This window comes from Artibeus jamaicensis, unplaced genomic scaffold (genome assembly GCF_021234435.1).
Source record: "Artibeus jamaicensis isolate MK-2021 breed Jamaican fruit bat unplaced genomic scaffold, CSHL_Jam_final scaffold_1964, whole genome shotgun sequence".
NCBI classification, from domain to species: Eukaryota; Metazoa; Chordata; class Mammalia; order Chiroptera; family Phyllostomidae; genus Artibeus; species Artibeus jamaicensis.
This window is the reverse complement of record NW_026522030.1, coordinates 1321864-1609202: the sequence shown is the minus strand read 5'-3', so window position 1 is coordinate 1609202 and position 287339 is coordinate 1321864. Positions and strand designations below refer to the sequence as shown.

Here is a 287339-nt window from a genome sequence, read left to right as displayed (position 1 = left end):
TAAAAATTTAAGTGCACAACAAAACCTGCATACAGATGTTTATAGCAACTTTGTTCATAATTGCCAAAACTTGGAAGCAGCCAAGATGTCCATTAGTAGGTGAATGGATAAATAAACTGTGGTCTATCAGGCCATGAAAAAACATGAAGGAATCTTAAATGCACAATACTGAGTGAAAGAGGCCAATTTGAAAAAACTACGTACTGTATAATTCCAATTGCATGACGTTCTGAAAAAGGCAAAACTATGGAGACAATAAAAAGGTTGCCAGGTTTTGTGGGAGGGGGAAGGAATGAATGAATAGGTGGAACATGGAGAAATTTTAGGGCAGTGAAAAATACTCTGAATAATATCTTAGTGATGGATACATGTCATTATACATTTGTCCCAGCCCACAGAATGTACAATACCAAGAGTGAACCATAATGTACACTATCCACTTTGGGTGAACATGATGTTTCAATGTAGCTTCATTCATTGTAACAAATGTGCCTCTCCATTAGGGATGTTGACTGGGGCTCTGTGTGTGCGGGGCAGAGGGTATATGGGAAATCTCTATGCCTTCCTTTCCATTTTTGCTTTGAACTTAATTAAAACTGCTCTAGAAACATAAAGTTTTATTTAAAAATACATTACATGACTACTTGTAGTATGATCTCAATTACGCAAAATAATGTATGAATCTATATATAAAATAAAATATACCAAAACATTAACAGTCTTTGTCTCTGAATGATTGCAGTTATGGTTATTTAAATTTTTTCTCCCTCATCCTTTTTTTTATTTTCCAAATTTTTTTACAATGAGTACATACTGTTTCGGTAATCAGGAACCACCAACAGTAGAACTCATTCGGATCTACAGATATGTCTGCCAGCCACATCCTTGGTCTATCCCCATGGGATCTGTATAAGTGATGAGGAGGAGAAAGTCTAAAACCATCAATTCCCATGAATCCAAAGAACCTTCCCCCCCCAACAATGAAGCTAAATGTTAAAATCCCACCTCAGAGAACTTCTGGTGTTAAAAATAAGCTCAGAGAAGCATTCGCTGCAGTTTCGTGAAGACCTGCTGAGGACGTCATTCACAGTGGGCACCGAGTCAAGCCCTCGCCCGCTCGTCACCAGGGTTGGATGCAAAGCAAGGAATTTGAAGCATTTGGGGGATGAAGGTGCCAGAGCCTTGCAAACATCTCCTGCCCTTAGGTTGCTATAATTGTAATAAAGGGGATTTACTGACAGTGCGGAAGACACGGAGTTCTCCCAATCATTATCTCAGCCAGGCTTTGCAGCCCCTCTGGAGGGAAGGTTGCAGTGACTGACATTCACTGAGGACCTTTTACAGGCCAGACATCAATACTCAAAAGTTCATGTACATTACCTCTTTTAATCTTGCACTATGCAGTAGAAGAGGCGATTCCCTCCACTCCATATGTTAAGATACTATTACTCGAGTAAGTCCAATGATGTGCCCAAGGTCACCAAAGTTAATAAATAAAAGAACTAGAATTCATAGCTGTCTATTTAGACCTCAAGTCCAGAGTAATTTCCACAACTGCTTACTGAACTTCTTCAACTTTGATTATTTTTATTGCTGTTGTTATTAGGAGAGACGGTAGTTTAGCAGTGAAGAGTGCTGGGCTCCCTCCTGGTTTTTGCAGCTGTGTAACCTTGGACAAGTCACTTAAGCTCTGTGTCTCAACTTTCTCCTCTGCAGAATGAAAATCAAAATATCTATCTCATAAGACTCAAGGTCAAATGAAACAATGTATGTAAGAGGTTGGGCCAAAGCCTGCCCCATAGTAAACACTGAAAAGACAAGGGACATACCCAATCTTCTTAAACCTCATCTGCTCACCTAGTGGGTCCAGGCCAGGAGAATACTATGTCCTCGTGGGTCAAACCCAGAACTTCTGGACCCTTCTCCAGAGGAGTCCTACTCCCCAGCCTGCTTCCATGACCTCCTCTTGAAGAGCCTCCTTCACTGGAGTGGGTACCCTGTCACTGGAAGGTGTACCCAGCACCTAGGGCTGGAACAGCCGCAGGAGCAGGCACTGCACTCCCCAGGTGCGTCTGGGAAATCCAGGCCTCTAGGACTAAGATGCTCTCTGTTGAACTATTTTGAGTAGCCATGCTGATTTCACGCTGGCTTCTGAGGGTGAAGGATGTGGAAAAATCCAGTCTGAGAGGGGGAAATATTTTCCTGGAAAAGCCCTAAAAAGAGAAAATATCAGAGTTGGATTCAAACCTGTCCTTGTGCAGGTGAAAAACCAAGACCCAAAGAAGCAAAGGGCCCTGGTAAGGTCCCTCACCACACACCGGCAGAGACCCCATGTCAGATCCAAACCCTCTGACTCTTGAGCCATCAGACCCCAATCCTTCCCAACAGAGGAGGCAGCGGAGGGGCAGCAAGGGCCCTAGCGTCAGCTGGCTGGAAACCTAAGGGCCTTCCTCCCACCCATACCCCCTGACCTGATCGGGGCTCACTTTATGTCCCCTGGCTCCCTCTCGAAGAACTCTCCTCCTGAAGTCACAGAAGTGGTGCTCTGCTGCCAGCTTTGTATCAGTGGCCGAGGCAGGATGCTAAGTGATGACAATAATCAGGGTCTGCTCTCAGGCATCAGCCAGGGACTCGGGAATGGCAAAATCTTCCAAATTAGGCCACATTAGTGCAAGGGAACTAGAAACAACATCTTTCCCATTCCACCAGGCCTAAATTAGAACAACTCTGAAGAGGGTCCTGGGAGATCAAGCCTGCTCTCAGGCCTAAGGGTCTGGCTTCCTCTCTCACACGATCCCTGTACTTTCCTTGCAACCATTGGGCATTTATTGTGTACGTGCAGTGCCCCAAGGGCAGCCCGGAACTTGGACTTGGATTTAATCTTTAGCTGCATACCGGCAGCTCTACTTCTTTAGGGACAAGAATCTTGGGATCTCTGCCATCTCTGGTCCCATGATGAAGAATTATTCTATGAATCAGCCAAACGGGGCTCTCGACCTTCAAGGTGAAATGGTCTCATGGGAAGAGTCCGCAGTCTAGTGGGTCTGGTGCCCTACTTCCAGCCTATGTGCCCTAGGCCAGCAATCAGCCTCTCTACACTTCAGTTTTGTGATCTGTAAAGCAAGCATGTATATCAGTCTACGCCCTCTGTGCTAGGAGGAGTCATTCATTCGTCAGAAACATACTAGGCACAGATCTAGAGACACCCTGGTGAACAAGACAAAAAATAAATAATGTACCCCAAGCTTGTGCTTCCAATAGGTTGAGTGGGAAAAACAATTCACAAACAGATGGATGAGCAAGCAAAGTATTTACAGATTATGATAAATGTTCCAGGGGAGATGAAAAGGGCATTGTGACGCAGAATAACTGGGGGACACTCGCTCAGGGTGCTCAGGGAAAGTCTCCTTGAGGATGTGACATTAAACTTGAAATTAGAAGACAGAGCTGGCTCTGCAAAGACCAGAAGGAACAGCCAGGGCAGGACCGTGAGGTGGGAAAGGACCGGAAGGGAGACCAGAGCAGAGGAAGCACATCAGTGAAGGAGAGCGTGGAGCGAGATAAGGTAGGAGCGAGGCAGAGCTCCAGAGCCCTGTGAGTAGGCTGGATTTTCTCCTAAGAGCAATGAGAAGTCAAGGGAGGTGGGTCATAGGGCAGCAAGGACAGGAGCATGGGAAGCAGTGAGAGAGCCAAGTTCAGGTATGAGAGGGTGGTGGCCTAGACTGGCCTAGAGGCAGATTGGGGATCTATTTCAGATGTAAAATTGTCAAGACTTGCTGTTGGATCTGGGCGTGGGGTGAGGGAAGGAAAGAAATCCAGAATGATTTCTATGTGATCACTCATTCATTCAACACACATCAATTAAGCACATAGATGTTGCAGGTAAATATGGGGCTGAAGTTCAAAGCTGAGTCATGGAGAGAAACCAGAAAAGAGTCGAACTTATACATCCAAATAAGCACAGTAAATGTTAGAGAACATCTAACTCTGTTGAGGGGAAAGGATCAAAACAGTCTGCCTGGGGGAGGGGACTTGGAGCTGAGTTTTGAAGGAGGAACAGGAAGAAGGAGGAGGGCTTTGGGGTCATAGAACAGAGTCCTGAAATAACCACCACAACTAGAATAATCGTGGCAGTCGCTGGTATGTCTGAAGTCCTAACAATGCGCTAAGTACTGTAAGCATCTTTTAACTCATTTAATCCTCATAGGCACTCCAAGGCACAGTGAACCTGTCACACAACTTGCCAGAGACCACGCAATCTTACGCCAGGTTACAGCCTCATGCAGGTTGGCTCCAGAAGCCACACTCTAAACCCCACACCAAACTGCCTCCCCGTGGGAGAGTAATACACCTTAAGGGGTGGAGAAGAGCAGAAAGTATAGGGTGTGGGAAGGTAGAAGTCGATGAAAGCGAGATAAATGACATGAAAGTATTTTGCAAACTACAAAGTATCTCCCCCGAGCAGATTATCGTCACTGTCATTAAATAACCACCTTCCCCTCTGTGGGAAACTGGATTTGGGGCCTCGGAGGACAGCGGCTGCCTGGGGGCTGCTCAGAGAGCAGGTGTCCCAGGAGAGGATGGTCGGAGCGAATCTGACCGTGAGCTGGGGAGCAGCAGGCATGGGACCCACCGTGGCTCTGCCCTAACTCACTACATGGTTTTGGGTGAGTTGTTTCTCCAGCCTGGTCTTCTCTGTCTTTGGGAGGAGCAGGGATTAGAAGTGTTTGTCCAGCCTCCACATTTTATACAATTGCTGCTATCATTGGTGCTCTGCTTCTTGACTAGACGAAAAAAGGGATGTCTGCTTGGGGCCCTCTACCAAAGCAAAATGCCACCTTAGATGTAAGTGGCACCTTCCAGGAGCAAGACCCATGGGTGGGAAGCCTATGGCTCATGCCTCCAAGTCAGTTACCTGTCACCCCTCCCCTCCCTGCTAACACACTGGTCTCCAAGCCCCTAAACTCCAGCCTACTCCTGTCTTTCCCAGTCCTTCAGGGGACTCCAAGCAGCACCAACAGCCTTCTAGACACGACGCAGTAGGAAGATGCAGGCGCTGTGCACATCCTCCTGGGTTCTGTCTTGACTTTTCTGTGGACCGAAACCCTCAGGACTTTCTCACATGTGCTGCTCCATCTGGTGCCGTTGGTTTTGAATCCACTGCCCAAGAATAAGTGTTCCACTGGAGTGTGGTACTGACCCTTCTCCTCACGCCTAGGGATCTCCACAGTGACAAGAGAGACTCCCAGGCCTGCAAGAGAACCTCTTCCATCAAAGCAATGCAATCCGAACCCATCTTGCTGACACAGAACTTCATAAACCAGGAGGCACATTTGTACATTATTAATTCACACCTCATTCCTGCTGCACCTCGTAAAATCCCTGAACTAGTCTGGACAGGGGCAGGCTGGCCAAATAAAACACACGATGCCAGTTAAATTTGAATTTCAGATAAACAGTGAATGGTTTTTAAGTGTAAGTACATCCCACACATTTCATGGGACGTACCTATACCTAAAATAGTGTACATTGTACATCTGAAATTCAGCTTTAACTAAGTGCCCTGGACTTTTTTGTTGCGACGTCCAACAACCCTGACAGGGGACATTAACCGCACGGTGCAGACATGGGGTTCAGAAGGACGCAGAGATTTATCTAAACTCTCTGAGAACGGGGACCCTGCCTGATTCCTTTCATAAATCTTAGTATTTCCTTGCTTATTTTTTAAACATGAGGAGCGTATTCCCTTAAAGGCAGTGTGTCAACCCTGTCCGTGGGGATGTAAAAGATGTACGTTCCATGAAAAGCCTGTTCGTCTGAGAGTGAATACCCCGTGTTTGTGTAGGTATATGCATTGCACAGAGCATTAAAAAGTTAATGATTCATTTTTAATTCCTGCTTCTCCACCTGGAATTGGCATGGAGATGATGCCTGGGAGGTGTTTGTTCAACTACTGGGCTTTCTGAGCCTCTCTTTCCTACAGGCGTCCTGCAGGGTGACAGGAAGAGATGGCTCAGGACAGAGTGGCCCCGAGAACTCAGTGTTCGGCTTCCCTGTTCTTTCTATGTGGTCTCGCCCAGGATTAATTCAGATGAGTTTCAAGAAAGCAGCATGAAACTATAGAACATCCTGAAATGTCCCCAGGAAAGTATGAAAAGGCTCCTTTTCATCTCACTCCCTTCCTCCTCCATTCAGGTTCAGGACCACAGCGGGGCCTGCCCAGGGCCATCCCATCCAGGGAGGTCTTGGCAAAGCTGCTGCCCAATGGGTGCTGACAGGGTCACACACAGAGGCCCAAGTTCCTCTCCTGCGCTCTGGACAAGCAGGCCAGGCAGGGCGCTGGTGGGACAGCCTCCACATGACTTGGGACTGGATCCGGCTCATCTGTCTCATGAGGGACACGTCAGGCCCAGTCTACTGACGGATCACATGCTGAGGTCACCTGCCCAGCAGGAGCTGTGAGTAAACACAGACGCAACGGCAGACTTGCGCGGCTGCTGGTGGAGGCCAGGGGCTTGGTCCCTCGCCAAGGCTGTCCACTGAGAATGATGACCTGCCAAAGAATTGGAACTTGGTTGTGGGCATTAGGGTTTTCGCAGCTGAGCATCACTGGTAGAATCCTAGAACGCTACAGTGAGAAGAGAGGGCCTTAAAAAGCATCTAGGTCTGATGCAAACATTCTTGCTTTTCGAGAAAAAAAACACCCCACAAGGCTCAGAGAAGGAAAGGACTCAGTCAAGCTCACACAGCCACTCGGCGGCTGCGGGCGTGGAGCTCGTATTTCTCCCTGGTGCTGCACTCCTGACTCAGACCATCAGCTTTCAGTTCAAAGCCAACAATAGGTGGGCCGGATGTGGTCAGTAACTGGTATACTGACAGAGCCTTAACTCGGGCCCTCCGTTAACATCTTAGCCCCGCCCTCTGTTCCCTGGAGGCCCTGCGGTCCACAGGCTGCCGATTACAAATGAACCGCTCTTGGCCCAAGCCCTTACATTGGGAGATGATGTAGCCCGCAGACATCATCTCATCTAGTTCCCTAGCATCTGTGCTGTAAAACCGTCCCAGGAGGCAGTGAGCTCCTGAGGCAGCAGGTGGGTGGGCAGGCCCCCTGGAGGCGGAGGGTGGTGAGCCAGCCACAGAGGGATGGACAGGCGCAGGTAAGCAGCATGCAGTCCAGCTGGAGCTCCCTGGGCTGCCAAGCCAACATGCACACCCCACTGAGGAGGGAAACGGGGAAACCGAATGAAGAGAAGTGAGGCGGCTCTGCCTGGGCACCCCGGGTGGGTCCCCTGTAGGCGCTGGTGTGGTTCTGAGCCCTGAGCCCACAGCAGAACAGCCCGTGTCGCTGCCCACATGGCACTTACGTTGTAGTTAAGGAGTTAGAGAATATCTGGGTGAGTAAGTAAACAAGATCATATTTGGAAATGCCTGTGCTAAGAAGAAAACACAGGCTGATAACCAGATAGAAAATGGCTCGGGGGCCGAGTGACCTCTTGGGAAAAGGTGGCCATGGAGCTGCGGCCTGAATGAGGACCAGGAGGCGGCCTAGGAAGAGCCAGGGAGAGGGACCCACACACGGCCGGTCTCAGAGAGGAGCAAGTTCAGCGTGGAGCCAGCTTGAGGAAGAGAGAAGCCAGAATGGGTAGAAGATAGTGAACAAGGGGAAGAGGGGAAGGAGATCAAATCTGCGAGGAGGCTGTGGTTTGAGCGGCAGCCCACCACCCTGGGCTTGGCCAGAGATTGAATCCTGGCGATGATTCCACTTCCGGAACAGGAGCGCCCAGGCAGAGCAGGTGTCCCAGAGTCACTGTGTGACGTGTGCTGTGCAGGCCAGGGGCTGGCGCACAGCGTGGCTTGGGTGGGGTTGTTGGGCAGCTAGCTCCACAGGAATCTGCGGCCCTGTCCTCCAATCTGACAGGAAACGTCCATCCCGGGTTTCTGTCCAGGCCAAACACCCTCAGGAAGGCTCTTCAGGGGCTTCTGAAGGTGCTCTGCCCCCACCCCCAACCCCCACTGCCCAGGAGCCCCCACAGGTCGGAGGCTACTCGAGAAGGAAGCCTAGGTGGTAAGAGTTTTTATGGAGGCCAGACTGTGCTGCTCCTCCTTCTGGGGGCTCCGCCCCTGCTTTCAGAGCCTCCGTGGGGGCCCTTCAGCTCCTTCCCCAAGCAGGCCTGTTCTCAGAGTCAGTGACAGCAACACAGTTCGCCCTGGGGAGGAACGGCACCCTGGCCTTTCCCAGGTGTCCTGCGTGGTATCACGTCAAAGTCCCAAGTCAAAGGAATGTGTCTGGAATTGTGAAATTTCAGTAATATGCCAGCCAGGTGAGGGTAGCAGGGAGCACCTGGTGACTCATCAAGTTGATGGCAGGGCCCTACCTGGAACCAGTTCTTCTATATTCAGGGTCGGTGCAGGGATCCCTCCACCAGGCTGTCTTACCTGGTTCAGGTAAAACACTTACTCCCACCTACCACAAGTGCTTGACTCTTGAGAGTTTGTGGGAAGCTCTAGAGAGCAACCAACCCTGTTCTGACTGCCAAGGTACAGCTCCTGCAGAGGTGGTCGAGGGGGGGGGGCAGGGGGCCCCGAATAAGCTGACAGCCAGAGCACTGGGACATCAGCAGAGGACATTCTCACAGCCCCTTCCAGAAAATTCTGCCTGGCTCAGCAAACTGTCTTGTCCTCTCACTGGCACTGCCTCTGAATCGCTTTCTGACTTCAGACCAGGAGAGAACACTCGGATGCTCTCTGTGGGCTGGTTTTCTCTTCCTTGGGGATGGTTGAACCTCAAATAACAAGGCCAAGAAACTCCATTCTCCTCCTGAGTCCCTCAGTCTCCTGCCAGGAATTTGTCCCAAGGGGATACTTCTCAATACTGTGCTAAGAGTTTGTTTTCATAAAAGTAGATAGTATTATGTATAATACCAAAAAACTGGAACTGCCCAGGTGCCAGATGACAGGTGGAGGGACAAACCCTGTCCCATTGACTTGAAGGAATACTACGACAAGCTTAAAAAGTGACAAATATAAATCTTACAAAAACATAAAAAAGTCTATATGAAATGATGTCAGGGGAAAATATTAGAGACCCAAACTGCACAAGTCTTTTTTGGTTCTTGCCTGGAGACTCCTCTTCTCCATGAAACCAGGAAGAGATCGAGAGAGGCTTAAATAAGATTTCCCTAAAGCCCATCTTCTTTTCCGTGGGTATCTGCATGCTCAGATAGGGTGAATGAAATAATCCTTGTGAAAATGCCTTTTAATTTTTTCATATTGTTGAGTATCAAATTATTCACTTTCTTCAACAAAAACAGCACATGGTTTTCATGGCTGCTGATGGCTCGGCCCGTGATAGATGACTGGGACAGGGAATGACGTCGGGCAGCGGGACTCAGAGGGAGCAGGGCTGCCATCCTGAGCCGGCCTCTCCTTTCTCTGGGTTCCTCCAGGAGCTGGGATCCAGAGAACGCGTGTGCGCCCACCCAAAGAGCAGTGTGCTCCGGGGTCGAGGGCAGAGGATCAGTGCCAAGGGCCACTTTCACAGGCAGCACTTGTCCTGGACCAGAGGAAACCATCCCTCTGGCCCAGGTGGCCTGTCCTGGAAAACTGCTCTGCTCCCCCAACTAAGAGCATTAACTGCATGTCAGCATTCTCCATGGCCAACAGCAAAAATTGACTGACCAGGGATAATTTGGTAATGATTTTTATCATTGTTGGTGTTGCTGTTGTACGCACACTGTAGCAGGCTTGGTGGTCAGGGTGTGTGATATGCGTTATGTCTCTTAACCCATAACTCAGAAAAGGAGGCCATTACTCCCTGGTAAAAATGAAGTCAGTCAGGGTTAGAAAGATAGAGAAACTTCCCCAAGGTCACGGACTTAGTAAGTGGCAAAGATGGTTTTCAAAGCTAAAACCAGGCTGGGCATCTCCACCACCAAGTCCTGCTGCCTGTACCACGAAGCCCCTGTTTGGCTGCAGCAGGGATCTGGCAGGCGGGCGCGGGGACCACCATCCTTTCTGGGCCTCTCTGCTCGCCATCCGATTTCAGGACAATTCCCAAAGAGCTGGCCAGAGCTGGTTGTTGACATCCACAAGCGCAGGGACACGAAGCTGGCTATCCGAGCAGCTCACATGAACTGGCAAGACGCAGAAATGCTCTCATGACCTCAGGAAACATCTGCAAGTCCTCAAGGAGGCACGACCTTCCCCTTTATCGCCTTTCTAGGAGAGATAGCGGGCCTGTCCCATCAGCAGGGAAAGGACAAACACTGCTCTTACTTTCCAGGCTGGGTCCTGGCAAACGGAACACTTCACGCCCGTTGAACTTTTAGGATCAGGCCCTCAGGGGCAGAGCCGGTGTGAGCAGTGGGTTGCAGTCCTGAAATCAGAGCCAGCACCCACCTGCCCCTCCAGGGCTCACGGGCAGTGGAGGAGACAGTGGCAGGCCGCATTTGCGGTTCAGGGCCTTGGCGCAGGACAGGGGTTGTGGCGCAAGGGGGAAAGTATGGACTTTAGCATCAGGAGGATCTGTTTCTTCACATCCTGCTTGTGTGACTTTGGGAGAATTTCCTAACCTTGCTCGGTTATTTCCTCATCTGTAAGAAATGTAAATAATTATACTTGTATTGCTTAATTCCGATGACAATTACAAGAAACAAGTACACCAATACTTAAAGTTGCCCAGCACAGCGTAGGCACTCATAAATGACAACTACTAGTAAAAATATGACTAGTATTATTATAAAGATGCCAGGAGGGCCATCTGTACATGGTGTTGTTTGGGAGAAAACAACAGAAGGGGCCTGTGAGCTGGTTTTGACAGGTAAGTAGGAGTCTGTTGGGCAGCTGATGAGCAGGAAGAGTGTTCGAGTCAGAAACGACAGCAAGGGCAGCTTTGTGAAGGAGCAGGGAGTGTTCGAGCAGCATAGAGTGGACCAGGCAGGACCTACTAAACCATTCCCCTCAAACCATCAGGGACTAATTAGCCCTTTGAGGACTCTCTGAAATTCCCTTTGCAGTGTCCTCAATTAAAGGACCTCGAAGTGTAAGTCATAAACAACCATTCCCGTCAGCCACGTTCACTGAGGTGGAGCAGCCTCCACACCCCCCGCCGGCCAGTGCACAGGGAACAAAGGAAGCTGACGACAAGCCCCCACCTGCCCCGGCCTCTGATTCATCTCCTCTGGAGTTAGGCAGACTTGGTTTTGAGTCCTGGAAGAGATCCTTTCCTGGCTTTATAACCCTGGCAAGCCCCTTGCCTCTCAGACCCCTCAGCTTTGCATCTGAAACCACAGGAATATGGATACATTGTATCCAAGTCATTGCGCAGGATCTCAGCACCCAGCACGTGCCAGGTGCTCCCTGCGGTCCAGAGAAAGGACCACGAGAGATCAGGACTGACATCTTTTTGAGGAAGCCTCACAATCTCAGCCGCAGAAGGTAGAAAAAAAGACTTCCACCAAAATGTTGTATTTTATACATTGCTCTGGACTTTGTTTTCTTTCAATGAATGCCAAACTATGTCCATATAGATTCCTCATTCCTTTTTAACTCACATACCACAAAGTTTTCGATTCAGTGGTTTTTCGTATATTCACTGCTCTGCAGTTCCAGAGCAACTTTATCCCCCCCAAAGAAACCTCATACCTGTTAGCGATCATTTCCCGATCCTCTCTCCCACCAGCCCCTGGTACTACTTACCCTATTTTCTGTCTCTATGGATTTGCCTATTCTGGACACTTCATATGGATGGAGTCATATTCTGTGAGGCTTTCTGTGTCTGATTGCTTTCACACAGCAAAATGTTTCCACGGTTCATCCCTGTTGTAGCACGGATCAGAGCTTCATTCCTTCTTATGGTTGAGTGATATTCCATTGTGTGGGTGTTATACCACATTTTGTTTATCTCTTCATTTGTTCATGGGCATTTGGATTGTTTGTACTTTGGGGCTCTAATGAATAATCCTCATTCTTTTTCATGATTGCATTGTATTCCAATGATTGGATAGAGCACATTTTATTTAAGCACTTCCCACTGAAGGATATTTCTTCTCTTTCTCATTTTTTTTTTTTTGCTGATGCAACACAAAAAATGTTGCCACCATATCCTTTTTGTCTTCCATAAGAGGTAGCCAAAACTGACCCCATTTCCTGAGGAAATTATCCAACCAAAGCAAAATCTCATATTGACAAAGATATTAATTGCAGCAGTTTTTACAATAACATAAAATGAGAACTATTTCAAGAGTCTACTTTGATAAATTCTATTATTTGATAAAATAATGTACAGTCAGTAAAAATGATCATTATGAAGACAATGTACATCAAGTGAATTGCTAATGATGGTTTTAAATGAAAAAAAAAAAAACCCACACAACAAAATGCAAAAGGCCATCACTCACCCCTGCTCGTTCTCACAATAGTGGGACATGGAGCTGGAAAGCACATCCACACCCTCTGTCCTCCAGTGTCCCATCTCTGCCACGTCACTGTGATTGACAGAATTGGGCTTCCTCTGGGGATCAGTGCCAGCCTGCACGACTGAAGGTGCATGAGAGGACCACTCAGAGGAGGAGAAAGGGCTCTTCTCCCAAGTGACACCTCCTCAGGTCCTCAGAGGGAGGGTCACGGCTGGGCTATGTAACCGTGCTGAGAATCACAGACCAAGGTCATCATGGGGCCGTGGAACCAATCATTCACAAACGGAATGGGTGGCCGGTTGGGAGGGGCGCCCTCTGAACCTCCAGCATGCCTTGCTCAAGTCTCTTGCCAGCATTCAGCATCTTGGACAAAAGCTGACTTCTTCAAGGGCTGCCTGATACAGAACTTCCCAGAGTAGGGAATGCAAATACTTTCAGCTGAAGCAATCATGAATGCATTCAACTGAACCAGTCACGTGAAACTCTTTTTGTAACTGTATGCTTTCTCTTATTCTACTACAACCATTGCCATGAAGAATGTACCACATAGCAAAACCAAGGATGAACATCCAGCCTTTAAATATTAATGGACCAGCTTAGCCCCAATGGAGGATGTTGGTTCTTGTTTGAAATTGTGATTCTTGTGTTGGATTCTATCAATACACTTAGGATTATATTGAGTATTTATTATAACAAATTATAATGTGTAATATTTATTATAGTATATATAATATATAACTTAATATGATATATATATATATGTCATAATAAATAATGACTTAGATGATATGTGTTTTAATATTATGTCTAAATACCCTAAACAAAATATGCTGAATATATAGTTTTTCTTAAATCAAAGTTCACACATAGGAGGATAAAAGACCAATATTCTATGCTGTTCTGTAAAGTGCATAGCACCTCCCAAGCACTGTTCTAACACAGCCTGATCGGTGCCACGAACTGTGAAATAGTCACCAAATGTCCCCAGTCTCAGGGAGAAGGTTGAAGTTATACTTCTTAGGTCACAGCCAAGCTACTCTCACAAAACAAACAAAAAACCTATAAAAAATATAGTGGCCCAGACATCCTCCTCCTCATCATCAATCAATTTCTCTCTTGAAAAAAACGACCAGCCAGGCTGTGTTGGTGAAGTGACTGCTATGAACAGGAACCAGGTTCCCTGTTGCTCTGCCTTTCCCTCCCCAGGGATCCTCGTTTGCTTAATTAAAGCTGGGTTGCTACTCCTGGGAAAGAGGAAAGAGCCAACAGGTACCATAAAGAGTTTAAGTTAGAGATGACCCAGAAAGTCTGTACATCCCTTCCCTTTATATCCTATTGGTCAATACTTAGCCACATGACCACATCCAGCTGCAAGGGAGACTGGGAAGCGTAGTCTCCACTTTTCCCAGGAAGAGGGAGAGGAGGGAATTGGGGGAAAAGAAGCCATCTGCTACAAATATTGTTTTTTAATTTAAGAAAATGTACAACAAGAGTCTTCTGGCCAAAATGGAGGTATACATAGATATACTTTGCCTCCTTGCACAACCAAAAGAAGGACAATAACAAATTTTAAAACAAAAAGCAACCAGAACAGCCAGAAAATTTAACTGTACAGAAGTCTGAAAACCAAGGAGTTAAAGAAGAAACATTCTTCAGATCAGTAGGAAGGGTGGAGGCAGGCAGGCAGGGTGCAGAGGATTCACGGCAAGGTGGGGCTGCTGAGGTGGCAGCTGGTGGAACAGGCAGTCCCACATTTGCATGCAGATAAACTGGGAGGAACAACTGGGGAGCGAGACAGACCACAAAACCCAGGATTCCAGTGCAGGGAAATAAAGTATCAAAACCTCTGACTGAAAAAACCTGTGGGGTTGTGGAAGCAGGAGGAACTCCCAGTCCCACAGGAGAGTTCATTGGAGAGACCCACAGGGTCCTAGAATGTACACAAACCCACCCACCTGGGAATCAGCACCAGAAGGGCCCAATTTGCTTGTGAGTAGCCTAGCTCTCAGTAGCTAGCTCAGATGAGAGCTAATGGCATTGCTCCCTCTCGGACCCCTCCTTCATGTGCAGCATCACAACACAGCAACGTGGGTTGCCCTGCCCTGGTGAACACCTAAGGCTCTACCCCTTACTATGTAACAGGCACATGAGATAAAGAAAAAAAATGTCCCCAAAAAAGAACAGATCAAAGCTCCATAAAAAAATACAACTAAGTGATGAAAAGATAGACAACCTATCAGATGCAGAGTTCAAAACACTGGTAATCAGGATGCTCACAGAATTGATTCATGGTCACAAAAGAGGAAGAAGTGAAGGTTATGAAAAGTGAAATAAAGGAAAATGTACAGGAACTAACAGTGACAAGAAGGAAACCAGACTCAAATCAACGGTTTGGACCAGAAGGAAGAAAAGAAACATTCGACAAGAACAAAATGAAGAAACAATTCAAAAAAATGAGGAGAGGCTTAGGAACCTCCAGGACAACTTTAAATATTCCAACATCTGATTCATAGGGGTACTAGAAGGAGAAGAGAAAGAGCAAGAAATGGAGAACTTACTTGAAAACATAATGAAAGAGAACTTCCCCAATCTGGCAAAGGAAATAGACTTCCAGGAAGTCCAGGAAGCTCAGAGTCCTAAAAACGTTGGACCCAAGGAAGCACACACCAAAGCACATCACACTTACATTAGCTGAGATTAAAGATAAGGAGAGAATCTTAAAAGCATCAAGAGAAAAGGAGACAGTTACCTACAAAGGAGTTCCCATCAGACTATCAACTGATTTCACAAAAGAAACCTTGCAGGCAAGACCGGGCTGGAAAGAAGTATTCCAAGTCATGAAAGGCAAGGACCTACATCCAAGATTGCTCTATCCAACAAAACTATCCTCGGCAACAACTCCATCACCCTCCGAATGGAGACAGTGAGGATCTGAGAGGGTGAGTGAGTTACCTGAATGATACAACTACTCAGAACTGGGATTTGAACCCCAGTCTTCTGTCTTCAAGGCTGGTATTCTTCTCACTACACCACACTAGAAAGAAGGCTTCTGAAAACAACTTGACCCCTGACAACTTAGTTGATGTTGAGGTGTACATAAAACAAAATGTGCCTGGAAGTCCCTACGGGACTTAAAATAATTTAAACACCCCCCCCAAACTTCTGATACAACCAATGCAGATAAGGAAATGCACACTGGGAAAACGAACTTTCATAGTAATAGAGATAGGATATGAGAACTTCATTTGTTCATTAAAAAATCATTTGTTGAGCACCTGCTACATCACATTTTTGACCCACCTGGTAATCAATGGTGAGCACACATGGTTCTTGTTGTTGTTGTTGTTGTTTGGTGCTTATGGTTTTTAAATCCTGCTAATGGTTGCTGAACCTCTATGACACGCCACACATTTTCAAAGCCCTCTGTCTGTTGTATTACGCCAGTAGTATTAACCCCCACTTCACTGAGTTAGGAACGAGGCGCCATTTCCAATCTCACACCGACCCTATGCAATAGCTATCATTAACCTCATTCTGCAGAGGAGAGAACTGAGAATCAGAGAGGTTAAGCAAGTTTCCCAAAGTTACACAGATATTAAGTGGCAGGGCTGTTTTCCAATGTATGTCTCTCTGCCCTTAAGCCTTGTAGGGTCTTGGCATCTTCACCCTCCAATATCCACTCATCACAAAGTCTAAATAAGGACCTAGACTCAATACATTTAGACTTATCCAGATGTGCTTAACTTGGTGGAATAAGGCCCAGGAATCTTCTGTTCTTAATAAGATCCCCAGATGCATCACATACATGCTGAGGTTTAGCAACCACTGTCTTAATTAGTCACCAGGAATCCTACAGTTGCATCTTTCAAGAAAGGAAGCACCAATCCTTACATTCCACTAGGGGGCAGCAAAAACGAATGTGTCTAGAGAAGCAGTACCCCATGGTGGAAGGGACTGGAATCAGTGATGACATTCATTGATTCCCTGAACCAACAGGGAGGGCCTGCTGGGAACCAGGCCCTGGGCTGGGCAATGGTGGATGATTCCTAAAACTCTGCTGCTTACAAACGAGGAAAGCTGCTTTGGAGCAACCTGATAGATGAAAAACAAGGCTATAACATTTTGCAGGTCCTGTCTTGAAGAGGCGAAGTCTCTTCTTCACCCCTGGATTCTGCACTGGCCTCCCGTCTTGCTTCAGCATGGTGGCAGCAACTTGTGGAGTTCTGGAGCCTGGGCCTCAAAGCCTCGCAGCTCCTACCTTCGCCTTCTTGGAAGATCAATGCCATCGAGAAACCCAGGTTGGAGAGACCAGAGCTGGCGCCAGCTCAGGCCCCAGACGGGTGAGTGAGGCCACCTAAGACCATGCATGACCTAAGGCCCGCTGGCTGCAGCTGCGCAAGTGAGCCTGGTTGGGCCCAGCCAACCCAGTCAACCCACTGAGTTGTGAGAAATGACAGTTTCTTAAGCCGCTAAGTTTCAGAATAGAATATTACATTGATAGAAGCAAGAATACACAGTGAAGAGGGGTCATTTATTTAACAATCATTACCCACCGAGTACCAAGTTTATTATCCCAGGCGTTGGGTTCTGTTCCTTATTGAACGAGGTAGGAGAAGCCTCCAGCATCGCAGGGGAGAAGATAGGCAATAAGTAAGTAAATCTCTCGATAAATGCTAGGACGGAAAAAAAAAAAGCAATAGGCTGTTCAAAAGTGATTAAGGTTGGACTGGTCAGGGATATTTGGAAGATAAAATAGTCATGGAAATTTCTAGAAAGGTGAGAGTTGAGGATAGTCCTAAGTACTAAGAAGAAGCGAGACCTGTGGAGATCTGGGAGGAGCGAATCCCCAAAAAAGAACAGTCAGTACAAGACCCCAAAGCAGGAAAAATCTTAGTACACCTAGAATCCAGCCTGGAGGCTGGTGGGATTTGTTAACAGCATGTACATGCTCATTTGAAACAACATTTTAACTTGTTTCGAATTCCTTGTCGTTTAGTTTTGCCACCACTCAGAACAGGGTAATGTCAGTGACTCACCTTCACTAACAGCTAACTCCAATGAATGTACATAGTTCTAAAGTATTTGTCAAAATATGTTTAAAAAGCTACTTCTTGTTCTGGCGTTTGAGTCGGCAGACCGTTTTCCACTGTTCTGTACTTCGCACTGTCTTTGGTGTTCTCTGACAACGTTCAGAACCCGATTTTCAGATCTGGACCACTCTTCCAATAACATCAAATGGTTTAAAAGCAGTTAAAGTGAATGATGCGGTCCCAGCAAGATAAATGAACGCTGGGTTCTCTCTCTTTCTCCCTCGCAGTTCATTCCGGAGGAATTATCTAAGCGAAATGGGAGGGTGGAGTTGAAGAACTTGCAAAACAAAATATAAGGAGCGGCTCTGGGGAGCAGGAGTCTGTCTGGAACCGGTGAGGGTGCCTGGGAGTGGGAAGGGAGGCCGGCAGCCTGGGGAGAGGCTGATGGAAGGGCAGGGAGGGGCGAGGCTGCAGGAAAGGCCTGGAAGGTCGGCCACTGCCTCACCAGGTGCCGTCTCAGGATAACCACTGCCCGCCCCTTCCCTTTGGAGACCAGCTCACTGGCAGGACACGTGTCAGCTAATCAGGAAACAAAAGCCCCAGTGAGAAGCAAAGTGAAATGCAGGGAGAGATCACACGGCCTCCTCCCAGGGCTGCTGCTCACGGCTGCTCACGGCAAATGTGAGGACGTGTCCCTGAGCAGAGGGTCGATCCCATGGGAAGAGATGGGATTAGCCAAGTGGGATCGGGAGTGATTGTGTAGGGCCTGGGCTTCCGTGACCTGGGGCTTATCCCCTCCTCTCTCCTTAAATCCAGTGAGAAAAACCTAGACTGAAGCCTGGTCCTCAGCCCTTCCCCAAAACACTGCTCTGTAGAAGAGCTGAGAGCCCGGGGGAACACGAGCTCACAGACCAAACTAATTAGCCACCTGAGGAGCATAACCACAGAACACGAAGAACAAATGTCTACAATATAAAGCAAAACGATTGGGAGAGACTGGCCAAGAACACATGTGGTGAATGCACTTAGGAAAAGAAAGCATTTAAAAATACGAAGCAAGAACAAGAAAGAATGTTTTTACACTTTTACTGGGGTTTTTTTTTTAGATTTTATTTCTTTATCTTTAGAGGGGAAGGGAAAGAGAGAGGGAGAGAAACATCAATGTATGGTTGCCTCTTGTGCGTCCCCTGCTGGGAACTGGCCTGTAACCCAGGCATGGGCCCTGACTGGGAATCGAACCACAATCCTCTGGTTCTCAGGCCAGCGCTCAATACACTGAGCTACACTAGCCAGGGCTTTTTTACACTTTTAATGATGTATAATTCTGTATAAATAAGCCGCACGGATTGAAAGTGTCCATTTGATGAGTTTTGATGTACGTATACACCTGGGAAACCTTCACTATAGTCAAGATAATAAACATTTGCATCACCGAAGGTTTCTTCTGGCCCCTGTAATCCATCCCTCCCTCCACTTCCAACCCCAGACAACCACTGATCTGTCAATAGAGGTTAGTTTTGCAGAGAGAAGTATGTATAAATAGACTCATGTAGTCTGCATTCTTTTGTGTATGGTGTAATTCACATGAAATGCATCCATGTTATTTGTATGTGTTGCTGGGGTTTTTTTATTGCTGCATAGTATTCCACCGTGTAGGTAAACCTCAATTTGTGTATCCATTTACCAACAGTAAAATATATTGGTTAAGATATTCCTAAAACTTTTGCACATTCTGCATTCAGTTCTTCTAAATCACTTTCAAAATCAAGATTGTCCATGTCTGTGATTTTTGACATCTCTTTCATGTTACCAAGAGCACTGATTACAAAGCACTTAAAATAATTTTTAAAAGGTTTAAATGGCTTTGCTGATGATCTCTAAAGCCAGCTTGGCAATATGTGATGCTCACTTACTTTTCAGTACAATTGTTTAATGTGGTCAAGTACCTACTAGATAAAACTTGCCATTTAGACGACTTTAAAGTGCACACCCGGGTGGCATTCATCGCATTCACAATGCTGTGCAACCACCACCACTGTCTATTCCCCAAGTTCTCCATCGCCCTGGGCAGACTCTCTATTCACAAAGCATAACTCCCCATCCTCTCCGCCCCCCAAACCGTGGCCACCTCCAACCTACTTTCTGTCTCGATGAATTTGCCTATTGCCGACATTTCACGTAAGGAGAATCACCCGACGTGCCTTTGGTGTCTGGGTCCTATTCCCTAGCACGTTCTGCGGTTCATCCACATTGCAACGTATACTAGAACCGCGTTTTGTGGTTGAATGATACCACAGTGCATAGGACTACACCGCGTTTCCTGATACACTCCTCTGCTGATGGACACTGGGGGTGTTTCCACCTTGTAAATAATGCTGCTCTGAACGAACAGGTATCCACGTGAGTCTCTATTTTCAGTTCTTTTGGGGTATATACCTAGGAGTGGACTTTGCCGTGTCACGTGGTAATTCTGTGTTTAACCTGTTGAGAAGTCACCCGCATGTTTTCCGTGGAGGCTGCACCAGTTCCCATTCCCACCGGGCAGGCTTGCCAGCATTGATGGGTACGAGGTGGCGTCTCATCGTTGTTTCAATTTGGTGTCTTTCACAGCCTGTCTCTCATTCTGCTCCTAGTCCTCTTCTCGTTTTAAACATAACTTTATGTGAAATTTGGCCTTAATACTTCTGTTGCTTATTCTATGTAAAATTATTTTTTTCCTGACTTTTTGGAAGGAGGTTACATTCAGGAAGGACCTTTCAGCCTTCACAGAGCCACCTCTGCTGCCGTTTTTGTGTGGCATTTACAAATAAGGCAGCTTGCTTTCTGGGACTTCCTGCCTCTGTTCTCATCCTTTGTTGAATCCGGTTCTTTTTTTCTTGTCTTCAAATTCTGATAGTGTCTTACATGTTCCTATACTGACTATAAAGACCCCGTGAATAATATGGCATCTTCCTACTCTCCCCTTCTCTCTCTCTCTCGTCTCTGTAATGCCCATTTTTAATTTTAGTCCCAGGAGTTTTCCCTAATGTGGGACCCTGTCATAGAAGACAGCAGGTCAGTCTCATGAGCTTAAAAGGGCTGCCCTGCTCCAGCCCTTTCAGGTGTTCTTACCATAGGCCCCTGCACCCACCCACTGTTGGATTGGACAGAACCTCTCCCAGCTTCATCTGATGTCTTCAAATTGGTTGCTCCACTCTTCAGTGATCACCCATTGCCCCTTTTGGGTCCTCCTGTTCTCAGGTCCATCATCTCCTACTTCTGTTCCTTCCTTTTTTCCCCTTTTCCTCTTACATAAACGCTGTTCTTGTGGAAGCTTCTGTTTTTCCCCATTTGCTTAATTTGGGGGTTTGTAGGGTTACCTTGTCACCTAGTTCTGTTATCAGTATCGTCTGGTTTTCTCATCTTGCTATTTAATTGCTGTTTTAGGTGGGGATGCAGAGGTTGAAAACCTATGTTGCTACCACCAACAACCTGCTACTTTTGTGTTGAATTTTGTTGTTTAACAATTTTGCCTTCAAATTCTGTGTCTTTCATGTTCCTATATTGACTGAAGACCCCCATGAGCTAGTAATATAATCCCCTCAGTTTGGGAACTTTATGGTGGGTGACTTGCTCTGGGACACCTTGGTTGCGACCTGTAAGTAGAACATCTCCCTTCTTTGTCCTTCCTTCTTGGGATTTTGTGTGTGCGCTACCCCCAGAGAACCATGAGCTCTCAGAAGCAGGAACCACACACAATTCACCTCTGTACCCCCAGCCCCTAGCACAAAGCCCAGTACAGAACAGGGACACGATATTTCCAGAGAAAAGGAATTTCAGCCAAACGATGCCTGCAGCTGTATTACATAACTACCAAGTATTATTCTTAAAAATAACTTATACTCATTGTAGAAAACTCAGAAAATACAAACAATACATAGAAAATATTTACCTATAATCGCATCCCCAAGAAAGGAGCACTATTACCCTTCCGGTGTAGTTCATTTTGTCCCTATGCAGAGTTAGACCATTTCATTTGGAAGATGCTGTATGCCACTTTAAAACCTGTTTCCCACTGATGTTTCTGCGTTTTCCATGTTATTCATCTTCATAGCATTGTTTAATAGCTATGTAATGTAATATTCCAGTGTGTAAGAGCAATTTTAGTAGAGATTAAAAGCATTTCCAAAACAGTAAGCATGAGTGTATGCAGACTGCCTGCGGATGTCTTGGCATCACGTGCCCTGTAATAACTGGAAGTAAAGTAGGAGGCAACTCCAGCTTTGGAACGCATTGGGGGTGGCTGTAACCTTAAGTGCGAGGAAGTCCTTGTGAATGCAACCCATTGCCAGATGCTATTCTGAAAAGTTCCACTAGGTGGCAGAACGAGTTGGTTAACAGCGGTGGTTCTCAACCTTGGTGGACACCACAATCACCTGCCACGCCCCTGCTTGAATTTCTGAATCATTACGTCCAAGGCGGCGCCCAATAATTTGCATTCCTGCCAAGTTCCCCAGTGACACCCATGTGTGGAAAGGAAACCACACTTTGAGAATCAACGGAGACTAATCAACGGCCCATTCTTCTGAGTTTACTTTGTACCAGTTCTCAAGACACAGTCTTGTAGGGGAGAAAGAGAAATGAAGAAAATAACCCTTATTTTTTCGGCACTTTTGTCACCTTAGGTTGACACAAAGACTTCATCCGTGTTTTTGTTTGTTTTACTGATTTCCTCTCACTGAGAGGTCAATCTTCAAGCCCTTAAAGCTTGAATGATAAGCCTGCTGCAGAGTGGCCTTGCATGGCTGAATCGGCTGGACCAACGAACTCAGGAATGTCTGCTCTCCTGTGACACCCTCACAGATGGAAAACCGCCTCTCTGAACCCCCAGAGGCCCGACGCGTGCACGCCTGCCAGGCCCTCCCTGACTCCCCACTAATTCGTAAAAGTAACCCACTAGGAGGAGTCTGCCCTTGGGGCCTTGTTTGGTTGCTTCTAGATGAATGAATCCCTTAAATTCCAACAGTTAATTTGGGGAAAAGAAACCTTTTAATTCATGATTGCCCATAGTTTCCTTTAAGTACTATGGATCACCTGTGGTACGTCCTCATTAGGAAAACTTTGAAGATCCGGTTCCATAGCTGCCCAGTCCTGCCGATGACCTCTCTGGTACAGCGCTGCGTCTTCCTGGAACTCCTTGCACAGGCAAGGCCGACGCTGCAGCAAACCACTACGCTGGATTCCTACGCTGCACTCGTTCCTGGGAGGGAAAGAGGGATTGTAGATGGGTTTGCTTAACACCAGTCCTTTTTATGTAATGAAAGGAAGTTTCAATGTGTGCCTTGTGTTGAATTATTGTTTCTAAAACAGTGATGCCTAGATTAGTGAAATTGTATTTGTGACTCTATCTCAATGTTTTCCAGATTATTTGGAAATGTGATAAAAATAAATGGGTAAAAGATGAAGACAGAATTCAAAAGATATACAAATGAGTGCATATACAAATATCTGTCTTCATATGTTCCAGACATATCAATTAGAGAAACCTTGAGATATTTTCCTTATACCTGCTAAGTTGACAAACGTATTTACAATAACCACTCAAAATTAAAGATGTTGTGTTGCAACATACACACACCAACCAGCAAGGCAACACCATAAATCCCTTTACTCCATTTGGGAAGCCACATGATACATACGGAGCAAAAGCCACAGAGTGTTTCCTCCTGGACACAGACACAGTTTCTGGGGAGCCAGAAGTGCTCCTTCTTGGCCTGGGCAGTGGTTCAATGGGTGTTCGCTCTAACTGTTGAGTGAACTGTGCGTGTATGTTTTGTGTGCTCTTCTGTGTCTGTAACAAAAAAAAAGTTAAGAGAAATAATATCCTTTCCTTTGACCAACAAGTCATCTAGTGGGAACATGTTCTAAGAAAATATAAGCAAAAAAAAAATGTGTCCATAGCATTATCTAAAAAGCAAAACTAGACACCCTCTAATGATCCATCCAAATAAGAATGGCTCAGCAAATTACAGGTAATAATATCACAGAGCACTAGGGTAACTGCAAAGACTCGAAGCACATTTCTGACCACAGAATACAAAATGAGGACTTGTGATCATGTGCATGAGGATTGGAAGTCCTAATAATCGTTATGATACAGGAGCTCTGGGTAATCCTCTCCATAAATTGGTGTTATCTTTATTTTACCACCAAGAGAACAGAACGTGTGGTTCAAATACAAAGCACAGGGCCCTTCCACTGGCAAGGACTACACACGTCTAATCACAAAACGATCATCCCATGTTCTGCCTCAGTGCGCTCAGAACACTGGATATTTACGGGACATGGCAGAACAGGGAAGTCTAAGAGAGGAAGAGCTGTGTGTTCATTGGTCTTTCATTTTGCTTCAATGCCGATATTCTCAAAGATCTTTTTTCTTCGTAACACATAGCCCCTGAGATAATCCATGACAGTCACTAAAATAACTTATCAAGCCCTGGCTGGTGTGGCTCAATGGAGTGAGTGCCAGTCTGTGAACCAACAGGTCGCTGGTTTGATTCCCAGTCAAGGGCACATGCCTGGGTTGCGGGCCAGGCCCCCAGCTGGGGGAGCACGACAGGCAACTGATCAATGCATTTCTCACATGTGGGATGTTTCCCTCCTTTCCCCTCTTTCTAAAAATAAAAATAAATAACTTATTAAAAACTTACTGAGTATTGTGAAAGAACTCAATCTTACAATGTTGCTGGGGAGATGAGGTATTCACCCAGATTTTGAAAAACTTCTGGATCAAAGGTTTGCCAACTGCACAAGGTACTTGGCAATGAACTGCAAAATAAATTGCATGACTACACTAGACAGAAGCGTTGAGCTGGGCTGAGTGCAGGATGATAGCAGAGGCTTTGATGATAGTGGGAGGTCAGTGGGGTCCTAAAGGCTGGCCCTAGGCAGGTGGAGAGGCACGTGGAGGGCTGTCCCAGGAGGAGGAAGAGCCAGGGTGCAAAGGCAGGAGAAGAGCAAGAACAGTTGGAAGGGAGCAGCTGGGGCTCAGCTATGTTGGTAAGTCTAGACACCCCCTGTTGGTAATGGGGTCATCAAGATCGTTTGAACCAAGGATCCAGCAGTCAGAGGAGTGGCTGGGGAGACGCCCTGGAGGCAGAATGTAAGATGGTCCAGCAGGCGCTCGTCAGGGGTGAGGGAGGAAGGCAGCAGTCCAGGTTTGAACCCAAGAGACTTGCAACAGGGAGAGGTGGGGAGGGGGCCAAAGTAGGGAAAACCCAGGTGTGAAGGCTACAGGTCACAGCCCAGCCCTCCACCTCGCCACTTACTCCTCTAATTAGGCCCATTTCTAAGCTTCAGCTTTCTCATCTGGAAGAGGAATGATACTCTGCCCTGCAATGGTGCTTTTGGGGATCAAAGGTACACAGACCCCGTCTGATGACAAGGGGCCCTACCAATTGAAATTAAGAATAAGGCCCTGGCTGGTGTAGCTCAGTGGATTGAGCACGGGCCTGTGAAGCAAAGGGTCACCGGTTCAATTCCCAAAGGGTCACCTGGGTGCAGGCCAGGTCCCCAGTGGGGGACACATGAGAGGAAACCACACATTGATGTTTCTCTCCCTCTCTCCTTCCCATCCCCTCTCTCTAAAAAAAGAAGAAGAATGAACCAACTCGGACACACACTGAGTAGAGGAGGGAAGAGAGAGGAAGACAGTTCCAAGGTCTCCACCTGACCTGTGTCGCTGTGCTTTATTTTTCCCATTTGCATCCACGGGTCAGAGTTGCCAAAATTCCTTCTTTGCATTTTACTTTTACATGTATTGTTTTCCCTCTTGGGTCTCATTCAAAGTCATGATATTGCTGGGCTTGCGTTTCAGTACTTGCAGAAAGTGTAAAGGAACAGAGCCACTTCCGATCACATGAAGGGCAGTTCCATTTGCAAAAACACATTCTAAAGCACACTCACTTTTGAAAAGTCCCCTCTGAATTGGTGGTGGGGGGAGGGGATGGGGAAGCAAGAAAATAGTCTTCACTACAGAATGTTATTTTTAAGGAAATGCAGGTTTATTACTTTCAAGTACAAACAATAACTTGGGCTTGGCTAACCAAATGTTGCCTAATTGAGGAACTTGTTTTAATGTATAGATATAAATGACTTATAGTTAGCACGATCACTCATGGGTAAAAGAAAGTTCTATGGTGCATGAGAATGGCTCGTCTTGACAGAGACCTTGTACCACAACCACTCCACTATTTGTTGAAGCCAATCCCTACTCCCCCGCCCCCACCCTACAGACAGGTCAAATATAAACTTCACCTCATTCCCCCTAGATCACAACGGACATCGAACTAGTGAAATGCAAGTTGATGAATATGACCACGTGGCTATAGATGTTGGATTGGAAACCAGCCTTGGCGGATTTCAACCTGAGCCTTAGTGAAATACATCTGGTTCACAATTTGGGTATAGGGACTCCAAAAACACCGTGGAGTTTGTATCATCTGAATGAATAATTTGCCTAGTTTAAATATGCAAAAACACCTTATTTGTGCACATCCCTGACTAGTAGAACCAGCTGATTCTTTAAGCTACAGTAATTAAGTGGGTTTACACTAGTCAGGAACGTAATACTAAGCAACGAAATCACACTAGAGAAGACTGGAAAATGTGGAAAGACGTGACTGGAAAACACCTTTCTGCAGGGAGCATGAGCCTTTTCAGCCTGATCAGGCTGATGGGAATGGTACAAGACTGTCCAGTCATCAATTTGAGGATTTATCCTGAAAAAATTTCACTTTCCTAGAGTGGGAATGGGGAACCTCTGGTCAGAGACACTGCCAGAGACAGCTAGGAGGCATTTTTGTCAAGAATGCTAACCTGTCCTTTCATCAGACACTCCATCTGGGGACTAACTCCCAGCAGTGTCTTATGTGTCCTGGCAAGAACCAGCAGAACCAGGTACAAAGGCTCTCTCAAGGGGACAGACCTAAAGGAGCTTCTCCCCTATCCTGCCAACTCCGTGTCCCTAAAGGCAAAGGGGACAGTGTGCCCTGCCCCAGGTTGCATCCTGGAGCAGCTGATTCTGCACACTTCCCTGCAGCAAAAGCAAGAGATTCAGACACCGAGGCCTGCAAGAGGCCCAGAGGAGGCCCAGAGAACTGGAAGTGATGGTGGGAAGACACACCTCCAGGCTCCCAAGCAGCCAGGGCACATGAGCACAGCTGCACGGAGCTGGCTGGGTTTGGCCAGAGCGGTGTGTAAAGCCAGACTCCACTATCCTCCTCAGCTACTTTGGGTAAAATGCTTAATCTAACAGAAACAATGTCTTCATGTCTAAATAATACTGTTTCCAAACATTTTTTTCTCCCTTTTTTATAAATTCAGAGCAGAAATCATTCTCCCAACAGCAAACACTAGAATGATTACATAATCCTCATTCATATTTTAAGCATTTTCAATGGCCAGAACAGAGTAATTTTTAAACTTTGAAAAATGAAGTGCAAACCTTAAAATGTAACACAATATTTCTCACTTTCCATTGATGAGAAGCTATCCAAACATGGGACCCTTCCTTCAGAGCTCCTTCCAAGTTGAGCCCTCCCTGGAGGGTCTTTCTTCCTACTTCTCTACTAGGTCTGAAAGTTGGCCTAGGACCAGTTTTGACACACTGGTAACAGGGCTGGAGGAAACTATTGTATTTCACTGTGTATAATGCACTCCCATGTATAATGCACACCCATAGTTTTGGTCCAAACTTTCAGGGAAAAAAATCTTTCATTTTAACTTTTTTCTTAATTAATTTTTAGGAACAAAACTGATTATTGTACCTCAGGGTATTATTTTGCAAATGGATATCATTATTGCTTTCTAGAGTTACATTTTTACTGCATAAGCATAAATTAAAAAATTAACATTTAGATATAGAATTAGTACTACCCATGTATAATGCACATCCTTATTTTTTTCTCAAAATTTTGGGCAAAAAAAAAAGTGCACATTACATGGCAAAATATGGTAGCTTCCACTGAAATGGAAACACAGTCTGCTAAAAACCTTACACCCAGCTGTCCAGGACCCTCACCCTGGAGCCTGGGTTGTTCTGCGCGCCTTTAGGGCCCTGGGAGAAGCCCTTGAGTCCATCAAACTCAGCGTCATTCAAGATATACAATACACATAAGGGTGGAGTCATCTGCCTGTAACTTAAGAATTTTTCAGAGATGAGAACAGTCACAAGAGAAGAGGCAAGCCCTGACCCTCACCTCTGAGCTAAGGAAGCAGACGTCAAGTGTGTGGAGAAGACGGCCCCCAGCTCGATGAAAGGACACCAGGCAACTACAGCTGGTTATCCCCTGGCCACTTTTGTTGACTCCCCATTCTGCTTCATTTTTCTAAAGGATGAGTTAGTAGTCCATTCTTATAAAAGCTGGCAATGGTGTGGCCACATCTAACTACAAGGCAATTAAATAAAATGCTCTGGTGCTGTGAAGGCTGCTGTGAGGAGGACGCAAAGGAGGACTCCAGCCCCAGCCTCCAGAACTGTCAGAATCTGTCATCCTCAGTGCCACTGCGGTGACGCACATGTTCACAACAGAAACGGGAAGTGGGATACACCATACAAGTTTCAGGTATGTCATTTCCAAAACACATCCCCCCACAAAGGCTATTATAAATGACTCGCTCTTTGAGTCTACTGAGTAATCGCAAAGTGGGGCGGGAGTGGGGATGGTCATGGAAACAGTAATCTCAGTTACTTATTTAGGCTGCAGGAGAAGGAAAAAGTCATTTACCCTCATCACTGCCCCCAGTCTCCCGAGGCTCCTGCCAAATAGATTCCAGCTGCAATTCGGGTTCCATTTCTTGGAGGACCAAGCAGAGTTTATACATAGAACTCAGTATGAGATGGATTTAGGGGATGGAGGAAGATACTGTTCTTTTACCTAATTCCTTTAGTGTCACCATGGATATTAACTAAGCCTGTCCTTGAAACCATCAATCTTCTAAACTTCATAGCAGTCGGTTCATTGCCAGGCTCTTGAGAATTCAGACCCTGGGAGAACTGTGTACATGCTGCAGAATTTGCATCAGTCTCAGCTCTGCTGCGAACCCCTTTTCCCACCTAGAAGGGGTATGCTTTGCATCACGGTCAGAGCCAGGCAGAGACTCTCACTGAGGGTCTGGTTCTTATGTTCATCTTTAAACTCCTTTCCTGTCTGTGAATGGGGCAAGCCCCCTCCCCCCGCTCCCCAGTAATACAAAGGGACAGTTGAATGGCCAAATTTGTTAAAACATTTCCACTGCTGAATTACACAGCATTCTTTCACTTTACAGCAGTGAGAGGGTGGAGAAAACCAGCTGGCAGCCCATAGACATGACTGGTGTAGCCTGCTGTATTCGAAATTATCTTCAATTAGTTGTCAACATTTTTAAATCAGGAAATTTCAAACAAAATTCTGTTCCTCCTGAAAAAAACTGAAGACCTGCGAACGCCGGGCTGGGCTCGTTTCCGCCTAAGGCTCCGAGCTGAGTACCCGCTCTGTTCTGAGCCCTCTGCGGTTCAGCACAGTCCCACCCAGCTTGCTTCCCATTTCTGTCATCTGTGCAACTCCCCGGACACGTGAGCTTGTGAACCCTAATTAAGGGCAATTCCTTCATTGTAAAGATTTTTTTAAAAAGGGCCCAGGGACAGAAAGCAAACCTGCCTGAGGACATACATCAAGTTAAGGGGGAAAATTAGGGTCAGGTATCTTTCTGATAACACGGCCTCTGTACAGAACCACAACTCCTATCCACACTTCTTCCACCAATCATTTACATATCCTCAGTGGAGTATGTGCATTTTCTACACTCTCCTTTTAGCCATCTTCTTCCTATATTTGGTTTCCTTACAGATGACTACTTTGTGTCAGTAATTTCATTGATATATTATCTCCAATCTCAAAGAAACAATGAATCTGTAATCAGACAAAACAAAAATATCAACTTTTGGACATCTCAGCAGATACAGGACCAGAAAGAATCTTACAAATCACTTAACAATTAGCTGTGCAGACAGAGAATCAGGGCCAGGGGTGTGACACGTCTGAGGTCACAGGGTTCCTAGGTAGCAGAGCCCGTCCAGTCTTCCACCTCAGTGCTCCTACAGCTGCACCATGTCACCTCCTGTGCAGTCACCTATGCTGTGGGAGACCGAGGACAAGCTGGCCCCAGATGGACACAAGAACTACACAACTTCCTCACAGCTCAAGACGTGGCTAGCTTTGACTCTGCCAAGAACTAGGAATCAGAATACATTACAAACAATTTATAGAACTGGGTTTGTACTAGAAGACCAACTTTCTTTAGAACTGGTGTTTGGTGGAGAGTTTTTGAATGTCACAGGACTTGGTGGTCTTCGTAATACTGCTTGTTACAAAAGCAAAGCCCCATGTGAGAAAAGTTACTATAAAACATCATAGCACCTTTGCTTCAACTTCAAAAGAAAAAAGGCGATGGTAAAAAGCTTTAATAAGAATGAACGTGTTTTTATAGGCAACCAATTAGCAGATTAATAAATCATTTGAGTTTCTTTACTTAAAACCAATATTCAAGAAAGATGAACCCCAAATGCATCCTCTTATACTGACCAACATAACTACGTACAAGTGAAGTCGATGGTGTGCCCCCTTAGCATGCTTCGCTGTATGTCAATAAAACGAGCCCTCCCCCACCCAGAGCCCTGGCCCCCTGGCAAACAGAGATAAATGATTGTGCACTGCGTGATGATACCATTAAGTGAGAACTTTGGTTCATGCAGTCGGCCGCCATAGAGGTTGCACTCAAAACCTGCAGCCCAGGCACCCAAAGTCGGCCAGCAGTGGTGGCTCGTGGCGTCAGCCGTGCTCCTTCCACAACACCAGGTGAATACTGTGGTCAGGCATGCTGGTGGCAAAGACCAAGCCCGTGTCATTGTGCCCATCCAGTCCATTCAGCCAGGAAGCTTCGCCTGCCAGAAAGCTTGAGCCTCTCTTTGATTTCCTGTACTCTGGCAGGGGCCAGCGGCTAATCAGGCTCTCTGTCCGCAAGTCCATGATATATAGGTAGCGGTTGTCAAACAGCAGGGCAAAGACTTCTCCAAAACCAAGCAAGGCCAAGTTTGGTATCTCAGGAGTCTTGATGACCCTACAAGAATGAGAGTAATAACATGAACTGGAAGGCAACTTTGCTTTTGTTTATGCTACTATAATCTTTGTTTATGCTATATAATCTGGAGACTTTTAAAAGCAATACAAAAGTCAAGCAAATTTAGAGACTTAAACATTTTTGATAAAAAGGAAAAGGGAGACAAGAAGTTCAGCCTACTTTAAAACAGGGGTGGGGGAGGAGAGTTCATAATAATACGACAACATAAGGCATGTGAAGAGAAATGCAGTATTCGATGAACAGTTATAAAAACACAAAATGCCCATCAAAGCTGGAAAGGACCTTACAGATTATCTCACTTAACATCCTCTTTTACAAGATGTAAAGACTGAAGCCCAGCAAGGGTAAACAATTTAGCTACAGATTCACAACTAGTTGATTACCAGATAGAACTAGAATGTAAGACCCAACTCTCACTACTGGGTGAAAAGATTTATTTATGAAATCCTAGAACACTGACCTAGGGGAACCTCCTGAACAAAGAATGAGAATCCAGTGACTTAAATGCACTCTCAGAAGGTAGCAAACATGCATAGGTTCCCCTCTAAAACAGTAGAGACTGAAAATATGAAAAGTCTCCCAAATAATCCAGAAACATTCATTAATAACAGATTCACAAGAATTTATTGGAGAGAACTGGGGACGTTTGAAGAACAACTTTAACCTTCTTAGGTTCACAGTTCCCAAAATATCAACAAAGGTCAAAATGGGAGAGATCTAGATAAACAGCAACACAAATAAAAACAAAACAAGACTAAGGTCTCTATTATCTGTAGTTAGTAAAGTAAAAGATGGACAATAAAAGGTGATGTTCTCTTTGGAGGCAATAGGAAAAGAGCTACAGGTGAGGGATCTACAAAATCTGCTCTGTGACAGTAAGTTTGGGCCCCATGAAAAGCCAGGTTAGCCTATGTTGTAACAAGGACACTACCAACTAGAGTTATGTCTGAGAGGTCAACCAGGATGGCAGGGCCTGGTAACCAGGAAAAGTAAGAAACAGCTGAAGGAGATCAGCTGAGAGGGGGAGAAAGAGAACTGGCAGGGACAGGGAAAGCAGACATGCTCATCACCATGCAGCAGTGAAGGACGTATGAGAGGCCAGACGTTACAACTCTGGAAGGGAGTACTAGCTCCAACGTGGAGAGCTGCACAGAAGCAGATTTCAGTATGATACTAGAAAGGGAGGGGACTTCATAGTGAAGGCATGTTTCTCACACTCAACCCATCCAAAACTGAACTCATCAGCCAAACCTGTCCCTTCTTTGTCTCCTTGGTTGCTCATTCACCCAGTTGCTCAAGATGGGAAACAGGACAACCATCCAATGCTCCTCCTTTACTCAAACCACAAATTCAATCACCAAGATCTATTGATTTCACCCCTAAATTTTCCCTAGTTTATTTACTACCATCTGAATTGCTACAATTTTGATCTAAGAATCATCTTTCCCCTGCATTACTGCCAAGAGTTTTCAATTGGTCTCCCCACATCTACTCTTGGCCCCTTTCAGTTAACCTCACACTAATATCTAATCCATCTCATTTAAATTTTTAAACGCTTCTATGGCTCTCTACTGAACTCACCCCACTGGTTTTCTTTTAGTTCCTCAAATGCACCAGTTCTTTCAGTCTCCCAGCCTTGAAGAGACTGCTCTTTCAGTCTACATTGCTCATTGCGTGTCCCCGGCACTGAGTTAATGCAAATACTCAGCCCACACCACTTCCTCAAAGAAGCTTTCCCTTACTCCTCAATCTAATTGGGATCTCAAAGTACCCAATACTATGCTGCTCTTAGCCCAACCATTAAAACATCTGTATGCAATTAGCTGTTTAATGTCAGTCTTCCCTTCTGCTGGCTAGTAATTTCTATGAGTTTGTATCTCTGCTGGTTCCCAAGGTACATCATAATGCCTAACACATAGGTAAGTACTCAATAAATATCTGCTAATAACTACAGCAATGATGCAATGCTCACAGGCAAATAAAAATTCCTACAAGAGATCCAAGAGAAACTGGGAGAAACAGAAGTCTAGTAAGTCCCACCTCATAGATGCAAAGCCAGAAATAACCAGAAACTTAGAAAACGGGTGGCCAGGTATTAGGACTTTAGCCTGGTAAAGGTGAGCTGACTCCTAATACTAAAGCACAAATATGCTACAGAACAGAATTCAGGTTTTGACAAGCTCACAGCAGCTTCTGCTGATGACTTTAGAGCCGTAAAAGGACATCCCTGTGGTGCAGTCTAGGCCACTGAACCTAAATGACCCTGCCTGCTGTACTCACATAACCTAGAGCAAATAACTGCATCTTAGATGGCTTAAGCAATATGCTGCCATCTGCCATTTGTACGATGCTTCTTCTCAATTAGCTTCAAAGAGTAGGTAGCCCCTGCCTGGTCTTAGCAACGTGAGGCTATAGCATTTGTACAAAGATTTCAAAAGAAGTTAATTTCTTTGTGTTTGGGGGGGGGGAGGGGAGAAGCAATAGATAAAATAGCCTCCTTTCAAAGAAATATCTGAACCTAGCCATTTCCTAGCAGTAAACAATCTTGTAAATTTATTGCTTAAAACTAGTGCATCCAAACACCAAAACCTAACAGAACTTTCAGCCAGGGCTCTGGACTCTCTATACTGTATGTTCTGAGTAAGTAGCATACACGAGAAAGAATCAAATTAATGCCTTTACAGACTCTAAGCACAAAAAAAGACTATGCTATCTCTATTTTACCTCGTCTTTGCATCATTCCCTTGCAAATTTTAATTCAAAACATAAATAATACTAAACTGTAAAACACTGATTTCCCTGTGGTGACTACATGGATTTTTTTCTTTGGAAAGTATCAAGTTCTTTCAAAAGATCCTTCCCTCTGGCCTGCTGGTATCTTAAGCACAAGCCGGCTGGATGATCCAGCCATGGATCATCCACTAGATAAATGGTAGATGGACAGGTGGGGAGGTGGGTGGGCCCTAGACCAAGGTGTGCTGTGGGATGCTGGGCAATGCCCCTATGCTCTCTCAGCCTCAGTCTCTACATCTGTAAGATGAAAAGCTTGGACTAACGTTTTCTAGGATCTGTTCTGCTCTTTTTTCCCTTAAAGCATAGATAGCTTGGAAACATAATTGATTAGAAACATAGGTATGACTCCAGGAAGACGTAAATGGGGTTGTACCTTTATGAGCAGAGGGACAGGGTCCACCACAGTCCTGTCGGCTAGTATGATCAGATTCCATACAAGCTGACTTCACACAGTCACGAATAAGAAACAACAAAGACAACGTTCAATTTTCTGTACTTCCCCAAGCCACCGTGCTGTGGAACACTACTTCGGTGAGCTGTTAGTAATGAGTGCTCCTCAAAAATGGGCAGGAGGGTTGTGCACTATGAATGTTAGGTGTGTAAATTCACACAGGTTTCCTTATGTAGGGTTTCTCAGAGCTTTCATAAAAATAAGTATCTGCCAGGTCCTCTGCTAAGTCCTCATTACAGGCATTTCATTAATTCTTTATAGGTGAGAAATTGAGACAGAGAGGTTAACAAAGTTACATAATTTCACAAAGCTCATGAGAGATGGCACTAGGTCTTAAACCAAAATTTGTCTGTCACCAAAGTAAGTTCCCTTAATCACCATAAGGTCCTGGCCTCCATCAGCCTCCAATGTGCTACTAGATACTGCCAATCTCCAAGGGAGCTCTAAGGTATGCAGGAAATCACAAATTATTTGTCCATGGACCTTTTCTTATTCATTTCTCTAGAAGTAAACCTACAAGTGTAGTTTTCTCTAAATACCCATCTTTCTACTAGTCAGCAGAAGGCCACTCAATCCTTCAATGAATAATTTCAACTAACTAGGAAGTAGAAATTAGAATATTAGAACTAGAGGAGATATGAAAGATCTTTCCATCCAAAACCCTCATTTTCCAGATAAGCATGTTTAATTCTAAAGGAGGAAGTGACTCAGAGTAAGGGAAAGGATTAGGTACTAGACTGTCAAGGTTTTAGCATATAACCTTTTCTAATTATGCCTCTAAATCATTTTTATATGTTAAGTTTTCAGGGTATGATCCTATTTATAACTGACATAAGGATTTCCCAAAAGCAAGTTAGTGACTGGTTTATCCAACATTTACCCTTGTCTTTACTATTAAACTGTGACGGACAAACGGAAGGAAGGAAGGGCTGCAATGAACTGTCAAAAACAAAGGTCCAAAGAAATCTACCTGAGAATATCATAACTGGCAAAGTCCCATTGGTAGAGGCCCAGTGCTGAACTACAGACAATGTATTTGCCATCAAAATGAAGTCTTGGCTGCAGGCAGATACTTCTATCCTCAGAGACAGACAATGTTTTTAAGCACTTGCAGTTGATTTCTCTCCCAATTGGCCAAATCTACAAATAAAAGAAAATCAGGAAACATGACAGATCATATTACCCTAGGAAATCTTGTCCTTAATGTAATTTTCATTTGCTGAGTTCAGAAACCAATTGAAGTAAACGGGAAAGACCACAGGGTTTAGAGTTGAGAGGCATGGATTCAAACTCTGATTCTGCATGTAGGTGCCGTGCTGTCTTGGATAAAATACTTAACCTCTCTGAACATCAGTTTCCCTGATGAAGGTGATAATGCCTACCACATGAAACACTGTAAAAGTGGCACTAAAAAAGTATTAAGAGTGCTCTGTTAACTTTTTGCAATTTTTAAAGTTCTTCTACAAGTAAATGTTTATATTTTCATAGTTACACCTAAGAAATGAAGAGGGAAAAAAGATACATGTTTTCAGAAAACAGAATGGCCCCGGGCAGGATGTTCAGTTGGTTAAAGCATTGTCCCATAAGCCAAAAGATTACAAATTGGACCCCTGGTCAGGACACATACCTAGGTTTTGGGTTTTATCCCCAGTCGGGGTGCATACACGAGGAAACCAATGATGTTTTGACGTTTTTGTCTCACATCGATGTCTTTCTCTTTTCCCGCCCCACTTTCTCTCTCTCTCTCTAAAAATCAATAAATATGTCTTTTGGTGAGGGTAAAAAAAAAAATGCACTGAAGATGATTTTCTGTGGATTTTCTTTTCTTCATTTAAAAATCAGGGTTAGAAACTGCCTAAAACATAGAGATAATGCATGCTTCTCTTGCCAATGGGTTTAAGATGGCTTAAACAATAACATTCCTACCTACCTTGAAATTTTCATCTTAATTTAATTTTAATGTTCTTATATTTGCCAGTTTTTCTTTGATGAGGCAAACTAATAGAGAAAAAACTTTACCTTGATCTCATACTTGTCCGCACTTAAGAGGATGTAGTCTCCAGGGCTGTGCAAGAGAGACTTGACTTTGCACTTCTGCAAAACCACCTAGAAATATAAACATCCATGTTATAGAAAGATCCTCTTAATGCTACTCCTATATGGTTTAAAAAAAAACTTAAAATATGAAAGAGCTTGAAATGATATCATATGCTAAAAAACCTGAGCTATAACTCTATGACCAGTTAACTTCTACTAAGAGTTCTACTACAACCAGGATATCTAAATTATCAGTAGGGTCTAAAAGTGCCTAATGTTGGAAGCATTTAATCTAGTCTTTAGTCTGAAAGCAAACATTAGGACCAATTTTAAAAATTACAAAATGTTACTTTATAGAAAATGTGAAGAACAGGAAAGAAAAAAGCCCACAGTCATAGAAGTAGATTCAAATCATCTGTTTTTATAAGCATGTGCATTATAAAGGAAAAGGCACTACCAGAATCTTCCGTACATTGACTTGGTAACCATGGACAAGACCATCTAGCCTCTTTCTCAGTTTCCTCATTTTTAAAATAGGGGATGAGTCCTGGCTGGTGTGGCTCAGTGGACTGAGTGCTGGCCTGTGAACCAAAGGTTGCTGGGATTGATGACTAGCCAGGGCACATGCCTGGGTTGCAGGCCAGGTCCCCAGTTGGGGACATGCGACAGGCAACTGATTGATTTACTGTGCACACTGATGTTTCTCTCCCTCTCTTTCTCCCTCCCTTCCCTCTTCTCTAAAAGTAAATACAACCTTTAAAAATAATACAAATCTATACCAATCTTTAAATATAAATTTTTAAGTATTACTTAAATTTATTTTAAATACAATCTTTAAAAATAAATGAGTAAATAAATAATAAAATAGGGAATAAGGAGACACTTCTACTAAAGATGATGGTGTAGGCAGATATGGCTAACCTCTTCACACAATCACATCAAAATTACAACTAAAATATGGAACAACCATCACTCACAACCATCAGAACTGAGTTGAATGGAAGTCTGACAACTATGGAATTAAAGAAACCACATCCATCCAGACTAGTAGGAGGGGTGCAGGTGCAGAACAGATTGGTCCCTCACCCACATGTGGTGGGTAAAAATTCAAGAGGGATATCTTAGGAGTGAGGACTCCCAGCCTCACACCAGGCTCCCCAGATCAGAGTTCCAGTGCCAGGGAGATAAGTCCCCACAACTTCTGGCTGCAAAAACCAATGGGGATTGAGTCAATAGAAGAAATTTCTGGAGCCCCAAGCAGTTCCTCTTAAAAAACCCACACACTGAATCACCTATTCAGACTCACTCCCTCTGAGCTGCAGCACTGGGGCAGCAGCTGAATGGTACCACCGGTACACAAGAAACTAAAATGTCCAGCATCAAGGAGAGCAGAGGCCATTGTCTCTTTTCTAAACCCTCCTCCCACAGAGCTGGCAAGCTGGTGCCATATCTGAGACTAACACTGTTTGACCAGCCTTGGAAACCCCCAGACACTCCACCCCACCCAACTTATGGGCCCAGCCAAGCTTCATCTATATGAATAAATGGTCTAGGCTTATGCTTCACGACTTCCTAAATCTAATCAAACAAGCAACAGCTGGCCTCAGTGAGCCCCGGGCCAAGCATTAGCAGCAGCCAGCTTAGATTAACAGTGTGGCTTCACCAGGGAATATCCAAGCCCAGCATAAGCAGCAGCCATCTCAGATTGTTTATAGCTCAGGCTGGGTGGCCCTGGGCAAAACACAGGTAGGGGCTTACCTTGGCCTACACCACACAGGAAACCCCAGGGCCAGCGCACCCAATGGACAACTACAGACTACACTGGAGCACTACCTTGACCCTTCAAGACTGATCCTCCATGGAAGACTTAGGTTGGTGATTAAGTGGTCACAGCCAATCCTTACAGCTGAGTGGCCTGGGTAAATCACTCCCATTGATCTGCCAACAGCAACCAAGGATCAACTACAAGAGGAGGGTGTACTCAGCCCACATGAAGGGCCCACCTCCAGTACCCAGCCTGCGTGATAGGGGAGGCCATGCCATTAGACCCTACTGGACACCTACCAGGTTAGGATACACTACCAAGACACGGAGTCAAAGCAGCTCTACCTAATACATGGAGATAAACACAGGGAGGCTGCCAAAATGAGGAGACAAAGAAACATGGCCCAAATGAAAGAACAGCTCAAAACTCCAGAAAAAGAACTAAACAAAATGGAGATAAGCAACCTCAGATGCAGAGTTCAAAACACCAGTTATAAGGATGCTTAAGGAACTTAGTGAGTATCTCAACAGCATTAAAACATCCCGTCAGAATCAAAGGATACACTAATTGAAACAAAGAACAATTTACAGGGGACTTCCGCCAAGATGGAGGCATAGGTGGATATGCCGTGCCTTCTCACACAACCAAGTTTAGAGACAACTAAATATTAGCAATAAAAAACACAGCCAGAACACGGAAAATTCAACTTTTCGGAAGTCCATTAACAACAAATTCTTCAGCCTGACCGGTAAGGGGCGAAACCAGAGGCTGGTGAAGCGGGGTTGCACAGGAAAACTCGGTCAGACGGACTCAGGCGTGGAATCCAGACACGCGGAATCCAGGCGCAGGGTTGGACCTAGTGAGCGACCGAGCGAGCGACCAGGCGAGCGACCAAGGGGGAGACAGCGGGGGAGCGGTGCTGCGTGTTGACTGTGGTCACGCATTTGTGCGCGGGCGGACAGGCGAGGGAGTGGGCGGATGGACTGGCCCGGCGGGTCCCCGCATCAAGCGGCAGTGGAGGGCGCCGCCATTTCCCTGCTCTGACCCCACCTCCACATACAGCGTCATAACCCAGCGACTCTGAGTGGCCCGGCCCAGGTGAACCACCTAAGCCTCTGCTCCTCACCCAGCTGCGAGAAACAGCAGAGGAGGTAGCCATTTCCCCGCTCTGACCACGCCCCCACATACAGCGTCACAACCCAAAGACCTGGGAGTCCAGGGCTCCCCTCCTCATACTTAAAGGGCCAGAACAGACCAAAAATGTCACAAGAAGATCTCAAAGCTCCAGAGCCCATAGATCTAAGCGATGAAGAAATAGCAAAACTCTCAGACGCACAGTTTAAAACACTGGTCATCAGGATCCTCACAGAACTGGTTGATTATACCCACAAATTAGACAAATATATGAAGGTGAAACTAATTGAAATGAATGGAATTGCACAGGACACCAATAGCAATGAAAAGGAAACTGGGACTCAAATCAATGGAGTGCCCCAGAAGAAAGCAAATGATGGACAAACAGAAAAGAGTCAAGAAGCAAGAATTCAAAGAAATGAGGAGAGTCTTAGGAACCTCCAGGACATCTTTAAAAGCTCCAACATCCGAATTATAGGGGTACCAGAAGGGGGAAAGGCACAGCCACCAGTGGAAAACTTATTTGAACAAATAATAAAGGAGAATTTCCCCAATCTGGCAAAGGAAATAGACTTCCAGGAAATCCAGGAAGCTCAGAGAGTACCAAAGAAGTTGGACCCAAGAAGGAACACACCAAGGCACATCATAATTACATTAGCCAAAATTAAAATGAAGGAGAGAATCCTAGAAGCAGCAAGAGCTAAGGGAACAGTCACTTATAAAGGAGTCCCCATCAGACTGTCAGCGGATTTCTCAAAAGAGACCTTACAGGCAAGAAGGGGCTGGAAAGAGGTATTCCAAGTCATGAAATCTAAAGACCTACAACCAAGATTGCTCTATCCAGCAAAACTTTCATTTAGAATGGAAGGACAGATAAAGTGCTTCTCAGATAAGATCAAATTCAAGGAGTTCATCATCACCAAGCCCTTATTATATGAAATGTTAAAGGGACTTATCTAAGAAAAAGAAGTTAAAGAAACATGAACAGTGAAAGGACAACAAACTCACAGTTATTAACAACCACACCTAAAACAAAAGCAAACTAAAAGGACAGCTAGATCAGGAGTGGAAACATAGAAATGAAGATCTCAAGGAGGGTTAGCAACAGGGGAGTGAGAGGAGGAGAAGGGGAGAGAAGGTACAGAAAATAAGTAGCATAGACAGTAGATAGAAAATAGAAGGGGGGGGCAAGAATAGCATGGGAAATATAGAATCTAAAGGACTTGAGACACATGGTCATAAACTAAAACTAAAGAGGGGTAATGGTGGGGGGGGTAGGGTGGAGGGGAATGAAAGGGGGAATAGAACAATTGTAACAGCATAATCAATAAAAAAAAAAAAAAAAAAAAAAAGAACAATTTACAGGGAAACAACACTAGAGTAGATGAAGCCGAGAATCAAATCAATGATTTGGAACATAAGGAAGCAAAAACAACCAGTCAGAACGACTAGAAAAAGAAAACCTCTAAAAATGGTGACAGTGTAAGCATTGGAACAACTGTGGAACAACTTTAAGCAATCCAACATTTGCTTCATAGGAGTACCAGAAGGAAAAGAGAGAAGAAATTGGAAATCTATTTGAAAAAATAATGAAAGAAAACTTCCCTAATTTGGTAAAGGAAATAGGTGTGCAAGTCCAGGAAGCACGGAGTCCCAAACAAGATGGACCCAAAGAGGACCACACCAAGACACACCAACATTAAAATGCCAAAAATTAAAGATAAAGAGAGAATCTTAAAAGCAGCAATAGAAAAAAAAGTTATTTACTTACAGGGGAGTTCCCATAAGACTATCAGCTGATCTCTCAAAAGAAACTTTGCAGTCTAGAAGGGCTTGGCCAGACATATTCAAAATTATAAAAAGCAGGGACCTATAGCCAAGATTATTCTACCCAGCAAAGCTATCATCTAGAATGGAAGGGCAGATAAAGAACTTCCCAGACTAAAAAACTAAAGAAAAAAGTAAAGGAGTTCATCATCACCAAACCATTACTATCTGAAATGTTGAAGGGGCTTATTTAAGATCAAAACTATGAACAATTAAATGGCATTAAATACGTATCTATCAACAAGTGAATCTAAAAAAAAACAAACAAACTGAGCAAACAAGAATAGAGACAGAATCATGGATACGTAGAATGTTTTGATGGTTGCCAGAAGAGGTATTGGGATTAAGAAGTACAAATAGGTATTTGCAGAAGAGCCACACAGAGATGTCAAGTGGAGTAGCCAAAGAACTTATACGCATGACCCGTGGACATGAACAATGGTGGGTGGGATTCCCTGAGGGAGTGGGGGGTACTAGGTAGGAGGAGCCCTAGGGCAAAAATTCAGTAAAACTGTAATAGCACAATCAATTAAATATAATTTTATAAAATTATACTAGCTTAAAGGGAAAAAAACACCCACAAGAAATTGCCTTCAACATTCTGGTGCATAAACACATTTGGAAACTAGTATCATACTCTATATAGTATTTTTTTTGTACGTGACCTCTTTTATTTGTTCCCTGTGCCCACTTGACCCATCTACTACATTGTGGGCATCTTTCCATATCCTTAAGTCATTCATACTTACAGCATGTCTTTTACATGCTGGTCACTGTGGTACACCATCATGCTTTACGGCTGCATTCATTCCATCTTACGGCTCACCACCCTTTACGAGGCAGCAAGTACCATCCTCCACCCCCCCCCCCCAAAAACCGACATTAAGAAGACTGTCTTCCTACCTTGGTAACCCATTCCGTGTGCCCGGTGAGTGTGTTCAGGCACGTCCCAGCAGATAAAGCCCACACTTTCACAGTGAAGTCTGCAGAACCACTCACCAAGATATCCAGTTCATCGTTGTAGTCGACACTAAACACTAATATATATAACAGATACAAAGTTAAAACATGCCTGAGTCTTATTTAGAGTAGAATTCAACAGTGTTTATTCTCCTTAGCTGCTCAACTTTGTAATTGCTAATAAAATTAGAGCTACGATAAGAATGGTACTACTCAACTGACAATTTGATGATAAAAATATATCCATTTCAAAATTCTTGTTGGAGATAATGGCATTTCTTCTCAGGATTATTATCTGCCTGATACTATACAAAACTTATCTAGCTTATGCAGGGAAAATAGAATGAACATAGGTGGCCTTGGTCATATTTGCACTATTCATTGCAGTGAGCCAAAATACCAAGAATATCCTACAAAACAATAGCTATACCCAAGAAAAGCCAGTGTAATGACAAAACAAACAAAACACAAGCAAGGATCTCAAAGACCAGAATAAGCCATTCCCTCAAAACTGTGTGCATTTCTTCACAACTATACCTCCAATACCTAAAACAATGCCTGAGTATACAGCAAGTATTCAAATATTGGTTTTTCAATGTCTGCCAAATTCTAAAGAAACACTCGTGGCTCAAAGATGAAGACACTGGTCTTTAAGGAACTCAGTCTAAGTAAGTGGTGGAGGAAGAAGTCCAGAAAAAAAACAAAATGTTTACCTCTTGCTAGGGAAACACCAAGGAGAATGACTAACTCTGCCCAGGGGTATCAGGGTAGGACTTCAGGGAAGAGGCGATATTGGAGATGGGCCCTGAAGGATGAGTAGAATTTATCAAGAAAAGACAGAGAATATTGCAGGTAGAAGGAACAGTAAAGGCATAGAGTTAGGAAAAGCCACAGCAATGTCCAGGGTATAGCAAGGAGGGAATTTTTTTAGAGCAGGGCTCTCAAAGTTCATCCATTATAAAATCACCTGGTAGTCCATGTATATTTTGACACTGAAATAGTACCTCAGTTTAACATAGAAGTTCCATGGTAAATCATGTATCTTCAAATATTAATTTCTACAATAAATAAGTGGTAGCAGATAGCAGACTGAGGAAAAATGTATAGGATAACAAACGAAATGGGAAACAAATTTGCTTTTAGCATAAAACAGCTAGGTTTATTTCAAAAAATTACTGAGTACCAGGTACAGTGCAAGAACTTGAGACCTAAGGGCAAAGACAGGCAGGGCCCCGGCCGGTGTGGCTTTGCTGGTTGGGCGTCATCCCATACATAAACTGAAAGGCTGCAGATTCGATTTCCGGTCAGGGCGCACGCCTTTGCTGCCGGGGCACATACAAGAGGCAACCAATCGATGTTTCTCTCCCTCCCTTCCCCACTCTCTAAAATCAATAAGCATGCCTTTGGGTAAGGAAAAAAAAAAAGACAGGCAAGATCCGTCTTTCTGGATGTTACCACCTGGTGGGGAAATCAAGATTATCATACTTCCTTGCATGAAGAGTGTTATTTATGACAAATATACGTATTATTGGGAAACCTATAGCAGGGGAGCTCAATCTGTTTTGGAAGTTGACAAAGGCCACTCATAAAACGTGATGCTTAAGAGCGTGGTCTGCTCTTTCAGGGGTCAACGCAGTGTGCACATGGGAAAAGAAAGAAGAGAGCTGCTGCGCACAAGTCGGGGCAACAGCACACCAGGGCTTCTTCACAACATTCCAAAGTACGATGCCCTGAGGGAGCTGAGGTCTGCAGGCTATAATCAAATGGCCAGCTTTTGCAAACTAAGGCTGCTGTGAAATTATTAGACGATGTTTAGGTATGCTTCTTTCATCTTCTCTCCAGGCAGTGGTTTGTTATCAATTGTCAACCAAGCTCCAATTCAATGTAGTATGTGCAGATCACACAAACTGGGAACCACTATCACTCCAAAGGATTTTAGCCCTATTTCTACAAATAAAGTAGACTGAATTTTTAGTTGTAGGACTTACTCAATTTGGAGGTAAGAAATCTGATCAAAGCAAAGGGGACTGACTGTTTAACAGGATATAAATGAAGGAGGAGAGGAGGAGAATTGCTCCCTCTCAACATAAGGGTATAGAGTGAAGAGTTTTAAATGGGCCAAGGAAAAGGCAAAATTAGAAAAAAGATGCCAAATAAGAACAACTTGAATAAAGGGATTTACTGTCATGACAGAAAGAAAGGGGGGAAAGGCAAGTTAAATTAAAAAACGAATAAAAAATGAGATCACATTCTTGGCTCCTGACTTTAAGGAATGAGGTTCAAATAACCACAGAAAGCCTTAGAAAAGGACAACCCACCCGCCCCTGTGTGCCCTCGAAAGTGCTGGGTCCTGGCTCCGGAACTCCATTCCCAGCAGGCCACAGTGTTGTCAAAGGAGCCTGTCACAAGCTTCTGCTCATCAAACTTCACTGCTGCACAAGTATGCGTCTGGATGCCATAAACGCACTGCCCTGTGCTCACATCCCATAGTTTTGCAGACAAGTCATCTGACCCTTCAAGAGAAAAACAGAGAGATTAGTAAGAAAACACTGAAGAAGGAAAATCAATCTCCAAACCACAGTGTTCTTAAAGAACTCAGTGGTCACCTCCTCTCGCACTCCCACTTTACAGCAGAGAAAACCAAAGCAGAGAGGGGAACACGACTCACAGAGTCACCAAAATGGTGTCAACAGCATGGGTGCTGAATGCAAACTTTTTGGTTTAGCCCTTTTCCCTTAACTTTCTAGAGTCCAGAGGAATGTCAGACTAAAGCATCCATTGGTGCTTCCACTTGTAAAATGTCATTAATCTTTCAGCAGCATGAATCTGATGGGAGCGTGAAACGATGGGCATTACCCATGACGGCATGTGTACACTTGCATGTTTGTCCATTACTCAGCAACCCTGAACAAACAGAATGTCAAATAGTAAAGCTGTTGTTGGAACATGTTCTACTCAAGACAAGTCAAAGAGAAGCTTTAGATCACGGATTAACTTCTGAAAAGGTTAACTGCTAATTTCTTGGGCCATCTCAAAATGTGTAAAGGAACCTCTAAGATAACCACAGGTAAATCATTCCCAGACATTCTCAACAACTCAATAATGAGCTTATAAAGCCTCTTCAGATTCTGTAGAAAAAAGTAGGTTTCACTTCTGCCTCTGATGAAAATATTATACAGATCATGGTGCCAATTCAGGACTTTGCTTTAATTACATAAAAAAAATGCTTATGATTAGTTCATATCTCACAATTTACCTGTAGAATAGAAAATAAGAATCAAAGGACATTTTGAGGATGCAAATACCATCACTATGACAAGAACACAATAATCTGGAAAGCACCAAATGAACAGTTTTCAAGAACTAAAATGACTAGATAACATCAGCCACAATTCTAGCTTTAAGGGTTGGTCAAGAGCCACTTGACCAACTGTTTCAGAAAATGGAAAAACCGCTACCACTATGAAAGAGGCAGAGCACAAACTTTAACCTGGGCAAACCCTTAAGAGAACATACTGGAATGGAGACTATACTTGTTGTCACTTTACTATTTAGGGATTCTGTTTCCTCTCTATAAAATAAGGGATTCGTCTTGATTGGTGGTTCTCACGGGGTATATAAAACATCAGAATTATATAAGGAGCTTTAGCAAAGCATATATGTAAGGCCTTACCCTCAGAAATTCTAATTAGAATATCTGAGGTGGGATCCAATAGTTTTAAGAGCTTGCCAAGTGATTCTAATGCATGAGCAACATTTGGAGAACCAACGTTCTAGAACAGTGCTAACTCAACAAAAATATAATAGGAGCCACATTACTAATTAAATTTTTTCTATTACTTGAAAAAGTAAAATGTAAAATAGTTTAACAATATCAAATTATAATTTCGACATGTAACCAATACAAAAATTATTAATAAAATACTTTATATATTCTCTTTGAAATCCAATAATGAGTATTTCACATTTCACATCTCAGTTTGAATTCGCCACATCTCGAGTGTTCAAAGGCCATTAAGTGGCTAGCAGCTATTGTATTACTGGACAGTGCAGGTCTCGATCATCTTTAATCTTGGGCATTTTGTGACTGTATTTCTAGTGGGCTAAGGCAGGAAATCATTTTAGGATCTGACCTTGGTTCTGACTTACTGCCAACATTCAAACAGGACCTCATTCATTCATACATTCGTTCAACCTGTATTTACAGAACTTCTATATTAGGTAGGCCTGTCTCCTGCATTCATGGGACTTTAAATCTACTTGGGAAGACAAAAAGTTTAACAAGCAATAATAATTCAGTACAGTACACACTGGGCAGTACAAAAGCCCATGGCAAGTACCAAAAAGGGACAAAAAGAGCAAATACCTCAGATGAAGCTCCACAGAGTTTACCGCTGTGCTCCTCAACATCTAGGTATTCTGCAAACTCACCCTGGGGGATGACATGACTGGCTCCTCAACTGTACTATATTTGTTTTTAGGCTGGGCTTTGGCATAGGATTGTTCAAAGAAGGAATTCCATGATTTAAGAAAAACTAGCTGAAATCTAAAGTATGAATAAATTAACTTCTCCTTCCCCAAAGGAACAGTATATGCCAAAGGTCAGCAGAACTTTTTCAGTAAAAGACCGGAAAGTAAATGTTTTAGGCTTTTTGAGCCATACAGTCTCTTTTGGAACTATTCTGCTCTGCTGGAGCTGGCCCCGCAGCTGGTGGTTTGCCAACCCCTGGCATATACTTATTAAAAGTACTTATTAAGTATCTCTATATATTACGTATATGTATGTGAACAGACACTGGGGTCAATGCACAAAGAACTGCTGGGAAGCATTCTGAACACTGCCTAGAAATTATTTACAATGCCTGTCAAAATGCACTGTCTAAAATATGGGCACTGGTTCTAAAAGTGGTTCAGTATGACAGAGAATGATGGTGGCAGGGTCCAGCTAGAGAACTGGGTCAGGAGGATCTCTAACTACGACCTTATTAGCATTTCTGAAAGATCACTATGGCTGCATCTTAGAAAATGGTTTGAAGTGGGCAAAACTGGAGGCTGGAAAGCTAAATACTAGGAAAGAGGATAAACAAATATGTGGTATATATATATATATATATATATATATATATATATATACACACAATGGAGTATTATTCAACCCGAAAAAGGAAATTCTGACATAGGCTACGACATGGAGAAATTGTGAAGATATTATGCTAAATGAAATAAGTCAGTCATAAAAAGACATACTGTATGATTCTACCCACACGAGGTATCTGAGTAGTCAGATTCAGAGACAGTAAGCAGACCTGTGGTTGCCAGGTCCTGAGGGGAGGCGGGAATAGGGGGTCAGTATTTAATGAGTACAGTTTCAGTCTGGGAAGATGTAAAAAGATCTGCAGGTGGGTGTGAATGTGAATGTATTTAATGGCACTGAACGATACATTTAAAAATGGTTAAAGTGAAAAATTTTATGTTATACATATTTAACACAATTTGGTTTTAAAAAGGGAGAGTTTAATCTAGTTGATATAGGAAGAAACTGAGCCATTTGTTTTTACATCCTAAAGATACATCAAAAAACAATCAGATTGAGTTCCAGTGGTACAATTCCACTCTTAATTGCTAAGCCTTTAGGAGCCATTATTCTCTGCTCCTTTTTGGCTCCGTGTCAATCTTCCCTATGGATTCCCATGTACTGCATTTACTAGCCCAGCGTTTTCATCAAAGATGCAGCCTAGAAACAAAAGGGGACTAAGTAAAAGCGGACTATTTTTCTTTAGATACAAGGGAGAAGAAAAGTGCTCTCAATTCAGAAAATAGGATGAAAACAATACTGATACAAAAAAAGTTACAGGGGTGGTTATATAACAACGGTAAGCAGAAAAAGGAGCTGAACACAAATGGAGTAAACTACCATATCAAGCTAAGTTTAAATATTTAACTTGTAGAATCAGCTCTCAGCTCTCACCTGCTTCTCTCTGAGGCATTTATTTGACTTGGCAGACCAACTGAATAAACATTTACTTGCGCCCTCGTTAAGACAGGCAATTTTCATTCTTCTTGAACTCTCTTCATCACAGTTCTGTTCCTTTACCTCTCCCCTTCTCTAAGTACACTCTTCAAGGATCCACCCTGGGCTCTATTCTTCTCTACAACTCCTTTTAAAATGTCACCATTGTAGTCAAAGCTTTGATGACTAACTCCTAAATCTTTTCTCTCACTGTATGAGCACTCTCCAAAGCTCTGATCCTGCATTTCCAGATACTTGTGGGAATCTCCATTTACATATCCAACTGAATCAGTTCATCCCAAATTGAACTCCAACTACCTTCTCAAATTTATTCCCCCATTTTCCATTCTTGTTACTTAGTATGCCTATCTTCCCAGGTACACACAAAGCTAGAAACCTCAGCTGTTTTTGAAATCTCCCTTTTCCTTGCCATGTAATACCCCATGTATCCAATTTGTTGCCAGATCCTGTCAATTCTATTTCAATAGCTACTCTTCCATTCAACTGCTTCTCTTAAAAATCTACCTTTACTGTACTAAGTCTAGGCCTATTTACCCTCATCTAAACTGCACAGGCCATGCCCTGGCCGGGTGGCTCAGATGATTGGAGCGTCATCCCATACACCAAAATGGTTGCAGGTTCAATTCAGGTCAGGGCACATACCTAAGTTACAGATTGAATTCCATGGTTAGGGTACGTATGGGAGGCAACCAATCAGTGTTTCTCTCCCTCCCTCTCTTTTCTGTCTCTCTAAAATCAATAAACATATCCTTGGATGAGGACTGAAAATAAATAAAATAATAAAATAAACTGCAACAGACTAACACTTCAATTTGGAACCTCTGCTTCTCTCTCTGTCAGGATCTCAACAGACAAGTAATGTCATCTCCTAAGAGAACATTTTAGAAATTCTTAAGGGTGGCTTCAATTGTCATAAGGATTTAGGGGTGGAGGGGTATTACTGGCATCTGCTGGGCAGAGGCCAGGAATGCTGGACACTGCAATGACTGGGACAGTGCACAAAAACAATTATCTTATAGTTTGTATGACATTCTTAAAGGTTTAGCCACATATCCATTAAGTGAAAAGTTTATTCTTAGTTATCTGAGATTAAAACCTGTTTTACAAAGCATACTTGTAGTTGATTCTGAATTTTCCAGAAGTGTAACTACTAAGCATATTGAGGAAAAATATTCTTTGCTTTGCTGGGAAGTTTACGAAGAATTTTTCACCATTTGAGAAATCACGCCCCTGATGGTTCTGTGACACAAATACAACATTCTGCGTTTACAGCTATCATGTCCACAGCTGGTACATACAGGTGCAAACATCTGGTCACATCACTATTTTCTAGCATAGCTGTGCTTGAGCACTACATGTTTAGTGTGTATTATTTTAACTTAAGTCTTCTTATTTATCCTCTGACACAGAGCTTAGGTATTGTATTGATTTTTAAAATATGTGTACTTATAAATTCCTATGAATTTTACTTCAAGGTACAATATTATAAAACATATTATAAAAAGAGGACCTGGATCTGACAGAAGAGACACTGATCTACTTGAAGTAGTCAGCTCTGATCCTGGCCCTTTTTCTGCTCAGAAATCTTTCAGAGTTTCTTCTTATTGACAGAAAACTGACCAAATTCATGTTCCCAGCATGCAAGGCTTTCACAACACAGTCCAAGCCTATTTCCTCATTATTTTCTAAGAGTCTCCTACAGAGCCCCCACTTATATCCTAAGGATCCACCTAAAATGAACTGTATTTTCTTCCCACATGCTCCGTGCTTAGCCCTGTCACATCTTTGTTCATGCTGATCTTCCTATTCAAAGGCCTCTGCTTTGAACCTTATCTCTCTAAAGTCTACCCATTCTTCAAGACTCAAAATAAACACACTGCTCAACTTTTTCAAATGGAAGAACTCACTCCTTCTGAACAACTACATGAAATTTCTTCTTACACATTTTAACTATATCATTTAATTATATCTCTTTTATAGCTCTTGCTTTTCTTGTTTGACTATAAACAAGATGTTGCAATACAGCAGCTTGCAGGTTGAATATGACCCAATCACAATATTTTTCAAATATGAATAATACTTAAAAATCAGTACTTTAAAAAAAATCAAGATATTTCACAAAAATCTAGATGTGAGGCTTGTCTTACAAGTCAGATCTGACAACTCTGGGCCCGAATCCCTCACGGCAACAATTCACTGCAGTGGGGCAGCAGCCACACACCTGGAGGGCAGGTGCTCTCTGATTAGCCATAGTCCACACGGAGCGGAGACTTGACTTAACCAAGTTACTTTCCTGACCCCAGTGTGTACGTTCTCTGCTCCAGTTGATCTATGTACGCCTTAACACTGTCTTTCACACCGAATGCATTTTATAAGTAAATATCTAGTGAACAGCACAAGGCACAAAAGGTTCCTTTCTTACCATTTCAGAAATGAGCAGGATAATCACCTCATTCTATCCATATCATGTTAATTTTAGCATTAGCCATCAATCATTTTGGAAATACTATTTTATTGCTGTTCAAGGGCCTAATCCAAGAGCCACTATAAGCTTATTTCTAAATTCAGAATTTCCCAATTCAACCAGAGAAAAAACACAAGCTCTTAAGAAACAAGGTGACACAAACACTTGGACAGGCACACCTCAGGGCATTGCGGGCTTGGTTCCAGATCACTGCACTAAAGTGAGTTACACAAATTTGTGGGTTTCCCAGTGGATATAGAAGTTATGTTTACAGTATATCATAGTCTATTAAGTGTGCAATAGCACTGTGCCTTAAAAACAACAATGTACATACCTTAATTTAAAAATACTTTATTGCTAAAAAATGCTAACCATCATCTGAGCCTTCAGTGAGTCATAATCTTTTCTTTTGCAGGCAGAGGGTCTTACCTTCAATTTGTTAAAAAAAAAAAAAAGGCAATATCTGTCAAGCACAATAAAGCAAAGGTCAATAAAATGAGGTATGCCTATATAATTCTAAAACAAATACTTCTGTCATTAGTAACAGTTCCAGGAATGCTATGTTAGAAAAATTAAACTAATGCTTTGGGTCATTTTCAAGAGACAAAGCATGACTTTCAATATACAAACCTACTTAATGTGTTCAGAATAAAAACAACAGAACATAAAGACCCACCTAGAGAATAATCTTAAAATGCGGGGTTGGATTCAGTTATTGTAAATATTAACTTTTGGGGTAAAGAAGTCAGTGAATGTATCCCATTTATTCCTGCTCCAAGTAATTGAAGTTTTTGTATTTCAAAAGTAAAGTTTGGTGAGAAATTTTTTTAAAAAGTTACAGGTGTTTCTGAAGTGAGTCGGCTACCAGTATTTACCTAAGTGCAAATGAGTGCCAAGCTCAAGGCTAATACTGCATCTTAACCTTTTGGAAAGAAATTGAAATGCCCACCATTGATCATGACATTGATCAAAGGACATGGAAAAGTCATCACCACAACTCAGAAATTACATCAAAGTACAGAAGAACAGACAATGTTATAAAAATAAAGTAAGCATGGAGTAACTTCAGTATGACAAACCAAACCAGAAGACGCCTTAAATTTAATGTTTATTTTATAAAACAAAGTGTCTAGTATTTCAGAGAACGTAACTCCACAGGAAAATGTATATCTTCAATGAATAAAAAATAAAATTTAAAACAATCATGAGAAAGAACATATCTCTTAACTATTAAAAATATTAAAGGCTGGTAAGAACTGTGAGGAAGGAGCAGATTATTTAACACTTTGCTGTAGGCATGGCATTAATTCCACCTGTCTGGAAAGGACACCAAGAGGAGCTATAATATCATCCATATTTCTGGATCTGGTGATTCTAGTTTGAGGCTTCTGCCCCAAATAAATAACTCAAGGGGAAAAAACCCAATGCAAACAAAAATATTCATAAAAGTGGAAATAACCTAATAAAAGTAGAATATGCACTTTCACTAATATGTTTATATTCATACATATATTTACAATATAGTTTTATATTTATAAATGATTTCATTAAAATATTAATAAAAGTAGAATGTGCACTAATATTGAAATGGCTAGATGATGATGATATATTTACACAAAGGAAAAGTATGTACTATTAAGAATGGCAGCTAAATGTTTATTAGAAATTATCTTGGATGAAGAAAGAACAGAGAGTATCTCTATATAATACACACGATGGAAGTTAAAAGGCATTGGGATTATTGATGAGAGCTGCTGAGAGGCATTTGAAACACTGCCTAAGAATCATTTACAATGTCTGTCGAAAAGCATTACCTAAATTGTGGGCACTGTTAATAATATGCAGAAACACATATCCATTATAATGGGGAATAGATACATAATTCTAAATTTTAATGATTAACTTCATTGCCTAGTTTTAAAATACCCAACTGTCAGCCCTGACTCAGTTGGTTAAAAAGCATAGTCCCGATAAGCGAAGATTGTAGGTTTGATCCTGGTCAGGGTACATACAAACTGCAACCAATGAATGCATAAATAAATGGAACAAAATCGATGTTTCTATTGATTTCCCTAAAAATCAATAAATAAAAATTAAAATATCTAACTGTCTTCGTTCCCATGCCCAAACTCTTAACTTCTAATTCTTCTTAGCACCACAGGAATTTAGAGCAAGAAAAAAACACCTCCCTTCCTATACAGTAAAGACAAGGAAGAAAACAGAGAGGTTACATAATTCTTTCAAGATAATCTAAATACTTGCTTGGACTAGACACACCTTTTTCCACTGGTTTCCCCCCAAAACATCCATGATAGAGAAAAAAAAAGCCATGGCTGGTGCGGCTCAATAGATTGAATGATGGCCTGAGAACCAAAGGGTGGCCGGTTCAATTCCCAGTCAGGGCGAATGCCTGGGTTGCGGGACAGGTCTGTAGTAAGGAGCACTCAAGAGGCAACCACACACTGATGTTTCTCTTCCTCTTTCTCCTTCCCTTCCCCCACTCTAAAAATAAGTAAGTAAATTTTTTTTAAAGAAAAATTCCAGGGTCTCTTACCTGTACAGAGAAGTCCATCTTTGTAGTAAAGTGCATATACTCTGGCACTGTGTCCAATTAATGATGAGGTTTCAAAGGCTTCATGGTCCTCCAGTTGCTTCATTCTCAAAATAGCCTTCAAATAAACCTTTTTCCAGTGCAAAGCGTCCTGAACAGAATCATCTATTTGCCAGCCCAAATTTTTACACGCAGTCTGCCACACCTCTGTACAGGCACTTATCACCTTATTCCACTGTTTAGAGACGAGGCAGCATGTGAGTAAAGTCTGAGGATCAAGCCATTTTAACAAATAAAAACTGAGCTCCAAGGGCAGGAGTTTGAGGAAGTCCCGCTTGAGGAGAGTCTCTAGGTTATTGGAGAGATGCCTGAGCTGGACTGCCCCACTCAGACTAATCAGGTGATCCAGAGTTTCATTTTTCTGCAAGTCCGTCAGAGAAAGAAACGTAACAGAAATGTTATCAAGCCATGTCTCAAAGTCCTTTCTCTCCATAAGGTTATGGAAAAATTTACCTGTGGCACATCAAAATATTGTATTAGTTCTGCTCAAAAAGACCTTCAAGCAAGACTGCTAACAAATGAAGTATCAAAAATTAGTGTCAAAAATCTGGCATTACAAATTTATGCTTAGTTGCTACATTACAACTATACAGTTAATACATTGTATCTGATATTTTTCCCATGCACGAAAGATAATACATTTGAAAAAACATTGTTTAACAAATCATGATCTCAGAAACATAAGTCAATGAAACTTATGTTGCTGTGTGACTTGCTCCTTTTGAAGTCCAGCACATGCTACATGCATTTTCACAGAGATTTACAAAGCATTCATTCATTATTAAACAGTATATTCTATACACCACTCCTTCACCAAAACCATCACAACACAATTTTCTAATCATATCCTATTTAGGCATTAAAATCACAAAAATAAACACCATGATGTGACAATCCAAAAGCAAGTCTGAAGCAGAAACCTGAGATATTAGTTATCATGCTAAGAACGACCTGACCTGTTACCAAAATCACAGAACTGATTACTGGCTTTTGCAAAAGACATTCAGGCATAAAGGTTTGGGGGAGAAAAATAGGCAGATTTAATAAGTTACGTGGCTCAGGTATTCTGGTTCTTCCACTTCCTTTGCGATACTGCCTGTTAGAACATGAATTACCAAAGGCCTTATTTGGCCTCACACAGTCTGTTTTTAGAAGCCTAATATGAGCTGGTGACAACTTTCAATCATGTGCCCCAGAGCAATGTGGGTCCTAGAGGCCTGAACAAGTCAAATTAGTATTTCTGAGACTTACAAAACACTGAAAACCAGGTATCATAATCTCAACTTTGTCTATAAGGAAGTTATAGGTCAGAGAAAGTAAGTGATTTGCCTATAGTCACCAGAGCTAAAATAGAACAGACTTGAGGCCATTTCTCTCAAGATCAGTAATTTTCGGACCACACCAGGCTGTCTCCCTCTGAAGTTAGCTACAACCAGGAGCATCTCAACCTGGTAACAAGATCTGGGCGCACTGTGCCTATCTGATTATGCCGCCTTGCCCCTTACAAAAAGAAATTGCTCCAGGGCTAACTACAACAAAAAAATTTTACAAGTATCCAGCATTACACAGTGCGTCAAGGTGTCAAATCACTCTTAACAATGGAGACTAACAGAAAGAGAACAAAAGCAAAGCAAATCAGTAAAAATCATCTTTCCCAATATTGGCCATATGTTGATAAATGTTAGCGCTGGGTGAAGGTTTATTATTCTCTTTATTTTTATGTTTAAACAGTTCCATGATTAAAGAAAGGAAAAACCTGTCCTCCTAATCTGATCAGGTTCTCACCAGACTATCATACTAATTTTTAAAGTGTTATATCCAAATTACTTTGGAAGAGGAAAATAAATTCCTTTCTATGTATGTCCCCTAGATCAGGTCTATTCACAAAGCCAGATCTCATCTTCCAACTTTGTTAATCTAAGGTGAGAAAAAAACATTTTCATTCATTTCCCCAATATAAAATTTGGCAAGAATGTCACAGGGCAAAAAAGCAGGAGAAGCAGCCAAACCGTTCCAAGCACTTCATCTAGTTTTGTTTTTTAGAGCAGTGACCAGATGTTAAAATAATACTCTTGAAGCCTCAGAGTCTGGGCTAGGTAGGATTTATTAATTTAGGGATTTACTTGGATGCCAAAAAATAATCAGTTCACCACAAGTTTTATCAACACAAGATAACAAGTCTCTTACTTCTCAATCCTAATATTCTACCTATAACATTTCTAAAAATGTTATGCTTAAAAAACCATCATTTACAGCAAGACAAATAGGCTCATTTTCTGTGAACATTCACTCAATGTCACAACAGCTAATTATTAATTAAACACCAAAATACCGGACTTGTAATTGTTATTTACAGTAAAAAAAAAAAGGGGGGGGGGACAAGCGTTTCCTCTAATACCTACACCTTTACACTACACACATACACAAAATATGCCACACTATATCATAAGAATGCTTGCATGTATGTAAGCTGAACTGCTATGTAAATGGCCACCAGACAAATCTGTAACACTCATGATAACATTATGGCATTCCCACCATTCATGAATAACTAAGAGACATCCTACAGCATGCTATGTGCCCATGACACCACAGAGGATGAGCCCTGTTAAAAAAAAAACACAGCCATTTCTGAGATTTATATATTCTCCTAACTCCTAAGAATTCTTTTTTCCAATTTTTACATTAGAGATTGCCCTCCAAGTTACTGAACCCCTCATGGGTGGCTGTTCTTCCAGTTTATCTTCGACTGTCATGAAAAAGGCATCTTTATTTCAATAAAGCAGACCCATTACCCAGCAGAACGCATGATAAAAACAACAGTTTTTACTTTTTGAAAAAAATCAACTAACTTTGGAGGAAACTTTTGTAAGGCCGTAAGTCTAAACTGAACTCTTCTAGAGAGGCTCTAGGAATATTATGTACTGGCAGCACAAGGCCCCAAGGGGGCAACTTCAGGAAATGGAATTTCAATTCAACACCAGGAGGAGCTTTTACATAATCAGAGCTTTAATAACGGAAGGGCTGCCTGCAGAGTGGTGAGCTTCAGGGAAGTCAAAGACACCTGGATTTGAAGGTAAAATGAGGTAAATGAAAATGCTCTGGAGTCAGTCAGATCTTTTACAGATGCAGCCACTTCCTACATGATCCTGGGCAGGTTCAACTAACTATAAACTTCAATTTTGTCAGCTGTAAATTGGAAGCTATTATTCATCTTGAGAACTGGGAGAATCAGAGGGACATGCTTAGTTAGCACAGAGCCCCATCTAGAATAATTCAAATGACACTTTTTGTTTGTTTTACTATGATAAATACCTGGCAGGAAAGCTTTTAGTGGCCCTGAGGCAGAAAGGGATGTGACCATTAATATCCTTCCGAACTCTATGATCTCATCACAAAGTTTCTCTTAACATGGCTTAAGATACATGAAAGAAAAACTCAGTGGCTCAAACTTACTGGGAGTTTCATTTGATAACTAAGGGCAGTTATGGACTTGAGGCTACCGTTTCCTCGTAGGTGCATTTTTCTCTCCACTCTAACCACACGCATGCTGTCTTGCCCCTTTTCCCCTTCCACTTCAGACTACATATTAAACTTGCCCCCCCCCCGCCCTCAATATGAATAATCACAAAGCTCTAGAATGGGTGGTGTAATCAAAAGACTCACAAATTGGGAGACGGGAGACCTGGGTTTGGTCTCTGCTTCTGCCATTAACCCCCATGTTTCCTCAGGCAACTCTCATGTTTGTATTGGCTTAATGTCTACTTGTAGACATTACCTCGTTTGATTTTCACAACCTTGTAGAAGGTATCAGCACTACTGCCCTTAACTAGTACATGAGGAAATGTATGGCCCAAGCAGTGCAGTGCCCAGTGCCACAGGAAAACAGCAGGCTGAGCATCTTGCCCAGCCGCCATTCTCTCAAAACCAAACAAAGCCTCTACCTCGAGGTCTTATTAGAGATGCATTCTGGATAAAACAGAGCGAATGCATGCTCCTGTGGTCCACCGGGACCTGGACTAGTCAAGAGTGAAAGCACGACATTTGCTCTGGGGGAGGAGGCCCCATCTTCCCTTTCTTGCCCAGCACTTAAACAGCACAGAGGCTTTCACGGACACAGGCCATCTTTTCAATATCCAAGAAGCTGGCGACACTGGCTGCTTCCGGAGAAACTGAAGAGCTGAGGTACAGGGGTCAGGAGCCCTTTTTAAATTTAAAACCATGTGACTATACTATCTATTTAGAAGCCACCTTTAGTTTAAGATGAGTTTTTAAAAGCTTTGAAAGAGCAAAGTAGAATAAAATAAGGGCTCTGCAACTCCACTTGTTGCGGGGTGACCCTGGGCAAATCACTTCACCCATCTCAAAAGCCCCGTTTCCTCCCTTGCAAAATTGAGTAGTGACCACGAACTGCATTGCCCACAAGGGTTTCTGTATATAGGATAACGTATGGAAACCGTTTAGCACCGTACCTGACACAGTGGTAAGCCCACAAGAAATGCCAGTAACCATTATTATTTAGCATTAATAGTAACATTTATGTCAAGCAGCAACCTCACATACACACCTGTTTCCATGGCATACCCACAACTATGGCGCAGTCCCTCACATTAGTACAGAGCTTGTACTTCATACACCACCTCTCAACACTTCATCTTTCAAACTCAGGGCAGCCCTGGACCATCATCGTTAAACTCATTTCGTAGCTAAGGAAACTGAGGCAGTAACTCCGAGGCTCAATTTTCCCATGTCTAACATCAACGCCAGATCCCTTCAACCCGTTCTTCGCTCCCAGGTCCCCGGCTCCCGGAGCCGTGTTCCACGCGGCACTGACCTGAGCGAGCGCCCCGGGGCCCGGGACCTCGCGCCGGGCTCACACCGACTAGGCGCGCTCGGGCCACCAGAGCCTCGCAGCGGCCGGGTCCGCTCCACAGCCATGGCGCCTGTAGGGAGAAAAGAGACAAACGGCCGAAGGCGCGGCGGTCAGCACAGGCTTGGGGGCCTGAAAAATCCCCTCCCCGGCCCGGCCCCGCCTAGTACACGGAACAGACCTGGACCAGCGGCCGCCGCTCACGGTCCGCAACCTCGCAGGGGAGAGGCATCCGGTGTCGCCTGCGTCATCTCCGCGCGTCCCTCCGCCCTCGGCGCCCACCGGACACGGCTGCACTTCCGGCCCCCGCCTCAAGGGGGAAGTGGGAGGGCAGAGGAGTACGTGTGCGAGGCGGGGCATGCGCAGTACGGCCCTCGCGACTGTTGTGGAGCCTGGTCCAAAGGTTACGTCCAGGTCCCTCATCCAATCTGCTCTTGCTTCGACTCTGGGGCACTTTTTCTCTTATCCTCATTTTATGGAAGAGAGGTAGGAGATGTTAAGAGACGTGTCCAAAGTCAAACAACGTATTGCGCAGCAATTATGTCCCAAACACTGTTCAAGGGTTAGTAAATAAAAAGCACCCAAATCCCTGACCTTCTGGGGCTTATCTCCAATGGAAGAGACAGGCAAACTAAGTAAGACAGGATGCAAACTTCAAGACGTGCTAAGGAGAAGAATTAAGGAAGGTAAGGGGGTTGGTGAGAGGAAGAAGAGCAGTAGAATAGATGATTGCATTTGAATCCCAACTCATACACTCTGGCCGTGCCCATGACCTGGTTTCTTAAGCTCTCTGGCTTTATTTCCCTCATCTGCATAGCAGTTAGAGTACCCTCCTCATGTGATTGTTCTGAGGACTAAGGAGATGAAACAAACTGTTAAGTGTCAAGAATCAAAACCATGTGTTTTCTATGTGCCAAGTACTCTTTTAGCCCATGTTTATGTTATAGCACTCAATTCCCACCACAACCCTACATGCTGGTGGTTACTGTTATCAGCTCCATTTTTAGAGATGGAAAAATCCAGGTCAAAAGACTTCAACACAGGCGCCCTTCAGAGCATAAGGTACCTGTGTCTCTATAAGAGCTCCGACACTTCATACACGTGCACACACACAGACACATACATTTGCATGCATTTTATACTAACACCGCTCAAAAGGACTTTAAGCAATGTTGTTCTCTATCTGTGCTTTTCAATAGGGCAGCCAGTAGCTTCTTGTCCCTATCAACACTTGAAAATTACCTATTGTGATAGAGGAAATAAAAAGTTAATTAATCAAAATTTAAATAGCCACATGTGGCTGAGTCCAAATAGCCTGAGGCCATCTAGGGTACTGGAACAAATTTAAAAAATTGACCATGTTGGGTGGAGCCAAGTATGATGCCCTCAAAGTCGGGTCTCAGGAGGGCAAATTTGATTTAGTAGGCAACAGGAAGCCTCTGCAGGCTTCTAAGACACAGTCACTGTTGACAACATTGTAACAGCATTTAGGAAGATGTGGGTACACAGATCAGATAACATCTATCAAAGAGAAGGCAGTTCTAAGGTAATCAAGAAAACCAAGCACCTCTATATATTTGCAGTAAATATGGTAGGAGTTTGATGAATGAAACTGGAAATTCCAGATGGAGCTGCACCAGAGACAATATATTGTTTGAACCTCTTATGGACAAAGAAATCAAATCCTGTAAGTTTAAGACCAGAGAAGACCCAAGAGCAAAATTTATGGCTCTAATAAAAATGAAAATTGCAAAATAGGATGTCTTTAATTAAATACCTATAAGACCTATTTAATTATTAGATTTAGTATATGTTTTTAAAAATCCCTTTCATTTGAATGGTATTTGAAGTTAGGTTTTCTCACTTTGTAAAAAATTTCCAAGATTGAGCAATGACTGTTGAGAAAAACATAGACAACTTTAAATGTAATGAGTTATTCCTAGTCAAATAATTACAAAAGCTGCTTTAAATAGCAAGTAGGAAGATCAATATGTGAAAAGAAAAGAGAGGAAATATAGCCTGGTCTGAGACCAGAATGCTCATTACAACAGCTTATGTAAATAGCAAACATGAAAATATGCTGGATCTTGTTCTTTCCTGAAAATAAACTTGCTGATAGAAATGATGTTTGGGCTAAAATCCTACCTATATATGCTCTAGAAGAATAGCTAATGCTAAAACATCAAATGCTCAGTCTCTTAAATTCAAGCTAAAAGAGACTACATGCTGTTTTCAATTTTGAGATAGTTCCCTGGGAGAGGGAGTTGAATGACATATAATTGGTTTAGTAAAGTTCTTCCATAAGCCTACACTGGGAATTCAAACTCCTGCCCCATGACACATGCACCAAACCTCACCATTTGTTTCTTTGGGGAGAAAAATTGCACCCTCTTGTATGACACATATTCCTTGATGTTTAGTACATTTCTTGCATGTGCATCTATGAGGGGCAGGAACTTCTTCAACTGTTTAGTTTCTTGAGATGCACTCCAAACATACTCTAGGACATTTCTCCTTGTGTGATGATGCTCCGGAGAGGTCATGTGGGTGAACTGTTCTTTCAACTCAGCTCCCATGTGTCCCTTACCAGGAACTGGCATAAAGGCAAGGGCTCGGTTTCAAGAGGTACAGAAGTCTGGAAGCATTTGAAGAGGTTTGCTTTTTTTTCTCTCTCTCTTTGTTCTGGATTCATTCTAGCTGTAACATGACCAGCACTTGCTTTCCTATACACCCATCAGATATTCTGGGACAAAAGCTCAGGAGGATTGGCCAGAAACCTTATCCTTAAAGTCTGAGGCACAACGTACTTTGCTTCCATTGCTGTTAAGACTGGCATGATCCTGAGATACATTTGGGCATAATTTGCCATCTGGACTCAGTAATTTCAAAGGCCTTGAAAATTGCTCACAGACAACATGCAGGTAAGTTTCTTATAATCTTTGAAGCATTTGCTATCTATTATAATAAACTTTTGACAAGGCTGGAGCTTCTTCTGTGTACAAATAACCAGCACTGAGAAAATGGAAAGGAGTTCAGATTATAATTTCAGGAATTCGGTTTGTTTCTTTTTTTCCTATTTGACAGACATAGAAAAGTAAAAGATGGCAGTCAGGATTCTCTAGTGGTTAAGAGTGAGCTTTGGAATTTGACATACTTGAGCACAAATCATGGCCATACCCCACCCTCTTATGCACTGAATGACACTGGGAAAATTATTAAACAGCTTGGACACTCAATCTAATTTTGAAGAAAATCTGAGAGGGATATTACCACTGCATATAAAGTGCTTTGCACAGTGCCTGGCCCACAAGTGTTCAGAAAAAAAAGGTAACTATTATTATGGGAGGCTTTGTTGATCAAAGCTTCAATTAACAAAGACTCAATTCCTTTAATGTCCCATAGTTATTATATTACAAGACTGCATATGCTCTTTTAGACGGAAAGTTTCCATCTCCTTGGATGAAGTGGTGGAACTCTGGCACACGCGCGTCCCAGATCTCTGAAGCGGTGCTAAGCAGATAGCAGGCACGGATCTGCCCACATTGACAAACATGTCAGATGGATTAAAGGACATCGTTAAAATAGATGGTCGGAATTCAGTATTAGATTAAATTGAAAAGTCATACTGGAAGAATGTAAATGTTTGATAGTAGCCATTGTACAGTGGCCAACAAAAGTAACCACATCATTGAAAAATAGCTCTTGACCTTTGTAATTAGAGAAGAAACTGATCCAAGTGCTTCAATTCCAGGAAGAATATCATGTATTTTCCTATAGGCTTTTAGCACAATGATGCCACTTGTTACTTTATATGCATGTATCTATGTCGGATTCCTCTTTGCTTCCCCAGTGTTTAACATAGAGCCTTGTATATAGTAACCAGGTCTTCATCCAAACAGGCAAGAAAACAGCCAACCAACCTTTTATTCAGTTTCCACTTTGTGCCAGACACTGAACTCAGCAGCACTGGAGAAGACAGGGGCGTGATGTCTGCTCTCCAGAAGGCCACAATCTAGTTGGAGAGAGATTAACAAAAAGAAATAATAAACTCCTAAAATAATGTGCCACCCACTAAGCACTAAAAAGTGTTCAGTGGGGGCAAAAACAGAAGTGGAGATGAAGGTTGAACGAACGTGTGTTTGTTTCTTTTTTAGGTGACATTCTGCAGTCTTCGGACTCACCAGTGGTGTTTCATTCTGTTTAACGTTATCCTATTTCATGCCTTGCTTTTTGGGGCTGATTTTGTGGAAGAATACTTTCTGCATGCTTTGCCTTATGTAGACATGAAAGTTCTGGAAATTAAGGACAAGGCAAGAAAATTGAACATGGAGCCCCTAAAAAGTAATCTTTCCAAATATTACATCTTGAGCCAACCAGATGTGTGTAAAGGGAAGAACGTATTTTTGCTCTCTCTTATCTTCAGTAGCCCAGGAAATCGAACAAGACGAGACGTCATCAGGAAGACCTGGGGTAATGTGACCAGTGTCCAAGGGCACCCCATTCTTACACTGTTTGCTTTGGGAATGCCTAATTTGGTAACTATCCAGCAAGAGATAGACAAAGAGTCTCATAAGAATAATGATATAATTGAGGGAATCTTTTTGGACAGTGCTGAGAACCAAACCCTGAAGACTATCACAATGACACAGTGGGCCGTGACTTTCTGCCCTAATGCCCTGTTCATTCTCAAGGTTGATGACGAGATGTTTGTCAATCTACCAAGTTTGGTAGATTATCTTCTCAACCTGAAAGAACACCTTGAAGATATCTATGTAGGAAGAGTTATCCATCAGGATACGCCTAACAGAGACCCTAACAGCCAGGAATTTGTCCCTCTTAGCAAGTACCCAGAAAAGTACTACCCAGATTACTGCAGTAGTGAGGCTTTCGTCATGTCCCAAGATGTGGCACGGATGATGTATGTGGTTTTCAAAGAGGTACCCGTTATGGTGCCTGCCGATGTGTTTGTAGGAATTTGTGCCAAGTCTATTGGCCTTATACCCATCCACAGTTCAAGGTTTTCTGGGAAAAGACACATCAGATACAACAGATGTTGCTACAAGTTCATCTTCACATCTTCAGAAACTACAGATGCTGAAATGCTCTTGGCGTGGAAGGAAATTAATGATGGGAAAGAATGTACACTGTTTGAGACTTATTCTGGACTCATTTCCTGCAAACTTCTGACATACCTTGACAGCTTTAAACGTTTTCATATTGACACCCTAAAAAACAATGCTGTGTATTATGGTGATTAGGATGTTTTTCTTATAGGTGTGTTCTTTTTAAATGACCTCCTACCTTGTTATAAAAAAGTATTTCTCCTTTGTGGTTAATGTAGTTTTAATTGTACTCAGAAAGTTGCGAAGTGTTTTTAGTGCCCTAATATACTCCAGCATACTGAAATCTTAAATAAAGTTCGCATAGCATGATTCTTTTCAAAATAAAACCTGTTGTCCAGAGAAGTTACAACATTACACTTAATTACAACCCAAAGTCTTGTTTCTCTTTACAACTAGTGAATTATTTTTTTAAAAAAATCACATTCTATGGAACTGTCATGACTCAGTGGTGACTAATTTTTGAGAATGCTCAGAATGAAAGAATATACTAAATAAGGAAGTTTACAAAATGTTCATCTTGTCTGCAGACAGTACTCTGGGTGGTAGATTGATTACCTTCAATTTAAAAGTTTCAGCTACCTAGTATGAATTAAATTAAACCTCACAAGAGCTTTTTGTGAAATGATTTTTATGTACTAATTAGGCAGTCTGCATTTATATTTCATGTCATATATACACTCTGTATTAGTTTCCTAGGGATGTCATAAAGTGCTACAGAGGGTGACATGAAACAACAAAACCTTTTTTGCTTGAAGTTCTAGAGACTAGAAGTCAGAAATCAAGGTGTCCGCAGGGACACGGTCTCTCTGAAGCCTAGAGAAGCCTTCCTTGTCTTGTCTAGCTTGTGGTGGTTGCTAGCAGTCCTTGGCTTACAGATGCACGACTTTAATTTCTGCCCCCATCCTCACGTGGTCTTCTCCTGTGTATCTGTGATTTCACAGTCTTTCCACTGTGCTGTGTCTGTGTGTCCATATTTCCCTTCTAAGGACACCACTGGTCACCAGGCCCCACCCTAATGACCTCATCTTAACTCAATTACATCGACAATCAAGCAAATCAGTGACTTATCTTGAAATAAGGTCTCATTCACAGGTGCCAGGGATTAGGATTTCAATATATCTTTTGGGGGGATGCAATTTGACTCACAATACACACTTCCTGATTTCTCTTAGGCACTAAATCAAGTTTCCATCCTGGGGTTTTTGGGATTTTGGGTATCCCCAAAGGAATGTATTTTGAAAAGCCCTGCCATGACAACTTATTAATCTCTTTTTGGATATATTACTAGACTGTACTGGACCTCAGTTTATGTACAAAAGCAGCTTCGTAGGGGTTATGGTCAAAGTGAGGTATGGGATGTGGTTAGCAGTGGATCTGGCCTGTAGTATTCAATAAGAGGCAGCATTTAAGAACTTACAGTACCTTCTGAGTTAAACAGCTTAGGCTCAAATCACAACTCCACTTACTTGCTCTGTGACCTTGTGCAAGTCTAACTCTGTTGTGTCTCAGTTGTGAACAGGGTAATAACAGTACCTAACTCCCAGGAGTGGGCGGATGAGTTAATACATGAAAAGCTTTTAGAATAACACCTGACACACAGTATCTTCAAAATATAACCAAGTAACCAAAGGGGAATCATTTGACTAATCCTCAGAAAGCCAGGTTAATATTCTGACTCTGGGCTATGCAACTTGTACAAGGCTTAGTGTGTCTGTCTGCAAAATGCTACTTAACTTATAAGGCTGATAAAATGAGAAAATGCACACCAAGTGCCTAACATAAAGTAAATGCTAAGAAATGGTAACTACTCTTTGTAGTAATTATAAAGGAATTTGCCGTTTTCCCCTAGGCTTTGGTCATAGTGAATTACTTGTAGTTACCCAAATGTGTTCTCTTGTTTTCATATCTGTACCTCTGTTTGCAGTATTTATTAAATGCAAAATAAAATAATACTTTGCAAATTTCATTTGATCTTTAAAAAAATTACAGGCACAAACTCAAGGGAGTATGTAGGCCATACATAGGACAGACAATCCTCTGAGCTCTGACATTAAATAAATAAAATCAACATCATGAATTGAGCTAAACAAAAGTCACCTTAAAGACAGAATGTTTCTTCCAGGCCAGGAAGAGCTGGCTGTAGCCTAGTTATGGAAACAAGGAAAAAAGAGACTCACAGCTGCCAGAGACAGCAGAAAGGAGATGCTCGATCTGGGGACAAGAGAATTCCAGGCAACTGAGAGCCATTTTGTTACAAAGTAGGGATGGCTTATCAATGTCACCACGGCCTCAAAGAAACCTAGCCCTAGATTCTTAACTGGCATACTCTGACAGCACGCTCACGCAGAACCTCTGGATTGGTGGTTGGTGTCTTTAGAGAGCAGGGCACTGGAAAACAGGCCAGAGCACTTTTTGATAATGAAAAGAAAGTGCATGCGTCCTTTGCTAATGGATGAGATGGCATCCTGGTTTATACACAGCATCCCCTCTGTTTGATTATTAGGAGTCCGTTTCCCTCTCTCTGATCAACCCCATACTGACTTGATGGATTTGAAAAATTAAAAGCAAAACCCTCAACAATGATGACCCACCAACCAATAAAGACAGTTTGGGGCCCTTTCTGGGTTAGCCCCTTCTCCCCCAAAACCACAACAGAGTAAAATTCATTGATCAATAGCAAAAAAGCATCAAAGAATACTAGAAACATTTTTAAAAGGTTTACTGTCTATTTTTCAAAGGTACTAACAAAAAAAATCAAGAGACCTTATCAAAAGTATTTATTCTTAGAGAACATAATATTAAGATCCCATATTACTTGTTTTTCAAAGAATACTTATATCCAAGACTCTATAAATGGAATCAGAAGGGGGGAAAGGACAAAAAAAAAAGGATCGTGAAGAGAAATAATTGAGTTCCATTTTAGATGAAGCAAATTTAAAAACAAGATAGTAAGTCCATGAAAATTTTATGGGAGATCAAAACTTCCATCTTCTTGCAAAAACTAAAGCAAAAAAACATCTCTTCCAATTACGACCAAGTCTGCCTGCTCTCCTGGTTTCACACTGTACTTCAGTGCAGGAACACAGCAAACGTCCATGATAATTGAGGGGAAGAGAAGTCTTTGTTTTAAAAAATACAGAGGAACTCAAGTGCTTTAGGAAAAGTTTTGGTCCGAAAATGGTCTGGACTCTCGAAGAAATCATTCAGCTCCTTCCACTGCTGTTGTGGAAACAGGTTTCACGTAGTATGGACCTTCACTCAGGTAAGTTCTGAGCCTCAAATAATTTGGGTTCCCAAAGATTTCTGCAACTGTCTTAGAGTTGGCTAGTGCTTTCACCAGTTCGTATTTGGCATCCTTTGAAGCTTTGTCATGCTCCACAGACCGGTCCATCACGTACTCTACAAAACCTGGACTGTTAAACATAAGTTTCTGAGCCCAGGGTTGGTTTGCAATGGCCTGAAATGGAAGTCAGAAAGAACACAATTCCTCTGAGATTTAAGAAGTTAACTCTGTTAGTGGGATGGCTCAATCCTTAGAAAGAAATCTAGCAACATGAACCTTAAAAATGTTAGCTTTATGCCTAAGTAAATTCCCTCCTGGGGATCTAATTTAAGAAAATAATCTAAATGTTAGAAAAAACCCTTTGTATACAAAGATGTTCATAACAGTGTGACAGTTACAACATAAATGTCTAATAGTGGGGCGTGGGTAAATTACAGTATAAAGCAATAAAAAATTAAATAAACATTAAGAATATTTATTTTAAAAGGTAAGTCTGTTATATGAAAAAATAGATTCAAATTATATACAGGGCATAATTATAAAAGCAGAAAAACTAGAGCAGAAAAGACTATCCTAAAGAAACTTACACATGTGCATAAGATGGTAAGAGAATGTTCGAGAATGTTCACTGTATAGCATCGTTTGTAATAGATACTACCTAAACCTTCATTTATAGGAGACTGATATATTGTAGCTTTACAGTGAAATACTAATGACTCCCTAATTGCCTCTTTGGTACAGATAAATCCTAAAAACATAACATCGAAGAGAAAACGCAAATTGCAGAATGATAGAAACATGATACCATTTATAAACCTTAAGAATATGTAAAATACTGTAATTTGTTTAAAGATATATATGTACATAGTAAAAGTACAAAATGATTTGTGGGTTTGTAAATGCTGAATTCATGACAGTGATTACATTAAGGAAGTAGGAAAGGGAACGGGATTAGGCAGAGGTAGCAAAGTATGACTCTATGTTTGATATATTTCATCCATCCATCCATCAACCCATCAACATTAACACTATTACTAATAGGAAATATACCAAACAGGTATGATTTTATGTGAGCTCAAAAATATCTACTTCTCAATCTTTTCCAATTTTTAAAATCATGAAAAAGCAACTTTTAGAATGTTTTTTTAAAAATCTCACTACTACATTTTAATGAAGAACAAGAAATAATCAAGTTTATAGCTTAGTTCCTTCCTCTCTAAATGTGTTCTGCAGACCAGCAGCAGAAGTACCACCTGGGAGCTTGTCTGAAGTTCAAGATCTCAGGCTCCATCCCAGAACTACTGAATCAGAATCTACATTTTAACAAGATCTTAAAGTTTGAGAAACATCAGGCTAGTTAACAATAGTGGAGGAGGAAGGGTGGGCTGAAATAAAAACAGCTGACACAATGACTAAATCAAAAAATAGAGCATAAGGTAGAAAAGTGAGAGGGACAATAATGTAATAATGAAAATAACCATGACAGAAGCCAAAATGACCTCCGCAGAGACTTTTGGCAAGTGTGAAATAGTCTAAAGACAGTGTTCTTGAAATTGACAGGGATCTTATAGCTTTCAAGACCCAGATCATGTAAAGGGGGGGAACCCAACCCCCCCGAACTTATTTATTAAAAATTGTGTATTTACTCTTACATGTTTAACTTTCAGTCTCCTTCAAAGTCCTCTCCATTTGATGCAATACACCTATCGAGACATTTTTCCCCACTGCTCAAAACAGTTTTGAGCTTGTCAATTTTGACATTTTTTAGGGCTTCTGCCGTTTGTTTCACCTCATTCACATCGGCAAAATGTCTCTCTTTGAGGACTATTTTCATCCAGGAAACAAACCAAAAAAAAGTTGCTCTGGTAAGATGGGGTGAATAGGGCGGGTGGGGCCAGGGGTCACGCCATTTTTGGTTAAAAACTGCTGAACACTGAGTGCTGTGTGAGCAGGTGCACTTGTAAATCACCCATCATGAAATGGGCAAATGCGCTGAAAGAGTCCTCAAAAAAAACTCACTGGGGCCGAACCTTCAATGCCAAATGGTGCACTGACACAGACAGGTGCCTAGACTGTGCACCCAGCGTGGGGAGCCTGTGCTACAAGGGCCCACCCTCTAGAGATAATTCCAGTATTTTTTGGGTCCCCCCTCATATCACATCCTGCAGGAAGTCTTCCCTTCCTTGTCACTGCCACCCTTCTTATTCCCTGCCTCTGTCAAAAAACATGCTGCTTGAGGTCCCATTCTTAAGATTACTACAGTGGTGACTATACTTCCAGGAGCCCAGGTCCCATGGGAAGTGCTGGGGCTACAAAGTTAAATCAGATAAAATCAGACAGGGGCCCCTGCAGCACAGGCTTCCCCGACAGGTGCACGTTCCAGGCATCGTCTGTATTCCAATTCTCAACAAACTCTGTTTGGCAGTCGGTAAATGAACATTGTCAACATAATGTAATAGACAGAACACAGAGGTATAATCCTTACCACAACTGTAATTATATAATTAACTGTACAATTACAGTTACTGTCTGGGTCCCTCAACAGACAGTGAGTTACATGAAAGGAAGATTTTTGTATGTTTTGTTTACTCTTGTATCCCTAGCACCTAGCAATAACAAAACAAGACAAAACAAAGAAACCCAACCAATATTTCCTGAATGAATGAGTAAATGCAAAGTATAAGCCTTGGCTGCTATGACTCAGTGGATTGAGTGCTAGCCTTCAAATCTAAAGGCTGCTGGTTCAATTCCTGGTCATGTGCCTGGATTGCAGGCCGGGTCCCCAGTTGTGGATGTGAGAGAAGCAACTGATCAATGTATTTCTATCTCTCACACTTTGATGTTTCTCTCTCTTTCTACCTCCTTTCCCCTCTCTCTAAAAATAAATAAATAAGTAAAATTTTTTTAGAGAGGGGAAGGGAGAGAGAAAAAGAGGGAGAGGAACAACAAGGTGTGGTTGCCTCTTGCGCACCCCCCACCAGGGACCTGGCCTGCAACCCATGCACGTGCCCTAGACCGGGAATCGAATTGGTGACCCTTCAGTTCACAGGCCACACTCAATCCACTAAACCACATCAGCCAGGACAATAAATGAAACCCTAAAAAAAGAAAAAACAGTATGAGAACCAACATTTTTTAAGTCAGCTTTGTGGTTTTGGGCGAAGCTTACTGAAGATACCTGAGCTAGTCCTTGAAAATAAATAAGATGTTAACAAGCAAAGTCAGGGAATAGTGTTGAAAGCAGACAGCACACGAAGGTCCAGAGATGGGAAGCAAACAGTCTGGAATTACTACAGCATTAAGTGCCAGAGGGGAATGGCTCCAAATAAGGCTCAGGAAGACCAGCCTAGGTCAGTAAGGGCTTGCTTGATGGCAGGTGAGGAATCTAGAATTAACTGTGATCCCACAGCACCCTGTGCTCTGCCACAGCATCTAATACCGCTTAAACAATCTACAGACACGTCCGTCTCCCTCATTAGTCTACAGGAATAGCAGGGGCCAGAAACACTATGCACTAGTGTATTCCTGGGACAGAGCAGAGGGCCTGGCTCACTGCAAGTGCTCAGGCGTCGAACGGCGGAGCCCCAGAAGGACCTGTGGAGAAGAAGAGACCTACCGTGAGCACTTTTAAGGCGGCACAGTGTAGTTCGGGAAAGGGTTGATTACTCATGCCACGAAAGAGCTCCAACGGGTCCCGGGCTAAAGAAGAAAACCAGGATTCTGTCATCCTCAGGAGGTCATCGGTCTGCTGCTCAGGCTATCGGACAGAAAAGAGAAATCTCAAGACGTGTGGAAGTCAGCGAACCTGGGTGCTGACGGCACCCTGTCATTAACTGGCCGTGAGAGCTCTGTCAGGTCCGGAGCATTTTCCCCAAACCCAGCCCAGATTTCCCCAGTTTTTTTTAGATCTGGCTGATTAAGGGATCTCTAGGCTCTGCCCCAGTTCCAATACTCTATGATTCCACTCTAACTTTAAAAATGTAACCAGCCATATAAAGAGGGTTACCCTCTTTTACTAAGGGTAAGAAAGACGACATTTATTTGGTCAGTATTTTAAGTTAACCAGTATTATGTTAACTCATACAGATTTACTGTCCCAAACATATCCCATTATCATTCCTTAATTTCCTAGTCTACTTACTGGTAAATAAAGAAGAGATGAAATTGCATCCAAACACCTAATTTTGAGCTCTGTTGAGGCATTCTTTGCTTGATATCCTATTCTCGTGAGTAAGCGTTCAAATCGAGTTCCTAGGAAGGACAATGAGATCGCTTTCATTGTTGTAAAATACAAGTAACATAAAATTTACCATTTTAACCATTTTTAAGCACACAGTTCAGTGGCATTAAGCACATTCACATCGCTGTGTAACCATCACCCCCATCCACCATCCGTCTCCAGGACTTGTTCATCACTGCGAACCGTAAGTCACACTCGTTACACAGCAACTCCCCGCTCCTCTCTCTCCCTCGTGCCTTCTGTCTCCAGCTGACTGTTTTTGGTGCCCACGTCAGTGGGATCCTGCAGCGTGATCTTTTGTGTCTGCTTAGTTCACTGAGCGTGTCTTTGAGGTTTCTCCATGTTACGGCATGTACGAGAATTTCATTCACTTTTAAGGCTGAATAACATTCCATTCTATGTATATACCATGTTTTATTTTTTAAAATATTTTAATTTATTTATCTTTAGAAGGGGAAGGGAAGGAGAGAGGGAGAGAAACATTAATGTATGGTTGCCTCTCATGCATCCCCTGCTGGGAACTGGCCTGCAACCCAGGCATGTGCCCCGACTGGGAATTGAATTGCGGTTGTTTGGTTTGCAGGCCCGCGCTCAATCCGCTGAGCTACACCAGCCAGGGGAACACTTGTCATTTTTTAATAATAGCCAGCTTAATGGGTGCTAAGTGAACAATGAGATGTTTAAAGTATGCTTTGCTTTCATACACTATGACCCCTACCAACCTAAACCAACATAAAAATAAACACGTAGTCACCGACCAAGAGAGAAGCCCACAAGACACGTTTATATGCAACACAGCATATACAAGTCAAAGTGTAGAGGACTTGGGATCAAAGGACCTGGATTTGAGTAGCAGCTGCCCCACAGTCTGTATGATCTTAGAAAGTTTTCTTAACTTCTGAGTTTCAGCTACCTTATCTGTAAAATGAGAATGACAATGTATGTTCTTGGAAGGATTTCAGGATTCTGTCATTAGGAAAATACATATAACAAGGATACTAGTTGTGTTACACAACAGCATACTAATTTTGAACCTAGAGTGCACAAGTTTTAACAGTGCTACATATTATTTGTTTGTGTGGAATTCATAGTGCTTGCAAGATACTCATGGTTGTTCTATAAAAGTATCATTTGTAACATACTATCTTGCAACAATTTTTTTCTTCCTTGATATTACAAATATAAAAATTTGTCTTTTCATTAAATATTCACAACAACCTTGAGAAGTAATTATTACACCCATTTTTAAAAAGAGGAAAATAAGGCCTAGGCTACTGGAGTAAATAAAACGCAAAAGCTAAGTCAGTGTTAGAACTGGGACATGAACCGAGGTCTTTCCGACTCCAGCCCATCATCTTTGTACCAGAAATACTGTTCAAGGAAGATGCGAAGGGAAAAGGGTGTTTGGCCCAGCCAGTTTAAAAAAATTCACTGAGCCCTGGCTGGTGTAACTCAGTGGATTGAGCGTGGGCTTGTGAACCAAAAGACTGCGGTTCGATTCCCTGTCAGGGCACATGCCTGGGTTGCAGGCCAGTTCCCAGTAGGGGACGCACGGGAGGCAACCACACATTGATATTTCTCTCCCTCTCTCCTTCCCTTTTCCTCTAAAGATAAATAAATAAAATCTTTAATAAATAAATAAATTCACTGATAATTACGACTTTTTAGAGATGAGTCTAAGGTCATGGTAAAAAGACTGCACATGCAGTAAAAGTAGTTCCTATAATGTAATTAATGTACCAGCCAATGAACTTATAACAAGTTGTACTGACCTGTCTTCTGTAAAACCTGTTTTCCTTCAACGTTGGACCCCAGGATTCCAATCGTGTCCACGGCTACGCCAATCATGGTGGGGTCCTGACTTTCTGTCATTTCAAAGACTTTTTCCACAAAAACAGGATAACGCTCACAGATCTGTTGAGGACTATCCATGATCGCCAGGTTTCCAAAAAACTTCACAAATCCTAGAGATATGTACGAAATTATATTTTAATAGGGGAAGAAGACAGCATAAATCTTGGGTCCTATGTTTTCATAGGGACAGTAAGAAACTACAGGCCAGAAAGAGAAGAAAGGCTGTGGTACTGTACTGCCTGGAAATCAGACAGACCACACGGAAATACTAAAGGACCTGATGTGTGTGGTGCCGGGGGGACGGGAACCCCAGGGTGTCAATGGAGCTGGGTCCAAACACGAAGCATCGTCACACGCAAGAGGGAGAACAAAAGAAGGAGGACCAGTGGATCTGTACCACGGGAAGGTAAGTTTAGAGTCATTATCAGGAAGAAATTTTAAAACAGATTTTCAACAATGGAGTAATCTAGGCTCCCTCATAAAAGATGATCCCCAATTTCTGGAAGTGCTCAAGGAAACTAATCAACCACATCTGTGAACAGAATGGCTGCAGTGGCTCTTATAGTAGCTAAAATCACAACTCAGAGATTTGATGAATCTGTGAATATACTGTAAATATCATTACTCATATCTTTATTTATGCTTCTTTTGGATGAGGTGCAAAGGAAACCATTCTGATGTTGTATACAGCAACACTTTCAGAAAATCAGAATCGACACCAGCGCATGGCTCTCGGAGCAACAAGTTCCACATCATTAAGGGTCTGTGGGTTGGGTGTCATCTCAGGGGAATAAGCTCCAAAGAAGACAATCCCTGGCCTCCCCTGACAGAGGCAACTCCGAAACGAAACACGAACGATCATTTCCACAGGCATCAACATTTCTTACCTGGCAAGTAGAAGCTAGAGAAAGGGTCTGAATCTGCCCCAACAATTATGTTAGAAATCTGATCAATTACTCCTTCTTGAGCGAGGTACTGCCGTCCATGATGAGTGTGTGCCAGTGATGTCACCATTTCTACACAGGTGGCTCTGAAATGCCAAGATTTGGCATATGAGTGGCATGGTTTATCCATTGTTTTCATGTAAGTTCTTATTTAACTATCCCACCAAATCAGAAAGGCCAATAATCCTGGCTCTACTTTTCAGATGAGAGATCAGGATGAGAAAATTGTAGCAACTTATCTAGAATCACATTTTTATTAAAAGGTAGAGTTTAGACTAAAATCTTGACTTTCTGACTTAAGCCCCACTTATTGTTTCTACTATTAACATAGCTACTTCCTAAGAGATTTTATTTTTTAAACTTGTATTTTATCGTGAAATGTCAAACACGTACTAAAGTAAAGAGAACAGAATGGTAAGCCTCTAGGTACCCATAATCCTGACTGTACAGTGATCTAGATTTTGCTTTACTTATTTCATTTCTTTTCTATTTTTTTGCTGAATTATATTAAATTGTAGTCCTCTTGGCATTTACCCCTGCACACTTTAATATACATCTCTAAATATCATGAATATTTTCTAATATAATTATAATGTCTTTACCACATATTACAAAATTAACAATAATTCCTTGGTATCACATAATATACAAGCACGATCAAATTTTCCCAAGGTGTTTTAAGTGAGTGACTATTTGCAGGGTTTCCCCCTTATGCCACAAAATCTGATATGTAGCTGAAAAAGCTAACAAAATAATTTCCTTATTAGGAATACTATGAATTAGTGTAACTGGTGACTGACTCATGCATAGGAGGAGTTCAACAATTTCAGTCACTTTTAAAGAACATGGGACAAGCATAAAATCATTTAATATAAGGAAAACAAAATCCTGTGCACACAAAGATAACTACAAGTGCTATCAGAACAGCAAAATACTTGGAAGCACACTAAGTATTCAACAGCGAGGGTGTATCAGTAATATCAATGAGGAAACATTTGACAAATATTGAGGGGACAGAGGGCTGTGAGTGAAGAGACTAAAATTAGCATTTCTTTCAGGACCTATGTCAGCTACTGTATTGGTCTCTATGGTAAATGCACTTAATCCTCATATTATCTTTATAAACTCATCATCGTTCTATTTAGTTGAGGTGCAAAATGGTTATAATACTTTGTCCAGGATCAAACAGCTAATAAGTAGAGATGCATGTGAGCCCAAATCATACTCATTTTCAGAAGTCCATGTTTTTCCATCATGCTATAGTGCTATTATTTAACAATGCCAAAAAGTGTGGACCACAGTACATAAAGTAATGCAGAATGGCAGTTATCATGTGATTACAACTTTTTAAGAGCAAGCATGTATCCCTAAGGGCAGGGAACACAGTCATCCAAAGGCAGCTGTACCATCATACCAGGCTTTGCTAAGTTCCAGTATGCTGTCACAATACCACCTGAGCAAGTTTCCAAAGGCCCCTCCCTCAGGACATACATCTGCTACGAGACAGCAGGCGGAGCACAAGCTGCACTAGGGAAGACGAGTCCCAGATTGTTTCCTGGCCCCGAAGGAGGGTATTTCACTCTAAGAACTCTCCCAGCCAACCTACCTGACCAGCACATCCTCACCAGTCAGCTCCCTGAGAAGCTGGGTTACCAATCCACTGGCGGCACAGTAGTGTAGAGATTCTGGTGACACAGAAGAAATCTCCACGATTAGCTGAAAGAAAAGAACAGAAATAGCAGAAAGGATAAAAGTGCGCCATAGGAGTCAAATCTCATTTTAAGTTAAATGCAGAATTAGGCACTTAATATAAATAAAATTTTAAAAATCTATTATTTGTCTCCACAGGTAGGAAAATTTCACTGAACATGTAAGAAATTACTTTGTCACAGAAACACTCCATTATATCTGCACTTTTTACAAAAGAAATAATCAATCAAGGTACGAAAGCCTGAATCAGAAACAACAAAGATTATAAAAATCATTCACGCATTCACACACTGTCAGTCATCCACTCGTTCATCCACCAAGTATGCCCTGAGGGCTTAGTGGAGACAGGACACTGAAGGATTTCAAGCAGAGAAATGGCAGAACTAGATCTGGGTTTTTAAAGATCTTTCTGACTGCATGTGGAGACAGACTAGTGGTGACAAAAAATGAGTGAGACCAGTTTGGATGCAAATACTGTAGTCCCGGTGAGAGATACTGGCAGCTTGGACTAGGGTGCTGGTGACTATGCCAAGGAAGAGAAGTGTGTGCATTTAAGAAAAACTGACATAATATAATGACTGAAAGGGTGTGTGGCCAGGAGCACAAGGCCTCAGAGAGATGAGCTCGAGGTCTAATACTAGACCAGACAGACTATGAGGCAGCCAGTTTGTTGTTGCTGTTTTTTTATCAGGGGCATGAGGTAGGTGGAAAAGACCAGGAGTTTAGTTTCAACATGATGTGGGGGCCCAGAATATGTCCAAGGGGGGGAGAGAGAGTAAGCAGTTGGACGTGAACTCAGAAGAGACGTCTGGGTTAGAGGTTAACATTTGAGAGTCATCACCACTGCAGTGAGATCTGAAATCCCAGGATGAATAACACTGCCTAGGAAAGAATTCAGATTACAGGGGGAAGAGGGCTTGGAACTTTGCCTTCACAAACCCCACAATTAATAGTTCACAGAGGACAACTAGCTGGGAGGCTGAGAAGAAACAGTGTGAGAGGCAGAGGAAAAATTGGGATAGCTTGATATCAAGGCATGCAAAGTTATGAAGTGTTTTGAGGGAGACATTAAAGACTGTACAAGATTAGTTTTAAATATACAGCCTACTAACTGTGTGGCCTTGGGTCAATTACTCCCTCGATAGTGAGGTTAATGATGATGACGTATAGGGTTTACTGTGAGAATTAAAGACTACATGTAAGGATTTAGCACAGTGCTCAGTACAAAGCTAGTGCAAATGAAACCATTTCTTCTTACTACTGCTACAACTAAGCTTTTCAAAGTCTAGTTTCAATGGTTTCTCCTCTATTATAGTACTTAATAAAGCAGTACACATATATACATTTTTTAGTCCTTACCTGAGGATTTGCTTATTGATTTGATTGTATTTTTTAAAGAGTTTATTTATCTTTAGAGGGGAAGGGAAGGAGAGAGGGAGAGAAATATCAATGTATGGTTGCCTCTCGTAGGTCCCCTGCTGGGAACTGGCCTGCAACCCAGGAATGTGCCCTGATTGGGAATCGAACCATGATTCTCTGGTTCGCAGGCCCGTGCTCAATCCACTGAGCTACACCAGTCAGGACTGATTTTTTTTTTAAAAGAGAGAGAAATGGGGGGTGTGGGGAGACAGAGAGAGAGAGAAACATTGCTAGTTGCCTCCCATATGCATCCGTGACCAGGGATCGAACCCACAGCCTATATATGTGCCCTAACCAGGAATAGAACCTGCAGCCTTTCAGAGTACAGGATGATGGTCCAACCAACTGAACCGCCCAGTGAGGGCTGCAGTATACACATTATTATACGACTGTCTCACACGCTCGGTGAGGAGTTCATCCCTGTATCCCCAGTACTCAGTATAGAGCCTAACACAGACTATATACTCAATAAATACATGTTAAATGAGCCACATTGCCTCCCACAGTAATTCTTACTGCATTTGAATTATAGGCATCAGGAAGTATGTTTTCTGTCTTACCTCATAGACCCTGTATCGAACAATGTCATTTGTTTTCATCACAGTTTTCAAATCATCCAGGAGATTGCTTTCGAATAAAGCCTCCAGTCCAGCCTGGGTCAGTGATATTCTTGACAGGGATTTAATGGCCTTATAAAGAAAGAAAATCTCTGTTAAGTCATAAAAATACAAAATATTAATATACTTCTAAGATTGATGTGAAAATTAATGTATGGAATGCACCTTATACAATGAACATTCCCTATGTTTTAGCTATTATTATTTATAATTGGAGAAGATACACAGTATTCTTAATAGAAAATAATTACGTAAGTTTTGCTTCTTAGGAAGTACCCAATGTACACCCTATGATGGATAATTCAGATACGTGTATTCTAGAAAATAGAAGTGGTTTACTAGTACTTATTTGACACCATTTACTTAAGCTGCAAGTTCAATTATACAAATCATCCCTTCTAAACCTTAGCCTCTCAATGCAGAGCGCCTCCTTTGTCTTTCAGGGCACCAATACTGCTGCATGTTTAAGCTGATGGTTCTAGCTGACTCACCGCTTTAGCTACAGATAGATTCTCTCCCCCAATACAATAAACAATTTGTTTTAGTAATTCAGGATTACTTAGAATCTCAGTAACAGCATCAGAATTTTCAACAATTCTTCCGACCTGAAAGAAAAAAAGCAATTAGAAATACTCTTCCAGGGTAGGGCAACAGGTGAACACATGATACTCAAATTGCCTTGGTGTGCAGTCATTTTAAGAGTTACTGACTACAACTATAAGACAAGTCATTAAAAATTCCAATTGACCCCGATTCACTAAAGCAAAATACACATTTTGCATAGTGACATCTTTGAAAGAAAATGGAAAAAAAAAAGCTGGGTAAAGACTTCAGAACCTCAGTGAGTAAAAACAATGAAAATCCTAGTTCTATTCATTTTTAGCTACACTGAAACCCTGGGCAAATTAAATAGCTTCTCTGAGCCTAATTTATTGTCTGTAAAATGGGAATTCCATACTTAAATGCAGGACAGTAATGAAGATTAAATGAGACTAAATAGGTAACGCACATACTACAATGTCTAGCACATAAATGATAAATACTTTCCCTAATTTGTTGAAAGAAGACTTTAGAGGAGAAAAGGAAAAAAAGTAGTTGAATACCAACTGGATAAACTAGCTACTTCACTCCTAACATTCTCAGCAGCAGTTCTTCAAATAGTAACACGTTTTGATTACCAGGGTGGTAAGAGTTACTCTCTTGGTTTGTTGGTTAAGTGACCTTTCAACAGAGCTTTTTTCATGCCACTACAATAAGACTTAATATGGCAATCTTTTTCTCTAGACTAGGGACTCCTTTAAGGAAAGAAATAGGCTTTATCTATCTTGGTAGCTCTAACAGCATATGGTACACTGTCTGGCATGTAAAAGTAACTTAGTATTTGATGAATGAATGATGCCAATCGTACTTAGAAATTCTTTCTTTGGCTTGTATCCCCTCTGTCATAGCTACATACACTAGAATAGATTGCAACTCCCTAGGGATGGAGAGATCATGATTTCTTCATCTCTCTGTACAGAGCCTAGCCCAGAGCCAATGTGCTAGAAAAATATCATACCTGGGATAGAGTGAGTATTTTTACAGAATCATCGGGGTGTGTCAGTCCCTTCTGCAGGTCAACCCTGAGGTTCCGGGCCAAGTGAACTGGCTCTATAGCTTGGAGCAACCTCTCCAGAATGGATACACACAAAATAGTCTGTTCCCTAAAAGAGACATGAAAGACCACATTAGTTCATGTCCTGCCAGGTAGAAAGGAACCTGGTAATAATCTGACACCTCGCTCAATGATCTCCACATGGACCGCTCAAAACACCAGCTTCTAAGGAGACTGAAGGGTAATGAAAAAAAAATACAATAAAGCTTACATTAAAAATACATGAATAAATAAGTAAATAAACCAAAATTCAACTTGGAAATATCAAAAAACCCACCATCCTCTAGTTTAACATTAAATATTTATTAAACATTTATTCCGTACCTATGTGTTGGGGCCACAAAGAAGGGTATGCTGTATTCCACAACCCCAAGGAACTCAGCCTAATGGAAGCTGCAGGAAAACAGGCAACCACAGTCCAGTTAGATAAATGCTAGGCTAGAGCTGGAAGCCGTGGGAGCTCAGTATAGAACACAGGGTACAGGGTGCACCTGAGCAAAATTTTAGGAAAAAGTGGGAGCTACTAAGAGAAGAAGGGTGTTCCAGGTAAAGGGCATAGAACATGAAAAGGCACAGAAGACTGAGACAGTATTGTATGTTCAAGGAAGCACAAGTAGCTTTGAACGACTGGGGTCAGAATGGGAGAGGAGGGGGAAGAAGGTAAAAGGAGAGAGATGAGTGGCAAAAAATTAAATAGAAAAAATGCACAGCAGTCAGATTTTGATAGGTCTTTTATGTCCTGCTATGGAATTTCACCTTTTTCCAGAAGGCAATGGCAAGTCAAGAAGTGATTTTTTAAAAGATTTTATTAATTTTTTCAGAGAGAGAGAGGGAGGGAGGGAGAAAAAGAGGGAGAGAAACATGTGGTTGCCTCTCACATGGCCCCACTGGGGACCTGGCCCACAACCCAGGTATGTGCCCTGACTGGGAATCGAACTGGTGACCCTTTGGTTTGCAGCCCGCACTCAATCCACTGAGTTACACCAGCCAGAGCTCAAGAAGTGATTTTACAGCAGAAGTAACATGATGAGATCTGACTTATAGAAATCACTCTGTGTCAGTGTTAGAGAAAGGATTTTCAGTTAGAAGGCAGTTTATGATGAGGTGACAAAAGAGTGAAAGGTGAGTAGTGATGGAGAAGAGGGAAAAGATTCAAGAGCTATAACAGAGGTAAGTTAATCAGAACTTGATGACTACCAGATAGGAAAGCGGAAGGTGTTTCTAGAATAACTTCCTTTTTTCTTAATAGGCAGTGAAAGCAGATGAGCACTCATACACTGCTAATAGGGAACACACTATTAAATCAATATGGTCTTGCTAAAAGGTGATTAAGCAATAAATAGCAAAAGCCTTAAAATGAACATATCCCCAAGATCATTGAAAACATATATTCACACAAAAATTTGTACACGAATGTTCATACCAGTGGAAACAACCCCAATGCCCATCAATTAAATACATAAATGTGGTATAGGCGCACAATGGAATATTATTCAGCCGTAAAAAGGAATAAATACTGATGCATGTTACAACATGAACCTTGAAGATATTGTGCAAAGTGAAAGAAGACACAAAGATTTTTTTTTCTTTTTTTATTTATTTAAGATTATAAAGGGAAGGGAAGGAGAGAGGGAAAGAAATATCACTGTATAACAGAAGAGGGAAGATTTCTTTTGATGATGATTTTATTTTCATAAATGCCCAGAAGAGATAAATCCGGAGACAGAAAGCAGATCACTGGCTGCTAGGAGCTGGGGGAGGGAATAAGAGAAGAAATGGGGAGAGAATGCTAATGGGTTTCTTTTCCTTTAAAAAAAATTGCAATTGTATATACCACAATATTTACCATTTTAACCATTTTTAAATGCACAATTCTGTGGCATTAAGTACATTCATGATGTTGTGCAATCATCACCAGTATCCAGCTCCAGAATTTTCTCATCTTTCATTAAAACAAATTCTAGTCATTAAACACAAACTTCCTATTTTCCCTTTCCTCAGCCCCTGGCAAACACCATTCTACTTTCTCTCTGTGAATTTGACCACCCCACGTACCTCACGTAAGCGGGATAGTTATTTCGCTTGGTATAATCTTTTCAAAGTTCACCCACATTGCAGCATGTGTTAGAATTTCCCTCCTTTTTAAGGCCGTTAATATTCCACTGTATGTATAGACCACGTTTTGTTTATCCATTTATCCGCTGATGGAACACTTGGATTGTTCTGGTGTCTTTTTGATTCTAGCTAATCTAATAAGTGTACAGTAGAATTTCAATGTGATTTTAATTTGCATTTTTCTAATGATTAATGATGTTCAGTATCTTTTCACGTGCTTATTTCCCATCCATATATCTTATGCAAATATTCTAGACACTCTAAAGTGGGTTCTTTTTATTGAGTTTTGTGAGCTTTTATATATTCTGAATACAACTCCTTAATCATGTATATTCTTTGCAAAGATTTTTCTCCATTTGTGACTTGCCTTTTCACTCTCTTAATGGTGACCTTTGAAGAGTAGAATGTTTAATTTTGATAAAGTCCAATTTATCAATTTGTTTTTCTGTGGATCATGCTTTCGGTGTCACATTTAAGAAATCTTTGTTTACCCTAAGGTCACAAAAATTTTTTCCTATTATTTCTTTTAGAAGTTTTATAGTGTTAGGTTTTATACTGAGTCCTCTAATCTACTCTCATACCCCTATGAGGCAATGTCAAATGGTACAATCACTTAGAAAAACAGTTAGGCAGTTTCTTAAAAACTTAAATATACACCGACCATATGATCCAGTCACTCCATTCCTAGGTATTCACTCAAAGAGAAAAGAAAGAATATGCCTATCTAAAGACTTGTACACAAATGTTCATAGCAGTGTTATTTGTGATATACCCAAGCTGGAGACAACTCAAATGTTCATTAACAGAGAAACTGATAAACAAATTGTACTAGATCTGTACTATGGACCACTGCTTAGCAATAAAAGGAATGAAGTATTCCTTCATACTACATTGATACATCTTAGAATAATTATGCTGAGTCAAAGAAACTAAATAGTGTATACTATATGACTCCATTTATATAAAACACTAAAAAAAAACACCAAGGGCAAACTCATCTATAGTGATAGAAAGCAGATAAGTGGTTGCCTGGCTGAAGTAGAAAGGGACTTCTAAGGGGCACAAGGAAATGTGGGGGTGAGAGGAACCTTCACTATCTTGATTATGGTGTTATGGTGACAATTTTATGGATATATACATGTCAAAACTTGTCAAACTGTACATTTTATTATGTGTAGTTTATATAAATTATAGCTCAATAAATCTGTTTTTAAAAAAAGCAACGGTAGCTTGATGGGGGAGCTCTGCCTGCAGAACTCCCCCAGGTCATCATGAATGAGAATAAAAATGTCCAGCGCGTGATCTGCTTGGGGAGGAAAGGTGACCAGTCCCCCAAAGGAGTAAGGTCCTGAACACCTTCTTCCCTGCATTTTTACTGGGTTCAGCTCACAGATACATAGTATGCATATAAAGCTCATCGACCAGTGTCTAAAAAGCTGCAGTCATGAAAAACTGACTTCATTTATAGATAATAGTTGAAGAAACAAAGGGATTGTCTCTGGTGAGGGTTGGCTTTAGCTTGGGTGTCAGTTTCATCGCAACAGGGCAGAGCAAGCCTCAAAGGAAACAAGGTATATCCTTTTTCTGACCAGATTCATAACCCTGGAGCCAACTGTTCCAGTACAAGGTCCCAGCTGCCTCTTGGCATAGTTCCCAGGCTGAGTCAGGCTGGGATAGCAAAGCAGCCAAGAGACTAAGAGACTTTAGCAGAAAGACTTAAAATTCAGGCTATGACAAAGCAAAGGGTGAGGGTCTTTCTGCCCCTTCTCTGAAGACCCCTAAGTCCTTCCTTGATAGCCCTTTGCAACAGTGCCTGTCTTAAGTTGTCCCTCCTCCTTTGAGGAATCTTACCCATCACTGGCTAATCCATCATCCGCCAGGGCCAAGCAGGGGGAAGTGAGGGAGGCAGGGGCTGCACTCCTGCCAGGAGGTAATGTTCTGTCTCCTTAGTGGCTCATGTCCCCAAGGCCTTTTCACTCAGCTCTAGCAGTGGGAGGCTACAGTCCCTGAAACCAAGAAGAACAGCTCCCAACAGTACATTAAAATGTATAGTGCACAAATTTCAGGTCACATGTGGCCCTTTGGTACCAAGAAGCCAAAGAGTTAATAACTTATAATCAGTTTTGTTTGACTTCCATGTGGTAAAGCAGTAATCTGAGGAATTCATTTCTTTCACAAAAACTCCTGTCAATTCTAGATTTACATTTATTTGATCAGATACTGACCAGTATATAGTGATCTGTGTGTGTTAGAATAAGAGCAATATCCCTGTAGATTGTCAATCTATGCAGAGAATTACTTCTACATGTGCAGTTGGTATGCACATGCACTATGTATGTACCCAGTTTTGAATTACCCTGTCTTTAAATTTCCATTAAAATTGTTTCCTAGAGCACTGCTTGTTCATTCAGCAAACCAACTCCCCCATGGACCTTATCCTCCAGACTGCCCTTCATTTCAGATCCTACTGCATCTCTGGCGTTAACTTATGGTGTGACCTTTGAAAGTTTCTTCATCTATATTACAAAGAGGCTGGAAGAGGTGGCCTCTCTAAAATTACTGAGTCCAGTCTTTTATTGGGCACATATCGTATTGTCTGCTAAGCCCTAGAAGGGATACAGACATGGACAAAATATGGCCCCCACCTTCGAAGAATTTACAAACTAGAAATAAACACATACAGAACTGTAAAGTAAGGCAATGGTGGCAAGTATCATTAACAGAAATAACAATGATGTCCTTTAGGAGATCTGAGGACCAGTCACAGGCAACAGGAGTGACCAAGAAGGACTTTGTGGCGTCACCTGGGCTGTCAAGGATGGACAGAATTTAGATATGGAGAGGGCACGTCAGGTAGGAGAATTGGCAGGAACAAAGCTAGGAAAGTGCCAAGTCATGCTCAGGGGAAGGAAACCGCAGGGAAGATGTGAGCCAGCCGAACCCAGAAGTTCACTGTGGTTGCAGCATGGGAAGGACACACTTAGAAAAGGAAGCCATGAGGTAACAGGTCAGATGGATGCAGCATATGTAACAAGAAGAAAATACAAGCCTGAACGAAAGAGGACAAATAAGAGATATTTTACAAGCTGACCTGAATAATGTTAACTAATGGATTTAGTGAAAGGAAAACCTATGAAAAAGGGAGGAATCTTTGGTCAGAGCCAAGAAACCCTCCTAAATGATGCACCGTGGCTCCAGTAAGTCATTCTCTTTTCAAGTACAAAATTCCTGGATCACAAATATTTTTTAACTTCTAAATTATGAAATACAAAATTGTTTTTAGTCAAACACCACAAATGTACGTGAAATGAAAAGTAAAAGTTGCCGTCCTATCATTCTAAGTTCCATTTCAATATTAATAGTTTCTGCTCTACCTTTCATATATTCCCAATTTACAATAGCCTGGGTGGAGGGATTGTAACCCTTTTTTCCCAAAATTATTCATAACGCAATCATAAATTCCTATAATTCTTTCATTCAACACAGAGCTCGATAGACACATATGGAGAGCTACCTCAACTTTTCTAATAGCAGTATAGTATTACATGGTAATGTTTCAAAACTTATTTAGAATCCCCCCTTTTTTAAGATGTTTTTAGAGAGGGGGGAAGGGAAGGAGGTATAGGGAGAAACATCAATGTGTAGTTGCCTCTCCTGCGCCCCCTACTGGGGATCTGGACTGCAACCCACCATGCGCCTCCACTGGGAATCGAAGCAGCAACCCTTTGATTAGCTGGCGCGTGCTCAATTCACTGAGCCACACCAGCCAGGGCTAGAATCCCTTTTTAATAGATATTTAGGTTGTTTTTAGTTTTCTTATGTCACCTTCTGTTAGAATATTCCTGTATATTTATTTTGTGAGCGAGTATTCCTGCATGTTAAATTCCCATAAAAAGAATTACTAGGCCAAATGGTACGTGAATCTAAAATACTGGAGCTCAAACATCGAACCTAAAATAGTGGATCTTGCCTAAATGCTACGACAGAACCCCTTCTTCAGAGAAGAAAAAAGTCAAGCACTTGTACACACGATTGTGGCGTCCTCCCTGTAGGTGCGCAATGTTGCTTTCTCCGCTCAATCTCTATTTCAAAATGAAGGCAGCGAGGCCAAGAGACGGTCAGGGGCACAGCTCAGGGGCTGCACTGGAACCCTTTATTTTGCCTCTCATCCTAGGGTCCTTCCCTCAGAAACATAAGCTTTTTTTTTTTTTTTTTAACCTTCTTTTGAGACTGGAAAAGCCCTCCCTTCACCCTTCCGCCCCCATCTTTACTCGGGGGTCTCTTCCCGCCCCTGCCACCCCGCTCAAGCTCTGGGCTCCTCTCACCGCTGGTTCTCATTGAGCAGAGAGAAAAGCGGGCCAAGCTGCAGTTCCACCGCGTGCTCGCGGAGCTCGCTGAGCGGCACCGCCTGCAGCACCGACTGGAGCGCGCGCAACTCCTCCAACGGCGCTTCCAGCCGCGACACCTCCCTTAGCAGTGCCAGCACCTGGGCCGCCATCATCCGCCCCAGGAGAAGGGGCTGGCCCGCAGCCCGCCCGGCTCCCGGCGTGCCTCTCTAGGTCTCGCGAGATCTGACGCACGCAGCCACACGTAGCGGAGTTCTGGCTGTGACTGCAAACCCTCCAGTAGCAAAGCGGAGCTGGCGGAGTGGGCGTGGTCGGGAACTGCCGGACTCCTGAGACTTGTGTCCGTCAGGGCCGATCGGAGGGTCATTGGTGATTGTGGAGTCGCAGTCCGGCGAAGTCTGAGGCGCCGCTCAATTGGTCACGCAGTTGTACTTTTCCTGTTGGCTTGTATATTTCCCACGGGGCTCGAAGGCTCGTCGGATATCTGGCAAGCGGAATAGTGAGAATGAGGACCCACGGAAGGTTAATTGGTCTTGCGAGCAGCCTCCTGGCTCTCAAACCATACTCTTGGCAGAGGCGAGGGCTGAAGTGGCAGAGGCCGCTGAGGACTGGGCGGCGGCTGAGGCTAACCCAGGCGGACGGAGGTGATGGGCATCCTGAACCCCGGTCAGGCACGTATCAAGAGGCGGTGACGGGCCAAGCCTCCGGAAGGCAAGACGAAAAATCTCTTCTTCCAGAAGCTGGAAGAAAGTGTGGGTAACACCGACAGGGGACCCTTTGGGGGCGTCATTTGAGTCAGTCTTGCGGCGCACGATTCAGAAAAACAAGAAGGCCATCATCATGAAGTGTTTCGCCCCCTTCCTCTAGGTGGTGTTCATTCCGAGTGACTATACATCAAGAAGATGGAGACTGAGTTAACCTTTTGGGTCCAGGACAAGACCAGACCAGACCATGGGGGTGGGGGTGAGTGACAACCTCTGATGCTGAAGGATGTCTGCAACCATTCCAAACGCATTACACACATCTGATGGAAACCACTGGGAAAGGCAACCCAGATAAATTTCATGCGAACAAGGGATGGCTTGAGAATGTAGAAGTTGCTACAGTTGACAAAATTCAGGGTTGATAAGGGAGGAAGAACCTTTAAATGCCCAGTTAGCAGCGAAGTAACTCCAACTCCAGAAACTGATCAGAGCTAGAAGCTATGTGCCTCAATGGGTCTTCATGCCAAGGACATGAGCTTGTTTTGGAAGTACATTCCTTAGTAGACCTTTAGGGGAAAAGACAATCTGGACGTTTCAGAGGAAGCTAAGGACAGGATTTTCCTCTTTGTGTGTGCCAGTGACACGAGTGACAAGAAGATAAAAACCGTTGCTGCTTTAGAAAGATCCTAAACCCACATGTCTCTTGGAAAGAAGGTTAAAAAAAAACATTCCTGTTTCCCGGTGATCACACCCCAGAGTATCATTAACTGCTGCCCTCTTTTTGGCCTGGTTTCATAATTGTTTTATCTATTAAGCCCAGAGTTGTTTAACAGAAAAAAAAAAAAAACTTTAGTTCAGAGTGTTGCTAATTTTGAACAGCGGTCCCAATCACCCAGGCTCATTGTTCTTTGCTCATCCTCAGGTAATACTGTTTCTCCCTCCGGAAGGCACTAGCTGTCTTCAGTCCTTGGATCAGGGAATAGTTGAAGCATTCAGGAGGTATTACACCAAGCACATGTCTGACCACTTTGCTGACTGTATTAAATAAAACCCCTTCTCTTACTTTGAAAGTAACATGTCAACAACATTGCTGACACTTTGATAGTGATAAAAGTGTCTATGGATGATATAAAACCAGCCATTCTTACTAAAGCCTGGTGGAAACTTTGGGACGACGTGAATGAATAATTATGCATATTTCCTATAAGCTGTTTTTTAAAAAAAATCAGTCTGAAAAAAACAGATGGGCTTTCAATTCATCAATATTGATGAAAATGAAATTAATGAGCTATTGAAGTTCCAAATTTCGGTGGTAATGAGAGTCTGTAGATGAGGAAGAAGACAAGTCCCTAGAACCAGAGGTAAAGATGAGCCTAAGGAAATTGAATGCTGTCTTATTCTCTTCTTGAGGCCTCACTGGTGCTGCAATGAATATGGATCCTTTCTTGGATCGAAGTTTGGCCTTTACAAAAGATCATGATAAAATTGTTGTGTACCTATCAAGAGGTGCAAGAGAATCTTCCAAATAAAACCTCTTTTCTAAAGAAAGAGAAGGGAGATACGTAATGAAGAGGAAATGCGGGTGAAGAAGATGGACACAGAATGAGTCTGAAGAACAGTGTAAGTCTGAATCCTGTTAGGAGGAGGTGCAGGAAGAGGGAGGGTGAGAAGCCTCCAGGGGAAGAACCTGGACTGTCAGGCAGTAGCACTAAGAATCTTACTAGATCTGGAAAATCTGCACAAACCAGAAATGCAGGATTAGACTTTTGGAATCCAACCTCAGAATCGAATTTGGGAGGAGTAGATGTGCCTGAGTTGATGGAAAAAGTTGAACCAAGAGGAGGTTTCTTCCAAATAACAATTCATCTCTTGCCATCTTTTCCCTGTTGCCCCAACATCACCTTCTTCACGACCATCCTTATGATCAAAATTAGCAACACTCTGAACTAAAGTTTTTTTTTTCTGTTAAACAACTCTGGGCTTAATAGATAAAACAGTTATGAAGCCAGGCCAAAAAGAGGGCAGCAGTTAATGATACTCTGGGGTGTGATCACCAGGAAACAGCCACATGTCCATATATATCATTTAGTTGTTGGGCAAACATTTATTAAGCCTAAACTTAATAGGCTTCATTTGGAGTCCTGGGCTAAACTGGGAGACATATCTCAGAATTTAAGGTAAGTGGTCATTCTTACTAATCTAATAGGTATAGAAGATCAGAGTCTTAGTTTATTTTAGTGGACTATGAATATAAAGGTTTTCTTAAAACCACTCAGCCTCATTTCTGAACTCTGTTTTTCCTAGATACTAAGTGCTCGAATCACAAATGGAGGTTTTCTGAGTTAACCTTGGTAGTTGCCATGAGGATACTTACTCTGAAAATGCTAACATGATCTTCCATTTTATAAAGCACTTTTACATTAGCCTGTACTGTTGTTAATCTTCCCTTTAGACCTATGAAGTTCTAGCCCATCCTTTAGCAACCCCCTCCCCTAACAGTTCAGAGAGGTTAGGTGACTTGCCTGAGTCTGCACAGCTAATGATGTAAATAAAACTAGGGCCACGACTGATTTATTCACTACTTTGTCAGAAACTTTGCTAGGAAGTGCGTCACACCTTTGAGGAATTATAGTGCCAGGGAATGGACAGGTAAATTAAAATAAACACAGAAGCTGTGAACTGGCAGCATGCAGGCCAGATCTGGCCCACAGATGTATTTTGTTTGACCTTCCCGTTTTAAAACAATTTCAAATTGATTTCCAGTATCCCCCAATCCCCCAATCAAAATATAGAACAGATCCCTTAATTTTGAAAAGTTTACTTATGCCCTTGTGCACTCAATCCCTTCTCCTGCCCAGCAATGCCATCATTTAAAACTTAGGGTATTTCACATTAAAAAAAAACTGGCTTAAAACGACAGGCCCAACCACAGTGGACTCTGCATTCCTGAAGGGCTACAGCCATTAGCTTGCTACTTTGCTTGTTTGCAGTTCCCCATAGTTGATATTAAATGTTGCAGCAGAAGTGTGTGCCCAGTGCCTCAGGGGAACAGAGGACTGTGAGATTAACTGGGAAAGGCTGCTGGGGCAGCTGGCCTGGAAAGATGAATGAGTTCATAGGGAGAGCAGTTGGGGGCAAGAGTGTTCTAAACCAAGGAGGACTGGAAGGGACATCCTGGGAGGAGGGGGTGATGTGGGGGAGAGCAAAGCAGCGGAGTGTGCCCCAGTCGTCTTTGTAGGCGGGATGGGCCTGTATCAAGTGGAAGAGTTTAGTGTATGTGTGTCAGAGTTTGTGTGCTTTGCTTTCTGAAGGCTTTCTGTACCTAAGGAATACGTGTTTTTATCTGTACATCTCTGAGGATTTTATTATTTTGTTGTTGTTGTTGGAATGAGAAGGGAATAAATAGTATTTTTATTTTTGTAAGGGTTATAGGTCTGCGTCTGGTGTTTGGGCTGTACGTTTCTGAGGACAGAGGGGCCGGAGAAAATTCTCCCGGCTTCCCAGCCACCTCCACTTTCTTGCTCCAGCCAGTCTGTCGGGGGCGGGGCAGTAGGGCAGGCAGCAGGTGGGGGGGCGGGGCGGGAAGGCGGTTCAGGCCCTTAGTTTCCGCCCCCTACCCCCACCCCGGGGATTTTAGCCACAGGCCACATTCGCTGCGGCCGCGCCGCTAAATTACCGGCGACGCCATGGATAGGCTGGGTTCACGGTGCCCTCTGCCAGGCTACCCTCGGTCCTCTGTCCTTATATGCCTCCTGGTGAGTGCTCCACGCTATGACTTTACCAGTCCCCTCAGCCCTAAACGTCCAATCTGGAAACTGATGGAAGGAGACACGCTTTCCTTTAATGCCCTTGGGAATTTGAACTGGGGGCAAGCAGGTAGGGGATGGACAGTAAAATCCATCGGGACACCACTCGGTGTCCTGGAGGTCGTGGTGTGGTTTTGAAGCCTAGCAGCGCCCTTTCTTCACTGCTTCAGGAGCGGTGACCCTGGCTGTGTGTCACACCCTGAGTCAGGGAGGTTGAAGGGGTGTCTGGTGGTGGATTCTCGTCTGCGGGTCACATGATTGAGTCTTTTCTTTTTGTTGCAGTTACCATGTTGTTTTTCTGCGGCTTTGTTTTCTCGTCTCAGAGATACCTTAAAATGTTGAGGTTGGAAGTGATTGTTCACAGAGGTTCTCCAGTGGTGGAGGTGGCAGAGGGGGAGGTGGAGAGGGTTGGAAGCGCAGGGATCTAGCCTAGCTCTCATGATCCCTTTTGGGTGATTTCTTCCTCTTTCTGGCCCCTTTTCCTCATCGGTAACAACTCACACATATCAGTGGCTCTTAACCCTTCAGGGCCTGTAGATTTCTCTCTCTCTTTTGTTTGTTTGTTTGGATTTGTACCCAAGGGAAATGTATAGATAAACACAGTGTTTCGTTTCATTCATTCAGAATATTCATGGATCCCTTAAAACTAGGTGGATTATAAATTTATAATCACTAGGTGGTTTCTGAGTCCCTTTCTGCCTTAACACAGACTGTAAAGTCAACCCTAACTTCTTAAAGGCTATGCAAATTCTCTTTGACAAAAAAAAGGAAAAAGGCAGAATAAGACGCAAAGTAACTGAATGGATACATAAAATATTTTAAAAGAATGTAAAAATAGAAAAGGCACATAGTAAAAGACATAAATAGGAAAGTGTTAAACGACTGTAAAAAATTATAATAGAATTATAATAGATCTTTTTCCCCTTATAATATTTCTGTTAGGGAATATCGTGATGTATGTATTTTCCATCAGTTTTGCAGTAATATAATGTCACTTTCTAACATATCGTAGTCCATCCTTGGTTCCAGGTTGACCCTTCATGCTTCTGATCCTTTGTTGATGTGGCCCACAAATGTTTCTCAAGGCCATACTCCCTGTCGGAGTTGTAAAGTGCTGGGAATACAGAAATGAGTGAGACCGAAGAGCGCATGTCCAAGGGAGGCGACATACACAAACAACTCTGCTTCCCTGGGGTCAGTGGTACAGCAGGAGGGTGTTCGCAGCAGTCCAGCCTCTATCCAGCAGATGCCAGGCAATAGCATCTCTTCCCATCATGTCAGGACAACAAAAATTGTCTCCAGACATTGCCAGATGTCCCCTTGGTGGGAGGGAAGCAAACTGCCCTGAGAACCACTGGATTAAGTGAAGCTGAACCAACCCCACTGTATTAATTCCTAACTGGGCCCACTGGAGTTTAAAGAGCCCTGAGTGGGAGGCAGGAGTCTGGGATACAAGTGCTGGCTCTGTGTGTGGTTTCTGAATGTTCTGCCTCAGTTCCTTTACTTGTTAAATGCAGGCCTATCTTAGATAATACTTGAGAGCACAGCCTGCAGTTTCAGCAGCACAGGTGGCATTTAGAATTAGGCTACATTTTCCACCAGCTCACCCACAGTGTCTAGCACACTTACGTGTGAATGGAGGTGAAGTTAACTCCTCGAATATCAAGGCAGGTAAGAGCTTAGTATCTGATTCTGAGTTCGTATGAGTTCCAACACATTTCAGGTGAGCTTGTATTTAATCTTAGCTATGTTGCGCTGATACCTGCTGGCTGGAATGCCACAGATCTTCCCTAGGAATGGCTTTTTTTTTTTGGTTGGGGGACAGGCCATTGCTTTTATTTGAAGTCTGTGCTATAAGCCAACCTCAGGTCCTGTGGTTGATTCCTTACAGTGTTCCAGGATGTCTAGTTTTCTGCTAAAAGCACTGCCTAACAAGCCTTATCTCCTTCACAAGACCAGTCAGCCTTAATAACAACATCTTGCTGGGGTATCGATTCACTAGTCTACAAGTATTTATTGAGAACCTGTCGTGTGTCATGGACTGTGCTGGGGATACTGTGATGAGCAAGACACAGCCCCTTTCTTTACTGAATTTGTGATTGCAGATTATTTTTTCCTATCTCATTTGAACTCATGGCAGCTCTGAGACAGGCAGCACAAGCGTTAGAATCTCTGCTTTCTAGGAGATAAGGTTTATAGAAGGAGAGGCAGTGACTTGCGGAAGGCCAGGGCAGTTAGCAATATTGGCACTAGGGTTTAACTTAAGTCCTACTGTGCACACGTCCACACACACACTAAAACTTCATCGAAAAGTCTTTTCTTTTCCATGCATGGTGACTGGTTTAGTTCAGAAGACTTAGTATGTTGAATTGGTGGTTTGGTGGAGGTAGCCGGAGGGAATGAGAAACCCAACCCAGACAGGCCTCTAGTCAAACTGAAGCTAAAGACAAAAACGCTGCTCAGGCCCTGCCAAGAAGGAGAAGTAGGAGCCAGGACTTGGGCGACAGCATAACAGGAGTGGGAGGACAGAGGTTCATTTGAGCAAGGAACAAGCCTGGCTGGGAGGCAGATAAACATACCCTTGTTCAGCCAGGCGTCCGTCACAGTGGGCTCCTCACCAGTTTTCTAGGTCCGTTAATGACTCCATCATGCCCTCCCAGCAGAGAGCCCTGGACGGAGGGTGTCTCCACTTCTTTTCATTCTTTGTGAAATGTTTATCATTAAAACAGTAAGAAAAACTGTATCTTGAATGCCTTTTCCTCTCATGTTGTCATTGCCATCATTTTCTTTTTTCCTGGATCATTGCGATGGCTTTCTAAGCAGGCTCTTTCTGATCATTTGTCATCCTCCCTCCTGGTACCCTACTCAGCTTCACTGTGTTATTACTCTGCTGCTTAAAAACCTCCAAAAGTACCCTCTCACTTGAGGTTTAGCTCCATACTCCTTAGCCTGACCCTTTTCTTTACAGTTGTAGTCAGTTTCATTTCCTCCCGATCTCACACCCAGACCGAGAGAGACCCATGCAGACTGTGTATCTGGTCTATCCCCAAATACCTCTTGGGCTTGTGCATATTATCATTTGCTTAGCATGTCTCCCTCTCCTCTTGTGATCCTACTTACAGTTTCAGATCTAACTTAGACGGTACCTTTGGGAGCCTTCCTCATGGTGCCCTCAGCTCTCTGTTTCAGTAGCACAGGTGGCATTGCTTTAGAAGTAGGCTACCTTTTCCTCTAGCTCACCCACAGTGCCTGGCACATATGCAAATGAATGGAGGTGAAATTAACTCCTCAAACATCATTAGATGTAAGAGTTTATCATTCATTATAATCTCCACAGGATGATAGCAGTTCATTGTGGGCCAGTTAGTGTTACCTCCATAAGAATGGATTTCAAGCCCTGGCTGATGTAGCTCAGTGGATTGAGCGCGGGCCTGCAAACCAAAGGATCACGTTCGATTCTCAGTCAGGGCACACGCCTGGGTTGCAGGCCAGTTCCCAGCAGGGGATACACGAGAAACAACCATACATTGATATTTCTCTCTCTCTCTCCTTCCCTTCTCCCCTTCCCTTGCCCTCTAAAAATAAATAAATAAAATATTTTTTTAAAAAATGGATTTCAAATGGCCTGGCTGGTATAGCTCAGTGGATTGAGCACAGGCCTGCAAAGCAAAGGGTTACTGCTTTGATTCCCATTCAGGGCACATGCCTGGGTTGTGGGCCAGGTCTCCAGTGTGGGACACACAAGAGGCAACCACACATTGATGTTTCACTCCCTCTCTGTCTATTCCTTACCCTCTCTCTAAAATAAATACATTAATAAAATACATAAGAATGGATATAAGGAAGTAAAAAAACAAAAAAGAATGGATATCATGTCACCCAGACTTGAGTCCTAATCCTGGCTTCACCGAATAAAAGCTGTGTGATTTAGAGTGAGCTTCTTGATTTCTGAGCCTCTGTTTTTGATCATCTGCAAAATGCAGAGGAAAATATCCAGGCATGAGAACTTCATTGAAGTACTAAAGCTCAAGATCTCAGGAATTATTTTTTGGATGGGGAATGGGCATGAAAAAATGACGCCCAGCCTTGGTGCCAGTCTGCTTTGAGGAGGCAGATAATGAATGGCCATGTCACTGCTGACTTGTGCTTTCTCCCACCGTTTAGATCCTGACAGCCTCTCTCCTGACATACCCCCTGATCAGGACCCTTAGCCTGCAGCTCCATTCAGCTGTCACTGGCAGTTTTGTCTCCGGCACTTATTCCGTCGTCTTTGTCAACTGTCCCAACGAGCAAATTGCCAGAGATATTGCCAGGTATGGAAAAGGGGCTTAGGTGCTGCCCCAGGAGGCTCAGGGAGCTACCAGGATGCTCCAGCGGGACCTGGCAACCCTGTCCATCCAGGGATGAACTGCACAGCTGTCTGCTTGGGGTGATATGAGGAGCACAGCCGAGTGATCCTGTGGAACCTGCTGCTGGCCTGGAAATGTTGAGCATGGGGGCATATAAGGCATATGAGACCCAGAGGGACAGGTGGCTTACCCAGGGTTTTAAGATAAGAGAAAGCAGGATCCTACCTGTTGAGAATTTTAAGTCTCCTGATTCCTGGTCCATCTCTTTTTCTCCTTGGAGATAATCTCTTTGCTCAGTCCCAGCAGTTCGCTGTGACAGGTGAGAAGGAGGAAGTGGTCGTTCCAAATATTTAGAAAATTTGTAAAAGTGGCTGTTGTATAGTGGAAGGAGCACTGGACTTGTAAACAGACCAGCATTTGAATCTTGGCTCTACCACTTACTGTGTTAACTGGAGCAAGTCACTTCCCCTCTCTAAGTTCCCTGAATTATAATGTAGGATAATGTCACCTACCTCACAGGATGGGGAGGATTTAATGATATGAAATATGTACAGTCCTTACCCTAGTAACTTGAATGTAGTAGGTGTTCAGTAAATGTTTGTGGTAACCAAATTTCCCCTCCTTCATTTATCTTTATAGATACAGCTTTGAAGAGGGTTAGGGGCTGGAGGGTAAGGCATTTGGTTTCTTGCTCCATAGCTCAGCATTCTTGAAGTGGATGATAGACTAGGTTATAGTGTTTTCAAGCATTGAATCTGGTCTTTGGGAGCATACACCCTCTAAATTCTTGGTCATGGGTTAACCTTGCATTTGATTCCATCTTTCTTCCCTCCAACCAGAATGTAATTTTTGCCATGCTAACATTACCTTTGGAGAACAGCTGTTATCTAAAAGAACCTGTAATACTTCAGAGATACAGCCATAGTGTCTAGCAGCTAAGAACTGAAATCCCTCCTGATGCCCCTCATATGCCCAGGGTCTGAACTGAACTGTTTTTTCTCTGGACCTTTGGATCAGCCACAGTAGGTCCTGCTGAGGAGGAACTTCAACTGACATCTGTGAGGTTTGGTGTTGGGAGGAAATCGATTCTAATGCCTGGATTCTAACTGGTAGAAAGTCCAGTTCGGGTAAATGGAATCAGTGTCTGATCAGAGGGAGGTCTCTATTATCTTCTTGCATCTAAGGTTGTTAATGAGAAGTCAGGTGTTTATCAGGGTCTCTCATTTATTTGTAGGTAATACTTTTTCTCTATGGTAATTTTTAGCATTTTCTCTTTATCTTAATGCTCAGTTACTAACTTGCTAAATATTCTTTCTCTATTCTTCATATGTCTTTTTTTAGAACTCCTATTAGAAGAAGGTTGAATTAGTTCCCTATGACTGAGCTTTTATATTTTTCTATTCCCTTATTCTGCATACTGGGAGAATTTCTGAGCCCATTCTTCTCTCTTATTTGTTTTTCATTTGTTACTATTCGGGCCTTCCATTGAATTTTTTGTTTAAACAATGTGGTTTCCCTTTTCAAGATTTCTAATCATTCTTTCATAACCAACTACTCATGTTGCTTAAATGTCTGATTGTATTATAATATGATTCTGTTTTATGGATGCAATAATACTGCCTTATCTTTCTGTATAAGTATAATATAAATACCTATATTTTTTATTTTTTCCAGCTTTATTGAGATATAATTGACATATAATATTGTGTAAGTGTAAGGTGTACCAATGATGATTTGATGTATGTGTATAGCAAAATGATCACCACAATACGGTTAGTTAACACCTCTGTCACTTCACACAGCTTCCTTTTTTTGGGGGGGGTGAGAACTTTTAAGATCTCTCATAACAACTTTCAGGTATACGTAATTATACTTATTTTAAAATCTTGGTTTTGAATGTACTGTTGACCGATCCTCTTACATAAACTCTTTTGTTTGTTGAATTTTTGTCTCCCACTGTTGATACTCCTCAAATGCATACTTTGTTATTCTTAACTGTAACCTCTCCTCTTTTTCCGCTGTGCTTGTGGGGAGGTGCAGGAACAGCTGCAAGGAGTTGGGATTAGCAGAACTGTTTTCAGTATGAGTGTGGTTTGGGGGGACATTCTACAGATTGGGGCACCCTAGTAACTGGTCTCCTGGGCATGAATTCTTCCTTTCACCCCTGTCTCCAGCTACTAGGACACTGTTTTGCCCTTTTCCCCAGAGTGCCTAGCCCTATTCCTCCTTCCTGGAGACATATACCCCATCACTGCTGCCTGGCCCACGGGAGATGTGGGGCACCCACCTGCTCTGCCACGGCATTCCCGCAGTTCACTGTGACGGTCGCCTCCAAGTTCCTGCCTGCTGTGGTTCCCATTGCCTCCCGAGACAGCCGGCTGCTCTGTCTGTGTGGGCGGTCCCCTGCGTGCTCCCCTCTGTGTCCCGGGCCGCCTTTTGTTCTTTGAGGCCTCCTCACAGTTGCTGGTACAGAAAGGGTTCTCCTTACTGTGTTCTGACATGGCTAAGTGGTATGTTCGGCCTACCAAATTGGACAGAAAGTCGGAATTGGGGTCTTTAGCCACATGACTCTGAGGCAACAGATTGTTTCTCCTGGAGGTTTAACTCACTTGCTGTTTGCCTGCCATCTTTGGAACCAGTCAAATGTAATTGCTCAGCAAGTGATCGAGTGAGCAGGACTCGCAGCAGTTGCTTAAGCAAACGTGTGCCGTGTGCCTTTCCTTCCAGTCAGGGATTTATTTATCTCCTCCAGCTCTGCAAGGGAACGAGGGTGGTGTTGATGCCCCATTAATGCGGAGCCTTAAATAGAGAGCACTGTTCAGCCTGGAGCTCAAGGGAGGAGAAAGTAGGTCAGTTCTCTTGGCAGCAGCTGGAGGAAGGAGGGATCAGTGAGCAAGGCTCAAGTGAGGTTTATCTGGCAAGGTCTTGAGAAAGGTTTGTCAGGGCCTGACTCTGAGGGCTGGAGGTTTTGGTTTGTGGGAACAGTTCTTGGCATCAACAGCTCGATGACTTGGTGGTTCTTCTCTCTCTATGGCACCCACACTAGTTCAAGCCTCTTTGACTGTGTTCACCAGAGTGCTTCACAGGACTCTGAGATGGTCAGACCGGGGATGCCAAGCTGCAGTCTGTCAAAACAAAAATATCTTAGAGGTCTGCAGAGATGGAGATTGTGTGCTCCTAGAGCTATGAAAGAAGCCTTTACCGGAGAAGGTGAAAAGAGCCTATATTTGCCAAAGACAGACACCAGTTATGATTCTTTCCTCACTTTCACTTGGAGCTGTGTGGTCACATGGGTGTCTACAGATCAGAAGATCTTGTATGAAAAAAGCAGAAATGGATAACAAAAGGAGCTCTTGTTGGTGAAGAGGCTTGGGAGCTGCTGGTCGAACCATTTTCTCTTTACACAGCAGGAGAGTCAGGGCGGGTGAGGGGACACGCCTATCTTGGATGTGTAAGGGCGCATAGCCACGCTACTGCAGGGCCAGGAATCCAGGTCTTCTTGTTCTCTGTCCAGAGTTAATCCCCATTCCCTAGGCAAACTGGGCCTATCCTTCAAACTGCCAAGAGGAGGCGCACTCTAAATTATCCTCTGGTTCCTAGGAACTCCTGTCCCCTGTCCCTTCTCTTCAGGTCCTGGCCCTTAGCCCCACTGACTGCCCCTTTCTTTGCTTTAGGGCTGTGCTGGGTAAGAAGCTGGCTGCCTCGGTGAACATCCTGTCTGAGGCATCCTCACTGTGAGTTCTGCGGCGGCCTCTGGAGGGGTGTGGGAGCGCTGCGGGTCAGGTCCTGGCTGGTGCAAAGGGCCCTGCACTGATAGGGAATCCTGAAAGAACAATTCAGAGGCATTTAATTAATCCACTGTTGATTTGTACTCAGAGGAAATTAACCAGTGGGTTTATGTCATCCGTGAATAAAAGCAAAAATGTGCTGCGTATAGAGAAAGGAGGAAAAAACCCTATAGTGTAGGAATAGTGAATCTTGTTTGCACGGTCTTTATTTAAATCCGTTACTTTGCTTTTAGCACACAAGCCAGACTGGGCAGTCCTTCCCTGAGTAAGCCAACTAGGGATATCAAAGAAAATCATTTCCATTGTTTAGGTTCTTTGGAAGACCGAGACGTTGGCATACGTGACAGGCTGCACTGTGTTGACAGCTTCATCGAGGCTAAGCCTGGCCTGCGCCCTTTCTCTCAGCCCACCAGAATATTTTTATTTTAGCATCCCACTCCAAGTGGTGCAGGGTTTGCCTTGTGACTCAGTTCCCCTGATCAGCCTGATTCTCATCTTCCCTCCCGGAAAGAGAGAGAGAATGAGAGAACGGGGGTGGGGTGGTTGCGGAGGGAAATAATATCTACTCTGAAGGTCAAAACAGAAGAACGTTCTGTAGGGAACGCTCCCCCCCACCTGCCTGCCAGCAGCGTCACTGCCTCAGCGGCTCACACGGTCTGTGGCTGTGGCTCCCAGATGCGGCTGTGCGGTGGGTTCCTGAGCTCCATTCTAAGCCTGCCCAATCAGTCTCCCCGAGGGTGGGGCTTGGGTCTCGGAATTTTTTTAAAGTTGTGTAGGTGATTCACATCTAAGGCAGTCTGGGAACCAATGCTTGGGCCCTAGAATAGAATTTCGGCCTAGCATTTCCTTCTGGTGGCCTATATTGATCCTTTTACCGCGGCTCTGTGAGACAAGGCCCATGGCCCAGGTCATCTTAGACCTGCCCAGGGGCAGCGCAGTCGCTGCACAAAGAATGTGCCAGCAAGGGTCACTGTTCCTAAACTGTGGGAACACTGTATTCGCAGGCCACATGTCTTTCCCTTCTCTTCACGGGATGCTGTTCTCACACTCTTTTGTGAACACTATCACTGACTTTTAACTTTTGGACCCGTTTTCATGTCTTGTGAAGCTCACTGCTTCCCTGAAGCCTCCCGCACTTTTTATGTATCCTTTCCTGAGCACTCAGCTTGCAGAGTCGGTGATAAAAGCAGCACCGCTCCTTTGGGGGATGGGGAGGGGCCTGGAAGCGATGGGCATACAATGAGTGTTGAAAGAGCCCGCCACGCCCAGTTTGGAGGTGAGAAAACACAGGAGTTTCCGCAGGGCTTTCCTGTGGTGGTTCTTCATGCGGAAACTGGGGAAGACAACTGGGAGGCAGGGCTGGCCACACCAGAAGAAAAACCACCTCATAGGTGTAGACCTATAAGGGAGGTGGACTTCTTCAAGAAATGGTGAGCCTCTCGCCTCCAGGAATGTTCAGGCGGATGCTAAAAGCATGCATTAGAATGGTTGCCCTGGATGACCTCTATGTGGACTGGGGAAGATTCTCAAGTTTCCATCTCAGTGAGTCACCTAACTGGGCCAGGTGTGACATTTCCCTGGGGCCTGTTTTATGAGCTTTGTGATTTGGTTTTGTTCTCTTCTCCAGCTACTTCTGGAATGGAGAAATAGAAGAAGCCACGGAGATTCTGTTGGTGAGCCAGGCGAGGCGGGGGGAGGGGCGGGGCCTTGAGAGAGGAAGCCCAAGGAAGACCAAGGCCTTTTTCCCAGATTCCAGTGAAACATTAGCAAGGATCAACTGATTGAGGTTCTAGCCCCAAAGAAGATGTCTTAGGTCATCTGGGAGCTGGCGACAGGGCCAGGGACCTGGAGGGAACGCTGTCTCCTAAAAGGCCAGGCGAGCCAGCAGCGGCAGAGCTGGGCTGACATCCTAAAGCAGTGATTTTTCTTTTCTGTTACAGTTAATAAAGACAAAGACTTCCAAGGTCCACATTCTGTCCAGTTATGTCAGGTAATGCTGGTGTCTCTTCTCCACCAGGAGTGTTCTGTAGGGACTGAGTGAATGAGCCCGACAAGCAGGAAACCTTGTCACCAACCTTCTATGTGATCCTGGACATGCCCCATCCCTCAGATTCTCCATATGTAAAATGAGAGGCTAGAATGAGTTAGTTCACACCAGTGGTTCTCAAAATTTTGGTCTCTGAAGCCCTATGCACTTTAAAAAATTACTGAGGACCTTAAAGAGCTTTGTTTATGTGGGTTATATCAAAGTTTACTGTATCGGAAATTAAAACTGAGAACTTAAAAAATTAAAAACAACAATAATAAACCATTATTATTACCATTACATAATAATGTTTTAAATAATACATGTCTACAGAAAGTAACCATATCTCCCACCCCACCCCCCAAAGTGAGAAGAATGGCATCATTTTACGTTTTTGCAAAATCTGGCTTAGTAAGAAGCATCTTTAAATGTTGGGACACTCTTAAAGCTCATGGTGATAAATTCAACTTTTACAAATATCTAATTTTTGCTTGAAAACATAATTTTTTTCATTGGCAGCAAATGATTTAAGTTGTTTTCACCTGAATGATGGACTCGCTGTGCTCATGTATTAAAAAATGTCTACCTAATTCTCAAATCCGAGTAACCATAATTTGTAAAAGTGACCAATTATTGGAACTCAGGCTTAAAAATGGTGTTCCACGAAAAAAATCTAGCTTTAGCTTGTGACTCGAACAGTCAGACAAGGTTAAGGCACCACTGAATTTGGGCATCAGCAAAGTGCCTTATGTGTACTCCCCACTCTGTGACACAGTATTCAAAAGACATACTCAGGGGTTGAAATTTACTAAAAATAGTTCTCTTACCACGTTGTCAGGGCTGTCCTGCAGTGAACTTGGCCTGCTGCCAAGGCAGGTGTGTGGTGGACAGTAGCGACGGCTCCCGCAGGGTGGCGCCGCGGTCCCGACACGTGCAAATGTGCCGGCGCTTCACCCTTCATTGCTTTTGCACCAGTAGTGCAAATGTCGCCATAGGAAGAGATAAATAACACATCAGCCGCGTTATGAAATGGTTTTGGCCTCCGGGACCTCCTGAGGGAATCTTGGAGTTCCCCGGGGAGTCAATGTGGAGAACTGCCGGTGTAAAGCCTTCCCATTCAAAGTGTGATTTTGGAATAATGGGCATCTCCTGGAAGTTTGCTAGAACGGCAGGGTGTCACGGTCTCCTACCCAACCAGGCTTCAGCTTAACATGATCCCCAGGTGATTCCCATGCACGTTAAAAGCTCGAGCAGTACCAGTCTAAACTAGTGATTCCTGTCCTGGCTGGTGTAGCTCAGTGGATTGAGCATGGGCCTGTGAACCAAAGGGTCACCTGTTCGATTCCCAGTTAAGGTACATGCCTGGGTTGCAGGCCAGGTCCCCAGTAGGGGGGACACAAGAGGCAACCACACATTGATGTTTCTCTCCCACTTTTTCTCCTTCCCTTCCCCTCTCTCTAAAAATAAATAAATGAAATATGTCTTTATTACTAGAGAGATAAATTGAGACCCTCTCCACCATGTTAATAATTAAATAAATTAAACTAGTGATTCTTGATGTTGGCTAATACTATAATTGCTTGGAGATTTTTTTAATGGGTTTCAATGACCACTTTAGGCCCTACTTCAGACTTTGACTTAATTTATCTGGGTGGGGGATCAAATACGTTCTTCAGAAGCACCTGACTGACTCTAATGTGCAGCTAGGGATGCAAGTCGCCCTTCTGGATGATAAAACCCTTTTCCTTCATTCCAGTCAGGATTCTGGAAATATGTGGCTATACCGTGGTCTCAGGTCTAGTAGGACATAAGGCCCTGTGTTACCACCTTAGCAGAGGTGTGGGAATGAAGGCACCTTTGGTGAAACTAGCAGGACCAAGAATTTACAGTCAGTGAGGGTCAGCTGCAGGTGTAAGATGGTGAACCTTAGAGCTTAACCTCCAGGGTCAAATCCTGGCTTCTCTACTTGCTAATTGTAGCCCGTGTGCATGCAAATTGGTTAGACTTTTTGTGTCTCAGTTGACCATCTATAAAATGCGGGTCATACTAGTGCTTTGGGATGAATTTACGTGACGTGTACACATCAAGTGCCATGTCATAGGCAGCTGTTACTGCTAACGTGTTACAGATGTCTCCCTCTCTATGTCTGAATACTGTATGTCTGCTTATACAGCACATACACTGGTCCAGGCGTCCGTGAAATAAGAAAATTCATTATCCTGGGGCACTGGGTAAAATTACCCAGCTCACTCTCAGTGTTGAGGCCCCTACCTATACACAGGTGGTGATGCGTGCTGTCTCGTGAGAACTTCACAGTGCCTCACCCGGAAAGGGGCTACTGCTCCCTTTTGACAGGTGGGAAACTGAAGCCCCAGGCCCTGTGTTTCTTCGGTCTGGAAAATGAAGAAAATGTGGCGTTGTGTGCCGAGGGCCAGGCGGAAGATATGGGGAGAAGGGAGAGGGAGTCCCGTGGGTTTGGATGGTCGAGGAGGATCCCTTGAAGAAGTCAATGGCTGATTTTGGCCTTGCAGGAGAGAGAGGTTTTTGACTGATGAACAGGAGCAGGGAGAACTTGCCAGGTGAAGGAGAGAATACACCCGCGTGGGGAGTGCGGGATGGCAGTGAAGATAGTAGCTAACGTTCAGTGAATGCATCCGGTACCAGTCAGTGCACCAGGTCAGTGCTTTATATACTTTATCTTATTTCATCTTTAGCAGTCCAGGCATGTTTCCATTCCCTCTTTTATAAGGTGTTCAGAGAAATTAAGTAATTTGTCCACAGTCACACAGCTAGGAAGGGACAGACTTAGCATTTGAACCCATGACTGTGAGACTCGAAAGCCATCTGGCCCTTCTCTCCTGCTAGTTCTGAGACCAGGGTATAGCCACGTATTCCCACTCGGACAGATGGAAAACATGGGCTCAGGGGTGGTGGGTCATGGAGTTGGACAGGTGGGCCGCAGCAGATTGCAGATCTCAAGGTGGGCCTTGAGTGAGGCTGGCCTGTGGGGTTTTATCGCACGGGCTCATTCTGATCATAGTCACTCACAGGACTCTGCTTTCTTTCCAAAGGTTGGTGCATCCTTTTGAAATCCCAGAGATCTTCAGTCTTCCCATGGACCAAGGAGACGTGCACTATTTGAAGTGGCTGAAGGAGGGCATGGAGGAGGACTGAGAGCGAGAGGCTCTCTGTGAATCCTGCTGGCTGCCTCTGGCCTTCACCCGCTGCGCTCTGGGGAAGGGAGGCCTCTTTCGGCCTCCTAGCGTCTCTGGATTCCGTGTTTTTGTCAGCATAGAGGAGCTAAATAACTTGTGGACGTTGAAGGTCCAAGGCTTCTGAGGCTAGAAGAGGAGGCTGGGCCAGTCAGGCTAAGCAAAAGCCCGCTGGAACTTGTCTCTGAGTGCTTCACCCTTAAACGTGTCCAGGGTGTGGGAGAGCAAGGGTGGTTTTGTGTAGGGGACAGGGAGGGGTGGCAGTGAGGGTGAAGTTTGTCGTCTTCAGCAGTCTCTGGGCTTACCTCGAGTGTCTAGGGTGGAATTACTCTCCTGGTTCTCAGGAGGAAGAATAGAACCAATGACCCGTTTACCTACAAGGGTGTGGGGTGAATGAATGTCTCCTCCTAGAGGAACTGGCAAGCACTTTCTGTATTCAGAGGATGGATTGTGAATGGTACAATATCAGGGACAAGCAGGATTCTTTCTCCTAGCTACGGATGGTGTTCGTTATCCCTGAGCCCGGAGGAGTGGGCCTGCGGATGGGCTTCAGGAGTTTGTGCAGGACTAGGGGAACAGCGGTGCTTAGATGCAGCCTCATCAGTTGGGAATGGGTCTTGCCTCTTTCTAAGCTGAATATGGCAGACCTCAGAAGGTTCCGGTGCCTTGCTCAGTGGAGACATAGGCTCTGAGCCCACCATACTAACCATTTTTACTTGAGCATTAAAACTGAGGATCCTAACGTAGGAAAGAACCCTGGGGAACTTCTAGGCCTGTGTTTTTCGGACTTGCTCCACAGAGCACCCCCAGGGTTGACAGAAGGTGCTGGGACTGCCTGCCCCCTGCCAATACTTTAGCCATGCAACTGTACTTTTACTATTTTAATGTATTGAGCTATCTAGTGAGATTTGTAAGATTTTTTAAAAGTTTTCTTTGTTAAAAGTTGTAAACCAGGGTCTAAGCCAGTCTCTGTGTAGAGGGCTAGAGAAAACTGAACTACACAGAGGTCTAGGAAGCGGGTATGTTGTTACTAAAGGGGCAGCCAAGGCTGCTCACCTGCATCTGGTGCTGCCCCATACCTGCCCCACGGTGCCCGTGGAGGAGGGCAGGGGAGGCTGAGCTCCCTGTAGGGTGAGGAGAGAAACTTAACCTAGGTTCCTCCAGGAATCCCTCATAAGGTAACTCCACTCCGTGGGCAGTTGGGGTGAGGGTCCCCTGATGGTCTGCAGACGTCTGCGGTAGCGGCCCTTCCTCCAGAGGGAATGGTGTGTGGGAGGGGTGGCACCAGGCTCTAGTTCTGATACCTCCTGTTCCTGGACCTTAGTTCCTCCGAACATGAAAACGGGGGTGTGGTGGGGGCGTTTCCCAGGGCTCTTCTGTGAAAGCTTTGTCGGGGTTCAGGCTGAGACCCTTCCCAGGGTCCAGAGAGGACTCTTCTCTAGGCCAGTGGGGATGGTGGCGGGCTCCTCCAAGAGAAGAACAAAGAGAATGATGATGGTGGTGTCCCTTTTCACAACAGATGGTTCTGATAGGTAAGAAAAATCTTGTGTGACATCAACTTGACCGCAAATATGCAGGGGACCTCAGATGGACTGTCCGTGTTGCTTTCAGGGTAAAGTCCAGCTTCTTGGTCTGGTTTTCAAGGCCCGTTACAACCTTGCCCCACCCCACTCTTTCATCCTCACCTACCCCTCCTCTCCTACTCTGGCAAGTAGCTGCACCACTAAGTTATGACACGTTGTCCTGGGTTCAGGCCACGCCCTCTGCCCAAGGAGTCCGTCCACACGCCTGTAGGTGACATGTGGCTGCTGCTTCTCGAGGCCTGGCTCCTTGGCCGGAGGAACCTCTCCTGCTCCGGTGCTCCTGCTGTCCTTGTGTGTCGCTCAGCCTCGTACTTCTGGACTGTGCTGCTCCAGGTCAGGGACAGGTCCCAGTCTATTTGATCTCTTGCACAGGACTTAGCAAATATTTCCCAAATTGATGTTTCAAGGATTTGAATAACTGAAGCTTTTTCCACAGTCTACAGTTACTTTCTAATTTATGGAATTGATAAAACTCTACTTTTTTTCCATGAACTTTCTTCCAAATTTCAAATTATTCCAAATTTCTACCGGTGGCCTTTATTGGGTCATTTTCTGTTCTTTGTATTGAAGACTGCTTCTTGGTGGCCTTTCTTGGCTGCGGTGACTTACAGGAATTAGAAGAAGAGGGGGCAGAGCCCCAGCTCTCTCTACCAGATACTGTGCTCAGGTCCTTAACACTGTTTTATCTCTATAACTTAGTGTTTTCATTTTGCAAATGCAACCAGAGATCAGAAGACATAAGACACTTGAAATAAGCAGCAGCTAGGCCCTGACCCCAAACCTCTGATTCTAAATCGATGCTCTTCACTGCCTCTGTCAGAGAGGTCGGGCAATACCCTTATGGAGACCAGAGACCCAGACAGCCTGCCGCCGCCTGCTCTAAGGAACGACTTCTGCGTTTGTAAACCATCTGCGCAGTAAGTCGGTCTGGCACTTAAAAATGCATCGTACTGTTTACTTCTCCCCACAGATCTGGAGGTTAGGGATAGTATCCTCATTCTGTAAACAGGAGGACTGATTCAGAGGAGTGCAGTGATTTCAGGGTCTGTGTGACTCCAACGTCCATGGTGTGACTAGTGCCGCGCTGTCCTCCCCGAGTGGCGCCGTGGGAGCCAGGCCAGGACCTGGACTAGTGTTCCCACACGGGAACGCCTTCCCAGCGTCTCTCAGGAAGTGTGTGTTTTTGACTCTGGGATCCCCAGAAAAATCAGTTGAGGAAATGAGAAAAAATATTAAAATCATCCGTGAATACTAAAGCTTAAAAGCATAGAGACATGACTGGTTTAAAGGACTCCATCAAATAAGAAATAAGCAGGGAGTGCTAGCATGCCGAGGTGAGGGTCAGGAGAGCCGAGGCAGGAGCACGTGGGAGAGAAAGGCTTACTGCCTGGCCGGTCTTGCTCGTGATGTTACGTGAGAGGGGTGTGTCTGTAGCCCCATACGCTGCAAACCATGAGCTGTTCTTGCAAATAAAATAAGTTCATACACAGTGTGCTTTATACAAATCCTATGAGCCATATTCCAAGAAGTAAGCATTGGAAGCAAAATAGTTCTTGATTTGGTGGTTTTGACACGTGATTCTTGTACTGTTAACCTTGCTAGGATCCTTGAATGTTGCATTATTTGAATATTATCCAATAACATTCCCTGGCATTTTCCAGTATTGAAATATTCCCTCTAGGCTCCGGTTCTTTGTAAATACTGTATAACTAAGCTTAGTATCCCTATTTGTTAAACAAGAAATTTCCAGCTACCTATAATAAGAAGGAAAGAGTGTAAACTATTTTAAGAATAACTTAATGATTCAGGGGTTTTCTGAGAATGCTAATTTCTTGCTCCTAAATTCCAAAGGTTAGTACTTGTGCCTTTGTAAACACTAACCCAGACCACCAAGAACCAGGCCCTCTGCAGCCTGGGAAGGACTGCTGTCCTCAGAAGGGCCTTTTTAGCTGCTCGCTGTAGAACTTGGACTACCACCCAGGTCTCTAGACACCTCATGCCATTCACTTTCATTCCAGTCCACTGATTTCAGCCCAAAGAACAATCCCTGCACTCCGCCCTCACCCTCCACCCAGCTCCAATGGTGGTTTTGTTCCAAGGTCAGTTAAAAGGTTGAAAACGACCCTGGCTAGGTGGCTCAGCTGGTTGGAGCATCATCCCGTACACCAGAATGTTGCAGGTTCGATCCCCTGTCAGGGCACATACAGGAGGCAACCAATCCTGTTTCTCTTCCTCCCTCTTCTCTAAAATCAACATATTTTTGAGAGGACTTAAAGAAAAGGTTAAAATAGAAGGAATGGAAGATAAACATGGGAGCCATAGCTAATATTTTTAGGGGCAGACGTGAACACTTCCAGAGATTAACAGGCCTCACTTCTCCCCTGAAACTCCAGAATTTAGTTTAGAGCCTTTGCGTTCATCCCTCTATCGCTAATTTTTTCCTGCCCCTTCACATTTATTTCTCTCTCCAAACTGCCAGAAATGTAACGTTTATCTAAAGTCCTCAGCCAGGCATTTCTGTGTGAAAGGGTTCCTTCTCAATCCCCCGGGGAACGGAAGGCAGGGGATAGCTCTGCCACGTGACAGGGAAGGGAACTGGAGCGAAGGACTCGGATCAAAGTGGTGCCCCTGCCCCCCAGGGGGCCTGGCGCGCACCACAGGTTTCCGGGGCTGTGCCGCTGGCGCGCCGACCAGTCACGTAGCGCCTGTACTCACGGGATTGCACAGGGTCAACTTCTGAGATCACCCCCATCCTTTATTACCACTCTGCGGCCCTCAGCGACTGTTCCCTGCCCCCGTGGGTCAGGCACTCACAGTGGAAAGAGGCTCCTCATCCTCTCGGTGGGAAGGGTGAGGTCACTGCCCGGAGAACGCCCAGGCAGTGGTGGGAGTGGCAGGGTGGCCAGGGGCGGGTGGGTCCCGCCACTCCTCCGTTTCCAGGGAACCAGGACGAGAAACCCAAGCCAAGGCCTCCTGCTGCCCAACTGCAGGAAGTTCACTGGGGTGGGGGAAGACAGGCCACTTTTCAAAATCAGACACATTAATTAAACTTTAATATAACAAATGTTATTAAAGCAGCAATTCAAAACCATAACTCTTAGAAGGTGCACAGGATTATCATAAGGTCAGGTGGCAGTAACGCAGCTATGATCCAGTACGAAGTGCTGGGGGGCCCAGTCCCGCGACCTCGCCAGGCCTTATGCTCACTTCTCACTTCGCCAGAGGGGAAGGCACCCTCCCCTCCCCCCTCTTTAAGCCAGGAGCCTCTCCGGAGCCCAAGCATTGGAGACAGAGATGCAGGTACACAGCGACTGCCTTGCTGGGCCTGTTCTTTCTCAGGAGACTGGAGAGCAGGCCCAGGAGGTTGCGGTGCTCTCTGGAGCCAGGCAGCAAGCCACAGGATGGACCCCAGGCTACACCCCTGCTGGGCTGGGGGCCACCTTCTCAGCTCCCCTTCCACCCAGCCCCAGTTGGGGGATTTGGTGGCAGCAGCTGTGGGGCTGGGAAGGGGGAGCGCTGGGCCCAACGCATCCCTGTCTGGTCCACGCCAGGGAAGCAAAGGGAAGTGGGAGGGCTGAGCACAGGAAGTGGGGTCCCATTGGAAAGGCACTGTGGGAGCTGAGGCTGAAGGCAAGGGGCGTCTGAACAGCCGCAGGGAGCCCCTGAAGGCTGCCAGGTGGCAGGGGCCAGGCTACAACGGTAACCAGCCCCTCACTGTTCATCCGCCTTCGCCTTGCAGCTGGCAGGCTGCAGATCCCAGCCAAGCCGGAGGCCCCAGCAGCACTTGGCAGGGCTGGTCCCCATCTGGTGCACACCCCGCCCCCCCATCAAGGCACTTTTTTCCATTTTTCAATCAAGTCAGTTTCTAACATTTCTGGAAGCAGCTAAAATGAGGAGCCCCCCTCCCATTTTTGGTTTCCCTCCAGATGGGTATGAGTTTTAATGTTGGCTCTAAGCATTCTATTTATATCCCACTGACAAGGGCTTCCCTTTGAGGGGAATAAGTGACGCAGGCCCTTAACACTCCCAACCTGTCCCAAAAAGTGATTGTCATTTCAGGGTGGGGCAAGGAATAAGGCAGAGGAGCCAGCGGGCACGTCCCTGTGCCGGCGGGGTCAGGGCTAGTCCAGCTCTGGTTCATGGGCTGAGGGAGGGGCAGGGGCTGGACTTTCACATTTTGTTGCAGCGCATGGTCCCTGGAAGGGGGGCAGCAAGGGAGACAAGGGCAGGATGTCACTGGAGGGACAGTGTGTGTGTGTGTGTGTACACGCCTGGAGACCAGGGGCCAAATGTTTGTGCCCAGAGTGAGAGTATGTATGGACAGAAGCTTCTGTGTGAGGGACCTGCCTTTGGCTACACATGCAGTGCTCTGGGGTGGCAGGTGTGGGAAAGTCTGAGGTTTGGCACAAAATGCCTGCCTTTCCTCCCACTCGCTCTCCCTGTGCCTCAGGTTTTCAAGGCCACCTCTATTCCTGCAAGGCCAGGCCCAGCTCCAGGGTCACTAGGAGGGGTGTGGCCAAGCAAAGGGAAACCAGGACCTGGAAGCTGACACTGCAGCCCTCACTCTGAGCCTTGACAGTTGGGCTCCGGTGTTGGTACCTGGAGGTGCAGACCCAGCCTCTTCACACCTCAGCTCCTGAGAGTTGTGGGGGCTGCACCACCCAGGCTTTCATGGAGGCCTGCTACCCTCACCCTCTTTTCCAGGGCTGGGGGGTGCAGGGGTGGGGGCAGGAAAGTGGGGGGGAGCCCCGAGAGCGCCCCTCACGCACCTTCACACATTCTTCCTCAGAGGTTCCTGTTCTCACAGGTGGTCCTCGGGGCACTGGCTGCCCCATGAGTCAGATGGGCGGGACAGTGTGCATGTGGAGGGTGTCTAAACACCCCCAAAGGGTCAAGAGGTAAGTGACACAAAGTTGGGGACAAAGACACACTTGGGCTTCAGGAAAAAGGGTGCCAGGGCCAAGGGAACACATGTTTAGAGGAACAGGTGAGCAGCTGGAGGGAGTGGGGAGGGTGTGGAGACGCGGGGACCTTAGAGACACAGGCAAAGGGGCGATGAGCCTGAAGCAGCCGGAGGGCAGAATGGGCGCAGCAGTGAGGCGCAGACCTTGGCCTGGAAGGTGTGGGGGGCAGGGCTGTGCCGGGCACTTGCAGCTCGGTCTTGCCTCCCTCCCCCACCCCACCCTGAAGAGAACCAGGGAGCCTGTGGCTTCCACTGTCCCCTCTTTGCTTCCCAGGGCTCCTGGCATCCCCTGAGGGCTGGTCAGTAAGGGGTGGTCCCTTCCCACTCCACCAGGTACTGAACCTTGCCCTCAGGTGTGACCCGACGAGCCAACACCTGGTACTTCTCCCCACAGGCTAACCGCCCAGCTGCGCCAAAGTAGTTAGTGATGGACGACTTCAGGTGGGACAAGGACGAGTCATCTTCACTGATGCTCTCAAATGTGTGGCTGTCGATGCCTTCGTCTGGCCGCTCAGGGCCTGAAGCCCCCTCTGCACTGCTGTCCGAGGGGCAGTGCCCCCCCAGCTCAGCTGCCCGCCGCTTTGCCCGCAGTGGCATGTACGCCGTGGCTGCCAGCTTTCTCTTCCGGCTGCCCACTGTCCGTCTGTGTCCAGAGGGGAAGAGAGAGGCGAGGATGAGGTGGAAGAACCCTCAGGAGCTCCTCTCCCTGCGCATTCTGCTGGGCACCAGGCCCCGGGCCAGGCCCAGGCATGGATTAGCCCGCTGCAATCCGTGACAGCCCCATAAGAAAGGGAACAGGCTCCAGGGAGAAGCCACCAGCTGGGGAGTGAAAGAGCCAGGGTTCAACCCTAGGTGTGTCCAGCTCTAAAGCACATGTTCTGTGTACTTAGCATCTCAGCCCTGCGCACACCTGGGCCCCATCCTTCGTGCCTCCTGGAGTCGTTCTGGGCAGAGGCCCTGCTGACGAGGCCTGCCCATCACTGGGGCTCACGCGGTTAGACAGCCAAATGGGGGTAGGATGGCGGTTATGGATTAAAGCCCCTCGGGCCCCAGAGTCGGGACTGGAGACAGACATGCATGCACACTGCATGCACAAGCGGAAAGAGGCAAGGGTGATCGGGAAATGGACACACAAGAAGAGGCATGTTCACAGGTATGTGAAACAGCTGGATTCAGAACTAGTGAGGAGGAAGTGGAAGGAATAAATGAAAATATAGAGGCAACACCAGAGAAAGACACCAAGACAGAGATGGCTGGTGACAGAAGGAAACTCCCAAGACACATAATTGTACTTTCACAGGGGCCTCCAGCACCCCAAAGTCTAACCAAAGGAGGCCGCGTTCGGAAGAACTCCTGCACATGCTTTGAGGCACCACCCCCTGCGCTGCTGAGAACCGGCTGTGGCCAAATGGGCCCTCAGCGAGGCCTCTGGGATTTCTGTCCCTGCTGCAGACCCCGCACGCCACAGGATGCCATGTGCCTCTCCATCGGGCTGCTGAGTCGATGGCTCTTTTCCTGAGAGACCTGGGAGAGAGACCTCGGGGCAGGACCCTGCAGTCAGGCACAGACAGGCGACACCCCCAGAATGAGAGAGCCTCTGGCCAAACGACCCCAGAGCTTGGAACTGCCCGGGGAGAAATGTGACGTGACCTCCTGCAGCAGCCAGAGGAGCCGGCTGGACGTCCAGACCAGACCAGAGCGCCGCAGGCCCAGGCCCACGGCCGCAGGAGGCCCTCAGCCCAAGACGCAGATGCACACAAGGAGCCTCCCATCGCGGAAGTGGGAGGTGGAGGGCCGGTGGTCGGGAGATGACAGAGCGGGAGCCCAGATGGCCGCCCACGGCCAGGAAGCTTACCTGGAGTCGTAGGACAGGCTGGTGGAGGCGGAGCCAGAGGTGCTGGCGGCGTCCGTGGAGTCCACGTCTGAGAAGAAAGTCTGGCCTGAGCTGGCACTGGGGTGGGGAGAGGGTGAGCCTGCCGTCAGCCCTTGGCGGCCCTGGGGACCTCTGACGTGCATCCTCCATCCCGGCAGAGGCCCCTGTTCCCACTTCCTGACACCACGCCTACGGTGGCCACCTCCTGCCCATCCACTTCCCACCCTCCCAGACTCCAAAGGCCAAGGAGTCAAGAAAGCCTCCCCTGACAAATTAAAAGATGATGAGCCCGATCCCAGACAGCTGTGCAACGCTTTACAGGCCCAAGGTGCCTTCATTTTAGAAGGCACAGTATCTTGTTCGAATCTCATAGCCAGGTGAGCAGGTTCACAGAGGTTAAAGAATTTTGCTCAGGATACACAGCCAGTAACTGGGGGCAGGGGCCTGAGCCCAGTCCTGGCTGAAGCCCTTGCCTCTCGCATGCCTGCAGGAAAGCACTGGATGACCTTAGCGATTTCAGAAATAAAACAATGGAATACCCAGACTTTCCATTGGGTGGCCCATGGGTGCTGTGGGAATGTGCAGGAAGTGTCCAAGGCAGCCTGAGGAAGGCCAGTGATGGCTTCCTGGAGGAATGTGAGTGGGGGGTACCCACGGCAATTCTGGTACTGCACGTGGGGCCAGGAGAAGCAGGATAGGGGTTGGAGAGGTCGGAGGGCCCAGGCAAGGCTGGCCTTGGGTACTGCTCTGAGGGGCGGCCCATGGGAGCCCTGGAGACCACAGCAGGGGCGCGTGGGCTCTGACGTAGACCCTGCATGCAGCCTTAGGCACCGTGCGTCCTGTGAACGAGAGGCCTTCAGCCTCACACTTCCAGAGCCTGCCTGCACCGCAGCGGGGCGTGGGGTAGGCTCCCCGCCTAGTCTCCAGAGTGGACATCTCTGTTGGGTCCCTCACTGTTACCTTTTTAAACTCTGAATTTCATCCAATGTGAAGTCAAATATGCTGGCCAGGTGGTGGTTGGTGCTCCAGGCCGAGGTGAAGTCACTCTGTGGACACAGAGGAAGGATTAGGAGAGGGGAGGGTGGGTCGGCGAGCATCAGATCCCCACCCTCCTCCAACCCTGGCTGAGGCCATACAGGCTGCCTGCTGGTGCGGCTGGGCGTCTGAGGGCCGGCCCCTCCCAGGGGAAGACTCCTCGCTGGCTTTCTCTTGTCCCCAGTCCTGACCAGAGAGCCACGTCAGCTAGCTCCGGTCCTGGCTCTGTCTCTGGCCCACTGACTGCATGACGCTCCCCCGTCTGGGTCTCAGTGCCTCAGCTGCCAAAGTGGACGGTGACCCCTGGCGTGCCTCGCTCGGAGCGGTGTCAGGAAGCACGGGGGGTGGGAAGTGCCTCTGTGAACTGTGACATGTCGGGAGGTGGGAGGCTCTGCTAAAACTGCCGCCCGAAGGAGGCACTGACGGCGCAGAGCCAGCTCCGGAGCCCCGGTGCAGGCTGTGGCTTCAGAAAGGTCGCTGCTCCTCCCTGGCCCTCAGTGTCCCCACCGGGACAGTGGGGACAAGGATACTGCCTACCCTTATCCCTCTTCAGGGTCTAGGGAGAACTTGGGGAGCCTGGCTCTCTCTCGTTTAGTTGTAACAGAAGCTGGCTTCTCCTCTGTGGGATGTGGGACAGTCCCCTGGGCCTGGGGGACTCGCTTTCCGCACGGGACTCCCTCATATGTGCTGACCCTGTGTGTGAACGTGGAGAGTAAGAAAACAAGAAACTAACACTGGGAATAGCATCTTCCAGCAAAAACTTTGATCTTTTTCTTCTATAAACTCGCCTTTTCTGCTGCTGGAATTCGTGAGGCAACAAACTGTGGAGACAGAAAAGGGAGAGGGTGGCCCAGTCAGAGCCTGAAGGCCCAGGACGTGGCCCAGAGGGAGGGGTGGCAGGGGCAGGACCGGGGCCACAGCCATGGAGGCGGGGCAGGCTCTCTTTCATAAGGAGCCTGGGGAGGAAGAGGACTGGGTCCTCTGGGGCAGCAGGTGCGGGAGGGGACGGAGGGCAGTATCACGGGTAGAAAACAGAGAAGGTGCCTCTCCAGGCACAGCATCCAGATACTCTGGCCCCCCACACCCAGGATAAGGAGGCTCAGCTCCACCAAAGAGCCACAGACTCCTTAGACTCTGACTTCTCTGCCTGAGCCCTCAGCCAGCAAGACTGGGTCCCCGGATCTGGCTTTTCCTCCAAGCAAGGCTATAAGGGGCTGTGGAAGGAGCCACGACAGAGGATCAGCCCTGGCTCAGCCGGCAACTGGTCTCTCAGGGAGGCTCCCGAGGGGGGCTGGCTGGGTGTGTGTCCTCCCTGCCTGCCTGGACACGAGCAGACTGTCTGGGCCCCTCACGTGGCCCGTCAGCTGGGGCTGGGAGCAGGAAGCAGAGATCCAGGGTGCGGCTGCAGCCCTGGCCTCTGGGTCCCCGGGCACTGACCCAGGCTTGCTCTTTCCTCTCTTACGCAGCTCAGAGGAGGCGCCATTCTCGGTGGGCACCAGGCCCTTGTCAGGCAGCAGCTTCCCTGGTGGGTTGGGTGGGACTCGGATTCGCAGGCGAAAGATGCACTTCTTCTTCTTAATCTCCTTGCCGCAGAGGAACCTGTGGGGTGGGCAGGGGAGGAGAAAGCTGTGGAGTCTGTTGGTCTATCCTCACAGGGAGAAGAGTCAAGCATGGAACCTACTCTCTCCACCACCCTGGACCCAAAGCTAAAACTCAGGAGATGCCGATTCCTCCAGCTCCCAGGCGGTGGCTGAGGGTTGGCCGGTGGTTCCTTCCTGTCCCTCCACTGCCCGTGTGTGGCTCTCGCTGCTCCTCTCTCTTTTCTCTGCCTCAACCAGCCCCAAGGCCACCTCCCAGAGGAAGGCCTCCTCCAGCTCCCAGTGGGGCACCGTTCTGTTCTCTGTTCTCCCCAAGGAGACAGAAAGCACCTCCATCCAGGCCCTGCCCTCATCCTCCCAACACCAGCTGGGTGGCCATGAGGCTGCAGTGGTGACACAGACACAGCCTGACCCTCCGGAGGCTGTTCCCATGAGGACAGGAGCCTCACTGACTCGAGAGCAGAGCTGTGGCTTGGCCCCAAACCATGAGAAGGTGGGAGAGTGGATACGTCTGCCTAGCTGTGTCCTCACACCTACACAGGCTGACACAGAACAGCAGTTCCATAAGTAGCTGTCGATGGAACGAATGAATCAAAGCGAAGAACGTGAGCAAAAGCATGTGTGGGAAAGCAAAGCGTTCGGAACGGCTGACATCTGGAATACATAAGGCAAAGGGACAGTGGCAGAAGGCGTGGCAGAGTCTCATAAAGGGCCATGAATGCTGTGCTAAGGAGCCTGGTCATGCCCTGGGGTCGGGGGTGAGGGACACGTCAGCTGTGTGTCTGAGAGGCACTCAGATGAGTCTGGATGGCAAGCCACAGGCCACTCGGCCCACCCGAGACACGGTGAATCAATCCCTCGGCGCCTGGCCCCGAGCTCTTGTGGCTGGCCAGGGCAGCAGGGACCCTCAGAGGCCAGGGATGCAGAAAAGAGTGTGTCGTGGGCTGTTGGGGGGTCAGGGAAGCATCGCAAAGGGGGAGGGGTGCTCCCTGGGTCTTGAAGGACAGGTAGGATTTACACAGTGAAAGAGAAGGGGCAGGGAACCAGGCAGGGAGCACACCTTGAGCACAGATTATGAGGCAGGAGAACCTTTAGAATGAAGTCCCACCTGTAGGGGGCCCCACGGCACTCCCTTCCCTGCACGCACCGGCTTTTGTAACTGTTCAGCGCGTTGAGGAGATGCGGTCCTCGGTCAGTCACGGGGGTGCTGGTGAGCTAAGGGGGAGCAGGCCAGCAGGACAGTCAGACCCGGGCATATGGCGTCTGAGGAGGCCTCCGCCACACACCTCCCTCCCCTCAGTCTCCTGAGTCCTCCAGGTGAGCACCACTGACTTAGCCATGGCTGCAGACGAGTCTTTTCACCTGCGCTCAGCTCCCACCTGTAACCGGGGCGAGGCACTCCTGTCCCAAATGTATCAACAGCTTTAAAGGTGACCGTGCCCTTGACCCAGTGGTGCTACTCCGTGGACTGTATCGTAAGGACAGAACATGAAACACGGACAAAGCTCTGTGTACAAAAATGTTCACGGCAGCCCTGTTCTCGTTTGGGCCGACGGGACAAGTGGGAGAGAAACTGAACGTCAGGCAGGAAGGATACAAGTGAACTGTGGTCGAAATCCACACAGCCTTCAAAATGTGTATGAACACCTTCCATGGTAGCAAAAATTATTTACAATGTAACGAAAACGGAAAAAGATGGTTTGAAATACTGTATAATCTAAACCACATAACAGAAAAAGCACAGAGAACAGAGGATGGAAGGCAACGCATCTGCGCATGGACAGCGGCCGTTTCTAGGCTGTGCGGTGTGTGGGTGGGTTTTTTAACACGTACATCCTTATGCTTTTTGGTACTTTAAAATTGTTCTACCAGGAATATGTAAAATGATGTTGTAAATCAGGAAAAAATGCTGTTTTTTAAAAAATGTACCAGTTCTTAACTATCTTCCAGGGCTTTATAATACGAATGTCTCGTATACATTATCAAACACTGTAAGTGAACATATTATATGAAGCACTTTTGCAAAGCATAAGGTTACCTTTTTTCTTTTTTTTAATCCCTGTCTTATCAAAGAAGGACTTGGGGCAGAGAGAAGACACCTCACTCTAGATGTGGAGGGAGGATTCGAAGGGTGTCAAAGGAAAAAGGGGATGTAGCCCCACCACTGGAGTGGTCGGGAAGGCCCCCAGCTCAGCTCCAAATGTCCTGGGCAAATCACTCTCCACCTCTGACATCCTGCAAGTCCCAGTTTGTTACTTCAGTCCAGGGGGACCCTGGTGCCCACTTCTGCTATTCAAAGTAGGACCAGCAGGGGGCAGGCCCACCTCACTTTTCCTCCTAGCCAGGTAATCTGCTGTAGGTCAATTATCTCCGTGGGGAGCTCTGCTCCAGCCAGACTTGACCCCTAGTTCTTTCTGTACAGCTGGTTAGGTGAGGTCCTAACCAGCCCACTGTCAAAGTCTGGGCCGGAAGCCCCTTGCAAGGCACAAACTTGGAGATGTGGATTTGGGGACACAGCCGCTCAAAGGCTCCAGGGCTTTATCCCAGCCAGCAGCTAAGAGTTAGGGCTCAGAGTCCTGGATCCCAACCCACGCCCTGTGACCCCGGGAACATTTCTCTGCACCGTGGGACCCCCACTGTGGGAAGGGCTCCTGCCATTCTGCTGTCCCATGGGCCTACATACCTTGCCGAGCTGCAGAAGCTCCCAGTGGTGGTTGACAAAGGCCAGGATCTCCTCAAAGTCAAAGTACTTTTTCTTGCTCTGCACCCCCAGGTTGTAGAGGGCCAGGTGAACCACATCCACCCTGGGCGAGGGGGCAAGGAGGTGGGGCCAGGGTGAGGCAGCAGCCAGGGCCCGAGCCTCCTGGGTCAGGACTGAAGGGCAGGGGCAAGGCTGGGACCTGTTAGTTGGAACTGGAATTGTTCCTGGAGGGACAGGGCAGGAGAGGAGCCGGGAGGGGCGGGGGCGCCTGGGCCAGCCCCATCATCTCACCATCGCAGGGGTAGCCTCTCGATGTATTCTGGGCCCTGGTTACACACTGAGCAGAAGAACAGGTAGAACCTGTGGGTGGGTGGAGAGGGGCCTGTGGTGGGAGGGGCTCTGACACCCCACCCTAATGCAGCCCCCTCACCTCCCACCTGCCTTCCCATAGTCAGACTGTTTCATTCCTAGGGCTCATGGCTTGGGGGTGGGGGTAACGGCAGGGCAGGACAGAGACCAGAAAATAGCCCTCTGCCCCTTCGAACCCCTACCTCAACCCCTGTCCCCAACGTCATTGCCCTGTAGTGGGCTGTGTTCCAAGGGTGAGTGAGCTAGGGTGGGCTGCAGTGGTCACACTCTTCCCCTCTGACACACACACACAATCAGCAAGGTACACCTAAGCCTCCCGTCAGCTTAGCCCCATTGGTTAGAAGCTGGATCAAGTCATCCATTCACCCAGTGGCTCCTACAACAACCCTGGACAGGGGTGGGCAGGGCCTGTGTCACTCCCCCTTCCTCAGCCACCTAAAGAGACCGGGGCTTAGGGAAGGTAGGGCTGTGTCTAGATCCCCCACAAGTCAATGGCAGTTGGGGATGCAGTCCAGAATGTTCCTCTGCGGAAGTCTTCCCCCCACAGAAGCCCACTTCACTAGAGCCTGGCAGGCAGTCTGAAAGAGTTGCTACTCCTGCTCCCTGCCTCCCCCCGAGACCTCACGCTCAGGGCTGAGGCAGAGCGGATCAGCACCTACCGGTCACCAAACATCATGGGCTCATTGAGGCACTGGGTGCAAGCCTCATGGAACCACTGCCTGCACCGGAAACACTGCAGCATCCGCAGATACCACCTGCAGACCAAGAGGAGCCAGGGTCACCTGGGCCCATGTGACTGGGACCCACCTGGCTCCCAGCCAGACACGAGCCTCAGCAACCTTTCCCAACATAAACCCTCCACTGGGGCCAGGGAAGAGAACCCAGTGGAGGGCGGAGAACCCAGGGACGGAGCACTTAGGCTGAGCTGGGGGAGGTCCTGGAAGCAGGGCACATGCATTCTCCTTTAATCTCACAGTGGGACACTATGTCCAGTTTATAGGCAAGTCGGAGGTTAAGTGGCTTGCTCAGGGTCGCTCAGGAAGCAAGTGGTGGATGGGGTTTAAATCCCGGCCTCCCTGACTTCAAAGCGCTCTTCCACCACGCCAGACCGGCGTTCTCATCTCTGGGCTGCACCCCACACACTCCTTCCCAGATACCACTGACAGGGAGGAGTTTGCCCAGGAGACTCCATGGAAGAATAGAGTAATCACAGGGCAGCACTAACTCTGGTTTGTCTCCCTCACAGACATTCTACGAGTACTCAGTGAATATAAGTTAAGAGCAAAATGGTATTTCCTCAATGGGAGTCAATGCTTTGTTCACAGCTTGTCAGGTGTGGCCCGTGGGCTGACCACTGGCATCAGGATCACCAGAGTTGACCTGCAGATTGCTCAGCCCGCTCCAGACCGCTCAACCTTTGGGGAAGCCCCAGGGAAATGCACGGGAAACAATTGCCCTGGGTAACTCTGCTCAGAAGCACGGAAAACCACTGCCTTGAAGCGGTAAAGGTCTCTTTGAGAAAGGCATTTCTCCACAGCCTCCAGACCCCTACTTCTCGTCAATGCCACGTGGGGCTAAGACATGGAGGTCAAGGTGTCCTGGAGGCTGCCTCTCCTGAGGGCAGAGATCCCATCTCTTCTGCTGGCCTCTGTGGTCACCGTAGCTACATGGAGGCCCAGGCCCGGCAAGGAAGAATCAGGCAAAGACCCTTGCCCTATAGCTGGGACAAGGACCCCCTTTACAGTATCCCCAACATATGACACCCCCTCACAAAAAAGGGTCTTAATATCTCACCAGCAGCCTGTTTCATTGGCTCTGGCAGTGGAAAGGTTTGTTTTAACTTCCGCTCACCCCCAGTAACAGCTCACACGTAAGTGCCCAATAAGTGCCAGGCCCCGTGAGAGCCTTTAAGTGAACCATTGGATTCAGGCGCTGCTCACGGCCACCTCTCATAGCAGGAAACGACTATGAGCACTGAGGCTCAGGGCCTGCTCAGCTATCATGGGGTTTAGACCCTGGTGTGCAGGCTCTTAATCATTGGTAATACTTCCTTCTTTTCTGTGGTGCCCTAGGACACCACCTCTACCTCGCTGCGCCCGTCCTTATGTTCGGGCTCTTCCCTGGAGGTCCTGCTGGCTAGCCCTGCCCCTCGACCCAGTTCCCCGGGCCTGACCCCACACTGGAACGTCCCAGTCGGTGGCCCGGCTCCTGGAACCTGGTCCCGCCCTGGCCTGACCCTCCTGGCCCCGCCCCTCTCCCTTCGAGGCCCCGCCCCGCCGGCCTTACTCTCCCGGCCCGCCACAGTAGCAGTAGCACTGCTGCTGGTTGGTGCGATGGGGCGAGTCCCACTCGAGTTCCTCAGGCTGGTAGGATAGCACCATCTTCACCGCCTGCAGCGTCCTGGCGATGGCGCCCTTCTTCACCGCGCCGCCTTTCTGCGGGAGATGAGGGGGCCCGGTTGGGCCAGAAGGGAAATGCCCACTAGGGGGACCCGCAGATAGTCCAGTAAAGTCGGACGCAAGGAGCTTTTCCTCAGCAATCCCAAATCCATCCTCTCTCTCCCTTTCCCAGAAGGATCTCCGTTCATAGTAACAAACACAGTAAAGGTAATAATAACTAATGACTGTGGGCACATACATGGTTTTCTTTCAATAGTAAGACTTCATTTATTGGGGCCTCCTAGTCCTGACATGGAACGTGTATTCATGTACAGCTGAAGGGAACTGAAGCTCCGCAGGCTAAGGAACCTGGCCAAGGACATACGGCTGGTAAGTGGTAGAGGCGCTGCCTGCCTCCAAAACCTTGGCTCCGTGACCCAGAGGCAGGCCTGAGCCCGGAGAGTCGCTGGGCTTCGTGATTGGAGAGGGGAGAGACGGGGGCTGAAGGATGGGGGCTCACCCGCACAGCCAGCGCGAAGATGCACCGTCGGCAGAACCAAGGTGTGAGCAGAGTCCGGTCGGCACTGCCCGCTATGGGGATGTGGCACTGCTGGTGGTAACCTAGGCAGAGGAGGGGTGGTGGGTGACCACAAGGAAGCCGTGGCCCAGGGCCAGTCAGCCCAAAGGCAGGGCTGGGAAGGGCTGCAGCAGTTCCTAGGAGCTGTGCGCCTGCCAGCTGCCAGGGGACTGGCTGGCCATGCTCTCACCAAGGCAAGCCAAGTTGGTGTCCAAGAGGCAACCGAAAGACAGCCTGGGCCCCAGAGGGGGAGGGCACCGAGGTCTGACTTCAGCCTGTGTGCCCCATCTCTCCTATTTATGCTCTCCATCCAGGGAGGCTCCAAACTGCATAACTAGTCTCCACTTTCCAGAAGCCCCAGCTCGCCCCAAGGGTCCCCTTCCTGGGCCTTCACTCCCAGAGACTGGCCCCTGTCACTGCGGAGCTCCAAGAGAAACAGGAAGCCAGCTGAGGCCCCAACGGTGTGAAGCACTGCCTGTCAGGGTCCAGTGGGGGCGGGTGGGGTGGAGGGACCACAGGTCAGGGCCTTCTCAGTGACCGGCTCGTCACACTCACCCAGGCCACACTTGCCACAGATGAGGATCTCATTCAACGGCCCTGATGTCTTCCCCAAGCAGATGTTACACTTGGGCTCCTCCCCTGGAACTCCAGCTGCAAGAAAGAAAGAGGCCCTCTGGGGTCTAGCTGGCTGGAACTAGAAGTTTTAAAATCACACTCCAGGCGCCGAGCCTCTGTGTACTGGGCCCAGCCCTGGGCTCCACAGGCCAGCTCACCGACTCTTCCCAACCACTCTGAGATGCCTACGGTCATTACCCCATTCTAAACATGGGGAAACTGAGGCTTAGAGAAGTCAAGTCCCTTGCTCAGCTAGTAAGCAGGAGAGGTCGGATTCAAACCCGTGGCTGTTTGACATGGACTCCTCTGTTCTTGTGATCATGCTCCCTCTACTGCCTGATTTAACTTGATTTATTATACGCTTTTTTAATGTTAAATAATGTTTTAGCCCTGGCTGGTATAGCGCAGTGGATTGAGCACGGGCCTGGGAACCAAACAACCACAGTTCGATTCCCAGTCAGGGAACATGCCTGGGTTGCAGGCCAGCTCCCAGCAGGGGACGCACGAGAGGCAAGCATACATTGGTATTTCTCTCCCTCTCTCCTTCCCTTCCCCTCTAAAGATAAATAAATAAAATCTTTAAAAATAATAATAATAGCCCTGGCTGGTGTAGCTCAGTGGATTGAGTGCGGGCCTGCGAACCAGACGATCGCGGTTCGATTCCCAGTCAGGGCACATACCGGTGTTGCTGGCTGGTTCCCTGCAGGCCAGTTCCCAGCAGGGGACGCATGAAAGGCAACCATACATTGATGTCTCTCTCCCTCTCTCCTTCCCTTCCCCTCTAAAGATAAATAAATAAATAAATCTCTAAAAAAAATAATAATAGTGCTTTAAATTTTCATTAAGGAAATGTAATAGACAGAAGGGCATAGTTTAACTCTATTCTCATTAACAGTTATGACCTCATGGCCAATCTTGTTTTGATAATATTCCCTCCCACTTCCCACCATTATTTTCCCTCAAGTTCCAGATACCCAATCATTTCCATAAATATTTCAGTATGTATCTCTGAACGATTAGAATGGCCTTTTTAAAAAAATCTATAACTACAGCATCTTCACTGCACCTGAAAATTAAAAATGATTTCTCTCTATCCAAACTTCAGTTAGTATTCACATTTCCAGTTGTCTCAGGCAAGGGTCCTAACAATTTTAAGTGTGTTCAGTTGCTTTTAAACAGTAAGTTCCCTCTCTATCTCTTTTTTCTTCGCTTTCTGTTTGTTTTTGTTGAAGAGGAAATATGTGTTTGTGCATGGAAGGTTTGAGTGAATACACTAAACACGGTTGACACGTATTTCTGTCTTGGCACCGCCGCCTGCCACGGTCCCTGGCACAGTGGGCCCCCCTCTTCAGGGTCTGCGAAAGTGAGCCCTTTCCTCGCCCCGAGACTCCCTGTGCTTTCCCCGAGAGGGGAGCCCAGGACAGCAGGTCCTTATGGCTTTGGATCTTTATATAATAAATTGAGAGGAGAGGGCCTTGGAGAAGAATCGGTCTGCGTTAGCCACAACCCCCTGGAGAAAAAGGCAATTTAGAAGCTTTACTAACTGCCTGGGTTCTGTGGCCTCCTACTTGGTAGGCTCCTTGAAATCATCTCTTATGGTAACAAATTCTTTAGAAGCAGCCCCCCTGTAAGCCTGGATGAAGCCTTTTCGGTCAATTATTTCCCTTAAGCACCCTGTGAGGCCAGTACTTTCATCATCTGTTTGTCTCAGATGAAGAGACTGAAGGTCAGAGAGGTCATGTCCCTTGCTCAAGGATATGCAACTAGTAAATGCTAGCTAGACCTTTGTCCAAGGAGTATCTGACCCAAAGACCTGACCTCCCCATACTGCCACATTTATTCGTTTGTTAGAGAATAAGTGGCAAATAGACTGCTGGGAGCTCCAGAATGCCCTTGATTTGCCCTCTGTGAGATGGTGTGGACTCTCTGAGGGCAGGGGTGGCACCCGACCCAGCTCCCTTTCAACCCTGCAAGCTGGTCCAGATCCACTGGGCATGTCCATCTCCACCCCGCCTGGTCGTTCTCTGCTTTCCTGGTCTTTCCGCCATGGCTAGAGCTGCCTCCACTAGTTTTCTTCACATGTTGATAGGGCACGCTGTGCTCATCCAGAGGTGACAATTCCGATGGTCTGGGGCCCTCCCTGTTCCTGGCCCAGAGACACGGGGAGCTCTGTGCAGCAGGAGATGAAGGGCAGCAAGGAGGCAGACACAGGCCTGGGACCCACCCCGCCCCCACCACCTCCTATTGACATTTCTCCATCTGCTGGCCTCCCTCATGAGGTATGGGCACCCAAGGGGATGACAAATGTCATAAGGGCCTTTCCATGCAAACATACAACTGGGATTCTGATCGCATATCAGGAGGGCTTGGGGTTTCATGGACAAGGTCAGATGGCAGGGATAACAGACAGAAAAAGATAAGGGGGGAATGGAGGTGGAGGAAGAGAAAGGACACAGGGTGGGGCAGGGGTGTCCGAAATCTCGGGAATACTCACCATGCTGTATGTCCTTCCACAGGACCCAGTACTTGGAATTATCTTCAAAAGTCACAAGGCAGCTCTGCTTTGAACTGCTGACCTGGGGCAGAGAGGGAGGAGCAGCGTGAGAAAGTGGGGAGAAGCCCTGCAGCGCGGTCTTCTGCAGGGCCTAGGGACCGAGGTGCTCCCCTCCCTGTGCTCCGGAGAGTAGAGGTGGCCCAGAGGGGAAGGCAGGTGGCAGCTCTTGCAGGGAGTGCATGCCTAGTCCCTGGAGTTGTACAGTCGGGGACCTAGGGACAATTTGGTGAGAATGCTGAGGACAGAATGAGCCATGTGTTTGTGATCATCGCCACCCTGAGTCCGGGCTGTTTTGTAGGCGCGCAGAGCACTTTTCTAGAGAACTGGGTGGGTGATGTTAGCTCTAAGGATGGCACCTGCAAAAGCTCCTTCCATGCTCAGCCCTTGAGAGTGAGGGACAAGAAGGGAATTTCCCGCAATCCCCCATCCTCCGTCACCGGTCTGAGGCCTAGGCCACAGGATGAGCAGAGAGATGCTGAAAACCTGGGAACAGGGGCCAGGGAGAAAAGGTTTATTTACCCTCTTGATCTTCCCAAGGTAATACAGTCCATCTGTCCATCGGCACAGCACATACTGGCCCTCTGTCAGCTTGGACATCAGGTCTTTGAAGTTGTTCTTGGCTTTTGCCAGGGCCCCCTTGTTGGGGAGGTGGCTGGTGGCACCATAGGAGTCCCGAGTCCCTGGGTCCAGGGCTCGATTCTCCATTGGTTTCCACTCTTACTGGAAGAGAAAGAGAACAGGCTTGTTGCCCCTTGCTTCAGAGATAGGGGAAGGGGACTGCCATTTATGTAATCTGTGGTATGTGCCAGACGCTTTTATTATCTCACAAGATCTTCATGACGACCTTGCAAGGGGTGCGTTATTATTCCCATTTTACAGGCAGGGGAACTGAGGTTTGGCAAGGGGAAGTGGCCAAACCTCAAGGTGGGGTTTGAGGCAGCACTGTAGCCGGGGGATTCAAGGCAGCACTGTAGCTCATAATCAGGTGGGCGGAACCTAAGTTCTGCTGTCTTTTCCATTCATACCACGCTGCCTTCTGCTGAGAAGAATCTCTCAGCCAACCACAGAGCAAAGTCTTCCAGGCCAGGGGCCTGAACCACACACACTCTCTGGCTTAGGAACCCGAGGCTTTATCCCTTAAATCCTTTTCATCTCATTGCACACATAAACTAATTACAAAAATTCTTCAGCACACCAAAAATATATATTTTTTGCTGATCTGATCCAAAAATAGGTATAATTTTGGTTGGCTTACAAACAAATAAAAATAGTAATTACCTACTGTTTTTGCTCCAAAGTGACTTTTCTAATAATATGTGTATAGTTTTTTTTTTTTGGTTTTTTTTCCTTTTTTAAAAAATATTTATTTTTAGAGAGAGGGGAAGGGAAGGAGAAAGAGAGGGAGAGAAACATCAATGTGTGGTTGCCTCTCATGTGCCCCCTACTGGGGACCTTGCCTGCAACCCAGGTATGTGCCCTGACTGGGAATCGAACCAGCAACCCTTTGCTTCACAGGCCCACACTCAATCCACTGACCTACACCAGCCAGCGCCTTTCCTTTCCCTTTTATAGTCTAATAATATGTGTATAGTTTTGTCTATACTTGTATATAAGAATATTTGGTACCAAGAATTAACCAATCAGATGCAACCTTATTATGCACTGTAACCAATAAGATGCAACTCTATTATATGACCTATATATTTATGGTCCAAGACAGGGCATTCACACATGACAGCTATTGCCATGTTGGTTGTTATCATTTTTATTTGACAATCTATAGGAAAAGATGTCAGTGCCCCTGACTAAATAGTCAAGTATTGCATGTTTTTAAAATGCCTGTGGCACGCGGGTTGAAAATCATGCCTTAAGCAAACATACTGCATGCTCTCTGAGTGGAAGGCCTCCTCCAGGGGAGCAGTGGGAAATCTTACACTGTCACTCCTACCCTGAGAGCTGGCCGAGAAGTCTCACCCAGAAAGGAAACCGCCCCGGTGGCTTGTGAACTGGTGTGGACTTGGCCATCTGTGTGTGTCTTCTGTAATCTCCCTTTCTGTTCTCAATTATGGGATGATTTAATGGAAACCAACGCTGGGACATTTAAACTCACTAGTGCTTTTTACTCAAATGCAAATTTGCTCTGAGCAAAATGCCACCCTCTCTGTGACAGTCTCTCACCAGCCTATAAAATGCTTTCACTCTTCCGGTTAATGGGTCCCCAGAACCCCCAAACACCTTAGACCTCTCCAACCAATGAGTTCCCACATCCACCAACTGTGGCTGCAGTGACTTCTAGTATCCTGCTGTCTTTTCCATCCCTCTGTCCCCGTCCAAGTTAGGGCCTCACCGCGTCTGGGCCATTGAGTCATTAAAAAACTATTTCCTGTTCCTGTGCTCACCTATGCTGGTCACCTAGGATGGGGAATGAGAACCACGCATCCAGGATTCAACAGTCCACTCCCTACTTTCCTGCTTCCCCACCAGGCTCTTCCACAGGGCCACCAATTCCCATCTTACTCTCTTCTGGAAACCTTCTGTGGCTCCCCAATGCCTTTCTAAGCCCTCCCCAAGGCCTCCTCCTCCCTTCTCTGGGCTCACCTGGCTTCATGCCCCTCCGCACACTCTTCGCTAAGCCAAACACTGCCTCCCTCTGTTCCCTGCACCGGCTCCTCTGGTCTCTCTCTCTGCCATGGCGCTGGGCACCTGGTGTTATGATTATCTGTACACAGGGACGTTTGAGTGTGTACTCCTTTGAGACTGTGTTGGATGTCTACGGCAATATGTCAGTGAGCATATGAAGCTAGAGACATGTGTGTGCATGTCAGGCGCCCCGGGGCACGCCGGGCACTGCTGGGGTCTTGGCTCTCCAGAGGGCGGCGCGCCCACCCCTTGTCCCCATTCCTCCCTTTCCTTCAGGGTAGAATACACAGGCATCGAGCAGGGTATGCGGCCCAAATCCCTGTCTTCTTTGCCACCTGACTCGCTGGCTCTGCAACTCTGCAAGATCCCCGCCCGAGGCTCTGCGAGGTCCCCTCTCCCGCCGGCCTGGGGCCCGGGGCCCTGGCAGGTTCACAAACTGACACTTCCTCCCCTGCCTCGTCGCTGGGAGCTGGCCGGATCGGCGCGCCCCTCGCCCTGGCTGGGCCAGGGAGGGGTGGGGTCACGGGTGGCGGCCCCCCACTCAGGTCTCCATCCCCCCACCCCCGGAGCGGGCCCCCGTGGGCTGTGATTGGCTGATTCAAACCCATCTGCAAAGAAATGCCTCTTTGCGGGTTCTCGTCTGCGTCCAGTTCAAATCCGCGGCACCCGGAGCGCGGGGCCAGGCGGGGGCAGGAAGCGAGGATGATTCATGCGCCGGGGCCTCTCCCAGGGCGGCCGTTGGCTTTTTAAAAACGGTATTAAGGAGGGGGTGGGTAGCTCGCAGAAGAACCCCCTTCGGGTCAGCGCTACGCTCTCTCTTCAGTCACTATGACGCAGAGCCGCCCCCTTCCCCACTCTGCCGCAACCTGACTTCAGACGTGAACAAAATCCCAAACGCCCCCGCCGGTCTCCCCCACACACCACTCCTCCCCCCAAGAAGAAAAAGTAAAGATTTGGGAAAAGGGAATAGCGACCTGTCACCCACGCCCCCCAAAGTTTCGGGGACCCTGGCGGGGTTCCCGCTGCAGACACCGGTCAGCACCCTTCGGCCCCCAGGCGCGCGGCTTCCCAGGACTCCAAACCCCCGCCCAAGGCGTTCGCCCAGCCAAAATGTTCTGGGAGATTGCAAAAGAGAAGAGTGTGGCGCGGAGTCCCCGGGCCCCGGCCGCCCGCTTGCAGCACTCAACTTACCGCGAGCCTGCGTGTCCGCCGGTCCCACCTGGAGTCTGGCCACCAAGCGCATCAGCGGCAGAGACCGATGCACTCGGCCCGCGGCTGCCCGGCCGAGTGTCCGCCTGTGGGGCCGGGGTCGGGGTCTCGGCGGGGGCGGGGCGGGGCGGGGGCGCCGCGGGGAGGAGGGGGGAGGAAGAGAAGGGAGGGGCCGGGGCGCTCAGGAAGGGGCCCCCCGGGCGCGGGGCGCCATCTTTTTCGCGTTTTCCCGCGAATTATTGACGTCCCGCTTATGTAATTAACGGGGGCCGTGCCGGCCTTGCCATTGGAGCCCGCGGCCGCGGGGCCCCGCAGCGACCCGCCCGCCCGCGCGCCCGCCTCCAGGCCGCCCCCGCCGCCCCCGCGCGCCGGGCGCAGACACGCGGCGCGAGTGCACGGGCGCAGCTGCAGTGCTGCCACACCGCCGCGCCGCGGGGGTGCAGGCACAACGCCCGCACTCACAGAAGCAGCACCAGACGCGCGCGGCGCTTAGAGCAGGCGCACACTTGTCAAGGAAACAGCTTTGCGCACAGGGCACAGACACAGCAGGAAGGTGCAGACTCACAGCGCAGACAGGATCCAGGGCAACCCAAACCGGATTCACACAACATAAACGCACAACACCCTGCGCTCGCAGCACGATCAGCACAGAGACACAGCACAGCTACAAGTTCACACCACACCATATGCACGACACATACTTACAATAAAGAGGTGATTACAGAGTGTAGACACATACAGACTAGGACACACAGTGTACACAGCACAGACACACAACAGAACTTACACATAAGGTGGACAAACAGGCACAGTAACAAAGTCCATCAACAAATTGCACTCAGTGCGCGGAAACAACACAAAGATAGGTTGCAAAAGCCTACCACATATGCAAACAACGTACTAAACGAATGGCACACGCTGAAAGAAAACATACACAACGCTAGGATTAGCAGACTGATGTTAAGGAAGAGCAGATAATAGCAATGAACGTGACTCCCGCCAAATCAGGCCCTTTCCCTGGGGAGAGAGGGCCAACGTGTCCCCACCGGGACTCACTCCTGGGGGGAGGTGAGAACACTTATTAACAACACCCCACTCTTTACCCCCTTCCTTATCACTCAGACCTCCTCTCACCTGCTACTGTCACCACCTGCAGGCACCCTCATGAGGCTGGGGAAGTGTGTACATCATGGGAGTGGCCAGTGGCCATGGCTTTCCCACCCTACCCCAGCTTTCCCCTGATGACTGTCAAGTTGCCCACCCTTGGTCTTCTGCCTCTGGCCCTTGGGACATGATATCTCCAGCTGGCTGGGTCTGCCTTTGGGGTGTGCAGGGTGGAGATTACAGAAGGAAGCACCTACCTCTTGTTCTTACAGGCCAGCTCCACTGATTACTGGCTGTGCAATCTGAGCAGATCACTTCAACCCCCCAGCCTCAGTTTCCTCACCTAAATAGAGTTGTTGGGAAGGTTAGAATTAATATGCGCAAAGCCCTGGGCACCCAGTGGGTTTGCAGTGACTGTTGTACTGTGTCAAGAAATTAAATATTCATTGAGTGTCCCCCCTGGCTGAACTAGAACAGGCAGCTGTGGGGCCCACAGTCTCATGGGGGTGTCAGGTGTTGGTACAAGCAGCAACAACACATATATAAATAGGACAGGCGTGGTGCAGTGAACTGGATGTGGTGGAAGAGTCCTCCCTTCAGTCCATCCAGCTCTGCCTTAGGGCCAGTGGAGGATCTTGGGTGGTAAGCTAGTCTCCCTTTAGGCCACAGTTCCTCATCTGTTCAAAGGGGATAATAATGCTATTCCACCTTAATGGGTTGTTGCTTAGACGAGGTTAAAATCGGATTATGAATGAAGGTTAATATAGCATGATGAAGGAACAGGTACTTTTGTAATCAGAAAAGTGGTGTATAAAAGGCATTGTTAAAACTGCAAAACAGGACATTATAAATGCCACTGGAAAGGTATAGTATGGCCAGTGATGTTTTGCAGTGACTCTAAATTTGAATTGAGAAGAGAGGATAAGTCTCAGGGAAAAAGTGACATTTAGGCAGAATGTGGAACTAGGGATGAGAGGCTTCCAGGTGAAGGAGATGGTACTTGCAGGAGCCTGGGCTGGAATGAGTTGTGTGCATTTGGCTGGAGTTCAGGTGCATGGGGGGAAGCAGTGGAGGCGAGGTTGGAGGGGAAGGTGGAGCTGAAAGTAATGGCCTGAACTTGATTTTAAGCTCACGGGCCATCCAGGGCCACTAAACAAGGTGACAAATGGCACATGTCCTAGGAGAGCCGTTGGAAGTCCAGAGCAGAGAAATGCTGTAATCTGAACTTGCTTTGGGATCTGGCAGAAGTAGGTTGAAAGTGTGGACAAACAAGGGAAGGACAAACAGTGCAATGTAAAGAGAAAAATGGGTTAAAGGTAACAACAGGTGATTCACAAAAGAGGAAACCTAAATGGCCAAAAATATGAAACAAGGTTCAACTTCACTGGTCATGTCGGAGATGCAAATGAAGATCGGGACACACCATTTCACATCCCGCAGACTGATAAAGAGGAAAAAGCCTGTCGATGTGTGTGTGTGGCGGGGTGAGAGTGGCAAGGGTGTGGCACCTTATTACATCAACAGAGAAGTAAATGGCTATCAATCGCTTTGGAGTGGACTTTGGCTACATCCAATCAAGTTCAAGACGCTCTTATCTGCAGTCCACTGACTCCACTCCACTCACTCCACATACAACCGTGAAATTAGACATGGATTAATTATCCATCAATAGCCGTCGAGATAGATACATTGTGATCTACTCACACAGCGGAATAATGCACTGAGATGAGAAAGAAACTAAGGCTGTAAGCTTCACCGTAGATATTGTGTAGGAAAAGAGCATCGAGTTGTGGGGTAGGTACAGTGTAACACGAACATTTGCTCTGAACACTGGCACATATTTTTAGGGTTCCAGTCAGGGAGGAAAAGTTTAAGCTGTGCACGGAGCGGCAAAGACAGCACATTTGGAAGGGTGGCTGTCCCTGGGAAGGGAGGGATGACAATGAGGTCAGAAAGAGGTACACAGGGCTTCAATTATTTCTGTGTTTTTTTAATCCTCACTGGAGAACAAACACCTTTTCATTGCTTTCTAGAGAGAGAGGAAGGGAGCGAGAGACATCGATTGGAGAGAGAAGCACTGGCTGCTTCCTGTATGCACCCAGGCTGGGGATCGTACCAGCCAGACTGGGCACTGAACCTGCAACCCAGGTATGTGCCCTGACTGGGAATCAAATCTGCAACTTTCTGGCTATAGGATAATGCTCCAGCCAACTGAGTCACACCAGTCAGGGCTGTACTGTTTTATTTTTTAGGAAAAAAGGTCTGAAGCAAATGTGGTCAGGTGTCGAGATTTGGCAATGCTGAGTCTAGAGTTGTTCTTTCTGATCCTTCTCCTCAGGTGTAAAACTTTTTCTCCATTTTCTGTGTGTTTGAAGTATTTGATGGTACCAAGATGGAAGGGGCAGGGAGGTGGCCGAGGTCTGGTCACGTGTGCAGGGCCATCAGAGCGCAGTGTCCCAACCTGTCTCGTTATACAACGTCCCACAGCTGGATGAAGCAGGCCCAGCAGGTGGCAGATCCGTTCAGAGTGCAGAGAGAGGAGGCCCGGAGGGGTGGAGTGATTCCCCAAGGTCACACACAGTGAGGGGTGGGGTCCCCTCCCCTGACCCTCAGCTGTGTCTTTCCACTTGCCCATCAGGGGGCACAATCAGAGGCCAAAGTCCTCAGAGACGATCTCCTGCCTACATCCTCCTCCTCAGCCCGCTGCATTCTTCTTTTTTTTTTCCTTTCAATTAAGGGCAACTTGGAAAACGTAGAAAAGCACAAGGAAGAAAATAAAAGTCCCCTGTAACTTGTCACGGCCTTTTTTTTTGTAGTCAACTTTTGAGGTATGTAGATAATTCATATAAACTAAATTCGCCTCTTGGAAACAAACATACGGCACTATGTTGAGAGAACATGATTTCATTTGGGAGATTTTTGTCAAGTGCCAGACAAGTTAGCATTCACAAAAGGGTTCCACAAAGGAGGAAATGCTTTTCACAAACGGACACACTTACCACTGTGGCGCAGGCTTTGGAAATAATAATGTTCACGGGGTTACCACCCTTGAAAGCAGGGGAGCAGTGAGCTGGGCCTGTGTTGCCTGAATTGGGGTGTCAGTTCATAACATCCTCAGCATGGTGGTACTGAGTTTGCAAATTAGAGCAGAAAGCACAATTGTTAGCAGTATTTAAAATAAAAAAAAAAAAACGCAAAACAAATGACAGGGTCAGACCGTGACCTGTTGAAGTGCTTGTGGCCTTGGTTAGCCGCCAAACCATAAACACTTCTACCTGTGGCTTTTGTGGGGAAATGAGAGAAGTCAGGCAGGAGGGTAGAAAAGAGCGCTCTCACCGAGACGCAGGGATCCTACGGCGGCACCGCACACTTGCTGTGGGACCACACCCCGGTCTCATCGTTTCTCTGAATTGTGGCCTCCCTGTCTGTTAGAAATAGAGGGGTGCCTTAGTAATCTGTTCAGCATTCAGCAGCTATTTGGAAACGGGCTGCAGGCAGGCACTTTGCTAGGAAGGGGGAGGGGATGGGGGTGACAGAGGGCGATGTACCTTAACGTTGAGTGACACAGCCTGTGGCCGGTGGGGTGGGCAGGAGAAACACATTAGTAGGTAAATCAGCAGATGCCAGTTTGCTCAGAGTTCCCTCCTGCTGTGTTCGTGAGCGCAATTGCTCTGCTGCCAAAATGTCTTTTAAAGTCCCTCTGGTTGACTGAGTGTCCCGTGATAGATGACATTCTCACAAATTTCAGAAGGAGTTTGTGCCTGAGCGGGGGAGTGTCTGAGTGACCTTCAGGCCCTCTTTCTGCCTGGAGAGGCTGTGAACCTGCCACCGGAATTCCATGGCTATTTAAGATAACTTTGTGGTCTCTTGCTGCTCTGAGAGAGACTCTCTATGGTCTGTTCTGCTCCCCAGTCACTGGGCCTAAACTGGGGAAATAGCTCCGAGAGGCTTAGATGGGACCACTCAGATCTGCTTCTTAGGCTGCTTCTTCCAAGATCATGTTCAAGGTCCCATATGCTTCCAGGCCAGAGCTGCGTGGAGGTAGCCCAGCTTGCGTGGGAGATGCCCTGTGTCGGAGCGTGCTGGGCTGCGAGCTCTTCATTCCAGATGCGGTTCAGACCACTGGGGCTGATCCCACCTGTGAGGCTGAGACAGGCCCAGGGTACATGTGGTGGCCGATGTGTCTCAGGATCTAGAAGAGAAGGGGAGGCGGGAATCCAGAGCAGCTGACATTCAGGAAGGAGGCTCTGGGACTTACGTAGGGTCGGTGGGGACAGCAGGCATAGTATGTATGGACAACCAGCCAAAACAGAGAAATGCTGAGGCAGCCGGACAAAAAGCAGGGGGAGAGCAATGCGAGAGGGGGGCCGGGGACAGGCCTCTGCGGCAGGGGTTGGTCTGTGCGGGTCTCAGGGAGAGCAGAGAAGAGCCAGGCTCAGACAACGAGTGCTCTATTCACACACCTCCACAGCAACCCAGCTTGGGCAACCGCCCTGGGTGTGCTGAGGTGCAGGTCCCGTTCTGCAGCCAGGAAATGACCCAGCGTCAGCTCAAGTGTTTCCCACTCCACTCGCTGGTCCCTGCTGCCTGCAGTCACCCCGCTCTGCCAGTCAGTCACAGGGGGAGGACCTTTCTGCGATGGCTCATTTTGTGTCCACTTGGCTCGGCTATTAAGATTTTATTTTATTTTTGTTTTTAGAAAGGAGGGAAGGGAGAAAGAGAGGGAGAGAAACATCAATGTGTGCCAGAGATATATCGATAGTCGCCTCTCACGCAACCCCAGCTGGGGGCCTGGCTTGCAACCCAGGCATGTGCCCTGACCGGGAATGGAACCAGCAGAGTTTTGGGTTGGCAAGCCAGCACTCAGTCCACGGAGCCACACCAGCCAGGGCACACCCAGCTATTTAATCAGATACTAATCTAGGTGTGGCTCTGAGATGTGGTGAGCACCGATAGTTTGCGGATTTAAGTAAAGATCACCGTTGATAGTGTGGGTGGGCCTCACCCTGTCGGTTAGAGCCTCGACAGCACACACTGAGGTTTCCCAGAGAACAGGTGCTGCCTCTGCACTCCAGGGTTCACTCAGCCCGAGCTTCCAGCTCGCCAGCCTGCTGTGCAGGTGGCAGACTTGGCAGTCCCACAGTCCCACGGGCCAATGTCTTAAAAGCAAAATAAAGATATGTATCCAATTAGTTCTGTTTTCCTGGGGAACCCTGACTGAGGAACCTGTTGCACAGTCCTTGGCAACAGGTCACTGACCGGGCCTTTGACAGCCCGTCTCCCGAGCACCTAATGACACATGTGCAGGTCCCCTCATTCCCGGCCCTCCTGCCCCTCTGCCCATGTGCACACCCCAGCTCGCCCCTCCTGTGGCAGGCTGCACCCTTGAGTTTTGCTGGTTCTCTCTGCTCAGGACCCCAAAGAGGCCAGCAGGACACAGGTGCAGGTGGATTGAAGAAAAGTAAGCTTGGTGGCGGCCTGAAGAGCTGAGGTCTGGGGCCCAGCAGGGAGACGCCGGGCTTTGCAGGGTACAGACGGCGGCCTGGACAGCTGGGTCTCTCCGCTATAGCTCCTAGGCCTTGGCAAGAGAGACTGTGCCGGCATTTTGTCAGCATTCGAAAATGGTTTTCTAGGCCAGCATCTTCTGGGTCGGTGCCCACAGCACCTCGGGAGGCTAGCTGTGTAAATAGGATGGGGGCCTACGGCTTTGTATCCGTCAAGGGTCTTGGTGAGAAGTAACCATAACCATCTCTGGTCATCTCAAGCAAAAAGGGACATACTGGAAGATGGTGAGGGCTCACAGAATCGACAGGTGGCTGGAGCAGGCTTGGACAAAGGGCAGAGCCCAGAGAGCGCAGGAATACTAGCCAGGAGAGTGCTGCAGGCACGGCCTGATCCAGGGTCCTTTGCCGAGAGTGACTTTGACCTGGCAGGGTCCCCCCACCACTCACTCAAGAGGCAGCCCCAGGAATGAATATCTGATTGGGAGACATTATGTGCCACTGGTCCACTGTCCAGGCAGGAGGAGATGCCGGGGAAGAATTTCACTTCACTGGGCTTTGATAGTGATGGCAGCCACGGGAAGCAGAGGCTAGTTTTCCCCTTCCTCACACTGGGGAATTTCCCCCCAAAAGGAAACCAGGGTTCTGGTGGATACCAAACAGATTACGAGTGACAGCTCAACCTCTTGGAGTTTTGCTCCAGCCTAAGCCAATGACGGTTAGATGGTATTGCTTAAAACAGAGCAAGGTAGAGTGGGCAGAATTTAGGGTTTGAACTTGGGTGATCCAATGTCAAGTTCCACCACTTACTAGCATCATGACTCTGAAGCAAGAGCCTCAGTTTCTCATTCTGAAAAACGGGGATAAAACTATACACAGCGCACAACTTCGCACGTGGCAGCCTTGTGAACCGTGAGGTATTTTGCTCCGAGAGGCCCTGTGGACTGAGCACCCACCGCTGAGGCATCGTCTCGCCTGGAGCGCAGCTGAAGGCCTGGTTCCCGGGAAGCGCCCAGGGAGTGTTTGTTGAGTAAATGGATGGACAACTGATGGAATAATCATCATCATCCTTAAAACCTGACTGTCAGCTTTGCAGGGGGAAAAACACCACCAGGCAAATATTGTTGAACTCTAATGTGAGTTTCCTGAAACAAGGCCTCACACATGAGCCTGTACCTCCCCCCCCTTTTTAACAACCCTTTTGACGTTTTCACTTTAATATGTGAAACCTAGCTACTTGTCTCAGGGAGAATTTATGGAAAAAAAGCTCCCATTTGGCTTTGGGGCAGCCCATAAAACTGTACTGAAAACCCTGACCAGTGAGAAGTTCCGAGTTCTTGGAGGGCAGAGGCGGTGACGCCATATGCCCTGGTGAGGCAGACGGTATTTCAATAATTAGCCCTCCGGGCAAGAGGATGTGTTCTTCATTCCTTCCTGGTTCCTAGTCAAAGGACGGGGCCCAGAGTCTGTTAAAGAGAAACCACAGCTTTCAAATAACAGACAAACGTATCTTTAACACAGTCAGTCTGTGATTCAAACGGTTTCAAAAGGTACAGGGGAGGGAAGGGTTTTCAAGAGTTTTAATTGCAGCAGCTAATTAGAATACCCACACCTCTCCCTCCCTGCCAGCTTTCCAAATCCTACTCCTCCCTTGGCTCAAGTCTGTCCTCCTCCAGGAAGCCCTCCTTGATAAGCCCAGGCCACTAGGGGTTTGTTCTTTCATGACTTAAAAACCTTTAGATGTTTCTTCTAGCTTTGGGGTCAAGTTCAGGGTTAGCTTGGCATGCAAGGCCTTTTGTGATTTGGCCACTTCCCTCCTCTGTGGCCTCTTCTCATGCTCCCCACTTCCACCTTTGAGCCAACTGTGCCAGAACCTTCTGTCTACCTCCTCCCCCTCCGTGGGGGCCTCAGAGCTTTGGACTGTACCCTTGCCTTGGCTGGCTTTCCTTCTTTATGTGGCTACATGGTATTTATTCGCTAAACTCAGCCCAGGCCTCTCTTCCTGAGGATAGTGGGGTGGAGAGTTAGAGTCCCCAGGTTGGGTGAGATGCCCCTGCTTGGGTCCCCGGAGTACTTGTGGCATTCTGACAATCCACTTCCTCACTGCCACCAGCCCCTCCTCTCGGGGTAGCTGTGCTCATCTGCATAGCTGCAGGGGCTTGCTCCTTTTTCAGCCCTGTCCTCACACCTGGCAGCAGCATCCTTGGGTCATCTGAGGAGAGTTAAAATGCTGATGCGTGTGTTTTCATCCTCAGGGATTTTGATTTGATTGGTCTGGCGTGGGGTGGGGGAGCACTGGTTCAAGAGTTCCCCAGGTGGGTCTGTAATTACGGCATGTGACTCAGGACTTCCCCTGCAAGTCCGAGGGACTGCGCCCCCCTGCCCGGCCCCTGCTGGGGCGGGTGGCCTTGAACTCACAACCTCACTGTTCTTGCCAAAAAATTGTTTTGAAAGAAACACTGTTCACCCATGTATCTGGAGCGGCAGGGCTGAGTAGCTATAGTCACCACAGCCCACCCTGTTAGGAGAGACCACCTGGGTGACATCACCTGTTACAGGGGTGCCCGTCTGAGCCCGACCCCAAATCCAGGAGCAGGGCCTGGGACTCCACACTATACACAAGTTACTGGGTGCCTCTGGTGCACAGTCATGCCACACCTCAAAACCTCCTAAACCGGGGCTGCAAGCTCCCGGTGACTGGCAAAGCCAGGGAGGGACCTGAAAGACAACCAGGGCCTTTGGGGAACCATGGAAGGGCTGGAAAACTACTCAGCGATGGCCAGTCTTTGTTCTTGGGGCCTCATGTTGTCCGATCCATTTTTTAAAAAATACCCACCAAAATCTAGATTTTTATGTGAAATCTGTTTAAGGTGGACAACAAATTCAAACAACTTAAGTACACTTTTCAGGCCAAACAGACGCGGAGTGAGCTGGAGAGCAGCAGGCTCGCCCCCCAGCTTTGGGGCTCGGGCTGCATGCCCGGGAGTGCAGGAAGCAGCCCGAGACTGGCGCTGTTCGGCCCGTCCGTACGCTGTCTGGGGACACTGCTCCGTACGGTGCACAGTGCCAGCTCTTCGTGCCAGCTCCCCGGGGAAGAGGCCTCTCTGGTCTCAGAGCCTGGGAGAGTCATGTTTCCCCTCGGCAACTGGTTGGTTCGTGTCTTTTGGCCTCTGCACAGTAGGGATTGGGCTTTGCCTGCTAGAAGGCTCAGAAGACAATCTGTGGCCTGTCTGCGCGGCACATAGGACCTCGAGGCCTGTTCTTCCCATACCTGGCTCGCTCCCGGTTTCTTCGGACCTTTCCAGTTTCTGTTTTCCATGTGTCCCCCTCACAGACCGAGCTTTCCCATTTACATCCTCCTGTATACCACGTAAAGCAGCATGTAAAGTGCTTTCTGAAATAAGGCAGCTATAAATAAATAGGCCCATACAAAACAGCAAGTGCTCGCCAAGTTTGTTGAGTGAGTGAGTGACTACCTGAATGATTCATCTTGCGGTCCCCCAGGGCCTTCCGCAGCACAGGTGTTCAGGAAATGAGGGGCAGGAGGATGTAGCGGAAAGTGACAGTTTAGAGATGGGGAGACAGTAGCCCTGTCGTTCCCTAGGACTCTAGGCAAGTTAAGCTCTCTTAGCCTCAGTGTTCTCATCCGTAAAATGGGGATCATCTCAGCAGCCACCTTGTCGGAGTTTTGGGAGGACTGAACGAGATTGTGGATGTCAAGTGCCTGGTACATAATAGGTGCTCATAAATGATGGCTGTCGTTGTTAATAAAACACCCTCATATAGGTCATTATTTAACAGCCTAATCATCAGTAAAGTATGCAGCGTGAACGAGGACACTCTTGCTCTGCTCGAACCGGCTCGAGTCTGACAAAGAAGCCACGTGTGCCCGCTGGGTGGATGAAGCAAACAGGTTCCTCAGCTCTCAGTCCCAGTCTGCTGCCCACACTCGGGCCACCCCGGGCTGCAGTGCTGACTGCGGGGAGCTCCGGTCCGAGTCCACAGCTGCAGCATCCGCAGGTGCTGCAGGCCCCGTCCCGCTTCCCCTGTCACTGAGCTCTCCAGCCCCAACCCTGTCCACCCCTGTTTGAAAGCCTCTGCTAGTCTCCTCCGAGCCTTCCCGTGCGCCCCCCCCCCCCCCGCTGCCCAGCCTGGCCTGGTCCCTCTCCTGGGGACCAGCTAAGGAAGCAAATCATCCCGAACAGTTCCCCTTGTCCTTGCTGATGGACGCACCCTCACTCCAGAAGTTTGTGTCCTGTGTGGTCAGGAGGAGCACTCGCAGAGGCCTGAATGGAGTGTCCGGGGGCAGTCCCCTGAGGGTGGGACACCAGCGTGACAGCCAGGAACAGAACCCTCCAGTACCTGTACCGGGATGGCGGGTCTTCATAGACCCTTGCTGTGGAAAGTTGAGCATGCTGAACTTCTCGTCTGCCAAAGGGCAGCCAGTTTATTCAGAGGGGCACATGGTGGAGGGCAGAGGTTCCCAAAGTGTGGTCCCTGACCAAGACCATCCGCATCAGCTGGGGGTGTGTGATGGGTGCAGATTCCGGGCCCCACCCCAGAACTACTGAGTCAAAACATTCGGGGTGCGGTGGAGGTGGCCCTCTCCGTTTTAGCAAGCCCTCGGGGACACGCAGACACATGTGGCCATGGCCAGCCTGCAGACTGCTGGGGTAGTTCTGGGCCTCTGCCACCTCTTTTGGAAACAGGGACAAGGCCGTGGCTTCTGTAGGGACAACCTCATACACGGTTGGTGCTCAGTAATCCTCTCACCCTGTCATCAAACCAATTTGTGCTCGTCAGCTATGAGCTGATACTGTTCTGTGGTTCCCCAGGGAATCTGTTGTGGACCCCAAGACAAGGGTGAAAAGACAGACAAAGTTAAGGGAAATTTGATTAGAAAGGATGGTTGGGACCCAGAATGCTAAGTGTAGAATTTTTATCTTAAATGTTTCTACTACTTTTCTAGCACAAAACAACAGGATCCTTGTGATTCCAGTGCCCCGGGGGCCACCTGGCCCCCACCCCTCAAGCCACCTCCCAGTCCCTGGGGGTATTGGACAAGCTGCTGAAGGTCAGCTTCCCCCTTCCCATGCTCCCCGCCCTCCCCCCAAGGCAGGGTGGGTGCCTTCTCTGATGATGCTCCTCCCCTCCCTGGCCTTGGCCTTGCTCTGATGGGAAGGCAGCAGGGGGAAGGCCCTCTTAGGACTTGGAGGTCCAGCTGCCTGGGGACGGCTGGTGCAGTCCAAGAAAAGGCGCCCCGGAGAGTGGACATGGGGCTGGGCACGCAAGCGCCAGACACTGCATTCCACCGGCTTCGGGGTGCTGGGCAGCCTGGGCCCAACCCCAGGGGGCCACCCCGGCAACCAGCTGCTCCCCTTTTAGGCCCTTGGCCACCTTTACACGTGTTCACTTATTGCCTGTCCCCCACTGCCCTGCGTGCACCGATGCTGACCCAATTGGCGAGACTAGCACAGCGGTACTGGGAGGATCTGCTGAGTGAACACCTAACACGTGACTTATTTATAGAAGGCTTTAGGGATTCTTCCCCTTCCGGGAACCCAGCACGAAGCCCACCAGGGCATCAGCTTAAGGTAACATTCCTGGGAACCTTCTCTGTGTCAGGACCTTACACTGTAATGATGGCCAGTCATCAGCACCCGACTGGTCAGGGACCTGGTGAGTCTGCTTGGCCTGTGGGGGCAGTTGCGCTCAGAGCTGGTAATGGGACTTGTTCAAGGTCACACAGCCAGGAAAGAGTGGGTCGGGTTCTGAGACCAGGCGAAAGGACCCCGGCTCCGGCGGCCTTTCCATCCAAGCTGCAGAGGGAGGGGAGCCCTGCAGAAGCTTTACTCCGGCCTGGCACCCCTGGGTTTCCTCATTTTCTCACGGGGACCCCAGGGTTCCTGAGATTCATAAAGGAAGGAACTGCCTCTTAAGAAAACAAAGCATAGGAATTCCCAGCAAGCTTTTTTTCCCAGCTTCTTGGATGTATAATTAACCAATAAAATTGCTAGAGGTTTTTGAGCTTTCAAATTTAAGGGAGAATGATTGGCTTAAAGAGGAGTCTGTGATTTCAAGGTCGTGTTTATGAAACAGCTATAATGGCATGGCTGCTTGGTCCACAGGCTCTTGGGGTAAAACCCTGGGAGCCCGCCAGTGAAAACCAGGAAGCCGGCAAGGGTGTCTGTTACGGTGACTCTGAACACTGACCTGAAAGTGGGCAATGCAGTAAGACGTGAAGCCTCACTCAGGTGGTGGGAGAAACTCTACTACTTCTTAAGGACTGCGAAGTTGGAATTTGTATTACACATCTTATTTAGTACTTACAGCAACTCAACAAGGTAGATAATATGTGTATTAGAAATATATTTTATGTCAGCATTGTTTCCATTTTTTACTCCTAAAGAGGTGAGCTGTGAGGTGTTTGTGCATTTAACATAAGACTTTGCTGGAAGATAAATTAGTGAACATTTAAATTTTAAATCACTCTCTCCCTGCTGTTCACAGCCCGAAGGGGCACACGCAGGTCCCACCTCACGGACCCTACCTGCAGCCAAGGCTGCTCTGCACCTGAGTCTTCACTCTCCCCCCACCACTGTCTTCTGCATCTCAAAATATTTTAAGGCTGAGTTTAAGTAACACCTCTTCTAGGAAGCCCTCCCTGCTTCACTCAAAAGATCTGGAACCCTGAGCTTTCTCTGAGCTTCTCTTATGTGCTAGTTTCAATGATCATCTTCTGCACTGGTTTCCTGCTATGAACTAAGAGTCTCTTAAGGGTAGAGTACCCACCTTACCTTCCCCTCCCTGGGGTCTGGCACAGGAGGTCTCAATAAAGCTTCACTGAAAGAATGGCTGCCTCCCTCCCTGAAGACAGCCTGGGCCTCATGCCATCAGGGCTAAGCCGTTAAAGGTGTCGAGTCAGAGCCGTCCCTGGAAGCAGCCTGCCCTACAAGCCCTCGGCAGCTCGGTGCTCAGTGAGCAGGGACGAAGGTGTTATTTCCAGAACACCAGACTGAAGGCAGAAGTCCCCATCACTTGAGAGACTAGCCCTTCCCTTGTTATTGACACCCACCAAGGAAGCAAGTTGGTCCCCCTCACTAACGGGCTGTCAGCGGTGGGGACAGGAGAAAGCATCCCTGACGTGTTTGCAGCCCTTCACGTGTGGCAAAGTGTCGCCCACTAAGACCTGCAGCTCCATTGTCAGGTTTGGGCCTTGAGGAAACCTCGAGGGCTGGGCAGGGCCAGGCTCCATGTGTCCCGTCACCAAAGGAGGAGGCTGAGGCAGGACAGGAGACCAGGTTGGGATGAGGGCTGGATCTAGGAGCCGCTGAGCTGTGTGGCCAGCGGCTGACCCGTTTCACAGAGCCAACCCTGAGGGCGTGAGGAGTGACTATAGCAGCCTTGCAAGTAAAGAGGAAGCTGCAGCGAAGGCTGGGGGTGGGGTGGAGAGCCTGCCCCAGAGCTCTGAGGGGCAGAATGAGCCCCCGGGGTCTGGAAAGCCTGGCGAGGGTCTCTGTAGGACTTGGTTGTGCGAGGCCTCCAAGGGGAGAAGACCAGCGTGGACCACAGCGAGGCTGGGCCAGGCAGGCAGTGGTGTCCTGGCCTTTCTCCCTCCTGTTGGCATCTCCTGTGAGGCCCACAGAACCCAGCCAGGGAGGCAGGCCGCATGGCTCTCCCCGTTATGGAGAGGGAAAGAGGGGGGCACACGGGCTGTCCTTCTAGCACGCCAACCTTGGAAGTTGCCTGCAAAACCGGCAGCGTGAGCGAGACGCAGCAATGGCCTCTGCAATCGTGGCTCAGTCATGGACACCTTCCATGACCACGCCCATCATGAAAACTTCAGAAGAGTTTTTTTTTTTAAATTCTCTCTTGGTTTTATACATATTGAAAAGGACAACCTCTGCTAGTGGCTCAGAGACCCTGATCAGTCAACGAGAAAAGTGAATGCCATGGTTCGTCAGGTCACGGGATTCAGGAGAGCGTGGAAGGTGGCCCCCCAGGCAGGGAGTGGAGAGTTTATGCCTCTCTCCTTCTTCCCACTCCTTCTGGAGGCTCCTGGAAGTTCATGACCCTGTTTCACCCAGAGGAGGTGAAGGGGAGTTCCGCGGGGGCCGGCGAAGGACACGGGGCCTACGTGGCAGGTGTTGTGCAGGCCGGCCCAGCTCAACTGGTGGCACTGAAGGTGAGTGAGGAACCTGGAGGACAGGAGGCACCTGAATGTTTCCAGAACCCCAGCAGCTGTAGGCCTCACCTGGGCCAGGAGGCCTAGAATCAGACACTTTCTGGGCTGGAAGGAATCTTGAAGGTCTTCAGATCCAGCCCCCAACTTCGTGCCTTCCCCCATTCCGGTGTAGCCCTCTGGCTTTGCTTGCTCACCTCCAGTGATGGGGAACTCAGTACATGCCTGGACAGACTGAATTCTGTCCCTTCCACCCCTTGGTTCTGACCCTGGGCAGGAAGATGGCAAGAACGCTTCCAGGTCTCCATGGTGGCCCTACAGAGGCTGTCTCACATGCAGACCCTTTACCTCCAGATCACCATCCACGCCCCAGGCCTGATCGCCGTTCCCTCCCCATCTTGGCCGGAGTCTTCCTTAACATTCAGGCTGGAATGGCTGCCAGTCTTCCAGCGTTGCATGGCCAGTGCAGAAGGGACAATTCTGCTACCACCTCTTTCTGGACCCTCTGCCTCTGTGGGCCCAGCTCCAGGTCCTGCCACCCTAAGACTATCACGGTGCCTCAGGACCTGGGGCACCGGGGCAGGACCTCCTCCAGTCTGGGCTGGCGCTCCCTCAGGACGCAGGCACGGCTGCTCTTCGCCGTCCGCCCTAAGCACTCGTCTCCACAATGCACTTGAGGAACATGGTGTCGTCCTTCACATAGGCGTGCTTGGGTGACTGTAGCCTGCTGAGAGGGAAGAAGAGCGGGCAGCCGCTGGCCACGTTGGTTTCACTCTGGGGCCGCTGGAAGGACACGGAGGTCAGGTCGGGCCGGAAGGCATCAATGGCGTGCTCACGGTTGTTCTGGTCCAGGAGCATGAAGGTGACCTGCGGGCCAGGGCAGGGGGTGGTCAGGCTTTGGGCAGCGCACCCGGGGGCTCAGAGCTGGTCTGCGTCTGCCACCTGTGCAGCCCCTCTGACTCTGAGCTCAGGTGGGTTAGGAGCCAAAGAAACAACATAAGGACCACACCTAGAGCAGAGTGAGCCCCAGGGGTGGGGGTGCCTGGTATCCTGAGAGGGCTCGGGGGTTGTCCTATAATTAGGGCTCTGATGGTCTATCCAATGGGGAAGGGGAATTTGGATGTCACCATCGATTTTGGTTGGCTGTTGGGGGCTACAGGTGGGACTGAGCTCTGACAAGGAGGCTGGAGTCATAACTGGCGATGCCCCTTTCTGCTCAGAGACATTGGGCAGTGAACTAGACCTCCTGGGTGAGGTGGGGGGGCAAGAGCAGACAGGCCTTCTGCTGAGGAGCTGCCCACCAAGGCCCGGAACCATGAGCGGAACCGCTGTGTGCACAGAGCAGATCTGCGTGCCCCCAAGAAGCCGATGACCTCAGTGACACAATCCTCTGCCCTGGTACACGTCACTGGAATGCCCATCAGGACATGAAACGTTTCCTCATTGCCCACCGCAGCGGTCCTCAAACTTGGCTGCGCTTAGAACCCCTGGGAAGGTTTCAACAACCTGATGCTCAGGCCTGACCTTTTACTGCGGTGAGAGACCCAGTGGCTGGTATGTGTAAAATCTCCCCAGCAGGTGTGGGGACCTCTGACCCACTGACTCATACCCAGACCTCTGCGGCACTCCCGCCCTCTTAAACGTTTATTTTTAATAGGCTTTATTTTTAGAGCAGTTTTAAGTGGGCAGCAAAACTGAATGGAAAATACAGAGATGTTCCCTACACCTCCTGCCTCCGCACAATCTACCACACCATCCACGCCCTGCACACCAGTGGGACGTGCTTTATACTCGATTAACCTATACGGGCACATTATTATCACCAAAGTCCACAGTTACTGCGGGGTTCACTCTTGGGTTTGGACAAATGTGTAGTAACATGTATTCATCGGCACAATACCACACAACACAGTTCCACTGCCCCCGAAGCCCTCTGTGCTCTGCCTGTTCATCCCTCCCAGCCCTCAGCCCCTGGCACCCGCGGATCGTCTCACTGTCTCCATAGTTGTGCCTTTTCCAGACTGCCACAGAGCTGGAGTCTTACAGCGTGAGGCCTTTTCCGATTGGCTTCTGTCACTCAGCAATGTGCATTCAGGCTCTTCCATCTCATTTCTCTTCGGTGCTGAGTAGTGTCAGTTATCTGAATGCACCGTGGTTTGTTTATCCACTCACCTCCTGAAGGACATCTTAGCAACTTCCAAGTTTGGTAATTACGGATAAAGCTGCTATAGATATCCACGTGTAGGTTTCTGTGTGGACCTAAGTTTTTGGCTCATTTGGTAAACACCAAGGAGTGTGATTGCTGGATCATATGATAGGAGTATGTTTAGTTTTATAAGAAACTGTCCATCTGTCTTCCAGAGTGTCCGCAGCATTTTGCACTCCCGCTGGCAATGAATGAGAGTTCCTGTCACTCCACATCCTCACCAGCACTTGGTGTTGTCATGTTCTGGATTTTGGCCCTTCTACTAGGTGTGTAGTAGCATCTGCCTCCTTCCCTTTTTCTGAAAATGCTTCTAGTTCAAGCTGGCCCCACAGCGCCTCCTCCAGGAAGTTCTCCTTGTTCAGTCCACCGAGGGAATTTCATTTCTACACACCACCCAGGGATACTGTCTGGGCACTTTTGCCCCTGGACTCATGATGCTGGAGGGAGCCTTGGCCATTAGATGTTATTAGATGTGAACTCAGGCTCTTGTTTTATAAAAGGAAAAGCTAATAACACAGAGAGGGACTTGCCCAGATCACCCCACCAGTTCATGGCTGAACCAGGACCAGGACCCAGACTTGCCCCACCCCACCCGCCCTTCCCCGTGGCCTGTACCTTGTTCCGGAAAGGCCACGGCAGCAGAGCATCGTACTCCCCTTTCATGATCACGATGAAGAGCGACAGGTGAGTCCTCTTTCCTGTCCCATCACCATTCAAGTAGAGTCTCAGGCACAACTTGTAGCCATACTTGGCAGTATAGAAAGCTGAAATGTGGAAGCAGAGTCAGCCCAGAGGCAGCTGGAGAGTGCTGGCTTTGCAGATGAGAAAACGGGACGAGAGGTTAGGCACGCCCAGGATCAGTGGCTCAGAACTAAGACACTGGGGCTGGAGCCCAGCGTTCTTCTCGATCATGTATGGTCCGGGGGACCCACATCCTGGAGCTCTTCTAGACTACTGGCTGTCAATGGCCATCAGAATCACAGATTGCCAGGCACCACTCCCGGAGTTTCGGACTCCACAGTGCTGGGGGAGGACTGGGGCTCTGCATGTCCCACAGAAGACAGCGATGCTATTGGCCCAGGGACCACACTTTTGATTTAACCACCCTGTACTCTGCAGTCAGGAAACTGAGCCCAGCAGGGAGAAGTGCCTGGCCCCATAATGTGCTGGGGGCAGAGCCAGGATTAGGAGCCAGGCCTCCTCTATCTCGACACTGACTTCTTTCTGCTGCCCTAGACCTAGAGGCTGGGGAAGAGTGGAGCGGCTCACGGTTCTGCCAGGCACCCTTGGCAAAGGCCCTTGAGGGATGGTTCACCCCTTGGTGACAAAGCACAGGGGCCAGTGGGCTCTGCCCCTCGGCAGCTGGAAGGGCTAAGCCATGTGGGTGCCGGTGGCTGTGGCCACAAGGGCCCCTCTGGGAGGGGGTGATCGGGGGAGGGTGTGGGGGGCAGGCAGGAAGGGGTGGAGGAAGGACAGATGGACAGTCTGATTCATCCTGCTCCTTACGTTTGGGCAGAACAGGAAGCCAGAAACACTGCTTGCTTTGTCCTTCTTTGGAAAGAATAGAGGAGGAAACGCCTGCGTGTTGGAGGTGAGGTCACCCCATGAAGGGGGCTGCCCCTGCTCCTGAGGAAAGAAGCCTGGCTTGGGGCCCAGCCCCGCTCTGGGGTCTGGAACAGACCCCGATGCCTCTCTTCATCCAGTTCCATCAGTTTAGGGCGAATCAGAGGAGCAGACAGACAGGAAAGGTGTGAAGCTGGCGCAAAGGTGAGAGAGAGGTGGTTCACATCATCACCTGCAGAAATCTTCCTTGATTTCACGTGTGTTGACTTAGACACGCATGAACAAGGAGAGAGAAGAGCTCAGAGGTGGGAGCATTTTATACACAAATATGTGCTTTGTTTTATAAACATAAATCAGTTCATTAAGGGAAACATCTACTGAGTAATTACTTTATGCAAGACATTGTGCCAGGCCCTGGGGCCCAAGAATGAGTAAGAACTGCCCTGATTTACACAATGCTTCCTAATGCGCCACCCACAATCGTACACTTCGTTTCCGCTTGTCTTAGCTCAGCCCGTTGGCTCTCTGAGGGGAGGGGTCCCACGGTACTCGCCTTTGAGAACCATCCCCTGCACCCTGCATTTGCACAGACTTTGGTTCTCGGCACACTGCCTTTCACATCCGACCTCCACACCACGCCGATGACAATTTTATTCCTATCTCTAGAATGTGACTGACACTTGGGGAGGTGGAAGGTACGGCAGTTCAAAGAGCCCATGTTCCCTGTGGCCGAGCTAGGCACCTCCCTCCTCTGGGTCCCAGCATGGTAGGTGGCCTGAAGGGACACTGGTCTGACTGGACGCAGCATGGAGTCACAGAGCTGGCTGCTCCCCATGCTGTGGGTCCCTGTGCCTGGGGGGGTTTCTGTGCCTGGGGGACATGTTACCTGGGGAGAAGAGGCTGACGGTCCTGCCACAGGCCGACTCATGGCACCGCCTGGTGACGTTGGTGATCTTCCATAGGAAGGTGCCGTCAAAGGAGGCCTCCTCCATGAGCCGCAGGCTCTGCTCCAGCTTGTCCAGTGCCTGGTCTTTCTGGGCCAGCGTCTGCTGCAACTCCATCACCTGTGGAGAAGCCCATTCAGCCAGGGACACCAGGCCTGGCTTGGGGATGGCTCAGTATGGAGACAGACCTGCCAAAAATATGCCTTCCCGACCATGTCTCCCTCAGGTACGTGCACCTGCCTTTGCACGTGCTGTACCTCCTTCCCGGAATTCCACTGCCTCCCTTATCCACTGGCCGACTCCTACCCACCCATCCAAAATCCGGCTCACACAGCCCTTCCTCCGGGAAGCGTTCAGCCACTGCCCTAGCTCAGCTGGTGTCTCTCTCTCTCTCTGACCTATGTTCTTAGAGTTCTTACAGAGTCTTTACAGCAGTTTTATGAGGTTTATTTCTTCTGCCTTTCCTACCAGACAGATGTCTCCCCTGCCAAGGGCTGGGCCCATGCCCATTTCCTCTCTGTGTGCCTGCCTTGCACAGTGCCTGGCATGTATGAGTAGAGCGGAAAGTGCTGATGAACTGAAGACATGGCCGCTGCTCCCGGGAAGCCCACCTTCTAACTGGGGCAAGGGTTGCATAAGCAAAGGTGGTACCCAGTCACTCAAACCCAAGGCCTGGCTCTTCTGGTAAACTTCCCCATTGACCCTTGAAAGAATACAAAGTTATTCTTGGATGTGCTCACATAGGGAAATCAGGAGTGGAAGTCAGTGTTCTGCAATAAATGGAATTCCTCATTTTACTGATGAGAAAGTTGAGGTCCTGAGAGGGAAAGTGACTTGCTCACACCCACAGAGCAAGTTAATGGTGGAGCTGAAATTAAAATCCAGGCCTAAGTCAACATGAGACAGTGATTTAGTGTTGCTGAAAAAGAAAAAAAGCAATGTTAACATGGTGACTGGTTATGTTAAGAAAAGTATAAGCCCTGGAACAAAGGAGGGGATGACAGTCCTACTCAACCAAGAACTGTCAGAGAAGTGGAGTATCTGGAGTTGCTCTGGGACCACCACTCCGGGTGGTGGGCTGTACGTGGGGTCCTAGGGCCTGAGCCAGAGCAAATGCAAAGGGCACACAAGGATGTGCTGTGATGAGGGGGGAAGACCCTGGGGGCGTTCCGCCTAAAGAAGGAAATACTCAGGGAGGATATCACCACTGACCGCTCATCTCTGAAGGGCTTCCACAGGGCCTGGGAGGCAGGTTTGTTTTGTGGGCCCTGCAGGGCGGGGCCAGGAACAGTGCAGGGAAGACACAGAAGGGCGGATTTCAGTTTGGTGTAAGGACTTTCTAGTGGCGGAAAATGTCCAGCAATGGAATGGGCAGCTTGAGAGGGGAGAGTCCTACCACGGGAGAAATTCGAGCACCTAGAAGGTCTTGGGACACAGGACAGATACTTTTTGATGGGGGCGAGACTGCTGTGAGCAGGGAGAAAGCTTAGGAGAAAGGCTGACACACTGCTCTGGAGACAAGACAGGGCAGAGGGGAAGGGGACCCCCTGAGTCAGTCTTGAAGGCAACCTTGACCCCCATGCTCACCCGCTGCTCCAAAGCCAGGACGTGCTCGCGGTCCAGCTGGCTCTGGTGGATGGAGGCAGCCAGGGCCAGGTGGGAGGCCTCCACCTCCTTGTTGAGGACGGCAACGATGTTCTCAAACACGTGCAGCTTCCCCTCCAGGTCGGCCAGGGCCTTCTCCTTCATGGAGTGCTGCAGGCCCAGCTCCTCCTGGCTCTCAGGGCAGGGGGCCCGGTAGCAGTCCACCTCCAGGTCCCCAGCTGCCTCTGCGGCTGCCTGTAGCTGCAGGTCTGACAGATTCTGCTCCAGGGCCATGGGCCCTGACCCCAGGCTTGCGCCCAGCTGGGCCTTCCACCGTTTCATGAACCCCAGCAGCAGGTTTAGGTGGGTGGCCTGAGAGGTGACCTCATGCTCCTGCATGAACTTTGCGCTCCCCTGCCAAGAGAGTGGGGCTGATCAGTGAAGACAAAGAAGCTCCCCGGAGAAAGTCCGATCCATTCGCCCAGCAAAGGGGAAGTGGGTTTGTGTGCAGTGAGAGGGATGCAGAGGACCCTGGCATCACACATGCCCACAGCGAGCTGTGTGCACTCCAGCCTCTGGAGCAACAATTCTGCCCCGTCTTTGAGTGCAGTGACAATTCAGCACCATGGAGAGAGGCCTGGGGGAGGTCTGGGGGGTGGCCAATTTAGTGAGGCCACAACTGAGATAAGACCTAAGAACAACTGTCCTTAGTTGAACGGGAACGCTTTACTAGTGAGATTTGTTGCTTGAGAAGGTCATCAGTGTAAGGGTCATCCAGAGGAGAACCTTGAAATGTAGAAAAATCCCGGATGGGCTGAAGCAAGGAGACCCAGGGCCTAGGGCTGTCGTGGACAGATGTCCCTTCTCACACCCACATGCTTACCTTGAAGGAGCAGCCAACACCTGAAAAGGGGCACCCGACTCCATCTGCAGCCACCTCAGGGTAATCCTGGAAAGAGTAACACGTCACTAGACGGGAGTCCCTGTGGGAACACCGGGGCTCTCTGAAAAGCACCAGGATGCAACAGGGCGTGTGCCGGGCGGGGCCACAGGGCTCTGCACCTGCTGTTGGTTCTGCCTGGATGACCCTTTCGGTGACCCTCCTTTGAAACGGGCTCAGGGCCCCTGCTGCGGCCCTGGGCAGCGGGGCTACCTCTGTCAGGCCAGGACCCACACAGCCCCGTGATCACCATGCTTGCTTTGGTTGCCCCCACCTAGTGCGGAGGGCAGGGCCTGGCACGGAGGAGACGCCTGGGACACACTGGCTGAATGAGTGAGCCTTGCCTGCCTCTGAGGCCCAGGGGGCTGCCCCTCGCGGCCGCCACCTGCACCCGCCTTGGCAGTCCCTCGAGACTGCAGAGCGCCCGCCCCGCACGGCTCTCCTTCCAGATGACGCGCAGCCCAAGGGCAGGGACGCAGAAGGGTCTCAGGTCTGAACAGCAACTCGACCACACTGTTAACCTGTTTACAGGCCTGAGGAGTTTACAAAATGCCTTCACGGTCACAGTTCTTCCCAGGGCCCCCGACAATGCCGTGGGGAAGGCAGTGGGTTGTTTGTTCCCGTTTCACCAATGACGAAACTGAGGCTCACAGAGGGGGAGGGGTTTGCCCGCGGGGGACAGCGAGGAAGCAGCCGGGGCACAGGCCCTCCCCACACCACAGTCGACCCTGAGCAACATGGGTTTGAACTGTGTGGGTCCCCCGATGCTGGATTTCTTCAATAAACACCTGTACTGTTTCTGATCTGTGCAGTTTTATAAAGGGAACTTAAGATCCGTGGACTTAGGTATCTGTGGGAGGTTCTAGAACCAACGTCCTGTGGATACTGAGGGACAACAGTAGTGGTTAAGCTTTGGGGCAATCAGAAGTTAGACACAGGTTTTCTATTGGGGGGGTCGGTGCCCCTAATTCTTGCATTGTTCAAGCGCCAACTGTATCTCTTTCCAAGAATAAGCCCATGGGGAACCGGGAGAAAAGTTTTTTCCCAAAACACATATCTGGAAAGGGTTTGCATCCAGAATATGTAAAGAACTCTTACAACTTAGTAATAAGAAGGCAAAAAAGAAAACTAATAAAAATGGGTAAAATACTGAACAGATGCTTCACATAAGGAGATACATTGTCTAAATGACAAGCCCATGGAAAGATGCTCAACATTACTAGGCAACAGAGAAATGCACCTTGAAATGAACCACCACAATGAAGTACCACTGTCCACTCCATGGATGGCCGCGATTAGACCAGGACACCAACACCAGGCTTCGGTGAGGATGCCAAGGAACCAGAACGTACAAATGTTGCTGGTGGAAAAGCCACTTGGAAAAAAGTCTATGGAAGTATCTCATAAAGCTAAATCATATTTACAAAGCAACTTACTCATAAACCATGCTTATAAAGTTATCAAACAAGCCACATTCCACGCCTAGGAATTTACCCAAGAGAAACCGAAACATATGTTCGTGTGTGTGTGAATGTTCGTGGTAGCTGTATTCAGTGTAGCTCCAAACTGGAGGCCATCCAAATACCCCATCATCTGGTGAATGGATAGTGGGTTTTTTTCTGGAACACTGCTCAGCAGTCAGAGAGACTGGAAGTCTACACGCAGCAGCAAGGAGGGCCCTCAAACACATACTAGGATTCCACTCTCACGAGAGTCTGGAAAAGGCAAAGCTTCAGGGACAGAACGCACATCTGTGGCTGACCGGGGCTGCAGCTGGGGGGTGCTGAGTAGCCAGGGGCACAAGGAAGTTTCCTCCCGCGTAGAAAAGCAGTGTTCCCCATCCTGCCTGCAGCGGTCACACAAATGCGTAAATTTACCAGTGTTAAATCTTATTGCACATGAACATCTTGATTTTCAGAGCTTTGTTGTTGTTTTTTTTAAAGAATAATCTAATGGGGCAAAACAGAGACTTGGATTAGCAGAAGGGGAGGACAGAGGTCTTTTGGGCTGAGCAAATACAAAGCTCATTGGTTATTGGTTTTTAAAAGTAAAATAAATGAGGGCATGGGCTGGAGTATGGTTGGCTTGGGGCACAAAACACAGCCCAGAAAAGGGCCTCCCCGCCATCCCCTACCCCAGGGTTCAAGCACAAGATGTTTCTAACAGAGAGTAGAGAACAGATGTTTTGTTGGGGGCGGGGCAGAGGGCAGCCTTGGCAGAGGGGCTGCCCTGGCTTTGGCGAGTGTGCAGTGACCTGTAGGAACAGCGGAGGGGCCGATGCCCACACGGCACTGGGTCCGATGGACTGGGGGAACCTCTCAGGCCCTAAACCTCCTCCAAGTCCCCGATTCGAATCCTCTGCAGCTCTAGGTTCCAAGTGAGAGCCATAGGAGGGGATGGAAAGGTGGAAAAGCTAACACAGTGGAATTTCAGGATCGCCATGTCGGTGGGGGCGGGGCATGTGTGCTTTGGCTGTGGAACCCAAAGGGGTTGTGCCTCACAGTGAGAAGCCCAGCCAGGCGTGGATGTAGGGGCTTCCTTGTTACAATGTGCAGATGGACCTGTGCCGTGAGCAGCCTCCAGTGGCTGTCAGGGGACAGGCAGGGGTGATCTGAGAGCCCTTCAGAGGCCTCGGTGGCCACCCGGTCTGCCCACAGTGCCCCAGTCACTTATCGGTCACTCATTCCTTAGAGGGCTCCAGGGTTTCAGGGGATGGGCTCTGGACTCAGCTTGTCAGGGTGCAAAGCCCATTTCGCTCACTTCCCATACTAGCGGTGTGGCTTTGGGAGAGTACGAACCTCTCCACGTCTCACTTTCCACCACTGCAAAATGGGGATAATAATAGCACTTCCCCTTACAGAGTTATTGTGAGGATTCAATATGATAATGCATGTACATTCTGGTCTTAGTTACATATTGCTGCTGTAATAAAATGCCACAAACTTAATGGCTTAACACAATACCCATTTATGATCTTGCAGTCCTAGAGATCAGAACTCGTAAATATCAAGGGGTTGGCAGGACTGTGTTCCTTCTGGGGGCTCGAGGGGAGAATCTGTTTCCTTTTTTCCCCTCCAGCTTCCAGAGGCTGCCTGCACTGCTTGGCTCACGGCCCCTCCCTGCACCTGCCACGAGGGCAGTAGCGCATCTTCTGTCTCTGACTCTCTCCAGCCTCCATCTCATGAGGACCCTCGGGACCACACCGGACTCACCGAGACAATCGGGATACTCTCCCCATCTCGGGACCCTTGATTTAACTACATGTGCCAAGTCCTTTCTGCCACTGTTACAGGCGAAGTTATACACCTTCCCCTCGTTCATCTGCTGAAGTCCTGACCCCCAGAACACAACTGTGTTTGGAGATGGGGTCTTTAAAGGGATAACTAAGTTAAAACAAGGTCATCAGGGTGGGCCCCCATCAACAGGACCGCTGTCCTTGTAAGGGAAGAGAACTTGGACACAAACGTACAGAGGGAAATGAGATGGACACACGGGAAAAGGCGGCGTCGGCATCTACAAGCCAAGTGGGGAGAACTCAGGAGAAACCAGGTCTGACTTGGCCTTCCTGCCCCCAGAGCCGTGAGAAAACAAACTTCTGTTGTTCAGGGCCCCCATCCCGTGGCACCGTGCAACAGCAGCACGATGGGACGAACACAGCCACGTAAGGCCACGTATTCATGGGATCAACACGTGGACATCTTGGGGAACACCATTCTGCCTAACGCAACCCTCAACAAACGTTGGCCATTATCAGTAGCAGTATTATTAGCAGTAGTATTGCTGCAATTAAGCACTGCCCTTGGGACATCTTTTTTCTCCCTCTAATGGCTGTCACATACATGCATCCCATTTAATCCTCACACCTCTAACATTTCATAACTGAGTCTATGAAACACCATTTCCCCATTGGGTTTCCTCGGGCAGGTGAGGAGCGCCCCTCACTGCATCTGTGTTTATACAGGACCAACGCACTGTCCAATGCTATCACAGGATCCTTTGTGGCAGGCTGGGCGAGATGACCTGCCCCTTAACACAGATGGGAAAACTGGGTGACTGGCTCGCCCACGGTCACACCAGGCTTGCACATTTGAGTAGGTGACTGAACTTGGGTCTTCTTTCCTGTAGCTAGGAGATCTTGCAAGGGCTTACTGCTCTCTGGGCACCTGTATGTGCACCACCCCCCACTGGGCACCTCCTGGTGCCAGGAGGAGGAGGGCGGGGCTTAGGGTCTCTACTTCTCCCCTGTGGGAGGAGGAGCCAAAGCCCAGGCAGGGGTGGGCAGTGACTTTCAGGAGGCGATGCAAGTTTGGGGCAAGGGTGAGGTGGAGGCCATGTCCAGGGTCCTTTATGCACACCAGGAGTCCTCACCTTGACCAAAGGGTGGCAGAGCCCGAGGGCCGGGACTTAAAGGTACAGAAAAGGGAATCAGGATGGGGTTGCAAAGGAAGACAGGGACATCTGTCCTGCGCCTAGCCTAGTGTATGTCTGGTGCCGCAGGAGGCCCCTGTGAAGTGGCCTCATGCTTCAAACTGCTAAAAATAAAATTTGCAGTGGAATTTCCTCTGAGGAGGAAACAGAAACAGAGAAAACAAAATCCCAGCCCTGAGGGAACACTCGTCCTTCTGTCTGGGAAGTCTGCGGGTGTGCGGTGTGAACCCAGGCCCTTAGTAATGGGGTCAGCAGCTGGTTCCATTGGGAGGCCCCCACTCGGGGACCTGTGGGCCTCTGAGAATGTGAGCGTTCAGGGGGTGCCAGGATCATGGGGGCCGCCTCTGGGAGGCTGCTGCCCGGGACAGCGGATCTGCAGCGTGCCTGGCATGGCCCCCGCCCCTGCGCTGGCACGAAGACTACCTGAGGTCCTGAGGACTGAGGGGCTGTGTTTGCTCAGGTCCCAGCTGCTGCTGAGTGAGAGGTACTCCCTGGTGACAGGGCAGGCCTGGTCAGTCTGCCTCTGCCCACCAGGCCCAGCCCTCCCCCATACCCAGGCCAGTGTCCTTTCTGGCACTCTCTGCTCAACTCTGCTGCCACCTCTTCCAGGAAGCCCTGCCTGACTCTCCTAGTTGAAGGTGGTCTTGCCCATTCTTGTTTCTTCACAGACCTTGGTGGATTCCAGCACTTACAGCTGACTGTGGTATTTAAACCTGCCTAAAACATTCAGGGTGATCTGCCACTTGGAGGTGGCAGAGAAGATGCCACCGGCCCAGGAAACAGGTGTTGGAGCCAGCTTTGACTGCCTCTTGCTATGTGACTTGTTATGTCCGGGCACACCTCCTCTCTTGGCCTCTGTGTATCACCTAGCAGTGAAATAGGGAGGGATATGACTACCACCCACGCAGGATGTCACTGGGTCAGCGAGGTGACGGATGCCACTGTCAAGCTTAGCAATGTAAGGGTTCAGGGGTGCCTTTCTAGACACCACACTTCGAAGGACACAGGCACCAAGACTAGGGACAGACTCGAGAGGGAGGCGGTCAGCCTCTTCCCACCAATGCAGGCCTGCCTCAGAGGACAGGATGTGACTGACTCGCCTTGTGTGGCTCAGTACAAAGAGGAAAATGGTACAACAGTCCAAGTCCCCTGGGGTGGAAGTGGTCATTTCATGGAATAATGAGCTCCCCGTCACTGGAGGGATGTACAGCCACCTGGCGGGAATCCAACACAGAAAGGAAATCGGACTAGACAGCTTGACCTCTTGTCATCGGCTGATTCTAGAGTAAGTTCGGGCGTCATTGCAAGCCACTGGCAGCAGATGCCAGCTCGCTTTTGACCTCGAGTGGCCTCCGAAGGGAGAGAGGGAAGAAAACAACCCCACTCTCGGGGTTGCAGGCAGTGAGAATTGAATGTTATTTCCCACCCGCCCAGCCATCCCCTATTCACTGTCACATCTTCTACAGGAAGGTCATTCCAGGCAAGAACTGAGCTTCTAAGTAGGCCAGTAGTAATCCTTTAATACCTGCTCCTGACATTATTACCTAATAGTGCACCTGAGAGATAGTGATCTAAAGAGTCAGGGGATGAGGGCAAACTGATAAGCAGATGGCGTGGAAAATGCAAAGACTTCTTTGCAAAGTCGGCCCCTCTGGGCTGAGCTCGGCTAAGCCCTGGCCTGGCCCTTCCACTCACCCCCACTCCCTAGGTTTCCCCAGACCCACAGACAAACTTCACAACTACTGTGTATGCAAAGTGTTGACTTATAGTCAGCTGCTTTCCTTTGGTCAAAAGTCCCCCAAAGTTCCCATCAGGGTTGGGAATCAGGGTCAGGAGGCAGAGGAGTCCCTGGTCTTTCACTTTGTGGCTTCGTGTGTGGGCTGGACCACTTTCATCCCACTGGGGGTGCAGTGATGACCTCAGGCGGGGGTGGGGGGAGAGTGGGGGGGGCGAGGACCCATGCTGCTCAGAGGTCTGCTGGTCCCAGAAACGTCGTAGGCAGCACCCCTCCCACCCTGTTGTCTGTTACACTGCCCGTAATTCCACCGTTAGTCATTTCACTTGGCTTAAAGCAGCGAGTATCAAAATGTGCCCCTAGGAGTTCCCAGGGTCCCTCAGGGGCTGGGACACTGGGGTAACCAAGAGGGACCGGGTTCCAGACTCCCCTCAGGCCACTGCCACTGTCGTCTGATTTCACATAAAGATGAGAAAGGTAAAGCCATTGGATTAAGAGATATTAACATTTCTCTGTGTTATCCAAAAGTTGTCAATGAATGTATATTAATTTTGCTAAAAGGTCAGGCTAAAACAAGTTAAAAACAACAGGCCTGGAGCATTTAAGCAGGCAGGGGCCTCAGGAAGCACCCAGCCCTGCCCTCCCGTGGGCGGGGAGGGGGCCCGGCGGTCCACAGAAGGTTGTTTCTGCCCATCTCCTGTGGTTAGTGCACGGAGATGCCCACACGGGGAGGCTCGGAAGTTCTTCCACGGATCTGACTGTAAAGTTCTGGGGAAATGCACTGGATCTGTGCTGTGATTCCCCTGAGGGCCCGTGGGGAAGGGGCAGCTGAGAATGGGAGTGGAGAAACCAGAAACCAGAAACCGGGTCCAGGCAGGGCAGGATATTCCCCCAACTCTCTGAGTGAGAGGCCGGAGGGCAGAAGGGAGGGGGGGCGTGGAGACACACCAGCCGCAGGTTCCCACAGGTGGGAGCAGCGCTGCCCTGCCAGCCGCTGACATGGCAGGTACTGGAGAGGCCTTGCCGAGCCCACGGAGCCTCCTCGTTGTACAGAGAAACAGGCACGGGGCCATCCGGGCGGCTCACTGATTCATACAGAGCCGTCCCTGAGCAGCAGGCTCCTGACCCCCGACTGTGGGGTGAGGCAAGGGGGGGCTCTGGCTCGAAGGAGCAGGGCGTGTCCCCGTGAGGACAGTGAGGGTGGCTGAGCCGTGAGACCCTGGCTGCCCAGTGGGTGTCGGGGCCCCATGTGCAAGATGAGGGGGTTAGGGTGAGAGCAGTGGTTCTTCCAATTCTTACAGCTTTGGACTCACGGATCAATATGAGTTTTTTTTTCATTGGGATATTCACATTAAAATTGCCATCTTTTTATTTACCAGGTAAAGGCTTTGCCAAAAATTCTATCATTTGCCATCACTACCAATTTGATTATACAAAGACATGTACGGGAAGAGCATCAACTCAGAGTCAAGGTGGATTCTACAAGTGGAAAGAATTTGGTTTTGTAAACAGCTCACTACAATTTCCTTATTTTCAGGACTAGACCAGCTCTGCGCTGGACAGATGACCTGTGAGGGCCCTTCCAACCCGCAAGGGGTGGGGTTCTAGACTGTGGATCCTGAGAATGTGTCTTTGGCCCCTCACACTTCCAAAGCCACCTCTTCCTCCCAGGAGCACGGCGTGGCCGACCACAGAGGGGAGCCGAGGGCGGCTGCTCTCAGTCTAAGGGGAGACGGGTGGGTACAGCTGTGTGCCAGGAAAACTGTATTTACGGACACGGAGTTCGAATTTCACTTAATGTTCAGGTGTCACAAAATATTATTCTTCTTTTGATTTTTTTCTTAACTACCGAAAATATTAAAATATTTTCAGCCCATTCTTAGCTCATGGGCTGACAAGCTGAATTTGACTTGCAGGCCGTGGTTTGCGGGCACCTGGTGCCTGGTCTAGGCTGTTGTTCTTGCCCTGAATCTGTCACCGTCGGCCAGGTGGCTCTGGGCAAGTTGCTGCACCGGCGTGTTGTCAGTCCCCTCACTGTTTACAAACCAAATTCAGTCCAGACTCAGCACAAAGAGGGAGGCGCCTGCCAGGGACTGTGTGAGCAGCTGTCTACTTGGCCTCAACCTTGACAAATGGCGAAAATGGACAAGTGCCCTTTCCTGGGTGCGCAGACGTACCTTCTCCTGAGAGACAAGGCTTCCTGGGCTTACAGACTGGGGGTCGTCTCCTCTGCATTTGGGACAGGTCCGATCCTCACCGTTCCTAAAGACACATGAACAAATCTGGCTGAGTGAGACATTCCCAGCGCCCTGGCACCAACCTCTGTTTTGGAAGCTCCAAAACCCTAGGCCCTGCCCAGCATGATGACTGATGCCAGTGAGCACGCAGGTCACAATCCCGGAGCCGCCATTCCCAAACCTCAGAAGCACTGGGCACCCAATGTCTTCCGCAGTTTGCAGTGAGCGTCTTCAGCAGCCAAACCTGACCTGAAGTGAATGGAGGCTGCTACTCCAGTTAGTGTGCGTATTTGTTTCACTGCAGAAATAGCAATAGGCTTAATTATAAGGCACTGCCCCACTCCCCACTGGAAGAATTATGTATTAATGCATTGATTTGCTTTTCTGAAATCTGAAAAAATTCTGAATTTCTAAATACACCTGAGCCAGGGGTTCAGGTAAGGGGTTGTGGATGAGTGGCTATATTTGTTTTCCACTTAACTCCATCTGATTTTGGTCTCCTTGGTGTAGGAATTACAGATGGCCATGGCTGCGTAGAATAAGAAGGGGCCTTGGAGAACACCTGGCCTGAGCTTCTTCACCAGGAGTGGGTGCCAGACTCTGACCAAGTGACACAGGGGCCTCCCAAGGGATTCTGATCCACGGTCAGAGCCACTAGCCAGGCCCCAAACGTGAGGCCTTGGTGGGCACATGGATTGGCCAAGGGCAGACAGCGTTGGGAGCAGAGCCAGGCAGAACTCTGCACACCTCAAGCCTGGGTCCCTTCGAAACCCAGTCAGCTCCCTCCCCACCTCTGCCAGGTTTTAGAAGAACCGGGAGAGGGGCCAAAAGACCCAGTACAAAAGCCCAAGCTTTGACCACCCCACCCCCACAACCTGGCCTTTCCTTGGCCACAATTCCCCCAACTTCATCAAAGCATTTGAACTCTTCAAACTGGCCTGGTTCAGTTTTCCCACCTTCTTACCCTGTAGAGCCCTAAACAATGGCTGTGCTGGGGGCATAAGCAGTTAAAGAGCACTTTTGCCAGGAATCTGACCCAGGGCGGGTCGACCTAATCTCTCCATTAGGCCTCACTGTCTTCATCTGTAAAATGGGATAATAATTGTATCCACCTTTCCAAGGCTCTTCTGAAAACCCAGGGAAAGAGGCACATAGTAGGTTCAAAATATTTGCTTAAGGCGAGATGCTGATGATGGTGTGAATGTCACACCTGTAGTTACTGATATTTTAAATATGTGTAAAGTGTGTATTTATATACATATATACCTTATTCTTTGGACTATAAGATGCATCTTCCCCACCCCCAAATTTGGGAGAAATACGGTTAATGCTGATGTTGAGTTCTGTTTACATTTATATTGGTGAAATATTGTGTTATTTATGTTATTAAATATTTTACCGCATTTTTTGCTTCAAAAATCTTTTTCCTATTTTCCTCCTCTAAAACCCAGGCGCGTCTTATGGTCCAAAAATTACAGTATTCACTTATAAATATATGCATATTCAATGAAATCTAAATATATATCACCTATACATACATACATATATAAACACAGATATCTTTGTTCCCTTTAAAACTGTTCTCAGCAAACAGTACCAGGTGATGTAAAATCCTGGGGAAGGAGGGATATTCGTATACTAGTTCATCATTTACTAAGAAAGTTCATATTCACTATTACGAAAACTTTTTGGACCATTACTGACTGTGCCTCTTACTCCTGAGGTAGCAAAATAGCTTTCCTGCATTTTACAGAGAAGAAGGACCAGGCATCACAGTAGGTAAAGAGCCCAGCTGGGCCCGAGGCTCTCCCCACCCCAGACAGCCTTCTGCTGTGGCAGCTGACATCTGTCTGTGGCTACTTCTTCCACCAAGAGTCACAAGGAGCAGAAGCAACAGGGACTGCAAGGACAGGGAAACGGAGGCCCAGAGAGATGAAGTCGCCCGCCCAAAGCCACAGGTTCCTCTCACCCCTGTCTCCCATCACAGGTCCCTCCCTGACACCTTCTTCCCACTGACCCCTCACCTCAAGTTCTCAGAGAGACAGGCAGTGCAGCAGAGGGCTCTGGGCTCTGGTGGGTCCTGGCAGGCAGTGGGTGGGCACCCAAAGGGAAATTCGTTCTCATCAGGGGCTGGGCGGGGGCCACTGCCTGAGCCAGAGGCCATCCTGAGTTTCCAGCCTGGCCAGGGGGGCCGGCTAAGCTCCTCTGGGGAGGGGACCGGCCTCGTGGAGTCTGTGCTGAGAGCAGAGGTGAGTTCTGGTGTGGGCCACCCGCTCTGGCGAGCAGGGGTCTGATGACTTTATCTTCTCACTGACTTGGGTGGCGCGACGTCACAGCTGAGTCACAGCAGGGATGGAGCAGGAATTACCCTTTGTGGTGAAAAAAGAAAATCCCCTGGATGCTGACTGAAGGTTCTAGGAGTGTCCAGTCATTCTTCAGAGTGACAGAGAGCAAGAGAGCGAGTCAGAGAGAAAAAACAACCATGTCACGGACTTTCAGGAACCACAGTCAGAGTTCCCCTGTTGCAGAACCTCAGGCTGCCGCTGGCTTCCTCCAACCTCCTCCTGCCCCAAGGAACCTCAGCACAGAGAGCCACGGCTGGTGACTTGTCTTTGTTCCCTGGGGCCTCTGAACAGCCTGGAATTCTGGGTGGGAGTGCTCACTGTCCTGGTGGAAATCCCCAGGTCTGAGTGTCAGATCCAAAAAGGCAAGTACCAAGCACGCTGGCTCTGGCCCGTCCAGTGTCTCAGGTAAAGTCACTTCCTCATAGCGGGTCTCAGTTACCCCACCTGTAAAAAAATGAGCTTCAACAGATGGTCTCCAAGGCTCCTCTGGGCTCTAAGATTCTGGGACCCTAAGAGCAAGGCAACCAGAAGTAGGAGGAAGCTTCTGATGGCCCTGCCAGTGGCATTCCTCATCTGTCACCATGACAACACAGGGCCCTCCCCTTCTTTCAAGTCCACAGCCTCCTAACCATACACTGCTCAGGGTGCTCCTCCCCATGCAGGAAGTCATAGATGGCCACATACCCAGGTCAGGCACTACCACTTCCTGGCCCTGAGGAGAGCAAAGCTCTAAATAAGTCAAAGCCATAGGGAATTGGTGGTATAAGTGGCCAAGTGAGATGCAGGTCCACTGTTGTGTGGGAACCGTGGCTCCTGGAGTGTCTACAGTGGGCCGGGCAATGTTTCCCTTCCTATTCCTTAAAGCAACCTGCTGGGAATTCTGCAGCCGCACACAGGCACAGAGAAGCAAGATGCCTGGTCCAAAGTCGCACAGCCCCTGGCAGTGGAGCAGGATTCGTGCCACATCTGTGGGACTCTAAAGCTCTGTGTTCCTTCACCCATACGAGAGAGATGACAGCAAGGCCAAGTGGGAGACTACAGAGCCAGGTGGGACAGAGGCCAGAATACCCACCCCCTGCTTTTTCGCCTATCAAATGGAAAAGATGATCCTTTGACTTCTTTCCATCCTGCTGGGCAGCTAGTGAGGGGTTTGCAATTTTTTTACAATGGTTTCGGATCATGGGCTTTGTGGTCTGAGAAATCTGAGCTTAGATCTTAAGAATGCCATTTAGTAGCTGTGCATCCTGGGACAAGCTCCTTAGCTTCTGAAGCTCAGTTTCTGCATCTGTAAAATGGGGATAACAGTAAAACCAACTTCACCTGTTGTGACTAAACCAGGTCATAGGTGAGAGTACAGTGTGATGCATGGCCCAACTGAGGTACTTGAAAGGCTTTCACACTCATTCTGATGATGGCCACAGGCCTCCCTGCTCCTCAAGATCAGGGGAAAGGATTAAAAGGTAAATGATGCTTATAATATGGTGTTCTCCCGCTTATCAACTTTATTTGAGCCTTGCAAGTGGGCAAAATAGGTCAGATGTTGTCCTCTGACCAGAGATAAATTCAACTGCCCACCTTTCCTGAAGCAAAACTGGGGCTACCACGGGCTGCTGGCCAAGAGAACATGGCACCCTGGCACTGGGGTATAAACCAGAACCTCCACCTTCCCGAGGGCCAGCCCTGGCCTGGCCCTCTCAGCAAATGACCTTGAAGCCTGCTTCAGACAAGGCTGTCAGAAAGGCACTCCCTTTACTGGGTGCCCCCAAACCTGCAAAATTCCCCGTATGCCCAATTGTTGTTCGCTCTTCCCTTGGTTTGACACAGACAGGCACCTAAGACTTCTCTCCCCATCCAAATTCTGGGTCCCCTTCAGCCTAATGCCCTTTCCCCTGTCTTCAATGCTTCCCTCTCTATCAGCATCAAAAGATGCCCCAGCTGCTCCAATGATAAAAATGGTAAGAACTACTTTTTAGTGCTGTGTGAAGTGCTTTCACAGGCGCTGCCTCATCTGATCTTCACATAGGCTGGGAGGCAGGTACTGCTATCATCTCCATTTCACAGACAAAGGCTCAAAGAAGTTAAGTGATTGCCAAGGTCTCACAGTGAGTAGGGACTCCGGAACCCAGCGCCTGGGCTCTAAGCCCACATGGGGCTTGGGAACGTTCTTCACCCTCATCCCAGTTTCTACGTCGTATTTACACTCTCTCCTCACTTGAAGAGAACTTCTAGAAAAGATTTGCCTGCACAGGTGCTCCACCGCCCCAAGGTTCTCAATGTCAAAGTCGCCAGCGTCCTAGGCCTCCCCCAGTTTTCATCCAACCAGCCCCCTGGCCAGCACCTGGCACGACTCTGAGCCCTTCCTTTAGAATTCTCTTCCTCTCTGCGCCTCCCTGGATTCATCTCCGTGGCTTCGCCCCGCCTCCCCCCGGATCAGCACACGCGGATCCTTGAGCCGCGCAGCCATAGCTCCCCACTTGTTTTTCCGGGCCCACCTGGGCCAGATCCCACTTTCCCGTGGAGTCTCCATAGGCCGCCCGAAGGACGGAGCTGGGCGCCTGCCTTTGCGATTCCGTCGCCTCCCGCAACCCAGGTTGCCCGTGTGGTCCCTAGTTCTGTCCCCGCCAACCCCACTTCGGCAGGTGCCTGTCCTCTCGCCACCGCCACTACTCTTGAGTAAGCAGCGAGCAGTGCCCGAGACTGTTCACGGATGAGCTAACCCCAGCGGTGCCCCGGCGCCCGCAGAAAGGGCTGGGGCAGTGAGTCCCGGCTGCGCTCTACAGCCGCGACTCCAGGGCCCGGGCCTCGCTCGGAGAGCCCCGCACTGGGGAGCCCGCGTCCGGGCGAGCTGCACCTGGGACTTCCAGGGCGGGGAGCACGGAACCACGGGCGGGGCCGAGCACCGCCCGCAGTGCCGGGGAGGCAGGGGGGTGGGGCCGGGGTGGGGGTGGGGGCGGGGTGCAGTGCGACCAACCTCGCCTCCGCCGCAGCCACTGCCTCCCCGCGGCCCAGCGAGAGCTTCCGGTGGGGCCCGGAGGACACTGTCGGTCGCCGGAAGCCGGAGAGTGCGGGGGCGGGTCTCCGCTGCCTGAGCCGGCTGGGGGGCCACCCCGGGGCGGTGGGGTGGGGCGAGTTCGCCCCGTGTTGGGGAAACTGAGGCCTGCGCCACCCCTGGCTCTCGCCTGCCAGAAACCCTGCGTGGAGGTGGGGTGAGCGTGGAACCGAGTCCTGCCTTCTTGGACTCCTGCGAAGAGCCTTGCGCAGTGCCAGGCTGGTCCACCCTTTCTGATTGGCGCAATAAGCAAAGGGCCGGTACATATTGGTGGATAAGCAGGGTGCTTGTACGAAACTGATGCTTCAGAAAACCACTTCTGTTTTCGTCTATAACACACACACAGATGCTTATTCCCTATGAACTTGTGTTTTCAATCAAAATACTTAATGGCATTGGTGTTGAGATAGAATTTTTGTTGTGAAACACAACCTTCCTTTATTTTTGCGCATTTGACAAGGGCTTCTTCTCCACCAGACCTAGGTCTGCAGGACTGTCGGCTGAGGAGTGAGCTGCTTCCTTTGTTGGTTTAGGTTTGTTTTAGTTCCTCAGAGGCACCCATTAAATTTTCTTTAGGTATTAGGGTCCCATTTTTTGTCTTGATACCCAGCTGGAGTTGGGAACTGTGTTTTAGTTCTTTGGTGGCTTTCTGTTTGTTTATTTTTTCATTTGGGACCACCTTCTGACACAGAAACTTGCAGGGCAGATGCCCTCCTGTGAAAGGAGGGCTTCCGGGTCCTCCCTGGAGGGGAGACATCTGTTCTCGACCAGCAGGAGGTCTCCTGGGACCTCCAAGACAGGCAATCGTGGGAGGTTGCCCAGGCGTAGTCTGTGTGGGGGCTTTCAGTTCTAAGGGGAAAATAAAGCACCCAGAGGTTTGAGTCTCTGATTTAAAAATCCATTGATTCTCAGTCCACTCCATGAAGGATTTAGGGCCTACAGAAGCCATTCTCTGGTCTCACTTCTCTCCCACCCACCCCTTCCTCTTCACCCCAAACCAGTGTAAATGAACAGGCAGCCTGACCTCACCCCCTTCATGTGCCACATCCTGTTTTCAGATTAATGAGCTCATTTGGTGGAAATTTACCAAGGGAAATAGTTTAATTTTGGAAAGTACCAAAAACTTATCTGTAGTCACTCAGCTTATTTCGGGGGGCTCTTGAAGTAGAGGGGGCACCACCGGGGGACCTCTGAGGGCTCAGGGAGCGGCAAGGCTGCAGAAATCGAAAGCCAAGCCTCGTGAGACTGAACCTGACTCAGAAAGGAAATGAAAGCCTCTGGAGACCACTCATCTCTACCCAGGAGAAAAAATTTTCTTTCAAAAATAAACTTAACAAGAAAAGTAGCCCATCTGGCGAAGGCCTACCATCTGGTGGTCTGAGCGTGGGACCATGATTGAAAAAGGAGAAAGCAAACCCAGGGTAGAAAGTCCTGGTGGGGCCGCAGCAGTCCCTTTCATGCCCATGTCTGCTCCTCCTTCAAAGAGGAACCAAAAGGCTTTCCTTCTCCAGATTGGTCCTGATCCTTTGGCTGTCGGGCTCTTGACATTCAAGTTGCCTGCCTAGCCTTACAGCCTTTTGAGCTTCCGGCTCCTGCAAAAAGTTAAGGACCGAATGGTGAGGAGGACTTGGAAATTAGTTTTGTGAGCCATTCTGCATTGAAGACGATGGAGCACCTGTGACCCCTCCCTAAGGCTCTGACCACCTCCTGGCCTGCCCTGTTTCCTAGAGTAGAGATTTTTAATCCTCTTTCAGATGCAGAATAGAAAAATGGTGAAAACTGCCAAGGCCCTGACAACTGGGATGAAAGGAACTGGGTCTTCCTTCCCTTTGCCCCTGTGAAATCTGTAGGGATGTATTGGAGGCTATGTTTATATATTGAAATGAACAGCGGACTAGGGGTCAGGAGGTGTATGTTCTGGGTATTCCCCCAGCCACAGAACCAGTTGTTTGGGGGTGGGGTGCAGGGTGGAAAGATAAATAACTGACTGCTTATGTAATAATTCAAAAATTATAGTTCATACATTTTTAAGCAGAAAATGATCATAAAGATCATAGAACATGTTAGGTTTTTCAGATTTTGTATTAGTTGTAGGACTGTGTGTTTGAACCCGTTCTAACTTGGAGCCCAAATATAAAACCCAGCAGAGATGCTTTGTTGAGCAGAGCGCATGGCCAGGGGTCTGGGCACTGGGCTTCCCTCCTTCCCATCCTGACCTCTTGGCTCCAGGTACGCATAAAAATCACGAGCCTTAAAAGAAATGTAAAAAAGAAAATCATGAACCTAATGAGATATGAAAACTGGGATTGTCTCCTGGACCGGCTTGCCTCTGCTGTCCTGGTCTGTTCGAGTTTTCTCTGACAACTGCTTTTCCACGTGTGGTGTAGTCCAGGATGCTGGTAGCCAAGGGCATCAAAGGAGGAAGAGATCACATGGGCCCGAGGGAGGCGGGACCAGACTAGAGCCTAAGCATCCGGAGGATTGGGGTCTGTGGCCGTGATTAAAAATACGGACAGTGACAATAATAGCGAATGCCCTTTATGTAATATGAGAGACTGCTCTGAGGGCATCACATGAACTGCTCCATTTACTAAAACCACCAAGAAGAGGTGAGAAAGCTATTTTCTACTGTCCAGATGGGAAAACTAAGGCTTAGAGAGTTTGGTAACTCGGTCAAGGTTAAGCAGCCAGATTAGGCCCCCATGGAATGTGGGAGGGCAGTCACTTCAGACTTTGTGTGTTTTTTCCACCGGTTCACACCAAGCCGGTGTCTCACTTGGCTTCTCACTGGTGAGCTGTGAGTTGTTTCCCCTCTCTGGGCCTCCGATTCCTCATTTGTCAGGTGACAAGAATGGAAGAAAGAATGGAAGAGTTACCCCCACACTGCCCCCCTCCCCTGATCTTTTGCTCATTGTCTCTCTCAGCTTACAAAACCCAGGCCTGGGGTGCAGGAAGGGGGCCACCCAACTCCTACCCTGGCCAATATCCCAGCCTAGCCTCCAGTCTCCTAATTCTTGGCATTTCTTTAACAAGAGACAGGTCACCATGTCCTTCAGGGAGTCTGGAGAGGAGAGGAGCCCACTTGTGGTGACCTGTACTATGGGGTAAGTGTCAGGAGGACAGTTTTCTCTGAGGACTGGCTGGAGAGGAGAAGGCAGCCGAGAGCCCAATCTGGGGGGAGGTAGGCTTTGTACAGGGTGGAAGGGAAGGATGGTGGGTCACCACTGCTGCAGACATTGTCATCGACTTCACCCCCCACGTATTTATTGTGAAGGCTTAGAGTGTGTTCGGCCATGAGCAGGATCCCAGATTATAGCAGGGAGTGAGGCAGATGGGGCTCTTAGCTCCATGATTGCTATGTCCTCGACGTGAATGAACCCAGTGAGTGCATCCCGATGACAGCCATGCTCCCGTTGGTCAACATCCCTTACACTGTGGTGTCCAGAATGGGCTATTACTCCCTCTGCTTATAAAAGCAGTCTTGCCCTGCATTGCTCTATCCATTGCCAGCATTGTGCCTCTTCCCCACTGTATCCATGGCTTAGGTTTAGTAAAATCAACTAGTGAAGAGCTTTCCTGTTAGCATCATCTCAGTCTCCTCTGATAACTTCCGATTCCTGCAGCAGAAAATTTAATTAGACAGATGACTCCTGGTTATCAGTCACTAGTTGATTAGAAGGCCAAGTGGTGCTCGGTTCAGCAGCCCAAATTCAGTACCTCCCGGTGGTAACTTATATGCAGTGAATATCAACAGCAAAACAAAGAAACACAGCAAATGACGCTGTAAATCCGACAGCCTGCACTATGCATTTTCTGCTCTCGTGATGATTAAAAATGCCCCAGGTTTCCTTCTGTGGATCTTTATCCTGGTTTTTATTGCACTTATAACTAGCAATTTACAAAATGCACCTATTCACTAGTTTTTTTTTTCCTTTTGCCCCTCTAGAATATGTGAGTTGCATGAAGAGGGGAAATTAAAGGAATTAAAGTTGCTGAAGTAAAGCTGTGTCTTCATTCTCTCTCGTCTCCCTGGGAGTGGCTCTGTGGGAGGCACGTAGGGAGCATCCATTTGTTGGATGAATGGCTGCCATGGAAGAGATCACCCATAAACGTTTGTACTTACATTAACAATAGTTAATGATGATTTCACCACCATCAGAAAACATTTATTAAGCATCTTTGGCCTGGCCTTTTTGAGGGTGTTATAAAGTTAGAAAGAGCATTGTAACAAACATTTGAAAGGAAATCTGGGGATATTCGTTGAAGGGGGTTTCTATGGCTGGTGACTGTCCCCATCTCGTTCCAGGTTTTCAGGACAGAAACAAAGCACCCCTGAGGGGCACCGAACTGCAGGCCCCAGCACTGCCCCTTGGGTTTTTCCAGTTATTTGTGGGACTGGCCCCTTCGAAAGTCCAATGGGGATTTCAGCATAGCACGGGGGCACCCATGACACTCACGGGGGATGCAGACGTGGTCCAGGCGACTCGCTTGGCAGACCTTTTGAGAAGAGACGCTCCAACAGTGAGGAAGGCAGATATCTTTGGATCAATACCAGCCAACCTGCTGCTTCCCTTTGCCATCGCTGGCCACCCAGTGCCCTGCTCTAAGAGACTGGTGCCGCCGTGGGTCAGATTCCTACTTCCATGGACTTTGGCCATAAAGGCTTTCCCAAAGGCGGACATGCCGGCCTCCAAGGCCCTTTGCTGGGCTATGGAGTTAGTGTTCTTCTCTCACACTTACCTCTGTGAAGCCGGGTTTCCCGGGCCCTGGGCTGGTGCAGAATGAGAATAACTCAATCTTCCGGCTCAGCAGCAGTCACCGTTGGCGGAGGAAGGGTGCAGCCTGGTGGTCCCTATCGCATCCAGGACCTGGGAGCGCTCTTCCTCAGGAATCAGGACGTCTGCCTGCTCTGCCATCGCTGCAGGAAAGCCCCTCCCATCCTGGTGCCACATTCTTCTCATCTGCAAAGTGGGAGAGTGACCTTGGAGGAATCCCTCCGGGCAAACCTGGTACCCACAAACACTCTGGTGCTGTGGGAGGGGCACGCCTCTCCCACCTGTCTAGGAGCTGCTCTCCTGACCTGCCCGGGAACCTTTATAACACATGCTGGAAGCTTCCACTAGATGCCCTGGTCTTTCGGGACTCCAGATTTTTTTTTTTTTTTTTGCCCCAAGAAAAAGAATGTGAAGTACTCCTTTTTTTTTTTTTTTTTTTTAGAGCTCAGGCCAGATGAATTCCCAGCACAAGGCAGAACTTGGAAGCAAGAATGTGGGGTGGGGAGTAAGAGGCGGAGAACCGAGGGGCAGCCCCTGGCGCCTCCGGGAGCGCCCGCGCAGGGGGCGGGGAGGGCGGAGTGCGCAGTTGGTGTTTGCTGGTGTCTCTGACACGCTCCTCTGACAAAGTGGGAAACGGGCCCAGGGAGAGGTGGGGGCTCACACAGTAGGTCAGACGCCCAGAGGCCTCTTCTTCTGTGTTCTGGTGCCATTTTGTCCCAAAACGTCTCCGCAATACCCTACCTTTTTTGTTCCTGCATTCACGTTTCTTCAGACATTTCTCCACTTCTCCAGAGAAGGGCCCGAGAACAGGGCACAACTGTGCTTGTAGGTGCCGGTGCCGGCGAGCATCTTGTACACCAGCGATGTGGGATTGGGGGGGCACGGCGAATACCTATTCAGAGAAACCGACTTGCCATCTTAAGAGGATCCAGGAAAATATCATTTCCACCTTTCACCTCTGTGGGTTCCCAAAACATATTTTAACAAACACATTTTTAGCTTCTACGATGAGTCTGTCTGCTCATTTTTCAAAGAACCATGGTATCTACAGCTAGCAACAGTTTCTGGGGAGATCATTGCCTGAATCATTTTGGAACTATAATTGAGGAAGTTTAAAATGTAAAATCTGATGGACGAAAAAGCCGTTCTGTCTAGCTGCCATCCTCGGTTTCTGTTTTCTCTAACCAGCGCCCAGCTGCTCGGCCAGAGGGCCTGGGGGAGGGTCCACGGCCGGCCCTGGGCGTCGCGCCGCGATGGCGGCAACTGGAGCAGCCTGGGGAGGCCGGGGCCCTGGCACCCGCTCCTGCCTGGTCCTGCTTCTCCTTCCACAGAAAACATGTCTGCACATGAGCCCTCCCAAGCCACCTTGGCACTCCTCCAAGGACAGGCCTGGAGACTGGCCAGGAGAGAGGGCGCTCCTGGGAAGGACACAGCAGTGAGAAGCAGAGACCGGGCCAGGCAGGGGCGCGCGGGCGAATGCTCGCAGGACAGCCAGGGCCTCCGAAGTTTCAGGAGAAACTGGAAAACAGGGTTTTTACGTGAAATGTCTTGATTTTTAGGACACTCTATGGGCCCCAAACAGTCCCAAACTCAAACCAAACAATCGTCCCCACACACCGTGTCTGCGGACAGCCCCCTGTAGCCTCTGACAGAGCCTGGCTCGCCCCACAGACGCCCCAGCAGAGGAGCCCATGCCCCGCGTGTCGCTCACCGAGGGGACTCTGCCCACGGTATGTGTTTATCCAGGTGCACGTAGCAGAGACCAGTCATTGAACATTCACGCACACGTTATCTCCTCAGATAGCGCTGTGATTTGATGTATTCACTTTCTGGCTAAGGGGACTCTGTGGGAGATTTCCAAGGTCGTGTAGACTCGCAGCCCTTGGCTGCAAAGCCCGTGGTCTGAACGGCCATGCAAACCGCCTCCCAGACGCCTGCACCGGGAACGGAAATGCCTGCTAATCTGCCTCCCTCACTAAGCTCAGCTCGGAGTTCAGACTTTTATTTGCTGCTGCACCCTCATCACCGAGCACTGTACCCCGCGGAACATAGAAGGTGCTCAGTACTTGCGGGATTGTGCGTGGGCACACCCCCACCTCCCAGAGCATCGGACCCAGCTGGGCCCCGGCAAGTCCCCTGGTCAGCCTTGCCCAAAGCCTTCACAAATTGTTTCCTGGAAATCTCGAGGCGGCTGTGGTGTTCTTTTTCCCTAACTCAGGAGACAGCTCAGCAGTTTTGTTTTTCAAAGTCTGGGACTCATAAACCTGGATCCTTCGTTTTTTCCACTAGAATTTTCCTTGGCCCGGTGCCTTTCCCCAGGGCCTTGGCCTGCAGGTTGTACTCAGAGCGCCCTCTGCTGGGCACCATCTTCTCAACCTAGTGGACCGTTGTGGCGGGTGCGGGGGAAGGAGGATGGGACCTGTCTCAGGCTCAACAGCTTGAGGGATGGGGAAATTGAGTCAGGGGGTCGTAATGGGCAGAGGTTTGGGCGGGGGAGTGGGGGGCCCATGCCAAGTATGTGCCAGGTTTTGTGGTTTTTTCTTTTCATTGCTGAAAATAGTAAAAGAATAAACAGCTTGTAGAACTCATACAAAGCCAAGAAAGGCCCTCTGCTCTCCCCAGGGCCTCTGCACTGGCAGAGGCTTAAGAGTTTTATCAGGTTTGACTTTGTCCTTGAATTCCCCACTACAGTTAATAGGCAAGGAAACAGACACAGAGAGATGTTGGGAGAAGCAGTGGGAGGGATATTTACTGAGCATCTGCATTGTGCTAGCTCGGCTTGCAAATTCTCTCCCACTTAATCTTCACAGCAACCTTGTGAGGTAGGTGGCTTTGTTCCCATTTCACAGATTAAGACATAGAGGCTGAGTCAGGTCTCAAGATCAGAAAGGGAACGGGGAGAGCAGAGATTGGAATCCAACCTGCTGTGTTCTTGGCTTTGGGGCCTGCTGGATTTTTCCCACTTGGCTCCGGTGGGCACAGAGCGGAGCCTTGGTGGCCGGGCTCACGGGGGCAAGGTTTTTATGATTCTTCTGCTCAGAAAAGGAAGCCCCTGTCCCTGGCCTCTTCCAGGGGCTGCATTGGGGGCCAAGGGCAGATGGGTCAAGCAGCCCCATCAGGCATGACGCTGAGAGCCCCAGAGCTGGGAGGAGGGTCCTGGACCGGCAGCCGCTCCAAAGCCCCTTCACGCCCAGTAAAAACAGGATTGGATGTCTTTATAAACTGAATTCGTGGGAGGTCCCAAAGGGCAAGGGTTTTCCTGGAAAAGAAAGCAGGTCCTGGAAGGTTTTTGTTCTGTTTTTCTTCTTAACGATGTTCTGGTTAATGACACAGGGAATGAAGAACACATTTCGCTAAGCATTATTCGCTGCCCTTCTCACACGATCCTCCATTCCCTGTTCCAAACCTTCAAAACTGCTTACTCTCTACAGGAAAAAAATCCACCCCCCTTCTCTTGTTCTGCTTTTTGGGTCTGGCTTGGCCTTCTCGCCCACTTGTCTCATTTAAACAGGCCTGCCGTGTACCTCCCTTCATTCCCATCGCTGGGCATGGACATTATTTCCTCTCTCTGAAAAGATATCTTTGCAGCTTATCCATTTATCAGTTATCTTTCAAGACCCCGCTCAAAGTTCACCATGTCCACGGAGCTTTCCCCACCACGCCCAATGGGAGCCGCCCTGCCCTGTGCTAGCTGACCTTAGAGACTTGGGTTCTAGTTCCCCAGGGATCCGTCTGTGATGTCCCTGTGCGGATGTGGGTGTGTGCGCGTGCCCACCCTTTCCACTGCTGAGCAGGATGGTGCTCTAGAAAGAGTCCTGAGACCCCAGCTGTGCCACTAGGAGATCAGGGTTGAACAAAGGTGTCGATGGAGAAAGCTGCTGTGTGTCTCCCCTTCTCAAGTCAAGAGAGAGGAGCTTTGTGAAGTCACATAGAGAGCTGAGCACATGTCCACAGCAGTCTGAGGTGGGGAGACACGGTCACCAGAAGAACCCAGAGGATGAGAGATGGGGGCCATCTCAGACAAACAAGGCAGAGGACAGGCAGCACTGTTCGGGGTCAGCTGAGCACCCAAAGCTGGTCTGGGTGCAGGACACTGCTCCCGTAGACTACGATTGGGCCATGTAAGGGAAGAACCGATGTGAAGCCCTCTTAGGTCTGTTTGGGGGCAGCGTGGGGGGACACAGTGAAGGGACCACTGACTTTCTAGGGCTGCAGAAGAAGCGAACAATGGTGCCCACACGAGGGTGAGAGGTCCTCGGTGCTCAGGGGCACCGTCTGAAAATTCCGTGCATGTTCCCACACAGAGTCATCTTTAAAGCCTTCTATGAGAGCGCTGGCCAGGCAGGGGCTCTTCTGCTCCCCTTTCTCCTGCCTCTGCTCACTACCCCACCCCTCTAGCCCTGGAGAGGTCAGAAGTCATAGCTGGCCAACAGGGGAGGAGGCCTGGGGAAAGGAAGAAGCAGCTGTATCCCTGACCCCAGCTGTAGGGGTCTCACCTGCAGTGGTGGGGGGGAGCACTGGGTGGGAGAAAAACTTGAACTTTAAATCAAATTTGGAATTTTTCTTTCTAGGGGACAGAGCATGTAATTTAGGAATAGAGTTGGGTGCCTGAAGTGAGCACAGGACTCGTTCTTTTCTGACCATGGTCAGAAAAGCTGCAGCATGAGTTTCATTAATGGGCAGAGGAAGGACTTCCCTCCCTTTCCTCCGAATAAATGTTTCTAGGGGGTTGGGAGACAAAACGAAGCTAATCAATGACTCTGCACTGAGAGTCTAACGTACTCAGGGTCTCCATTCTAACTGCTGCTGTAAAACGGGTTGTCTCCTTCCACTGCACTGTTCTAACTGCTGGCGTTTGCTTTGTCACCTCCTCCAGAGCAGTGAAGTCCCCGTGCTCACCTCCTGCAAACCGTCACCCGAAAGTTCAGCTGTGCTTCGGAGGCAGACCCCTATCTTCTGGGCATTGCAAGGGGCCTCATGTCCGAAGGTCGATGAACTCGGTATCAACACGCCTTTACTACTCAGTCCTGCATGACAGGCAAGTTCCGATTCTGTTTTCTATCAAATGGAACAGACCTGAACTCATGTCTCCCCTGAGCCAAGTCTCGTGCTCAAGGATACAGAGAAGAATGCTCCCTGTTTTCAACCAGCACACGAAATTGGAACTCCCGTGGGGGGGGGGGGAGCTCCAGCGTAGGTGTGCTCACAGAGCATGAGTTTTTGGAGGTGTTACTGGGTCTGCCACCCCTCGATGCTGCCATGATGCCTACGGTAGGGAGTCTGCCACCCCAGGCTGCCCCAGGCGTTGGCAAAGGGCAGCGCTTCCAAGAAGTCCTCCTTGCTGGATTCCTCTTGCGTGCTGATCGCTTCTTTACTCTGCCATCTCAGGGCCTTGCAGTTCAGCTGTGTGTTCACTTACTCTGGTGCCACAAACATACTGAACAAATATAACCTGCTGGAGACAGCGACAGGCAGCTTGCCGCAGGCCATTCAGGAGAGTTGGAGCGGGGACTCAAACCCAGAGAACTCAACGCCTGCTTCTCATCCAGACAGTTATCACATCACCCGCTTTGTGTGTGTGTGTGTGTGTGTGTGTGTGTGCGCTTATCATAAGCATTTTCCAGGTTGCTACCTAGTTTCCTTTAACAATGATTCTCTTTAGAGGCAGCGTACTATTTCATGCAATGTGTGTTCCATTATTTATGTGATGATTTCTCCCATTTTAGGCCACTACTTTATATGGCATATTTCATGTATCACATAAAGTACTTTGGTAAACCACAGTGCGTTACTTCGTAGTAGAACTTAATTCTAGACTTACATATCTAGTTGCAACTTGATCTCTCCACATGGATGTCTAAAGATTTCCTCAAACATAACAAGGCCCCCCCAGAAATCCTTATTCTCTTCCCTGCTGGATTCCTAACACGGCCATAACAAAGGAATCCATTGCCCCACAGTTCTGGAGATGACAGAGGCCTGAAATTGGGGGGCAGCAGGACCGGTTCCCTCTGAGGGGCTGGGGCAGAATCTCTCCCAGGCCTTGCTGGCAGCTTCCGACGATGGCTGGCAGTCCTTGGCGCTTGTCACCGAGTAGTCATGTGGCTCCAGTCCCCGCCGGCCTTCACGCAGCTGGCTTTGCTCGAGGGTCAGTGTCTTGACACGGAGCTCTCCCTCCTGGGTGCCTCTGTCCTTTGTCCAAATCTCCCTCTTTTTATAAGGACGCCAGTCATATCAGAGTAAAGGCCCCAGTATGACCTCAGCTCACCTTGACTAATTACACCGGCGAAAATCTATTTCCAAATCAGGTCACCTTCTGAGGTGCTGGGGGTTAGGATTTCAATCTGTCTTGTGGGGGGACACTGTTCAGCCCACGACATCTGCCCTCTTCATTGTCCTAAATTTGTACACTCTCCTGTCTTCCCCAGCTGTATCGTGGCACCTGAAGTAGCTCGGGTGGAGCGTCCATGAGCAATCCCTGATTCCTCCACATTCATTGCTTCCACACTGACCTTCGGCAGACCCTTCAGTCCCACCTCCAGAAATACCCTGGATGAAGAGAAATACATTTCTCTTCATCTGCTTCTCTCCCACCCTAGTTCAACTACCACCATGCACCGGGACAGCTGCAACAGTTCCTACCTGGGCCCCTGCCCCTTTCTCCCTTACAGCCTGGTCTCATGCCCTAGCTTAGTCCTCTCCACGGGATAAAACCCAAACACCCACCTGTGCTTGCAAAACCCCATTGATTTGGCACCTCCCATCCCACCAACCCTGTTTCCCGTCACTTGCTCTCTGTGACCCAGCCACACCGACCAGCCTTCTGGCGGTTGCCCGGACCACGGGCCTTTCTTTCTGGAAAACTCTCTCTGGGCCTTCACATGGCTGTTCTTTCTTGTCATGAGCATTTCAGCTTAAATGTCATCTTGTTTAGTGACATTTGACAGACTTTCCCTAACCACCCAGTTCTCTCTCACAGGCCTTTAATTTTCTGCATCGAATTTAGTAAATATATTACATCCCTCACTTACGTGGGTTTTGATTGTCTTTCTCTCCAATTACAACACGGTCCCCAGGAGGGCAGGGCCTTGTTTAGCTTGCTCCCACCACCTAGCTCTGTGTCGGGCACACAGGAGGGACTCTAGAACTGTTCATTGAATGAATAATTGCGCTTGCACAGAAGATCTTTGTGTACAAACTTTTCTTTCCCTTTGGGAATTTACTTGATATGAATAATCTGACAGGGGAAGGATGAAAGGATGGAAACACATTTTGGCTCTTGAAATCCATTGTCAAATCACTTTGCAAAGGGCTCAGGTCAGTTTTCATTTGTCAGGCAACCTTGGAATCCCAAGTGCCCGAGGCCTCGATTTCCGGTTTGTGGGGGAGGGAGGGAGGGCCTGGGGCAGAAGGGAGGGTGGCGGGTCAGGGCTCTCAACTGCAGCAGCAGTGACCAACCCACTGAGCAGGCCTCTCACGCCAGTGCCTGTCAGGGGGAGCAACAGCCTGGCCTCACAGGCCCGCCTGGGGCAGCCTTGTGTGGCAGGAACTTGGGTCTGGCTACATACAGGGCTGACCCAAGTTCACCTGCTCTTTAGAGCATTCTCTCTAAAGAGGAAGTGGCGAGGGGGTGAAAGCCGAGGACCCAAAGTGGGGCTTGGGTCCCCAGGCCCCTTTGCAGAGGCCGTTTCTGGGTTGGGGCTTTTTTGCTCAGGACATGGATTGCCAGGGGCCAGCCTCGGCAGGTCTCAGGGTCCCTGAAGGATGGACGGTGCAGGCAGTGAATGAAGAGTTGGACACCTGATTGGATGCCAGAGAACAGCCAGCCTCTGTGGATCTGACCAAATCCGCAGAGTTTGATTTAAGCTTTATTTTTACAGAGATTGTTGCATAACATTAAAGGAGCAGATACATGGCATGATCAGTTAAGCAGAAAAAATCAATACAGAGGTAACTAGGATAAGTACAGGAAATTCCATAGATTTAGTTGTGTTAAACAAAGGTTATTTTGACCAGGAGAGCCATTAATCAGACAATGAGAAATAGCTGTATGTACAGAGGTTTTAAATGTCTTATTGATGAATAGATATTTATTAAAGTTCTTAGAATTTGGCATGGGTCAAAAGGATACGCTAGACTGAACAGTGGTTATAGGAAATTTATTATAAGGCCTTTGTGGTGTCCAACTTAGCTATCTATCTTTCTGTCTAAAATATTTCTTTATGGACTCTAACTCCTTGGTAATTGTTTCTATGTGCTTAGTTTGTAATAATTAACCAGCTTCTCCTGCTTCTTTACCTGTCTAATTCTAATTAATATATATTCCTATCCAAGGTATAGGAGGGGCTGTTACTCCATCAACTTTTAGACATTCAGAGGCTACCCCATTAGGGGGGACTTTTGTTCTCTGGCCAAGAAATCATTTTGTACAACCTCATTGGAATTCTGCGGATCATTGGACCTGAAATACAGGTGTCTAAAACCCCCACCATTTATTAATTGCAAAGACAAACATGCAGGGAGAGATAGACCGGAAATCCAGCCACAGTTGCCTCTGCTGTGCAGATGCATCTCATCCGTCCTGACTGTATTAAGGGATGGGTGTTGGTCAGCTCCCAACGCATGGAGTTTGGAACGTGGGGCAATTCGAGCTCCTCCATCATGAGCCTCCAGGAATAGAGAGGCCTGTTTTACACAGTTCTGCATACAGGCAGGCCCAGTCAGTAGTGCCCTGTCCCTGTCTCTTAGAGCTAAAGAGCTCTAATTACTGCTAAAGAGCTCTCTTAATTGCTACAAGAGCTAAAGAAGTAAATGCACGTAAGGCGCTCAGCATAATGCTGGCACATAACCGGCATCACCCAGGTGTTGGCCATTGGTCCTAGCCCACATATCTCACTAGACTGCAAGCTTCCTGGGGACAGAGGCTGTATTGGAGACGGAGTAGTCTAGCACTAATGAGTCAGGCTGCCTGTGGTCTAAATCCTGGCTCCCCCACTTACTAGCTGAGTGATCTTGGGCAAATTACCTCCCTGTTCCTCAGTTTGCTCCTCTGTAAAATGGGGATAACAGCAGCAAGTTCACTGGGTTGTTTCGGGCAGTGACTGAGTGGATGAAGATAACACAGAGCAGTACCTAACACGCAGATGGACTTTCGTGAGTGAACGAATATTAACTCGTGCCCAGACCTGCCCTGCGCCTGTTCTGCAAAGTCAGCCTGTTTTTCCCTTGGCACCTTTCAACCACCTCTTTTTTCTTAAGCTCTGTTTGTCACCTTGTGTCTCTTTTGTCCCCAGAATTCCCTGGCCTTCTCTGCCCTCTATTCCTGAAAGACCTTGAGCACCACTCCTCCCAACAGAAGGGCCGGCTGCTGAAGGGCCGCTTTCCTTCATGAAGACTCGTTGACTTTGCAGGACACTCTCTGACCTTGGGGGTCCGGAACCTGGGCAGCAGGCCTCACCGGGGAGATGCAGAATCTTGGGCCACCCCAGACCTGCAAATTCAGAGTTTGCATTTTCACGAGTTCTAAAACAATGCTTCATTACATCCCCATGACTATTCTCTAATTACCAATTTGTGTTTCTCAGTCCCTTCACCTCTTTCATCCACTTAGCACAACATAGGAAATACAGCCAATGATATCGTAATAACTAGGTATGGTGTCAGATGGGTACTGGATTGTTCGGGGTGATCGCTTCATAAGTTTTATAACTGTCAAATCACTAGGTTGTACAGCTGAAACTAAGGTAATATTGCGTGTCAACTGTAACTAAAAAAATTACTTAAAAACAATACTTCTTAAACGTTAATGTGCCTGTGATGTTCCTTGAGAGCTTTTTAAAATATAGATTTCTGGGCTGTACTCCCAGAGTGTCTGAGTCAGTGGGTAGGAGGTGGGGCCCGAGACTTTGCATTTCCAACAGCACCGGGGCTGGGGTGGTGCTGGCCAGAGACCGTCCTCTGTGGAGCGCTGCTCTGAGACCGACAGTCTCCAGGACACGCGCAACGAAGCTCCAGCAGGACCGTCTGAGGCACCGGGGGAAACTGCTCTGTAAGATAGTGGGCCCTTTCCCCGTCCTTTAAGAGAACATCAGGTCTCTGCCTGCGGTATCTTAGCACAAAGATGCTTTCGATTATGAATGCTATTTCCATATTTGTTCAAAAATTCCACAGTTTAAGAGTTCTTTCATTTGTCTGCTCTTATTTCATCTTGCAACAACTCAATACGTTGAGCCAGTATGAGCTCAACTTACCAGGAGAAAGTGTGAGCTCATTTCCCAAAGAGAGACCTGGGGCCCGGAGAGCTATGAGAGTGACAGGCCTCACGGGCAGCTCACTGCCACCCGCTGCCACCCGAGCTGACACACAGGTGGCGTTTCTTATCCTCACCACCCTTCAAGGCCGACAACGCTACTCTGACTTTGTAGAGGGGCAACCTGAAAGTCTTGAGGACGTTCTGAAACTTTCCCAAGCTCACAAATGAGGCGAGTTCTTACTTTTCACTGTATCACTTCCCCAAAGTGATGTGGTCTCTCTCTCTCTCTCTCTCACACACACACACACACACACATGCAGTAGCCAAATTGAGGGGCCGTTTTAATTTTCACACTCAGCATGACTTAAGGCACAGGCCGCAGCGTTGCCTCTTGCCCTTAGCGGTGGTGAGAGGAGATGGCAAGAGGAGCGTGAGGGATGACTCACCCCACCCAAGCCCCCGCGGACCCAGGAAACCTCCCTTCTGTTTCCTCTTCCTACTCGGGGCATCTCCTTCCTTGTTCTCTGCGCTCGGAGAAGTAGAATTCACTCTTGGCTCCGATTTCCCAAAGATTTTCTGTTTGGAAAAAATTGATTAAACCAAATAATTCTTTCTTCAGCTCTGATTTCTCTTGCCTTTGTCAGCATCGGCTCCTCTTCCATTTACTCCTGACACCAACAGAAAACACACACACACACACACACACACACACACATACCCCCCAATAACCAAAACTCCAGCCAAACACAAACCTTCTTCCCAAGACAGTTCGGATTTCTCTCATCTCATCTGCAAGAGATGTGAGTGAGCCCTGGGCCCCACAGGGGCTCTGTTCTCTGCTGGCCCATTTGGCCCAGCTGGTGGGAGGGGATGCTGGGCACGGAACACTGGGAAAGGGGAGCCTGGCATTCTGGTTCCAGCCCCGATTCCCCTCTGGGACCCTTGGAGAGTCCCTGCTTCTTCCCGGCCCGTCTCCTCGTCTGTGAGAGGGTGGGGAAGGTTGATTAGATGATGTCTAGGGGATCTTTAAACTTCCGTATTTTAAGTCTAAGTAGGAGGCTCATGTGGGAAAAACCGTCAACTCAACTGGCAAATTCAAGTCCTTTGAGAGGAGGCAGGGGAACCCGTCAACCGAGTTCTACAAATTGTGTTGTATCAGTGTAGAACATGATGAGGACACAATCTGCAAATCTATTCATCTCTGGTGCTGCCTTCTTTTGTTTTTCTGCACCACCCCAGCATTCCCACTGCCTCGGTGCCCTGGACCCAAGCCCTCCCTGCCTCACTCTGCCTCACCTGCTGTCCTAGCACAGGAGACAGCTTACAGACCATGTAATGAAACACACTTGTTGGACAGTGGGGACGCTGAAGCCCAGAGAGGCAGAGTCTTTGCCAGGATCACATAGTGACAGTTTCTGCCCCGCCAGGATGTGAGAAGGCTGTGCAGCTCCGAGGCCAGGAGCACGGGCTCCTGGAGCAGAGCCCTGGAGACGCCCTGTTTCTCGTGAAGGTATGGAACTCAGCCTCCCGGGGCCTCAGCTGCTTCCTTCCTAGAAGGATGGTGACATTCACCACAGGGTGGTTGTGGCATGTCGACAGGATACTCCACAAAGTGCAACCAGACCATGCCTGGCAGGAAGTTTTGAATTCACCACTTATTGTGAGCCAGGGATGTGTTACCACCAGCCACAAGCTATATTTATCACACCAGGCACTGTGCCCATCATGTTATATGTGTGGTCTATTAACGGCCTCTCAGAGCCGAAGGGACATTGGACATCATGGAGGCCGGCCTTCCACTTCGAATGGCTTCTGCAAGGTTTCTGGAAGCAGGTAGCGAAAGACAGTGCGGGCCCTCCCAGGGGGCCTGTTCTATGTTTGAACAGCTCTGGCCACTGGACAATGCTACTTTACAGGAAGCCAAAGTCAGTTTCTCTGGAACCTCCACTCATTTGCGTGGAGGAAAGCACATGGCTCCTCTGGGTGAAAATGAAGGAACTGGATGGGATGAGCTCTGGGTGCTTCCTGGTTTGGGCATTTTAGGATTATATGATTCACCACGGTGGATGTGATGCACACATTATCTGATTACAGCGATGGAAACAGCGAGAGAGTGGACTCTGTGTTCCGAGGAACAGATGCGTCTCTGCTAGCACGTCTGTCAGGGTGGGGGACCTGCCAGCTGACAAGGATCCAGAAGGTTCTTAGAACTGGAGTTCTCGTCTTGTCTTAAAACAACCCCCCCCTTTCTCCATTTCCCCTTCCCTCTTTTCTTCTCTTTCACCCTCTCTCCTTCATTCTTTCCTTCCTCCCTCCTCACTTCCTTTCTTCCCTTTTTCTGATTCAGAGGCCTGAAGGAAAATTTTAATCTCCCAATCAGAGTTAAAGATCACGGCCCTGGCAATGGTTTTCTCACATCATATTGAATATGCAGAATCGATCTGCACATCTACATTTAAGAGTTTTCGGGGGTGGGGAAAGGCCCTGGAAACACGACCCGGTGCTGTGTCTCTGAGCACCTCCCAGATTTGGCTGCTGGATTCCTGGCTCTAGAGGCTGGGGTTTTCAACCCTGCACTCCTGTGGGCTGAAAGGCGCGGCCTCGGAAATGGTGTACAAGTCTGTGCATGGTGTGCATCGGTGCATTTTCTAGGAAAATGGGTGTGTGAAAGGGAAGAGCAGCCCTTGACAGCTGGCAGCTAGACTGGGAGTCCCCAGGAGCTGGCCCGGCACTCAGACCCTGGCTGTGGTGTTCTCTGTGAATAATGTCACAGAGCACCAACATAAAAAAAAATTAATCAAGACTGAAAACAAAAACAACAAAATATATAAAAAGTTCTCCAGAATCATGTCTGAGAAGAGAATGCAACAGGAACATTATCCAAACCCCAAAAGTGACCAGATCTCTCCCTTTCCTGCCGAACGTGAGGAGTGACTGCCGCTTGGGTTCCTCCTGGCTGGACGAGAATGAAGACACTCATCGGCCCAGCTCTGCTTCCTGACAGCACCCAGTCCAGAGCAAAGCCCCCCTTTCTTGAACCCTCCCTAAAATGTCACAATAATTCCTTTCTAACACCCGTGGGCCGAGAAAAGCATGGTTTTCTCGGTGTGTGTTCTTTCATTGCAGAGTCCACAAACTCAACATAGTGCAGTCAGCATCCTCTCTTGCCTGGTTTCCTGCAGTAGCCTCCTGACTGGTCTGTTACTACCCTGGCTTTATTTTCAATGTAGCAATTAAAGTAATCATTTTAAAAGGTAACACAGACCCCGTCACTCCTCTGCTCAAAACCTTGCTCCCCCTTCCATCTGAGCAAAGCCAGTGACCCCCCTTCCATTATCTGCATAATCTGGCCCCTGTAGCCTCTCCGGCCTCTCCTCACTTACGTTTCCCTTTGCCCACTCTGCACCTGCTGCACGGCCTCCTTGCCTTTCCTGTAACACACCAGACATGCTCCTGCTTTTGTCTTGGGCGATGGATGCTCCCTGTGCCTGGAACACTTGTCCCTTAGAAAGCCACAGGGCTCACTCTTTCACTGCCTTCAAGACCTTGCTCCGATCTCATCTTCTCATTGAAGCCCACCTGACCCGACCCCCCAGTTTAAAATGCAACTCCTCCCTCAACCACTCCCAATCTCCCTTACTTTGCCTTACATTTTCCTTTTCCCATAGCTGTGATCACCTTCCAACATTCAAGGCCAATCCCCTAGTTATTATCTTTACTGTTCAGTGTATGTCTCCTTCCGCTGGAATCTAAATTCCGCGGGACAAGGATCTAGGAACCAATCATCTAGGATTAGGTCTGGTTCACAATTACCTATCGATACAAGTCTGCTGACCATTGATAAGCACACTAGCATCACAGGGGCTGGGAAGTAAGACTGAGTAACTCAGGATCCCTCACTGAGGGTGAGTGAAGCAGAGAGTGAGGCTGCCTGTCTCAACTCGGCTCATCGTGGGCTCCATGGATTTCCACAAAGCTGGGTTTCCCAAATTTCAATCATGTGCATGCTGACCTCGTGATTTTTGCCCTAAGAACACCTGTATTTCTTTTATTCAAATAGACTTATTTTTTAACGAAATTAATTTAAAAGAAAATTATATATCTTTGTTTTTATGTACTACCTATAGTTTTTCAAATACAGATGCTCCTCAATTTACAATTGGGTTGTCTCGATAAACCCATCATAAGTTGAAAATACTGTAAGTCAAAATGCATTTAATAGACCTCATCCACCGCAATCATGGCTTACTTAGCTTAGCCTGTCTTGTGCTTTTCCCTGTAACCATGGAGACTTCCCGCCACCTTCCTGCAGGAAACCTCCCGGAGCTCCTCCCGTTCACTCGGTCCCTCGTGCCCCTGAGCCCCCTTCACACTTACAGAAGGAAATCCACACCCACATTTGGATGCACACAGGCCATGTGGTTTTGTTTTCAGTTTCAAACAACATAAGATAATGAAATACTTCGTAAGAGCTACAGAGAAAAGAAATACCAGAGTGTCCAACTCCCCTGTTTTATCGGCTACCAAAGAGAGGAAGAGGCTTGTCCCAAATCTCCTCCAGGGGCAAAACCAAGACTAGAACGTGGGTCTTCTGATGCCCGAGTGCAGTGAGGAATCGCTGTAACGTTTCCAGCCGTGTGCCAGGCCCAGGAGGTCATGGTGAACAGAACAGACCCAGACCTTGCCCACAAGGAGCTTACAGTGGAGCCAGGAAGCTGCCACTAAGCAATGGACACGATTGAGTAAATAACTGCAAGTGCCTTGGAACAGAAGTGCAGGGGGAGTAGGGGCCCCAGCCTGTTTGCAGGGACACACAGTGTCCCTGAGGAAGTATGTTTAAATGCCTAGGAATCAGCTGAAGAGGAGCTGGCAGATTTCTGAATGGTGCCGGGCGAACTCACAGAGGCCTGCTTTGGTGTTGGGAAGCTCGGCTGCTCTGCGAATTAGACCACCAGGCCCAACCGATTGGCCACAGTGGTCAGAGAGCAGGCAAACCAATAGCTGGGAGACCCCGGGGCCCCTGGGGCACTGCAGTGGTCTGCTCCCCCCCACCATCCTGCATCAGAAAGAAGGTGACAGGAGACACTTCGGGCCTGCTCCGGAGGGGCCCTCAACCCTTGACGGCAGAGAGTCTGGGCATATTGGATATGTTTGTTGTTTTTGCCAAGGCGGTGTCTATAATGTGAGCTTTGACATAAAAAAATAATAATAAATCCTGAGGACTTCCGCCAAGATGGAGGCGTAGGTGGACCCACCTTGCTTCCATGCACAACCAAATCTAAGAACAACTATTTTTAACAACGATAAACACAACCAGACCACACAGAAAATCGACAATACGGAGTCCGAGAAAAGGATGAAATGCTTGGCTAAACTGGTAAGGGGGGTGAAGCCAGCAGAGAGCCGGTTGACCAAAAAGATCCCTGACCTGCTGGTGCGGAAGCAGCCGAAGGCGCGGGTCGCGGGCTAGCTACGGGCGCACACAGGGAAGAGGCGTGGCTGGCGGTCTGCAGTAGGTCCGCATCTGCGTGCAGATAGACCAGTGAAGAGGTGAACATTGAAACCGCACAGGGCGGGGCAGCAGACTTGCACAATTCTGCTCGGATAAACAGGCTGGGGCGAGTGGTGGGATGGGACACATTGGGCTAGTGGAGAGGACCGCCATTGCTCCCTCTCTGACCCCGCCCCCACACACAGCGTCACAAACCAGCGACCTGGGTGGCCCCTCCCTGGTAAACAACTAGGCTTCACTCCTCTTACTTACAGGCGCGAACAGACCAAAAATGGCTCAAGAACAACTCAGAGCCCCAGAGCCAATAAATCTAAGCGATGAAGAAATAGCCAAACTTTCAGATGCACAGTTCAAAACACTGGTTATCAGGATCCTCACAGAACTGGTTGATTTTAGTCACAAACTAGAGAAACATATGAAAGCTAAACTAAATGAAGTGAATGGTAAAGCAAAGGAAACCAATAGTAATGGAAAGGAGTCTGGGACTCAAATCAATGGAGTGAACCAGAAGAAAGCAAATAATGGCCAAACAGAAAAGAATGAAGAAACAAGAATTCAAAAAAATGAGGAGACGCTTAGGAACCTCCAGGACATCTTTAAATGTTCCAACATTTGAATTATAGGGGTACCAGAAGGGAAAGAGTCACGAGTGGAAACCTTATTTGAACAAATAATAAAAGAAAACTTTCCCATTCTGGCAGAGGAAATAGACTTCCAGGAAATCCAGGAAGCTCAGAGAGTCCCAAAGAAGTTGGACCCAAGAAGAAACACACCAAGGCACATCATCATTACATTAGCCAAGATTAAAATGAAGGAGAGAATCCTAGAAGCAGCAAGAGATAAGGGGACAGTCACCTACAAAGGAGTTCCCATCAGACTGTCAGCGGATTTCTCAAAAGAGACCTTACAGGCAAGAAGGGGCTGGAAAGAGGTACTCCAATTCATGAAAACCAAAGACCTACAACCAAGATTGCTCTATCCAGCAATACTTTCATTTAGAATGGAAGGACAGATAAAGTGCTTCTCAGATAAGATCAAATTCAAGGAGTTCATCATCACCAAGCCCTTATTATATGAAATGTTAAAGGGACTTACCTAAGAAAAAGAAGATAAAAAAGTTGAACAGTGAAAGGACAGCAAACTCACAGTTATCAACAACCACACCTAAAACAAAAGCAAATTAAGAGGACAGCTGGATCAGGAGTGAATCATAGAAATGAAGATCACGTGGAGGATTAGCAACAGGGGAGTGGGAGAAGGAGAAGGGGGGAGAAGGTAGAGAAAATAAGTAGCATAGACAGTAGATAGAAAATAGATAGGGGGGAGGGTAAGAATAGTAGGGGAAATACAGAATCTAAAGAATTTGAGACACGTGTTCATGAACTAAAGGGGGAAATGGTGGGGGAGGGGCATGCAGGGTGGAGGGGAACGGAGGGGGGAATAGAACAAATGTAATGGCATAATCAATAAAAAAGTTTAAAAAAAAATCCTTAGTTCCTGGAAATGGGAAATCTTTTTTTAAAGTTTTTTTATTGTTGTTCAATTACAGTTGTATTTTCTCCCCATGACCCCCCTCTCCAAACCTCCCTCCCTCCCTTGCTTCCACCCTCCCCCTTGGTTTTGTCCATGTGTCCTTTATAGTAGTTTCTGAAAACTCTTTTGCCCACTGTCTCCTCCCCCCTCTCCTCTGGCTATTGTTAGATTGTTCTTAATTTCAATGACTCTGGTTATATTTTGTTTGCTTTTTTCTTTTGTTGATTATGTTCCAGTTAAAGGTGAGAATACATGGTATTTGTCTCTCACTGCCTGGTTTATTTGACTTAGCATAATGCTCTCCAGTTCCACCCATGCTGTCACAAAGGGTAGGAGCTCCTTCTTTCTTTCTGCTGCATAGTATTCCATTGTGTAAATGTATCATAGTTTGTTGATCCACTCATTTGCTGATGGGCACTTAGGTTGCTTCCAGCACTTGGCTATTATAAATAGTGCTGCTGTGAACATTGGGGTGCATAGGGCTCCCCAATGCTGTTTCAGGGCTCTTAGGGTATAATCCCACCAGCGGAATTGCTGGGTCAAAAGGCAGGTCCATTTTTAGTTTTCTGAGGAAATCCCATCCCATTTTCCATAGTGGCTGCACCAGTCTGCATTCCCACCAACAGTGCACCAGGGTTCCCTTTTCTCTGCATCCTCTCCAACACTTGCTTGTTGCTTTGTTCATCATGGCCATTCTGACTGGTGTGAGGTGGTTGGAAATGGAAATCGTAGTATTACTTACAAGGAACGCTGCATGGCGTCCTGTAGTTTTAACTAACTGGTAAAAATGCAGATTTTTCAAAAGGAGAATGTGCTTTAGTCCCTATTACTGTTACAGCCGGAGTTTACCCTCGCATTTCTATGCACTATTTTGGTGAGGCCAGTTAAACAAGAAAAGCCCAACTGCGTCCTGCCTGAGCCTTAGGAAACGAAACCCGACAAGCAGTGTGATGGTGCCGTGACGTGGAAAAGGGTGTGTTGGGACTGAGAGGGAGCCTGGAGGTGGGTCACCAACTCTGCCCCTTCCTGGGCTGGGAAAATTGCTTCCTCTTTCTGAGCCTTGGCGTCCTCCTCTGTCAAATGGGGATAATAATAATTCCTGCACCTCGGAGTTGTTTGAGACATTAAGTGGGAATACAGGGGAGAGCTCTAATGGGCTGCAAAATCTCACTCGAAAAGGAGCCTCCTGTTATGAATCCTCTTTAGAGCTCAAACCGAGGCTCAGACACCTGCTAGGGCTAAGGTCTCCTGGTGACAGCGATTTCTCCTTGCCACGTTGCTGCACTGGGCTTGCCTTCCAGGAGAGCAATTGCCGGCAGGAGTGAGTTCCTGGGGAAACAAACATGTGCTGGGAGGGAGGGGGAGCGGGTGGAGGGGCCCCCAAGGGGTTGAGGCAAGGGTCACAGAAGAGGAAGGGCAAGGACGACTCTCCTACTCTGAGGTTCGGCCTTCTCAGGCCTCTGCTGCCGCCTTCTTCAGCTCTCTCAATTCACCTGTCTCTGTGTAGGGGAAGCCGACCCAGCATAAATTAACACTCGTTTGCACACTTTGAAAGCAAAGTCAGGCTTTAATGATCAGTTTCCTGCCCCTCGGTGTTTCCTTTTAAGCAGAGGCTGCGTTTTGTAAGACACTGCACTTCAGTGGGCTATTCTTTTCTCCCCAGCAGACATTCCAGCGAGGTGGGCTTTAGATGGTCCCATTTATTGCTTCTCGTGTCCAATAACTCTGGAATGAGTATCTGTCTCCATGCCCCCAAGGCCATGTTATTTCACAAAGTTACAGCTCTTGAAACTGTTCTTTAATAAAAGCAAGTGCCACTAATTCTAAGTAAAGCAATCTTTCCAAATAAGACCAGCTGTGAATGTTTAGGGAAAAAAAGGGGAAGAAAGAAACTTCAGCAACAGGAGTCCACAGTGAAAACTGTACGCAGATGAATTTTTCAGGCGTTTTCACAGTCGTTTAAAAAGATGTCTTCAGCAAACTCATCTAAATTAGCTAAAAATGCTTGGCATGATGGACACGTTGTATCTGTAGGCCAATATTCAATCCAGGTGGAGGAATCTAAAGGGTAGATGTACCTGCCGAGAGAACAGGAAAACGAAGCGTCTGTGACGACGCCCACGGAGAGCAGCGCCGACTTCCACTGCGCTCAGGCTGACAGGTCCCCGGGTCAGGCTGCCAGCCAGCCCGTCTGGGCCGGCCTCCCCGCGGGAAGGTCCTCAGGCCCCTGACGGACATGAAGCCGCGTGGGGCTCCCACAGTTAAAGGCAGGAAGGGCACCTGTTTCGATGTCTATTTTTTTAATGACAATAAAATGCATATGTGAACATTTTTGTCTTTACAAACGGAGCAGCCTGAACACCCCTGGAGGGAGCAGATGTGGCGCTGGGGCTCGGATGAGCACCTCAGTTCACTTTCAAAGGCAGGCCCCTCAGTTTATTGGTCAGCGCGTCCTCAGATGCCCTAACGGTCTTAAATAGTTCTTTGTTTTAAACGTTTCAATTATTTTAACATTCAATTATTTAATTTTAAGTAATTGAACTACTGTTTCAATGATTTCTCCTAATGGTTTCTTGGTTAACAGCAGGCGCATAAGAAACAGGTAGTGTATTTCAGAATAAATTACACTCAGTTTTGGAGGGAAGGCCTGGGACTCCAAAATATCGGGGACTTACTTGAAACTGAAGTTGTGCTTTATCTGGAGAGCTTCTTTACCCATAATCAAATACTGTCTTCCTTTTTGCAGGTCAGCATTAACACAGCTTGCCTTTCTAATGAAGGTGATTTCAGAGCCTTTCTCAGCAGCAGCTTCGCCTGAGAGACATACCAGTAAAGATGATCACATTCGTGTTAGAGTGTCACCATTATAAACTCTCTTAAGTATTCCAGCCCCTCCTGGCTGTTTATTAGTGAGTGTAAGTTTATACTGAGAGGCTAATGGCTACTGAAGAGCAACAATGTCCCTGTGGTTCGGACTTCAGACTCCGGCGCCCTGGTTGTACCCCAGCTCTGCCACTGACGGGCTGTGTGGCCCCGGACAAATGGTTTATGCTCTTTGTGTAAAGGCTCAGCCCCCTCATCTGAAAAATGGGCATGACAATAAAACCTACCTTGTAGAACTGTCATGAGATTAAACGGCTAATATATGAAAAGTGCTTAGAACTATATATGTAGTAAGCACTATATAGTTGCTGGTTATTATTATTCTCGTAGAAACAGGAATTAAGAGAACCTCTCTACAGTTGAACAATATTAATCTCCATATGCTGTATAGCAAAATTAAAAAGTAGTTGGTACCTAAAAACAACAGAGTTGGTGAATTATCAGACTCTGGCAGAGCCATCCTAATTATTAAATCCTGAAAAAACTTCTGAACATGTTGGTAAGTAGTAAAGAACAGTAACTGTGAACGATCACCGTCACTGGTAACACAAATTCTGGTGTGCACGCATTGCTTCAGGCTAATTCTGGTGACACAAATTCTGGTGTGCACACATCACTTTAGGCTAATTCTGGTGACACAAATTCTGGTGTGCACGTATCACTTCAGGCTAATTCCGGTAACAAATTCTGGTGTGCACGTATCACTTCAGGCTAATTCCGGTAACAAATTCTGGTGTGCACGCATCATTTTAGGCTACTTTCCCCAGGCTGTCCTGATCACCATTAACCCGTGACTTCCTGTTGCAGCAACGCCTAAACAACATTCTCAGCACTACCTGCCAATTCAGCCCTGCACGGTTAGCAGCGTGGCTGTGTGGTGCCTTACCACTGTTTTTTAAAACATTTTTTTTATGGAAAAACTCAAGCATATTTGGGTGAAGAGAGGATAGTTAATTAACTTCAGCTTCAGCAATCACTAATCTTTTTACTATTTATATCCTTGCCTACTCTAAGTACACTGTGTTCTAGGAGAAACCCCAGTTTATTAGCTTTGAACTATGTAGCTCACAATTCTTGTACAAATTGTTAGGTGTGGTGTTTTGATGTTTGTACAACTTTAAATTTTACATATATTAAGAATGTACACCCAGAATGAAGAGATAACAAAGTACGCAAATATTTCTTAACATACTTTACAAACAGGGCTGTTTTACTTTTATGATTGTTTATTTGTCCACTTCCTTTCTTTAAAAATGTGTCTCCTTATGTAGCACAAAAACTTCATGAAAACACTGACTCTGTGTTATTCACGTTGCATCCTCTGTGTCTAATAAAACGCCTGTCACGTAGTAGGTACTAAGAATTTGTTGAATGGAAAAGTGAATGAATGAATGCTCACCCGCTTTGAAGGCATCCAGGAGGGTTGCAGTGTACTTGATAAAAACATTTTCTTCAGTGAAGGATGTGATACTAACTTTATAAGCTGGTGAAAAAGAAAACAACAGTTCATACTAAATACCAGTGATGTCATGTCCAGTGGAGGCCAGTGTTTGTCAAACAAATGAGAGAGGAAGCATGGCCAGCCTTTATGGGCAGCCTGCGGTGGATCTTATTTCTTCTTCCAAGAAGCCTTCCCAGATACTCTCAGTCTGATTCTACCGATCGTTACTCTAATGACTCATTCCACTCAGAATCATTAGTCCTGGCCTCTGTTATGGAACAGGCTGGCTAGGATAAGAATAATACTAAATTAAAAGACAGAAATGCACAAAACAAACAATAGGAGGCTCTGTTAGATATAAAGTTCAGAGTCCCATCCTGTGAGATTAGTAGATCCTGTCCACGGGGAACCCTGAAGAGCCTCTCCCTTCCCCGCACCACCACCACCACGGGGGCCCTCGTCTATCACGCAGGCTCGCCGTGTGAGACTCCTTATTTTCTTGCTTCAGTTCCCTGGATACCTCCATCGGCTTTGGTCTTCAGTTTTTGATAGGATTCTGTTTTCTGACTTTGCTTGGATTGGCAGCTCTCTGACACAAGCCACTCCCTGCACTGCTTCTCCTCACTCAGGCGTCTGCAGAGTGTCTGACCTCAGTTCTGGAAGGACCAACCTGAAGGGACCCATCCCTTCCACGTGGCCTGAGAAAAGACCCTTCTATTTTTGCTTTTGACGGGGTTGAATGACCTACAATGTCTGTCCATTTTTCAGATCCCAGCAAGCTAGCTAGATGTCAGAAACCTATTTTAACACAGAGAATCGATGCAATCTGGATTTAGTTTATCACTTTCAGCATCAAGAAAGGACACAATAGATAAAAGAATTAACTCATTGTGGAAAAAACCAAAGACTGTTTAAATTAATGTCTTAAAATACATAAAAACTGTTCTGAATTTTAGATTCATAAATCTTCATGGTGGTTTTGAGCAATGTACCTACTTACAGGCATAGGTGGGGAGAGGGAACCATTTTATTTTGTTTCTATTCTATTATTCCAGCAGAACCCCAGAGTCCCCCGAAAAGCCCACTATTTTTTAATGTAATAAACTAATTCCAGCTTGCATTTATTCATCGTGTTAAATAGACTTCTAACACTTAAGAGTTTAAATAGTTCTAAAATGGCAGGAAGAGTTTAATGAGATTTTTCTTTGCTAAAATAATATAGTATTTTCTTCAGACCTATGTTTTAAAAACTACAGTGGGTCTTGGCTGAGGTGGGCAACGTTTTAGTTTTTTAAAAACCATCAAGATGAATTAAAAGGAAAGAAAGACTATAAACCACACAATAATCATCCTGATGATTGTCTTTCCACTAAGGGAATTTAGTGTAATACATGAAAATCATACTGGAGACCAGGATGGCTCCTGGTTCTACTACTCGCTTCCTGCATAGCTTTGAGAAAATTATTTCGTTTCCCTGAGCCTCAGTTTCTGGTAAAATAGGGATGATCCTCTGTTACCTCAAAGGTGTCTCCTGGGACTCCAATAAGAAACTATACAAAAGCAGCTGGTAAACATGTAACACCAGACCGAATGCGCTGACTCATTTGTAAATAATCCCCCACTGATGACCAAACAAAGATTGGAGGTAGTGTACACTGTGCTCTCCCTCTCTCTTAAAAAAAAATCTAGAAATAAACATTAGAAACTATGGACAGAAACTCAAGGAGCTAATTCCATGAGGAACTTGAGATAAGACTACAACTGCACTTGGGCATTTAATTTAGTGCTGAGCTCTGGACGGCCGGAAGCAGATGCTCCTTTTGAAATGGAGAGTTTCAAACATGCACTGAAATTCTACATATATTAAAAATTATTTAGTATCGATATTTTACTGTGTCTTTGAATATTTTTTTTCAAACCAAACCTTAAAACCACCTTTGTCTTTGCCTCTGTTCCACTGACTGGAAGAGTGCAATTATGAGTAAAATCTTATACCTTTGTGGCTTCTCAAAAAGTTTCTTTAATTATATTTTAGGACCTTTAATTTGATGAGATCTATTGGAGTAAAATATCTTGGCTGGGTGTGCATATCACTTCCATCATTTTTAATGAAATCATGTTTCTTGTGGAAGGATAAATAACTTTGCATGTTAATGCTGAAAACTGATAGGACTTTCCTTCAAAGGAATCTATGGACTGTTGTATCCATATGATCACAACATGAAGTTATTGATCTTCCTGATTATGTATTCATAAAATGTCATGTCTAATGGAACTATATATTGAACTTTTGAACTTACCATACACAATCTCTGGTTTACATGCTGCGTTTTGTCTCATGTCTGTAGAGATCGTCAGATCCAATTCTGGCTGCATTTGTCCACAATCAGCTGGGTTTTGTGAAAAATGGTAAAAGGTTAATGTAGGAAGCACACTCTCTACGGGAGAAAACACAGTGCTGATGGGTTAGGGGACAAACTAACATAATCTTGTAAATTCTAGATTCCTAAGACCTATTTTCTCCTCTTCCATAAAGCAAAATAGCATATAAAGCAAAAACAAACAAAACAAATAAAAACAAGATCTTGAACTTGAGACTTATTCTTAGGATGGAGAGTCCACAGTCAGCTTTTCAAAAATGTATATGCTTCCATTGAAGAATGGAAGAAAATGTCCCATTTTAAGTTTAGTCTAATGTCCCTTGAAGGAAGAAAATGGTAACTTCACTGATTTATAGTTATAAAACGGTGCAACGAGTACCCTAGAAATGTGTAGGTATTAAGAATTTGGAAAACCAAAATAAAACCAAACCGACCCAGACCCTCATGAAGGCAGGTGATTATTTGTGGGCTCTGGGTCTTTTTCTTGGCCAAGAAGGCTGCCTTGGGTTTGTAAAGACTGAACGGAGAACTCGCTCACTGGGGGCACATGGGAAAGAAAGGAGCCTCTTCTCTTTGGTTGTAGTCCTAGTACATGAGAAAGGCCAGGTGAAAAGTAAGAACTTCACATCATATTATCCCTCTGGTAGCCAACAGCTATCCGATCGTGTTTCTCCGCCTCTGTATGGTGCAAACTATCAGGTTGTTCAGGGGTTGTGAGACGTAGTTTCACACTGCTCAAGGAATCAACTTTCAGTCGGCTGAGATGACATTTCTACTTCTGAGGGATGACGGTTTGTCACGCAGCTTCCCCCAGATTAGCCTTGGATTAACTTTAAAACATGTTTAAAAAAAAAAGGTTACCTTCCATGCACTTGCACATCGCTCCTTCACAGACTTTCTGGAGCTGGCTGTCGGACGTGCTATAAAACATGGTGCACTTTTTTTCTGTGGCAACGAAAGCATGGTTAGGAGAGGGGCCAGATCAACACACAGGGCATTTATCACCCCATGAATCTTGCCCATGGGGTCTTAGAGATCACCAATTCCAAACCCCTTTTTTTTTTTTTGTATGAAATGCTCATGGAGGTTAAATTTTGAATTGCTCATCCTGGCATGGGCTTCTCTATCCTGAAAATGACCTTCTCTGCTGTGCTTGAAATTTTACTGTTTAACATTCATTTCTTAGGATGAACATATTTGGTGCTTGCTTCCATGAATGAGAGGAAATAAATTATGTTACATGACAGTCTATTAAAAGAAATGTAATTGTCTAGACTGGAGAAGAAAGGAGTGTGTGTGTGTGCACATGTATTTTATCTCTCAAGGGGAAGAGAGGGTAAGTGTATTCTATGTAATTTCAGAAGTTAAAACTAGAATGAATAGATTGTAGTTGATTCCAGGAACTTTCTAAGAAGTAGAACTGTCCAAAGTAGAGTTATCTGTCATGTGAACCAGAGGGCTCTCTAATCACTTAATATTCTCAGAAGTGGCAGAGTGATTAAATTTGGGTCATTCACTCGACATTTGTCGGCACACATTATGTACCTAACACTGTGTTAGGTGATAGGGACACAATGGATGGAAATACTCTGTCTGGGGCTGCTGAGAAAGACGTACAAACAAGTAACTACAATGCAGTGTAGTACCAGCTGCCCTGATAGGGCTCCCTGCAAAATGCGATGAGAACAGAGGTGGAGTAGAAGGTGATTCTGGGAGGATTAAGAAGTTGGGGACTAAGTGGGCTTCTCTAAAAGGAGAGGTCCAATGAAAATAAGCACCAAAAATAAACTTGAGGCAAAAAGTTCAAAATCTGAAAGCAATCTGATTCAGTTATTTTAAAAATAAAGCAATTGAGGACCAGAGAGGTGTAATGATTTGCTCAAAGTTCTGCTATAGATTGTATGTCCAAGTTGGGACTTTTGTGAAGAGTGAGTCTGGAAGAGGCAATATATAAAATTTATAGGCCTCTAGCGGACTTATAAAGGTTCTGTAATAAATACAAAGTAGTCCTCTGAAGAAATTTTGGAGTAGAGTTGGTTACCTGGTCTGTGGTATTCATACACTGTGAAAGTAGCAGGATTCAGAAACCCAACTTGAAAAAATTCAACTATCCGAAATCGAACACAGAGGAACTCATTTGAAGGAATCTGGCAAATTCAAAGTTTAAGGAAATTATGTGAGAGAAGAGACTGATAATATTTTAGCTTGTACATTTTGAATAGTAATAGTAAATAAAGAATGATGGGAGGTAGAACGTACCGAATCCAGTTGCAGAATAACATGTCCATCTTTGATTTGGTAATCAGTTAACAGTTGATCCACCCTTTCTACAAGCTAAAGGAGGAAAGAGAAAAGCATGAATTTAATTTTATGATCTTTTTGTTTAAATGCATTTACCTGATGATATGTTAGATCATGGGGATATAAGCCACTAATCAAAGAAGTTGAAGAGCAGCTCCTCTCAAATCTTAAAAAGTTGAAACATGTTATCACACGCACTCACAGTTTTTGTGCCATGGAAATATATGCCCTCGCTTTGTTAGTGTAAGTAGCTAGTTAGTTGAGGAGGGGAGCAAATGGCATTGGACATTAAACCTGACTCACTAGGGAGCTAAATGGGACATTAAGTCTGATTTACTGGGGTGCCACAGCGTTCACAGGATCCCTAGGGGCCTGCTACATCATCTTCCGAGGGGATGTAATCCCCAAAGTGGGCAGGAAAAACTGTCTACCAGTCACTAACTGGGATTAGCTGGGATTACTGAAGGAGGGGTAAAAACAGCAAGGGAAATGCCTTTGCTAGGCACACACGCAGTAGAAGCCAAATGGTGCAGAGGTAGGTAAGTGCATGTACAGTAGAAGCCAGATGATGCAGAACTTTGGAGCATGTGAATGCTCCAAAGCCATCAGAGCCAAAATGATGACATAAAAGGGTGGAATTCAGCCTAGGAAAACCTGGGGGGTGGGGTGAGGAATCAGATTGGGTAAGAGCATGAAACCCCAGGAAATCCCAGGAGAGGGACTGGCTAGGGGGTGAGCCCAACACAACCCTGGAAAACCACAAGGCTGGTTGGACAGTTTGAAAGAAAGCCTGCTCGTTCCCCCGAACCAAGAAAATATATGGAGGATTATCGAGGATCTCAAAGCAGTTGCTACTAGAGCTTGCCCACCTTCTACATCCCTGAGAGTGTATTACTCCCCTTCACCCCAATAAATCTGGCCACTGCACTCAAACTTCTCCTATGCAAATGCCCTTTGAAATTCCTTTCTCACAACACCACAAGAGTCCACTTCAACCAGTACCAACTTCTCTGAAAAATCAAAATTTAGGTAGATCATTGGTTTGGAAACAATATTCTGGGTGATTCTATGAAAATAACATACTAGAACAAGAGAAGTATCTTTGTCAAATAATGCAGTATCTTGCCAAACTTCTGGCCAAGATGGAGGTATAGATACACTGTGCCTCCTTGCACAACCAAAAGAAGGACAACAACAATTTAAAAACAGAAAACCACAAGAATTGACAGAAAATTGAACTGTATGGAAGTCTGACAACCAAGAAGTTAAATAACACATATTCATCCAGGCCGGTAGGAGGGGCAGAGTCGGGCAGCCAGGGTGGAGAGGACTCAGGGCAAGGCAGCCACCGCTGGTGGACCCAGCGAGGTGGCAGATTGTGGAACAGGATGTGCAAGGCTGTAGCTGGCCGGCAAGGCAGCCGGTGGGTGGACCAGGGGGTCCCACATTTGTGCATAGATAAACCAAGAGAAACAAAGGGGGAGTGGGACCAGGGTCCCAACTCAGAAAAATAAAGCCTCAAATCACTGATTGAAAACACCTGTGGGGAAACCCACAGGGTCCTAGAATGCACACAAACCACCCACACGAAAATCAGCACCAGAAGGGCCCAATTTGCTTGTGGGAAGCAGAGGAAGTGACTGAAATCTGGCAGATTTGACCAATCTCTATTGTTCCCCCTTGGACCCCTTCCCTAAATACAGCATCACAACCCAGTGAAGTGGGTTACCTCACCCTGGTAAACACCTAAGGATCTGCCCCTCACATGTAATAGACGCGTTAGACAAAAAATTAAAAAGAAAAAAAGGCTCAAATGAAAGAACAGATCAAAGCTCCAGAAAAAATACAACTAAGTGAAGAAGAGATAGCCACCCTATCAGATACACAGTTCAAAACACTGGTAATCAGGATGCTCACAGAATTGGTTGAATTTGATCACAAATTATATGAAAAAATGAAGGCTACGCTAAGTGAAATAAAAGAAAGTGTATAGGGAACCAACAGTGATGGGAAGGAAACTGGGACTCAAGTCAATGGTGTGGAGCAGAAGGAAGAAAGAAACATCCAATCAGAAAAGAATGAAGAAACAAGAATTCAAAAGAATGAGGAGAGGCTTAGGAACCTCCAGGATATCTTTAAACGTTCCAACATCTAAATTATAGGGGTACCAGAAGGGAAAGAGGAAGAGCAACAAGTGGAAAAGTTATCTGAATAAATAATAAAGGAGAACTTCCCCAATCTGGCAAAGGAAATAGACTTCCAGGAAGTCCAGGAAGCTTAGAGAGTCCCAAAGAGGTTGGACCCAAGGAGGAACACGCCAAGGCATATCATAATTATATTAGCCAAGATTAAAATGAAGGAGAGAAGTCTAGAAGCAGCAAAAGATAAGGAGACAGTCACCTACAAAGGAGTTCCCATCAGACTGTCAGCGGATTTCTCAAAAGAGACCTTACAGGCAAGAAGGGGCTGGAAAGAAGTATTCCAAGTCATGAAAGGCAAGGACCTACTTCCAAGATTGCTCTGTCCAGGAAAGCTTTCACTTAGAATGGAAAGGCAGATAAAGTGCTTTTCAGATAAGGTCAAGTTCAAGGAGTTCATCATCAACAAGCCCTTATTATATGAAATGTTAAAGGGACTTATCTAAGAAAAAGAAGATTAAAAATATGAACAGTAAAATGACAGCAAACTCACAATCATTAACAACGACACCTAAAACAAAAACAAAAGGAAACTAAGTAAACAACTAGAACAAGAACGGAACCACAGAAATGGAGATGACATGGAGGGTTAAAAACAGGGAAGTGGGAGGGGGAGTGAGGGGGAAAGGTATAGAGAATAAGTAGCATAAATGGTAGGTAGAAAATAGAAAGAGAGAGGGTAAGAATAGTATAGGAAATGTAGAAGCCAAAAAACTTATATGACACATGAACATGAACTAAAGTCAGGGAATGTGGGTGGGAGCAGGTGTGCAGGGTGGAGGGGAGTGAAGGGGGGAAAATGGGACAACTGTAATAGCATAATCAGTAAAATGTATTAAAAAAATAATAATGCAGTAAAGAAAACCAAAAGTTCATAATAATATATAAAAAACATTCACAGCTCTTAAGTCGTCTGTGTTTGCATTGATTCCAGTGGGCAAAGCGATGTCCATCACTGCATGGGAGGATGCGGATGATGATTCTTCTCTGCTGGGCTTGTAGCTAAAATAATTAGAGATTAGAAAATGGAGTAAATAAATAGATAAGATTCTTTAAGAAAAGGCCATATTCCTTAGTAGGCTTTAATTTTTTAAGTTGGATCTCCGCTATAATATATGAATAGCAATCTCTGAATTTTACGTTGCAAGAGACCAGTTAGTCATCTATTCTAACTCTTTACCCACTGGACGGTTAATCTGAACAGAGCCGGAAGAGACAGAAGCCATGGAGTCCAAGCTCTTAATTAACTCCTTGAGGAAACTGAGGACGAAAGTGAGGCACTCGGTCGAAGGTCACATTACTGGTTAGCTCCAGAGCTGCATGTTCCTTAATTCTCATTTTTGTACTCTTTCCAACAGAGAATATTCAAAGAAGAAAATTAGTGGTACATAAGAAAAAGATTCAATGAGCATGCACAGGAAAACAATGGCAGGAAACACGCTAAAATATCAGCAGCTGTTTTTTTCTGTATGGTGAGATTATAAGCGATTATCTCTTTTTCATGATTCTCTCTATTTTCTAAATTTTCCACAATAAACACTGTACTTTTTTTTTTTTTTTAAATGTTCCAAGGACTATCCTTTGCCTAAGAATTGTGCTTGTGGAGAAGCTAAGGAGTAAGGTAACCGAAGTGAAATGAATGAAGATTTTTTGTTTGTTTGTTTGTTTTCCTGGTAAGAGAGAAAACTTGGAAACTTGGGTTTTATCCCAGTTCTGAGAGATTTCTACAAATCATCTTCCCTTTGTAGAGCTCATTTTTTATTGCTAATATTAACTATAAAGAAATGGAAACTTGTGTTTTAAATGTATCTTTATAATTCTAAACTTTTAAGCAGTCAGAAGAGTAAAAAGGGACAAGCTGGTGGGCCCAGGACTAGAGACGGGGCAGAGTGAGCGCAGTCCTGCAAAGACTGAGTTTCAGGTTCCAGCTGCATCTCAGGATGATTCACAGGTGGCTGGCTGTTCAAGAGCATAACTTGAAAGAACAGTCAGGATTAAAGGAAGAAACTGGGAAAACAGCTTCATGTGGGGAAAAATTAATTGATCCCACCTAAATGAATAAGTGTCAGTGAAATAGGAGGTCTTACTTGAGTTAGGGGGTAGGCAGAGGATCTCTTGTCCCCGGTCACACTTCATAGAGCATATATAAAGCAGACCCCATTCAAAGTTTTAGGTGTGATATTTACCATAATAATTTAAAATATAAGATTAATGGCTTATAAAATATTAAGTCCATTCTTCACCAGAGTAACAATTTGCATAGAATAAAAAGCAACTTGGAATGTAATATGACATCTGGACATGTCCCTAATTGGGTGAGTGTCACCAGAAGTAGAGAACTCTTGCTCACAGATGCAAAGAATCTGTCAACAGGATGGAGAAGGGCCTCCTGAGTGGAAAGTATCTATGAAAGATTGCTGGAGCCTTGGCGACTGATTGCCATGGTGACGGTTTCTACTGTGGAAGGAAACCATCCTTTCAAGAAGCCCTTTGCCTGCTGCCAAAGAGCACTCCTTACCAAGGGCATTTTGTTCCAAGAGAAGGAGAGAAATAAAATCCTTTTTCCTTTTCTTATAAATACAACAGAGAGGTTGTAAAAAAGCTTAATACATGAAAGAGGCTGAACACAGAAACTGTGTACCGGCATTTTTTATATCAGGAGAGAGAATATTAAAAGGCAAAGAACTTCTCACATGAATAAGTACCATACAATTACTCTTACAATTTATCCAACATAACTTCAGCATCACAGAACTAATATTCCACCCGGCTTTTCCCCCCTAGATTGTGTGTGTGTATACATACACACATACATACATATATACATATATTTTAAAAGCTTTTATTTATTTATTTTTAAAGAAAGGGGAAGAGAGGGAGAGAAACATCAACGTATGGTTGCTTCTCACGTGGCCCACACTGGGGACCCGGCCTCCAACCCAGGCATGTGCCCTGATTGGGAATCGAACCAGTGACCCTTTGGTTTGCAGCCCGTGCTCAATCCACTGAGCTACACCAGGCAGGTCACCTGGCTTTTTTAAACATTCTGTCCCCAGTTTGTAAAAGCCAAACTAGAGAATACTCAATATTGCATCTCTATTTGCTTTCTTTTGTGTATTAACAATCTGGACTTAGGCCTCCTGTCAATAAATTCAAATGAATGAGTTTTTGACGAGAGCCTTTTTATACAGGATGGGGAAAAATTAGGCTTACAGCTGTATGTATGGAAAATGATACAGTAATTAATAAATAACAATACAAGAATAAACTGTGTTTTTCATATTCACAACTGTAAACATACTTTTGCCCCACGCTGTATGAGGGGGGATAAAAAAACCTGGAATAATCTTCGGATTATCTTCTGGAGGGCAGGCCCCTTGTAGTGCAGGCCTTGCCCGCCAGCTGCCTTCAATGTGCAGCCTGAGCCAACACCACTGGCTGATGCTGGCCAGGGATTTTGCTGGCGCAGGTTATCTTTCTAAAGAAGAGAGTAGGAGCTGCTTATGAGAGAACTATTTTCTTTTCCTAATGCTCTCATCACATCTCTACCTTTCTGAAAGACAAATAAAAAATACAGTGTTTGAATTAGAAGACAGCCAAAAACAGGGGGAAAAACTATGTATGAACAAAAACCAAAGTGAATAGCTATTCTGTACACTGAATAGCTATTTAAGAATACCTGTTACATTCTACACTTAAACAGGTGAACAACTTGCATCTTCTGGCCATCTTAAATCTCAAAGAGATGTAAAGAAATAGTACAACGGCAGATGGGAGCTTTCGAAGTCTAGAGTCCCCTCTGTGGAGATGCACTCACCTCGCACATGCTACTAGGCGCTTGTAGTCCGAGGTGCCACTGGATGCTAGCGCAAACAAAGAAAAGTGAGCATCAACCATTTTTTACTGTTTTTAAAACTGTCAGAACAGAATCATTAATGAGCACACCTCTGAACACACTTAAAATGATTTGTGGTTTGGAAGTTGGCACTTTCGGTGATTTTAATGAAAATTCGTGGCTATTGACAGTACCAGGAAATCTTTAAACTATTACAACAATTCGCTGCTCTCAAAGAACTTACAAGTCAAGGTGGGAGTCATGAAAGGTAAAGATGTGCTGGTAACATGTTTGGTGGGAGGGTGGGGGCAGGATGTAGGGAGGAAGAGCAGATGCATGGGTTCGTGGGTAGTTGGAAGTTTCCTGTAGGAACAGGCCTCTGAGCCACACACGAAAGCCATTAGGACAGAGGTGAAACACACCCTGAGCTCACGGTTAAAGGAGGCTGGAGTGTGCACGTGGACTTGCTTTTGGACCGAGAGGGGGGAACTAACCCACCAGAGAGGAATGTGAAGGCCACAAGCAGAAAAAAACAGCACACTAATGAAAGGCCGTAAGTATCGGAGAGGCCAAGTTGAAGATGGAGGCAGAGAAATGTGTATTTGTCTGAACCCTTGGGATACAGAAAGGGTAAGGGGTAGATATCCAACAGGGTGATAGGGAAATTCAGGGTCGTAGAACGGAACACTGATTTGAAAGTAACAGAAATTCAAGGATCAGAAATTAGACCTTTCTGGGTGAGAATGGGGAGCTTTACAACTACTTACATTCTTTTTAAAAAAAATCCTCACCCAAGGATACATTTATTGATTTTAGAGAGAGAGAGGAAGAGGAAGACGGGGAAGGGGGGCAGATAGAGAGAGAAAAACATCAACATGAGAAACATTGATTGGTTGCCTCCTGTATGCACCCTGACCAGGAATTGAACCCACAACCTAGGTGTGTATGTGCCCTAACTGGAAATTGAACCCACAACATTTTGGTGTATGGGGACGACACTCCAACCAACTGAGTCACCTGGCTAGACAACTAGCTTCATTCTGAAAAAGTAAATTAGTCAAAACAATTTCTTGATCTATAGTGCATACCTTTAGTTTAGTTATTAAGTTACTTAACATAGGTTTCCAACTATTATTAAAGAGTTACTCCTATTATAATAAATTACAGTAATGTTTACTCTGATGTGAACATGCTAAAGAAATTTTGATTTTTAGGCAAGCACAATTTTCTAATCAGGGAAGCTCTCTGACATTCTTTACGCTTACGCAAAATTACAGTGTAAATCATGCTGTTTTACCGCTGATGTCCTGGCTTTCGATTTTCAAATGAAAGCTGCAAAATTCCTCGGAGGTACCAGTTTTGTGAGCCACAGTTGTCACCTGCATTGGGACAAGCGAACAAGACCTGATTTCTAGTGGGAAGGGGAAAAACGTATAGTGGCGGGACCGCTGCCATGAGTGGGGTGGATGCTCAAAGTGGCCTTTCCCCAACCCGGGCGGATATGCACATTGAAGACCCATTTCCTCAGCAGCTGGACTCTCATCTCAGCACCTCCACAGCCTGGAACATGGCTGAGAAGCCCAAAGAAAGCAAAATCTGACCCCTGGTCAGGCAGAATCTTTTTTCCTTTTTAAATTTTATTATTCTTTTCTTTTAGGTCTTTCTTTTCTTTCCCCATTGTTATCTGATTACAGTTGTCCCCATTTCCCCCCATTACCCTTCCCTGCCCCACCCACGCCCCACCTCCCACATTCAATCCTCTTCCTCACCCCCCTATCTTTGTCCATGGGTCCCTTTTACATGTTCCTTGACTTGACCCTTCCCCTTCTTTCCCCTGTTACTCCCCTCTCCCCCGCCCTCTGGTCACTGTCAGTTTGTTCTTTATTTCCAAGTCTCTGGTTCTGTTTTGCTTGCTTGTTTGTTTTGTTGATTAGGTTCCACTTACAGGTGAGGTCATATGGTATTTGTCTTTCACTGTGGCTGGGCAGAATCTTGGTCCAAATTCCATAGTTAAATCTGAGCACCTCACTCTTCAGAAAACTTTTAAGATTCTCAACTGTGAGCCTGTACACTCTGATTTTACACATAACACTACAAGGAAGTGTTGTTTTCTCCCACCCCACACACCACCGTGGGAAAGAATAAATTATGGGTACGTATGGATGGGAAGGGTGTTGCCAGAGTAGTCACACCAAAAACAACTAGAAGTGACAGAAAGGACAATCTATCCCCCACCCATGAAATCTGATACAGTCTTTGAAGGAATAAAGATAAGAACATAATTAAAATCATCAATAGAATGTTAATTTATGCTCAGAAAGCATATTACATTTATATTTTAGCCATTTAGTGGCAAGTTTTTCTGTTTATGTATATCCATGCAGTCTATGGCTAAAACAGAACAAACTTAAGCCCTTACATACATGTATATACACATATGTATCTCTCAATCCCCAAAGATGCTGGGGAAATGAGATGTGACTATGTTACCAATCATAGAAATATGTGTGTGCACACACATATGTACATATACATGTGTAAGCATAACATTGTAAATGTACATATACAAGGTGGGGGAAAGTAGGTTTATGGTTGTATGTGAAACAGTTTATTCTTATATTATTATTTATATATTATTGTATTCTTTTCTATACAAACAACTGCAAACCTATTTTGCCCAACCCTTATATGTAATTATGTATGTAATTTCCACAGATACACAGACTATATTCATACAAGATTTAAAAATAGCTATTTAAAAAAAGAAATTGTGTGTACAGCTAATAAGACAGCTAAAAAGAATTAGATAAGTGAATCCTACCTCAGTCATAGTTACCAAAGCCCAAATATCTGTAAGTGTGTGGCAAAGTCCCTAGTTCATTATACGTTACTTAGGGTAAGCAAACACCTAACTCCCAAATAAGTTGGCTCTCAATGAAATACTTACCTGCACTGTAGCCAAGCCACTGCTATATCCAGTGCGGACAATGAGGTCATCATCGATAGGCACCTGGAAAGGTGGAAAGAACCCATGCTTTCTTTTATTATTTAATAGGGAGGGAGGAGAGAGCAATGAGAAGAGTGAGCAGACACCTGCCAGCTTCCTCGCTCACAGCTCTTGTGAGATTAAATGGATAAGGCATTGAAGACCCTCTGCACAGACTAGGCACTAAAAATACTGGAATTTCCTTTCCCTTCTACAGCTAAATAAGGTGTCTGAAGTCGTTTAAGTAAGCCAGCATAACCAACACGTAGGAAACCATTTTGGTTACATTTTCATTTTTATGTGGTTATGGTGAAATAAGACCTTCATCTCCTTTGCCAACTAAATAAACTCCTTTCAGTGCCTAGCCGATCCTTTTCCTTAGCAAGAACAGGGAACTCCAACGTAACTCTAAAGTAGGTGCACTCTGTATCTGACCCTCCTACCTTCTGCTTTGCACACCTCTTCTACCTCCTAATGGCTTGTTTTCCCTACTTCCTCTGGACTCTGTTAGTGGAAACCCATGGCAACCCACCTGGTTCATCTAGCACCCCACCCAAGCCTGCCAATCCTTAGGTGCTGCCACTCTTCTTCCCACTCTGCTAGGAGGAGAGTGAAGACATGAACTGGGTTAGTTCACCCTTCCAGAGAAAATCTACGATATAAATGCTCTCTAATTTGTACAAAGCCTGGAAGAGATCACTTTGAGTGAGAGGCCTGAAAAGTTGGTTCTTCACCATGCTCTTCAGGCCAAGAGCTCCTCATCAGAGCTTAGAGCCTTGGCTCAGAATGTGACTGTCTGGTGAACTCTAAATGCTCCCAGGGAAAGGTTACCAGAGAGGGGGCCAAAAGCACAAATGCCTGCAGAGGTCCGGGTGCAAAGCAAGTATGGAACTGTGACAAATTGAAGAATGCATGCCACTGCCAGCCCCCTATTGCCTCAAACTTGGACATCAGGTTTTTATCTGAAATCTCTGGATTTTAAATGTTGGAATAACACTGGTTAGGGCAAGTTCCTTATACAATATTTTCTAAATATGAATCAGATATATATGCCTAGCAAATATTTTCTCCTCCCTCAGGCTCTTTTGTAATGTCATCTTGATATTTCTCTTTCAATCTGCGTTGACTGTCTGGCCCATTTGACCAAGAATATGTTGCAGAAGTGACTCTGAATAACTTCTGAATAATTTAAGATACAGATCTTAAGAGACCTTTAGATTATGGTTTCAAATTTAGAAGAACTTCTTCTTCTTGGAATCCAGCTGCCGGGCCGCGAGAAAGCCCAAACAACCATGCAGAGAGAACTGGAGGAAGGAGAACCGAGGCCCCCGGCCAGCGCGGTAACTAAGCTCCCAGCCAAGGCTGGCGTGAGCTGCCAGCCGTGTCACCACAGTCAATGCCACGTCCAGCAGAAGAACCATACGGACAAACCCAGCCCACATTTCTGACTCCAAATCATGGGATAATCAAGTGGTATTATTCTATGCCACTAAGGTTTGAGATAGTTTTCTTTACAAAATTAGAGAGCTGAAACACTGGGAAAGTGACTATTTGTGTACAGTTCAGAAATAAAAGGCTATATTTACTGAAGAAACTTACTATAGAGATGATGTTGTTTGGTGGTATAATTGGCATCCTGAGTCGGAATATTTTGGATGGTTGGGAGATTTTTCTGGCATTTAGGCAGTACTGACCTCTCAACTCCTGCATCACTTAAAATGTAAAACACATATCCTGAGACTTTTACACACATCTACAAGTGGAACACCTCCAAAAGCACCTCAGGGTGGGAATTGTGGAGCTGTGGCTATGCTCCCTGGCCAGCAGTGAGAGCCAGGGACCTCCTGTGGTTTGGAGATAAAGGAGGACCTGCTGAAAACCAGGAGCTCCTGTGGAATCTCAACTACTCTGACAGCCACTCAGGGACAAGTCGTTTCTCCTTCTTACAATCATCTTCCTCCCAAGAGCCAGAGTCCCACGGGGTGGGTGGAGGTGCTTCAGCACTCTCCCAGTGGGAAGGGTGGAAAGGAGGATAAGGCAAGTGGCTAGCTAGGCCATCTCATCCCTTCAGTCAAAGCAGCTTTGTTTTTCTGACTTAAATATTGGATTAGCCCTGGCTAGTATGGCTCAGTTGGCTGAAGCACTGTCCCATAAACCAAGGGGTCTCAGGTTCAATTTCTGGTTGGGGTGCATGCCTGGGTCGTGGGTTCAGTCCCCGTTCAGGGCATGTGCAAGGGGCAGCTAATCAGTGTTTCTCTTTTACATTAGTGTTATTCTCCCTCTTTTTCTCCCTCCCCTTTCTCTACAATCAATAATCATGTCCTCGGGTAAGGATAAAATGTAAAACATAAACAAATATCAGATAAAAATAAATGCTGGAATATATCTATGTCTGAATCTACGTCTCCATCCATATCCACCTTTACACATATACATATATACACACTATGAGCTACCAGTTTGCAATTTTTACATTAAATTTACCTTTCACAAACATGAATTTGTGGAGACTGTGGACAGTAAGAACTATAATCTAAAATGTGGTCATTGGAAAACTATGTATTAGTAGCTGCCAGCTATTATTAATATGGAACCTAGTTTTTCCAGTGTGTCCTTTTCTTCTCATAGGCCACCGAGGTTTTCATTTTTAAAAATGCAGTAGTAGCAAAGGACATGGGGCAAGTTGTTGGAGAACCTAAAGGTCAGTTCCATTCTGGCCAGTCTGCATGTGTGTCCAGGCCAGATGGAACCTCTGGAGGACTCCCGAATGTGTCTTCTCTCTTATTCTACTGCGGTGCCTTTGTGCTTGCTGTTCTCTGTGTTTGAAATGCTCTTCCCTTTTCTTTACCTGGCTAAATTCTTCCAGATGTAACCTACTCATCTGGATGCTTTTGACAAAACCCTCCTCCTCTCAGGCTGGCTCAGGAGGTCCCCTGTGCCCTTCCATGTACCTATACAGCTCTTACTTTTCACTGTCTGTTTAAACGACTGTTCTCCCCACATATGTGTGCCCAGCACACACACATATGCACAGGTTCTTGGTGCTTTACTTTTGAGTCTTCAGTGCCAAGAACATTAGTTGGCACCCCTGCTTAGGATACAAAAGGTAGTCACTGTATGTTTAAGTAGTGAATAGATACATTTGTAAAATAAGGGTGGAACATGATTTCTAAGGTCCTGTCCAATTATAAAATATTATAAAACATCTTTTGTTTACCTCTACTGGCCTCCCAAGGAAATTCTTCTCTGTTATCTTGTAATGGTAGAAGTCACCTTTATTCTTGTAAGAAACACTGATATTCATATTCAAGCGGAGTTGTTTAATCAGGAGTGAATATTCTGTCAGGCCCTCGATGGCATTCACTGTATCCTAGCAACAAGCAGCAAGGCATAAAAATAGGATCAGCTTATTTATATGCTCTCTGTCTGAAAATCACTCTCTTAGGAGTGGGTGGAGCAGACTGAGTGAGACTGGTTAAGGGTCCCCTTGGCGAGGTGGCAGGCAGTTCTCTCCTCCCCAGGAAGGTTGTTACTCTTAGCAAGGACAGTAAAGATGTGTGGCTTCAGGTTCAGGTTTCTCCACAGTCCTGAGCATATGACCACAAGTAAGTCACTCTTCGAAGAATGACTCCAACTTCTTGTATGACTCTTTCCTTCTCATCCTTAGATTTTAGCTTGAAGCCATAAATAAGCTTCCCCTTCCCCTTATTTAAGGTTCCCCTTCTGGTCTTTAGACCATTCACCTCAATTTGTAATATTTTAATGTATAGTTTCTTGTTGGCCTCCTCCATTGTAATGTAAGAGTCAGAAGGAAAGTATTGTATCTTTTCTGTCATCTACCACATTTATAGGTACCGTATTTTTTGGACTATAAGATGCAACACCCTGCCCCACCCCCTCAATTTGGGAGCAATAATGGTTGTTAATGCTGCTGTTGAGTTCTGTTTACATTTACATTGGTGAAATATTATGTTATTTATGCTATTAAATATTTTACATTTTTTGCTTCAAAATTTTTTTCTTATTTTTGTCCTCTAAAACCAAGGTGCATTTTATGGTCCAAAAATATGGTACACATATGATAGCTATTCAACGAGTATTTGTTGAAGGAATAAATAAATGAACTTAACTTTTCTGGACCTCATCTTTCTCATCTATAAAATGAGGAAATGTAAACATATCGGAGATGTCAAATACATGGCTGTCTTGCCTGCCCAGGTCCATGGAAGCCAGTGCTAATCAATGGGTCACTATTTCCTGCTAAGCCTATAGTGTACCCAAGATGAAACCTATTTGCCTCCAGGATCAAATGATCACTAAAGCAATCCTGAAGAACCTCCATAGCTCTACATTATATATATATATATATATTCATACACCCTGTCATTGCTCAAACATCCAGGGAATAGAGAAGATACTAACATTTGAACTAAACTTGAATATAGGTGTGTTTTACATAATAGTTATAGTGTAAAATACATGCATGAGTTATAATGTAAAATGCAATACATCAAATGAGTTTATACTCATGTAGATAAACATGTAACAATCAGCATTTCTCTCACTTTTTATTCATTCTTGGGGGAGGAAATGTCAGTGTCTTTGTCTACAAGGCAGCCCCTGTTTATCACACAGGGTGTAACATAATAGCTGATAAACTTATTAGGCACTTGTGGTCACTAGGATCGTAGAGGAAGTGCTGGACTTAGAGTTAGGAGAGCTGAGTTTTGAGTCTGACTTGGCCACTAACTCCAAAAATGAACCTCTCAGGGTTGTTTTGCTCCTCTGTATTAGAAAGGTGCCAATGCAGGTAACCTCTAAGAGTTCTTTGCTGCTAGTCATTTATTGTTATCTATGGCATGCAAGAATGAGTATGGAATGTGTGGTGAATGAGGCAGCAAATATGTTTCAGGAGGATGAAACAAGAAACATTACCTGGGTCGAATAAAAGCCACCTCCATACCTCTGCTCTTCAGATAGCCATCTGATGATTGGGTTAACATAGCTCATATCTTTCAAGTTCAGAAAGGTGAGTAAAGCATAGGAAGTGGTTTCCACCATGTGTGCTGTAATAGTGTTAGGTACAGGGCTATCTTGCTCTTGAAGATCCTCTTTCCAAAAACGGTAAGTGGGTGAACTACCTGAACATCAACAAATCACACTGATTAATATGATTAAAAAGGTGAATTGACACAGCAATTCTAGCAGTTTCTTTTGATACAGGCCTTCTGGTTTTCAGAAGTTTCTTATCCTTTTATAAGAACTTCCTCAAGGTGACCAATACACAACAAGATCCCTTAATACAGTGCTCTTTGCCTTATTTTAAAAGGTTGATGTGGAATGTCCACAACTTTTGGTAGCAGAGGACAGTTCTGAGACTCAGTTTCCAATGGGGGAGGGTTTCCCCCCCACACCAACAAACAATTCTCAGACACCTCCAGGGTGTCAGAGATTTCAACTCAATTTTCACCTTATCCACCTAGAGGTAGCAGCAGATTCAACAGGTTAAGAGTTCAGTAGTACAAGATGTTCTCCCCACCCCCCACCCTTACTTCAGATGCTAATCCCAAAGCCGGGTTGTTACCTGCACTTCAGAGCAACTGGTTATAAATCGGAGGTTCCAAAGACCCTCCTCCTCAGGTTTGATTAATTTGCTAGAGCAGCTTACAGAACTCAGAAAAGCATTTTGCTTACTAGATTAGCAGCATATTATAAAAGGATATAACTCAGGAATAAGGAGACAAAAGCGATGCACAGGGCAAGGCATAGGGAAGGGTGCAGAGCTTCCATGCCCTCTCCAGGTGCACCACTTTGCCTGAATCTCCACGAGTTCCAACCTGGAATCTCTTTATATCTTGTACTTTTGGGGTTTTATGGAGGCTTCATTACATAGTCATGACTGATCAAATCATTGAACATAGATGACTAATTTCACCTCTCCAGGGGTGTCCAACCCGTGGCCCAGGGACTGCATGCGGCCCAGGATAACTATGACTGCGGCCTGATACAAAATTGTAAATTTACTTAAGATCTTTTTTAAAAAAATTAATTAATTTATTTTTAGAGAGAGGGGAAGGGAAGGAGAGAGGCAGAGAAACATCAATGTGTGGTTGCCTCTCATGTGTCCTCTATTGGGCACCTGGCCTGCAACCCAGGCATGTGCCCTGACTGGGAATCAAACCAGCGACCCTTTGCTTCACAGGCCTGTCCTCAATCCACTGACCTACACCAGCCAGGGCTACTTAAGACCTTTTTTTGCTCATCGGTTTTCATTAGTGTTTGTGCATGTACTGTGTGGCCCAAGACCACTTTTCTTCTAGTGTGGACCAGAGATGCCAAAGGCTGGACAGCCCTGCTAGCTGCTGTCCCCATCCTTGTGGGTGTGGGTGGGCAGGTACTGAAATTTCCAACAGTCTCATCACGTGGTGGGTTCCCCAGGCAACCAGCCCTCATCCTGAGGTTACCTGAGGACTTTCCAAAAGTCACCTCATTAATAAGACACCTTTACCATTTGCAGCACTCTGGAAATTTCTGACAGAAAAGATCTATATTCTGGAAATTATGAGATAACACCCAATAAAGCCTTCGTTCAGTCTTCTATTATTTGCTCCCAATTTAGAGCACTAAAGATAATTTCATAAGCAGCACTTTTCATAAATTAGGTTCTAAATTATATTTGTTTGTTATTGTTCTAGTAATTTAAGCCTGTAACCTCAAATTCTTTGTTAAATTATTTTTTAAAAAACCGGTAAAGCATATTTAGAAATCATTTAAAAATTTTTAAAGATTTTTATTTATTTTTAGAGGGGAATAGAGGGAGAAAGAGAGGGAGAAAAACATCAATGTTTGATTGCCTCTCATCCATTTGGGTGAGCTGGGGACCTGGCGTGCAACCTATGCATGTGCCCTGACTGGGAATCGAACCAGTGACCCTTTGGTTCTCAGGCCACTGCTCAATCCACTGAGCCACACCAGCCAGGGCTAGAAATCATTTTTGAAGATTAGTGAAAATATGCCTGCTTAAAATTCAGGATTCCATTACTGGCATGACTTTGGACAAGATGTTTTCCCTCCCTCTTAGAGACTCAGATTTGCTGTATTTAGAATAAAATATTTGGTTTTTAAAGATACTTCTAGCTCAAACATTATTTGAATTAAGTTCTGCTCTAGCTCTTAAGTTTTATAATTTTATGATCCATATCTTATAATAACGAAGACATTTCTTTTGTGTTAGTATATTATATAAGTGATTTTGAGATACATGTTAAGATTCTGACATTTTTAAATAATGACAGAAGTCAAATTTGGTAGATGGAGATAAACTTCATGTAAGATTTATTAACTGTTTTGAAAACCTCACCCAAGAGAGGGCTAAGAAGTGCCCAACCACGCCCGTGCTGACACAGGCACATTAGCCAATGCCCACCACTACTCTCTCTTTATTTTTCACCTTTAGTCTTCAAGACAAAATATATGTCTTTATAGCCAACCTGGTCCAATACAAGCCAAGTTATGCACTCTTCTGCTCACAATCCTCCAATGCCTTCCCTTCTTACTTAAAGTGGAAATTAAAGTTCTAGGGCTGCCATAGTTCTCCACCGCACCTTGATGTGAGCGAGATGCGGGCACTCCTTGCTCAGGGTGGAGGCAAACCCAAACCATGGTGCCTGGCTGAGGAAGTGGAGCACAGGCTGGATTTCAGCCTCAATTCATTGGCTTGCATGAGTGCCTCGTACACTGCGTGACTCCTCATACACTCCTCGTACACAGGAGGCCTGCAGAGCTCCTGTAATGAGCTCCAAGTCCCTGGAAGTCTGCTTCACCCTTTCCTTCCCTGCCCTCACTTTCTACCCCTCATCTCACTCCTCTCCAGCCACACCGGCCTCCTTGCCACTCCTGGGGTACCAGGCAGGCTCCTGCCTCAGGGTATATGCACATGCAGTACCTCCACCAGCGACACCCTTCCAGATAGCCACTGGCTGGCTTCCTCACCTCACCTCCTTCAGCTTTTAACTCAAATGCCATCTTCTCAGTGAGGCTTAAGCCTGATCACTCTATCAAAAATTACAACCCACTACTTTGCCCCGTCTCCCTTCCCTGCTTGATTTTCTTCGTGTAAGCCATCATCAACCTATTCACTAAATGCAATACTTTACTTATTTATCATATCTGTTCATCCTTAAGTAGAATGTAAGTTTCACGAGGGTCTGGATTTTGTTGTTGTTGCTGTTTCTGTTGCTTTATCCCCAGACCCTAGAAGAGTGCCTGGTATATAGGAGGTCCTTGATACATATTTATTAGATTCAGGAATGAATGAATATATGTTGAATGAATGAATAAATGAGTGAATAATGGCACTTATTGCATTGCACTGTGATGGTCTGTTCCTTGAGGCCGGGGACTGTGGTTTACTCATCTTTGCATGCCACTGCCTACTTCTCAGAATGAGCAGACTCTACTCAGTAAACGCCTGCCGAAAAATATATGGAACAATACATACCTTTAACCAAAGCTTTCTTCTTCAGGGCTGAGACGACGGAACGAAACTGTGAGTGAGTTCTGTCTCCCAGGGAAAGAGCGTAAGCAGCAATGGCCAGTGTAAAGGTGCTCTGGGCCGAGAGGGCATTTTCAAGCAGGAAGGTGTCAGCTTTACTTAGAGCTGTGCTGATTTTCTGGAAACAAGGGCAGAAGATACCTAAGTTTCTTTGGGCAGCACCAGACTATCAACTAATGTGAAATACCCCTAGGTGGCACCATGCTGGGGTAGGTAAGACAAAGGGTGGAGAGAGAAATGACCTAATGGGAATGGACAGTGTCTGGCTGAAGCAAATCTTTCTGGGAGAAGGAGCAGAGCATAATCACAGAAGCGAAAAAGAGGTTGTCCACATCGGGTCAAGCTCTTCGCCCCTGAATTCTCTTCTCCCTCTGGAGGTTTTTCCCTTTCCTTTCTACTTCCCAAGTCAGACCTAGCCTCTGGGAAGACAAAGCCCTGAGTACAGACACAGCGTCCAGCATTCCTCCTCAGCATAACTGAGGCAGATTCACGTATTCAAAAGGGATTTTACTAAATAAAACCACAACCAGCAGAAAAAAGAGCTAGGCTGCCAAAGTGTTTTTTGATCCTAAGCATTCCTGGGAAAACAGTCTCTACCACTTTGTCCTGAGACAACTAAAATAGTTATTCTGAACGAGTGGTTACAAGAGTGCGGTGCAGTGCCACTGATGTCCTGCCTGGCTCCTTCTCTGCCAGCTCCACCTGTATCTCACTCATGTTCCGCCAGGCGTCAGCTGGTCCTCTAGGCCCCTGGGAACTGGTCCTCATCGATTCTTTTGTCTTGTTAGTATACATAAAAATTCTCCTGAAGCAAACTAAAAACATTATTTTGTTTTATGGTTCAAGTCCTACAAATCCCCCTGGGTCCTTCTTTTCTTTTCTTTTTTTAAGTATATCTGATGGATTGTGCTGTTACAGTTGTCCTAGTTTTCTTTTCCATTTGCCCCACTCTGGCTGGTACCCCCTGCCTTCCAGCAATGCCCCCTAACCCCCAACTTAGTTCATGTCCATGGTTCGTGTGTATAAGTCCTTTGGCCTCTCCATTTCCTATACTATTCTTAACATCCCCGTCTATTTTGTTCCTACCAATCATGCTTCTTGATTTTTGAAGCACTGATTGATAGGAACCATTTTTCCCCTCTCTCCTTCCCAACTGATAAACCTCCAAATGATCCCCATACCTATGATTCTGTTCCTGTTTGGTTGTCTGTGTAGTTTGTTCCTGGTTTTGTTTTTCTTTTTTAGATTCAGTTGTTAATAGTTGTGAGTTTGTTGCCACCCTTGGGTTTTTCCATTTCCATTCTGCATGCTGGTTGGAAGGACTTATCTGATTTACTTCTGATTTGTAGGCAGTAGTGTTTAACTGCAGCTCAGGGACCTGTCTCTTCCCAGATCAGAGTTTCAGCTCTATTACCCCTTAGAATATTTTATGTTGATTCACTTAGGTGAATTTTCTTCTTTCTCCCCTCAGCTTCCAAGCAAATGAAACAGTACAACTCAAATAAGCAAACATGCTGTTGTGTATTATCAGTAGTTCTATGACATAGAGCGCTTCAACTATTGATAAGAGTCATACACAGATCATCAGATTGGGCAGAGACAAGAGAAGGAAGCTGGGGATGCTGGCTCATTCCCTCACCAGTCAGAAGTTACCAGTTCTACTTCCAGCACTATAATTCAGTAGCCTGTAAAAGTGAACAGTTAAATTCACCCGACTGCAGGCCTCAGTTTTCTCAACTGTCGAATGGGTTGGATTAGGTGGTCTCTAATCTAACATCATTCTTCTTCTGGAGTTATACTTATTTTCAAGGCGCAGAAATAGATGATGGGTCTGGAGAAAGAAAACTCTTACTTACCATTAGCGGGCATACATCATAAGCCTTTCTAATTCCAATCACAGCAAAGGCTGTAAGATATAAGGTGTACTCTCGGGCTTCAGTAGATGAGGTACCCTAAAAATAATGATAAAGGAGAGTGAAATGGTGTCTTTAAAGCAAAATGACCTGGTTCTAATTTCCATTTTGAGCTTAATAGCCTGTCTCCCTCCGTATAGTCCAGTTGGATTGTTTGCCATCTCTCAGTAAACTCTGGATCTTTCTTTCTTTCTTTGTGCTTTCACATGCCCTTCTCTCCCTTACCTGCCCACCCTGAAGCTCCACTTCTTACCCCTTCACCACATTCAAATTCTCCTCCTCCTTGAAGACCCCATTAAATGTACAAAGCAGGATTCTGTCACTATTCTCCCATATATTTTTTCTTGTGGGGCAGTGACATCCCACTGTAATGCTTCTAAGACCTTCTGTGAACTGACCTCTAGTATCTCTCCAGTTTTATTTCAAGCCACTCACTCCCTTGCTCTCTTGGTACCGGCTCTTTGAATGAACCACCCTCCCTCCCTACTTCACAAATGCCAGGCATGCTCTTGGCTCCACTTGGAACACTTTTCCTGACCTGCTCCTACCTAGCTCCCAGAAGCCTAGAAGTCATTTTTTCAACTCCTCCAGTCTAGGTTAGATCTCCTGCTTTCCATGAAACAACAATATTTCCCCTTTCTTAACATTTATCACAACCTTGAAGTCACCTATTTAATATCTATGCTAAATTGTAAGCTCTGTGGCCTCAGTGACCACACCTGTTCTGTTCACTGTTGTGTTCCTACCATGTAGTACTTAGTACACATTCAGTTTATATTTATTGAGCAAATGAATGAACACATGCACTTATACCTACATTAGAGTCACTAGTATTTTTACTCCACTTCTCTACAGGTATGTGAGCTCCTTAGTGGCAGGGATACTGTCTGGTCCATGCTTCCTACTCTTTCTGCCCCAAGCTGCCCAAAATAGGCTCCTGCATGTATTAGGTGCTCAGTGAATGGTTGTTGAATGAATATAGATGGATGGATGGATAGGTGGGTGGACATCTTAAGGAAAAAAATTATTGTAGTATTTTACTCTTCAAATGTTGTTGTCAGTTGCCTCCATATCTTGTGGGAGTCCTGATCTGCTACTGGTCCAACAGGGGACCATTATGAGACTCCTGTTAGCCAGGGAGTTCCTTGTGTCTGATATTAAAAAGATTGGAGCGGAGTCACAGAAATGGAGATTACATGGAGGGTTAGCAACAGGAGAGTGGGAGGAGGAAAAGTGGGGAGAAGGTATAGAGAATAAGTAGCATAGACGGTGGGGAGAAAATAGACAGGGGAGGGCAAGAGTAGTGTGGGAAATGTAGAAGCTAAAGAACTTACGACACATGGACATGAACTGAAGGAAGGGAATGTGGGGGAAAGGGGGGTGTACAGGGTGGAGGGGAATGAAGGGGGAAAATGGGACAATTGTAATGGCATAATCAATAAAATATATTTTAAAAATAAAAAAACATTGGATTGGGTCAGGCAAAACGACAAAAACAACAACAACAAAACTGCTGAATCTCTTCAAAAATTAAGGAGTAAAATATATTAGAGCAATATTGAAATTACTTTGTATAGATCAAGCAAATACATAGATTCTAATCTCAAACACTTTGTCACAGCTTGCAATAAACAGGCCCCCCATCTCTCTTTCTAACAGAGTGTAAATAGGGTCCCTCCCATTTTTCAAGATACCTTTGCCGCCTTAACCTGTAAGAAGGCTCTGAACTTCAGGTACAGACTCCATGCCTGGTACATGGACAGATTAGCGCATTTTACCCATCCTGAGATCTCTAGCACCTGCTGCCTAGGAACCACCAGTGCCTGTTAGAGGAGATGTCTGAGATGCCACCTACCTGACCTGTGATAAACAGTCTGAAAGCAGTACGACAAGGCCGCTCAAATCCTTTGCCTGTGCACAAGAGGGTTTTCTTACAGGGTTACATCTATTATTTTTCTTCTCTTCTCCATCCTACTAAAATAGGATGACAACGAAACTCAAACTTCTAAATAAAACTATTGGGACTTCTGCCAAGATGGAGGTATAGGTGGATGTGCCGTGCCTTCTCACACAACCAAGTTTAGGGACAACTAAATATTAGCATCAGAAAACACAACCAGAACACGGAAAATTGAACTTTTCGGAAGTCCAGTAACAACAAATTCTTCAGCCCGACCGGTAAGGGGCGAAACCAGCGTCTCGTGAGGGGTTGCACAGGACTCCGGTCGGACGGACCCAGGCACGGAATCCAGACGCGGGAATCCAGACCCACGGGTTCCAAACCCAGGATTGGACCTAGTGAGCGACCGAGCAACCCACCGGGTGAGCGACTGCTGAGGAGACAGTGGGGAGGCGGTGCTGCGTGTTGACTGCGGTTGCCTATCTGTGGGCAAGCGGACAGGAGAGGGAGTGGGCGCTTGGACCGGGGCCGGCGGTCCCCGTGGCTTGCGGCAGTAGAGGGCGCCGCCATATCCCCGCTCTGACCACGCCCCCACATACAGCGTCACAACCCAGCGACCTGGGAGTCCAAGGCGCCGCTTCTCACATTTAAAGGGCCAGAACAGACCAAAAATGTCGCAGGAAGACCTCAAAGCCCCAGAGATAAATCTAAGCGACGAAGAAACAGCAAAACTCTCAGACGCACAGTTTAAAACACTGGTCATCAGGTTCCTAACAGATCTGGTTGATTATAGCCACAATTTAGAGAAACATATGAAGGCTAAACTAAGGGAAATGAATGGAATTCCACAGAAAACCCATAGAGATGAAAAGGAAACTGGGACTCAAATCAATGGAGTGGACCAGAAGAAAGCAAATAATGGCCAAACAGAAAAGAGTCAAGGAGCAAGAATTCAAAGAAATGAGGAGAGTCTTAGGAACCTCCAGGACATCTTTAAACGCTCCAATATCCGAATTATAGGGGTACCAGAAGGGGGAAAGACACAACCACCAGTGGAAAAATTATTTGAACAAATAATAAAAGAAAATTTCCCCAATCTGGCAAAGGAAATAGACTTCCAAGAAATCCAAGAAGCTCAGAGAGTACCAAAAAAGTTGGACTCAAGAAGAAACACACCAAGGCATATCATAATTACATTAGCCAAAATTAAAATGAAGGAGAGAATCCTAGAAGCAGCAAGAGCTAAGGGGACAATCACCTACAAAGGAGTCCCCATCAGACTGTCAGCTGATTTCTCAAAAGAGACCTTACAGGCAAGAAGGGGCTGGAAAGAAATATTCCAAGTCATGAAATCTAAAGACCTACAACCAAGATTGCTCTATCCAGCAAAACTTTCATTTAGAATGGAAGGACAGATAAGGTGCTTCTCAGATAAGATCAAATTCAAGGAGTTCATCATCACCAAGCCCTTATTATATGAAATGTTAAAGGGACTTATCTAAGAAAAAGAAGTTAAAGAAACATGAACAGTGAAAGAACAACAAGCTCACAGTTATTAACAACCACACCTAAAACGAAAGCAAACTAAAAGAACAGCTAGATCAGGAGTGGAAACATAGAAATGAAGATTTCAAGGAGGGTTAGCAACAGGGGAGTGGGAGGAGGAGATGGGGGGAGAAGGTACAGAAAATAAGTAGCATAGACAGTAGATAGAAAATAGATGGGGGGGGGCAAGAATAGCATGGGAAATATAGAACCTAAAGGACTTGAGACACATGGACATAAACTAAAGGGGGGTAATGGTGGGGATGGGGGGCAGGGTGGAGGGGAATGAAGGGGCGAATAGAACAACTGTAACAGCATAATCAATTTAAAAAATAAATTTAAAAAAATAATTAAAAAAATTAAAAAAAATAAAAATTAAAAAATAAATAAATAAATAAATAAAACTATTGCTAACCTGTACATTTGGTTTCCTTACCCGTAATTTTAGCGCTCGATAACTGGAATGTTCCTTGAAAGATCCACTTTGTAGTTGACAATTCTCAACCAGCCATGTTAAAGAATTACAAATTGAATTTTGGTTCTGAGGTACATATTTATGCAATTGTCCCAGTACTCTTAAAACAAAAGCTGTTAACCTTTAAGACAAAATCAAATAAATAAACATTTAGACATTGAATCCCTTCTGGCTTTCCATTTACAGTGTGTTTTAGTTAATACAATGTTTATTTTTTTTATTATTTTTTAAATATTTTATTTATTTATTCTAGAGAGGGGAAGGGAAGGAGAAAGAGTAGGAGAGAAACACCAATGTGTGGCTGCCTGCCACGTGGCTCCCACTGGGGACCTGGCCTGCAACCCAGGTATGCGCCCTGACCAGGAACCGAACCAGCGACCCCTTGCTTCATAGGCCCATGCTCAATCCACTGAGCTTACCAGCCAGGGCTATTTTTTAAATATATTGATTGATTTTGAGAGAGAGAGAAGAAGGGGGTGGGGAGAGAGAGAAAGAAAAACATTGATTTGTTGTTCTGCTTATTCATGCATTCATTGGGTGATTCTTGTTTGTGTCCCGACCAGGGATAGAACCTGCAATCTTGGCATATCAGGACCACGCTTTAATGGAGAGCTACCCAGCCAGAGCCATTGTTTATTCTTTAAAAAACAACAATACTTTAAAATTAATGATATTTATTCATTGTACTTTTTGCATATTCCCCTCCCCCCCGTTTTAAAAAGTATTTAGGTACAAGTTGATTTTTTTCTATGCATATGTTTCTCTCAAGGAAGCTGTGGAATTGAGTCTAGGACAGTACACAAGTGTTCCTATGTTCTGGCTGCGACACCATCCATTCAGTTTTGCCTAGAACTCTGGAGAGGCTCTGGGTGTTTCCTGAAAGACTGTTGCATCTTCCTGTGGGGATTCTGTTCTCCAGGCATTTAGTTCCCAACTCCTGTTGTGGTGGTTTCCAGTCTGGATCAATACCCACCCATTGTATCCAGGTAGTTACCTTCTAGTTGGTATGCTACCTTCTAGAAGGTAGTTACCTTCTAGTTGGTAGTTACCCTCTAGTTGGAGATTTACATATCTTTTAAAATGTGCCATCCACACAAGGTTAGACCCAATTCTAAGGTACAGTCTGTGAGACTTGATGACTGATTGGATATAAAGCCAAAAAAAGGGGGGAGAGGTCAAATGAGGGTTAAAGTACAGAGCATTGCTGTACACTGAATAAGAAACCAGAGAAACAAAAGAATGAATTTTATATGATTGGGTTTGAAGGGCCTTTGGCTCCCACACCCTGGAAATGTGGATCTGGAGCTTAAGAAAGAAGTTAAGTCTTGAGATATTGCTTAGGGAACCATCTGCATAGAAGTTATGGAAGTCATGGGCAAGAGTGAGATCGTACAAGGAGAGATTACAGAAGATAAGAGGGTCCAGAATGAAATCCTGAGGACTCTTAATAGTTAAAGGGCATAATCTAAAAGTCAATTATTCTAGGTCATAAATTCTTTAAGAGTGCTTCATATTGCAGAGCCTACAAAGCCATGGCATACTCTGCTTTTAGTAAATGCTTTGTCAAAGCACGACAGTATTTTTTTATTGACTATGCTATTACAGTTGTCCCATTCTCCCCCCTTCACTCCTCTCTGCCCTGCACCACTCCCACATTCCCCCCACTTACTTCATGTACATGGGTCGTACATATAAGTTCTTTGGCTTCTTCGCTTTCCATACTATTCTTACCCTCCCCCTTTCTATTTTCTACCTACCATCTATGCTACTTATTCTCTGTACCTTTTCCCCTTCTCTCCCCCAAGACTCCCCTGTTGATAACCCTCAGTGTGATCTCCATTTCTGTGGTTCCGTTCTAGTTCTAGTTGTTTACTTAGTTTCCTTTTGTTTTTGTTTTAGGTGTGGTTGTTAATATTATGAGTTTGCTGTCATTTTACTGTTCATATTTTTTATCTTCCTCTTCTTAGATAAATCTCTTTAACATTTCATATAATAAGGGCTTGGTGATGATGAACTCCTTGAACTTGGTCTTATCTGAGAAGCACTTTATCTGCCTTTCCATTCTAAGTGAAAGCTTTGCTGGATAGAGCAATCTTGGATGTAGGTCCTTGCCTTTCATGACTTGGAATACTTCTTTCCAGCCCCTTCTGGTCTGTAAGGTCTCTTTTGAGAAATCAGCTGACAGTCTGATGGGAACTCCTCTGTAGGTGACTGTCCCCATATCTCTTGCTGCTTCTAGGGTTCTCTCCTTCATTTTAATCTTGGCTAATGTAATTATGATGTGCCTTGGTGTGTTCTTCCTTGGGTCCAACTTCTTTGGGGTTCTCTGAGCTTCCTGAACTTTCTGAAAGTCTATTACCTTTGTCAGATTGGGGAAGTTCTCCTCTATTATTTGTTCCAATAAGTTTTCTACTCATGGCTGTTCCTCTTCCCCTTCTGGTACCCCTATAATTCAGATGTTGGAATGTTTAAAGATGTCCTGGAGGTTCCTACGCCTCTCCTCATTTTTTTGAATTCTTGTTTCTTCATTCTTTCCTAGTTGAATGTTTCTTTCTTCCTTCTGGTCCACTCCATTGACTTGAGTCCCAGTTTCCTTCCCATCACTATTGGTTTCCTGTACATTTTCCTTTCTTTCACTTAGCATAGCCTTCATTTTTTCATCTAATTTGTGACAAAATTCAACCAATTCTGTGGGCATCCTAATTACCAGTGTTTTGAACTGTGTATCTGATAGGGTGGCTATCTCTTCTTCACTTAGTTGTATTTGTTCTGGAGCTTTGATCTGTTCTTTTGTTTGGGCCATTTTTTTTTGTCTTGATGTGCGGGGCGGAGCCTTAGATGTTCACCAGGGTGGGGTAACCCACCTCCCTGGGTTGTGATAGTATGTGGGAAAGGGGTCCAATGGGGAACAATGGCATTTGGTCCACTCTCTACCAGATATCAGTCACTTCCCCCATGCAAATTGGGCCCTTCTGATGCTGATTCCCTTGAGGGCAGGTTTGTGTACATTCTAGGACCCTGTGGGTCTCTCCCACAAACTCTCCTGTGAGGCTGAGAGTTTCTCCCACTGCCACCTCAACCCCCACAGGTGTTTTCAATCAGAAGTTTGAGGCTTTATTTCCTCATGCTGGAGCTCTGGGTTGCAGGGTCTGTCTTGCTCCTTAATTGTTTCTCCCAGTTTATCCGTACGTGATTGTGGGACCACCAAGTCTGCAATCTGCTGCCTCGCTGGGTCCCCCCACTGCTGCCTTGCTGGCCAGCTGCAGCCTTGTGTGCCCAGTTCCACAATCCGACGCCTAGCTGTGTCCGCCAGCTGCCTCCTTGCTATGAGTCCTCTCTGCCCTGCCTGCCCACCTCCGCCCCTCCTACTGGTCTGGATGAATGTGTCTTCTTTAACTGCTTGGTTGTTGAATTTGCATACAGTTTGATTTTCTGTTAGTTCTGGTTGTTTTTTTGTTTTTAAATTCTTATTGTCCTTCTTTTGGTTGTGCAAGGAGGCACAGTGTGTCTACCTATGCCTTCATCTTGGTCAGAAGTCCGGTATTTTTTTAAAATAGATTCCTGTATGGATTTAATGAATCCAGACTGTCTTTCCCTCAAAATCATCAGAATTATGGAATTTACTATACTTCACTGAATAAGTACTTTTGAGTACCCACTGTGTGACAGGTATGTACCAGGTGCTAGGTATACTTTGAAATTCCCATGTAGAGCTTACATGGTAGTGGCTGTCTGACAGACAGTAAGTGAGATAAGTAAGAATATTAGTAATAGAGGATGGGGAATTGGGAGGCTGGGTGAAATAGGTGAAAGGGATAAGCAAAAAATAAAAACTCATCGACATAGACAACTATGGTGATTACCAGAGGGAAAGGGGGTTGGGGACAGGCAGAAAAGGGTAAAGGGGGGATAAATGTTGACCGAAGGAGACTTAACTTGGGATAAGGAACACACAATACAATATACAGATGACATATTATAAAATTGTACACTTGAAACCTATATCATTTTATTAACTAATATCATCCTAGTAAGTTCAATTAAAAGATTAGCCCTGGCCAGGAAGCTAAATTGGTTACAGCATTGTCCCTATGTGTCCGGGTTGCGGGTTTGATCTCTGGTCAGGGCACATATAAGAAGCAACCAATGAATGCATAAACAAGTGAAACAACAAATTGATGCTTCCCCCTCTCTTTTGCTCTTTTTCTCTCTCTCTCTAAAAATCAATAAATAAAAATTTTTAATTAAAGAATTTGAGTAATATATTCTAAGGAGAAAAGGAAAGTGGGGAGAAGGAAATAAAGTGTTGGGATGGGAATGGGGTATGATTTAGATAGAATGATTGGCAGAGGCCTCGCTGAGAAGCTGACTTTTAGAAAAGACATGAGGGAGATAAAGAAGAAAGCCATGCTGATACCTGGGGGAAGCATTCCAGATAGAAGAACAGTCAGTGCAAAGGCCCTGAGTTTGCAAGCATGACTGATGTGTTTGACGAACAGCAGGGAGGCTACTGAGGTTTGAGCGGAATGAAAGAGAGTAGAAGGGAATGTAGATGGAGAGGTTGGGGGGGGTGGAGGGGGCAAACCATGGAGGGCCTTGTAGATCATAGCAAGAACTTTGTTTTTTGCCCTGGTGAGATGGGAAGCCCCTGAATCATTTCGAATGGCATGAACTAACTTTAATGAAGTCATTCCAGATGCTATGCAACACAGATTGAAGAGAGGCAAGAGCTGAAGCCAAAAAACCTGAGGAGGCTAGTGCAATAATCCAGGTGAGAGATGAGAGTGGCTTGGGCCAGGATAGTACAGTGGAGCTGGTGAGAAGCAGTCAAATCCAGGATATATTTTGAAGGTGCAACCGAAGGTATTTGCTGGATCAGATGTGGTTTGGAAGAGAAAGAAGTCAGTGAAGGATGACTAGGCTTTTTTAGCCTGAGCAACCAGGCAAATAAAGTTTCTGTAAAGATCATTATTCTTCAGTTAATTAATCAACTACTATATATGAAATGCAAGTCAAACCTTCTACTTACCAAGAACTAGCTTCTCCATTTTTCCACATGTTATAAGAATAGTCAGGATTTTGGTAGGACATGATGCTTATCATCCCTAAGAGGTACCAGAAAAAGAAGTGCTTCAGTGACCTCCATTTCCAATCAAAGAGTGCTTTATTAGCCCCTGGTAGTGGTAGATTCCTCTTGGTGTTGGGCAGTAAGCATATACTCTGTGTGTGGCCAACACTGAACTTCTCAAATGAAGTATACAAATCGCTTAAATTGGGAACTATCAAGTACGACCTTCTGAGCTCACTCACTCAGGAAGGAAGTGCTCTGTAGATCTGGAATGCAGGTGTCTTGACTCTCGTCCAGGCATTTTAGTAAGTGAAGCCAAAACGCAACAGCAGATAGTATTTACTCACAGTGAAGTCTGCCTTAGGATGTTTTTTGCTGAAATGCTTTTACAATTAAGCTTCTGTATAACTCATAACAACATAAATATTAGTTGAATTAAACTATTTAAAAACCAAAATTTTTGTGTACAATATGTAAAATAGATTTTTTTACCTTCTTTTAATTTTTTCTTCAGGTACTCTTTTTTAGTTAATGAATTAGGGGAAAAAATGTTCCAGTGATCTCCCGCCTCCAGGTAGTGGTAAATGTAGAATACCGGGACAATGCTCATCAACTCCGCCTCCGCGTTCCCCTTGGGGAGGTGGGTGAGGATATCAATGCCTTCCCGACTCAGGACTGCAGACATGATCTCACCCATAAGCATTCCTGGAACACACACACAAAATTCAAATTAGACACAATCAATTTCTATGAGTTTCTGTGTAACAGTATATTTTAAATAGAGATAAGAGCAAGCATCTTTATTCTTTCATGTTTATCTAGGCAGTTGAATTACTTCTCAGTACTGGGGAGCTAAAAAAAAAGATCTGTTTAGGAAGCTCAATTTAAAAGAAATACCAAAAGTAGGCTTAAAACTACCACTGTTATATGGTGGTAAGCTGGTGTAAATACAGTGGGCGGATTACTACATAGAGTGCATGGCAAATTAGTTGCCATTCAACCTGATAGCGTTGACATAAATGGTATTAATTAGTTGCTTCTACAAAGCAAAGCAAAGCAAAGAATCTGAACTGTGAACACCCTGTGAATGCTGTGAGGGCCCTGTCCATGATTCATGATGCTGCCCTGGGCAAACAGTGCTCTTATATACACAACGAGGTTGCACATGGTTGAAAGAGTCCTTTGCAGTGCTACATTCAGTGATTCTAAGATTTTATCTGAGATAAAGTGTAATCAGGATCATAGATCACTTTGATAATATGTATGTCATTGAATTGTAAATGCTGGAGACAGGGAAAAAAACCACCAAAGACACCACTTTTGCAAATGCATTGGAGGGGAGAGAACCCCTCTGGGGCTGGTAGTTTAGCAGAGCAGTGCTGTTCTGCTACTGTTCAGCGGTGCTGTTTTGTTTAGCTCCCCAGTACTGTTAGGGGGCCATTTACAGTTCATAAAGCATTCTCTGGAACAGGCCTGGCCACCAAGATCCAGTTCTTAAGTCCAGAAGCAGCTGCATCCCCATGGTAAAGATGTCTTTGGGCCAGTGACAGCCCCCACCCTCTAGCATGGAGATTAAATCTCCATTTAAATCAGGTCAGTAGAAGAAGATAGTTGGAAAAGTGGTCTGGGATTTGAAGGTGGGAATAGGAGTCAGGTACTCCCAGAGGTAAATTTGTATATGCTATTGACTAGAGCAGAGAAGAAACAGAATAATCATGAGGATATTTGATTTTTGTTTGAAGAACAAAGTAAAATGAGAAATAAAAGTGGCATTTGTTAATTTACCTTTTATACTCACAGTCCTTTTGATTTTTGTTTTGGGGACCAAATCTAATGGTACCCTGTATGGGAACTCCTTTTGTCTGCTTGTGACACCTGAAATTTAAAGAAAAAAAATTCTTAGATTTACAGAGTTCTCAAGGGATGGCTATTTGCAAATTATTTAATATAGCTACCTCTAAGGATTTTTTAATACAAAACATTCTTTTACAGTAACAATGTTAAAATTTTGGTAGGAAGTTAAAACAATCAAGGATTTTTATCAAAGCCTAGGCTTATTTAATCTTTTGAAATAAAGCATTAAATTTGATTGTAAGCTTCCTGGTCATTACAAGATAGGAAACAAATAGGTTATATAAATCGTATTCACCAGTAAAAGTAAGATTGCTATTTTGTTCAAAGAGAAAATTGTTCTTAGAATTGAAATCTAAAAATAACTAACATGTAATTCCTTAGTCAAGGAAATATGAAGATTAGCTCCACTAGGAAACATGCCCGAAACTCTTTCCACTTCCTCTCCTTAGTGTTATTTAGATACTTTTTCTCTATGCACAATAACAGAGTTTTAGCATACCAGTACCAGAGCATTTTTCTACTGTAATCAATGGTTTACTTCATAAAGAGTATAATATTTACCATTTTACTAATAGAATAGTAAGAGCTCTGCAAAGTTCCTTAAATGCATTGTTACACTGGATCCTCACAACATCCCTGTATGTTAGGTCTATTATTTTTTTATTTTATAGATGAGGAAACTGAGGCTTAGAAAGCAAATTGCTCAAGGTCGCAAAGCACTACAGGTGGATCTGTGAGCTGAACTCCAGAAGTTTTATTGCGTAGCCCATAATAGTCACCACGAAGAGACTCTACCTCCCGTTGTCCTGCTAAGAAAGTTCTGTAAGGGCAGAAACCGTCCCTTACTGAATGCTATAGTCCTAGCACTCAATACAGTCCCCGGCACATGGCAGACACTTAAAAAAATAGTGACATTTTGCAATTTAATGGACAAGTAATGTGACTTTGCAGAAGAGACAGGAACATGCCTCAGGTAACTTTTCTTCATTAACCTTTGATAAGTGCTGAGGATATAATATTAAGATAAACTCAGTGAGACATTTAAGAGGTTTACAGTGATTGAAAGGAGGATGGAATTTAGAAAGAGCTTACTCTATACATGACATTGGGAAAAACACTTAATCCTTCTATGCCTTGGTTTGCTCATCAGTTAAACAGAGATAATGGTATTTTCCTGAAAGGGATTTTGTGAGAGTAAAAATAATATAACCCCCAAAATCTGGTAAACGGTTCATGAACTATATATGGTACTTAATGACAGTTGGTTGTTTGAAATTATCTTAATTTGATCCTCCATCATTTTTTCCATCAATACCTGCTCTTGACTATTTCACTTCTCACTACCAACTCTGCTACCAGATGGAAAAGGTACAGAAAACAAAGTTAAAACTAAAAAGAAGTCAGTTTTACTCCCTTGTCAGAGATGATGGTGAAAACTCATCAAGACATCCCATATAAAGGCCAGAGAGATTAAAACATTTAAAAGTTAAATCTGTAAAACCAATAAGATAAAATATGTTTGTGAACTCATAGTGTGGGGAGGCTTCTTAAAGCCTACCCCCCAAATATAAAATAATAAAATGAAATTATAATGAATTTGACTGTATCAGAATAAAGAGTCCTGTTCAAAATCAAAACACACTGTGGTTCAGCACTGCATGAAGTAAACTGGAAGCAAAATCAACAAGAAATGGATAAGAAAACCCAAATGGAAAATAGAAAAAAGTGTAAAAGATAGGACTAGGTAATGTACAGATGGGAAAGCCCAAATGGCTAACATGTATATGAAAAAATGTTTAAAATCACTAGTAATCAGACGAATCCAAATTAAAACAATAAAGAAATATCACTTTCTACCCCTGAAAAGTAGAGCGTTTTAGAGAGGCCAGGAACACCAAGTTCCTTGGTGAGAATGTGGAGACATGAAAACCCTCACGCAGTGCTGGTGGAAGTGTAAACAGTACAGCCATTACGGAGAGAAATGTGACAGAAGTATACTATATTCGGGGAGGCTGGGATGGGAAAATAGAACTTGTACCTTTTTGGAAGTGCATTCAATGTATGTCTGCCCTCTGACACAGCAGTCCTCCTCCTAGGTACACAGTCTACCCAAGATTAAAGATAAAGAGAGAATCTTAAAAGCAGCAAGAGGAAAGGAGAGAGTTACCTACAAAGGAGTGCCCGTAAGACTATCAAGCTGATTTCTCCAAAGAGACCTTGCAGGCAAGAAGGGGCTGGAAAGAAGTATTCAAAGTCATGAAAGGCAAGGACCCATATCCAAGATTGCTGTATCCAGCAAAGCTCTCATTTAGAATGGAAGGGCAGATGAAGTACTTCCCAGATAAGGTCAAGTTAAAGGACTTCATCATTACCAAGCCCTTATTATATGAAATGTTAAAGAAACTTATCTAAGAAAAAGAAGATAAAAAATATGAACAGTAAAATGACAGCAAACTCACAACTATCAACAAATGAACCTAAAAAAAAAAACAATGAAAACAAAAACTAAGCAAACAACTGGAACAGGAACAGAATCAGAGAAATGGACATCACAAGGAGGGTTTCGAGTGGGGAAGGGGGAAGGGGGAAGGGAGGAATGGGGGGGAAGGTACAGGGAAGAAGCATAATTGGTAGCACAAAATAGATGGGGAGAGGTCAAAAAAAGGTATAGAAAACAGAGAACTCAAAGAATTTATATGTACAACCTATGGATATGAACTAAGGGGGAGGTGGAATACTGGAGGGTTGGGGGGTGCAGGGTGGAGGGGAGATAAAGGGGGAAAAATTAGGAAAATTGTAACAGCATAACCGATAAAATATACTTAAAAAAAGAAACAAATAGGGCTAGTCTTGAGTACTGAGTTTGTGTTTAGTCTCTTTTTAAACTGATATCCCACAATATTAATCACTATTAATTTACAATTTGCTCTGATACCTCCTTCTTCCTCACCGACAGATTTTTCAGATTTCTTCTAATGTTACTGTCCATGTACTTTTCCAAATACATCGTGGTTTAAAAAAAACAACCCGACTTCCAGCCAAGATGGAGGCGTAGGTAGAAATACTGTACCTCCTCACACAACCAAGTTTATGAACAACAAATATTTAAAAACCAAAACAGAGAGAAAATTAAACTGTACCAAAGTCCAACAACAATGAACCATTCATCCAGACTGGTAAGAGGGGTGGAATCAGCAGCTGGTAGAGAGGGGTTTTGCGGGGAAAAAACAGCTGACTGACTCAGGCGCTCAGGCGGCGGTTGGCAGATCCCAGGCCTGGGGTGGCAACAGGCGGACCCAGTGAGGGCACAAGGTGGCTGGCTGACCATGGTCACACATTCGCACGCAGATAAACCAGGCAAAGGAGCAAGCAGTGAGATAGACCGTACAACCCAGGGCCCCAGCGCCAGAAAATAAGCCTAAAAGCACCAACTGGAAAAACTTTAGGGGGTCGAGGTGCCAGGAGAGGCTCCCAGGCTCACAGAGAGTTCACTGGAGAGACCCACAGGGTCCTGGAGGCTGCACAAGCCCACACATCTGGGAACCAGCACCAGAAGGGCCCAATTTGCTTGTGGGAAGCAGCAGAGGGGACCAAAATCTGAGAGAGAGCAGAAAAAAATGACATTGCCCCTCTCTGATCCTGCCCTCATATACAGTGTCACAATCCAGCAACCTGGGTTGCCCTGCCCTGGTGAACACCTAAGGCTCTGCAGCTCATATGTAACAAGCGCAAACAGACCAAAACATTATGGCTCAAGAAGAACAGCTCAAAGCCCCAGAGCCAATACTTCTAAGTGACCAAGAGATAGCCAACCTACCAGATGCACAGTTCAAAACACTGGTGACCAGGTCCTCACATAACTGGTTAATTTTTAGTCACAAATTAGATGAACAAATGAAGGCTTCACTAAGTGAAATGAAGGGAAATGCACAGGGAATCAATAGTGATGGGAAGGAAACTGGGACTCAAATTAATTGAGTGGACCAGAAGGAAGAATAAAATGACCAAACAGAAAACAATGAAGAAACAAGAATTCAAAAGAATGAGGAGAGGTTTAGGAACCTTCAGGACATCTTTAAATGTTCCAACATCCGAATTATAGGGGTACCAGAAGGGGAAGAGGAACAGCCATGAGTGGAAAACTTATTGGAACAAATAATAGAGGAGAACTTCCCCAATCTGGCAAAGGTAATAGACTTCCAGGAAGTCCAGGAAGTTCAGAGAGTCCCAAAGAAGTTGGACCCAAGGAAGAACACACCAAGGCACATCATAATTACATTAGCCAAGATTAAAATGAAGGAGAGAATCCTAGGAGCAGCAAGAGATAAGGGGACTGTCACCTACAAAGGGGTTCCCATCAGACTGTCAGCTGATTTCTCAAAAGAGACCTTATAGGCAAGAAGGGGCTGGAAAGAAGTATTCCAAGTCATGAAAAGCAAGGACCTACATCCAAGATTGATCTATCCAGCAAAGCTTTCATTTAGAATGGAAGGGCAGGTAAAGTGCTTCTCAGATAAGGTCAAATTCAAGGAGTTCATCATCATCAAGTCCTTATTATATGAAATGTTAAAGGGACTTATCTAAGAAAGATAAGATAAAAATATGAACAGTGAAAGAACAGCACACTCACAGTTATTAAGAACCAAACCTAAAACAAAAGCAAACTAAGAGGACATCTAGATCAGAAGCAGAACCATAGAAATGGAGATCACATGGGGGGGTTAACAGGGGAGTGGGAGGAGGAGGGCGGGAGAAGGTACAGAGAATAAGTAGCATAGATGATAGGTAGAAAATAGGGGGGAGGGCAAGAATAGTATGGGAAATATAGAATCTAAAGAAATTGTGACACATGGACATGAACTAAAGGGGGGGAATGGGGGGAGTGGGTGTGCAGGGTAGAGGGAAATGAAGGGGGGAAATGAAACAACTGTAATGGCATAAATCAATAAAACATATATTTTTTAAAAACCCCAGAAACCATGTGGCTCGGTTGGTTGGAGCATTGTCCAGTACACCAAAATTTTCAGGTTTGATTCTCCATCAGGGCATATACCTAAACTGCAGGGTCAGTACCTGGTTGGTGCCTGTACAGGAGGCAACTGTTTGATGTTCCTCTCATTCTTTCCCTCCCACTCTCCTCTTTCCCTTCCTTTGTCTCTAAAATCAATAAACATCCTCAGGTGAGGATTAAGGAAAAAAACAGAACTCTATAAAATCTTATTCTGGTATAGCAATTCCAATATATAAATAATGGAAGTATTCAATAAAATCTCTGAAATAAACTGGACAGAACTGATTGCCATCTTTATCCTATTTAGCACTCTAGAAAGTAATGAAGATACCTAAGATATCTAAAATGGTAAGGGGAAAAAGTCATATGACAAGGTTGGAAAGAGGCATAAACTTTTTTTAACCAAGATTTTTGATGGAGCCCTGACTGGTGTGGCTCAGTGGATTGAGCGCTGGCCTGCAAACCAAAGGCTCGCTGGTTTAATTCCCAGTCAGGGCCCATGCCTGGGTTGTCGGCCAGGTCCCCAGTGGCGGGGGCAGGGGGGTGCTTGAGAGCCAACCACACATTGATGTTTCTCTCCCTCTCTCTTTCCCTTCCCCTCTCTCTAAAAGTAAATGAATAAAATATTTTTTAAAAAAGAAAAGAATTGTTAACTGAGCACATTATAAATTTTATAAATAGACTATATTTAGACCTTGATTAAGTGCTTACATTTCTGCAAAAATTCTAGCCTTGAGAAGATTTGGAATATCTGCATTGAAGAAAAAAAGGGAAGCAGGAAAAACTACAAATGGTTTGTAAAGTGATTAATCAACATTATTGTATTTTCAAATAATGCATGTTAAGTAAGTATGTAACTTTTTCTTATATGTTCTTTGGACTGATGGCACAATAAAAATACTATAATTATTATTGTGTTGGATAGAAAATGATTACTATCTAAGGGAAATCATGCAATTGCTACTATTTCAATGCTTACATTTAAAACTAATGGAATTGTATTTAAACCCATCCAGATTACAGTACGATACATGCTATCAAGAATGGCAATGAACTAAGAAGTGGACATTCCTGATTCTAGACAATTAATATTTTGAAAAATAGTGTTTCAAGTTACATAATACTGCAGTTTCTAGAGCAAAAGATGACACATAAAATAGAAAATTATTCTGCCTACCATAAATACCCTTGGGGTCCAGAGTAATACCAGCATAACTTTCCTTTTTCACACCTTCTGGCTAAAATAAAGGCAGAAAACATTCAGTTAATAACATAATTATATCTATATGACATGAATTCTTAGACCACTTTTCCAATTAAAAAATCCTTTTTTGGGGGAAGAAGGCAAGAATGTTTAAAAACTTAAATGCATACATGCAGGAATAAGATTTTCTGGCAATCTGCATAATAATCAGAACAAACACTTAAAATAGAAATTATAAGCCAGGCAATATTGACCTAAGTGCTTTGTATGCTTCAGCTCATTTAACCTCAAAACCACTCTGTGAAGTAGGTGCTATTACTACTCCCATTTGACAGATGAGGAAACTGACACAGAGATCAAGAAACATATCCAGTGGCGCACTGCTAGGAAGTGGTGGAGCCAAGATTCAAATCCACGGAGCCTGGCTCCAGAGCCTGTGCGTGGAACTACCATGCAAGGATGCATGGAACTAGTCTTGCACGAAATGAGTTAACACATGCTTACTGAAGTGAATTTCACAGCTGACATCAGAACTCAGAGAATGAAGACTGTGAACCCTGAGAAAGAAAACACCTACTAAGAAGGGCTTTTGGTGGCTAGCTGGGCTCAAAAAAAAAAAAAAGAAAACAAGCCTAGCATCCATTGCACACAGGGGCCTCTCACACAAATCGCGCTTCAGGGAGAAACCTATGCTAAACAGCCTGCATCTGCCCACCTGCACTGTGTTTCTGCCATCTCAGTAAGCCTTTATAAAAGAGTTCCTGGAATCTTATTTTAACCAACAGAACTGAGGCTTTCCCCATCCAATCAAAGCTGCCCAGCTCTAACCAACCAGAGTAGCTCTCTTCTATCCATTCAAGACAGTGCCTTTTGGACCAATCAAACTTTGAAGATTTGGAGTCCTCATTTGCATAAGGACAGACCAATCAGGGATCAACAGTGAGGACTTCTGTCCATATAAGCAGCTCCCCTCTAGCTTTGAGAGCACACTCTCCCTTTCCAGAAGGTTGAAGGCTGTGCTCTGTTGGCTGAGCTGAAACATTGGAGATGTCCCTGGGACCTGGGAGCAGAGCAAATCAATGCAAGCAGAGCAGACTGTGAACTCTCAATTCTATCGGTTCACATTCTAGTGAACAAAGAAAATTAAAGTCACCCTACAGCCGGAGATATCCAGTTTTCACAATTTGGTATACATCTTTCCAGTTTTTTTTCCCCCAACACATTTAGAAAGCATGTTCTTTAAATCTATATATGTGCCAGATATTATACTAGCCACCAGAGATATAAATGAATTATGCCCATGCATTTATACTGTAGAACTTACAGTCTAGAAAATTTTCCTTTTCATAAAAGAATAAGTAAACAGACCAAAAAAGGAAGAAAACTATCATGTTTTAAGTATTATTTACCCATACAGTCTGTTGAATGTCTTAAGATTCTTGCTCAGAGTCACATGGCTAGTTAATGAGAGAGCTGTGTCTTCCATGAATCTACAATTTGGGGTGCAAGAATTCACATTCTAGTGAACCGATAGAATTGAGAACTATATTAAAGGAAGTAGGCCAAATCACAGGAGAGCAGACCAGCACAGAGTAAACCGAACCATCAAGGAGCAGAACAGGGCTTTCCAGCTGGAGAGGGGCTAGGCCCCAGGCCTGCCTCACAGCCATGCTGTTTTTATAGCTGTGCTATATCACAATTAGCCGTTTTGCACTGAACGAAGTTTCTTTCTTGCACCCCAAATTGTAGATTCATGGAAGACACAGCTCTCTCATTAACTAGCCATGTGACTCTGAGCAAGAATCTTAAGACATTCAACAGACTGTATGGGTAAATAATACTTAAAACATGATAGTTTTCTTCCTTTTTTGGTCTGTTTACTTATTCTTTTATGAAAAGGAAAATTTTCTAGACTGTAAGTTCTACAGTATAAATGCATGGGCATAATTCATTTATATCTCTGGTGGCTAGTATAATATCTGGCACATATATAGATTTAAAGAACATGCTTTCTAAATGTGTTGGGGGAAAAAAAACTGGAAAGATGTATACCAAATTGTGAAAACTGGATATCTCTGGCTGTAGGGTGACTTTAATTTTCTTTGTTTTTTCCAGTATTCTATATTTTCTACAATAAGCAAGTATTGCTTTATTTAAATTTTAAAAACATAATTTCAGAGTTAAAGAAAAGTTACAAGAGTAGGACAAAAAAGTCTGAGGTAACCACCCAGATTTCCCTAAAGGTTAACATTTTGTTACATGTACATTATTATTTTCTGTGTCTCTTTCTGAATTACGGAGCGTATGGCTGCTGATAACTTTTTTTCAGAATGAAAAAAGTGATTTTAAAAGAATCAGGCAAAACATGTTTTTCTTACCACCACTCGTAATGTTTTTACTAAGACTTCTTTTCCTAGCGCAGAGACCAGTGAAAAGTTGATGCTATGGAGGCCAACTTCCAGAGGAAGCACGGTAAAGGTCACCGGGTGACTGGACGAGCCCTCTACTGTCTGGTGCAGACATCTGGAGGTCTTTTTCCCCTGAGGGTCGACAGCTGAACTTCCTGAAGAACAGATTCCCTCCACAGGAGACATTGTAACACAGAACTGAAATATCACCAAAGAACAGTTACATCAAAACACTTTATGATAAGGAAAGTATGTCCTGACTGTGTTCATCTGGATATAAACCCTCCCCTGGTACTTTTACAGTGTTAAATAATCCCGTAGATTTAAGGTAGAGGAGAAAGCTAACTTCAGATTTTCCAAAACACACACATGAGTTGCTATACCTTAGCAACATGAAGGGATGTCTAGAAAGCTCGCCATGTCCCAGAAATACTTTCTCTTCCTTACACTGCTACCTACTAAGTCGGGGGCAAAGCTACTGAAGTTCTTTGTTCATGTTGTTGTGACAGCATTTGTAACATTGTCTTTATTTTAGACAGTGGGAACCCCAGGCTCAGGCACTCTTTTCTTTTTTTAATTTTTTATTTAATTTTAGAGAGAGGGGAAGGAAGAGAGATAGAGAGGGAGAGAAACATCAATGTGTGGTTGCCTCTCACATGGCCCCCACTGGGGACCTGGTCTGCAACCCAGGCATGTGCCCTGACCAGGAATTGAACTGGCGATCCTTTGGTTCACAGCCCAAGCTCAATCCACTGAGCTACACCAGCGAGGGCCACTCTTTTCTTTTTCAAAATTATTTTATCATTGTTCAATTACAGTTGTCCACATTTTCCTCCCACCCCCTCCAAACCCACCTCCCTCCCTTGCTTCCACCCTCCCCCTTGGTTTTGTCTATGTGTCCTTTATAGTAGTTTCAGGTACTCTTATTCATTTCATATCTTTTAGCTCAGTCTTTGGTATTCAACAAATGGTTTTATGAAAAACTGAAAACTCCATCTCTTGGCATTTAAGGCCTCGCCCAATATGCCTCCAAATTAATTTATCAATTAATTAATTGATACCTAATTTTACCTTGGTATCAATTACCTAAGTAATTGTACCTTGTACAATTTTACAACCACTTGTACCTAATTTTACAACCAGACTCTGCCTCCAGAAAAAACTAGGTTCAAATCTTGGCTCTGCCTCTTACTGTGTGATGTCAGCAGGTTGTAAGACTTCTTTCAGTCTCCATTTCCCTATATTTGTACTGGGGATAATAATGGTAGCTACTGACTTCTGGCTCAAATGGTGAATAATTTTCACTTCCCCTCCAAAATCTAGTGAACTGATAGAATTGAGAACTATACCCAAAAGAATATAATAACTAGGATAAATTAAATAGGGAAACAAAAAGAGTGCCAATATTCAACAACTAATTTTGAGGAATTTCTAAAAGATGAAAAGTTCCTTCTCCCTCTTCAGAAACAAACAACTAGGGTGGATGGGGCACGAATTAAAGAAACCGATTGGGTCATATTGGTTTATAATGTTGAACTGAGTTGAGTTTTTATTTTTTGTGTCTGTGATAATTCCATTAATAGAGTTATCAGAAAGAGAATTCTTTTTTTTTTCATTTACATGTACATACCATAAATACCTACTTACCCTCATCCCAGACATCCTATAGTTGTAAACAGTTCCTGTCAATTGGATCTGTTCCCCTCGTACAACAGAATACGGTATATTCATTTCCAGGAAGACATCTTTGAACACCTTTGCCTTGACAGTATTAGAAACACATATACCTTCAGCACAATGTAAAAGCAAAGTAGAGGCATATTAGCGAATTCCTATAATACTTTATTAGTATTAAAATGTCTCAAGAAAAAAATTTGATCATATTTTTTTCATTATTGTCATCCCATGTTCTTGAATTTTCTATTCATTGATCTTTATTTCATTAATTATTGGTATTAACAGAAATCTCTGTTGTCCAACAAATATTGAATTCTGTTTAAGGCATGAATTTTTCAACTAAAGCACCAAATCTCTTTTTAGATATTTATCACTGGCTCTGTTTAATGGGTATAAAATTTTGACTGTGGAAACCAAGATTTTATAATAACAAAAAAACAGGCAACAAATGAACAGAATCATTCCTGAAGTTCTTCATATAAGTATCTGCACTAAATCACCACACAAGGGCATCAACTCAGGAGAGCATTCATACACTTGTTTCCAACTCTGCTCAAGCTCCTAGTCACTGAGAACAATGAAGAAAAATAGGGGATTGACATCAGCATTTACAAAATGATGGCGGAGAGAAGAACAAAAGAGGAAATTGACATGGTCAAAAAATGGGCATATCTAAGTTGTTTTGTAGTATATTAAAAAGAATATTTAAAAAATGTCACCACTTAAGTCCTGGGTAAACTACTGGTAAACAGACAATAGCCAAATAACTATATATTTTTTTGATGATGGCAAAAATACAGCATTTTTTCAATGCCATTATTGAAACAAATCATCAAACTACATTTTGATAATCAAATCACTCGTTAAATGAGTATATAACTTAAACGTGCTTACCACTATCTGAAATGCCAACACCTTGAATTTCCCAGGTAGTTAGAGAATCAGGTAGCACAAACTGCAACCGCTTACTGAAAGTTAAAACACTAATGGTCAAATATAGTGGAACATTGATTAATCCAACCAGACAGCACTCATTAGCAGAACTTTTGCTATATACTACTGTAGAAGAGAAAAATCACAGCAAAATAAAATCATGTTGAGTATTAAGGAAAATTAAGCAAGAAAAATATATTCCATACATCTCTTACTGGTTATATGTTTTTAGATTTTTCACTTTTATGATGAGAATTAAAATTCAGAAAGATGCCTTTGAAACATTACAAATTTGAAACATACAAAACAAAGAAAAATTATGTTTATTGCATAGTATGTTCTAAAATAGGTAAGCAAAGCAATACATCTTAATAGTGTTCATAAAAAAGTTGACATAACTAAAAATTGCTGATTAAAATTAAGTTTATAAATTTATTTTATTCAACAAATATCTATTGTCTACCACTTTTATGTCAGGCATAGTGCTGAGTGTATAGCACTTAGAAGATGTAGTCTTGGGACTTTCAGCAAAGATAGAGGGATAGGTTGATACACTTTGCCTCCTCACATAACCAAAAGAAGGACAACAACAAATTTTAAAACAAAAAAATAATCAGAACTGCCAGAAAATCAAACTGTATGGAAGTCCAATAACCAAGGAATTTAAGAAGAAACATTCATCCAGACCAGTAGGAGGGGTGGAGACAGGCAGCGCGGGTGGAGAGGACTTGTGGCAAGGTGGCGGCTGGCAGACCAGGTGAGGTGGCAGCAGGCAGAGGAGGCAGCCCCACATTTGCGTGCAGATAAACTGGGAGGAACAACTGGGGAGCAAGACAGACCATGCTACCCAGGGTTCCATTGTGGGGAGATAAAAACTTAAAGCCTCTGACGGAAATAACCTGTGGGGGTTGAAATGGAAGTGGGAGAAACTCCCAGTCTCACAGGGGAGTTTATTGGAGAGACCCACAGAGTCCTAGAACATACACTAACACACCTACCTGGGAATCAGCACCAGAAGGGCCCGATTTGCTTGTGGTTAGTGGAGGAAGTGACTGAAAGCTGGCGAAGAGCTGAGCAAGCAGCATTGTTCCCTCTTGGACTCCTTTCCCACATATAGCGCCACACGGTGTGGGTTGCCCTGCCCTGGCAAATACCTAAGGCTCCACCCCTTACTATATAACAGGCATGTCCAAACAAAATCGTATGGCCTAAATGAAAGAATAGATGAAAGCTCCAGAAAAAAATACAACTAAGTGATGAAGAGATAGTCAACATATCAGATGCAGAGTTCAAAACAATGGTCATTAGGATGCTCACAGAAATGGCTGAGTATGGTCACAAAATAAAGTAAGAAGTGAAGGCTATGAAAAGTGAAATAAAGGAAAATGTACAGGTAACCAACAGTGAAGGGAAGGAAACCAGGACTCATTCAATGATTTGGACCAGATTTGGACTGATTTGAAAGGAAGAAATAAGCATTCAACCAGAACAGAATGAAGAAACAGAAACTCAAAAAAATGAGGAAAGGCTGAGGAACTTCTGGGACAACTTTAAATGTTCCAACATCCGAATCATAGGGGTGACAGAAGGAGAAAAGGAAGAACAAGAAATTGAAAACTTATTTAAAAACATAATGAAGGAGAACTTCCCTAATCTGGCAAAGGCAGTAGACTTCCAGGAAGCCCAAAGAGTCCCAAAGAAGTTGGACCCAAGGGAGAACACACCAAGGCACATCATAATTACATTACCCAATATTAAAATGAAGAAGAGAATCCTAGAAGCAGCGAGAGATAAGGGGACAGTCACCTACAAAGGAGTTCCCCTCAGACTGTCAGATGATTTCTCAAAAGAGACCTTGCAGGCAAGAAGGGGCTGGAAAGAAGTATTCCAAGTCATGAAAAGCAAGGACCTACATCCAAGATTGCTCTATCCAGCAAAGTTTTCATTTAGAATGGAAAGGCAGATAAAGTGCTTCTCAGATAAGGTCAAGTTAAAGGAGTTCTTCATCACCAAGCCCTTATTATAGGAAATGTTAAAGGGACTTATCTAAGAAAAAGAAGATAAAAAATATGAACAGTAAAATGACAACAAACTCACAGCTATCAACAACCAAACCTAAAAAACAAAAACAAACTAAGCAAACAACTAGAACAGGAACAGAATCACAGAAATGGAGATCGCATGGAGGGTTATCGGCAGGGAGGGGGAGGGGAGATAATGAGGGAAAGGGGACGGGGAATAAGAAGCATAAATAGCACGTACAAAATGGGAGATTAAGAATAATATAGGAAATAGAGAAGCCAAAGAATTTATATGTATGACCCATGGACATGAGCTAAGGTGTGGGAATGATAGTGGGAGCAGGACTAAGGGGAATAAAGGGGAGGAAAAATGGGAAAACTGTAATAGCATAATCAATAAAATATATTTAAAAAATAAAAAAAGATGTAGCCCTGCTCACAAGTAGTTTACAGTCTAGTTAAAAAATAGTTAAGTAAATACATTGCAGTGCATTGTAATAACTGTACTGATAAAGCATTAAAAAATTCAGGTGCAGTTTGCATTTATTCAACACATTCATTTTAGTGCCTCTACAAGCCAGACAGACTTCACGCCAGGTCCTAGATGTAAAGCAGTAACCTGAATTTAGCCCTTGCCCTGGAAGTAATTACACCTCAATGTGGAAGATGGGCAGGTAAGTTAGGCCCTTATAATTCTGTGACACATACAACAGAATTAATCCGGAAAGGTAATTTATCCAATCACTGGTAGGGTAGAGAACAGTGATGGGGAGGCTTACCAGAGAAGTGTTAGCCAAGGGGCAATGTCAGCTGAAATGACGACACTATGCAAGAAGATTTAGAGGTGACAAAGGCAGAGAAGAGGAGACCCATTAGAAAACTGACGCCAGGCTCGGGACTCAGTGCCTTGACTGCTCCTTGAAAAGTCAGTGCTTTGAGCCCCCCAAGGAAGGGTGTTGGTCAGGGACTTGGCATTACTATCACGGTTTTCAGTGCCTGGTACCAAGTAGGCATTCCATTAAAATGTGTTGAATATTGGAATTTAAAGAGAAAAAAACTTTCTTTTTATTAACCAACATTTGTTTTATGGTGCAGATATTTCAGGATAAGAAGGGCTGCCTAACAGTGTATAGCACCATTGTGCTCGGTTAATGCTTACGGAAGAGAAGTGAAATTAAATGAACAGAACTCTTCTGCCTTGGACTCAATTACTAGAGCAAAGCACATAAGAAAAAGAAAAGTGAAGCAAAAATAATTTGGCCACATGGGAGTAGCATCTTAACTCTTAAATAAACTATTGGGAAATGAGTAATCTTCAGATTTTTGGCCATAATATTTGCAAATTCTCACATTTTTCAAAGTAATGTCAAGGAAGTATAATGGCTAGACCTTTGCTAGACAGGACAAGGGTGTCACGGTCTGAGCCATTCTTACTAAATGCTATTCTTGCTAACTGTTAAAATGTAGCACAGTATTTTGCAACCAGCTGTAAATGGGATAAGCTTGACAGGAACCCAACCAGGTAAGTGAGGCCAACTGCAAATAAGAAATCAACATGAACTTGACCAAATAGTATATATAAGCGATGGCTAAGCCTCCCATTTGGAGGAGGAGCTTTGGATATGAATCCCTTGCCTGCTTTACTTGTTGAAAGTAAATCAAACTACCTTGCAGTAGATGTTGGAAGGCAGGAGATGGGGTCAACGTGGTAAACCACTGGAGTTCTGTGGGGAGTTGCTGCAAGTTTGTGACACTGTCTGGAGACATGATGAACTTCCCATAACCAGCTTTCTGGAAAATAGCTCCTTATTTCTGTCTTGGTTATTGGTGCCAGGGTCTGTATATCTGGGGAAAATAGTATATTCTACTATAGAAAAACAATATAAATTTCATTTATAGCCAAATTTTAAAATATGAACATTAATCTAAAACAAGCATTTTCTGAAAGCTCAGTGAAACACGTCACCTAATGATTTCAAAATGGCAGTATTAGAACTTCTTCATTAATAGCATTTACAAAACAGGCATAAAAATATCTTTAATTATTTGTTTTCTAAATTAAGATTGGAAGTGGAAATTAAATGTTTAGTGTTCCTGAGATTATATAAGATACTAATCAGTCTATAAAGTTATTTGCATTCTTATAATTGCAATAATTCTGTTTATGTGATTCTCTGCTTAGAAATTCATTTATCATGTATTCCCTTTACTCAAAATCAATAGAACTTCTGTTCCTGTCCAAGATGAACTAGTAGGGACTAGGGTTATCCTTCTGTCTTGAAAATACAGAATATCAGACACACCATCTAAAATAGTTTTCAGACACCAGAACATAAGGGACCCAGCATTGCGGTCCCTGAGAGAAAGGAGAAGGTTAGGTAAACCCTAAAGTCATCCAGGTTTTTTCTCTGAAGACAGTTTACAGGCTGCAGGGCAGGGAGAGGAGCCCACGCAGACCTTTGCAGAGTTACAGCAACACACACTGGAGTTTTGGGAAGTCAAACTGTCTAGAATAAGGAGCAAAGTACCAGAGAGAAGCTGCAGAGATTGAGTTCCATGCAGCTGAAGCCAAACCAGACAATTATAATAGAAAAATTGGACAATGAAAAAATATATGTACCAGGTTGTTCATGAAAATGCTGACTGTAATATGTGAAAAGTCTGAAAACTTAAATATGGCTAATAACATGATTTTGGTAAGTACCCACAAAATTTTATGTTTGCAGAAATATATCCATTTAAAAGGACAATGTTTAAGATGCACTACTAAGCAAAACAATCAGATTATAAAACAGGAGCTGTTATTCTGCTTTTATCTGTTTTTTTCAAGTAGGTAAAATTCCTTCACTTTTTTTATTGTTATTCTATTATAGTTGTCCCACTTTTTCCCTCTTTGCCCTCCTCCCCCTAGGCTACCCCCTGCTCCCACAGTCAATTCCCACACTGTTGTCCATGCCCATGGGTCACTCGTACATGTTCTTTGACTAGTCCCTTACCCTTCTTTCTGCCATTATCCCCCTCCCTTCTCTCCTCTGGCCAATGTCAATCTGTTCCATGTTTCCATGCCTGTGGTTCTATTTTGTTCATTAGTTTATTTTGTTTACCAGACTTCTCTTACAGGTGAGATCATATGGTATTTGTCTTTCACCAACTCACTTATTTCACTTAGCATAATACTCTCCAGTTCCATCCATGCTATCACAAAAGGTAGGAGTTCCTTCTTTCTTTCTGCTACATAGTATTCCATTGTGTTAATGTACCACCATTTTTTGATCCACTCATTTACTGATGGGCACTTAGGCTGTTTCCAGCACTTGGCTATTGTATATAGTGCTGCCATATTAACTGACCATAGACATGGGTTTATTTCTGGGTCCTCTGTTCTGTTCCATTGATCTTATAGTCTGTTCTTATGCCAGTACTAGACTATACTGATTACAGTGGCCATTAGTATAGTTTAATTATTGGGTATTGTGATCCCTCCTACTTTGTTCTTCTTTCTTGCTTTTGTCTATTTTGTTTTGACTAAATATAAATGAAACAAAGCCCTAAAATTTCTGAAAATATATTAATAAGAGTTCTATAAAATCTGAAAATACTCGTATATATTGTGCTTGAAACTGAAATAAGGTTTCAGCTTTTACATAAGCACACTTAACCTTAAGCTAGATTTAGAAATCTTTTGCTATTTTGGTCATATAGGTATAAAGAGAATTTTCATTGATTGTAATATCACAGAGCCATAGAATTTTAGAGCTCAGAGGCATATTGGAGATCATCTGGCCTAACCTTCTTGCTTTAAAAATGAGGAGGTTGAAGATCTGAGAGGATAAACAACCATTCAAGTTTATAGAATGAGTCAGCTTTAAACTTGCCCTGGGTCTTGACTGTGAACTAATGTACTCTGCCCTATACTATATATATCTTCGGATTCCCAAAAATGATTAACAGATTTTTTCCTTATGGGCATTTACAAGTTATCTTTTTCACTTCCAATTTTAAGTAGAGCATGAACATTGCCTTCCTTAGCAGCATAAAATTACACAAAAATTCCTCATATTGGGCAGAATTCTGATAGAAAACATCAAACTTACTGAGCCTTCCCAGTTGCAAAGGTTTATGAGACTCTTCAGCACGGAACCGATTTGCCAAGGCACAACATTCCTTAAAGGCTGTGATGCATCGTTCACCCAGCTTAATCCGGGCAGCTCGCTGTTCACAGGTTTCATCATCATTCTGATGGGCTCCATCATAACAACATTTCTTCACTACTATATGTTGGTACTTAGCAGCTGAAATGGTAATAACACAGTGCCCTCAGTGATACATAAAGTCATAACACCCCAGGCTTAGAAGGGATCTGAAGGGATACTTGGTTTCTCCTGCCGTCAGCCCCTCTACCCCCCACAATAGTCATGGCTAGTTGGCTGACCAGCCTCCCTTTGGAACTATTCTTGGAATGGGGAGAATGTGGCCTTGTGAGGTAGGTAGTCCACTCTGATTCATGTTAAATGGTTAAAGGGCTTCCTGCAACTAAGCTAAATATTGTATTGAAACTGACACCTTGGGTTCAGTACCCTCTGGCTAAAATAGGTTAACTATCTGAGAAGCCCTCTAATATTTCAAGATAGCTATCATCACTACTCAAGGATTTCCTTCTTCAACTAAATAGCCTATTTTTTTTTCAAACACTTCTTATGTGATATGGTTTGTGGACCTTCACTAGTGGCATAACTCTTCATTGTAAATACTCTAATGTGTCTCTCTTTTCATAGCATTAAAACTTAAAATGAAAGTTAGAATTAGAATAATTCACATATAAATGGAAGAAATTATTATATTATTGTGAACATGAGTTGAACTCAAGTCACTGCCTTCAGTTCAATATTTTTTTATTGTAACACTGCTGATTATCAAATTTCTATATAAAGAATCGTTTTAAATCATTTCTATTAGACTTGTTTCCCAAAGAGTAATCTAAAACATTATTAATTGTTAACATATGAAATAGAAAAAAGAGATTTCTAGGTATACCCCCAAGTTAATAAAATTATGGATTTTTCATAATAAAATGAAAGAATATGAATTTAATTGCTAGACTAAGTTTGTAGAGAGGAAATATTAGTTAATATAAATGACAAATAAAAGTTAATCTTTTAGATTTTGGAGATAGAAATAATACTTATGTTCCTCAGATTAAAATTATGGCAAATAAACTATTGTATTTATTTGGATTAATCTTTTTGAGAGAGATGAATTAGATGTCTATACATAGCTTTATTTTTGCCCATTCTATCTGAGTTAGGGGACATTAGATAATGTTGAACTTTCTCCAGCTTTTGAATGACAGGACCACAATATGAAACTCTTAGAGTACCTTGTTCCTCTATTTTCTGTTGCAGCATTCTTTTTGGCCTGAGAATTTCTTTACAAGTTTCACCTGCTTTTTAAAAAATGATAAAGACAAAGAGAAGAAAGAAAAAAGATTAAAATCTCAAGAAAGAAAAACTCCATAAGATTATGCAAGTATTTAAAATATTCACAAATCATTCATTCAAAAACATTGAGAACCTGCTTTCATTTAGACATTGCACACTATGCATCTTCATGTGACTAGTTTTACATTAGGAGAGTTCACAGTCTAGTGTTACACAGTTTGACTTGTTTGATCTGTTTGTATTTGAATCCTGCAACCTTTTTGATCTGTTCTTTATGGAGAAATAGCTAAGTGTTCAGAGTGGGCTAAGTTTTTGCTTGTTATGCTAGTTTTATTATTTGTTCCTTGTGTTATATTGTTACAAGTAATAGTATTAAGTATACCTATGAACAATTTTAAAACCATAAAAAGAAGATGATTAAGATGTGTTCCTTGCCCTTATGGAGCTCACAGTGTAGCGGCTGAGAAAAGAGGTATAATTAAGTATAAGAATGTGCAGTGATGCACTGCTATTATATTATTATAAATAGAACTAGTCCCTACAACATTCTCTCTATGAAAGGAGGAGGGAATGATCAGTTTTGGGGGGTGAGAGGTGGAGACAGAAGCCTCATAGAGGAGATGATTCTTACACTAGCTTCTCCAGGTTAGTAAAAGGGAAAGCAGTTCTGAAGAGGAAAGGCCCAGAGCTGTAAAAAGCCTAGCGCCACCCAAGAAACACACTTGGTTCTATATAGCTTAAACAAGGTAAAGTAAGGTAAGGTAGAGCAGGATGAGAAATAGTTGGAGAGAGCTGGGGAGAAGTTCACGGGAGGCTTTGAGTACTACACTAAAAAGGGCATACTTTACCTTAAAGGCTAATGAAACGTAGTATACAAGGGCATTACATAGTCATATCATTCTAAGATCAGTGTAGAGAATATTCTAGAGGACAAACAAAAGTGAGACCTGGGAGGCAAATGATTGATGTAAATTTCAGTATCAATTTGAAGCATAAACAAAATATGCTGAGCGTTTTACCATTTTCTCGGGTGTCATCTGCATTTGCGTTGGTGAGGAAGGTGAGTCCTGCCAGGTGGAATACATCTGCATTGTTGCGGCCACCACCTGCCCCACAGCCCAGGTCAGTCTTCTCTAACGCTTGAAATACCTGTCCAGATAGACAAAATGTTGAGCCTATTCAGGTGTAGAAATCATTCCTCTAAAGAACTAAAGGTATGAGTTATTTCATAGGTATAACGAACCTGTGAAATGCCCAGGCCGCTCATTCAGCAAATGGCCAAAGTCCATATTTCTCAACTTAATCCCTTTAGTTTGTTCTTTTATGTTTGTACATAAATACCTATTCAAAATTAAATCAAGAGCTACATCTTAAGCTTTGGTGAGCAGGTTCTTAAAAACTGAGCTGTGGTATTTTGTACTTAGAACACATGCTTCAGTTGATACAGTAGGTAGTTAAACAAACATGAGTAAAACAGGAATAATAGGCTAGGTATGGAATGTCACTAAGGAACAACATTTCAGGTGCCTAGCAATGGGAAAAAATTGGAAAACAAGTATTACAGGCTAGGACCTTATCCCCAGGGTGATCTTGCCATCCCTATCATGTTGCTCCTCATTCAGACTGGACCCTGACCTTTTTCATCACTGGTCCTGAGGTTCAGACCCCCAACCTTTCTTCCTCTAGCACATCAGTAGTTATGTGGTTTAGAACCTATCAGAGGAGGAACAAGGGGATGAATAGACTCACACAACACTCCCATACAAGCCCTTGAACAACCATTCCCTTAAGCAGGAAGCCCCTTAGGACAATGAGGTTCTGACCTACATCAGATAATCTCAGGAATAAAGCCTCAGGTCTGTTGATGAAAGAGACAGAGTTTTGGTCAAACTAGAGATAATATCTAGGCCTCAATTTTTTTAGATCCAGGTCCAGAAAAGCAGTGAAATCAGATGAAGTGACACAATGGCTGACATCAGGACCAGATGCAATGACTAATGACCTCCTCCCCTAGTGCCGATCAATCAGTAGAGACCATGATTCTGAAAGGACAGAGCTAGAAAGCTGATGAATATTCTATTGAGATACTGAGATCCTCCCAAGACCTCCCCTAAAATCCCCACCTTTGAGAATTGGATAAAAACTCTTAAGACAATGGACCCAGCACTCTCTCTGTCTCTGTGTCCCTCTATAGCAAGCCAGCACCTTTCCCCTCCCCTTTCCTTCCTCAGGCGCTCTCTCTGGAGTAGGCCTGTATGCCTGTGCTTTTCCCTCTTCTTCCCTGGGCACGTTATCTTTGCTTTCTGTCTCCTAATCTCCAAGGGTTCTTCTATTGCCTGTGTAACTTGTTTCCTGAGTCCCCACAGCTGGCTCACTTCTTCTACCTCTGTAACTTTCTAAATAAACTTCTTTACATCACAGTTCTTGACTCTGAATTCTTTCTTAGCGGGACTCAAGAACCGAGGTCTAACTCCACCGTTAATACAATCAATTTTATATCTTCTTCAAACAAAAGAAAAATAAATGGGTGAGTGCATAAATGAGTGGATTATAAAACAAATCAATTTTTAAGTTGCTTAAAACAAACAAACAAAAAGAATATAACCTCTTGTGTCTAGGGAAGGAGGGCTCTAGGCTCTAAGTAGGTGAGAACTCATTTGGGGTATTTATTCTAGTTTTAATTTTGACCCCAAATGTTTTTCTTCCTGAATGCTTTTAACTTTAGTTCCTTAGGTCTTTCTTCCTTGTTCAGAGAAACTGAAGCCTAGAAAACAGTAGCAGAGCATGAAGGAGATAAATGGGAACTTAGGAAAATTGAATCATTCTCAAATTCTTTTGTGCCATAAACTTTTATGAGAGTAGAAAAACAAAAAGAAACAAACAAAAAAACCCAGAGGTCACCTATCCAGTCTTCTTTTGTGCTGCTCCTATAATGCCCCTCTCCTCTGCCTGGCCTGCCCAAATCCCCAAACCCTCCCAACTGATGGCACTTGTGCCCATGAATATAATTGCTATCACAGTCATATGTTTTTAAAGTGCTTAACTCTACACTTATTAGAATAAGAAAGGATGGACTTGTTCTTTGGGGGAGTAACATGACAATGGCTTACCTTCCTAAGAACCACTATTAGAGTACAAATTTTGATTATGGAAAAGCAGGCCCAGTCTTCCCTTAACTCTTCTCTCATGACCTAGCCTGGGGCCACACTTTGTGAAGTACTGCATAGAGCCACCCACACAGCAGTAACCAGGACTATGCGCCACTTAACTTTTTCTAGGGACTTCTTGGCTTTCCTTTGGACTCCATATATAGCACTGTCCACTGCTGTTAAAGCCACCCAGGAATCTGAGTCAGTTTTCATATTAAAAGACACATGTTCACCTGGAGAATATACATCTGCTCCTGGAATCAGAGAAACCTAAAGGTCATTCGAAAAAGAAAAAAAAGGTCATTTTTGAGACAAATCTTCATAAATTGCTGTGTTTACAGTGTCTTTTATTCAAAAGAAAATTCAATTGTGACATAATTTATGGATTACCTGGAGCTGGTTGCCACATTTTTCTTCAATATTCATCCAGACTGAGTCAGAGACTAGTTCTGCTGTCTGCTCTCCTGTGACAATGTAATAGACCAGGAGACGGGCTGAAGGAACCATGTTCTGTGTCACTGGAATATTTATATTTTGGTAAGAGGAATCTGGAAGTTTCTCCCTTGTGCCAAAGTGAACAATTTTGCCCTTGGATAATATCTGAAAATAAAGAGTGGCAGCAACAATAACTACAAAAACAAAACTTTTGCTTTAGAATTGAGCTTGGAGCTGGAGTAGAAACTATGTAAAAGAAAAAGAAAGTTAACATGTATGAGCCTACTATGTGCCAGGAACTTTTATATTGACTTAACTCCTTTAATTCTTATATAACCAGTAGGATAGAAGTATTATTTCCATTGTGCAAATGAAGGGGCCGAGGCTCAGGCATTAACAAAACGCCACACTGATTTTAGTTCAAAAATCACATAACTAGCAAAACAGAGAGTTAAAATTTGATCCCAAATCTGTTTAAAGTCATAATGGTCATTAAAATCTCCTTTGTTTTACTGATTTTAAAAAATAGGCAAGCAGAGTGTATCTTATTAGGCGATTAACTTTTAAAGGCAGAGATCAGGTTCTAAATTGAAGGCATAAGTTGTTTTTTTTTTAAATTACAAATTACAGGAAGCCAAAATGTCCTCAAAGATATCTAAGTTGTCCTTAGCAGGACTGTACCCTGTAGACATTGAGTTTTGGTACGCAGCCCCTAAATAGGTCCCCTCATTCATCACAGTCAATATGATATTTGGTCCTCGTTTATTTTTTAATTTCCTTCTCCAAAAATGTTGACAAATCCATCACCATCTATTTGGCCTGACCACTGGAATAATTCACTCCAGTTCTTTGACAGTTGTCAGGAAGCCCTTAACATTCTTCACACATTCTTCCCTGGGCTTCACCAACAGGCTTGATTGACCACCTCTGCAAATATTAGGGACGTAATAAGGGATGTTATGCAGCTGCAGAATTGGAGCAGGTATGATACAACGCTACACTTAAGAGCAAGATTTGGGTTCTCCTTTTAGGCCAGTGAAATGCACATATTTTCAGTAGGTCTAGGTGTGTAATTTTTGCCCACGATATAGAGCGGAGGTGATGTGAGAATTTAATCAGGCTCCCTCTGAGGAGCAGTCAGCATCCTTTGGTGAAAGCAGATCACACAAGAAGGCAGAGGTTCCCAGTTCAAATCAAAATCTTCTTAGCTGAGTGACCACGATGAGTGCTTTAACCTCTCCATCTTTCAGTCCTCATCTATGAAATGGTAATGCAAATCATGCCCAATCTCAAAGGTTTTTGAAAAGCTGGTTATCAAATTAGATGATAAATAGTCATTAAAATGCTTTGTTAAAAATAAACATTAAGGGGTCATTCTATTGTTTCTCTATAAGTAAAAAAAAAATGTTCTAGGTGGGAGAATAAATAGATGTAAATCTATCATTTTAGTACTTACCAAGTAATTATAGTGAGTTATTTTGTCGATATATGGACTTTTGGGGGTAACAATAATATTAAGATGTTCTCCCACAAGCAAAGGTTTATAGGTTCCAGTCCAGTCAATATAAAGGTAACTTTGGCTGAGAGATGAATATGCTATTGCTCTGTAATCTTTGCTGGCTTGATTTTCTTCTGGAAGATCTGAATCATCAGTCCTGACCTAAAAAGGAACATTTCAGAGAAGACATGTGGACTATGATGAAATGTTTTCTGTGAAATATACCTTTTAAATTCCTTTATTTGTTTTATAAATTTCTAAATTTCATACCGCCACATGCTGAAGAAAGGAAAACCTCCGCTACTCCCATGTTCATACTGCTGTGGTATTAAGTGAGTTTACAAAGACTGTGGACAATAATTAGGATCATGTGGGATCGTGGGTTATGGTGGGAAAGAGAAAAATCCTCCTGGAACAAATACTGGCATCCTTCCAGAAATGTCATGGCAAGCTAGGGATTCCTCTTCTTATGGGTTGGGATGGCAGAAATTCGGGGTTGTAGTGGGGAGGTCATGAGGACCAGTGTCAGGGGCAGGGGGCAGGAGTTATGAATGGACATTACAAAGATTCTCTGGCCCAATTTCATTGTGAGATAGTGGCACAGAAGAGTGTGCAAAAACATGGGGTGGGACAGAAATGATGTAATGGCAGCAATATCCACCTTTGACGGCAAAGGAATTAGTAGTTCATGTTCTGGAGTGTCATATGCATTTGGTTTTCCTCCCAGTGCGCCACTAACTCGGTAAGTTATTCAAGAGAAGGTTGAAGCCTCTGTTTCCTCAGCTACAAAACGTCAAAGATAATATTCTCTAAAAAGGGTGTCCAACCTCAGGCCCATGGGCCGCACGTGTCTCAGGATGGCTATGCATGCTGCCCGACACAAAATCGTAAATTTACGTAAAACATTATGAGATTTTTTTGTGTGTGATTATGTGTCTCAATGTATTTAATGTGTGGCCCAGAGATGCCAAAAGGCGGGACACCCCTGATAGAGCTGATTAAGTAGGTATTAAATGCAATCTATCTAGAGCTCTTCGCCCAAGGCTTAGCATTTTGTAAGTGCACAGTAGATGACAATGAGTGTATGCACACTCCAGTCATTAACATGCTTTATTAAGTTATTCATTGTTTGCTTGGAATTGGACACTTAAATATTATTTGTTGGGAGAGTGATCCATGCAGTTAGGAAAAAAGGGAAGCTCCCACATTTAACTCTTTTATGAGCCTGAATAGAGAGAAAATTGGGGGTACTGGGAGAGAATAATTTTACCACTGACTTCCACTGCTATACCCATTCTGAAGCTTCTAGATTCTAATATAGTCTTATGGATATAAGAGAAAAGAATAAATTCCCAAATAAAAAAGTGATAGATTAATTTTCCTCTGGTGACTTATTTATTTACTCACTTACTTTTGGATGCACAACTGTTCACTGAACTCAAGCCCAAAATCTGCTGCATCTGTTCTGCACACTAGCCAAGACACACAGTCAAAAGTACACACTGTCCTAGAAAACTTAACAGAATTCAGCTCACGTTAAACTCCAGAGCTGTCACTCCAGTCGGGAGATTAACCACAAATAAAGCTACTCCATCACTGGAACCTGTTACACTTTTCTTTGGCTCCAAGTCAGCTGTCTCTTGGTTTTCATCGACCGTTTGTGCACTCAGGGTCACCGGCACCCCTCCTACTAATTCATCCAGTGAATCCTTAACTTGCACCTGTTTTGTCAGAACAGCCAAAATTCAATAAAACAGCTCAGCACTTGTTTTAAAGCACAGAAATTCTCAAATAATTTTCTTCCCCCCACCAAAGTATAAATTATTCATATTCAATTCAGTAAAGAGAAGCATGTTCTCAGCTTTAAAAAATATTTAATTCTATTTTGTTAAATCACTTTTGAATAGATCCTCCTATATAACAAGCAGACTCAGAACATAAATATTATCTTTTTAAACTGAGCCAAGTAGATGTAATAAGGTCTTCTGCTATCTAACTTCTGTGTTTCTTCAGTTGGTTTAGGACTGAATAAAAGAGAAAATGAGACAGTCACTCTGGGAATGATTCTCTTGGGTACGAGAAACAATAAATGCATCCTTTTTTTCTCTTAACCTCTTTCTCTCACTGCCATACATGTAATCATATATAATTTGCACAAAGATATATTTTATATTATTTTTGTATGTGACCTCAAAAGCCAATGACCTACAGTAAGTAATAAGTAAGACATTTTATTTATACTAAAGTTGATTTTTCAAAGCAGCTCATTTTCAAAGAATAAAACACTATGCTGCTCTGACTTTCAAAGCCAAGGGCAGGTGACAAAAATTTTTACTTGAAAAATCTATTATATATAATAAAATATATACTAAATATAATAAAATATAATTTAAAAGTCAAATGAATATTTTAATTTCATACTACTGCTTTTTAAAAAAAGGAAAAGTGCAGGAAGGAGAGAAAACATTAAATAGGAAGGAGGAAGCAAAAAAGACAGAAGAGAGAGGAACAGGACAAGTCGGGATGGAAAGGATGGAGAACATCACAGACAGCTGAGCTCAGTCAGAGTCACAGCCAAGGAAAATGCAGAGTAACAAGCACTCCATCTTCAGGCTTTTTAGGAACGTGCCACCAAATAGTTTTAAATGTTAGCATTTTTTGTACTATAGACTTATGGGGTTTTACTTACCTATAATTTAATGCAATGCTTCTTTAGCAAATGCCTAACACAGGCTGTCTTATTAAATACTGATACCTGCCCTAAGACTGAAGCTGACCTGCCATTTCCCACCCCTGTCCATGTCCACAGGAGGGCAGCTCTTACAGAATGAGTTCCCTCCACGATTTGCCTCTCTAGCGTTCTTCCCCCATTTGCCATACCCCAAGTTTTCTGTAAACAGAAAAAGACAATTATGTTCAGCGGTTTCCCCACCACCCGCCTTCATCTACCTTAATAGAATATGGAATTCCAGGCTTCAAGAAAAGAGGAGTAGCAACCAAATTCAGTTTGTAGGGAGAGAGGACATATCTGATGCCAGAAAATTCTGCCTCTTCAAAAAATCCACCTAAAGAAACGACAAGGATCATGTTGACCTTTTGAAGGAGGATTTTTATGGGGATCTATTTCATCTTGATGTCTCCACAGACTTATTCCTTCACTCACTCCATTTCTGAGCTCATTCATTTACCAGTCACAAGCAGGACACAGGTCTTGGTTCAGGGGGCCAGTGCAGAGAAGAGTTTAAATCTCAGGAGTTTCCAAAGCCTTATGTACAAGGTTTATATGTAGACATGCCCCATGTAGAATTAGAGCTATAGGACTGGACTGAAAAAAAAAAATGTAAAGAAGGGACACCGTGTTTCGCCAGTGGTCAGAGTTTAAGCTGAGTAAGTACAACAGATTAAGGAGAGAATGAAAGGGTAGGCCAGAGTCTGAGCCTTGGAAGGGGTTGAGCATTCAAGCGCAGAAATATGGAGAGAAATGTAGAGGAAGTCAGAAAAGAGCACTTGAAGGAGAGACTGCCCTGAGGGTCCATTGGCAGGAGCCCAGTGGTATCACCCTCCAGCTAAAATTTAAGCTAAACTGTGAAGAGTAACATACAAAGTTCTAGTGTCCACAAACTCCTTCCCAATATTACATCCCCATTATCCCCTATACTTCAGCTAACTAGATGATAATCTGTTATTCTCCAATGTCAAGATTCACTTTCCACCCTTGCTGGGTATGTTCCTCTATGGAGGGTGCCCCACTCTACTTCATCAACTAGCCCTGCCTCAAAACTCTGCTTATCCTGCAGGATGGTCATTTTTAGGACACTGTTCTTGGTCACTCAACCATCACCTAGGAGCTCACCTTCCTCTCAAGGTCAATAACACTATTTTGCTTAAAGCACACATGGAATTCCTCCTTGGTACAGAATTCTTTGTTTACCTGTCTTACAACTGATACTAGTATGTAAGCCACTTGCAAGCTGGATTCACATTTGGAAGCCTGCATGTTTAGCAACACTCTTTGACTACTTCATAAATACTTATTAAAATGAATTGATTTAAAATAAATTCAGGAAAAATAAAAGTAAGAAAGAAACATTATTAAAATAATGTCAAAAACAATAGCTAGCCAGGGCAAGGAGTGTGAAGTCATCATCATTCTCCAGCATCTATTGAGCATCTGATATATATAAGGTGCTCAATATCTGAATAATTACCTCTATTCTTCACTCTGCTATCCTAGAAGCACAAATTTAAAGAAGTGGCAAAGTACTTAGGGATCATCTGGTTTAACTTTAATTTTACAAAAAAAATAGATGCAGTGTGGTTAAATTATTTGTTCAAAGTTAGTCGGGGGGTTCAATATAAACCTAAAAATATAAATATTAGAATCAAGACATACCAGAAGACCATTTGACTCAGCTTGGAATAATAATTAATAACTATTAAAAACCACTCGAGTGGAACCGAGAGCACTATATAAGATATTAAGGATGGTAATAAAGCAGTAGCTGGAGCCAAGAAGGAGAAGGAAGAAGATGAGGAGGAGGACAGCCAATGCTTACATGGTCACTATGTGACAGGTACTGTTTTAAGGGCTTTGGATATATTGACACTTTGATTCTCACCACAACCTTATGAAGTGTATACAATTACTGCACCCATTTTAGAAACATTACTGCCTCCAGGTTTAGATAGAATTCCTGAACATTACAGCTGGAAAAGGCTGTAGGAGGCATTTGGTTCAACTTCATCACTGCACATATAAGGAGACTAAAACAATAATAACAACAACTTTCATTTGCATAGTACTTTATCAAGCATTTTTACATACATAATTTTGTTTTTATTTTGTTTCTCACCAGGTGAGAACACTGGGGTGCCAGAGGTTCAAGCCAGATGGCCTGCAGGGCCACTCAGAATATCAGCTGGGCAGGTATTATCCTGCAGTTGAGGCAATGGGAACCCAGTGACTAGGGAGCGGCAGAACTATATTCTAACCCTGGCTTTTAGTAATATAAAAAGTAAAATTTGACTCTAAAAGAAAACAAAATATGAAAGAACTGTAGAAATTATTTCTACTTTTAATATACTGTCTAAAAATTTGCCAAGACAAAATACAAAGAGAGAAACTTACCCGTGGACTCCACAACTGTTACACCAATATAAAGGTACTTATTGTTTAACTCTTCCAGACTGCCATAGGACAATTCTTTAACTGCTGTTTCAGAGTTAAGTGTGACTTTAGCAATTCCATTTATCAACTTTTTAAAAGGGAAAAAAATGAAAGTGTTATTTTAGAGAAAAACTTATAAGGGAAAATTAACAAAATATGCTTTTACTAGCCTTTCTAGTGATGGCCAATGTCAGAAGAATGGTTTATCATCACAAATACAGTGAATGATGGGGTGCACAATTAAGCCCAGAACATTATTTTCTAATCGAGTTTACAGAATTATAGATGTGGAAAGTCATAAACATCATTTGATTCAATAGATCTTTTGTTGTATTAACTGACAAAAACATCTTCTTCCAACCCCTAAGTCATCATCCATCTTCCCAGGCCTCTCAGTTTACTTTTGCTTACTTTGTTGGGTTTTATATTTAATCTGTGCTTAGTGGCTCACACATTAAAACACTAACTTAAAAACATACAATGGGAGCGACCTGGGTCGCCCCGTCCTGGTAAACAACTAAGGCTTTGCTCCGCTCACTTAACAGCGCGAACAGACCAAAAATGGCTCTAGGACAACTCAGAGCCCCAGAACCGATAGACCTAAGTGATGAAGAAATAGCCAGTCTTTCAGATGCACAGTTCAAAACACTGGTTATAAGGATCCTTACAGAACTGGTTGACTTTAGCCACAAATTAGAGAAACATATGGAAGCTAAATTAATTGAAATGAATGGGGATACAAAAGATTCCAATAGTAATGGAAAGAAAATTGGGACTCAAATCAAGGGAGAGAACCAGAAGGAAGAAAAAAAAATGATCAAACAGAAAGGAATGAAGAAATAAGAATTCAGAAAAATGAGGAGAAGATTAGGAACCTCCAGGACATCTTTAAACGTTCCAACATCCGAATTATAGGGGGTACCAGAAGGGGGAAAGGCACAACCACCAGTTGAAAAATTATTTGAACAAATAATAAAGGGAGAATTTCCCCAATCTGGCAAAGGAAATAGACTTCCGAGAAATCCAGGAAGCTCAGAGAGTCCCAAAGAAGTTGGACTCAAGAAGGAACACACCAAGGCACATCATAATTACATTAGCCAAGATTAAAATGAAGGAGAGAATCTTAGAAGCAGCAAGAGCTAAGGGGACAGTCACCTACAAAGGAGTTCCCATCAGACTGTCAGCTGATTTCTCAAAAGAGACCTTACAGGCAAGAAGGGTCTGGAAAGAGGTATTCCAAGTCATGAAAACCAAAGATCTACAACCAAGATTGCTCTACCCAGCAAAACTTTCATTTAGAATGGAAGGACAGATAAAGTGCTTCTCAGATAAGACCAAATTCAAGGAGTTCATCATCACCAAGCCCTTATTATATGAAATGTTAAAGGGACTTACCTAAGAAAAAGAAGATAAAAAAGATGAACAGTGAAAGGACAGCAAACTCACAGTTATTAAGAACCACACCTAAAACAAAAGCAAACTAAGAGGATAGCTAGATCAGGAGCAGAACCATAGAAATGAAGATCTCAGGGAGGGTTAGCAATAGGGGAGTGGGAGGAGGGGAAGGGGGGGAGAAGGTACAGAAAATAAGTAGCATAGACAGTAGATAGAAAATACATAGGGGGAGGGTAAGAATAGTAGGGGAAATACAGAATCTAAAGAAATTGAGACACATGTTCATGAACTAAAGGGGGAAATGGTGGGGGAGGGGTATGCAGGGTGGAGGGGAAGGGAGGGGGGGAATAGAGCAAATGTAATGGCATAATCAATAAAAAAAAACATAAAAAAAAACCACAAAAAAAACCATACAATGGGTAAAGGGATATACGGTTAAGCCATAGCATTTCATTATTAAGCACAATAGTAAAATAGATTTGCCTTATTTTCTCTTCTAAAATTAAATAACTTGAAACCGGGATTCTTGTATCATTTAGCTTTAAATCTCAGTGTCTAGCATGGAATCTTGCATTAAAAAGAGGCATCTAATTTACATCTTGAATAGATAAAACTCTTTTTAAAAAGCAAAAGTGAAATAATTGATGACAGAAACTACAGGAATATGCCACAGTGGGCAGAATGACATGAGCCCTTATCATCTGCGGTATGTTGCAAAAAACAGTAAACAAGGGAAAAGGGGACCAGAGCTCTAATCTGGTCCCCACTTCCACTAGCCCTTAACCATGGACAAGTAACTTCCCAATGGATTCATTCACTCCCAAATACATATACAGCAGTGCCTACTGTTTGACAGGAACAATGCTGGCTCTGAGCATGTAATGGGAACCATTCAGACCCACAAGGAGTTTAGTGTAAAAAATGACAGAGAAGTAAATAAAGCAATACAACAAAGAAGGGTTTCTCAACCTCGGCACCATTGACTTTTTGGAAGGATAACTCTTTGTTGTTAAGGATAACTATAGGAGTTTAGCAGCATGCCTGGCCTCTGCCCACTAACTGCCAGTAGCATCCTTTTCCCCAGTTATGACAACCACAGATGTCTGTGGACACTGATTGCCAAATGTCCCCTTAACAGTAAAAGTAGTACCTGGCTGAGAGCCACTACAACAAATTGTCGAATGTCCTCTACTAAGAGAGGCTCAAGGGCTAAGGGACTAAGGCAGAGGCAGTTCATCTAGTTGAGAGGAATCAGGGAGACTTCCCAGAGAAAAAGTGTCAAGGTTGAGACTTAAAGGTCAAGGAGGAATTAGCCAGGCAAAGAAGAGGCAGGAAGGGACAAAGAAGGACAAGAGCATTCCCAAACAGGAGCAGCACTGCAAAGATCTGGAAGCGAGAGAGATAGTGTGAGGGAGAGAAAGGGGGGAAATGGCACGGGATAGGCTGGCTGGGGGGCTAACGTCACGGAAAGTGGATAATGAGAAGCCAGTGAGGTTTTTCAGCTTCCATTTCCCATAGCTATATAAACTGAGGGACTGGACTGAGGGATTTTGAAGTAATTTCCCATATCTAGCATTCATGACATATCTTTGGGTAAACGTCTGAACATCTTACCTTTTTGCTCTGCAATGCATTTTGCATCATGTTTTTATTATCATCATGTAAGTCCTCTTTTATTCCAAAAGAGATAAAAACATCAGCCTCACTGACAACTTTGTTATAAAAATATCTGTCAAATGATAATAGCAGAAGATTGTTTTGAGTTTACAAAAATAAAATTCAGATAAATTAACAATCTGAAATCACACAGAGCAACTGATACACTTTAAATTGTCTTCCATCCACTATTACATTTCATCCTCATAAAGCTACAATAACAAAGCCAAAGTGCAGATTTTATTACTATGTGCCTGATGGGAAAACTGATCTTGGGGAGATCAAAAGACTCAGGTCTGGAGCTCTTTCCTACAGAACATACTACTTCCTAGATGATCAGGGGGGAGCTGTTTCCTCTTCCCTTTTACATCTTTAAAAGCAGTATACCCAATTTTACTGTTATATTAGATAAATTTTATTTTAATTGTAACTACACATTACTTTTTTTAAAGGTTTTATTTATTTACCTTTAGAGGGGAAGGGAAGGAGAGAGGGAGAGAAATACCAATGTATGGTTGCCTCTCATGTGTCCCCTGCCAGCAACTGGCCTGCAACCCAGGCATGTGCCCTGACTGGGAATCGAACCGGGATCGTCTGGTTTGCAGGCCTGCATTCAATCCACTGAGCTACACCAGCCTGGGCATGCACATTACTTTTGTAGTTTAGAGTTAAAGTGTGAATAAAGAAAACTTTCTATATAGCATATAATACTGTATCATGAAGTAACTTTCCTTATTCATAGCGTGAACAAATAGTGTCTCCACTAGAAGAAATTAATTTCCATAACGCCACATCAGGTGAGCCTTTTATGTGGTTTAGACTAAGTAACAAACACTCTATTTTAGTAATAAATGCTAGTAAGAGAGACAGGGTAGCTTCTAAGGGGAACCACAAACTGTGTGACTTACTAGCTGTCAATCTTGGGCAAATTACTAAACGTTTATGGACCTCTTTTTGTTTGTTTGTTTGTAAAATGGGGATAGTAATAGTATCTACCTCACAGAATTTTCAAATGATTAAATGAAACAATATAATGAAACAATATATACAGAATGCTTCAAAAGTGTCTGACACATATAATTATATAAATTGGTTATTATAAATAATTATATGATATTGTTATTTTTAAATGACCTAAACTTTTTGTGGCTTGTAAAACTAACCCCAATTTTCCACTTTCCCACATATCCACCATCTTTGCAGCTCCTTCTATGCAAATCTGTTTCCTCTGGGCTGGTATCATAACTTGCTTTGGACAAAAGAGTGTTGTGGCCGTGATGGAGTGCCAGTCTCAAGCTTAGGCCCCTAGGGGACTTTTATGCTTCTATATTCTCTCTCTGAACTTTTTTTTTTTTTCTGTTACAGGCCAGCCTTCTGGATGATGAGATATGCATGGTCCAATCATCCTTGGAGCTTCAGTCAACTGCCGGTCCACTACCACCTATATGAATTAGACCTCCTGAGACCAGCCAGCCTCCAGCTGACCTGCCAAATGATTGCAGGCATATGGGCAAGCCTAGCTAAGAAGAACCTAGTCCAGATCAGCAGAAATGCCCAGCTAACCCATAAGTGGTTGTGATTTTAAGGCATTGAGTCTTGAAGTATTCTTATGCATCACTGCTTGGTTGATTAAGCCATTAAAAAGTGCCAAGGAGAGAGGCTTCATATCTGATTCCCAATATCGCAAGTCATGCTGGTTCCTAAAACAACACCATGTCCTTTAGAACTTTTTTTTTGCAGGTAAATAACCAACAAAGCTAAAATCAGAACCAGCTCACATTACAATGGGCAAATAAACTATAGGCTAGGCACGATATCTCCTCAACTGGTCAATCCCAAAGTCATGGTAGACATTGCCAGTAAATTACAGATCTCAGCAACACACTGCACCTTAAAATTTCACAATGTTCCATGTCAATTACATATCAAGAGAACTGGAAGAAAAATCACAGATCTCGCTTTGGGCAATTTTCACCAATAAGAGCTGGCACTCAATTTAGCTGGATAACATGAAAAATAAACAATTTTCTTACCTTGCTCTTATAGTAATTTCAAAATTATTAAACTTCTTATGGCCAATGAAACTACTTTCTGGTTCTATTGAGACAGAAAAATGTGGCAACACTGAAAATAAGAAGAAAAAGGCAATGTTACCACTTAAGAACAACCTTCCTTCTGGTACAGTTGATGGACCATCAACACAACATTCAGCTGTCATCATTGCACCAGAAGCACTTTGTTTATACTTGGATTTGAGCATTTGTTATAAGCAATTGTTTATTTCTCTGACTAGAGTATGGGCTCCTTGAAAACAGACTGTTCTCCATTTATCTTCATATATCTCCCCCCTCACCCTTCTCATAAGTCTTTTTTTTGTCTCTGTAGATTTTGCATTGTTGTTTTTATTTTCACTTGTATCATAAGTCTTAAACATAGTCAATGCTTAACAGTGTTTATTAAATTGAAAATAAAAAATTCTTGCTTATTTAATGTTTCCCTCTTTTGTCCAATAGATAAAATCAACCCAATTCCTAAATTCCAGCACAAAACTCTAACTTTAGTCATGAAGAGAGAGGTTATAATTAACTATAAGAAATAATATCCATGCAAAATTAAAACTTAGAGCAGAAAACAGTTGTTTTCTTTCTATTTTTTGGTACCTTGATTGCCCAAGAGAAAACAATATCTCTTGTTGAAATATCACTGCCTTCTCTTTATACTAACTCAGACTGTGTACGAGGGCTTATGGATTCTAATTCCATTAACCTACACAACAGTTAATAGAAAATTGGGTGATAGAGTGACCCTGAGATTGTGGACAAACAATGCCAGTCACACAAGTTTCAGTGGGATAGCGGGCTTTGGATATGGCTCATGTGTTTTCTAGATGGTGAAGGCTAGAAGAAAAAGAACAATGTAATTTGTTGCCCTGGGTTGCATTCCTGTGTTATCAAAGATCCATGCAGGTGTGGTCTCTCTAGGATATAAAGTGCAAGGAAATATTTTACCCTTTCATCTAATACCCACTTGTCATGTAGGAGGAACATTCCTGTTAGCAGTGACATACCAGTGAACAAAGACACAAACTCTGTCCTTAATGCACTCACAGTCAAGCAGAGAAGACAGGCATAAGCCAAAAAAAATTACGCAGATAAACACCTAACCCACTGTTATGAAAACTGGTACGAAGAAGTACAGAGAATCCTACTCAGGAAAGAGAATGCAGGGAAAGCTTCTATGAATAAATGAATTTTCAATTGAGACTGGAAAGATGAGTAGGAATTGCCAAGGCAATGAGGGAGGGGAAGTGTGTAGGCAGATGGGACATCATGCACAAAGTCACCAGTGCAAGAGGGAAGCGAGGGCAAGAGTGGTATGTAATGAGGCTGAAAAGGGGAAGGCCAGCTCAAAATAATGATCCTGACTTTCATTATGAAAGAAATGAGGAGCTACTGGAGATGTTTCAATAATGAAATAATATGATGAGATTTGCATCTCAAGATTATTTTGGCTAATGCCAAGGGCAAAGAGTTGGAAAGCAGAGATAGCAATTCAGAGGCTCTTGCAATAATCCAGGAGAGAGCCTGGTGATGAGTCAATGAGGGTGGCCACAGGTAATAAGAGGTGGATGAATTCTAGGTATATGCAGGAAGTGGCAAAAACACTTAGAAGGAGGGAGGTTGGTTGTAATTACATATATTGAACACCTACAATCCTCAAAGTTGAGTTTAATTGTAACAAATTTGTTGTCACTGTTTTGTTTGTTAATTGTTCAAATTTGTCTATTTATTTTCCATATTAACAGTCTCCTGGGGATTAAAAAATGACTTCAAGCAAAAGAAAGTTAAATTTGATATCAGAGCGCACAAATTATCAAGTAAACAACTATTAAAATGGAAAGATCAAGCTATTTATATGTTCATTAATCCATTAATATGATTGATTTCAAAATAATAATATCTTTAATTTCCAAATAAATATATTAGGAATTTGTGAACCAGAAGGAAAATAGCACTGGACTAGAGGTGAGGAAATCCAATTGTTGTTCCTGTCCTGTCCCTAATGGATTGTAATGACTTTAGTAAACTAGCTATTAGTCTTTCTGGGTTCCACTCACCTCATCTCTAATTAAGTTTCTCCTAAAATCATAATTCTGGAAAAAGACCTTAACTAGTCAAACTCCTCCAGAGGCTAGGTCTCTTCAGGTTCTATGATGAGGAACACGGGTCCGGAGAAGTCAGTTTGCTTACTCAAGGTTAACAAGACCATGCTGAACTAAAGCCTCGGCATTGGGATAACCATGTCCCTCCACCTCTCCACCAGTACATCTAACCATACCACTTGGCTCTTTCGTCTTCAGGGAATGATTCTGCATTAAGTTCATTAATGAAAATAATTATTGTAACTCATTATAGGTAAAGTTTTAATTGTCAGAAATTACCATATTCTTTAACTTCAAAATATGCAGTCCCAGTTGTTGAAAAGTCCTCTTTGTATTTAGCTTGAATTTTCCACACACCATATCTGTGAAAGCAAAATATTTAAAATTACAGAAGTCATCAAATAGTTTTAATTTACCTAGTGGGAAGCTAATCAATTTCTGTTTTAAGGAGGGAGAAGTAAGTAAAGATGTATATAGCCTAAGTAATTGTATTTTATTTGCAATAAGCTGAAAAAATTGAGTGCTTTCAGGATAAAATAAACTGTTTAGTAATTAGTTTTTCAAACATTGTGTTATTTTTTTCAGGTATTTTATCTTAATACTATCAATAACTTTGAATTAAAGAGATTATGATACTTGAGAATTTACTTGATCTTGGAGCTTAATTATACTAACATAATATTAAAATCTATACTACAGTAGAAAATTCATAATAATGTCTCTAGAAACATGTAATGGAGGTCAAGCCAATCCAGATGATAAAATTCATACCTCGCGTATAAGAAACTGGAGCTGGAAACAAAGTATGGCTTGTTTAAAGAGAAAAATGACCTGAGTGTAATTAAAAACTTTCAGTCAAAAAGCAAAACTAAACACTGAATTAATGACTGGAGATAAAAAATAAATAAGATAAATGAGTCCCTGTCTTCATAGACCTACTAGACCATGGGGGTTTAAATTTTTTACTTGTGCATTTACTAGTAGCCTGGACTTGGGGAAGTTGCTTAACCTCATTTGTGGAATGGGAAAGATAGCATCTACTTTGCACATTGTTTATGCAATCAATAAATTTAATTTTATCATTATCATTAATTCACTGTGCCTGTTCTATTGAAGTGGTGGAGATATAACAGTGAGCAATACAAACATGACCGCTTTTCTCACATGAGTTTACAGTCTGCTGGGGAATAAATGGGCAAGTATTGTAAATAACTAAATAAATAGTTGCAATATTAAAATAAGTACCACTAAGAAAATAAACAAGGGAATAAAAGAAAGAGAGGGACTATATTAGATCATGTGTCCAGGGATAACCTCTTCGAAAGGGGAGGATTTACCCCATGTCCTACAGAACGGGAAGAAGCCAGCCTTATGAAGAATAAGAGGAAGCACATTCTAAGCTGGGGCAGGAAAGTCCTGGCCATGAGAGGCTACCGTGGCTGACACATAATCTGTCACAAAGCAAATGGCACAAGATGAAAAAATGGTAACAGCTGGAGGAATGATAACAGTTATAAAATAGGTTAAATTCTGTGCTTCAAAGCATGTAATATTTTCAAGAAAGTATACAATTTAAAATTTATCTGATATATTTAATTCCCCCAATTTTATCCAAGTTTCTAGATGATCGTCTGTATAGTAAATTAACTGCAAATCCCCTTATAGAGGGTGGAGCAATAAAGACCATAAAAAGATTCTGCTTTAAAGTAATACTGTAGCCATTTTTAGGTACATCTATTTTATTTGCCCACTCTAAGCTCCTTGAGGGCAGGGACCGTGGAGTCTTCATTTCTATTTTACATCTCTCATTCCTACTGTACTTTGCACATACCAGGAATGTGTTCACTAAATATTTATTACATTGGATTCTGCTTAAATTAGATTTCGTTTAAACACATTCTTAAATCCTTTAACATGAGGCCAAGTGAAAGAACATCTGAGAACATCCTCTTTCTTAAAATTTCATAGCCTATGCAGAAAAGCCTCCAGAAGAGTAATATTTTTATAACTCTCGCAGCAAGACATAGGACTACACCACCTTTTTAGTCTGATAGTCTACTAGATTTCCATAAAGAGCGAAGGCTGATGGTTTTGATTTTTTTCGAAAAGCCCGAGGTCTATTTTTCACTCTTCCAAACTTTAATTTCTGTCTGCAAAGCAGATTGACAAGACGTTTTAAGAAGTCCCACACCACCAAAATGAGTCAAGCTTCTCACTGCTCTTTAAAAGCTTTTGCATCTCCTAATTAAAACCACAATGAGATACCACTTTACACGGGTCAGGATGGCTATCATAAACAAAGCGACAAGCAACAAATGTTGGAAAGGTTGTGGGGAAAAGGGGACCTTAGTTCACTGTTGGTGGGATTGCAGACTGGTACAACCATTATGGAAAACAGTATGGAATTTTCTCAGAAAAATAAAAATCGACCTGCCTTTTGACCCAGCAATTCCACTGCTGGGATTATATCCTAAGAATCCTAAAACATCAATTTCAAAGAACCTATGCACCACAATGTTCATAGCAGCACAATTTACAATAGCCAAGAATTGGAAGCAACCTAGGCGCCCATCAGTAAATGAATGGATCAAAAAACTGTGGTAGATATATACAATGGAATTCTATGCAGCAGAGAGAAAGAAGGAGCTACTACCCTTTGCAACAGCATGGATGGAACTGGAAAGCATTATGCTGAGTGAAATAAGCCAGGGGTTGAAAGACAAATACCATATGATCTCACCTTTAACAGGAAGCTAAACAACAAAACAAACAAGCAAGCAAAATAAAAACAAAGACACTGAAATAGAGAACAAGGGGACAGCGACCAGAGGGGAGAGGGGAGGGAATTTAAGGGGAAAAAATGGGAGGGATTTAGAGGAACAAGTATAAAGGACACAGGGACAATAACTAAAGGGGTGGAAATGGGAGGGAGGTGGGGAGCATGGGGCGGGGTGGGCTGGGATGGGAGAAATAGACAGAAAACTGTACTTGAAAAATAATTAAATTAAAATAAAATAAAAAGATTTTGCATCTCCTCATTTCTTTTATACTGACACTCTTTGTTAACACCAGGTGGTTTCATTTGATCTGCCTCACCATCAAAAGCTCTAGATATGCTTTTTAGAGAAAACTTAATCAAAAAATATTTTTAAATACTTAGGATTAGGTGGAATCTTGAAATCAGGAAAAGAGATAATTCCAGTATAATCATTTTCTTCCATAATGTCAACACCTGATTCATCAGGATCCTTTGAATAAAAACAAACAACATCAAAGCACATAAACCACATTAAAAAGTTAACTGATTATATTATTTCTGATCTACAGAAATATTTACTAACAAATATCCATGTCTTCAAATTCAATATGAAGGAGAATGATTATTTAAATGTAGTGAAGATAAATAAGGTTTATTTAAGCCACTTCCCTCCCTCTTTCCCCTTCTCTATCTCCCTACACACACACACACACACACACACACACACACACGCAAAAGTAAACAGCAGCATCCAGGTATCCTAGCCTCAGTTATCTAGAGATGAGACTCAACTCTCTGTGGTATAATTAAAAAAAGAAGTGTAACAATAACTGATGTTATAATAAATCAAATGTGGACTTACAGGCTTTATAGCATCTAAATTTCTTATCTGTTCATTTGAAGTTTTTAAAGCAAATATACTATCGAATGCATTTATTACCTAGATACTTTATAGCTGCAATATATTCCTTTTGAGCTTGATAAAACATTCAAAATAGTTAAACAAACTTTAAAGTTTTCATAAAGCTTCCCCATAAGCTTCCTTTTGTGTGTGGGTTTGAAAATTATTGAAATGAGGTTTCTTATTGTCTTTGGACCACGTGTAAAGGTCCATTTTGGTCTTAACACAGAAACTGACCACCATATGCTGTGACTGAGAAATTCATGGTTGGGATTTATTTTTAAGCCTCATCCGAGGATATGTGTATTGATTTTAGAGATAGAGGAAGGGGGAGAGACAGAGAAACATCAATCTGTTGCCTCCCGTATACACCTTGACAGGGGGTGGAAACCACAGCCTAGGTATGTGCCCTGACCAGGGCTCAAAACCACAACCTTTTGGAGTATGGGACGATGCTCCATGCAACTGAACTACCTGGCCAGGGGCATGGTTGGGATTTTAAGGTATTTTTTCTCAAGTTGCAAAGGTCCATTTTGAAAAAGAATTAGAGGTGAGGCTAAGTATCTTCTGGTCTATTCTTTATCCCTGCAATTCATTGTGCATGGTGTTTCTAAGATGATCTTTCTTGAGTACTGTTTTCAGGACACTCTACAAGCTGATGCCCCACTGCTCTGGGATCCGATTCCTCAATCCTGTCTTCTTGGGACAGCTCTTACACAGGACAACAGGCATTCATTCTTCCTTGTGTGGTGTCAGGTTCCGCATCACTGAAGTTCCACCACAGAGGGGCGCAGGAGGTGAAATAAATAGCATCTGACCACATTCTGTAGTATTTTCTTTTTTCCTTCCTTCCTTTTCTCTTCTTCCTTCTTTTGATTTATTTATTTATTTATTTATTTATTTATTTATTTATTTATTTTCACGTAAAGTTGTCTTCTTTTTCCCACTATCCCACTAGAATTTTCCGACAGAAAAAGGGCATCCAAGCTGACACTGCCTCTCCTTTTTACTCTCTCCCAGACTTCCGACATCAGTCAGCCAGTTTATGCACTAGTCTCATTTCCTCCTTCTTCCTGCTGCCATAGCTAAACTCATGCTATATATCACATGAGAAGTTCTTCACTATTTTTTTAAAAACCTATGGCCATTCTTTTCATTAGGACCAGTTCAAGGCTTCCTTTACCTGTTCTATTCCAGGAAGGGATTACATCATCCTTTAATCTCACCCAAATTTTGTCTTCCCTCTGAGCTTCAACGTCATTTGTCCTACTATACAATTTGTTTTGTTTGTCTAGTACAGTTTTATTCTCTGGTATCTACATACAGGGTCCAGCACAAATAATGTCTCTGTTTTATTACAAAATTATAAGCATGAAGTTTTGTAACATAACATCACACTCAAGCATGCCCTATGACATTACAGGTAAAATGTTCAAATTAAAATTATAAATTATTACATCCATACTATTACCCTACCAACCACACTTAAGCAGGTGTTGCTTCTGCCAGACCCTGTGCGAATGTATACCTATTCTCCTAAACTCAAACCTTGGGTTTCCAAGAAAAGAACTCACAGCTCCTGAGCCCCAGCTGGTGTAGCTCAGTGGACTGAGCATGGGTCCATGCTCAGTGTTGCCACTGAGCCAAAGTGATTCCCAGTCAGGGCACATGCCTGGGTTGTGGGCCAGGTCCCCGGTAGGAGGCATACAAGAGGCAACCACACACTGATGTTTCTCTCCCTCTCTTTCTCCCTCCCTTCCCATCTCTCTAAAAATAAATAAATAAATAAAATCTTAAAAAAAAAAAAAAAAAACCTCACAGCTCCTGGGCCTCTGCTTTAAGATAACTCAGCCCATACAGATCCATGGTTATAAACAAATAAATTCACATTGGAATCTGGTATTTATTGTGTCTTCTATAAATCAGTGTCCTTGTTCCTGTCAACGCCATTCTTACTTGCTTCCTCTCCTTGCCCTCTAGTTTGGGTAGTCTGAGAGGCCTCTCTCTGCATTCCTTCTGCTGCCAATATGACAATGCGTCTCTCTGCCCCGGACTTCTGCGGCAGCCCAGAGTGGGTCTCCCTTACTCCACACTCCTATACTTCCTCTGTAGCAGTGTTCATGGCTACAATGAACACTTTTTTCCCTTCCATCCTTTGTTGTACTTCCCTACAATAAATCTACAGGAGTTTCCTACAACCTGCTATGCAGTCTTCTAGGTCTGGTCTAACTTTCAAATCTTATTCACCCTTCTCTCCCCAGGGATGCTGTCGCCCTTGAATGAGATTGCTTTCTTCCTGTCCTGTCCCTCTCACTTGTGACTTTTTGTTGTCCATCATTCCTTTTCTAGCAATCCTCCTGCTCCTTCTCCACATATCTAAATTCTACTCATTGTTCCAGATCCAGTTCCAATTTCACTTCTTTCCTGAAGTGTCCCTTGGCCTCACTGATCTCTTTGACTTCCTGGAGTTTACATGTTATCAATAGTTATCAACCACAATCCTGAAATACTCTGATGTCTCACAAGTAATTCATTCATAATAGTCGGATATAAAAGTTTGTAAAGGTTTATGATTTTTGTGATTTATAAAGGATTCAGGGTTTTCTCATACATTACTTTTTTTCCTTGTGTTTTTGGAAAGGTTTTGTTTTTGTTTTTCAGTAGGAGGAAAGGTGCTGTAGCCTATAATGAAAGACCATTACCAATACAGCTACCGTTAATAGATGAGCAGTTAGTTATTTCCCCACAAAAATCTTGTAGGGTTGGGGCACAAACTGGGCAAGGCCATGGGTGTTTATTGCACTTGTACCTATCATCTTTTATGTGTGTCATGGCTGATAAAAGGTTGATAACTGCTAACCTTTACCTCATAATTTAGTACTATTTTCACACGTTAGTATGTTAGCTACTACAAGTTCCTTTAAGTGTAAGTACCATAGATTGCAATACTTTATATTGAATTATACAAATTTTAAAATCTCATAATAGGTATTAAATTAATTCACACAGGGGTGTCTAACCTGCAGCACATAGGCCACATGTGGCCTAGAATGGCTATGACTGTGGCCCAACACAAAATCGTATATTTACTTAACGTCGTTTTTTTGCTCATCAGTTTTTGTCAGTGTTTGTGTATTTAATGTGTGGACCAAAACAACTCTTCTTCTTCCAGGGTGGCCCAGAGATAGTAAAGGTTGGACAACCTTAGTGATTGATTGATGTTCTTGAAGAAACAAATCTGAAGGATGTATTTAAATGATTTCGTTTAAAATCCTAAATTGTTGGGATTTAATTTTCATGAGCTCTTTACACATGCCTATTTTAGAGGCACAGACCTACAATGATATACTCACAGAAAGTATTCAGTCACCATTTACTGAATTTTTAATTAGTTGGCATTAGGGAGGGATTATGAAATAACATCTTATTTTAAAAATGAGTTAAATTATTTAGATAAATAACATACTCACTGTGAAAGTTAAGACAATTTCTCTTTTGGCTGGCTTCAAGTCATCATTCAGTGAATAAACTCTAACCTTTACTGTAAGAATAATTGATAGCATCAAAACCTCTAAACACAAGAGTATTTTGGTTTTTAACAACAATCATCTTTAAAAAAGATGAGTCTCATTACAGTGAATCAATACATGGTCAATATACTGAAATCCACCTTTAAAAGAAAGAAAAAGCTTGCAGATATATAAGAATTTTTTTGGATTTCTTTAAAAAGCTAATTCTAGTGAATTTAAGTACAGTTCACTTTGTTAAAATATATTTACATACAAACTTTTTTTGGAACACATGTATAGTACAAAATTACATATATCTGTAATTAGGCTATTGTTTATCAAGAAACTCATAGTAGCAAAATAGTAATGTCTACCATATGGTCATATGGGAATATAATATATTGTCTCATATTAGAGTTAAAGATTAATGGAAGATTAGGTAGTTTGATTTAGACATTATATACTCTTATAACAAGACCCCAAATTATCTCTTATTGTTGCTAAAGTCATCTTTGAATTGTATAGTTTAGTTATATTTATTGAGCCAGATCACACAATTGTTCTCATTGTTAAAAGAATAATGTCAGTGACTCAATAACAATTAGTTCTCTTCCATTTCTTTCTATCAATTACTAGATTCCCCACCTTTTAAACAAACATATCTGCTTACATTTTAACTCATAGCTGTTTGAAATATCCTTATCTAGTTCCAATGACATAATTGTTATTTCTATAGTGTTTTACTGATACACAAATCATTCCATGTCCAAAACTTGGCCCATAAACTAAAACTGAAATGGTATCATAAACCTTTTTTCAAGAGTCCATATTATGCAAAGCTCTACATAAAAAGCCAATTAATATCTCTGCAGCTGGTTTCATTACGACCATAGGATTAAAGCAAAATATTCAGTAAATCCCCCCAGCTTTGCTCTACCCTTACGCTCAGTCCTACCTCCAACCTCAAATTCTCCCTTCTGCCTTATGAACATTCCTGGCCCAGGCCTGAGCACCACCGGGATGTTTACCATGGGCAGAGTACTACAAAAGCTCAGGCCCTGGAGTCCAAAACTGTGGTTTCACTCCTGCCTCTGCCACTTCTTAGTGTGATCCTAAGCATAATACTTAATCCCTCTAAATCTTAACGCCCTCCTCTGTAGAATGGGGCTGCTAATATTTGCTTCATAGTGTTGTGAGAACTAAACTGAGACAAAGTTTTTGCACAGGCCTGACACATAATAACTAATCAACAAATGATTATAATTTCTATTTTATTATTATTTCTATGGCTACTACATGTCTACTTTCTAGCCAGTTTGTCTTTAGGTTAGAAAATTAATCATGTCTTCAGAGCAATGGTATATCAGAGGCAAGATCAATAAATTTTTGTGCCAAAGATAATGGCTTTGAATTTTAAAGAAGATATTAAGTGCCTTCCACATGAGGCACTCTGCTGGGCACAGAGATGCGCGGGGAAACAAATCGGGCACGGAAGTCTTGTAATGGAGCCGAGGAGGAGAGACAAATACGTGATCACACAAGTACGTGTAAAAATCTGGGGACGGAAGGTGCTACAAAGGACACTTCCTGGCTTTCTGGTAGTGCTGTCAGGGCTGCCTTCTTTGAGATGGTAATGGCTGAGTAGGAAATAATAAGGCAATGGAGGGTCATGAATGTAGCAGACAGAGGTCCATCCCATCCTTAACATAGTTGGGAAAATGGTGTGAGCAAGCACCAGAAAAGAGGTCAGTTTAGCTGGTGTCCACAGACTAGGTGCAGCATGGTGGATGATGAAGCTACAGGGGAAGGCAGGACACAGCCTGTATGAATTTGAAGTATTTGGGCCCATATTCTGAAGTCCTTTATCCTATAAAGCCTTGAAGATTTAAGCCTTTATCCTAAAGATGCTTATACTAAAAATCCCTCAAGAATCTTCAGATTAAATGTGTGCATCAAGACATTAGAACTACAAATAGCAAGATTCAACCAATTTTAAAAGAATTACTTTTAAGTAATTCTTTTTCATCTGTGTACATATGGCTTTGTGTTACTCCATAGATTAAATAATAATGGAAAACAGTTTCCTAGTGCTTATTCCATGCTAGGCACTTTTTAAAAAGTGCTTTACACTTAAGAATTCACTTAATACATCTTTATGAGGTATATTCTATTATTATTTCCATTTTGCAAATGAGAAAAGTGGGGCTCAGAGAGGCTGAGTAACTCGCACAGGGTCGCAGAGCTAGTAACGGCCTCAGCTGGGATGTGAACCCAGACAATTTGGCTCCAGAGTCTGCTTAGTGGAAATTAGAGGAAAGTTCTATAGTTTTCCTCTATGACTAGAATAGAGGAAGATACCAAGTCTTCTTACAGTAAAGTCCTGATAGAGAAATAATATATGAGTCTGTTCTTAAGGAAAGTCTTAAGAAAAGTCCTGGGTTTTGGGTATCAGACTATTTACTGGACAGAGACTGGGGACCCTAAATGGTAGGCAGGGTTAACAGGCCCCAATTAATGAAGCATCCTCTAATAGAAGGAGGATAGGGCAAGGATATATTTGTTTCTGGGTATAATTACGTTCAAAAGGGTCCAAACTTTATAGGCAGAGACTATCTCCTCGTGGATGAAGTCATCTGGAGTCAAGGGATGGTACTATTTGGCAACAATATTCTTTCCACACTATGAGCAATATTCCACTCTTTCTAGACTTGCCTTTCTCAACTGACCGTAACAGGTGCTTCCGCTGGAAGGGTAATGTGCAGGCCAGTTCCATCCCACTACTGTCATCATCATCACCATCGACCAACATTTGGCAAGCAGGCATCATGTGAAAAGTTTTTCAATGAATCTGGCCAGTCCTGCCTCCCTTCCTCTGTCCTTCACCAGGGATATCATTATCAAAACTCCATAACCTTCCCATCCCACATATAGTTCCCTCATAATTCCATCTCCAATGTGCTCAAAAGTCATTGAGGATGAGAGGGAGATATAAAAAATCGAAGACTTGCAGACACTTGAACATATCTGGTCACCATTCACACTTTTCTGCATTTTACTTTTGGTCCTTTGAGAGTAAGTCCAGTTATTCCTCAATCGCAGAGTTTTGGGCTATCCTGCCCTTTCCCTCTCCCAGAAGAACCATGAATATGAAATAGCATTCTAATAGAAACTTTCTTAGGTAGATTGTCCTGAGAAAAATAATATTCATATACTTCTGCAATCTAGTTTATTCTTTGCTGAAACAGCTTATCTTCTAGGGTTGGATTTGTTTTCTCAATTTGAGGGTTAGCTCCAAAGTAACAGAACTTTTTAAATGAATGTGCCTCTATAATAAGTTATTTTCCCATTGCAAAAATTATAGTGTCAATTACATCTCATATTTGTTTAATAAATAAAATATAACACATTTCACAATTTTTAAAAAACACTTTTCTTTGTGGAAATAACTGATGAGTCAGATTATGCAATTGTTGATTTTGCAATTTACCTATGCATTTAAAATCAAATTTTAATTTTGATTGTTTATTTAGCAATTACCTTCTACATTTAAAATTACCATGGTATTTATAAGTGTAAAAGTCATTGGGAATTGAGACTCTTTTAAACAAATTGAAAACCTGTCTCCAGTTAATTTCAAGTGTTGAAAAGCTCTATGGTACAGAGTCAGTTGTGCTCCCCAGGGAAAGAAGCATCTTATACTCTACCTGACTGTTCTGGAGTGTAAACAGGCTTATCTGTTTGAATGAAGAGATATCCATTGTCCTTGCTTATTGGCATTTTTTTTGATTTTGAAAAATGCTTTGATACAACTTCCAAATACACATGTGAAACCACATTTTGTCTTCCAGACAACTGTTTGGGTTGTATCTGTAACAGAAAATGTTGACAAAAAAGAGTATATTAATGTTAAGGTTATAAAACATGTTGGCTTTCTACATACCACTGTAATCTCATTAGAAGAAAAAATAAGTGTGTGCATTTAAATCATTTAAAAAGTACTAGGGGAGCCAGAATAGTAAATAAATTTTGCCCAAAGCCCTTCAGTGTTAAATACCTTAACCAAAATGTAAAGTGTTTTCTAAATACCATAGGCATCTAATAAAAACTATTTAAGCTACAGAAGCTGTCTTCATAAACTTTCAGTTCCTCAGCTTGCTGGGTTAGCCCATGGCCTCCATTCCCTCCCCTCGACACCTTGACTGGTGGGCAGCACACTGCATCACAGCTACATCCTTCTGCTCCCACTGGTTGAGCTGCGCACTTTCCAAAATGCATAAGTGATTGTAATTATCTGCTTTATATGGCATGTTATGCAAATTTATATGGCATTTAAATGACATATATGGCAAATTTATATCTGCTTTATATGGCATGTTATATGAAAAGTAATAAAAGAAAGATAACTGCTTCTCTGAAAACTTGGGCTTTGGATACAGGATAAAAATCAATCACTCAAATCAACTGCTGTGGAATTAGATATGTGAATACTGTAAAAGTTGGAAAAACAGAAAAACTCTGTAAAGATTCTGCACTCAGATTCTTTGCAAGCGTCTTTAAGTTCTTTCTCCCCTTTAAAGAAACATAAACTGTAGAACAAAGATGATGTGTTAAAGGTAGGACACCTACTAAGTAAGATTTGACGTTCCAGTCAGTGGGCCTGCACTTAAAGACAAGACCTTGGCACAGTATCAAACAACTGGCAAATAAAGCTACATTATAATGTTAAGGTAAAATTAAATGCTTAAGATATGCATCAATTTTTGTGATTTCTCCACCTTAATCACCTATTTTTCCAATTAACCATCTAAGTTGGCACTGTTCAAACAGAGCTCTCTGTGACAATGAAAATGTTTTATTATCTCTGCCATCCAGTGCCATGGCCACCAGTCACATGTGGCTATTGGAGCACTTGATATGTGGTTCACATGACTGAGGAACTAAATTTTTTATTTTCATTAAATCTGATTGATTTAAATAGAAAACTAACAACTGCATGTGGCTAGTGGCTACCTTGAGTCACATAAGGTAAGTGTCTGCTGAAAATAATACTTTTGGGAGATGAAGTTTAATTTTTTTTTGAAGTTTAATTCTTAATAAACCCTAATAAGTGTAAATATTTGTTAAGAGATTAATTAGAGTATATACCACCAAAAACACTAATAAAAGAATTCCTACATTTGGTTGAATTTATTTAGATCAATTTCTCAAAACTGAATAATATGAGTATATATATATTACCTCTTTTAATGGACAAAAGGAGGTCCTCCTTTATTATTTTGATTACAATGTTACTTAAATATGTACAAACCTAAAACTAGATATAATCTTATGTCTATGACTTCTATATAATTCTAAAATCAAAATAAACTAAAAATGTTAAAAATCAATATAATTATAATTTTAAACTATAAAATTTCAAATTTTAATTTCTTAGAATTTAAAATAATATTTCATTATATGTATTCATTCACTTGGGTGAATAAATACTAAGTATGGAAAATTATTTTTAGTTATTAGAACTTTTTAATGAGAAATGGGTTTCTGACCTTGCTACACTATAATATCTTAATAGAAGAAAAAGTTATTTGATCAAGGTTGTTTCTTCCTATTAACCACAAGTTGTAAATGAGAGCTATTTTCAGTAATCAATAATTTATTCTTAGAAACTATAATTGTAGAATATTAGCATTTAAACAAACAAATGTTCAATAGCACCCAAGGCTTCCTGTAGGCAATGCATTACAGATCAACATGCATATTCATATTTTTCTTTCTTTATAATGATAATTTTGACAGAAAATAAGTATTCTCAATTCATTTTCAAATATTTGCGTATCAGTACAATTTTATTTTCTAATAAGAATGTTACAATTTACATGCATTGCTCAAAAAACAGACACAACTCTCCTAGTTAGAGTTTTCTGTTCCCTTCACGTTATAATTAGTGACTGACATACATTAGCGAACAATCGCAGAAGTATAATGGTATAAATGACCAAGTCTCTATGTTTTCAATATTCAAACTCTGAACACATTTTATTGAGGATATTCTATATATATATATATATATAAAGAAAATAAAGGACAAATACATACTGTTAAGATTGCAGAGTTTTGGAATTTATTTTCTGTGGATAAAGTAACAGGTTCCGAAGCATAACTAAATTCTTTACCAGGGTAACTTTTAATGGAGATTACTGCATCAAATGCTTCAGTGTATCCATAAACTTGAATTACAATATTTTCAGATGCTCCAACACGAAGTACTTTTGGTGCTGATATGACATACCTGTTGAAACAGGAAAAGAGAAGGATTAGTAACTAGCTCTATATAACATATGTTGTTAAGTTTCTGATTTTTTATCTCACTTGATATATTCAATTTAAAATAGGCACATTTTCTCAACTGAAAAATAATTTTAATTAAAATTTATTTGTGAGCTATGCTAATTTCAACATAGTTTCTAAGAAGGAAGAAATAGCTTGAAATTAGGATGAAAAATAGCACTGGAAATTTATTGAACATTTAGAAAGGCAGTACTAGTACCTTCCCTGAGCTACTGCAGCACAGGAAGACTTAACGATGTTGACTACAACATGTACAGAGGATCACTACTTTGACCCAATGAACTAAAAAAACAACATAGTAACCAGTGATTCAATTCTAGCTGTGCCATCTACTGCCTGAGTTACCATGATGAATCACTGACCCTTCTCTGAGACCTCAATAACCGTGAAAATATTACCTTCTTTACCAGGCTGAGGTAAGGATGAAATGAGACTACATAAATGAAAGCACTTAGCATGCTTAGTACTCAGTAAATGTTAAGGTTCATTAATTTCACTAAATTATTAGAAAGGAAATAACCTTACAAATATTTGTTATACTAGTGAGTAGATTTTTTAAAAGGCTAGAATAAAAGTGATCTTGGGGGAATGCATTAGAAAATTGAAGTAGTTCTGGAACCTTAGACAGCAAGTGATTATTATCATACAATAATAACAACAGTGATGAATACTTATGTGTGAGAGTGAATAGGAGCGCTTTGTAAGTCTTTCAATCTTTACATCAGCCCAATGACTAGGTACTATTGTTTTCTTATCATACAAGTGATAAGAAGTTAATTTGACTAAAGTCACCTGACTTAGAATAAGTAAGGACTTGATACTCAGGTCTCTCTTTGTTGTCATGGGTTAAATTGAGGTCAAAGTTACAAGCTTTGTTCACAGCCGCAGGCTGTTCCCGGAGTTTGGTTTTGCATGTGATTTATACAAGAATGAAAATGAATCTATATGTTTTTTGAAATGAAATTTTTAAATGTGTGATTTTTTTCATTGTTTTAAAGATTTTATTTATTTATCTTTAGAGGGGAAGGGAAGGAGAGAGGGAGAGAAATATCAATGTATGGTTGCCTCTTGTGCATTTCCTGCTGGGAACTGGCCTGTAACCCAGGCATGTGCCCTGACTGGGAATGGAACTGTGGTTGTTTGGTTCCCAGGCCCACACTCCATCCACTGAGCTACACAAGCCAGGGCTTTTTCATTGTTTATTAAAAGAAAACCTACAAATATAATCTAGGTTATTAATTATATTATCACAAAGTGTATCATTTGAATAGTGAGAGCTGTTGTACTTATGCTATGACACAGAAAAAAAAGTGTTTCAACCCAAAGGTCATAATGATTGCCTAATTCAAGAGGCCGAACAGTTAGCCCATCATGACAACAGGTAGACTTATCGTAGGCTCCTGTCAACATTTTGACATTTAATAAATCTTTTCAAATCACTAAGTCTTTAAAAACAATGAAATTCATTTGGGAGCAATTAAATCCTTTAAAGCACTTGGCAGTTCTATATGACAACTAATTTGGAACCATTTGCAGGCAAATTGTGAAAGAGAGGAAAGGACCTCCGGATTTCCAAGCATCATCTGATTTCCCCATGTGCTTATCCAGGAATGGCAGAACATGAGAAAACTTTAGCTTTGATGATAATAAGATACATTTACAGAGACTTTGCAATGTGTTCAGCACAGTTTTAAGCACTTTATAAACTCACTGTGGTGCTACAACCACTCTGTGAGGAAGGGCTTATTATTAACCCATTTTACAGATGAGAAAACAGATAATTAACTTGCCTAAGGTCACACAGTTTATAAGTTACAGAATTAGGAACTGATCCCAAACATCCTGTTTCCTGAATTGACACTTTCAATTGCTGTACTACACTGAATTTACACTTTTGCTAATCTGGGGGAGGGAAGTATTTTAATTTCAGTATACTTAGAACTTTTATATTTTTGGTTTAAGATTGTTTTAATTTTAAATTGTGAATATGGTAGTGGTGATGAAACATAAATTATTCAGTTTCCAAGTCCCTAAAAGATTGCTCTGGGACCACTCTTCATACAGACTTTGGTCCTTGCTGATTTATCAGTAGCACAATCTAATCTAAAGAATTTCATACTTTTCTTATTTTCTTTCAATAGTTGCAGAGGAATAGGCCACTGAGCTTGCAGGGGGACAAAAATGTCACTTTAGCCTCTACCTGAAATGTTTCCCCAGATATTTGCAAAGCTTGCTCCCTTGCCTCTTTCAAGCTCTGTATGAGTGCTTTAAAGGACTTATCTGTCCACATTTTTAAACAGTGCCCCATCATTTCTTTATTCTACTACTCTACTTTTTTCTTTCCTGGCATTAATAACTACCTGAGTTTATTTATTCATTCATTCATTGGCTCATTCATTCACTCATTCACTGGTTAATTCACTCATTCATTATTTGCTTCTCCCACTAGATGCAAGCTCTGTACCACCTACTATATCCCCAGTGCCTATCACATGGTAGGCACTCAATAAATTTTTACTGAATCAATCAGTTAATTAAATTTATTAATTGTTCACATTATAAATGCTACACTTTCACTTTTTTGAGAGAAGGAAAGGCAATGTTTATTAAGAGCAAGTACAAATGTAGTAGAAACAATTCAGAATCAGGGGACCTAGGTTCTAGTTATAGTCCTAGTTGTACAACTTAAGCTCAATCTCTTTGAACTGCAGCCACTTGTCTTTCAAACAGGAATAAATAAAAACTACTAAAGGTACTGGGGTGAGTGTAGCAATGTAAGAAAATCAGGTTTATGACATTCTAAGTATACATTTATGTTCACAATTTATATATTTATATGTATACATTTATGACAAACTGGAGAAAAACTGAAATAGTAAAGAGGAGTCCTCCATACTAGCCCAGCTTCTGTCTCTCTTCAGCAGCATGACCTTTGGCAAGTCACCTCCTCTGTCTGCACTTACCCTCATATGGGAAATGAGCAGGTTTCACTAGATACTCTTCAGTGCCTTTTCAAGAATGTTAAGGCGGGATAGTAAGAAACTAGGAAAATTCCTGGGCAAGTAGGATGGGGAAACTGAGATAAGAAAACCAAACAGTGTAAGCAACTTACAGCCAGCAAGAATTTATCTCCTCTAACCAAGGACACTTAAGAGTGAGTGGCTTTTATCTCTCCTCCCTAACCAGAGAATACATAGCGAAAATCTTCCTTGCCTGGGAAATAAAGAACAAAGAGCTGATTAATGTCATTTGTGCCAAGGACAAACGAAGTCAGGGAACAGATAACAAAAACTCCATTAAAAGCTGGACCAAAAAGTATTTCCAAAGCCCCTACATGCTCATTGTGATACGTCAGCATATTTACAGAATGCAACTGAAAAACGATTGAGTAATTCTGCTAAAGCCCCCTCTTACAAATCTTACCGACAGGAAAAAAGATAAAAAGCCCTCAGAATGAAGAGGTAGCACCGGCTCACCCTAGGGCACACTGATCCCCCTTCCTGGGCATGAACATTTTGTTTCCTCCTAAATTCTAAGTGTCCTAAGGAGACTTTCAACAAGGTGAGCAGTGGGCAGCAGCAACTCAACCCAGGCTTACGCCCTGATCCTGTCTCCAAGGCCCCCTTTTCCTGACTTCCAGGTGAGTTAATAGCAAAATACCATTTTGGCTTACTCCTTTCCTTTAACTGTTCTAGGGAGCCAGCAGAGTACTGCCCAGGCTCTCTCCTGCTACTTCTATCTTAAGTCCTTCCTTTGTTTCACTGTTCCCAACCTTAATAAATGTATTATTAAAATCACCTGGACTTGTGTTGTGAAATCTTTCCTATTCAAAGTCAACTCATAAACCAGAGGCCAGCCTGAGGAAGACATGCTCCAGGCTGGTTCCTGTCTGGTAATAATGTTATTTCTAAATATGAGCCCACTATTTTAAGACACAATTTAAAACACACAGTATTTTTTTAATGCACAGTATTTTAATAATAACACTAAACACTGTGAAGAATGAGCTCATAAACATAAAAGTAATTACAACACGTTTTTCAAATCACTATATTAGAATTAACCCCCAAGTAACCATTGCTTTATTATGTGCAGTATATAGAAAACACAGAGAAAACGATGCACTAAGAAAATGATGCACAGAGAAAATGATTGCTTACTAAATATAAGTAAGCAATAAATGACAAGAATGTTTGTTATCTAGAGTTTATATTGTTTTTTCAAAGAGGAATTTGAATAATCACTTCTGTAATAAAATAACTACCCCATAAAAGCTGCCATGTTATTTAGCTATTCATCATATCAAAATACTTACATGACTTTCTCCTTCAGAGATGAGACTATTTACTTGGTATTCTCAAAAGTATAATTTTCAAATGAACAAAGATAATTGAATTTACTTTTCACTCACCACAACTAAGATATGTTGAAAAATAAAGATGGGTTCTTTTACTTACGTTTGTTCCTGTCCCCAACTTTTCCCCAGGAAGATTAAAAAACAAAGTATGCCCCAAAGGCCCATGGCTGGAGACTGCAGTAAACCAGGGGTATAAGGGTATAATCTTTTTGAATTTACTCTCCTTTTAAATGAACCAAGCTTAAAGAATTTGAGTAAATTGGTTTACTGGTTAATTATTAACCTCAGAAAGAGGGACTTCTAAGTAGGAAAAATAATACGGGAACGGAAACGACCTTTAATGCCCAGATATGATGGTGGGAGATATTGTACAGGGATTTATACCTAGAGAATTAATTCCAGTGAAAACAAATAAAGGAATTCTAACATGAAAGTTTGGCACTACAAGGAGAAACTTGAAACAAGAAACCAGTAGGTCGCATTGCCTTTGGCCTTTGCTCTCCTGACCAGGGCAACTACTCTGACCTTATATTGTCTGTGAGCATTTGGTTTAGACAGGACTCACTACCGTAGTCTTTCTAGAGAAGTCCTGAGCAATAGGGTTGTTGGCACTGGCAATGGCCTAAGGGTAAGCTGAATCTGCAAAGGAGGTCTATGGAACAGTTCCTTGGTCTCTCCCAGTATAGAGAAGAAGCTGAATATTAGGTAGAGGAGAGATTGTGACAGGCCATGAAAGAAAACAGCATGTTGAGCCTGACAGCATCTTTCTTTAGAAAATAAGTAACTAGTCAAATACTTTAGAATTTAGTAGGGAATGAATATCCTTGAATAACTATTAATTCATACACCACAGATACAAAATTTATATCCATTCAGACAAGAATATCTTTCTTTTCTAAGAAATAAACTCATGTTATACTTTTCAGTGAGGATCTTAACATAAAAGCTCAAGAAAACCAAAACCTTCTATAACAAATGAGTCTAGTAATTAATTTAGAGTAAAATACAATTTTACCTTTAAGATTTTATGATGTTTTATGTTTACTAGAAAACTTTTTCTTTACTACTTTTCTTTTATTAGCACTCACGTCTACCTTAGTACATAATTAAGTCCCCTGTTTTAAAATAATAAAACAGATTTCTCTAAACATTATTCTATAATTCAGACGTTTTATCATCACATTGGTATTCCTTGCTTTGAATTTATAAGTTTCTATTTTACCAATACTTTAGTACGGAATTCATTAGGGAAAAAAGGCACACAAAGGAAATTTGATACACAAATTTCACTGAAGACGTCTCATGCATACGTTATTAAAATGGTAAAACTATGCCACCATTGTTTGACCATCTAGCCCACTTGTTTCAAAATAAAACCTGTAAAATGATTAAACTGGGTTGTGAAAGATGGGTCAAGTTAAAACAAACAAAGTACTCTTGCCATCATTTTCGGGAAGAGATATTAGGAGAAAGTGAGAATACTCAAATTTCATGGATAAAATTGTATGTTAAGCTCAAGTTTATTGGCTGGTATTATAAAGTCAATATTGATAAGTGATATTGGATTTTCTGGTAGAAAACTTTTCAAAAAATGATGGATCTCAAAGGTCCTTTGTAGAACCGAAGTTCAACAATTCACAGATTCTCAACGACATTCTACTGACATTTCCATCTGCCTTTTAAACATGGCTACGAGATGGATTCTTCTTTACATTTTAAACTGTTCCTTTGGGGAGTTTTTGGCTTTTACATAAACCTGCATCTCTAAAAGAGGATAAGCGAGGTCTGGCAGAAACTTTGGTTGTCACTTGAAATTCCTGCTAATGCTGCCTCAATTCTACCCTTAGGATTGAGCCCAAATGATTCCACTTGGTTTATAAGGCCACCTCCTGATCTGGGTCCCACCTGATTCTCCAGCCTCAATGTTCCCCTTCTCATCGCAAACAAGAAGCTGAATTACTTGTTATTACTCTCTGAAGTCACCATCACATAAAGGTGCTCCTAGAACAACCGGTCAACCAAGTACTATTACTACTAGTATTAGTCTGCTTACATCCTTAATTGGTGTGTTATCAGAAACATGGTTTACATATGGTTACTGCTACCAGCACTGCTGAATGCAGTGCACTCAGTTTTCTGACCATAACACTGAATGAAAGGGAATTTGGGGCATAAACTATACCCAGCTGGGCATCTTATAAGTATCTATCTCTCGTTAGTCACTTGTCTTCCTGTATATTTATATAAATTTTAAAAGCCATTGAGCTACAAAAAAGTTTATTGAAACAAAATCTTACACAAAACGTGTGTAAAACAGTGTGGGGCAGCCCTGCTGTTTGCCTGTCTCGCTGACAGGCATCCCCAGGTGGTCCCTGAGGAGGCTCAATGGGAAGCCCGGGGTCCTCAGACACATGGTTTAAAAAACATTGATTTAAAGCACTGGACAACATCTTCCAAGTGTTCTTGTTTCACCTGGACCATTCATGTTACTTCCCTCTACCAACACCCCTAAGTCCAGCTTGAAATTAGTTTGTCAGCTGATGAGGTGGAAGGGGAAACCACTCTCTTCTTACCTTCTGCCCAAGAGCCACTGCTTTAGCTGCAAATTAAAATTCCTCTTCCAAGTGACTTCACAATCCTGTACTTTTATCTCACATCCAAGACCCTGGTATTCCAACAGGAATCCCATCAGGAATTCACACAGACTGCAGAGGCCTGGTAGAGAAAAATGGAAAAGTGAAATCTCCAGGTATGTATTCCAGAAAAAATTTTACACTTATGCCTAAGAAGACTAGTGTAGAAATGCTCTTTGTAGCATTATTTGTTGAGAGCAAAAATTTGGCAGCAACCTGAAACAAGAGAAAAACTACAAATACACTTTGTATATGCATATAATGGAATGCAGTGTTGGCTGACAAAACAAGCTTACAGAATCACACATAGAGCATGATAGAATTTACGTAAGTTTAAAAACATACAGGGCAATGTTATTGTCTATAGATATTTACATTGGTAGTAATAATGTAAAACTATGGTGGTGAAAAGTAAATACTAAATCAGGACAGTAGTTTTATCTCAGAAGGGAATAGAGAATTGGGAGGTAGAGGTATACAGAGTACTTCCCCTCTATCCATTGCCTTGTTTTAAAGGAACATTTGAAGTCAGTTTAGCGCTATCTCACAAATAATTCAGTAAAGCTAGTGGTAGCCATACTGGTATTTGATAGGTTAGTCTCTACTTTCCTAAAAGTTTGAAATATTTCATTTTTTAAAAAGTATGGTTTGGAGTGAGGCAAGCTTGAATTCAAATTCTGGCTCTAACTTGCTATGTGATCTTGGACAACTTACTGAAACCTTGGAACCTCAATTTTGTCATCTGTGAAATCAAATAATAAGACGCCTCATAGAGCTGATGGGAGATAAAATGAAACATGCATAAAGTCCTTGGCCCTGACTTGAACCTGAAATAGCATGAATCTGAAAATGTTCACTATTATTATTACAGGTTTAAGACATATTCATCATCATCTACTCTTTATTTTTAACATGTGTATAGGATTGTAGCAATCAGTATTTAATACAGTTCTTCCTGCCTGCTTAGGAGTCTCATGACTCTTAGGATGGAAGAACGTCTTTCTCGTTGAGCCCAGCAGAATTTTGCATCCACTTCTTTTGTTTCTCTGTTTTACTGTCAATGAAAAGTCTGGGGTTAGATGACTGACCTCTTAAAAGTCCAATTGCTATATCTTGACAGTCTGCTATTCTTAGTGAGCAAAGGAGCACCAAAAGGTTCCCACAGACCAGGTCTTTTTTGGAGGGCACTGAATTTTTTTTCTCTCCTTTATGGCATCAATTGCCGTTAGCAGATTATGTGTACTTTACCTTTTTATCTCATAAACTGTAAAAGGTCCTCCTCACTCTGACTGTTATGCAAGATGTTGTTGAAGCATTTTCTTACCTCCCAGGGATTGGTGTAGTAATTCCAAAAAAAGTCATAAATGTTAATTCACCATCTCAACAAGACCTACAAACTCCAGTGCATTTTAACATGTGCTATACGAGGAGGACATTGGCCCAACTTTTATTGATCTTATCCACATAATGATAACATACATATTAACTCCTAACATGTATCAGTTACTGCAATGATTAACTTCCATAAACTGTCTTTAATCTTCGCAACCAATCTGAAGGATGTTATTACCCTCAGATGACTGAGGAAAAAATTGAGCCTCAGAGAAATATAGTGATGTGTCTCAGGGAACACAACTAGTAAATTGCAGAGATGGGAACTTGTGTTGGGATCATTAGGAAAAAGAGAGAGAGATACCAAGCCAGGCTGAAGTCTTACCTTCCCTATAATACCTTCTCCAGCTACTTTTTCTGTAGTCGATTCTCCATTTTAAAAACTCTTGAAGAATTTGTAGCCTGGTTCACACATTTTCACTCTTGTTTATATACCACTTTACATTCTGGCAAAGGACAAAGGTACAAGATAGAAATAAGTGTAAGTGAAGAACTTAGGCTGACTCATGTCTGATTTTATCTTTCTCACAGGGTGATGAGGTAAGACTGGCTAAAATGGCAACCAGGCAAATGGCAGATGGGGGAGATTACCTGAAAACACGAAAGAGAAGAGGCAGAGAACACAGTGCTTCAGATCCAAGGGTGGACGAATTTGTATTTCTAAGTCCCAAATGGTAACTGAAGAACGATAAAGAAGAAAGCTGTTGTTCAAACTATTCTTGTAAGTCACCAGGGTAGTGGCTTAGAATAGCATGTTCTAAAAGGCCACTTCATATTATAAATCATTAATGGGACAGGAGAGGATTTCTGAGTAGAGGGTGTGGAGGAAGTAGGAAATATTGAGACCAAAAAAGAAAACCGAGTGTTGATGATAGAACGCAGTTGGATACATTTTCTTCAGAGAAAAGAGTCACCAAATGAAAGGGCCCACCCTCCTTTTGTCTCTCACCTTTATAACCTCACTTAGGGTTATTCTCTCCACATCCTACACCTTGTAACAGATCAAGCTGAGCCCATTAAGGCCCTCTTTGACTCCAGTGCCCCACACTTTTTCAGACCACCTTACTTCTTGTTCACCGTGAGTTCTCTTATCTAATTCCAACAGCTACTACTCATCCATAGGCAGCCACCGATCCAGTGGCTAAATATGGTAGCCAGTCTCCGAGACAGCCCTCCATGTCGATCTCCCTGGTATTTATTTCTTTGTATCATCCCCTCCCATGCCGGGTATGAGGGGTTGGTCCATTTGACCAATAAAGCGAATGTAAAGGTGTGTGACTTCCGAGGTGGGGTCATACAAGACATTGCTGTTCCCACCTTGCTCTCTCTCGGGTTGCCCGCTCTGAGGGAAATGAGCCACCTTGAGGTAAGGACATTCAAGCAGCCTAGGGAGAGGCCTGTATGGAAAGGCCTTAGGGACCTCCTGCCCTAAGCTTGTGAGCCAGCCACCAAGGAGGTAAACCCTCCAGCCCCAGCCCTGCCTGTAGGTGACCACAGCCCGGCTAACATCATGACTGAAAATGGAGGAGAGACCCCCCAAGCCAGAATAACCCAGCTAAGCCCTTCCTGAATTTCTGCCCATAAAAACTGTGAAGATAATTAATGTTTGTTGTTATTTCAACCCACTAAGTTTAGGGATAATTTTTTAAACACAGTAATAGTTAACTGATATGTTAATATAATTGTTTTTCTAAAGATGCGACTCTCATGAAGTTGGTGGCTGCATTCACTGCCACCACCAACGGGGACTTGCTGCGCGGTCATCAGCACGTGTGCTTTAACGTGCAAGTGTACTTCAGCTTCTTTAACAACAGCAGGCTCCCAGGCCGACGGGAAAGCGCCACCTGCTGCTCCTAACTGAACAGCATGCCCGAGCGGGCTGGAATAATTGGAGCCCACAGCCCACGCTAGCTAACCGGGCTGCCTTGGCATGGGAAATTCTGAATTCCCATTTTATGTTTCTTTTGAGAATTAGCTTCTTCACTTCCTGGAGATAACAATACCTGCCTTGCCTTCTTCACAGGAATGGTGAAATGTGGTATCCCTGAGAACTGAAAATATATACATGTAAGAAGTTTTTATGCTTATTCTCTCTAGCATCCTGTCTTTCCTACTTTATCAACTCTTTCTTTCTGCCTATAAACATAAAAATTCTTCATTAATAGAAAATATTAAAATCTTTCAGCCCTGGCTAGTGTGGCTCAGTGGGTTGAACACCAGCCTGTGAAACAAAGGGTCACTAGTTTGATTCCCAGTCAGGGCACATGTCTAGGTTGCGGGCCGGGTCCCCAGTAGGGGTGCATGAGAGGCAACCACACATTCATGTGTTTCTCTCCCTCTCCTTCTCTCTCAATTCCCCTCTGTCTAAAAATAAATAAGTAAAATCTTTTTAAAAAGAAAAAAACCTTTTGAAAAAAAACTTCCAGTGGGTTTTCAAAATCACTGTCAAACCTCTCAAAGGCTTAGTCTGCCCCCCTCAACTTTATACAATTTTCTTTTCTTGTTTACCCATAGAACTCTCCCCCCAATTCCTAACACAGAATGCTTCATGGATATCTTCATGCGAGTTAGATACAAAGAAAATAAGAAATAAATAGAATGACTGCCCTGCAGCGGAGGCCACTGATGGTGGTTGGCAGGATTTGGCATTACCCTCATTTTGTAGATACAGAAACTGATGATCAGAAAGGATTAAAAAGAAGGAAAAAAGGAACAAAGAGGAAGAAAGGGGAAAATGGTGAGAATCACATAGAAAGAAGTAGCCAGGACCACGTGTACAATTTGAGGGTCCCAGTGCAGGATGAAAATGTAGAGCCACTTGTTCAAAAAGCAAGAAAAAAAATCTTGTTAAAAGTATTAAGATATGAAGTCTTTTCCTTTCTTCCATTGTGTCTCCCTCGACTTTACATTGTGCTTTTTTTGTTTGTTTTTTATGTCATTCTAAAAGAAAAATTAAAAATTTAAATTATTGTCATCAATTTTAACATTCACCTTTATATTGCGCAATACCAGTTTAAATGTAAATATAAGAGTATTTAATGGATATGTGGAATCACCAAAACTACCCAATCTGTACTTAAAAGTTCATGCATGCATATATATTCTGTTCTTAATTTTCTGGTTCTAGTAAGATAAAGAAGTCCAGTCTTAACAAAGATAAGCCTAAGCCAAAAAAAATCATGTATTTCAAATATAGTTATTTAAAACTATTATTTCAAATAAGAAACTTTTTGGTACACTGGGGTTAATCAAGATCAGTAACACAGACACCCTTCTCCCCATGATGACAATCATCAACTCTCCGGAAAGCCTCTTTTTCCTCCAATCAGGGATCAATCTCATCTTTCTGCTCCTGCAATGATGCCCTTATTAAAGCACATGTGTTATTGTCAGTGTATATGAGCTCCATAAGAGCAAGTCTTGAACTTGTTTATGTGTAAACTTTTCCTTATCCCCAGTGCCTTTTACATAGTGTTCAATAAGTGTTAGTTAAGTTGGAAATTTCTTGCTTGTTTAGCATTGCTCTGGTATGTAGCCATTCTGGTTTATTCAGTGTCCAAAATATGAGCGTAAATCTCAAACTTTCATCTAGGAAACACACTTTCTAATTATTAGCTACAGAAAATAACTACCTCACAAAAATAAGAATTAAAACAAAGGGGAGTTTTAGACTCTCCATCTCTTTGAAGCTATAATTTGCAAATTTGAATCCTGACAGGACTATCTTTTCCTCATGCCCATTTAAGGGATGCGAGGTTTCACAATCCTGTTTGTCATGCATTGCTCTGCGGGCTGCTTGATTCAATGGGAGAAAGATGCCCGTCAGAGAAAAGGGAGAGTTGGCTCCAACGTGACCAAGGCAGGTGGTGAGGGACCATCATAGAAGGGCAAAGCAAGTATCTCATTGATCTGTCTCATTGGTGTCAGAGAAAAATGACCTCTAGAGTACCAGAGAAAAGACAGAGCAAGGACTTGTAACCATGAAGTGTCCAAATGAGTTAATAAACAATTCCAAAGTTGAGTTTAACTGCTTCAGAAGGTATTTCGTTGGATTTACTGTTTCAAATTTTTACACGTGTTTGCTTTCGTCTCCTAATGATAAATACATCTGCCTTGTCATGAACTTTTGCCCGAAAACATGGCTGAAATAGCTTAGTAGCAAATTTACACGAGAGCACACAAGTTAATGTTGCAGTAAGCTCCTACAACAAGTGAACAGAGGAGCCATATATAAGTAAACTATTAGTACAATTAATATGAATATTTCCAAAATTGGTATACTGTGTTTTCCCCAAACACTGTAATTTTCTAAACACAGCATTGATTCTTAGGGTTGATGGGAAGGAGCACTGGTTTGGGTGCAGAGCTATCGTTCTTGTTCTCAGGCTGGACAAAACAGTGTGAGAACCTAGGCTAGTCTGCCCATTGCCCCAGGCCTGACTCTCCTCACCTGGCCTTGTCTTTAGATAAGGGGATCAGACCAGATGACCCCTAAGAGTGTCAGAGAACCACGAATCTTGTAAAGATATTGTCTACTCCTGTCCTCCTATAGAATTTGCCCCCCTGCATAATTATGATGAGGAAACAAGGTCCAGACAGATCCATGACTGAACTGAGATGGGCCAGAACAAGGGCCCCAGGTCCTCGGCCTCTATCTCCAAGCCCACTTCTGCCCACCACTCCTCACTGCCCCATCTTGATTTTTAATGAATTTTTAGTCTTTGAAACTACTGAGAACAATTTTCAAAAATGTACATTTGAAATTTCAGTAATTGATGAGAAATTACCATGGTTTTTAATCTCAAAACATGCAATTCCTGGTGTTGTGACATCCTCTTTGCATTTAGCTTTAATTGTCCATAAACCATATCTGTGAAAGCAACACATTTAAAATTTTAGGTATCACCAAATAATATGTCTTTAATTTACCCAATGACTGTAGTTAATATCCAAATGAGCAAGTATATAAGCCAAGCACTATTCTAAGTGCTTTACATGTATTATATATTAAACCACTCAATTCTTCAAAATTACAATGGAATAAATTACATTACTATTCCATTGTATCACCAGAAAAATAAGGCCCAGAGAGGTGAAGTAACTTGCCTAGGTGGCACACAGCACATAGGTGGTGGAGCCAGGATTCGAACTTGGTTATTGGGGCTCCAAAACCCTTGACCACAAGTCCATGCATAGACGACCCTGACAGCAGCTCACATTTATGCACCACC

General features: G+C 44.5%; 7 protein-coding genes across 16 annotated transcripts; 2 read left to right on the top strand and 5 right to left on the bottom strand.

Annotated features, from left to right (window-relative positions):
* Positions 1 to 25466: 25466 nt before the first annotated feature.
* FBXW2 (F-box and WD repeat domain containing 2) lies at positions 25467 to 57828 on the bottom strand. Of its 4 annotated transcripts, XM_037127437.2 has the most exons (8): positions 57729 to 57828; positions 57512 to 57620; positions 52621 to 53130; positions 43890 to 44084; positions 41515 to 41648; positions 35868 to 35954; positions 34819 to 34988; positions 25467 to 30583 (listed from the first exon to the last, which is right to left on the bottom strand). In XM_037127437.2, exons 1-8 carry the CDS (start codon positions 57777 to 57779, stop codon positions 30295 to 30297), a joined length of 1545 nt encoding a protein of 514 aa, XP_036983332.1. In that variant the 5' UTR covers positions 57780 to 57828; the 3' UTR covers positions 25467 to 30294. The 4 variants fall into 4 exon arrangements, with proteins under 4 accessions (XP_036983332.1, XP_036983335.1, XP_036983333.1 ...); XM_037127440.2 differs by lacking the exon at positions 43890 to 44084; XM_037127438.2 differs by lacking the exons at positions 57512 to 57620; positions 57729 to 57828 and adding an exon at positions 57245 to 57502.
* Positions 57829 to 57950: 122 nt separating this feature from the next.
* B3GALT9 (beta-1,3-galactosyltransferase 9) lies at positions 57951 to 62968 on the top strand. 3 transcript variants are annotated; one of them, XM_053656452.1, is made up of 4 exons: positions 57975 to 58233; positions 60138 to 60200; positions 60286 to 60468; positions 61702 to 62968. In XM_053656452.1, the coding sequence occupies exons 3-4, from the start codon at positions 60463 to 60465 to the stop codon at positions 62803 to 62805; spliced, it is 1110 nt and encodes a 369-aa protein (XP_053512427.1). In that variant the 5' UTR covers positions 57975 to 58233; positions 60138 to 60200; positions 60286 to 60462; the 3' UTR covers positions 62806 to 62968. The 3 variants fall into 3 exon arrangements, with proteins under 3 accessions (XP_036983345.2, XP_053512427.1, XP_036983344.2); XM_037127450.2 differs by lacking the exon at positions 60138 to 60200 and having other exon boundaries at positions 57951 to 58033; positions 60245 to 60468; XM_037127449.2 differs by lacking the exon at positions 60138 to 60200.
* A 2453-nt stretch (positions 62969 to 65421) lies between these two features.
* On the bottom strand, positions 65422 to 85063 carry PSMD5 (proteasome 26S subunit, non-ATPase 5). Its single transcript, XM_037127447.2, has 10 exons — positions 84832 to 85063; positions 78296 to 78440; positions 77229 to 77342; positions 76681 to 76809; positions 74598 to 74707; positions 72935 to 73077; positions 71966 to 72157; positions 70095 to 70204; positions 69570 to 69710; positions 65422 to 66127 (listed from the first exon to the last, which is right to left on the bottom strand). The coding sequence occupies exons 1-10, from the start codon at positions 85005 to 85007 to the stop codon at positions 65870 to 65872; spliced, it is 1518 nt and encodes a 505-aa protein (XP_036983342.1). The 5' UTR covers positions 85008 to 85063; the 3' UTR covers positions 65422 to 65869.
* Positions 85064 to 85154: 91 nt separating this feature from the next.
* Positions 85155 to 105810, top strand: LOC119035931 (protein CutA homolog). 3 transcript variants are annotated; one of them, XM_037127443.2, is made up of 6 exons: positions 85155 to 87176; positions 93527 to 93675; positions 97386 to 97445; positions 99127 to 99172; positions 99440 to 99489; positions 102597 to 105810. In XM_037127443.2, exons 1-6 carry the CDS (start codon positions 87159 to 87161, stop codon positions 102697 to 102699), a joined length of 426 nt encoding a protein of 141 aa, XP_036983338.1. In that variant the 5' UTR covers positions 85155 to 87158; the 3' UTR covers positions 102700 to 105810. The 3 variants fall into 3 exon arrangements, with proteins under 3 accessions (XP_036983338.1, XP_036983339.2, XP_036983337.1); XM_037127442.2 differs by lacking the exon at positions 85155 to 87176 and adding an exon at positions 89149 to 89311; XM_037127444.2 differs by lacking the exons at positions 85155 to 87176; positions 93527 to 93675 and adding an exon at positions 87185 to 87733.
* A 1546-nt stretch (positions 105811 to 107356) lies between these two features.
* Positions 107357 to 127699, bottom strand: PHF19 (PHD finger protein 19). Of its 2 annotated transcripts, none has more exons than XM_053656151.1 (15): positions 126815 to 127699; positions 123558 to 123703; positions 122924 to 123005; positions 120370 to 120465; positions 119758 to 119858; positions 119146 to 119294; positions 117519 to 117614; positions 116782 to 116850; positions 116473 to 116593; positions 114937 to 115004; positions 113629 to 113790; positions 112925 to 113012; positions 112117 to 112202; positions 111139 to 111234; positions 107357 to 109926 (listed from the first exon to the last, which is right to left on the bottom strand). In XM_053656151.1, the coding sequence occupies exons 1-15, from the start codon at positions 126864 to 126866 to the stop codon at positions 109584 to 109586; spliced, it is 1755 nt and encodes a 584-aa protein (XP_053512126.1). In that variant the 5' UTR covers positions 126867 to 127699; the 3' UTR covers positions 107357 to 109583. The 2 variants fall into 2 exon arrangements, with proteins under 2 accessions (XP_053512126.1, XP_036983336.2); XM_037127441.2 differs by having other exon boundaries at positions 123503 to 123703; positions 126815 to 127695.
* Positions 127700 to 139509: 11810 nt separating this feature from the next.
* On the bottom strand, positions 139510 to 162832 carry TRAF1 (TNF receptor associated factor 1). Its single transcript, XM_037127446.2, has 8 exons — positions 162573 to 162832; positions 159281 to 160045; positions 157197 to 157281; positions 148800 to 148865; positions 147920 to 148330; positions 146275 to 146452; positions 144441 to 144589; positions 139510 to 142486 (listed from the first exon to the last, which is right to left on the bottom strand). Exons 2-8 carry the CDS (start codon positions 159418 to 159420, stop codon positions 142268 to 142270), a joined length of 1248 nt encoding a protein of 415 aa, XP_036983341.2. The 5' UTR covers positions 159421 to 160045; positions 162573 to 162832; the 3' UTR covers positions 139510 to 142267.
* A 23437-nt stretch (positions 162833 to 186269) lies between these two features.
* C5 (complement C5) lies at positions 186270 to 278323 on the bottom strand. 2 transcript variants are annotated; one of them, XM_053656159.1, is made up of 41 exons: positions 278184 to 278323; positions 273475 to 273667; positions 271083 to 271245; positions 267340 to 267410; positions 263367 to 263458; positions 260490 to 260572; positions 258082 to 258172; positions 256007 to 256121; positions 252959 to 253085; positions 250780 to 250895; positions 249366 to 249551; positions 247789 to 247992; positions 246288 to 246497; positions 246018 to 246167; positions 243768 to 243897; positions 242688 to 242753; positions 241405 to 241602; positions 238978 to 239155; positions 235251 to 235324; positions 234327 to 234466; positions 232650 to 232877; positions 230245 to 230305; positions 223988 to 224077; positions 222695 to 222907; positions 222164 to 222239; positions 217096 to 217255; positions 213158 to 213253; positions 211248 to 211419; positions 207683 to 207888; positions 205965 to 206117; positions 202709 to 202771; positions 201059 to 201140; positions 199744 to 199789; positions 196826 to 196928; positions 193687 to 193761; positions 193469 to 193574; positions 192289 to 192372; positions 191347 to 191436; positions 189005 to 189088; positions 187398 to 187536; positions 186270 to 186800 (listed from the first exon to the last, which is right to left on the bottom strand). In XM_053656159.1, the coding sequence occupies exons 1-41, from the start codon at positions 278246 to 278248 to the stop codon at positions 186662 to 186664; spliced, it is 5118 nt and encodes a 1705-aa protein (XP_053512134.1). In that variant the 5' UTR covers positions 278249 to 278323; the 3' UTR covers positions 186270 to 186661. The 2 variants fall into 2 exon arrangements, with proteins under 2 accessions (XP_053512134.1, XP_053512135.1); XM_053656160.1 differs by having other exon boundaries at positions 242688 to 242750.
* Between the last annotated feature and the right edge of the window lie 9016 nt (positions 278324 to 287339).

Excerpts from the sequence above, each read along its gene's own strand:
- FBXW2 (XM_037127437.2), bottom strand. The coding sequence starts at position 57,779 with ATGCCTCTCCCCTGCGAGGTTGCGGACCGTGAGCGGCGGCCGCTGGTC. Across the intron at positions 44,085-52,620 it reads AGATGGACTTCTCTGTACAG|GGTCAGATGACTTGTCTGCA; the intron begins GTAAGAGACCCT and ends TTTCTCTTGAAG. Across the intron at positions 41,649-43,889 it reads TCGAGGGCACACAGGGGCGG|TGTTTAGTGTCGACTACAAC; the intron begins GTGGGTTGTCCT and ends TATATATATTAG.
- PSMD5 (XM_037127447.2), bottom strand. The coding sequence starts at position 85,007 with ATGATGGCGGCCCAGGTGCTGGCACTGCTAAGGGAGGTGTCGCGGCTG. Across the intron at positions 78,441-84,831 it reads CTGCTCAATGAGAACCAGCG|GGAACAGACTATTTTGTGTG; the intron begins GTGAGAGGAGCC and ends TGTCTCTTTTAG. Across the intron at positions 77,343-78,295 it reads AAATACTCACTCTATCCCAG|GTCGGAAGAATTGTTGAAAA; the intron begins GTATGATATTTT and ends TTTTTCTTTCAG.
- LOC119035931 (XM_037127442.2), top strand. The coding sequence starts at position 89,243 with ATGGATAGGCTGGGTTCACGGTGCCCTCTGCCAGGCTACCCTCGGTCC. Across the intron at positions 97,446-99,126 it reads CTGTCTGAGGCATCCTCACT|CTACTTCTGGAATGGAGAAA; the intron begins GTGAGTTCTGCG and ends TCTCTTCTCCAG. Across the intron at positions 99,490-102,596 it reads ATTCTGTCCAGTTATGTCAG|GTTGGTGCATCCTTTTGAAA; the intron begins GTAATGCTGGTG and ends TTCTTTCCAAAG.
- PHF19 (XM_053656151.1), bottom strand. The coding sequence starts at position 126,866 with ATGCGCTTGGTGGCCAGACTCCAGGTGGGACCGGCGGACACGCAGGCT. Across the intron at positions 123,006-123,557 it reads TCCAAGCTGACAGAGGGCCA|GTCAGCAGTTCAAAGCAGAG; the intron begins GTATGTGCTGTG and ends TCTCTGCCCCAG. Across the intron at positions 115,005-116,472 it reads AGCTTCTGCAGCTCGGCAAG|CTCACCAGCACCCCCGTGAC; the intron begins GTATGTAGGCCC and ends GCTCCCCCTTAG.
- TRAF1 (XM_037127446.2), bottom strand. The coding sequence starts at position 159,420 with ATGGCCTCTGGCTCAGGCAGTGGCCCCCGCCCAGCCCCTGATGAGAAC. Across the intron at positions 157,282-159,280 it reads TGTCTCTCTGAGAACTTGAG|GAACGGTGAGGATCGGACCT; the intron begins GTGAGGGGTCAG and ends ATGTGTCTTTAG. Across the intron at positions 148,866-157,196 it reads GCCTTGTCTCTCAGGAGAAG|GATTACCCTGAGGTGGCTGC; the intron begins GTACGTCTGCGC and ends TACTCTTTCCAG.
- C5 (XM_053656159.1), bottom strand. The coding sequence starts at position 278,248 with ATGGGCCTTTGGGGCATACTTTGTTTTTTAATCTTCCTGGGGAAAAGT. Across the intron at positions 211,420-213,157 it reads ATGATGTATGCCCGCTAATG|AAAATCAGCACAGCTCTAAG; the intron begins GTAAGTAAGAGT and ends CCTTGTTTCCAG. Across the intron at positions 187,537-189,004 it reads CCTGGATGCCTTCAAAGCGG|GCGAAGCTGCTGCTGAGAAA; the intron begins GTGAGCATTCAT and ends TATGTCTCTCAG.